Source organism: Nannobrachium achirus (genome assembly GCF_963921795.1).
Source record: "Nannobrachium achirus genome assembly, chromosome: 3".
NCBI classification, from domain to species: Eukaryota; Metazoa; Chordata; class Actinopteri; order Myctophiformes; family Myctophidae; genus Nannobrachium; species Nannobrachium achirus.
This window is the reverse complement of record NC_137812.1, coordinates 65,119,513-65,384,512: the sequence shown is the minus strand read 5'-3', so window position 1 is coordinate 65,384,512 and position 265,000 is coordinate 65,119,513. Positions and strand designations below refer to the sequence as shown.

At 43.7% G+C, this 265,000-nt stretch overlaps 2 protein-coding genes across 4 annotated transcripts; both read right to left on the bottom strand.

Annotated features, from left to right (window-relative positions):
* Positions 1-9,944: 9,944 nt before the first annotated feature.
* mxi1 (max interactor 1, dimerization protein) lies at positions 9,945-49,276 on the bottom strand (the record flags this gene model as incomplete). Of its 2 annotated transcripts, none has more annotated exons than XM_080721939.1 (6): positions 9,945-15,747; positions 16,218-16,407; positions 19,182-19,296; positions 41,621-41,650; positions 46,174-46,282; positions 49,045-49,276. In XM_080721939.1, the coding sequence occupies 6 exons, from the start codon at positions 49,274-49,276 to the stop codon at positions 15,584-15,586; spliced, it is 840 nt and encodes a 279-aa protein (XP_080578065.1). In that variant the 3' UTR covers positions 9,945-15,583. The 2 variants fall into 2 exon arrangements, with proteins under 2 accessions (XP_080578065.1, XP_080578066.1); XM_080721940.1 differs by lacking the exon at positions 49,045-49,276 and adding an exon at positions 46,488-46,925.
* Positions 49,277-107,192: 57,916 nt separating this feature from the next.
* Positions 107,193-241,774, bottom strand: add3a (adducin 3 (gamma) a). 2 transcript variants are annotated; one of them, XM_080722195.1, is made up of 15 exons: positions 241,479-241,774; positions 179,172-179,412; positions 161,641-161,779; positions 159,745-159,896; positions 158,741-158,821; positions 145,823-145,972; positions 143,785-143,928; positions 142,090-142,188; positions 135,999-136,175; positions 130,789-131,046; positions 129,303-129,407; positions 127,664-127,750; positions 123,294-123,399; positions 115,798-115,890; positions 107,193-112,801 (listed from the first exon to the last, which is right to left on the bottom strand). In XM_080722195.1, exons 2-15 carry the CDS (start codon positions 179,364-179,366, stop codon positions 112,542-112,544), a joined length of 2,046 nt encoding a protein of 681 aa, XP_080578321.1. In that variant the 5' UTR covers positions 179,367-179,412; positions 241,479-241,774; the 3' UTR covers positions 107,193-112,541. The 2 variants fall into 2 exon arrangements, with proteins under 2 accessions (XP_080578321.1, XP_080578320.1); XM_080722194.1 differs by lacking the exon at positions 241,479-241,774 and adding an exon at positions 190,348-190,643.
* Between the last annotated feature and the right edge of the window lie 23,226 nt (positions 241,775-265,000).

Here is a 265,000-nt window from a genome sequence, read left to right as displayed (position 1 = left end):
ATGAATCGAATTGTATCGTATCGCCATGAATGAACCAATATCGTCCATGTATCGTGATACATATCGTATCGTTGTTAAAATGTATCGTTACACCCCTCTCTAAACAGGGAGATGTTTTTGTCTGTGTGCGTGCGTGCGTCCAAAAAATAGCCATTGATCTGCTAATATCCGGCTTGCGGTTATAAATGCTGAAACATTTTGTATTAATTTGTTTTACAACAAAAAGTCGTCCTAAAATGATGATGTCCTAGTAAGTATAGTAACACAAACATGTATGTGTGTGCATGAGTGTATACACACACACACACACACACACACACACACACACACACACACACACACACACACACACACACACACACACACACACACACACACACACACACACACACACACACAGGGGGGGGGGGGGGTCTAGGGTATGACTCATGCATCACACAGAGACCAATAGAAAGTGAATCAGAAGCAGAGCTCCTCCTGTGACATTTTGCTACAGCAGAGCCTCAATGAGCTAATAGTTCATCTTTCTTACTTCATGCCAGGAGGGAAGACGTTTTAATTAGGTGACTTCCTGTATGTGTGTGTGTGTGTGTGTGTGTGTGTGTGTGTGTGTGTGTGTGTGTGTGTGTGTGTGTGTGTGTGTGTGTGTGCGCGTGTGTGCGCGCGTGCGTGCCGTGCACACAAGCAGAGCATTTATTCAGTCTGCCTTAGAGGATTGTGTCTGTATCAGATACCCACATCATGCTTGTTGTTGAGTGCTAATCCAAACACTAGGCTTATTCAAAGCGTACACGCCACAACATTTTATAAACGGTGCCAGTATTGGGGATTTTAGAAGGCTTTCTGATCAACGCAATAGTCATAAAATGAATGCAAAATGGTCGCATTTTGTCGAGCAGTGTCTTTCCTAACAGCCAGGGCTCATCATCACCATGCCAACTTTGACAGCAGAATGCAATTATGGCGATAGTATTACTATGTGTCATAGTGTCTATTTCCAATGTGCTACACATTTTAAAACAATAGTGTTTCTGCATTATTATTATTATTATACTTATATAATATTTTTATACCACGATTTTGTGACCCATTTTTCACCCGGTGTCAATTATCTAATGTAATCCTGGCCGCTACACTCCCTCTGCCAACCTGGGGAGACAACAGACTGAGCTCATGCTTCCTTCTATGCATGAGGAGTCCAAGTTGCTTCTTTTCACCTGACAGGAGGGATTTCCCCGGTTTGGACGTAACGCGTGGAAGGAACACGTTATTCCAACCAGTTCCTTTCCCCTCCATCAGGCGCCCCGGCTGGCAGTATGGAGCCCAGGATTACTGCATGTTTTTGTGAGGGTACCTACCCTAGACGACACGGGGAGAACATGCAAACCCTTTTGCCAACCCCACCTAGGGTGTGGGCACTGATGACGTGGAGGAGAGAACACGCCCCCAGCGTGTTTCTGCATGAATAAAAACAATGTCCTACCTACTATGAAGAGAGCCCGGAGACTGGGAAGTCAGACTGACACTGTATAGGCCCCTGCTGGCAGCTGGCAATGCTGAGACAGGCGTCAATGCAGCGTGATGAAGTCTGTTATATGCTTGGGATGTCATCTCATTCATATGACTGAAACCTGGAAGAAAAATAACATATATTGTCGTTGTCGGGTGGAAACCTTGTATGTCTAAAACGTTTGTTTTGTATTTATCATTTTAAAAAATGATCTAAACTAGTGAAAATAGCCGATCTACAAGCACACAACGCCTCGCACCGCGAGGCGTTGTGTGCTTGTAGATCGGCTATTTTCACTTGTTTTGTGCGACAGTCTTGTGTGAGCAGGGCTTTGCTTTACGAAAAAACGTTCAAATTTGAAACTTGGAGATACGAGGTTTTTGCCCTACAGTGACGATATAATAATAAGTCTTTCCACGTATACACATGTTCAACTTCTGTGTACGGACAAACCTGTACATGATGACACTTGACTGCATCACCTTGACACACTTCACCAAATAAACGGTGCATTTATATAACGCCTTTATGCAAGGCGCTTTACAGAGATTGTGCATTACATTCACCCATTCACACACCGATGGCAGAGGAAACTAGAAGCAGTGCTCTTCCGAGCACAGGTCTCCACCAGGCCACACAAATCGGCCTGTTATAGCGCCACCATGAGGCTGATTTGAAAAATGTGGGGCAGAGGTTCTGAATTGGCATCCAGGGAGTGTGTGTGCTAATTTTGGCAGTGACCGGGCCAACGGCGCCGGAGATTAGCTGCTCACAAACTGCGAGGACGCACGGACGGACGGACGCACGCACGGACGGACGGACGGACGGACGGACGGACGGAGGGGAAAACATACTCTCCCTCAGCCTTCGGCTGGTGGAGACAACCATGCAAGGCACCAACTTGCTCATCGGAAGCAATTAGGGGTTCAGAGTCTTGCTCAAGGACACTTCGACACTAACTCTGGGGGAGCCCAGGATCGAACTGGGAACCTTCCTGTTGCCAAGCGGACGCTCTACCTCCTGAGCCACTGCTGCCACAATCAATCAACATATCAATATATTAATATTAGACTTTGGCTTGCTTATTAGTTACGATTTATTACTGTACTTTTACAGGCCTGGACTGCTGCCTTAGCTTGATTTAGTGCAATGAATCAAAGCAAGGTCTCTTTCTATATTTACATGAATTTATAGACTGATAGTTTGTGTTTGGAACCTTGAGCTGTGATAACACCAATGTTCTGGGTAACCTGGTAGTGTATAGAATGTAATCCTGATCCCACATGATGATCTACGTTGAAGCGTTGGTCTTTCAGGCCCTAAAGGAATATTTCATACGGTATCTGAGATTCTGACTCACCTGTAATGGGGAAATATTCCAACAAGGGGTGACCTGTTGTTGTAATCAATTTGCCAAGGAGCCCTGCCCTATTACTAACATTGCCCCATTAAATATGTCAAGGAGCTTAGTGACTTGAAGACTGGACTCTTCCAACAGTGTCTAAAGATTTAACTGTGCTATACATATTCATTACTTTTCCCAAAGTCCAGTCTATGGGATGATACCTTGGGGATCGGGTGAGTATGCACATAATTGTTTAGCTTATTTTTTCAGTGAAAAATAAATGACTCCTCGTCCTCAGACAGAATTGTGGGGTATTAAAGATAAGGGAATCTATAGACTCAGCCATCGCAACTTTGTAGACCTTTGGCGCCCCTTAGTGGTTAATTTACTAAACTGTCATTTCAGATGACTAGTTTAGTTATCTACTACTACTGTGTGACTAATGCTGTACATATTTTATAATTATTATAATTACATGTTTTTTTCAAACACACACACACACACACACACACACACACACACACACACACACACACACACACACACACACACACACACACACACACACTAGACAGACATTAAGGGGTTGTTCTGTTCACCCCAAAGTCTTTTTTCTATCAATTACCAATTGAGACTTGAATTCATGGATAATGTTTAGTTTTTGTCGCATAGGCTACTAAAGCCATTAATTTGAGGAGGCTCTTTGTCCAGCTGCCTGGTCATCAAATTATTGGCTTAGGAATGCGACTAAAACAAAAATATATAATTCAAGTCTCCATGGGGTGAGTAGCCTAATCCAGTGTTTCTCAAACTTCCAACTTTCAAGGTCTCCCCTTAACTCTGACAGTGTACAAATGGAACCAAATGAACCGGTTCCATGTGTACAGTGTACACTGTCAGAGTTACAGACTTGTATGGGTCAATTTAGACCCCCTTAGAGAAACCCACAGAGTCCCTGGAAATCCACTTTGAGAGCCACTGGCCTAATCGATAGGGAAAAAAAGTCATTTTGGGGTTGAACTATCCCTTTAAAATAGGCTACAACGAGTCTATCTACTAGGCCTACATTACGACAGGTTGATGGATCCCACTATTTCCCAACGCTTACGCCCATGTTAAAAGTAGGCTACAGCTACATTAACTACCCCCGGTAGTAGCCCACCCGTACACGCTTACTTGTACTTACAACTTAGGTGGTATTGATACTTTTACTTGAGTGGAAATTGAAAAAACAAACAAACAAAAACACCACCGCACCAACGCTTCTCGCTTCATACACAACACACACTGACGGAAAATCATTGCTTCTTTCTGTCCACTAGGCGGCAGCACCTCCACACAGCATGTAGCAATAAATAATACCAGTCACACTGTTTACTATTAACAAAATGGCTCTTGGGCGCTGGTTGAGAGTCCATACTGTCTCTATAAATAAGATTAGGCTACAACATCTTGGAGATGACAAATAAATATGTTTTTGTCAATTCTGATTGAGTGACACACACTGCTGTGCATGCTAATGTGTGTAATAACCTGTATTATAGGAATGCTGACACTTTTCAAATAGGCATATTAGGCCTACTATAGGTTACTGCTAGTAGGCCTACCAAAAACCACTGGGATAGGCCTACAGTAGGCCTACATTCAAGCAGCAACATAATCTAGAAGCCTTGTTCAAGTCTGGGGTAAAGTGTACAATATAATGTTACTATAATATAGAGGGTTTATCAAGTTAAAGTGTAGCCTATTCTGGGATATTCAAATGTGACAAAAGAGGCCATTTAATATTTTAGGGACCAAGTTCAATTCTGAGAACAAAGTACATATTCTACTACCTTATACATTTGCCTGGATCAAGACTGTCATAGATGTAAGCTATATTTTATCAAGTCTGACTTTTACTTTCGTATCTAGACATACATACAAAAGTAGAAATTGATGAAACATCTAGGCCTATGTCTGATCAAGGCTACTTATATGTAGGCTATATGTAACAACTGTAGTAGTAGTAGTGCCTTACACAGATAAGTTATACTAGTAATAATACGAATATACTACTACAATATTAAAAACACATGTTTTCAGTTGTCATTTAAGGCCTATACATTTCCACAGAGACTGCAATTCTAATAATCCTTAAAGGCAGGGTGTTCCATTATTTAGGGATGCAGTGGATGAAAGCATCAACCTTTGGAACGATTAAAAGACGACTGCTGTGGCCCAGAAGCTCATGAAGGGACATAAAACAATACAGAGTCTGCAAGGTGCGATGTCGTTACGTGCCTGGGATATTAAAATCTCTACTTTAAGAGAAACAGGGAGCCAGTGCAAATCACATAAAACAGGCATAATGTAGTTAAAACCAGGATATTGTATGGTTCTGCATTCTGCTTTTGAAAGGCCAATATAGGCAGGGCATTGCTCTATAGTCAAGACTATGAATGAGCTTTTCAGCATTGTGTTGGGTTAATACAACCATATACTTCAGCATTGTACATTTGGTTGATTGGTTCCCAGACTTAAGTCCTCAAGTTTGTAATTACACAATAGGCCTACAGCCTTACAAAGCCAAAGTCCAGTAACTATGAAAGAAAAAATGGGTTTAACCGATAAATGGGTTTAAAAGTGTTTCACATGGGCATAAAAGTAATATTACACTAATTGTATAACTGTTCTTGAGGTAATTGTTCACCCCCCAAAATAGCAGAGCATAATTTGACCTTTGGGATACACAAATAAGTCGGTGTGTCCAATAACGTAGTTACTACACTTTTCTTTTTTTAAAGATTTGTTTTGGGGCTTTTTATGCCTTTATTGATAGGACAGAAGACTGACAGGAAATGGGGAGAGAGTTGGGGGGTGATGCAGCAAAGGTCGTCCGGACCGGGAATCGAACCGGCGACACGCCGTCAGGCATCAGAGCCTATGTGGTATGCGCCTGGACCAGTAGGCCAGCGTTAGTGCCCCATAGTTACTACACTTTGGCTTTGTTGGGCAGAATAGGCTAATGACATTTAGTAAGGGAAAGTTAGCCTATTGCTACATCAATCTGGGAACTAAATCTAAATCACTAGCTTTCTTCACAAATGTGTTCATAAAGGTGTCTACTATCACCTCTGAACTTTGTCAAACCCAACTCCCTTGACATATACTTTGTGGGAGCCAATCAAAGTTGGGGATATCGGGATACCCAGGGCCTGGGATTAAAGGGGGAAAATTAAAATATGGCCAATATGAACGTATGAAGTGTGTAATTAGGGTATTGTTGGGCTGCTGAATCCATTCCCACCATTAGTTATCAGTACAAATGACTCCTTGGCCATAAAAAAGGCCTAATTGGCTAAGGCTTAGCCAATCATGTCATTCAAGTTCACCTGTGTCCTGTTAAGCCCATATCATAGTCGGGTCTGCGGTGGAAGGCTTTACACCGCGGTGTAGTCTTTTTGAGTCTTTTTGAGCCATGAAACTACAACGTTACATCATTCCTCACGGTGGAGAGCTTTCCACCGTGAGTCCCAACACATCTCTCTGTTTTTACTATCAGACAGACAGGCTCAGTTTACAGTTACAGTTTACAGTTTAGGCATTTAGCAGACGCTTTTAATCCAAAGCGACTTACAATAAGCAGATAACATCACAATAATAAACAAGATAATATGTCAGAACATCAACAATATAACAAATGCAAATGGATATTTATCTAGAAAAAAAACACAGTATAATCAAAGTTCTAAAAACCTAAAGACAAAAAACTAATGCTAACTAGCTTCATGTATGGTCACTGACTTTTCTACACCCCGTTTCTACACCCCGTTCACTGATTGGTCGACCTGAACCGGTCTAGACGGGGTAAAGGACTTCACCGTGGGCCGTGACTATGATGGCCTGCACTTATTTTCTGACTTGAGGTCGAAAGCTTTCCACCTCAAATTTGCGGTGGATAGGTCTCCACCGTAGACTCTGATACGGGCTTGTCTCTATGTTTTAAACCCTTTGTTCCTTGTCAGATTGTATCATGTTATCCTGTGTGATTACCCACCTGATCTTGAATAGTTTTCATGAATTCAAACCCTACTCCTCTTTTTTTTAATTGCCAATATTATACGTCTCATGGACACACAAAAGTAAGTGTGGCCTATTTTATGGCCAAGGAGTCATTTTAACTGAAAACGAATGGTTGGAATGGATTCAGCAGCCAAACAATACCCAAATTACACAACTCATACGTTCATATTGGCCATTTATTATTTTTCCCCCTTTAATCCCAGGCCCTCGGGATACCCAATAACTTTGATTGGCCCCCACAAAGTATGTCAAGGGAGTTGGGTTTGACAAAGTTCAGAGGTGATAGTAGACACATTTATGAACACATTTGTGAAGAAAGCTAGTGATTTAGATTTAGTTCCCAGATTGATGTAGCAATAGGCTAACTTTCTCTTACTAATTTAGTGTAGGCCTACTTGACAAAATACCCTTTAACTTGCTAGCTAAATCCTTTGTAATATAGTGTACTATCATAAGAGAGAGAGAGAGAGAGAGAGAGAGAGAGAGAGAGAGAGAGAGAGAAGAAAAACACATGTCCAGACTTGTCTAAAGAGACTAAAAATGACATCCTGGTTAATGATGTAAGGCTGTTTGTTGCAGGGTGTTCATAATATCGGAGATGTTTCATTTTCTGTGTGCAAACTTCTTCAAAGGCTCGCTGAGGTCTTGTACAACTTGGGAGGTTTAGCCTCTGATCAGGTTTTCACGAGCTGTGACCACTAAAGAAGAATACAGCATGTGTCGAATGTTGGTGTGGTCTGATAAATAACGTCTCAATGTTTGTCACCCTCCTCACAACCCCTTCAGATCACACACGCACAAAAATAACACAGTAAAATCATTTAATTGAACCCTGACGGTGTAGAAATTGATTCATTAACACGTTATTTTACTGCGTATTTATAACATTTGGTTTGGAGGGGACAACATCTCAGAATGCTTTTATATATTGATACAATTTGCTGTTAGCAATAATTGTGACCGCAGTTAACTATGAACACCGGCACAACGTTCTGTATCTGTCAGTCACGCCTGACACTATGGTTCTATGGTTTTGTCTCTCTGACGTCACTGTGATGTCAGGGGAACCACTCTTAACAGAATGTGATGTCACACTAACAGAATCCCTTTCATGCCCATATATGGAGTTCCCTGATGTCATCAATATTAAGCCCATATCTAACAGGACTTCATATGGGAATGTCCATATATGGAGGCCACGTCTGCCACATACCACACTAACGGCTGGTTCTACAGACAGGGATCTCCATGTATGGGAATAAAAGGGTATGATGTCAGAGATGTCATAGACATCATATGACTTTCACATAACAAACTAGAAGCAGTGCTCTTCCGAGCACAGGTCTCCACCAGGCCGTGCGTCCTGGTGGTGCTACTGTATAATAGGCCAATGTAAAAAGGGTGGCATATTATGTTCTTCACCTTAGATCTTTCATGGCAATCGGACGCTGCATGCATGATTTGAAGCATTGTGTTCCAAAAATGTGTTTTGCTAAAGTCTACCTGCTGGTGGCAGGCCAATGTGAAAAATGAAGTATTTGTTCCTTGACCTAGTGGGAAAATGTGTGGCAAATTTCACGGTAATCGCAAGATGCGTTGATGATTTGAGGCATTTTGTTCAAAAAACGGAGCAATCCTGCAAACTTTGGAAGCTAATATTAGCCAATCAGGATGGAATATGAAATATCAGACGGATAGGACTTGATCACATGACTATAGAGATGATGTGTACCGATTTGAGTGATTTTTGGATAAAATCTCAAGGAGTAATATCCAAAAATGTGTTTTACATAAGTCGGCCCAAAGGTGGCGCTATAAAAGGCTGATGTTAAAAATGCAGGGCAAAGGTTTATCCTTTGCCTCTAGGGAGTGCGCTTAAAAAGTTTGAAACTGATCGGTGGAGTTATAGGTAAAACCACAAATCAGCCTGTTATAGCGCCACCATGAGGCTGATAAAAAAAAAAAAAAGTTGCATTTCTTCCTCTGCCTAGTGGGAACGTGTGTGTGCGATTTCATGATAATTGCACTTTGCGTTTGTGCTTTGAGGCATTTTGTTGAAAACGGCTCAATCCTACAAACTTTGGAAGCCAATCTTAGCCAATCAGGATGGAATATGCAAAATCGGACAGATCCGTGTCGATCACATGACTGTCAAGATACTGCCTACCGATTTGTAGGATTTTTGGACAAAATCTGTAAGAGTAGTGCACTGAAATGTGTTTTGCGAACATCGGCCACTAGGTGGCGCTAGAAAAGGCCCATATGAAAAATTTAGGGCAGAGGTTCTAGATTGGCATCCAGGGAATGTGTGTGCTCACTTTGGCAGCGACCGGGCCAACGGCGACTGAGATTAGGTGCTCACAAACTGCGAGGACGCACGGACGGACGCACGCATGGACGGACGCACGCACGCACGGACGGACACACGGACGGAGGGGAAAACATACTCTCCCTCAGCCTTCGGCTGGTGGAGACAATAACTGACAACTCTCACAGCACATCTCCATATACAGTACATGGATCTCCATATGGGTACCAGGGGTCTCCATATATGGGTAACTGTTCCGATATACATCACTGGCCAGATGGCCAAGAATTGGCACAACCTTTCCCTTTAGGGTGAGGTTGCATGTCTGGCGTCTTAGTATATATGTACACTATTTCTTAGATGTTAGCAGGGGCGGTTTGACTCCCAGGCCAGGGCGGAACATTTGATTTGTGTCACTCTCCTGCTCTCTCTCTCTCCGTCTCCTATCTCCACTGCTGCCATCAATAAAATGCTAAGAAAGAGCCTGTGAAAATAAATAGCCTAAAAAATAAAAATATGTTATCAGGGATGTAAACTCTTGATAGCAAACGTGTTCCTGTAAATACACAGAAAGATGGAATTTTAAAGTATGTTTGACATAAAAATGGATAGCATTTTAGAAAAATGTGAAAAATGAGTTTGGAGTCAGGTTTGACAATGGTGTTTTCTTCTTTTTTTTATTGTAAGTATTGCATCTTCAACTTACACGGCTAGAATCCTCAACAGAGTGCATGTTTTACAAAGGATGGCCACAAGTTCAGAAACAACAGGGAGACCTCCCTTAGTGGGATTGCTTGGTTGAACTACATTGACCTCAAGGACCCGCTCATTCAATCTCCCATGGTGCTGCCCAAGACTCCAACATCACCAAGACTCCAACATCAAGTAAGGGTTCAAAAAGAAATTGTGCATGTCCACTTTTTCCAAGTTGATTTCTTTACAAACTGCAAAGCTGGAAATGTTCATTATACTGTATATGAAGCCTTAAAACCGACTAGATTGTATTCATATCCTTAACTTTAAACAGAGTAAAAGAAAATAACAAAGAATTGCGATCATCGATGCATGACCTGATTTTCTTGTTTTACATTGCAGCGTGGTGAGAAAATAAAAGCAGTTTGGCAGAGGAAGTTATAAGAAGCCCTGTGCTTCAGTATCTATGGACTCAATTCATGATGTAAGTTACAACCAATATTATGGCAAAAGATTTCCAGTTTTGAACTTTGAAGAAAACCTTTGAGTGAACCGAATTGACTGAACTTAAGATGAACCCAACCCTGTTCAACACAGACTGATCTGGGGGCGAGGCGTACTCATGCACAGCCAGAGAATACACACATGCGCACACAATAGAAGTCAGACAATAGTCTAATAGTATTTGCAAAAAAATATAAACATGGTTTCCGCTTCACAGAAATTGCTGAAATACAAGTTTTGCGAGCTTGTAGAGCAGCTATTTTCACAGAATCTTCGCCTATTATTAAATGCCCAGAATAGGGACGCTAGGGTTCGTGTGGTTTAAAGAGTATTATTTGCAAGTACCATTTGACCAAAAGTCTGGTGGAGTGGAAAAAAACTCTTTGTTGTCAAACGTGGGCCCTTTTTTTCATTCCTCAGCAGTGCAGATTCATAAAACTGACAGATCAAACAGAAAGACACTGGGGGAAGATGAGAGATTAATAAATCGAGGGGGCAGAGTAAACACAAACTGCCCCTCGGGGGAGACCAGAGGACACCGCGTGGGTGTTTGAGGTGCTTTGGCGTTTTTGTTTGAAGACGGAGCACCGCCGCGGTGACCTTCAGGAGATAAATGCCAAGTCCAAACAACCTCAACATTAAGTTTCCACCCGGAGGTTAAATGTCAAAATATAATACACCTTAATGATCTGCCTCTGGGACACACAGGGATTTCTCTTTTTTTTTTAAATCCTCAGGTCGGCGGAGGCCTTGTAAATGTAAGACACATTTTGTCAACTAAAACATTAAGTCTAATAGAGACTACGATCCTCCTAATGGAGGAAAAGAGGACTTTTTAGACCCCTTTATTGGGTAGTAGCCGGCTCAGAATTTGCCAGTTAGACATGGCTATTCGTAAGCCTTGTCCAGAAATGCCCGCTAAGCCCGAATTATACTTTATCGTATGACACTGTAGCGCAGTGGTTCCCAACCATTTTAGCTCAAGACCCAAAAGACAAATTAGACGAGTGCCCCGGGACGCAAACTAGTGAAAACTGCCAATCTACAAGCACACAAAGCGCTGCTTCGCGCTGCGTTGTGAGCTTGTAGATCGGCTATTTTCACTACTTCTTAGACATTTCTTTTCTAATTTATGGAATTTCTCCTGTTTTTTCTTGAAATAATTCAAAACAAAACGTCAGAAACCCATGAAAATGTGTCCACGACCCACAAATGGTGCTTGGGAACCAGTGCTGTAGCGCGCGTAAGAAAGCCCGATCTACAAGCCCGCAACTCAGTCGCAGGTGCGACACGTTTTGAGCTTATGGCTCGCTATTTTTTTTTGGCACGCGACTCCGTCCCACAACAAAAGCACGAATCCGGCAAAACAGACTAGGTCAAGAAAGACACCTCAGAAGGTTTAAGAAAAGGATGGGACGGGTACACGCTTGTGAGCACAAATCTGCAAGATGGGGGTCCGGCCGTTTTGATTAAACCGATTATCGTCAAGCGGGCATCTGGACAAGGCCGTCAATCCAAGCAGTCCAGGCTCAGCCCTAGGAGCAGCTTAGGGGCCCATTACATTTCAAGTGTCTATCAAATAAAACATCAGAAAAAATAAAAAATAAAAAGCATAACATGGCTACATAACCTTTTTTTTTGCCCCCCCAAAAGAAAAAGAAAAAAAGGTAAAGAAAAAAGGAAATCCATCCATCACATATACAATTCTTAAAATCAGGAATGAGGCGATAGCATCAAGGAGAGAAGACGACAAAAATAAAATAACTTATCTTTTTTTTTTTCATGCTTTACTTTTTCTGAACGGGACTGAGGAATAAATATATTAAAAAAAGAAAAGAAAAATCAGGGAGGTGTTTATTTTTCATTCTTTCTTTCACACAGAGGATTCATCAGACAGTCTAAAATTATTGAAGGGGGGGGGGGGGACTCGGGTCGAAGTGCAATTTGAGGGTGACCTCAGTAACGTTTGTGGGGAAGGTGGGGGTAAGAGTCATACGTCCCCTCCTTTTCCTTTTACTTCAAACTTTAACCACTTTCAATCTGTGATCCTTATTTTGGACGTTTTTAATAATTTTCCAAAAGACTATGTGATGTATTGTGAGCTTGTAGATGGTCTGTTTTCAATATTGTTTTAAAACAGGGCTTAAGTGGTTAACTCCACAGATCACCAGAGGAATGCCGTACAGCTTTATCATTAGTGTAAAATAAAAAGGAAACCCACAAAAAATAAAATAAAGAAACATGTCAAATAAATAATAAAGTGTGCCACGCAAACTCAGCATTCACGAACAGAAGTCTTAGAGAGAGAGGGTGGCCTGGATACAAAGTTGTTCTGTTTTAGTTCTCTTTTTTGTCTTGAAAAGTAACTGTTGTTTTTTTGTTTTGTTTTTTTAGGGCAGCTACAGAGTTAGTTACATTTGAACGTTTCAACCAGCAAAATGAACAAAGTACACTGTCCATGCCACATCCACCACTGCCACTCTGGAGAAGATAAAATCTGTCCAAAAATATAATTTAAAATGCACGATAAAACACAGGTCAAACAGCAACAGAGGCAAATAGTTCTATTCATGAGCGCTACCATTTTTTCCTCCTTTTAGATTTTAAAATGTCCTTGTTTTGTCTTTAATTTATTAAGCTATTTGTATATATGTACAAAAACAAGCAAGTTGAATTTGCTTTTTGGACGGTTACACACACGCACGCACACACACACACACACACACAAACGCGCGCACACACACACACACACGTGTCTTTTGAGAGAGAAAGGAGAAAAAAAAGTAGTTCAAAACTGTGGAGACAAAAACAATGATGAAGAGTTATTGCTCGTTACTGCTGGAAAGAGGATGGACATCTATTCCAAAGTCTATTGAAGACATTTTTTTTTTTACTTTGTGCCGGTTGTCTATGGCAGGGGTCTTCAACGTTTTCAGGCCAAGGACCCCTTAGTTGGGAGAGAGATGAAGCAGGGACCCCCCACAACTTGTACATAGATTCCATATAGTTTCATCGACATTTGACAGCACAATCATCAGTGTATTTTGGATTCATGTCAATTTGTGTTTTCAGATATTTAACCACTTAATAAAAGGAGAAAAAACTGTTTCCATCACACAAAGATTTGGAGGACCCCTGTAGCAACTCTGAGGACCCCCTAGGGGTCCCGGACCCCCTGTTGAAGACCCCTGGTCTATGGACATCTCTAAAGTAGGCGAGTGCACGATAGCTTGTTTTGTAGCTGCTTGTCGAGAAAAAAATAAAAATGAAAACAAAACACATTACAATTTCCACTCTTTTGAAAATGCACCGCGCATCCACATATGATGGGAATGTATGTTGTTTTTTTCTTTTCCGCCCTCCGATTTCTGTTTCTCTTCCGAGCTTGGATGGAAAGGAGAAACGGTCGTGGCAGATTCTGTTGATTGCTCTCAATGTTTTAGTTATTGATCTGCGTTCCCATTGGTTTGTTTCAATGTTTAGTTACTGATCTGGCGTTCCCATTGGTTTGTTTCACAATAGCACCAATCCAAGTGTTCAGGTTTGCAGCGGTGTCGAGCGGAGGTAATGAAAAGACATAAGACGAGGTTTACATCATATTTAAAATAAAGATGGACAAGTAAAAGGGGCCAAACTATTTTGATATGGCAAGTTAACCCACAGTGTTCGCCATTGTCCAAATTACACTTGTTCTTATTTCCTTAACCACTTAAACCCTATACTTAGTCGACCGTATTTCCCAAGCACTCAACACTAGGCTCCGTCCCGTTTTCATTTTCACACCAAATTATCTTCCCCGTAAAACAGCCGATCCGCAAGCTCACGACGTGACTCGCCGTGAGCTTGTAGATCTGCTACATTCGCCCCCAAAAGTCACAACGAGGACGCTAGGGTTCAAGTGGTTAAGTCCGGTTCTAGCGGAACCGGAAGACACGAGCTCACACGGGACCAGTTCAACACCCTCACACACAAACGGGGAGGAACAAAGCGACCACAACTTATTACTGCATTATGGGAAATCTAAGTATATTGGGGATAAAATCCAGGGGTAGCAAGTCAAAGAAACGGCGGATGATTGAGTTGGAAGGTGACGTCTGAAGGTTAACGTCCCCCATACAGAAAAATATACTGTATATATATAATAGATTTTCTTTTTTTATTTATTTTAAAATTAATTCCCTTCAATAAAAAGGTGGGTTTTTAAAATCGAGATGACGATCGCCGATCAGAGTTTCGTTAATCAACCCCAGTCTATGATCTGATCTCTTTGTAAAATAAATATCGACTCTAAAAACCATATTTTTCGCCCGTCTCGCGTCAGGATCATCAACTGCGATGTGTTAGGAGTTGTCTCTGTGTGGGCGGTGGAGTGCTGGGTCCCTGGCGACAGACAGACAGCGCTGGCCCGGGGAACTCAGAGCTTCTGATTGGAGGGGAGTAGGGATGGGACGATAAGCGATATTATCGTTTATATCGTGATAAAAAAACACTCACGATAATCGTATCGTGGAGATTTAATTTATCGTGAAAATCGTCCTCCCGTCATGGACTGGAATCAATTCCCCTTTTATTTGCCGAGCTGCATATCCGGTACCATTTAACCCTCTACTGGTAAATCGCACTTATAGTATGCGTACTTTGATACAGTCTTTTTTTTTCACTCCAACAAATCTCTTTGCCAAAAAAATTGCCAATCTACAAGCTCACAACACGTCGTGAACTTGTAGATGGGCAATTCTTTGGCACGTTCCGCCACAGGACAATGTTGGGGACATTTTAATTATCGCGATAATATCGTAAATCGCGATTTCTTTGGTCTACAACAATCGTGATATGACATCTTCAAATCATCCCATCCCTAGCCCAGGGCGCTCAGAGCTTCTGCTTGGAGGGGAGGAGGTGGTGGGGGAGCGGCGTACGGGGAGAGAAGAGGTGAGCAGGGAGTTTTGAGACGGATCCAGGAAGTTGCCGACAAACAGGCTTTGGGAAACGACACGGGAAAGCGACGACACCCCCAGCTCGGGGAGGGGCGGGGGGCCATCGTGGGCGTCATCAAGAGGTAACTGGATGGATAGGCGGAGGCCGGGCGGGCGGGGCGTGAGTTGGAGTGTGTGCGGTGCGGGTGGAGGAGGGTGGAGGGGCAGGGCGCGGCGGGCCTCTAGGAGGAGAAGGCAAGTTTGACGCTGCAGGAGGAGTAGCCCTCATCGCTGGCCACGCTCTGCAGGCTGCTGTGGTCGTCTAGGTCGCTGGTGCTGGCTGTGCTCACGCTGTCCATCTCTCCATGGGAGAACTCCGTGCTTTCCACGTCCACCTCGATCTCCTCTGTAGACAGGGGGTGGGATGAGAGCGGGGGGGATACAACATTTAACACAACGTACAAATAAACAAACGCCTACTTTGTTATTGACCTTCTTTCTGCGTGGAGTGGTGTGAAAAATGCTGCTCCCTGAGCTGCTACCATTAAGGATAACATTGCTGTTGGGCAGAACACCCTATACACCCCCATATTTCAGACGTATTTCTATTTTTTGTAATGCCCTACTTCATCACACAAAAGTAGAGAAAATAGCCAATCTACAAGCACACAACGCTTTGCATTGTGACTTGTTGTGGACTTTATAGATCTGCTATCTTCGCTATTTTAGAAATTGAAAGTAGTTAAAAAAAAGGAGAAAGTATTAAAAATAGCTTGTGACTAAGTAACATTGGACCCGTGGGAACACATTTCCCATTTCTCAAAAAGTAATGGCCGTCAGTGGCGATACGGACTACTAACTAGCGTTGCTGCTCACCTTGGTCAGAGTCGGATGGCTCGGAGCAGAGGGTGGAGCCCACGCTGTCCATGCGTTTCCTCTCCCCCTCCACCGGGGGCAGCGCCCCACTGCCGCCCTTCAGCAGGTCCAGCTGACGCTGGAGGTGCCGCTGCTCGCGCTCCAGGGAGTCCAGCTGGTACTGGCTCTTCCTGTCCGCCTCTTCAAGTTTCTGTCCACAGGAGAGAGTTTAGGGGGAGAGGGGGAAGAAAGCAAAACTGTTAGGCTGGGGGTTTTGTTGATGACATGACAAAATGAGCCGTGAATCAGGTCACAAACGCAATAGGCTATATAGGCACAGCAGCCATTTTGGAGAGAGGCTGTGTCTCTTCTCACTTCCTTCACAGGTGTTACCAATGATACTAATGGAGGCTCTGTTCCATTCTAGTCTGGGATCACTTCACTTTTTCGGTTTGTAACCGGTCTGGAGCGGAAACCACAACACGTCATGTTGTAGTCCCCAATGGACTACGATTTGCTGGAAAGATCAAACCGGATTCAGTTTTAACGCCAAATATTCCCCTGCGCTCAAGGACATACTTTTAGGGCCTACCTAATAAACTCCTTGATGCGGAGTAGTTTTGCTTTTGAAAAAAGTGTTTGGTCTATGCATCTTTTAGTCCAACTCGTAGCGACTGGCAAGACTACGCTAGGCTACGCCAGCATTTTAATAGGGATTGGGGAAAAAAAACGGGGGGAACCAAAACAAAGCGACGCCGCTTCTTCTAGTGGTTTCCGCGCTTTAGTTGGAAACCAAGGGGCCAGTTGTGAACGAACACCAGGCTTTCCGGCAAGGTTAGTTCCATTCTGGTCAAACAGAGTCAGGGTGCTGATATTGTGAATGTTGGCTCACTGGAAACACTCTGCTACACCAGTGGGTCTCAAAGTGTGGTCCAGTTCCAAATGACTCCTTAAAAAGGGTGTGTAACAGGTCCACATTTGGTTCCATTTGTACACTCTCAGAGTTATGGGGGTCCTTGAAATAAAAGGTCTGAGAACCACTGTGCTACGTGAAATGGAACAGAGCCTTCATTAGTATCATTGATAACACCTTTGGAAAGAAGTGAGAAGAGAGACCCAACTTCTCTCCAATATGGCTGCTGTTGCATATCGCCCATTAGGAAGCCGTAGTACTTGGTTACAAGGTGGAACTGAATTGTCTACCTGCGAGTTCACAACAGCTTGTAGAGCTGCTATATTTGACCATTTTCAACGATAATGACATGCCCAAAGATAGGGCCGGGCCGGTTGATAGTGGTTAAAGAGACAGCAGAGCTCCTATCCATTTCAAAGGCCCTGAAACCCCGGCATCAGCATTCAGTCACCAAGCCCCCATTGTGTCCTTTCAATCTTTCCAGCAAAAACAATGGCAACTTTCTTTACCTGCATTGTTAACAGCGTGGTAACTTCTATACCAGAACCCCTTTGTTTACTACTAGTGTCTCTCTACACAACGGGTAGCAGCTAGAGCGCTGAATGACACAGCCACATGGTAACCTCCTCCTCGCGCCGTGTCACGGCCGCTGACAGCGATGAGCGCGACTCGCGGCGACCAAATGAAGATGCCGTGAGCCCGTCCATCGCTGTTGCCATGACTCAAGTGGCAGCAGCAGCAGCAGAAGGGGTGACACGCGGTAACAAATAACAATTCAGGCTTTGTGCTTCTCCTTATTCTGTGATGTCACCTAAGCTCAACGCTGTCGCACACTTGGCTTTCCATGTGCAAGCTGCTCCTCCATCTCGCACAGTCACATGCTTGTGTTTTTGTTTATTTAAATAGACGGAGAGGGGCATGAGGTAGCTAGCCATCAGGAGGATGTCACACAGTGTCGTGTGTGCTCTTCAGTACCAAGCTATACCAAGGCGATCAGTTTAACAGCAACCAAGTGCTGTTGGCTTTTGTCTGCTGGCTGACGGGTTTGTCAATTTCACAGCTACTCCAGAGGTGGAAGGTGTGTTCCACCGCTCACTTTGGAGGGTGGAAAGGTTTGCCAGTTGTCATTCTGGAGGTGTAGCCACGACCTTTTGCATGACAAATAGAGAAAGATGGGCGATCTAGACTGAGGCTGGGGAAATTGTTGGGATTCACTTGACACTCTGGCAGCTTGGCCAGACAATTTTCATTTTGGGTGTCTGTTCCACTGGCCACAATGAAGTGCCGAGTCAATCAATCAATTGTTTTTCTTTACGTCTTCTACTTTCAGAAGCAAAACAACTGGGCTAGTTAGTTAGCAAGCTGAAACTATCAGGCAAGCCAAGCAAAGATTCAATTAAAGTGTTTAATTTGTTCAGGCAAACTTTGATAAGCCATTTTCTCCCCCCCATGCCGAGTACGGGTGTATTTTAGCTTGTTTAACCCATTCAGAACGGGTACACATTTTGTGTATCATTATTTTATGCCTTAACTATTGAAAAATAGCAGATATACAAGCTCACAGCGCGGCACCGAGTGCCGCGCTGCGAGCTTGTAGATCTGCTATTTTTGAAAAATCATGAACATTGACCCGATTCTATCGGTGTCTTTTGAATCCTTCTAAGGTTTCTTTTGAAAAACCTATGTTTCTATGTCAGCAATCTGGCCAGCCATCGTCAAAGAGAAGGTACTTTTCACTTAACTAGAGCTCAGTTAGTCTGTTCTTGATAGACTACTATGCCAGTGGTTCTCAAACCGTTTCATGTGAAGGACCCCCAAACTGATATTTATTGGGCCACGGACCCGCATCTCAAAATATTTAGTTCCAGGGAACACCCAGAAGCAAAATTTGAGTTACAAACACGCTGTGAGCTTGTATATCTGCTATTTTTCACTGGTTAAAGCATTCAATACTTTTAGGCCTAAATGGGTTAAACAGTTGTGTATTTGTCATCTTGATTTTACAGACGAAAGGCAAACCAAACCAAACCACCAATGCAAATAGATATATCACGTGTGTGTGTGCTTGTTACCTTTATGTGATTTTTGGCTTTGTTGAGTAGGCCCAACGTGGTATGACGGTTGCAGTCTGGTCCCAGTGGTATGAGTGACTTCAACCGCTCCAAGCACAGCCTCAGGTGAGCTCGTCTGAAAAGGACAGGGGAGACGAAAGACAAGACAGCGCAAATGGTCAGATGATGCAGTCACAACATATTGACTATTAATCCACATGCTTGCAATGCGTTGCGTTGTGAACTTGTCAGGTAGATAGGATATTTTATCCATAGAGATTTGGTGTAGAGGGGAAAAAGGGAGTGAGCCTAGTATAGAGCCCTGGACTCCGGTCAATTACGCCAAAACAAAACCTTATGCCAGGGTTCTTCAACAGGGGGTCCGGGACCACTAGGGGGACCCCAGAGTTACTACAGGGGGTCCTTCAAATCTTTGTGTGATAGAAACCTTTTTTCTCCTTTTTCATATTAACCACTTGAACCCTAATGTCCGTATTCTGAGAACCTTAGCCAAATATAGCAGATCTACAAGCTCACAACACCTCGCGCTGCAAGCCGTTGTGAGCTTGTAGATCGGCTATTTTTTAGCAAAGAGGTTTGGTGTTGAGGGGAAAAAAGCAGACAAAACACAGAGTGAAAGGTCAAGTTTATTAAGTATTGACGGTTCAAGTGGTTAAATATCTGAAAACACAAACTGACATGAATCCAAAATAACACTGATGATTGTGCTGTCAAACGATGAAACTATATGGAATCTGGGGGTTCCTGTTTCATTTCTCTCTTAGCTAAGGGGTCCTTGGCCTGAAAACGTTGAAGATCCCTGCCTTATGCCTTGCTCAAGGGAACTTCTTTAGGGAGGGGAGATTTGCTATATTAATGTACTTTTCCTGTACAGATTTGACCCAGGGATTTTACCTTTCTGCTCTAAAACTTCAGGATGAACCTTTTGGCTTCATGGCCCTAATGGGACACACACACACACACAGTTCAAGAGAACTGTCTGCAGAGACATCACACATTAGTCATGTCATGTTAAAACCTTTACCCAGAGATCCATTACCCCTTCAAGTCAGTGTGGTAGCACATTCCACTCCGTCTACTTATAGTAGCCTGTCTCGCCTACATTACAAATGAAGCCGTTCCAGCTGAGAGGGACAGGATAGGTGCAGCGGCATTTCCTGTACCCCTCCACCCCGCCCCACCCGCTCGGGCTCCCAAACTCTCCATCATCTTGACAGTCCCTCTTATGTCCGTGACTGCAGACAGGGCCCGGGTACTATCTGCCCCGCTAATGGCCCAGAGTTGAGAGGTAAAGAGAGATAATTGAGGCCATAACACAATCAGCAGACCATTAGGCAGCATGGGCTGCTCTTTCAGAGCGACCGACCACCACGGGCCCCGTCATGGAAGACAGTAGGAGGACTCAGAGCGGTGGCCTGAGACCCAAGGCCACTCCTCCCATTTAAGGGAGGAGGGGGGTGGAGGGGGGACACACAATGACAGGCCCCTCGGAAGCCACATGCAGGAACCCACTAGACGCTCTGCTATGCTCCGCTGCTTTGACTGCACGCCGTCTACATGTGTATTGGCTGGCCCAGGAGAGTGAGTGTGTGTGTGTGTGTGTGTGTGTGTGTGTGTGTGTGTGTGTGTGTGTGTGTGTGTGTGTGTGTGTGTGCGCGCGTGCGTAGCCTACAAGGAGGAGGGGAGGTTAAGTTATGCATGGATAGTCCTGATAAGAACATGAGAGCAAGCTATTACCATAGTGTGTGTGTGAGAGAGCGTGTCTGCGTGTGTGTGTGTGTGTGCGCTTATGTGTGTGAGTGTGTCTGTGTGTGTGTGTGTGCACGCGCGCGCGCCGTTAAACTATGTGGAAAAACAAGAGGCTGTATGTGCATGTACAGTACAGACAGTGTTTTTGTGACACTAGAAGTATTAAGGGGACAGTGAGGAAGATAGGTCGTTCGGTGAGTGAGGTGAGTGAGTGAGTGAGTGAGTGAGTGAGTGAGTGAGTGAGTGAGTGAGTGAGTGAGTGAGTGAGTGAGTGTGTGTGTGTGTGTGTGTGTGTGTGTGTGTGTGTGTGTGTGTGTGTGTCTGTGTGTGTGGGGGGGGGGGGGTTAATGGTGATAACTATCAGTCTGTCTCTGGTCGTCTGAGTGTGTAATCACTTCTATTCACAGGGCCGAATGGAGCCCACATTCACTCTTTATCAGCCAGCAGTCCATCTATCTCTATGCCTCTCTTATCCTAACCACGCCACCACCAGCTCCTTACTTACTGTGGCCCCCGACACACACACACACACACGTACGTACGCAGATGACATGCCGCGATTAATCACACTCTGCGCCTGTTGCATGGACGCAGGCTGTACAGGGGACGGGGTGAGGTTCAGGACACAGTAGCACAGAGCGGCGAGGTGACAGAAGAGCACACGTCGTACCCGGGGGAGCTCATATGATAGTTACAACACACACACACACACACACACACACACACACCCTACTTAAACTTCTTTCAACCTGGCGTCTTCTTTGGGCGTCTTGAAATTGGATTTAACCACTTAAACCCTCTGTAATTAAGTCAACTGGTCCTCACCTGAGTTGGCCCTGTACTCCGAAGGCTTTCCCCCACCAAACACCAAACACCAAATCTCTTTGCCCCAAAAGATTGCAGATCTACATGCATCACAACCACATCACATCTGCTATTTTAGGGCTAATGTTCCGCCCCAGAATATGTCTGCTGCGGTTAATATTAAGACCTGAAAAATACCTAAAAATGTCTTCTTAATCACAATGGTTTTCTGGGAAAACTATGTTTCTATATCAGTGGTGCAGGTGCTCAAACTTTTCATGCCAAGGACACCCTAGAATTAATGACCACGGATCCCCCATCTCAAAATATTTTGTTCCAGGGACCAAGAGAAAGAAGGATTTACGTTGTGAGCTTGTATATCTGCTATTTTTAATGGTTAAAGTGATTCAACTCTAAAGTGACACAGATTTGCGTTCCAGATCTTAATGCCTTAAAGTGGTTAACCCAAGCTCACATCATGTACAGACAGACAGTACACGCATTCCTGTCCCTACTTTTAAGGACACTGTCTCTCTGACACACGCAGGTACTGTACACAAGTACGTACACTTCCTACTCCGGTCGTGGACTTTTGACTGACGAGGCAGCTGACTGGGAGGAGGAGGAGGAGGGCACGGCAGGACACACAGAGTCTGCAGACACGTCTGAACTTGTCCGTCTGCCTGCCTACATGCCTGGGCGTTGGGTGAACAAACTCCAGACACCCAGGCCTGCTACTACTCTGTTCTCACACAGACACACCACGCCACCACATAACACCACCAGCCAACCAACCAGCCAACCACCGACTCCTACTTCTTCACTCCCTGCTACTGCTGCTGCTTCACTCCCAGTCCCAAGCAGATTAGAACTCTGCAAGCAGACCTCACATAACCCCCACTCACTGGCTCCGCCCCCCACCAGGGCTGCAACCACTGCAATCATTGTCTTGGTATATATATATATATATATATATATATGCATATATATATATATATATATATATAGTCACTGTTGGGCAGAAACCTCCAAGTTTCAAATTTGTAAATTTTTTCGCGAAGTAAAGCCCTGCTTCATCAGACAAAGCTGTCGCACAAAAGTAGTGTAAACAGTCGATCTACAAGCACACAACGGCTCGCACCGCTTGTAGATCGGCTGTTTTCACTAGTTTAGTTCATTTTTTTAAATGATAAAAACAAACAGTTTTGGACCACCCGACAACTACGATATACTGTATATATATATCAACATAACACATCAATGCAATCTCTTTTTAATGTAATGTGTTTTTAATAATTGACTGAATTGATCAGGTCTACAAGCTTGTTTTAATCAGTTTTGTTGCCATTGTTGAGGAGTGTAGCGTCAATGTCTCCAAAAGCAACACTACTGCGTTGAGAGATCAACCCATAACAGTGCTTAGGTAGGTAGAGGCTTCCATTAGTCCATGCAGTGCTGGGCCGTGAATCATGCCTTTTCCGCTGAGTAAGCGCCAAGAAAACCACCAACACCCTTCCACGCCCTTGATGACGACGCCGGGTGAGGGTGACGATGGCAGTGTCGCTACGGTCTCTTCCGTCTGCGGTGTTTTGTCGCTCTTGGAGACACATTGTCTGTCCTCCTCCCATACAAATGCTATAGCTAGCTATACATACATACTGCGGGAAAGTACTAGCCTTCAAAACACCCACACACACACCCACTGTGCTTCTCGAGTGGGCACGGTCGATAGGCAGGCCTAATCTCTCGTCTGCGTTACGAGTCGTTCCGCAGAACATCATGATATAAGCGCCGAGGACAACAGCACAATAGTAATCATGATTTAAACTAGTGAAAACAGCCGATCTACGCGAGGCGTTGTGTGCTTGTAGATCTGCTGTTTTGTGCACCGGCCTTGTATTATGAAGCAGGGCTTTGCTTTGCGATTTTTTTTTACAAAAGATGGAGTGTGAGAGGGAGAACGAATAAGACAAGGCGGTACGACTGTTACCGAGAACGTCAGTCCTTAACTTGGGAGTCTGTTGCGAACGTCATGACCTTGCAGCAGGCCACATTGACCAGTTAAATGTCACAGGGCCCTCCCTTTCCAACTGTTGTTGTTCACCAGATAGGTCAAAGGTCCTAATGCCTGAGCATGCTTATCATTTAGACCATGGGCCAAAGACTTTAAGCCTTCTGCGGCTTTACAGTACAAATGGCTTGTGAGCGTAAATACCTGCATGCTGCAGCCAGAACCTCCTTCAGGCCACAACCTCACAGTGGAGGAGATACCATACACATGAATGGCCATAGATGTTAATGCTCTCCTGGTTCTCACAAAATACTTTGGTTAGCTAATATACACTACATGACACCACTCTACACTACACCACATCAAAATATCTACATTTTCCATTACACAAAAGTACCCCTGAAACATGTTGACCCTTTTAACTGTGTTTATAATACAATATAAATTTGTATTACAACTATCCTAATTATAAGACACTATAATAGATTATAACAGTGATTATAAATAGAATCTATTATAATGTATTACAACTATATCCTGGTGGTCTAAATGAAAAGTCAGTGAGTGATCAGTCATTATGAAGTGTTTGCCCCCGTTTGGCCTAGCTCAGACCTACTCTGCAGTGGATACTTTTTAGGCCCACGTTTAGTACCACTTTCACACCACTCTACCCAGGTCCTTGTAGTGGAAAACCTGGCACAAGTGGGCGGTGTGGAGTGGCAGTGGCCAGTGGGCATATGTCAGTCAGAGAGAGGAAGTTAGCATGGCTAGCCTAGCATTTCACCAAGCAGGGGCAAGCTAGGATAAATCGTCTCCTTAGCAGCAAACAGTTCCAGCCAGTCACAGCTCATTAATAAGGCTTATTGATCGGCCTCAAATAGAACGCATGCTAACGTTAGTCAGTGGCTGGCTAGCGGCATTAGTCATCCCCGTTGCTGCTCACTTACCTTGTCCAGTACCAATGAATGGCGTTTAATTAGCATTACTTTTGCGTGAATGGGGGACTCTCCGTGTGAGGCAGATTACATAACACATGGCCAGTTGCTACCAGGAAGACCTGTGCTCTGAATTGTCACGCTCAGCAGGGGACCTGAAATCCCCTGCTGGCAACAACGCAACAGAGACAGATAGGCCTAATTTCAACTCGCATCTACTAGGGAACGGTGTTGATTTCGTCAACTAAAACTATGACGAAAATGTTTTGTTGACTGCGTTTTTTCAATGACGAAAACTAAATAAAAACTAAGCTGTGATGGCTAAACATTTAGTCGCCTAAAATCTTATGACATTTAGTCGACTAAAATTAGACTAACACTAAAACTTTCAGGTGACTAAATTATGACTAAAACTAAATTACATTTTATTCAAAAGACTATGACTAAAACTAAGTCAAAGTTTGCTGTCAAAAACAACACTGCTAGGGAAGAATCCTGAGAGAAGGGAAAATAATACCACCATATTGTTTTTACAGCACAATGGGGAGAGCATTGTAAACATCTGTTTAAATCCCACCCTGGTTTTGACAATAAGTGTCTGCCGGCCTACAGCATGTTTCAATATGGCCTCATGGATCAATCTGTGGCTGGGAAAGAAAATATAATGCTAGTACAAAATAGCCTAACCACTTTAACCCCCTATATTATTATACATTTTACCCGGGTTGGCACTATACTTGGTCCACTCTTTGAAAAAAAAAAGCGCTCCCAATAGACAGGTATGTCCGTGGGTATGTGGGTGGCTGGGTGGGTGGCTGGGTGGCTGGCTGGCCGTGTCCGTCCGTAGCCTGGCAATACCTTGAGTGGCCACACACAACACACTAGTTAAAGGAGGGGCGCTGTTTTGTGCAGGCCAGGCACACTCACCACTCACTCACAGGCACAGTTTACACTCACTCACTCACTCACATAGGGTACAGCTGCTCAAATTCACCGCTCCACTTCGAACCGAGGTTCGATTTTTTTTACCATCTACACCAAATCTCTTTGCCGAATCTCTTTTATCTTTAAGCCCACAACGTGTCACAACGTGACGGGTTGTGAGCTTGCCGAATATTCAATATTCCCATCAGAATTAGGGATGTTCAGGCTTTCAACCTAACCTAACTGTTCAACATTTCAAAGTGTTCTCGGACTTCACAAACATTATTATTAACATGCACACCAACTGGCACATATTCCAAACGTTAATACTAAGCCGTGTGACCAGCTCAATCTGACTGCGCTTGAAAACGTTGGACGGACAGACGAGGAGACCGACGAGAGTGGCTTATCTCTCAAATACCTGGAACGTGCCCGAGTCGCGTTAGATTTTAAACCACTTTAACCATTATTGTATGCTTTAACCTTAGAAAAATAGCAGATATACAAGCTCACAGCGCGGCACCGAGTGCCGCGCTGCGAGCTTGTAGATCTGCTATTTTTGAAAAATCGTGAAAATGTGTGCAAGTCTATGAATATCTTTGACCCGATCTTTGACCCGACTACTAAATCCTTCCTCTAAATCAGTGGTTCTCAAACTTTTTCATGTCAAGGACCCCCAAAATTACAGGTATTTAGCCACGGACCCCCATCTCAAAATATGTTGTTCCAGGGACCCCCCAGAAGCAAATATTTGAGTTACAAATGTTCACTTTTAAATAGATATATTCAAAGACTTGCAAAGAAAAATCATGATTTTTCAAAAATAGCAGATCTACAAGCTCGCAGCGCGGCACTCGGTGCCGCGCTGTGAGCTTGTATATCTGCTATTTTTCAATGGTTAAAGTAGTCAATAATCCTAGGCCTAAATGGGTTATACAAGCAGCGTGGTCACACAGCTATGGCTGGCAGGCGCTCCTCGACTCACAGCCAGCCTTTCCTTTTCCTCCTGAGACAATGTGACGCTTACACTCCTCAAATGTGTGTGTGCGTGCGCGCGCATGTGTGCGGGTGTGTTCCTGTGGCCTCTTGTGTTTCCCGACAGGCCCAGATGGGTACACAGGCAGGCAGCTCTGCTGTGTGAGCAAGCAGCCAGCTAAACCCTGGGTCACTGCGCCAAAACCTTTCTTCCACCGCTCCTGATATCTATACCCCCCCACCGGCGTCACATCCACCCCAAAAACCACAGGTGTCTCTCTCTCTCTCTCTCTCTCCTTCTCTGTCACACGCCAGCTACGCCGTGCTGCGATCCGTTCACCCTGCCTTGCCGTGAAAGTAAAATGGAGCTCTTTTTCAAACGCCGCATATTGTATCCCACCCCTTCTTCTGTAAGGCAGGCCACGCATGCACTTATTCTCTATTCAGTATATCGTCGTTGTTGGGTGGAAAACTTGTATGTCCAAAAAATCAGTTTGTTTTGTATTTATCATTTTAAAAATAATTTAAACTAGTGAAAACAGCCGATCTACAAGCACACAACGCCTCGCGGTGCGAGGCGTTGTGTGCTTGTAGATCTGCTGTTTTCACTACTTTTGTGCGACGGCCTTGTATGATGAAGCAGGGCTCTGCTTTGCGAAAAAATGTACAAATTTGAAACTTGGAGACGATACGAGGTTTCTGCCCGACAGCGACGATATATGGAGGGAGGACACAATCCCGTTCGCCCACTCCCTCTCTCTCTGCTTTCCATTTAGACACCCTGCACAGTTTGGAGGTTTAGAGCGATAGAGAGATGAATCTGACAATATCCAAAAAGGAAAGCCCAGCTCTATAACACAGACACAGGTAGCTAAAGCATGGGTGTCGAAGGACGTTATTCGTTGATGCAGCCGTGCTCTGGGAGCCTACACGGACGTGCTTGCACTGCGGCACTAGCTGAACGTTTATTTTGATATCATAGCATTCTATTGTGTATGATACTAATGTGATCCTCACACTGTTTTTTACCAGGCAAAAACTACCTTGCGATGCTTTCGTGCCATAATGACATTTCAGAATCTTATGACTATATCTCATGACTCAAACTTAACTATCAGTTTGCGCTTAAAGAGAAATAGGAAGTCAATAGATGAAATACTGTACTTACGTGTGGCTCTCAAACGAGTTATTTAAAGCCTTCCGTGGATAGGCTGCACTGAAAAACCTTCGCTAGTTTCCGCTTAATTTTTTATTCAAATTCCCCTGGAACTGACACGGTTAGTCAGTGTGAGAAAACGGGAAGGAAAAGCTATGGCTTTGCCCTAGATTCCAAACTTGTGAATAAGTAAATAATGAATGACTTCTCAGGCCATCCAAGATGTCTGACATAATTACTGGACGGGCTCTTAAAGGGTAGGGTTCAGATTTAAGCGACCAACACACGTACTCTTCGGCAAAAACCCTGCTTTACCCAAATGCCTTTAACATGTACTAGCGCACAAGCACACGCGTGCAATCCCACCCCCCAGTTTGACCTACTTTTAATCCACATGAGAGAGAGAGGGGAAATATGACCCTTCACCCACTTATCACACTAATTACATATCACTAACCGCTGTTCCACTGGTAAATCTACTAAAGTGACATGTAGAAGGAAATTAAGATAGCATTGCATTAGCAATCCACTGACCAAAAAAAGATTATCGTGCAGGACTTCTCGACTTGCCAAGCATGGAGCTCCGCGGCGGCGAAAGTAGCCGATCTACGAGCCCACGGCGCATCACAGACGCGACGAGCTGTGAGCTTGTAGATCGTCTTATTTCTCGGCACGCGACACCATTGTGTGATGGAATATAAATCGGGCTTATGGGAGGGTATTACTTTTCTCTTCCCTTCTCCCTACTTTGCAGTGTCAAGGCTCATTTGAGGCAACCGCAAATCATAATTCACCCGCAATAACTGGAGCTATTACAGTGCCCCTGTAATACAAAGCTCCGTTTAAACGAGTCTTAGGCCCTTTCCATCGAGCACGGCATGCAATCAGCGGCGAATTATCTTACTAGGAAGAGGAGAGCAATCCAATCACGCAAGAAAAACAAACAGAAGGGACGGTTTCCTTTTTCCGTGATTTGAGTGTGTTTGTTTTCAAAAAGAGGCTAAGTCCATAATTCTGATGCTATAAATAACAGCGCTGCCTTGGCTCAAGGGCCCGGGGACATCACATTTAGCCACACCCCAGATCAGAGAGAATGAAAAGTGCATGTGAGCTTGTGGCACACTGATCTCTGCAGATGGTCCCATGCAATATACATGTAGAGCCCACTACTCGTCACCATATAACTGTATGTCTTTCATATCAACTCCTCAGTCTTACGCGTGCCTTGAATGCATACATACATAAATAAATGCACTGTACTCCATACACATGGCTTGGGAGTATTACACATGCGTACACAAGACACATGCACATACATACGCCCTCGTGGACACGCTACACGCCAAACAACGGCTCTCTGTGTTTGCTCACCATCTTTGTTTACTGGTTGGCCAAGTTAACACAAAGGCCCGGGTTGTTTTTTTTTCCTGGTAAGGATGGACCGGCTATGATTCCCTGCTTTTCTCCTTTCTTTCTTTCATTCCCTCTTTTACACGCAGGGGCCCTTCTGGCTCCGTCTCTCTCTCTCACATGACTGCTATGGGTTTGTAGCCTCGGTCACATGTATTTTCATACAGACAGTGGCACCTGACTGGATACGTTTTTCTTTTTCTTTGGCACTCTCTAGACCACTGGTTCCCAAGCACTGGGTTGGGACCCATTTGTGGGTCACGGACACATTGTTATGGGTCCCTTTATTTTTGGTTTCCTACAGTTTGTTTTTAGTTATTATTATTTCAAAACATTTTCAAAAACATTCCGATTTCATGAATTAAAAAACATGTTTTTTCTTTTCAGTAATTTCATGAAGAAATAAAATAAAAATCTACGAAATTTCATAAAATGTTTAATTAGTAGTAGTGAAAGTAGTGAAAATAGCCGATCTACAAGCTCAGAACGCGGCGCGAGATCGGCTATTTTCACTCGTTTGGGTCCCAAGCAAATGTCTAATTTCTCTTTTGGGTCACACACAGGCTAAAACGTTTGGGAACCACTGCTCTAGGCTGACTGCTGGAATAGTTATCAAACAGCTAAATAATAGCCTGGTTGCAAAGCTAGACTTCACCATATGGGCCTCAAACAACTATAAATAGGTTACGATTGTGTAGGAAAGGACTCCAGTTAGAAACCTGCTTGTAGTATCTGGTATAAGGAACAGCCCGGCTTTGGTTAGCACAAAAAAGGGAGAAGAAAGCAATCGAAGACGTCTCTGAAAAACAACATTCTATGTTGTCCTCTAAAGTGAGTCTACATGCACTGTCATGTCATCATAAACAATGAGTCTATGGTTGGCACATGATGTATGAATGCTAGCATAATGTCATCAACAGCCACTGGACAACATGTCCAAGATGCTCTCATTACTCATGAAAAAAATGCACAGGATGATGAATTCAAATGACAGCCTGTGCTAGCAGGGCAAAGGTAAACAAATGAGGGGTTGAGAGGCTGCCTTTACATTGAGGAAAATTGGTTCGCGTCATATTTCGCCCGCTGGTGACATGCTAGCTAATCCGTCACGTTTCTGGGCTCTCTCACATACATTCCCTCTCTCTCTCTGTGACACACGCGCGCAGCCGCGCACACACAGATTAAAACAGGCTCTGCTCAACTGCTGCTGCAGACTTCTCTCCGATGAAAGACCAATGCATTTCTCTTCTCCTTTATGAAACATGGACAGATGGGATGGATGGATGGAGAGAGCGAGCGAGCGAGAGAGAGAGGACTTCTGTCTGTTTGTAATCTGCCCAGAAACTAGCCTTGGGAGCCGACACAGATGAGTGATCTGGGCTGGGTTACGCTAGGCCAGCCAATGGCCAAGGACTCTGTCCTAGTGATCCTTTTCACCAGCTGATCTCTACACAAGATTTTCAATTCAAATGAAGGAAAGAAAGAAAGAAAAAACTGGACTAACTAAACTAAGCCTGTTGTCCGTTTCTCTTCCGGTTTGATGAGTGCAGTGAAGTCAAGCGACTTCAACTATTAAGCGGTGGAACTTTGTGTTGTGATATCCTTATGGTCTGTCCATACTAATACTTAGACCCGAACCTTAACCCTTTTCGGTGAATTTCGACCGTAAAATGTCCCTCGCGACTTCTGAAAAGCATTAGACCTAATGAGAGTTCGGAAATGTGCACGTCGGAAAGTCCAACTCACCGAACATTTCAGGAGATATTATGGACAGGCCTTCAGAGTTCAGTCACACTCACCCAGGTGGACAAACAACAGAGGGAGACCAGGAAATGGGACAATTGATGGAAAAACAAGTCAAGTCCTAAAGACTTAAAACAGCCTGCCAGCAAAAACAGAAACTAAACTAAACTACCCCACGTTACTGCCTTGTATTGGTTGCATGGTGCCCCCCCCCACCCACCCACTCCACCAGTAGAACCGGCCATTGAGTGTACTGATGGCTAATTGTTACATTTGACAAACACAGTTGTGGAATGTGAGGAATGCTCATTCTCTCCTGCACCCCCCCCCCCCCCCCTCATTTTGATTCTTATCACTTGAGTCATTTATGAGTATTGGAATTCCCATAAATATTCTCATTTTAGAATAGATATGGAAGAATGAAAAAAGTTAAAAAACCAAAAAATACATAAAAGTGTAATACAATGTGTGTGTGTGTGTGTGTGTGTGTGTGTGTGTGTGTGTGTGTGTGTGTGTGTGTGCGCGCGTGCGTGCGCGTGCATGAGTGCGCGCGTGTGTGTGAAAATAGTCCATGTTTCCTCTTTTTCATTCTTTGAAATTTTAAGAGTTTCTTTTACAATTGTCAACTTTAATTCCAGGCCAAAAAAAGAAAAGTGGGTTAATTCATAAAAGCTGTATTTCCTTTTTAGATTCAATCACAATTCATTTGAATCGTGAGACCTTGATCCTTCCCAAAGGGACCCAGCAACTCCTGCTAAACAGAGTCCCGCCTTCCTGTGACAAGGCTGGCTGCGGCCGGACGGGAACGCCGCCGGTGGGATTTGTTTAGTCTGGGATCGCCAACTGGAACCCGCTTGGAAAAACATCAGCGGAGATGCGGGATTTGGAAAACCACACTGAAAGTGTAGGAGCTGCTATAATAACAGACTAATGGGGAGGCTGAAGAAAAAAAAATCGAAGTGGGATCACAGGGGAACCCCTCTTGCAGCCAATCCCCAATGCGGAAGGGCTGGTGGTGGTAAACAAAGTGCACGGGACCGACGGCAGTCATTACTTGGGGCAGACTGACACAGACCGCCGTCACGCCAACTCGTTGAAGCTAAGCCAAAGCCACCGAGAGGCATCTGCATCGATGCATAGCAACAGTGAAGAAGGAGGGAGGGAGAGAGATGCATAGCGTCACTGTCGGACTCGGGCAGAAACCTCGCATCTCCAAGTTTCAAATTTGTACATGTTTTCGCAAAGCAAAGCCCTGCTTCAGCACACAACGCCTCGCGACGCGAGGCGTTGTGTGCTTGTAGATCGGCTGTTTTCACTATAGTTTAAATTTCATTTTTTAAATGATAAAATACAAAACAAACGGTTTTGGACATACAAGGTTTCCACCCGACAACGACCCATAGGAAACCAGAAGATCATCAGACAGAGAAGAAGAAAGATGACTGGTTAGAGCTTGAGATGAAAAAAATAAAAATAAAAAGCTGAAAAGCCAAGCAACATGCGCACATACACATACACACACACACACCAGGCTGACTGTGGGGTGGGGGGGTGGGGGGGGGTCGTCCTGCCAGCTGTGCGGTATATGTGTAGCAGAGCCCAGGGAGAATATGGGGCTGAAACCCATCACTGACACATGGATTAGTTCACACGTGCACACTGCCTTTTAATCTGCTCCGCTTCGCTCTCTTGGAGGGGAGGAGAAGGGGAGCGAGAGAGAGAGGGAGAAGTGAAAGAGGTAGAGGAGTGTGAGATCACATGCCTTTAGTTGGCTCGTCCAAGGCATTGTTTTTGAAAAATAAACGTCTCTCGCGCTCTCTCTCTCTCTCACACACACACACACACACACACACACACACACACAGTGGTGAAGATCACACGAGATCATATGATCCCAATTAGGGATGGGACGATATGAAAATGTCATATCACGGTTATTGTGACAAAAAGAAATTGTGATTTACGATATTATCGCGATAATTAAAATCCATTATCCTGGGGGCGGAACATTTGCAAAGACATTTGATAGAGAGTGAAAAAAGACTGTATCAAGTACGTATATTATACCTTTTTTATCAAATATAGAGGGTTTAAGTGGTACCGGATATGCAGCTCGGAACATAAAAGGTGAATTGATCCCAGTGCATGATGGAGGATGATATCACAATGAATTAAATTTCTACACAATGATTATTGTGAGCGTTTCTTATCACGATAAACGATAATATCGCGTATCGTCCCATCCCTAATCCCAATGCCCTTCTATGCTCAAAATCAAGTGTCTCCACTTCCATTCATCCATCCATCTATTCATCCATCCATCGGACCAGCTGCTGACCCACCCAACCCTCTCCACCCCTTGCTTGGTCCTGGGGTCAGGAGGACCAGAGAAGCTTTGGATTAAAACTCCAATATGGCAGCATTGGCTCCTAACACAGGCCTGGTGCAAACCGAGGGCCATCCAGCCAGATGTTAGGGGTGTGTGTGTGTGTGTGTGTGTGTGTGTGTGTGTGTGTGTGTGTGTGTGTGTGTGTGTGTGTGTGGGACGAGGGTGGGGGGGTCTCAGTGCCCCTTCAGACCACATCCTCTCCACAGCCGTGTAGCCGCGCAGGGAGGCTTTGCTGTAACGTCCAATGGGGGATCGTAATCCAAACATAGCCCACACTGCATCCGCCTTTTCCCACACACACAGAAACGCAGAGACACAAACACACAAACTTACAAAAGTTTGGTTAATTTGATTTAAACATAATTTTAACATGTATTATTCCTCCAAACACAATATACTCATAGTATTATGTGATGCGTCTATATTTTAGACAACATATTTTGTCGTCCATATAGCCTACATTCAGGGAGAGAAAGACGCGAGATAGCCGGGAAGAGCTGCACTCTCATTGGTGAGTTGCTAACATCAAGGGGGCACCGTGATTGGTCAAAAGCGAGTGGTGTTTTTCTCCCTTTTTCCCCGGCTGAGACTCTAAAAATAGACACATAGTTGGATTTAGCCTAAATGAATATGCTGTGGGTTGTTCTTTTCTCCCCCCAAATAAGCATTTTTTTGTCTCCTTCTGCCTTTAGGTGTGGATATAGTTCGACATGGCCAGCTAAATGACTAAGCAGCATGACTAACTGCCAAGCGGAGGAACACAGGAGCATTCCATCCTGGAACGCAATGTAACAGCACGTCAGTCCACTTATGCTAGCGTGGGCTTATCAACAAGTCTGACCCACCGCCGCTGCCGTTAATGGCCAAACGGCGCGTGGGAGGACGAGCCGAAAAGGGTTGTTATTGCAGGGGGGAGAGTCCAGGGAGAACACGGGAGGAGTCTGATACTTTTTCTCCCTCGTGCCTAAACTTTTCACAGCCTCTCTCATTCAAAACAACACACACACCGTTGCTATGTTTGGTCCTTCAAATTAAACAAGCCCGTTGAGTCGTCTAACACCTTGTGCTCCGACCCTGCTGACTAAGCCTGTATGCCCGCCGCCCGGCCCTGTTAAGTTTGCTAACACGCTGTCCTCTCACGGAATGCGGTGAGGATGCAGTTTAGCTGTATAAGGGCACAACAAGGAGGTGGCAAGATAACCGGAGTCAAAAGGTCAGAGGATCCGCACGGGGCAGAGAGACCCAGCAGTAGGGCCGGGACAATACACAATAATCGTTATTGTCATGATATAAAAAAAAACACTCACAATAATCGTATCGTGGAGATTTGAATTTTATCGTGAAATTATCCTCCGCCATGCACTGGGATCAATTCACCTTTTATTGCCAAGCTATTCATGGGTTGCATTTGTAGTCCTAAACCAGCCATATTGAGGACCAACACAGGTGTTCAATTTGTCTGATTGGCATAGAACCAATGTTCTATCTACATTAATCAAAACAGCTGTGTTGGTCCTCAAAATGGCTGGTGTAGGACTACAAATGCAACCAATGAATACCTCTATAATTGGTCAAACGGACCTGGAAATAACATACTTGATACACTTTTTTTCACACTATATGAAATCTCTTGATACTGAAAAATGCTGATCTATAAGCTCACAACAGCTATTTTTTGGCAAATGTTCCGCCCCAGGATAATTGGATGTTGGGGATATATTTTGATTATCGCAATAATATCGTAAGTCATAATAATCCTGACACAAATATCGTCCCGTTCCCATCTGAGAGAGCACAAATGTAAATGGACCCAAAGGCTCCATTTTGGTTACGTTATGTACACTCTCATTTTGGTTCCATTGTGTTTCACCCTGGTGCTGGTTTACCTAATGTAGATCACTGTGTTAATCACAGGTCAGATGTTCCCCTGTGCAGCACAAACTGATACACCGGTTAGAGCGTATTATCAGGCTTGTGTGCCACTCAAGGCTCTCCTGAGTCAGGCTTGGCTTGACCTCATCCCTCCTCTCATCCCATCAGCCTGTCAATGACTTCCTCCTGCTCCGTCGACCGTAGGGCTGTCACCATTATAACATTTTACATGACGATTAATTGTCACTCAAATAATTGCGATTGACGATTTAATTGTGTTTTTGTCGTCGATAACTACATTTCTGTTTAGGCGTTTAGGCTTTGAAGTTGCACATGGTAGATATGACACATAACCTAAATACACAAAGAAACAACTGACATATTTGACAACTTACTTCTTAATGAATAACATTGATAGTGGAAATAGCCGATCTACAAGCTCACAACGCGTCGCGATGCGACGCGTTGTGAGCTTGTAGATCTGCTATTTCCACAGTTTTTTACTTTAAAAAATATATATGAACATTTTTCAACGTGGACACGATTATGACGACTCTGAAAAATTATCGCGACCATGTCAAATAATTGCGATTAGACGATTATGTAATAATTGTGACAGCCCTAGTCGACGCTCAAACCGAGGAAACACTGGCCCGGGCAAAAGCAGGGCCGGGGTGGAGCGGACAGAGTGGCACGGGACAACAGGATGGAAGGGGAAACAACAACGTGCCCTTAGCGGTGCACGTGTGCACATGCTCCAACCGGAGCTCTAGCTGGAGCTCGCCAGACTAAAGATCAAGTCCCCTAAGCTGCTTTCCCGATGCCAAGAAAAGCTTACGAGTCGTCACGTTGGAGAGGAGAACAAATGGTGCCGGTTTTAGGCCCTGCGGCCAAGCCTCAGAATAGGCCGCGCTCACTGGGCAGACAACGGGAGCGGCTGGTGCAGCAGTTCTACGGTTCTCTTCGAGGAGTACATCGGCATCAGCACATCCAAAAAAAACATGGAGCTGGGGCTTTATAAAAGCGCGGCTACACATCCCTGAATGCCTTAACAGAGGTGTTATGTTCGGAGGAAGAATTGAGAAAAGAATGGCAAGGTTCACCCTAAAAACAAGATTACCACTTGAACTATTGGGACACCGTACTCTGAAAACCCCCAAACCAGGGTATTATTAGGGTATTATTACTAATAATATACTTTCAGACATATACCTTACAGCTGGATATATTGAGCAAAATGTTTCATTGGATCATGGATATCAAACACTATATCGTTGTTGTCGGGTGGAAACCTTGTACCTCCAAGTTTCAAATGTGTACGTTCTTTCGCAAAGTAAAGCCCTGCTTCATCATACAAGGCCGTCGCACAAAAGTGGTGAAAACAGCCGATCTACAAGCACACAACGCCTCGCGGTGCGAGGCGTTGTGTGCTTGTAGATCGGCTGTTTTCACTAGTTTAATAATTTTTAAATGATAAATGCAAAAGGAACGGTTTTGGACATACAAGGTTTTCACCCGACGACGACGATATACTGTAACTGAAAGGTCATTGCAATAGTTGTGAATGATCACCTCCAGTTACTCGGCTTAAAAACACTCATGACTGTATTAGTCCAGATGCCCACCCCCCCACCACCACTTTTGCAGCCCACTCACGTAATGACAACCAAAGTGTTCTGTAGGCTGCATCTAAGTGGAACGGTTGCGTGTGTTTTGCAGTTTTTGGAAGGGGCAAAAAAAGAAAAAAGAAAAGAAAAACCTGGCAGGCGAGAACACCCACACCACCGCTCCAATGTCCAACGCAAATGAGGCGTGACCATCTTCATTTATCCCAGGCCACCGACACGGAACAAAAAAATACTAAGTGGGGCGGACCTCAAGGTCGCTCTTCGCGTGCCACCTTAACCACGTTAACCCTGGCGTCGCTATTTTGGGCGTGTCGTTATAGGCGAAAACTTCAGGGAGGAAAACAAAATCAAAACTTTTCAAAGGTTTGCCACATGTTGTGAGCTTGTAGATTTCCTATATATAATACGGCTCGGAGGTATCCGTGTTAATATTCCACAGAAAGCCCACGCTGAAAGGTGTTTAACACAGTGTTTACACAAACTCGACTTAAGCCAATACTGCGTCTGTGACCCCTGCCATGGGCAGCGAAATCTGTCACGGTCTTTATTATGGACGCATGGTCCTGATGAACAATATGAAAATTAATAGGTGGGGAGGAGACTGTTGACTCCTTTGGATTTTATTGTAGTGAGTAAAAAGCCTGTCATATTAACCATCAACACAGACATTATTAAAAAAAACATGCTGGTCGAATCACAACAACATTTTACTGTACATCTAGAGCACAGACCATTATGCTCCTAGTGAGTGTGACAACAACGGATTCGAATCCAACCACTTTTTTGGACTTGCATGTCTCTCTGCCCTTGATTTCCCGTCTCTCTACACTGACCTACTGGTATCTGAATCAAGCCTTAAGAAAAATGGCATCTCTACACTGACCTACAGGTATCTGAATAAAAACTAAATTGCAAAAAATGTACGGCGCACAGTGTAATTCCATATTTGTGTGTTAAACTACTCGGCCTCAACATGACTAAACCACGACTGGCCTTAGCCATAATGTGAGCAAATCTTCCATTTGACACGTTTCAAACAACAAAGACTTCTAGAGAGGACAGGGCGATGAAAGGGTTGTTTAACAGCAATGTTATATATAGTAGCGGCATTACAATTCTGCTAAATCTGCACCCACACAGTCCATTTTTAACGCTCGCAGAGTTAAACTAACAATGAGGCTTTTACCGTGTACCGTTAAACCCAACTAACAGTGTAATTTAGCATGTGACATGTGGCAGTAAAATGGGTTTGTTATGCGGAGCGTTGATCAAAGTGGCAGGGACCACAACCGTTATCTTCGGTGGTGCCGCGCTATGCGAGCATCTGGAATGTGTTTTTTTTGCACACACACAAAAAGAGCCTTTCATCTTGAGTCCTGTGGTCTTCTTGCCCCGTCATGACTTCAGCTCTTTGCAGAGAGAGGGGGTTATCAGGTCCTGCGGTAGCAGCGGAAGGCGAGGCCTTCACAGCCGCAAAAGAGATGTGAGGGCCTGATAAAAGTGTTGCAAAAAGGCCCCAGCCAGCCGGGGCCGTAAACAGCCAAACACGTAAACAGCCGCCTCCAATTTACAGCACTATAGAAGGAGTCTGCTGAGATGGAAAGACAGGGGCTGCCACCACTCCCACAATTACACAGTACAATCCTATGGGTTCATTTGATTCTTAAGAGTGTATATTTGTACACTCTCAGAGGTACAAATGGATAAATTAACACTGAGGATTTTACTGTGTATGGCGTAAGCCTCGCACACTTGACTGCACAACTATGCCTGACACATATAGCTTACAGCGGGACATGTGCTTAAGGGGGAATTGGATTAACCGCTGGCAAGAAAGGAAAAAGTGGGGATTATGAGCGATTTCGACCTAAAGTGTGCCTCTCATAAATACAAATAAAGATGGGTTTTACATTTTTGCTAATGATAATGTGAATGGGCTGGAACTGCAATTCACCTAACAAACAACTAGGGATGAACCGACTAGGAAATTTGGGGGGCCGCGATAACGATGTTTAAAATAACAATTCACCTTTTATTTGCCGAGCTGCATATCCGGTACCACTTAAACCCTCTAGAATTGGTAAAAGGTACTACGTATAATATATGTACTTGATAGTCTTTTTTCACTCTCTATCAAATGTCTTTGCCAAAAAATAGCTGATCTACAAGCTCACAACGCGTCGCGTTGCGACCCTAACCCAGTATAATGGATTTTGATTACCCCGATAATATCGTAAATCGTGATTTCTTTTGTCACAATAATCATGATATGAAATGTTCATATCGTCTCATCCCTATACACAGATGTTAAATATAGAGTCAGCGAGGCAAGTATCGGCCGATACCGATGTTCAGCCCATTAACACTTGGGGAGCCAAACGCGTTCAGGGACGAGTTATGGCCACTAGATGTCACCCTGCCACAGGAAGTTATATCGTCGAGGGACGAGTCAACAAATAGTTAACTTTTCGAGACCGCAGCTTCCCTTTGCATGCCCTGAATCCATTACGTCACCCAGCCAGGGCAGGAAGCCCCCTGTCTCTCCCCACACGGAAGGATTTTACATGGCTTTAGATTCTACTTTGAAACATAAGAACGGCTTTATCTGAGAATGAGGTAAAAACAGCCCCATGGAGGCAGAGAGCTGATTGTTTTCACGGCGACACTTTACCGCGAATTTACCGCGATTTTTTTACCGCGAGTTTCGCGAGCGTTTGTAAACAAATGGAGTACCTCCTCAATCTTCTCTGGACACGCACGTGCACACGCACGAAGCTTGCGGGGCTCATCAAAACATAACGTAAGTCAATGGTGGCACCAGCAACAGCTATAAATGTTATAAACCTTGGCCGCCCATGTGTTAATCAGTGCATCCCTAACAGCAGCAACCCCAGACTCAAGGTGTTCAGCTTTTAAAAGAAATCACACTCGTGTGAACTGAGCGGTGGTTCCCCCCCCCCCCCCCCCCCCCCTTCCCCCCTGTGTGTGTGTGTGTGTGTGTGTGTGTGTGTCTGTGTGTGTGTGTGTGTGTGTGTGCCTGGTCTGGCCTGGCCTGAACAACAGCGCCCCTCCCTTAACATGTGTGGCCAGAAAAGGCTACTGCAGGCTACAGACAGACAGACAGACACGCACGCAGACAGACAGACAGACAGACCCACACACACGGCCACGTATAGGAGCGTTGTGACCACCGCTCAAAAACCTAAGTAAGGACAAGGACTTGTAGGTGCCTCATCATGACTTGTGCAGTGTTGCACAGAACAGCATGTTCCAGGCCAGCGCCTCTCTCTGCCTCTCCTCCTCCCCGTGAGCACAACAAGCACGGAATATCACTTTATCTCTGCCACATCCCACACATGGTGGTGTCACATGGGGTGGCATGGAGGAGCACTGACGAAGCAACCTGTGTGGTGGGTGATGCTGCTGTTGCTATCTCTCTGGGCCAGTTGGGCATCCGGCGGGCCTCATGTGAGGGGGGGAGATTGGCAAGGCAGCGTACACTAGCACCACAACCACAACCATGACGCATGAACTCTGTGATGGACTATATTTAACCACCATGAACCCTGGCATCTACTATTCTGGGCATGTCACAATAAGTGAACTTTTCAGCGAAAGCTTGTAGATCGGCTATTTTTTGGCAAAGAGATCTTGTGTAGAGGAAAAAAGGAAGGGAGACTATCCCCCTGGGGTACACCGGTCAGCGAAGTATTTTGGTTTTAAGTGGTTAACTCAATGGACACACACATCCTTTTGTTGTACGCACATACTTTGAGATAATGAAATGGAACGCGGTTGTTTTTCTTATTTACCATAAGTCCTGAAAGTCTAGCTGTACGTATTTATGGTCTGGAATTGAACCCTATTCACGGGTAGGTTCGCTCTAGTTACTCTTAAGTCTCTCCGTCTGGACAACTTCAGCGTTCCTTGGGTGCGGGATCAGGTAAGTCATGAAGAAAGGTATATAAACCGCACTCACTTTGAATCTTTAAGAGTCTTTTTTAATAGAGATGCAGCCGCAGTAGCTCACATAACAGACGTGTTTCGTCTGTTAGGCCATCATCAGTGTTGAACCCTCTCACAGCACAACCGTCTTGTGAAACTCCAAAGCCAAAACACAGACGACTAGTGCCCAACGTGGGCGGTGGACTCACAATCTGATAAGGGCTTCTAAAAGAAACCACTATCTTTTGTCTCCGCCGAAGAAGCAGTGGCAGGGCAAACCATCACAAGCCACGGCCTATTTCAATACGCCACATTCCTAATGGTACAGAGATGCTATCTTGTGAAGACCGAGATTTAAATGAAAAATCCAAGTGCTTTCTTTTACGTTCAGGTGAAACCCATGAAAAGCAAGCATCTAGTTGGGGCAGAAACTTTGTGACCATTAAACCCTCCTCCACCCCCCACACACACACGATCCACTCAAAAGACATCTTTACATTTCAACAAGCGCTGAACTTTGGTCTCCAGTTTCAGTCCCTGCCTGCATGCACCCTTGCCTTGTCCATGTAACTCAAAGCCCTTAGCAACCACTGTTGCATAAACCCATGCAGAGCTGTGACTCAGGGGTGTTGGAGACAGAAAGAGAGAAACAGAGAGAGAGAGACAAATGCCCGTAGCTCATTGGAACTAGATCGCCCTTTACTTTTGTTTCTAATGACCTGTTGAAGAGGAAATGCTTGCTTGAGGACAGGCTAAAGCCTGGGCAAAGTAAAAGAGAGTGAGGAAGAAGAAAGATTTGAGGAACTGGTTATAGTGTCAGGGCAGAGCGTGTGTGTGTGTGTGCGAGAGCATACAGTGTACTCAAATTAAGTGACTTAAAAGCAGAAGACCAACTCACCTATTCTTCTCCAGCTCGTTGTGTGTGGACCTGCAACAACAGAAAGTAGAGAAAATGTCACAAACGTAACAATTTTCATCTGGGAGGTGTCAACAAAAAAAAGAAACGGACAATCTACAAGCACACTCGCATCGAGATGCGTTGTTGTGAGCTTGTGTAGATTGGCTATTTTCGAATGGACGACTTATAAAATAGGGCACAAGTGGTTAATAACAGCCTAGACTTGCATGTTCAGGTCTATTCACTCTTGGAACCTCATTCTGCACAGGCTGGCTAATATACACATAAGCCGGACAAACAAAGCCCAATAGAGACGCACTGAATTGGCTTTGCCTCGTTTGAATGGATTTATTAATTAATCCCAAATGAGACAAAGTCAGGGCCAAGTGCAGTGCAGCCTTCGCACAAATGCTAACAAACTCCTCGCCCTCCCCACGTGACTGTCGGCCGGGCCTGCAAAGTTGCACTACAAAGCCTTGACTACAGCACAACAGATCTGTGTGTGTGTGTGTGTGTGTGTGTGTGTGTGTGTGTGTGTGTGTGTGTGTGTGCGTGTGTGTGCACCAACATACGCTGGTGGGTGAGTGCGAGTGCACACACGGTAGCCAGGGTTCAGTGCTCTGTTAATAATGTAAAGTGAATCAGCTGGCCCCTAAGAGCTTCTTTGTGTGGAAACACACTGAAGGGACACGGGCCCTCCTCCTCCTGATGCATAAACGGCTGGGTTCCTACTCTCGCCACACACATAAAGTGCACTGCACCTCAGGGACAGGCTTAGGGGGAGGAACCCGTTTCTCCTGGGTCATGTGACCGTCAATTCTCCTTATTGGGTCTCCGCCCCACTCTCTTTTCTCGTCTTGTATTAACATGACAGCCCGTTGTGTTGTTAGCATGGGGGCACAGGAAATACCATGACATTTTGACAATGGTGCTAGTGGTGGTAGGGGGGTAGCCCGAGAAATAGTAAACAAACGAAACCATTGCTTTGGTTCCTTGCAGCTTGCGAGGTTAGTCTACATGGGAGTTGTCGCCACATAAGAAAGAAGGCTTTTTTGTGTGTGTGTGTGTTCAATTATTTATACCAATAAAAACACCACATGTCTCTGTTGTGAATACATTACTGTACTTGTAGTTAGGGTACGCAAGACTGGGTATCAACTCGGCTGTGACAGTATATTTGATTAAACATGACAAGGTCTATGGCCTATAAGTGGACTAGCAGCTATCACAAGGAAATCATGAACCTAACTAATAAGCTGGCCTGCGCCATTACCAGAAAAACCCACAACTGCCGCTAGCGTTCACGTGCATGTGTTTGACAGGTTGCAACTCACATTCTACAACTCTGTGTAGTCTGTGGCAGCTCCCCCTGTAATGCTCTGAATAGACCAACCACAACAACATAATGTATCTTTGGTTCATCGAAGCCTGTATTACCCAAACCTTTTTCCTTACATCTGACATTTGTTTACTTTTTAGAAAATACAAAAATGCAAATTATGATGGATTGCGCCCTGCCCTCCTGCGATCTTCGGTGGCCCTCAAGGGGGTCCTGGACCTCAGGTTGGGAACTACTGATCCAAAGCACTTCATCTGTATGACAGCCAACCCCCTTGTGCTCTCTCTCTCTCTCTCTCTCTCTCTCTCTCGTGTGAAGCTACCATTACTCTGAATCAGTGGCATCTCTTAGCCCAGCCCCCCACTACAGCCAACAGTGAAGCAAACACACACACACAATGTCTTTATACGCTTCAGCAGAAACCCACTCAAAAAATTCAATCTAAGTCGCCTTGATTTTATATGCTCTTTTATCACTGTAAATGTAAACCCGTTCCCCACCTCCCATGCCATCCATCAACACGTCAGAATCTCAATGACAATATAAACAACACCGAATTCCCTTCCGGCAAGCATGCTTGTGTATGGGCATGCACACAACCGACGCTCACACGCGCGCGCGCAACACAAGCAGCAGGTCAATGAGATAAAGGCGACCCCGCTGTAAACAGTAGGTGAAAGGACAGCCTGAGATAAGCCCATCACTTTAAGCCTCGGCGTGTCACAGAGGAGCATGGCCTCACCTGGAGCATGCCTGGACCTATATCTGATGGTGACTGTTGCCATGCAGAACTAGGCAACGTGAGCGATGCGTGCTGCGCTGATGAGTAATGCATGGTTCCTGTTTGTGGCCCGTTCCCTACATTAATATTAAAAAGCTCTGAGAGATAGAGGAGACTAGGCTTCCTGATGCCTCGTTGTCAATGGAAAGATTCACGTAAGAAGCACTATAGGGGCTGAAATCACAATGAGTCGTATCGGCTGATTTATACATCGCCATACGACAAGAGTCGAACAGCGTCGAAAATAGCCTGATCTCCCAGATCAGAATGTGTCGCATCCGAGCTTGTAAGATCGTCTATTTTAGCACACACGACTCTGGCTTTATCTGAGGAGATTCCTGGCTGCTGTCCCTGTTCTCCCAATACACATGTCTCCCATCAGAGTGTACTGTACTTTACAAGAGCCATGACTGATGTGGCAACATCTGATTTGTTACTCACACATTACACCAACTTCAACTACATGATAAATATTATAAAGACATATTTTATAATTGCTCTCTCTATTTGCGCAATCTGCCTCTATGTTGACCATGCACCTTATGTATATGTCCTCTTGTTATCTGACTTGGTTTCACTTGCTTGTTTCTATATTCCCTAATCCCTACCCTTACATGTATATGACCCTTTTCTGTAAACTGAGAAATATTTCAACCAGTCTATTAGTACTACTAAGACACCCTAAGGGTGATAAGCTAGGACGAGGTCACACTGAGACCACATGAGACTGACACAATATGTCTATATATGGGCATTCTCAGAAATAGGCTTAATTGTGACCGTGGGTAGCATTTACTATTAGCAAATATGAAAACCTGCAGCTCAGTGCGTCAGTCAGTCACGCTCCATATATGTCCGTCCATGTCCCTTTTATGCCCATGTATGGAGATCCCTGGTGTCATATATGGGCATAAAAGGGACATGGACAGCCATATACGGAGCGTGACATGAGGCGTGACTGACACACGGGAGCTGCAGGTTTTCATACGGTCACAATTAACATAAATTGTGACAATAAACTTCAAGTTCAGTTGATATTACAAGGTAGGGCCAAAAGACATGCTGGATGCACAATCCAAAAATAATAAGAAGATAGAGTTGCAGAATAATTAAACTGCAAAAAGACCATATATTGCAAATGTATAACTGATTAATTAACTTCTAATTCCTCAAAGATCTCCAGGTATGTGTGTTTGAGGATTTGCAAGCAAAACGTGCCATAAATAGCAGCTTTTCCCTTTTAGGGATAGTGACAAAACTCTCGCACACTCCCACAGTGTAGACACTAGGATATCATGTGAAAATGTGGAAATTCCTCGCGTCAAAAATAGACTATCAAAACGTAGCATGTACAGAAAACAATACTGAACACGTGTCAGTCGCTAGTGGAGCAAATGCGGCACGTTGTCAAGGATTCTTCGTTACGTTCTGTAGGTGTAACTTTTACCCAGGTCCCTCCCTAGCAGCTGCAGGCAGCTTGACAATCAGCTGATGAATGCTAGCAGCGAGCTGTTGATGCTGCTACCAGAGGCGTCAATTGGGTATGGCAAGCTATGGCAGATGCCATACATTGGCTACAGGGAGAAATAATAAACTGTATTTTTCATTGTGCCTGTTGCTAAGGTATGGCAACATGACTGGTGTCTTGCACGCGCGCGACGGCACGCGTGCAAGACACCAGTCATGTTGCCATACCTTAGCTTTTTCTGAACTGACGCCACTGGCTACCTACCTACCCCCACTAAACCAATAGAAACCTGCACTACTAAACCCTAGACTGGAGTTTTAAAAATAGACAATTATTCTCAGTAACGTCGTTTCATGACTGCATGCAAACTTTGGCTTCGGCGAGGCATTGGTGCTTTAAATAACGCTGTAATAATAATTAATATTTTAAAATAAAAAACAGACCTACAAGCAATCAACGTGTCACTAAGCGACGCGTTGTTTGCTTTAAGATCGGTTATTTTTAGGCCGCGACACCCTCGCATGAAATGATTTACATTTCGCAATTATACATTGCGCAAAATCATTCAAATTAACCTATATTTACAGTGGTGGGGGGGGGGAAACTCATCTTCAAAATGCTTGTAGATGGGCTATTTTCAAAAGGCCAAAATGTATATAGGCCTAGGCATAAGGGCTGAAGTGGTTAATGCATGTTTTGTAATAATAATCAAAATATACAAAGTAACTAGTAGCCTGACTAAAGTTTTCAAATAATTATAGTGAAATTAAAGTAGGCCTACAATATTTACCTCTGAGATGTAGTGGGGTATAAGTAAAAGTATTGGAAATACTCAAGTAAAGTACAAATACCACAACATTGTACTTTAGTAAAAGTACTTAGTTACTTTACACCACTGTGTCACACACACGGCTATGCTCAAATAAAGAGGAAAAGGGGACACAAATTGAATGTAAAAGTCTTACCTGTTGTGGGTATTGTTGAACTTCTTGTTTCGGAATTTCCTTTGCCTCTGGTAATTATTATTTGTGTTTTCATTTGAAGGTAACGTCGACGCGTATCCGTGTTCACATTCTGTTGGATGGAAGAAAAAAAAAGTTAAAAAACCGTGGTGAGTTTTCACGTCTCATCGCAACATGCAACCCCAAACAGGGCTGCCACGTAAACACGGACACAGCCGCACACTAATTTACATGTACAGGATAAAAGAAATGCGGTGTGTGTTTTATTTTTTTAACCCTTCTTGTTAAGAGACAGCATGTCGGGATTCCACCATTACCTCTTTCTCTCCTTTCTAGATATTCCGCAGCTTCCAATAATAGCTGGATGTTTATCACCTGAACAGCCGTCATACTTTGCCTATGGATTTAGTGCTGGCTTGTTGTTTTTTAACGTGTTATAGCGTGATCGTTAAAAAAAACTGGTACAACCGATCAATATTGAAAATGTTCGATCGGTTTCACACACGATGTTGCTTTAAAAAAAAGAAAATACTGATCAGTATATTCGCTGGCCCACGATCAGCAGCCTTTGTCGAGGGAGAGAGAGAAAAACAAGCCAGTGTTTTCCACCAGCTTACAGAGCTGCAGGCAAAGCTTCACAGGGTTGATCATTAAAAACGGCGAAACCACCAGTGTATCAAAGTAGTAAAAGTGTCATAGAAACACGATAACAAACTGTACAAAAAATGTATACAAACAATATAAAATGTGCCCCCAACAACAACAGCCCAGAGCCAGCAAAGTCCCTGCTGCTGTTGCTCGTTTCGTTTTCCTTTCCTGCCCAGTTTGTTTACCTAGGTTCTACAGCTGGGGGGCGGGGACCTCCAGGGAGAGAGGGGGCTTGTCCCACCGCGAGGTACCCTGGGAAACCGAGTCATTGAGTGGCCTGATCCATTTAGTCACAGGCCAGCTCGACACACTGCATTTAACCACGGCCAGGCAGTAATAGTAATGATCATGTGTGCGCTTGTGTTGTTGTATGTACATTTTACTTTATTGTGTTTGTTCAATAGTCAGCTACTTGACCTTATACAGGTACAATCCCATGTCTCCTACTACAACAGTGGTTCTGAAAGTGGGTTCTTCTGCGGGATGCCAGGGGCCTTTGAGGGGGTTCCAGGGGTCCCTAGCTAAATGATTGATAGTTAGGAACCAAATGCACCCTTACAGGTCTGTAATGTAGCCATTGTACAGTCTCATAATTATGGGCCTCTGTGGCCTAATGCATGTTGAGAACCCTTGTCATACAATGGCATAGGCGGGCCTACAAGATACTGTATAAAAGGCCTACAGTTTATCAATCAAAGGCCTATGTTTGATTAATTATGTGAGTGGTGATGATGATGATTATGAATATGATGATGATATTGACTTTCAATAATAACAGCCTATACAAACAGCAGGATGATATGATGCTTTGTGTCTAGTACTTCATCAGTTTATAATCTAATGGAGGATAAATACATTCATTGATTAATGGGAGAGTAATGAAACCGGATGCTAAACGCGCCAAAATAATACATTTGGACCTCAGTTGTTCAGCATGGCAAGTGTCTCTGCTCTGTCACAGTTTCTCTCTCCACAATAATCCCACACAAATCCTACAAGTCCCATGATTCATCAGTGCGGAAGGGTGTATGTGTCGGCCGAAGTCAGGCCCAGCAACACATGACGTCACTGTCAAGCGGGCACCCGATTGGCGGCGGGCATTGACAGGCGTGAGAAGCGAACTTGCTCTCGGCCAATCGTGAGGGCGCTTCGCGCCATGTGGAAGCCATGCGAAAACACACTCACAAAATATAAAACCAGGAAGCAAACAATCGGTGATGAAGAGAGAGAGAGAGAGAGAGAGAGAGAGAGAGAGAGAAGGGGGAGCAAAAGCAGAGCCAGTATCTAGTGCAACATAATGCATGTTACAATATTATAACTGGTGCAATATGCATTAGACAGTATTCAATTATTCATTGCAAATATTTGTATAAAGATCAATGATGATCATGACAAGCAAGCGAATGTATTTTATATGACTTGCAACATGATTAGCAGACCCGCAATAAATAATGAAGTACCGTAGACATCATTAATTTCACATTTTGACAGAGAAGTAGTCTGCCACACGACATTAAAGGGCATGGGGGCTATGCAAGAGCGGTTCAGTCTTCAGCTACACAATGCATGCCTGTGTCTTAAGCTGCCAAATGTCAAAATATAAAACCCACGCTATAAACTAATATAAGTGCCGTTTATAACGACTTCTCTTCGTTTCATTTTCATACACGGCCAATTCAACAATCTCTGGGCTAAAATAATGTCTACAGCTCTGCCGATTAAAGTTGTTTTAACCAGAGCCTGATGCGAGGAGGACACAATGACATCATCCTCTCAACTGAGTTGGAGGGCGCTGCAATGTGGTCAGAATTTATCTCATAACGGAGTGGCTGCCAGCATGCACACCCACACACACCCAACCATTATGTCATATATGTATCTCTATTCTCTACTGCAGGGAAATATCATAGATCATTGATTTGATTGTGCAGTTGCAAAGTGCTGCAATGAATGTCCTACATGCATCTGAAGAAAGATCGTTTAAATATGATTATACTAGAACCATAAATAGGTTCTTTGCCCCTCCATAACAATACCATGTAATGTTGCAGAAGCACTGGTCAAGTGCGCCACGCATAGACATTATAACGGGCTATGGTGCTTTTAGTTGAAATGAACTCAGCCCTTTGTTGTCTGAGACACTGTGTAGACAATGAAAGTCTTGTTTTCGTGAGATTCAGAAGCGCACGAATAAAGGCCAAAAAAATGCAACACAAATAAACTCACTTCCATCCTTCCTCTCGGCGCTCTCAATAAAGCTAGCAGCCTCCAGCAAAACTTGCACATTTTTCAGAAAAGTGTTGATCTGGTCCATGGGGGAGTCTTTGGAACTGAAGACGTCATTAAACGGGCAACTAGACATGTCGAAGTCTTGCTGATCCATGGACGTTTCGGAATCAAAAAACACTTCCTCGCTCTTCAGCGTCAGACCTCTTCTTTGCCTCTCACTTTTGGCCATTTTCGTCTCGGTTTGTGTGAGATCAGACTACTTTCTCAGCAGAATAAACTCTTGAGGCTGCAGCGGCTGCCAGACAGTACTGTAGGTAGGTAGGGGTTTGTGTGAATGCGGGCTGTAATGTGGAACAGCGGCCAGTGTCTGTTGCGGTGCGTGGGGAACATGAGCCCCCCCTCCTCTGCCTCGGGAGCTCCGCATGGTCCTTGCGCCTGTCAGTGTAGGCGCACACTCCAGCCTTTTATTTCAGTGGTTCTCAACCTGTGGGTCAGGACCCCCAGGGGGGTCCCCACATTATTATTGCGACCGTAGGTCGCAGTTACTTGCACACTATCCAAACCTCCACCGGCTGTCCCTCCGTCACTCCGTCACTCCCTCTGTCACACGTCACACGTCACACTTTTGCCCTGCTCATATCTCTGCAACCGTTGCCCCGATCCATGCCAGATTTTGCACACACACTCCTTGCCTGCCAAACTACAACCTCCAAGGACCCCCGGAGTTTCGGGGACCCCCAGGTCCCTGGGGGACCCCCAGGTGTAAAAAATTACCAAATGTGCAAAAATGACCAAATGACCACCCCAACGGGGCTGCTCACGGGGCATTCCCGGGGACCACCCACTCCTGGTGCTCCAGAACGGATGCAAAAGTGGTGGCGCCCCCAGTGGAGGACCCCCTGCCACTGCAGCTCACATAAAATGCCGTAACTCGGGCTAGGAGCGACCGGGAGAGCCGGGGCCGGTACCTATTCGTCCGCCTTGGCGGCGAGGAGACCCCACCCCTCATTTCTCACATGGCCCTCTAGCGCCACCATGAGGCCGATTCAGATTTTGCCCTAAAATCACGAAAATCACTACACAGTATGTCTACACTCATGTCAACAACATGGATCAGGAAGATTTTGGAAAAACACATTTTTGCTCTATTTATGGAGATAAGCGACCAACGGTCGCTTATCTCCCGATTAGGGAGTCTTACTGGTTATTACTTGCACACTATCCAAACCTCCACCGGCTGTCCCTCCGTCACTCCCTCCGTCACTCCCTCTGTCACACGTCACACGTCACACTTTTGCCCTGCTCATATCTCTGCAACCGTTGCCCCGATCCATGCCAGATTTTGCACACACACTCCTTGCCTGCCAAACTACAACCTCCAAGGACCCCCGGAGTTTCGGGGACCCCCAGGTCCCTGGGGGACCCCCAGGTGTAAAAAATTACCAAATGTGCAAAAATGACCAAATGACCACCCCAACGGGGCTGCTCACGGGGCATTCCCGGGGACCACCCACTCCTGGTGCTCCAGAACGGATGCAAAAGTGGTGGCGCCCCCAGTGGAGGACCCCCTGCCACTGCAGCTCACATAAAATGCCGTAACTCGGGCTAGGAGCGACCGGGAGAGCCGGGGCCGGTACCTATTCGTCCGCCTTGGCGGCGAGGAGACCCCACCCCTCATTTCTCACATGGCCCTCTAGCGCCACCATGAGGCCGATTCAGATTTTGCCCTAAAATCACGAAAATCACTACACAGTATGTCTACACTCATGTCAACAACATGGATCAGGAAGATTTTGGAAAAACACATTTTTGCTCTATTTATGGAGATAAGCGACCAACGGTCGCTTATCTCCCGATTAGGGAGTCTTACTGGTTATTATTTATTTTTGTATTTTTTATTTTTTTTTTGGGGGGGGGGGGGGGGTCCCCTGATGATTAACTTAATGTGCAACATTGTTTTCTCTCTTTCAACAGTAAACAAACCAACATTTCTATTAAAAGGGAAAATTTAAGGACTTTTTATTAATACCTCTAAAATGACAAATTAAACATTGGCCAAATTGTCAAATATTAGAGGCAGAAACTGTGAAAATAGTGAGGCATTGTGAGCATGTATTGTAGATCTGCTATTTTCACAATAGAACCATCAACTCTTAGTGCTCGTCAGGGTGGGGGGGTCACCAGTTAAAATATGGTTATTTTGGGGGTCACAGCCTGAAAAGGTTGAGAACCACTGTTTTATTTTAGCAAGTGATGAAATAAATTATGTCGCTTTTTTAAATTATTAATCTCAGGCTCACCCACAGTTGGGAGAAGGTTGCCTCTCTTGGTTTAGTTGTCTTCTTAATATTTGTCTTATCATTCATAATAATTGATCATTCTTAAGACAATAATTTGATTATAATAAATGTACCTCCATTGATTCTGGATGGAGACACAAATGCATGTATTATAATCAAATTGTTGTCTTAGGAATGCGACAAAAACAAAAAAATATGATTGGACTCTATTGGGTGAGTAATCGATAGAAAAAAGTCATTTGGGGGGTGAACTATTCCTTTAAGTAGGCTAAGTATGTCTTTGATAACCAAATTAATTGTCCAATTGTAATTTGTTATTTGACTTACCAGTAACAATCCCTTAATAGAGAGAACAATTCATATAATTGGAATTGCCAGTGTTACAATACTAATAGGCCTACTAGTATAGCACCTTCTCATATGAGTGACAGGACTGGTAACTACCCAGACCTTTGCCTTGATCTCTCTGCAGACCTTTGGCTTTTCCACAGCAGCAGTCGGTACATTTTTGAAAAGCAACATGTAGAGACAGAGGCTGTGGTACCCCCTCCATCACTTCAAAGAGCCACCAGCGGGCCATGGTCTGTTTGATGTAAAGTTCACTGACAGAAACTTTCAAGTCCAACGCACAGGGAACCTATGAAGGTCCCTCCCTCCCTCCCTCCCCTGCCCCACCTCTCCTCCACCTCTCCTCCCTCTGCGAGCGGTAGCAGCAAAGGAAGGAAACCCATGTGAGTGCTGCCCTGTTCGGAGGTTGAAAGGTGCCATTGCTGGGTGTATTTATGAGAGGATTTCTAAAGGCACCTGGCTACATCCTCTTCAGAATATCGGAGGCCGCTTCCTGTCTGAGGTTACTGGGTGCTTAAAAATGGCCCTTTGCTACCAGCCCGTACGTGCATGGCTCCGCAGCCGGTGCCAAAAAGATGATTAGTGATAGCTCTTTCCACTTCAATAACAGCCACAGTAGGTCACAATCCCTCGTCTGACCAGTTCGGCCTTGTTTTCAAAGGTTGCGCAGTGGAATGCTGCAAAGTAGGGGGAGTCACACAGTGGTCACAGTTTGAAGAACTATAGGTCCAGGCTACGTGTCCTGTAGCCACACAGGCACTGTTGGAAGCCCTTAATCAGGTCAAACTCGTCCCTCTCGCCTCTCGGGCTTTGATTCCAATTCAAGGCAGTGCTGTGTTCCCTTAATTAAAAGGTAACTCCCGTGTCAAATCAAGGGTCTAGCCTATTCATAATGGCCCATGACAGCCCAACGCAGGGAGAAAGGGACAAAGGTTAAATATTCAATAACAGGAGCTCATTCTTCTAACTCCAAGTGGCAACCATAACAACAGGATCGCAATGAGGATAGTCTAATTGACTCAATTTCCCTTCAGTAAACAGTGCAACTGCACTGATTGCACTGAACTGCACTGAATGCTGGACACTAACTCAAGCCCTACAGAAGTCCCTGGACGGGTGCTACACCAGAATGTTGCGTGTGGTACTGAACATCAACCAGGACGAGCACATTACCAACAAGCATCTGTACGGGGCAAGTGTATCAGAGAAGATAGCAGTCAGTTGAATGAGACTAGCCAGCCTCTGCCACCGACACCAAGAACTCCTGGCCAAAAAGCTTGTACTGTGGAAAATGGGAATCAACGCATCGATCGAGAGAATGTCCCACACCTACCCACGTGGATGTGCTAAAGAAATATGCTAGTGCAGAAAGTACAAATGAGCTGGCCAGATGTATGGAGAACTGGAGACGCCGATGGAGGGCTCGTCTGAGGACGATGTAGAGAGAGATTGTGGCAGTGATAATGATGATGATGATGATGATGATGACAGAAGATGATGATATGGTGGTGGTGGTAGTGATGATGCAATGATAATATGATATGATTATAATCATGCTGATAATGATGCTGATGACAATGATGAGAGACAATAATTACCATATTAAGAACCTCTTTTTGCCAGAATGTGACAAGAGGTAATCAAATCACTTTATTTGCTGGGAGCAACCCGCTGGGTGTTTTTTTCAGGACCATTCTGTATTACATCATCATATCCACAGCACAGCCACAGTGGATTGAGGGCATAGAAAATCCAACAAAATTGAACCCTGAAATCTTCTGTCTGTGGTTACAGCGAGGCAGAAGATACGATGACAGAATATAAACACACAACCATAAAGGGTCGTTATTGCTTCTTGTGAAAACTCAGTGACATTTTCATAAATGTCACACGATTTACATCATTCCCAGGGAAACACTTTGGCTGGTGTGTGTGTTCATGATGGGTAATTAGGAAACGTCCGCCGCGTGCACACAGTGCTCCTACTCTCATGGACGGAGAGGGAATACTATAGTTCAGGGGTGAATACTATAGTTCAGGGGTCTTCAACGTTTACAGGCCAAGGACCCCTTAGTTGATAGATTCCATATAGTTTCATTGTTTCACAGCACAATCATCAGTGTATTTTGGATTCATGTCAATTTGTGTTTTCAGATATTTAACCACTTGACTTGAACCATCAATACTTAATAAACTTGACCTTTCACTCTGTACTTAGTCTGCTCTTTTTCCCCTCTACACCAAAGCTCTTTGCCAAAAATGGCCGATCTACAACTAACTAAAGAATTTGGACACTAGGGTTCAAATGGTTAATATAAAAAAGGAGGAAAAAAAAGTTTATACCACACAAAGATTTGGAGGACCCCCTGTAGTAACTCTGAGGACCCCCTAGGGGTCCTGGACCCCCCAGTCGAAGACTTGTGTGTGTGACAGTGAAATACACACAGGAAGTGAAACCAGTTGAACACAAAAGGCTTGAAATAGAGCAATAGTACAGATTGTATGTTTAGTCAAGTGTCTTGTGTCTTCACAGCTAACATGGCAAGCTCTGCAGAATGACCATTTGTTCTGATAATGAGGCCTAGGAGAATACAATTAGCATAACGGACCTTTGTTGCAGCATCCTTCATCTCCACAATACGTCTGGATCACCAGTGGTCTTCTTAGCATTCGCCTAGATGACCTTTTGACCAGATAATAAGATCCTGACCAGTCGACTGTAATCTTCTGCCAGGTACAGGCTAGCCGTCAGAGGTTGTTTCAGATAAAAGCATCAATGGAGTGTCTAAGACGTCACTGTGAATACGGATATAAAACCAACAGAATCATGTTTTTTAGGGTTTTAATGCCTTAATTTGATAGGACAGTAGACTGACTGGAAATGGGGGGAGAGATGGGGAGTGATAGGCGGCAAAGGTCGTCCGGATCGGGAATCTAACTAGCACCGCCGCCAGGCAATCATGCCTTTGTGGCATTGCCTAAGTGCTATGCGCCTGGACCAGTAGGCCGCCCCCCAAAATAATGGTTTATTACCACTTATCTTATCTTATCTAATATATTTTCAACATTATCTACATATTGTCACTGTCGGGCAGAAACCTCGTATCTCCAAGTTTCAAATTTGCACGTTTTCTTCGTAAAGTAAAGCCCTGCTTCATCATACAAGACTGTCGCACAAAACTCGTGAAAATAGCAGATCTACAAGCTCGCGGTGCGAGGCGTTGTGTGCTTGTAGATCTGCTATTTTTCACTAGTTTAAATCATTTTTTAAATGATAAACACAAAACAAACGGTTTTGGACATACAAGGTTTGCACCTGACAACAACGATGGGCTCTCACATATGAATTCTTACGATGGGAAGGTAAGTCTACACACTCAGTTTCTCAATGCTGGACTGTGGATGACTTGAAGATGAGCCAGCCGGCTTACTGATGATGACATCATCAGTCATTTCAACATTTCAACCTTTTTTGTAATTTTCTTTATTGATGCAAAAACAATGGCTTCAATGTCAGCGAACTGTCCACGATGAGATAGCCTGTAGTTTCCATTAGCTTGGAATTCCCCCAGATGGTTTCATTATTGATAGGCAGGTTACTGAACTCAACAGCAGCCCTCCTCTGAGACGCAGAGTGAGTATATAAAGTACCATCTGAAAATGAGCATTAGTGTGGACTAGTTATAGGAAGATATGGTTGAGAGAAAAAAAACATATTTGACTGTATTGACATGCCCAAAAAAAGAGATGCCAGGTTTGAAAGTGGTTCAAATGGGCTGACCGGTAACCTGGCATTGGTTCAACCTCCCGTTGGTCCGACCTCAGTAAAACTATGCCTAAACCTAATCCTAACCTCAGTAAAACTATGCCTAAACCTAACCCTAACCTCAGTAAAACTAGGCCTAAACCTAACCTAAACCCTAACTTGTGAGAGGTGGGATTTACGGGCAGTCCTCAGGCTGACCGTGGCGTGGGTCAGGGTGTGTGCACGTCAACTGCAGAACATCCCTGCCGTAAATCAACACGTAGTGCCTCTCTTTTGTTTGGGCGGTTGTCCACTGGTGTGGTCGACAAGGCTCCTGAAAGGGACCCTCGTCCTGACCTAATACCCCCACCGGGCCAGCACCCCACCCCCATCATTTGTTCTCCCTGGGGGGTTAAGCCTAAGCACATGACCACTGTAAATGTCTCCTCTGCTGTTGTTTGTCTCTGGGGATCAATTACATGATTACTATAATTCCATGGCTTACATGTGAACCAGCCATGGTGGCACACACACGCACGCACGCACGCACGCACGCACGCACGCACGCACGCACGCACACACACACACACACACACACACACACACACACACACACACACACACACACACACACACACACACAATGACCTGCAAATCCCATCGTTATTTGTCCCAGCCACACAACAAATAGCTGCCGCCGTGTTATGCTTATGTTTCCTTTGTTGCTGCTGTGGAAACTGGGGGCAGGCTTGCACAGGTGTGTGTGTGCGCGACTGCGCGTGTATGTGCGTGTGTGTGTGCGTGTGTGTGTGCGTGTGTGCGTGTACTTACTTACTGTATATATAGTATATGTAATTGCTATCTACAAGGCCTTCGCAGACATTTATTGTAAACCCCATCCATCACCAGGAGTGAACGTTGGCTGCGTGAACAGCGGCTGTGTGACAAAGAGTGACAAAGTGGTTTTCAGTGGCTGGGACTCCTTCGACTGACCTCGCATTGACACCACTAGCTACATACAGTATGCTAGCGTCCGTGTGCTTGTTTTCCCAAGGGCCTATAAGAACAGTGTGGGTCTCTGCATTATCAGTGTTTTCTAGTTGTTACACCTGTTGGTGCCTTCATGTCCTGTCACACTGAACACTCTTTCTTTCTCGCTTACACAGCACACAGGTGTTAAGGGTCTGGTCTGATTGAACCAAGCCTACTTTAGGAGGCCAGGAGTACTCACTTCTCTGAAATACCAATGTACCCCCTTATGGCTTAGGGAGAGTATTTTTTGCAGGTCTTTCAGTCCGAATGTATCAAAAAAGCAACTGGGTTAAGCACCGTTGGTCCGACCAGTTTAACATTCACCAGGTGCATTCACCAGCCTTGGCAGGTTAGCATTTCACCAGGTTAGCATTCACCAGCGTTAGTTTTACTGAGGTTAGGGTTAAGGTTAAGGTTAGGTTTAGGTGTATCTCCGTCCCCCAGACTTTAATCACCTCTGCGCAGCCAATCGCAGCCTTAACCTAGTTGCTTTTTTGATACACTCGGACTGAAAGACCTGCAAAAAACACTCTACCTTATGGCCTAAGCCCTGAACCTTCATGGATGTGTTTGATGTCACCTGGAAGTTGTTCCTTCCATATTACCGTATTGCCATTTTATGAATGCTTCTGGGCGGGTACACACCTCCATTCCGAAACCCCACCATTCCGAAGATTGACTTCCATTATTCGGAATGGTGGGGTTTCCCATTGTTCTATAAGACCCCACCATTCCGAAAATCAGAAACACCACCATTCCGAATATGCAGTTTCATTTTCACCCACCTCCATCCACCCCCACCAACCTCCACCCACTTTCACCCACCTCCACCCACCCCCACCCACTCTCAACCTCCACCCAATTTCACCCAACTCCACCCATCTCCACCCACTTCCACCCACCTCTACCCACTTTCACCTACCCCACCCACCCACCTCCATCCACCCCACCAACCTCCACCCCCACCTGTACCCACATCCACCAAGTTTCACCCAGCCCCACCCACCTCCACTAACTTTCACCTACCTCCATCCAGATCCCTCCACCCACCCCACCCGCTTTCACCCACCTCCACTCACATCCACCCATTTTCCCCGCCTCCAACCATTTTCACCCATCCCCACCCATGCACCTCCACACATTTTCACCCACATCCAACCTCCACCCACTTTCACCCAGGCCCACCCACTTTTACCCAACTCCACCCACTTTCCTGCCCCTTGGAGTCGGGTGAAAGTGGGTGGAGGTGTGGGGGCCAAAGTGGGTGGATGTGGGAGAAAGTGGGTGGAGTTGGGTGAAAGTGGGTAGAGGTGGGGGGGGGGGGGGGGGGGGGGAAAGTGGGTGGAGGTGTGTGAAATTGGGTAGAGGTGGCTGGGTTAAAGTTGGTGGAGGTGGGTGGGTGGAGGTGAGTGAAAGTGGGTGGAGGTGGGAGGAAGTGAGTGGAGGTGGGTGGGGGGGTGAACGTGGGTGAGGTAAAGTGGGTGGAGGTGGGTGAAAGTTAAAATAATTACAATTTCGGAATGGTGGTGTTTCGGAATGGTGGTGTTTCGGAATGGAGGCCCGTCCCCCTAGAGGGTTTCCCCCGGTTGGCCCTGTATTTAACGTCACGATATGAACGAATTTTAGGAAGTGTGTAATTCCCTCAGGAAATGTGAAAACTGTGCAAAAGTGCTGAGAGAGCCCTTGACAATTTCTTTGAGATGACAGTCCTAAGCCCTCACGGCAGCGGGAACCTGTCTCCTAGTGTTTCTGCTGCAGCAACCATGCTGTTGACCATGCCCCCTGTGTTGTGTTACATTTGGATCAGTTACTTTGTCTTAAGTTCTTACTTTCTGTTTCCTGTTGCTTACTTTTGGATCCAGTTGTTTAGATTCCTTTTTTACATAAATTGTCTCCACCAGGACGAAGGCGTGGCCGAGACTATGATTTGCTTTTTTATTTATTTTTATATTACTCCCACAGATTTTGTGCAAACATCACGCAAATCAGTACAAAGTATCTCTATAGTCATATGATCAAGCCGGATCTGTCCGATCACTAACGCAGCGTGCGATTGCCATGAAACCGTAATTACACGCACATTTCCCTCTTGGCCAAGGAAGAAATGTGCCACCCTGCCAGAAAAAAAATCTAATCAACCTGTTGGCAATCTGGCTAGCCATCGTCAAAGAAAAGGTTGGTCCTTTTCACTTTGCAGCAAAGCAGAAGTCTGTAATCGAGAGACTAGCCTGTTGGTGGCTCTATAACGTTCAAGTTTTACCTATAACTGCACTGATTAGATGGTTGTTAAAATTTGTTTCAACAAGCCCTTCCTGCTTTGTCTTTATCTTGAACTTGTCAGTCTTTTATGTTATTGACTTCTCTTATAACCACATGAACCCTACATGTCCCTTTTCTGGGCATGTCAGAGAAGTAAACAACATTCATCAAAAATAGCTATCTGCAAGCTAGCAACGCATTCCACTGCAACGTGTTGCTGTAGGGGGGAAAATGAGCAGGCCAAGTACAGACCCCTGGGGGACACCGGTCAACGACGTATAGGCACGGTTTAAGTGGTTAACAACGAGCCGTTTCAGCAGTTCTAACACTGGTCAAGAGATGCTAATCTGCCTTCCATCAAGATAGACAGCCAGGCATTTGCTTTTGTTTGGCTGGAGCTGCGTGGCCCCTCTGGGAAAGGCTTCCTGGGTATTATCTGTGCTCCAGGATATTCACAGCCCTTCCTTGTGTGATACAGTATCAAAACAACACATTATATGGCAAGACCGCACCCAGTTCCTCAAATCAGCGCCGCCATGTTGTGTACTATAGCCCAGTGTTTCTCAAACGTGTATATTTGAAGGCCTCCCCTTAACGCTGACAGTGTACAAAATGGAACCAAATGGACCCGTTAGGGTTCATTTGGTTCCATTTGTACACTGTCAGCGTTACAGACTTATACGGGTCAATTTGGACCCCTTTAAAAGAACCTACACTGTAGGTCCTACAGGGTCCCTGGAATCCACTTTGAGAACCTCAAAGTGGTCCTACAGGGTCCCTGGAATCCACTTTGAGAATTCTCAAATTCTCACTGTCTTCCTGGTTCTCTTAATATTGAAATATAGCAGATCTACAAGCTCACAGAGTGCCGCCATGTGAGCTTGTAGATCTGCTATTTATTTTAAATTGTGAACTTTTTTGCAAATCTTTGAGTATACAGTATATTTTTCAAAGCAAACTTTTGTAACTCAAATCTCTGCTTCTGGGGGTCCCTGGAACAAAATAATTTGAAATGGGGATATGCGGCCAAATCATAAACTAAAAACAGCCGATCTACAAGCACAAAACACCTCGCACCGCGATGCGTTGTGTGCTTGTAGATCAGCTGTTTTCACTACTTTTGTGCGATGGCCTTGTATGATGAAGCAGGGCTTTACTTTGCGAAAAAATGTACAAATTTGAAACTTGGAGATACGAGGTTTCTGCCCGACAGTGACGACATGTTGCTTCTGGTGCCAGAACAGCGCAACTAGCGGCCAATCAAAGGAACTTTCAGTTCCAGGTTGCTTCATTTTAAATCCTGACGCCTGCCCCCCCTGGTTGAAAGTGGTTACAAGTCTCATTTTACTGTGTTGCACAACGGTGCTGCATCAGGTCGTCACATTGATTTATCCCTGAAGAGTGTACGCAGGGTGACACTGTTATGTGACGAGGGAAGGAGGCCTCTGAGACCTCAGAGGACCTCAGACATGCAGGGGCGTCACAAGGGGGGGGGAGTGGGACTGAGTCACTAGGGCCCAAGGTGGAGGGGCCTGGAATTATTTTATACTTTAGCTATTGAAAAATAGCAGATATACAAGCTCGCAGCGAGAACCTTTTTTAATCAAACATTTGTAACTCAAATATTGCTTCTGGGGGGTCCCTGGAGGCCTGGAACTAAATATTTTGAGATGGGGGTCCATGGCAAAATACATATCATTTTGGGGGTCCTTCACATGAAAAAGTTTGGGCACCACTGACATAGAAACATATTTTTTTTTCTCCAAAAAACCTTAGAAGGATTTGAAATATTCAAAGACTCATTTTCACGACTTTTCAAAAATAGCAGATCTACAAGCTCGCAGCGCGGCACTCGGTGCCGCGCTGCGAGCTGCTATTTTTCAATAGTTAAAGCACCAAATAATTGAAGTGAATCCTTGTAAATACCCAGGGCCCAGGATTTGCTGCGACACCCCTGCCTCAGACATGCACACACACACACACACACACACACACACACACACACACACACACACACATTCTGCCGTAGTGGGACAGAAACCTGTTAGACCAGAGAGAGTGACGTCGCCCCTCCCTTGGCGGTTGCCCTTTGGCTCAGGGGGTGACCATTGTTCCAGTCTGTTCCCAGGCATTGACATCTGGTGACAATGGCCGCGGCGGGAAAGAGGAAGGGGAGCGTACGCACACACACACACACACACGCACGCACGCACACACACACGCACACACATACACACGCACACACACACACACGCACACACACACGCACGCACGCACACACACACACGCACACACACACACACGCACACGCACACACGCACGCACGCATGCCGATACAGCCATCAATCATGAACACACAGAGAAGTAAACAAACCCTTACACTCGACAACAATGTAAGTGAAACCACACAGGCACCATGCGCGAAACTTTAATGAACACACACTAAAACAATATCCCTCGACACTCTTGGAACCAGACGAGAAGGCATGAGAGGTGGACACACTCACGCACACACGCACAAACACACATAGGCTACACACAGTTATCCAAAATACAAACTTTGAATAAAGCCGGTGCTTTTAAAACAAGCTTGTAAATTAACTGTTCTTACTGTTCTTTCCTGGTGTCCAAAAACAAGTGCACTAGCTTGCATATTGTGACATCATCACAGACGTGGTATGGGTAACCACCTTCGTATGAACGGGGACATCACAGGCCTCTCCTTCCTATTGTAGTCTGGAGGGAGGGACAAAAAAAGAATTAAGTTAACAAAAATAAATACAAAATTGTCGTTGACAGACTGGAAAACCTAGCCTACCTGCAGCATACACAAAAACACTTGGCGCTTATTGTTCCAGGTTTGCAAAAATTAGGCCCGAACACACACCCAGACAGACACACACCCAGACAGACAGACAGACAGACAGACAGACACAAACACTCACACAGGGGAGAAAACGTAATCCCTCGCCCCGCCTTTGGCTGGCGGAGATGATAAACAGCGCTGTATGTATAAGGTGTTATTTAGTAGGTGTAATTAGTAGGTGTAATTAAGTAATCCTGTGTTGTGGTCCTAAGAGCTTTCCTCTATTAAAGGGTGGTGACTGCAGTGTTACTGTTGAATTGCTTCGCTGCTAAATAGTAATAAGCAGCTGTTCCAGAGAACGGGGCACAAGGCAGTATCACACGCCACGTTCTTGAGTTTAGTAAACACATAGAGGATATACACACACACACATATATATTTACCAGTAAGACTCCCTAATCGGGAGATAAGCGACCAATATCACAACCTCCACCTCTCACGTCATTCGGGTAGCCATAGTTACACCTGGAATGTTGAATCTCCATATATGGAGATAACCTACGCATCACACAAAGTCTGACCTCACCAGCCCATACTTGGGCATGGACGACTTATATCTCCATATACGGAGATGGCCATATATGGAGATACGATGACATCACAGAGTCCACAGCTGATGATGTGGCGTGATGTCATACAATACACAAACAAGCCCTATATAAAGGGGCAATTCTCACCAGGGAAGAGAGCATTGCCTGGAATGTTGAATCTCCATATATGGAGATAACCTACGCATCACACAAAGTCTGACCTCACCAGCCCATACTTGGGCATGGACGACTTATATCTCCATATACGGAGATGGCCATATATGGAGATACGATGACATCACAGAGTCCACAGCTGATGATGTGGCGTGATGTCATACAATAAACAAACAAGCCCTATATACTGATGCGATACGATGACATCACAGAGTCCACAGCTGATGATGTGGCGTGATGTCATACAATAAACAAACAAGCCCTATATACTGATGCGGAGATATGAGCAGGGCAAAGGTGTGACGTGTGACCGACCGACGGACGGACGGCCGGTGGAGGTTTTCATAGTAAACTGCTCCCTGACGGTCGCAACAAGTCACATTACAGTATGTGACCAGAAGATCCGTGAGTCATAACAGATAAAGAAAGAAGCAGGGTGGAATATGAATAAATACACACAAGACAACATAATGTTCTAAAAGGCAGATTACACCAGTTTGCAGCTCTATCCTTGAGCATGCAGTGTCTCGATAAAGAATACGTGCTCGTGTCGTCACAAACATAACGTTGCTGGCGTGCAGAAACCAAAATTGTTACTTTTCATTTTTTTAAAGAATGAATGTAATTATTTAGGCACAAGCTCTTGTTAATAATCAAAATAATAATTTTGATAAAGCCTGTTTATCAAAACCCACAGACAGATTTAAGCGCTTGCAATCTGGAGTCCCTTTTATGGGCATGTCATTTTTGTGTGGCATGTTTGCTACGATATCGCCGTAAATGCTTAAGAAGATCCATGCAGGTCAAACCTACCATATGGGATTCAACGCACACATTCAACGCACACACACAACACACACACACACACACACGCACACACACACACACACACACACACACACACGCGCGCGCTCAACGCACGCAAACACACGCACACACCGTTTCTCAAAACCTGGCATTAACCAGGAACAGCGCGACAGGGAACACGAGTGGGGGAGACACACGCTCAGCACGCCTCCACTTTGTTGTCCATGAAACCATGGCACTGCACTCACACACACAACCAGTCTGGGTGTTGTTTGCTGCTGGTCCCCGTCTAACCTGTCATTTACCCACGGGGGCCCGCAGACTGCTGTCTCTGGGGCTCCACTGGAGGTGTGGCACCACACTCCCCCCTGAAACAACACACTCACACGCACACACGCACGCACACCTCCTAACCTACTCCTCTGATGTGGGATGGTGCCAGGAGGGCCTCGGGCAACGTGTCTCCCCTGCAAATTAGAGAGGAGGAGGAGAAGATGATGATGATGAGAGAGACAGAGAGAGGAACCGAGACTGAAAGGGCAGAGCGGAAAGAAAGAGGGAGAGAGAGAGAGAGAGAGAAGAACAGTGGCCACAGTTCAGAAAAAGCTAAGGTATGGCAACATGACTGGTGTCTTGCACGCGCGCGAAGGCGCGCGTGCAAGACACCAATCATGTTGCCATACCTTAGCAACAGGCATGATACATTTATTTTAAGAAGTACATTCTATTTTTTCCCCCGTTTCTACGATTTGTTCAAGTGCAGCTAAACTTGCCTTAAAATAGTAAACGTGCCACAATCAACAATAATGAATCACACCTGTGCAGCTGACCTGCAGAACCTGGGAATATACTATTTTATCAAGACGGGGAGAATACAAGTGTGGAGAGTATAATTATAATACCTTGTTAAAGTGACCATTTTGTAAAATGTCCCCCCCCTGGACCCAGGGTATGGCAGCTGCCTACCCCTGCCATACCCAATTGACGCCCCTGGAGAAGAAAGAAAGAGAGAAGATAGAAAGAAAGAAAGAAAGAAAGAAAGAAAGAAAGAAAGAAAGACAGACAGACAGACAGACAGACAGACAGACAGACAGACAGACAGACAGACAGACAGAGAGCAGGTTGAGAGAGCTAATGATGTGACATGGGAGAGATGCCGGGGGAGGAAGGTGATATGACATCACTCAGTTTACTTGGTTACGGCTCTGCCTCCCTGCCTTTGATTCTCACATCGAGTCTGTTGATCTCTCGAGTCATGCACACACACACAGAGTTCACATGCATAAACATGGTCTCGCACACACTCAGCTCTGGTCCCTTCTTTTCCGCTCTGGAATGGTGGCCCGTGAGCCCTGGAGAGACAGCAGGGATATAGCTGTACCCAGGGACGTGCAGAGAGAATGTTATAGAGAGGCAGGGGCTGACATTTCTAAAAGGGCCTTTTGGGGGAAATATCGAAAATAGCAGACCTCCAAGCTCCAACAACCTCCAAGTTGTGAGCTTGGAGGTCGGCTATTTTCGGTGCTTGCATACCACACTGAACTAAGCATCATCAAGTCAATACTGAAGACGTGGCGTAACGTAACGGCATGGATTTCTACACAGTGAGGGCAATTCTTTCAACATAAGATGCTGCATTCAAGTTCAGGAAAGTTTGGTCAAGGCAATTCTCTTGAATGCTGCCTTCAGGTATGGCATGGAAAGAGGACATTTGCATTTCTTTCACCATAGTGAAAACTGCATTCATGGTCTGGAAAGGGCACTTTTTTACAGACAGATAAAAGGGCTTAAGGCCCCTTTCATGTCTATGTGTGCACGTGCCTGGCAGGGATATAGCTGTACCCACTGGAGAAGAGCAGGAGGAGAGGTGAGAAGAGGAGAGGGCGAAAGAGAAAATGAAGGTAGAGAATAGACTGAGCTGTGGGAATGGCGCGTCTGTCATTTTCACACCGACTTCCTGTTGTCACCGCTCCCATTTCCTGTCCCCAAGGAGCCCCCTCGCTCCTCCAGGCTACACAGCAGCACCACAATACCCCCCTTTGTTTTCTGTTTATGTCCCCCGTTGGGTTCGCTAAATAATTCATTTTCATCAGTAGCGCTTCCTTCAACGTTCTGGTGTTTTGTGCAAGAAACGTTTTCTTTTCGGTTGCTGCCATAAACAACTGTAAAAGTAAAGAAACTGTTAGTCTAAATAAAGGAACCATGCTTGCTGATGAATGTACTGTACAATATGTCGTTGGTGTTTGCAAAGCCAATGGTGGTTTAACACATGTACTGCATGCATGTTCCCATTCTCCCATCATCTTTCCCTATTCTGCGCCTGTTTATCTCTCATGTTTTCATGTGCTGTTTTCCTCGTTCTCATGCCCAGGGGTGTCGCACCAAATTCTGTGCCCTGGGTACAAGGATTCACTCACAATTTGTGCTTTAACTATTGAAAAATAGCAGATAAAGCTGTGCTGTGCTGCGAGCTTGTCTAAAAATCGTGAAAATTAGTGCATTTTTCACAAATATTTCTAATCCTTCTAAGGTTTTTTGAAAAACCTATGTTTCTATGTCAGTGGTGCTCAAACCTTTTCATGTGAAGGACCCCCAAAATGATGTGTATTTGGCCACGGACCCCAATCTCAAAATATTTAGTTCCAGGGACCCCCACAGAAGCAGAATTTGAGTTACTAATGTTCGCTTTTCAAAGATTTGCACACATTTTCACCACTTTTCAAAAATAGCAGACCTACAAGCTCGCAGCGCGCGCTGTGAGCTCGTATGTCTGCTATTTTTCAACAGTTAAAGCATAACATAATGAATTCCCCTCCACCTTGGGCCCTAGTAACTCAGTCCCATTCCCCCTGCTCATGCCCCCTCACCTCCTTTATTCCCTCTTTCTTCCCTACGTGGTTTTTCCTCTCCATTATCCTAGGCTGGGGGAGCAGTGTGGACAGTTATGTGCACTATTAGGTCGTACGACGGAGTGTCCATGACTGGAGATGCAGCTTGCTTGCTCGAGGAGGAGCAGTAACCTTTTCGTTGGGGGCTCTCTCTGATTTCATTATTTCCATTATGGGGAGACTTCCACCGTGGCAATCCCATTAGGATAAGACTGGGGCCCAGTGGGAGAGGGCGTGCTGCCTATAAGGGTGCAGTGTGTGTGTGTGTGTGTGTGTGTGTGTGTGTGTGTGTGTGTGTGTGTGTGTGTGTGTGTGTGTGTGTGTGTGTGTGTGTGTGTGTGCGTGCGTGTGTGCGTGCACCAGGGACGTGCAGAGAATGTTAGAGAGGCAGGGGCTTACATTTCTAAAAGGGCCTTTTGGTGAAAATGTCGAAAATAGCAGACCTCCAAGCTCGCAGCTCGCAGCGCGACGCGTTGTGAGCTTGGAGGTCGGCTATTTTCGATGCTTGATTTCTACACAGAGAGGGCAATTCTTTCAACATAAGATGCTGCATTCAAGTTCAGGAGAGTTCGGACAAGTCAATTGTCTTGAATTCTGCCTTAAGGTATATATGGCATGGAAAGAGGGCATTTGCATTTCTCTTACCATAGGAAAAACTGCATTCATGGTCTGGAGAGGAAACCTTTTACCGACGGATAAAAGGGCATAAAAGCCCCCTTTGATGTCTATGTGTGCACGTGCCTGGCGTGCACATGCGTGCATGTGACAGAGGATAACATACTGTATAAACGAAACAAAAGGTGGCTTCACTTTACCGGGATATTGCTGCAAACGGTTGAACGGTAAATGTTTGCGTTGATGCTTTGCTGAAGGCCGTTCAACCTTCACTTCCACCGCTCGGAAAAGGAAAAAACAACATTATATCGAAACATGCAGGCAAACATTTGATGAACATGTGATGCCTTTGAGGCTGCAGGAGGCACACTGGTGTCTTTTGTACTCGGCTGTCTTTTCATTTATGAAGCCATCCTTGGACGGCTGCCCAGTTATCTCTGTACTTACATGTTACATAAACACAGTGTGGCTGTAGCCTACACTCCCAGGCCCCATCCTTCTCTCCATCTTCTCCTCCATACTGAACTTGGTAAAAAAAGACCTTCTCCTTCATTTTTTAACATAAATCTTCATTTACGGGGCTCCCTGGCACTAAACCTTTTCAGAAAGGGGTCTGCGGTCTGTCGCCTCACAGCTAGAAGGTCCTGGGTTCGATTCCCGCCGGGGGACACTGTGGGTGCTGGGGGCGTGTTTCCTCCTCCGCGACATCAGTGCCCACACCCTAGGTGGGGTTGGCAAAAGGGCCTTTCTGTGTGGAGTTTGCATGTTCTCCCCGTGTCTCCTAGGGTAGATACCCTCACAAAAACATGCAGTAATCCTGGTCTCTATAATGCCTCCCCCTGGCCAGCCGGGGCGCCTGATGGAGGGGAATGGAACTGGTTGGAATAACGTGTTCCTTCCACGCGCTACGTCCAACCGGGGAAGCTCCCCCTGTCGGGTGATAAGAATCGGCCTGCTCACTCCTCATGCATTGAAGGAAGCATGAGCTCAGTTCGGGGCCCTCCCCAGGTTGGCAGAGGGAGATTAGAGCCCAGGATTACAGCTTAGGCAATTGGCACCGGGTGACAAAATGGGTTACAAAAATCGTGGGATAAAAATTTAGAAAAAAAAAAAAAGAAAGGGGTCTGCGGTCAAATACAGTACAATTTGGGGACCGTGACGGGAATACGTTTGAGACCCACTGTCCGACTCTTCATTTCCCATGAGCATTTTAAACTTCTTTAGTAAAACCAGGACTCAGGAGGTGTGCACTTGCATTTGTGATAATTTTCCTGGTTCTTTTACAGACATCATTTTGTGATCTGTTTTGATCATCTTGTCTCTGCAATAAATGTCCTGTCCGTCTATAACGTTGCATACAGTTTACAATTTACAGATTGCTGCTGTTTGACCAGGTCTCTCTTGCAGGGACGTGCTGGGCCCCTGATTCAGCCCGGGAAAAAGAGTTGTAGAGGCCCTCATTGCGCGCTATAGAGAGAGATCTCTCTCTATAGCGCTGCTGCTACTCAAAGATTTGCCATTTCAGATCATGACAAGTGACAAGCCAGTGGGCCAATTACATGAGTTATATTTCGTCATTGTCGGGTGGGAACTTTTTATGTCCAAAACTATTTAAAAAATGATTTAAACTAGTGAAAACAGCCGATCTACAAGCACACAACGCCTCGCGGTGCGAGGCGTTGTGTGCTTGTAGATCTGCTGTTTTCACTACTTTTGTGCAACAGCCTTGTATGATGAAGCAAGGCTTTGCTTTGCGAAAAAAATTACAAATTTGAAACTTGGAGATACAAGGTTTCTGCCCGACAGTGACGATTTACTTTGTTGGCCGCCCAGCCCCCAAAATGGAACGAAGGCCGACTTTTCATTTTTATTCTTTTCCTAATGGCAGGCCTGGACCGGCCGGGAATGAACCGGCCATTCGGGACTTGTCCCGCTTTTCCCAATGGCCAGCACGTCCCTGCTCTCTTGATAATGAGACGTCAGGTCAATGAGGTTGCCCTTTTAGATAAAGGTTCAATAAAATAAATTGAGTTGTCAGAGCGTAAGCAAATTAGGCTGATGTAATGGCATGTATTTTTTGGTATCGTTTTCTGTTCTCATTGCTAATAGTTACTGTATAGACCCTGGGGGAAACCGTTGATGAAGTATAGGGTTTAAGTATTGCAGTGGAAGACAAAATATCACCAAATGTCACCTTATAAAGTGATATCAACAACATAAGCTGAGCTAGAAACAGTTTTATGATGTTGCAAAGGTCATGTTTGAGCAAGTCAAACACATGATCGTTATGCACAAATAAAGATGATCTGATAAGGGCGTTTTGATGATGGAAGGTAAGGTGTTTCTCATAAACACCAGAGATACCATTTCATATAATGTACGTACAAGTCATACATATAAGTCCATTTTCTTTTTCTGCATAAACTAAATAGACAGAATGCACAGTAGGCTAATAACCGACCACTAAGACTCACTAATCGGGAGATAAGCGACCGTCAGGTCGCATACACAAACTTTAGAAGGCAATGGTAGCCAATCAGGAGAGAATATGGGAAATGGGACTGATCCATGTTGATGTCATGACTTTAGAGATACTGTGTACCGATTTGTACGTGTGACGGACAGACTGACAGACTGACAGACTGACAGACTGACAGACAGCCGGTGGAGGTTTTGATAGTAACTGCGACCTGACGGTTGAATAATGACGTTGTTGGCACGGTGAGCATTCCACTTCCTACAAAAACCAATGCGTCCATCTCTATCCAATAAACTACATCTTCACTAAGAAAGCCAACAAAGGCTCTCTAAACGTAGACAGTAACATCCTCACTCTCAGAGTAACCGCATTATTGCAGCATTTTTAAGGGTAGCACTGTTCATCTATGATTGTCGTTTCTCTGATAACTTCTGTGTGGGAGGGAGAGAGCTGGGTGTAGTGTGATAGATAGCCCATGAATCATTCTTTACGACATCATCATCTGGAGGCTGGCTCCCACCCAGTACTCATCGCAACTGACAGTTTAAACACCCCATTTAGCGCCCTATCTTTATGTGTATGTTATGTACGCCAATGTAAAGGGGGGAGGGGGTAGGTCAGAGAGGCCCCCGTTTGGTCTGAGGGCACGTCAGACAGAATGTCCTGACCTAGACACCCTGATGACCCCTTCCGTTGCGCTCCCTATGCAGCGACGTGCAGAGAATGTTAGAGAGGCAGGGGCTGAAATTTCTAAAAGGGCCTTTTGGTGAAAATATTGAAAATAGCAGACCTCCAAGTTCACAGAGTGTCGTAGCGCGACACTCTGTGAACTTGGAGGTTGGTTTTCAGTGCTTGATACCACACTAAACTTGGCATAATCAAGTCAATACTGGATATGTGGCGTACGAAATGCATTTCTACACAGAGAGGGCAATTCTTTCAACATAAGATGCTGCATTCAAGTTCAGGAGAGTTTGGACGAGACAATTGCCTTGGCATTTCTTTCACCATAGTGAAAGCTGCATGCATGGTCTGGAGATCGAGGGCACTTTTTACAGACAAGTGAAAAGGACAGGGGCTCAAGCCCCCTTTGATGTCTATGTGTGCACGTGCCTGGTCCTCTGCGTTTGTCTGTGTTCCTGCTGGAGGCGAGGTCAGCCTGCAGGTATGTATGGAGAATGAGGCACACCTGCCTCCAATAATCCCTTTAAGGAGGCCGGCCAGAGATATTCACTCTCTCTCTCTCTGTCCTGCCAGGCAGCAGTGCTTTTGTTTTCCCCTGTTTGGTTGTATTTGTTTATTAGGTATGTACCCAATCTACATGCACAGATCCATCTAAAATCAAATTTGAATATTGAGTAAAAAAGCATTCCAGCTGCCATAGCACCCCGAATCATAACTGACTGCGGAAACTTCCCACTGGACTTCAAGCATCTCTGACTTCAGAAGGTTGACATTTTCCTATTATAAATCCTTGTTTTGAGTGGTCTAATGTAATATTGCACTTATTGAAATATGCACTTTTGATGTATGCCATAAAAAATTCTAATTTTAACAAAAAAAAGTTTGGAATAATTCACTTCATGTGCAATGTATCTAGAATATATGTTTCAAGAGTTTATAGAAATATATGAAAGGTTCAACAAAATTTACTTTTACACAAATTTTTTTTTTTAGATGGATCTGTACATCTTACATTAGCACTTTCCCGTTATGCATGCACTCACTACACCGCCTACTATTGCAAACATGTCACATTGCAGTGAGTGTATCGTTTGCTGAGTCAAATCAATTTATTTGATTTTTTTAAAGCACTGGTGTGGCCTCCCATGCTTGTTAAGCGTAGCAGGGTTAATGACAAAATGGGGTCTCGTCCACTTTGGAAAAAATGGGGTCATGGAAAGGGTCATATCCAGTATGCATGCCCGGCAGCATAGTTATCACGGTGTGGGTGAATCTCACAATCTCCTCACCTAAACATGAATAAATGTCCTGCCTGACACAATTCATGTGACAAAGTTAAATGCACAGCATGGCATATCGTCGTTGTCGGCTGGAAACCTTGTATGTCCAAAACCTTTCGTTTTGCATTTAAACTAGTGAAAACAGCCGATCTACAAGCACACAACGCCTCGCACTGCGAGGCGTTGTGTGCTTGTAGATCGGCTGTTTTCTCTACTTTTGTGCCAAGGCCTTGTACGATGAAGCAGGGCTTTACTTTGCGAAAGAACATACAAATTTGGAGAAACTTGGAGATACGAGGTTTCCACCCGACAACGACGATATATAAACTATAAATGAAACGTGACAAACATGAAAACCTTCCGGTAAGACGGTAAAACGATAGCCTAATAAAATTACATTCAAGCTGTCGTTGCGATACTGCCTCATCCTCTATCTTCTTACATTTTACAGATTAAGATCAATAGTCATATTTAATAGCTAACACGATTGCATGTACGCTTGCATGCGCGCGCAACACACACACACACACACACACACACACACACACACACACACACACACACACACACACACACAGATACGCACGCACACACTCACTCTCACACAAACACTTTTTCTTAGGGCTGGATCAAATGTTCTTTGAGCGCAATGTTTATCGTTTGTGTGACATGTTTGGGGGTTTACGGCGCCAAGGTCAAGCACATCATGTTACGTAATAAAAGCAGTAAATCAGACCGCTCACCGGGGACGTGCAGAGAATGTTAGAGAGGCAGGGGCTGACATTTCTAAAAGGGCCTTTTGGTGGAAATATCGAAAATAGCAGACCTCCAAGCTCACAACGCGTCGCAGTGTGAGCTTGGAGGTCAGCTATTTTCGGTGCGTGATACCACACTGAACAAAGCATAATCAAGTCAATATCTACTCGAGATGTGGCGTACGGCATGGATTTCTACACAGAGAGGGCAATTCTTTCAAAGACTGTAAGATGCTTCGGAAATTCTCTTGAACGCTGCCTTCAGGTATGGCATGGAAAGAAGGGCATTTGCATTTCTTTGCACCACAGTAAAAACTGCATTCATGGCCTGGAGAGGGCACTTTTTACAGACAGATAAAAGGGCAGGGGCTCAAGCCCCCTTTGATGTCTATGTGCGCACGTGCCTGGCGCTCACTGCGTTGCCACTAGTGCTTCGGTCCCAGGGACGTGCTGGGCCCCTGATTCAGCCCGGGAAAAAGAGTTGGAGAGGCCCTCATTGTGTGCTATAGAGAGCGATCTCTCTATAGCGCTGCTGCTACTCAAAGATTTGCCATTTCAGATCATGACAAGTGACAAGCCAGTGGGCCAATTACATGAGTTATATGTCATCGTCGGGTGGAAACCTTGTATGTCCAAAATTGTTTGTTTTGTATTTATCATTTTAAAAATGATTTAAACTAGTGAAAACAGCCGATCTACTGTTGTGTGCTTGTAGATCTGCTGTTTTCACTACTTTTGAGCGACGGCCTTGTATGATGAAGCATGCAGGGCTTTGCTTTGCGAAGAAATCTACAAATTTGAAACTTGGAGATACAAGGTTTCTGCCCGACAGTGACGATTTACTTTGTTGGCCGCCCAGCCCCCAAAATGGAACGAAGACATTTTATTTTAAATTTTTTCCTAATGGCCGGCCTGGACCTGCCAGGAATGAACCGGCCGTTCGGGAGTTGTCCCGCTTTTCCCAATGGCCAGCACGTCCCTGTTCGGTCCGCTTAGGAAGAGGATCCTATCTTCTCCGCAGTAAACCTACAGTAGAGAGAGGGATGACCTTACAGCTCAGATGTGTGAGGATAAGTAGGTCTCAGATGGGCCCTGAGGCTGTGGCCCGGGCGGGCAGACAATAGGGGCCACGGCCAAGTGGAGGAGAGAGAGGGATCTTCAAACCGCGCTAGGACCAAAACTAGGTCTTCCATTCACTGAGACTTGGGGACGCCCTTACGCAGAGACAAAGAGGGAGGGAGGGAGGGTGTGGGGGTGGGTGACTGAGTGATTGAGTGAATGTCTGCGGAGTTTATGGACGCGGAGAGAGAGTGTGTCTGTGTGTATTAATGCTTAATGCATGCGCACACGCACGGGGCGGCTGCTGCTCTCGAGCATCAGTAACCGGCCTACACAAATTAAACACGCGTGTGCACATTCACATGTATGTACACAGGGGGTGTCGCACCGAATTCTGGGCCCTGGGAACAAGGATTCACTTCAGTTATTTTGTGCTTTAGCTGTTGAAAAATAGCAGATATACAAGCTCGCAGCGCGGCACTTGTAGATCTGCTATTTTTGAAAAATCGCGAAGTCTTTGAATATTTCAAATCCTTTTTGAAAAACCTATGTTTCTACGTCAGTGGTGCTCAAACCTTTTCATGTGAAGGACCCCCAAAATGATGGCCACGGACCCCCATCTCAAAATATTAAGTTCCAGGGACCCCCAAGAAGCAAAATTTGAGTTACAAAATGTTCGCTTAAAAAAATACATAATATATTCAAAGATTTGCACACATTTTCACGACTTTTTCTCAAGCGAAAGTATATACAATATTAATTAAGGCCCCTCCAGCTTGGGCCCTAGAACCTCAGTCCCATTTCCCCCCCTTGTGACGCCCCTGCACGTACACATGCACACTATGCACACACATACACACACACACACACACACACACACACACACACACACACACATACACACACACACACACACACACACATATGTACGGCGTGAAAGAGCCGTTATAGTATATGCTTCACAAGTGAACTATGGGTGCCCCTCTCTTTCTAAATATGTCTCCCCATTGAGCATCTGTGCTCCATCAAAAGCAGATTCGTTCTCTTCTATTCATCTGGCTCTCTCTCTTGTCCCTGAATGGAGATTTCATGTTGCATTGTTTAGGCTGATCTTTAGCCCTCTGGTCATGAACCCTGCTCGCTGATATTTTAGTCCCGGGGAGGGTACTAAAATAAAAGCGGAATGGGCTTTATAGTGTCTCATTTCCATGGATGAATGCACTTCAGATGCTGCTGAGGGTTTTCTTCCTTTTAATTTAGTTCCATCCATTCTGCCCTGTGTGGGCGTCTGGCGAGCACGAAGCATTTCTCGCTTTTTTTCAATCCCCAATATCACATTTGATATTCACAAATCGTTATTATTAGTAAGTTACTTTGTTGTATGGTGACTAGCAAAAACATCTACAACAGGGGTCTTCAACAGGGGTTCCGGGACCCCTAGTGGGTCCTCGGAGTTACTACAGGGGGTCCTCCAAATCTTTGTGTGATAGAAACTTTTTTTCTCCTTTTTTATATTAACCACTACTAGAACCCTAGTGTCCATATTCTGAGAACTTTAGCCAAAAATAGCAGATCTACAAGCTCAAAGCCTCGCGCTGCGAGGCGTTGTGAGCTTGTAGATCGGCTATTTTTGGCAAAAGTTTGGTGTAGAGGGGAAAAAGAGCACACCAAGTACAGAGTGAAAGGTCAAGTTTATTAAGTATTGACGGTTCAAGTGGTTAAATATCTGATTCTGAAAACACACATTGACATGAATCCAAAATACACTGATGATTGTGCTGTCAAACGATGAAGCTATATGGAATCTATGATAAGGTTGTGGGGGCGTCCCTGCTTCATCTCTCTCTCAACTAAGGGGTCCTTGGCCTGAAAACGTTGAAGAACCCTGATCTACAACATCACAAGCTTGATGTTGTTCTTTTTTTTTACATTTTCACTCACGACAACCCAAACTAGGATTACTGTAATGTGGTTAATAATGTGTGCTAGTTGAAAACACCGTGGCCAAAGTGTTATTGGTGCCTTGGAACAATTCAAACGTTATCTTTTGAGAGGGCAGGACAATGAGCTATGTGAACAATCTCACTGAGTCAATTGACAAGTCAGACCCACACACAGAGGCCTCATTGTACGACGTGATGAGAGAAACCCAGGACAAGAAAGCAGAAGAGAGAAACGTTGATATTTCATACTGGGAGAGATGAAGAACACCAGCTGCACAAAAAAACACAAAGGACTGCTTCAAACTGAACCCACGTTATCTTTCTTTCTTTCTTTCTTTCCTTCCTTCCTCCCTTCCGTGTTTACTACTTTCTTTCTTTCCTTAATTCTTTCCTTCTTTGTTTCATCTCTGCTACTTTCTATCTTCCATCCTTCAATGGTTTCTCATAACAGAAAGTGAAATGGATGCAATGATTGAGAGAAAAATGAAAGAGAGAGCAAGACAGAGATATGGGGTGAGGGGGGGGGGGGGGGGAGCAGACCTCTCTTCTATTCCCCACCTAATACAAAACCCTTTCCACACACTTTCAGACTCTGTCATGCTGGTTGTGTGTGTGTGTGTGTGTGTGTGTGCGTGCGTGCGTGCGTGCGTGCGTGCGTGCGTGCGTGCGTGTGTGTGTGTGTGTTTGCGTTTGAGAGAGTGAACGTGCGTGCGCAGACGTCTGTGTGCATGCCTGTCTACAGGGGTGTCACACCAAATTCTGAGCCCTGGGTACAAGGATTCACTGCGGGCCCCCCATGAATGTTCTTCATAGGGGGAGGGGGTTTACACCATTTAGACTGGGAATGCATTATTTTGTGCTTTAACTACTGAAAAATAGCAGATTGCAGCGTGGCACTCGGTTGCCGTGCTGTGAGCTTGTAGATCTGCTATTTTTGAAAAATCTTTCTATGTCAGTGGTGCTCCAACTTTTTCATGTGAAGGACCCCTAAAATGATATGTATTTGGCAATGGACCCCCATCTCAAAATATTTCGTTCCAGGGACCCCCCAGAAGCAAAAATGTCAAAAAAAAGCAGATCTACAAGCTCGCAGTGAGTTTGTATAATCTGCTATTTTTCAATAGCTAAAGTATAACATAATTAAGGCCCCTCCACCTTGGGCCCTAGTAACTCATGCAGTCCCACTGTTCCCCCCCCCCTTGTGACACCCCTGCCTGTCTATGGACGGGCGTGCGTAGGAGAAAAGGGGGTAGCTATAGCTCTCCCCGCAGACAAAGGGCGCAGATGGTTGAACTCCTCTCCTCAGCTTTGGGGCGGGGTGCACGGCGACGCCTGCAACAGAGCCTGGCCCTCCCATGGAGTTCATTTCAGCTCCCCACAGAAAGACACCAGAGTGAGAGGAAGGGGGAGCTGGGGGGGGGGGGGGCTGCTTATAACAAGAAGGGCTTAGAGACGCTCTCCACCCCCCCCTCACCGCTGGCCCGCGACCCTGCGCGCCTACTAGCCAGATCACATGGGCGCACATGGAGGTGGGAGGAATGGAGCGCAGGGAGAGGGAGAGAGAGAGAGAGAGAGTGTGGGGAAGGGAACGTGTGTGTGTGTGTGTGTGTGTGTGTGTGTGTGTGTGTGTGTGTGTGTGTGTGTGTGTGTGTGTGTGTGCGTGTGTGTGCGTGTGCGTGTGTGTGTGTGTGTGTGTGTGCGTGCGTGCGTGCGTGTGAGATTGAATGCTTTATTAATCAGAAATGGTAACAGCACGTGGTACAGTAAGACAAGGATAACACAAGTACATTTTGAATTCCGTGACTTTTACTTGTAACAGAGTATTTCTACATTGCAGTATTGACACTTTCACTTAAAAGTAAAACATTTGAGTAGGCCTACTTCTTCCACCACTGCTGTGGATGTGGGTGTCACTCACTTTGGATAAGTAGGCCTAGTGGCACACATGTCCATTTGTCCACTATCTTAAAAAACTATCACATTCAGACCTTCAGACCTCCCCATAAACAATCCACCCGACACTGGTGAATGCTGACCTGGTGAATGCTAACCCTAAGCCTAAACCATATCCGGACTATAGTGGCACCTCGAAACAACGGGACCTCGGAATATCGAGACTTTGCCGTTGGAAATGAGGGCTCTAAATGAGGGCACTTTTGTTTACAAAAGAGGAAATCCTGCCCAAAAATGTTGTTCTTTGATTGACTTTCTTGATCACTTTTGATGCCACCTGTCAGTTTGTAGTCACTGCTCAAATAGAGGGTATGCACGTGACATCATCATCATACACAGACGTTATGTGGGAACGCCTACTGAGTGGCAAAAAAACACTTTCTGGCCTTGACAGCCCATACATCCAAACAGAAAAGTCCTAACTGATTGCATTAAACAACGTTAAACTCACTTTGCCACTCGATTTGCCATTCACTTTATGCATGCGCATACCCTCTATAGGTGACCTCTTCTTTGCTTGAGAATACCGTAATGAGTGTAATGATGGAGTGGTAGGAATGTGGAGAATACATAGCCTAGTTCCAGACCCTGAATCGCTAGCCACACCCCTTTAATTTTTTTGTTTCGGCGATTCAGGTCTAGAATCGCTCTCAATGAGGAGGCCTGCCTCGGTTGAAAATCCAAACGGGCGAATCAGCGTCGTGAATCAGCGTCTTGTGATCAGCGTGGGTGGGGGTTTCCCAGAACTCATGTGTGTTTCCAAGTACACCAGCGCCGCCGCCGTACCGTACCGCACATCGTGTCGCGGTAAAATGCGGTAAATTGCGGTAAAATGCGATCGTATCGATCTCGCTATGAAACACCAGTAGCAGGCATGTTATGTTGTGTTTGATTACTAGTTCGTAGTGCTCCTTTTCTGACTGTTTCTTTGGTTAGCAAGTAGCACTAGCAAGCAACAGGTTAGCCATTAGCCAGCCAGGCACACATAACAACACTATGTCATGTGTTGGTCGGTGAACCAATCGCTGAACACAGTGAACAGTGCCTCATTTTGGCAACGCCCATCCCTGCAAACGCCGTGGGCGGAACTGACTTCAGACAAGAATAATGAAGTGAAACGAAATGTCAATTCAGGCTGAGTGTCAGGCTAGAGAATACAGAGAAAGAGAGAGTAAAATGAGAAACAGGAAGAGAATGGGGGAGAGAAAGGGAAAGGGACAGAGTTGTACAGGAACTGTCTGTCTCTATCCTTCATTCTCTCCAGAGAGAAATCAGGGAGAGAGCGAAAGAGAGAGAGAGAGAGGGGTCAATCAAAGCTATATCTCAAAGATTGTTTTCGTCCTTGACAAAGACCAGTGGCGTCAAAGCTAAGGTATGGCAACATGACTGGTGTCTTGCACGCGCGCGAAGGGGCATGGTGAATTTATTTTAAGAAGTAAATTTTATTTTGTTTCCCCTGTAGCCAAGGTATGGCAGCTGCCTCATTTTGCCATACCCAATTGACGCCTCTGACAAAGACTGTTTTATTGAGATATTGACACAAGCGATGTAAGCATCCCTCCCTTGACCCGCTAGAATGTAGCCGCTTTGTTTGGTTAACTTGACCTCCTGTAAGCCAAGAAGAAACCTCTACTCAATCAGTTGGTTTAGATACCACTGTTTCAATCATGACCGCAGCTATAGAGGACGTACCTTGTCCCTGATAACGTCATTAATCGACGCTCAACCACCACAAACGTTTCCACCCAAAGCATGTAGACCAGTGTTTCTCAAACCTTTTCATGTCAAGGACTCCCTGACACTTATCAGCCCATACGGAACCCCATTTGAAAAGATATGCCAGGGACCCACATTAGAGATTTTCTTCTTTTTTGTACGGCTCTAGCATGAATTCTAAACCATTTTAATTTCAAGGACCCCCATTTGACATGCATTAGGCTATGGACCCCCATTTAATGGCATTTCTCTCCAATTTATGTTGTAAAAATCAACGTTAATTTCACTCTCTGAGTTACGGGCCCATACGGGTCCATTTGGTTCCTATTAACTTCATTTAGCTGGGGACCCCCCCTCAAACTCCCTCAAGGACCCCTGGGGGAGTCCCCGGACCCCTCTTTGAGAACCAATGATGTAGACCAGTGTTTCTCAACCACTGTGCCTGGGGACCTTTGGTGTGCCCCTGAGAAGGGTCAAGTGTGCCCCTTGAAACTGCTTGAAAGCCAGTATTGTATTTATCATTTTAAATATGATTTAAACTATAGTGAAAACAGCCGATCTACAAGCACACAACGCCTCGCTGTGCGAGGCGTTGTGTGCTTGTAGATTTGCTGTTTTCACTACTGTTGTGCGACAGCCTTTTATGATGAAGCAGGGGCCAGGGCATTACTTTGCGAAGAAACGTACAAATTTGTAAACTTGGAGATACAAGGTTTCTTCCCGACAGTGACGATATTTACACCCCTGCATTATGTTGGCGTGCCCAACTGCCCATGGATTCTTGGGACATGAAAAGTGTGCCCATGCTGAAAAAAGGTTGAGAAACACTGATGTAGACAACCAACCAAGGTCTTCTTTGCCTATAAGCAGACATCATGGACTCGATTGAGGGCACCATTCGATAATCTGTGGATGATTATCTGTGGTACATATGGAGAGATACTTGGTGGCGGTGGGGGTTTGGGGAGGGGGGGTGGTGAGCCAGGCATACACACTTTACACAAATACTGTACAGTAATTCCTATGTAATACACAGCAGTTAGTCGCCTATGACCCAATGACCCATATCCGATCTTGTAGGAGAGGGAGCCTATATTGTGACACTGAAAGGCTTACAATGGCTTATCTCAAGGGACCCCGGGCAACAGTGAGCCGCCTGTCAACCCATTCTGTATCCCGGGGATTTGGCCACAATGTGGGTATTATGAACGGGCAGTGGGATGGATGTAGGCTCTTTGGCAGCTGCGCCATACAGTGTGCACAATGTAAAGAGTTATGTGTGTGCGTGTGTGTGTGCGTGTGTGTGAGTGTGTGTGACGTGTGTGTTTGCATTAGGCCCCGATTTACACTTTGTAGTACGACGGTGTCGCGGACCGAAAATCTGTAAGCGCCAGGCGCGTGCGCACATAGACATCAAAGGGGGCTTGAGCCCCTGCCCTTTCATCCGTCTGTAAAAGGTGCCGTCTCCAGACCATGAATGCAGTTTTTACTATGGTGAAAGAAATTAAAATGCCTCCTTTCCGTGCCATACCTGAAGGCAGCATTCAAGATAATTGCCTTGTCCACACTCCCCAGAACTTGAATGCGGCGTCATGTTGAAAAGATTGCCCTCTCTGTGTAGAAATCCATGCCATTACACCACATCTCCAGTATTGACTTGGTTATGCTTATAGTTCGGTGTGGTATCATGCACCGAAAATAGCCAACCTCCAAGCTCACAACGCATTGCAGCGCGTTGTGAGCTTGGAGGTCTGCTATTTTCGATATTTCCACCAAACGGCCCTTTTAGAAATTCCAGCCCCTGCCTCTCTCTGCACGTCCCTGGTAAGCACACAACGCGTCGCACGACGAAGCATGAGGGAGGGGAGGTTGTTTGCAATCTAAGTGTTTTATACTGTATGTGTGCGTCATCATGTGCGTGTGTGGGCGTGTGCATGCGCATGTGTGCATGTGTGTGTTTCTATTGGGAAGAGATCAGGATGTTGCATGGTATGATTGCTTCCGAGAGCACTGAAAGTGTGTGGTGTGTGTTCTTGTATGAATGTAGTGAGGGACGCCTTTCATCATCACTGCTTCGGGTCAAAGACAAAAAGGGGAAAGTGGGACTGAGTTACTAGGGCCCAAGGTGCAGGGGCCTTAATTATTTTATACTTTAGCTATTGAAAAATAGCAGATATACAAGCTCACAGCGCGGCATTCGGTGCCGTGCTGCGAGCTATTATTGAAAAGTCGTGAATATGTGTGCAAATCTTTGAATATATGTATTTTTAAGCGAACATTTGTAACTCAAATTTTGCTTCTGGTGGGTCACTGGGACTAAATATTTTGAGATGGGGGTCCGTGGCCAAATACATATCATTTTGGGGGTCCTTCACATGAAAAGGTTTGAACACCACTGACATAGAAACATAGGTTTTTCTAAAAACTTTAGAAGGATTTAGAAGACACTTATAGATTTGGGTAAAAGATATTCAAAGACTTGCACAAATTTTCACGATTAAAAAAATAAATAGCAGATCTACAAGCTCGCAGGGCGCTGTGAGCTTGTAGCACAAAATAATACCATGCCCCCCCCCCCCCCCCCCCCCCAGTGAATCCTTGTACCCAGGGCCCAGAATTTGGTGCGACACCCCTGGTAAGGTGTGTGATAAATTCATCAGTCTAGACTCGCGACAGAAACCAAGAACTAATCAGGGGGGCTGTGAGTGTGACTGTGAGTCAATAAACACATTACCACTAAGTGCAAATGTCACCTCTCACACCTCCTCTTATCTCCTGTTTTCCAACTTTCACACTCTTCCCTTTCCGCTGTCACGTCCCTGAAACCGTCCAGGAGATGAGTAACAGTAAAGATTAATCAGGGGAAAAGGGAATCAAGAACGAAGATGATATAAACAAAATTATGAGTATAAATGTTCAATATATCCAGTGAAACACTTCTGAATGATTAAAGGAGCTATAGTCTCTATAGTTTCTTGAAAAACGGACGCTAAAATAAAAATAATGTTTCAAAGATATTTTATAAAAAAGATTAAGCTTCATATGTGTTTCTATTCAAAAATGACCACAAAAAGTGTAAAATAATGATAAAATAATCATTTGGCCATTGTCAGCCTGACTTCCAATCCTTTTCAATCCATATAACAGAATAGAAGAGGGATGTAAACAAAGTCAGGCTGACAATGGCCAAATGATTATTTTATCATTATTTTACACTTTTTGTGGTCATTTTTGAATAGAAACACATATATGAAGCTTAAACTTTTTTATAAAATATCTTTGAAACATAATTTTTTTATTTTAGCGTCCGTTTTTCCAGAAAAGCTCCTTTAACTACTAAAAGATACTGTCTAAAGAAAATAAAAACTGACATACCTAGTGGATACAAGGACAACAAATAGCTTGCCCATCATGATTGTCGAATGTTGCCAGTGCACAGAAACCTCCGTACACGGCAACGTTACTGGGAGACAGAAGCTCTGGAAAACCACAGGTCAAAAGAGGCTGTAGTAGGAAGCACTTGGCAGCTGCTTTGTACTTCTGAGACGCAAGCTTTGCCAGGCTTGCAGCATGTTTTAATTTGGTGAGAACCGACTGGTTTTGACTATCTCTTTCTCCTCTTTGCTCTGCTATTTCCGCGTCTTCTAGGGATGGCTTTCAGTGCAAATGTGTGCCAAGAACAATTTGTTTCATATTAAGCCAATTACCAAAGATGGTCCTTTTGTTTAGAACTCAATACTTCCATACATTTCAAGTAAAGACTCACTATAACTTCTAACTATTCACACAAAACAATGCAACAACAACAACAACAACAACAACAACTAGAAAGATGCCATTGGAAATTGCAAGTGTGAATTTGTGCAAATTTCGCAAATTAATTTCGTCTTACCATTTTCATTCACTAATAAATTAATGGCCAATTGGCCATATATAGAGATCTCAGTGTCAGTCCTTGTCCCTTTTATGCCCATATATGGAGATTCCTGAGGTCATCAATATTAAGCCCATATCTTGGAAAGCCCATTTATGGACATACTGTGTGAGCCTCATGATATGTCAAACTCAAGACCCGGGGGCCAAATCAGGCCCGTGAATGAATTATCGTTGGCCCCCGGGATGATATTTAATTACTATTAGAACTGGCCCGCTGTTATATTGCAAGTGCAACGCCTGGGATTCGAAGACCAAAATTCAAAGACCAAAAGAATATCCCTATATGGACTGGGGATATATTAGACTGTTGATGCCATCAGGCTGAGGCAGTGAGTCACAATGCTACACATGCACCACCATAATACTACCCACAATGCACTGCTTCATTGGCGCATATCGAGGGCCTGTGACCACAAGTCCGCGTTTAAATAAACATTGAACCAGTCCGGCCCTCGACTTGTACCATTTTTTTTAATTTTGGCCCACTGTGTATTTGAGTTTGACATCCCTATGATGTCAGCCATCTCCGTAGCACCACACTAACAACACACAACAACAACCACTTCAAAAGGGAGTCACTGCACACCGGTTCAGCACACATGTAGGCAACTCAACACTTGATCACTAGGTCACTTGTGTAAGAGAGACAATACAACACAACATAAACACACTCTCTTGAAAAGAGAGTAGTGTAGCCACCCAACATCGGCGCACACACACACACACACACACAACTGGAGCAGCAGCACATTAGCTCAGTTGTGTAATTAAGACGCAGCCTCCACACTGCTGAGTGGCCCACTGGCCCCGTCTTCTGTACTCTTCCCCAGGTCTTTCACCACTTTAAAGGAGTAGTTCACCCCCAAAATGACTTTTTTCTAGCAATTACTCACACCATGGAGATTCTTTTTTGTTTTTGTCGCATTCCTAAGCTATTAATTTTGACGAGACTCTTTGCAGGAGATGTCTAAAAAATCACACCCGTGTGAACTGAGCGGTGGTTTCCGTACTACACCACAGGCTTGAGGCTACATACAGACAGACCCACCCACCCACATACAAACAAACATACCTACACACACGGCCACGCTATGGAGACGGTGTGACCACCGCTCAAAAAGACAGAAGTGGCCGCACACACTATAGCCAAGTGCCAAAGGTTTTATTAGGACATAGAGTAACAAACCGACGTTTCGGCAGCACAGCTGCCTTCTTCAGGGTATATGGTATACCCTGTTGTGAGCCTGCACCACCACAAGGTGTGCATAGTATTCATGTGCTTAGAGACTCTTTGTAGGCCCATTGATTCCGGATTCCGAATCCCAAATGCATTTGGGTCTCCATCCGGAATCAATGGGTACATTTATTACAATCAAATCGAATGTGACAAAAACAAAAAAATATTAATGAACTCAAGTTTCCATGGGATGAGAAAAAGGTCATTTTGGGGGTGAACTACTCCTTTAAACCCTACTACTGTACTATATCGTCGTTGTCGGGTGAAAACCTTGTATGTCCAAAACCGTTCGTTTTGCATTTATCATTTTAAAAATGATTTAAACTAGTGAAAACAGCCGATCTACAAGCACACAACGCCTCGCACCGCGAGACGTTGTGTGCTTGTAGATCTGCTGTTTTCACAACTTTTGTGCGACGGTCTTGTATGATGAAGCAGGGCTTTACTTTGCGAAAGAACGTACACATTTTAAACTTGGAGATATGAGGTTTCCACCCGACAACGACGATATACTTCGTTAACCGGGGTTCCCCCAGGAGTCTGTACTTGAAACCTCCTTTTCCCCCTCTACACTATTGGGCCCTATGTTCGCCCATGCCTTACCTCTTATCCTTAAACTTCTTTGCTTTTTTTACTATTTTGAAAAACATTTTAAAATAACAACTAGCCGACCTACATCGACACGTATTCATGGGTTGCATTTGTAGTCCTAAACGGCCATGTTGAGGACCAACACAGGTGTTTCAATTTGTCTGATTGACTACAATAGCAACCCATGAATATGAAGTATTCTAAAGTGTTTTTCAAAATAGCAAAAAAGGCAAAGAAGTTTAGGGATAAGGGGTACAGGACGGACGAAAATAGGGCCCTAAATCTCTCTGCCGAAAATAGCCAACGTAGAAGCTATCTATGAGCTTGCCCAGAATAAGGACAGTATCAGCAGGCAGGCCATGATGAGATGAGCTGTGTTCAGTTAGTCACTAACGGTAGCTCCAGGAGAGAACAAGCAACATGAAATCACACACACCTCAGGCTCTACAGCCGTAACATCCACTGGTCCACTGGTTTCCAGTTAACCAACTGTACAAATGTGAAGCAGTAGGTGCCTGGCTCCCACACACTGTTGTTTTTGACAGCACATTTTGATTTAGTTTTAGTCATAGTCTTTTGAATATAATGTCTTTTAGTTTTAGTCATAATTTAGTCACCTGAAATGTTTTAGTTTTAGTCTAGTTTTCGTCGACTAAATATCATATCATTTAGGCGACAAAAATTTCAACTGAAATGTAATTTGACAGGCCTTGATGATATCGTAATGGCTGATTTTACACTTGGTTGTTGTAGATCAGCTATTTTCAGCACGCAACACCTGAGGGCAACCAAACATAAAATGACTCTCTTCCCTCCCTGACGTTTTAGTCTAGTTTTTATTTTGTTGACGAAATCGTCAATATATTTAGTCTTAGTTTTAGTCATCACAGCTTAGTTTTTATTCAGTTTTTATTTTGTTTTTTCGTCAGTGAAAAAAACGCAGTCGACATTTTTCGTCATAGTTTTAGTCGACGAAATCAACACTGCTCCCACAGCACACAAAATGTGGTAGAAACAGTTTCTAACCTCCTGCCCACTTCACTATACCAAGACATAAGAGATACTTCCCACAGATTACACACACCCGAAGTGAGTTTGAAAACATGACCAATGATGAAAAACTCCCATACCTACTGGGAGAAATACAAATGTGCGAACACAACAGCAAGATTTGTGAACTGCTGCAACAAAAGAAGGCTAGAGACTGGAACACAACCACCCTAAGGACTACAAACCGTGGAATGACATCTAGACCAACTGCACATACAGTATGAAACAGAGCTGATACCTTTAAATTCATTTTGAAAAATGAATAAATAAATAAAATAATGCTGCTATTTGTTCCAAAAGCTTTATACCCTGTATATATATATAAAATGTCACAATGCGACATAGCTCTGTTTACACAATGCTGTACCTCCTCCAACTGTATATATGCTCCTCATTTTCAACAGTTTTTATTTTATTTGTGACACTTGCTTTGGCAATGTAAATGTATGTTTTCTCATGCCAATAAAGCTCATTTGAATTGAATTGAATTGCCTGGCTGCAAGGTGGCTCAGCAAGTTAGTGCACAGACCACATGCTCCTGAGCATGAGGACCTGCATGGTTCCAATCCAAACCCTGTCTCTCGGACTCTCTCCTCATTCTCCGTCCTTGGTTTCCTGTCTCTCTGCAGTGCACTTACCAATGTGTAAAATTAAGTAGCCCAAGATGCCACAGAAACCTTTAGAAAATCACACCCAATGTGAAGTGAGCGGTGGTCGTGCTTGCATAACGTCTTCAGACTAGGATTTGAGTCTAGGATGTACAGGCTATGCTACACACACACACATTTTGCTATGGCAAAACACTGAGGAAAAAGGCTACAGACACACACACAGCCACTCTATGGAGTGGCTATGCTACACACACACGTTTTACTATGGCAAAACGCTGAGGAAAAAGGCTACAGACACACGCACAGCCACTCTATGGAGCGGTTTACCACCGCTCAAACACACACACATTTTGCTATGGCAAAACGCTGAGGAAAAAGGCTACAGACACACGCACAGCCACTCTATGGAGCGGTTTACCACCGCTCAAAAAACTAAACAAGAAATGTGCAAAAAGTGGGTCCTGTAATGAGCATATGGAAACCCCCTCCCTCCCTGTATAAAGCTGGAACATGTTCTACCTTCAATGTGAGGTGAATGTAAAAAGATCTCATCACAAGCATGGTCTTTTTTTGTTGTTGTAGGCTGGCCTTCGATCAGCCACCTCGTCATCTAGCACAGGGCTTGTCTTTACAGTATACACCATGTCTGTCACTTTGAAAGCAGTAGACATCACACAACAGAACCCCATCTGGCCATAAACAAACAAAGCAGACAACCGACAGACTGCTGCAGATTTAAAGGTGAAACTCAAGAAGAGCACTAAGAAGAAAGTTTGATTACATGTGATCATTATGCATGTCAAAACTCTTAGATAGATGAACATTATTCTTCCGAAGCAATTTTGACATTGCATTTGTAGGCTACACAAGATGAAGAATATAGGTCAGTATTTAATTTCCACATGGCCAAATGTGATATAGACCGTCACCAGACTAGTCAACATGCCCATAAGCAGCTGTCTATATTCTTTCGACATGGAGAACTGCATTGTGATTAGTGGCTTTGTTCACAAACTCATAATTTACTAATAATTGGACAATGACGCGATACCATAATGAATCTCTATATCGTCGTTGTCGGTTGGAAACCTTGTATGTCCAAGACCGTTCGTTTTGTCTTTATCATTTAAAAAATGAACTAAACGAGTGAAAATAGCAGATCTACAAGCACACAACGCCTCGCGGTGCGAGGCGTTGTGTGCTTGTAGATCGGCTGTTTTCACAACTTTTGTGCGACATCCTTGTATGATGAAGCAGGGCTTTACTTGGTGAAAAATCGTACAAATTTGAAACTTAGAGATACAAGGTTCCTGCCTGACAGTGACGATATGATAGATAGATAGATAGATATAGCTTCTCTCTCTTCTTTTGTTGTTGAGAATGGCATCACTTAAATTTTAACTATTGTCTGAATAGCAAAGAACAATGGGGATCCTAACTGTCCCAAAACTATGCATTCATGCATGCATTGCAGGCTGAGGAAGAACTCTATTGTGTTGCGCAGTATGGTTAGCCTTCCTGTGTTCCTGGCTACTGAGTGCACTACTTGATAGCGCCATTAAACGTTAAAGTTCTTCTAAATGCGGCGGATGTGTAATATGAAACACTTAATCTCCAGTTGTGGCCACTCTCCTTCCCTTTTCACAGCAGCTTTCTTTACCTTTGCCCTTTGTTTACTCGCCCTCCGCCCTAAACAAACCCCATTTCCCATGTCCCACCCTAGTAACGGAATGGTCACTGAGGAGGAACACGTCTGTCTCTCCCCCACCTCACCTCACCTCACCACATTCCCCACTGCTGCCGTTCCTAGCCTAGGGTCCCTTCACTTTTCGGGGTTTGTTCCGGTCGGGAGCGGAAACCACTTTACGTCATGTTGTCGTTCTAAACGGACTACACTTTGGCCGGAACTATCAAACCGGATTCAGTTTTAACCCAAACTATTCTCCTGCACTCAAGGACTTGTCTTGCATGGCCAGACTGTTGACTCCGCGATTTGGAAATGCTCCCGTCATACAGTCTGGAATAACGTAAGAAGAACGATGAGTACCCGGTTAAAGCGGAAGTGAAGCCTCCTCCCCACTTCCATTTCCGTCTCACATCGCGCACATTTATCATTGCGACCGTCAGGGAGCAGTTTACTATGAAAACCTCCACCGGCCGTCCGTCCGTCCGTCCGTCCGTCCGTCCGTCCGTCGGTCACACGTCACACCTTTGCCCTGCTCATATCTCCGCATCAGTATGACATCACACCACATGTGTACACAAACCTTTGTGTACGTTGCTGTGGCAACAGTCTGTTGTTGCTGGTCTGTTAGTGTACGTTAGCAACCACCTTAGCAACCATGGTTTTACCCTAGCAACCAACTGTTTACCCTAGCAACCAACTGTTTACCATAGCAACCATGTTTTTTTTACCCTAGCAACCAACTGTTTACCATAGCAACCAGATACGCAGAGCAGGGATCTCCATATATGGGCATAAACAGGTGACATCACACTGATGTCAGATACTCAGAGCAGGGATTTCTCCATAATATATGGGCATAAAAGGGATTCTGTTAGGGATCTCCATATATGGGCATAAAAGGGATTCTGTTAGGGATCTCCATATATGGGCATACAAGGGATTCTGTTAGGTATCTCCATATATGGGCATAAAAGGGATTCTGTTAGGGATCTCCATATATGGGCATAACAGGGATTCTGTTAGGGATCTCCATATATGGGCATAAAAGGGATTCTGTTAGGGATCTCCATATATGGGCATAAAAGGGATTCTGTTAGGGATATCCATATATGGGCATAAAAGGGATTCTGTTAGCTGTTAGTGATCTCCATATATGGGCATAAAAGGGATGCTGTTAGGGATCTCCATATATGGGCATAAAAGGGATTCTGTTAGGGATCTCCATATATGGGCATGAAAGGGATTCTGTTAGGGATCTCCATATATGGGCATAAAAGGGATTGTATCCCAGATGATGCCCTGTTAGGAGATCCACACTAACAGAATCCATATATGGTCCTACCGACAGCTGCTATAAGCCAACCCTGGCGATAAGGTCTGAGTCGAAGAAATGCTTCTTTCCTGGCAAGAATTGCCCCTTTATACTGTAGGGCTCGTTTGTGTATTGTATGACATCACGCCACATCATCGGCTGAGGACTGTGTGATGTCATCATATCTCCATATATGGAGACATAAGTTGCTCATGCCCAAATATGGGCTGGTGAGGTCAGACTTAGTGTGATGCGTAGGTTATCTCCATATATGGAGATTCAACTTCAATGAGTAACCATGGCAAACTGTCAACTGCCCGTATGTCTTGATAATTGGTAAAACAAACTTTTGGCCTATTTGTGGAGATAAGCGACCAACGGTCGCTTATCTCCCGATTAGGGAGTCTTACTGGTTATTGCGACCGTCAGGGAGCAGTTTACTATGAAAACCTCCACCGGCCGTCCGTCCGTCCGTCCGTCCGTCCGTCCGTCACACGTCACACCTTTGCCCTGCTCATATCTCCGCATCAGTATGACATCACACCACATGTGTACACAAACCTTTGTGTACGTTGCTGTGGCAACAGTCTGTTGTTGCTGGTCTGTTAGTGTACGTTAGCAACCACCTTAGCAACCATGGTTTTACCCTAGCAACCAACTGTTTACCCTAGCAACCAACTGTTTACCATAGCAACCATGTTTTTTTACCCTAGCAACCAACTGTTTACCATAGCAACCAGATACGCAGAGCAGGGATCTCCATATATGGGCATAAACAGGTGACATCACACTGATGTCAGATACTCAGAGCAGGGATTTCTCCATAATATATGGGCATAAAAGGGATTCTGTTAGGGCTCTCCATATATGGGCATAAAAGGGATTCTGTTAGGGATCGCCATATATGGGCATACAAGGGATTCTGTTAGGGATCTCCATATATGGGCATAAAAGGGATTCTGTTAGGGATCTCCATATATGGGCATAAAAGGGATTCTGTTAGGGATCTCCATATATGGGCATAAAAGGGATTCTGTTAGGGATCTCCATATATGGGCATAACAGGGATTCTGTTAGGGATCTCCATATATGGGCATAAAAGGGATTCTGTTAGCTGTTAGTGATCTCCATATATGGGCATAAAAGGGATGCTGTTAGGGATCTCCATATATGGGCATACAAGGGATTCTGTTAGGGATCTCCATATATGGGCATGAAAGGGATTCTGTTAGGGATCTCCATATATGGGCATAAAAGGGATTGTATCCCAGATGATGCCCTGTTAGGAGATCCACACTAACAGAATCCATATATGGTCCTTCGACAGCTGCTATAAGCCAACCCTGGCGATAAGGTCTGAGTCGAAGAAATGCTTCTTTCCTGGCAAGAATTGCCCCTTTATACTGTAGGGCTCGTTTGTGTATTGTATGACATCACGCCACATCATCGGCTGAGGACTGTGTGATGTCATCATATCTCCATATATGGAGACATAAGTTGCTCATGCCCAAATATAGGCTGGTGAGGTCAGACTTAGTGTGATGCGTAGGTTATCTCCATATATGGAGATTCAACTTCAATGAGTAACCATGGCAAACTGTCAACTTGATAATTGGTAAAACAAACTTTTGGCCTATTTGTGGAGATAATCTCCCGATTAGGGAGTCTTACTGGTTTAAATAAAAATCATCTAAGCATACAGCAGGAGCTGTAGTTCCAGACTCTATATAGCATTCGGAGATTGTGGAATAGTTGTCTGGCTACACGAGACTACTCAAGGACATACTTTTAGGGCCTACCTAATAAACACCTTGATGTGGCGTAGTTTTGCTTTTGGAAAATTTGTTTGGTATGCATCTTTTAGTCCAACTCGTAGCCACTGGCAAGACTACACTATGCTACTTGAGCATTTTAATAGGGGTTGGGGAAACAAACGGGGGGAAACAAAAAAAGCGACGCTGCTTATTCTGCTTTTGTTTTTCCGCCTAGAACGGATCATCGGCCCGTTGTAAACGAACACCAGGCTTTCCCCCAAGAAAGCCTGGCGACGCGAGGTTATGCCGTTCCCGTCGCCCTCCAAAAGTCCACTGCCACTGGCAGCCTGGAGGAGGACAGAGAGACGGACGGACAGAGAAAGTAGGCTGAGAAGAACCGGGCTGTGACCTCTTGGAGGAGACATGACACAGAGGAACAGACACGGACGGCAGAGGGTGCGACAAAAATAGCGAGGGAAAGGAGAGAGAGAGACGAGAGAGAGAGAGAGAGAGAGAGAGACAGAGGGAGGGATGAAAGTCTTCCCAACAGGGGGAGAGTTCTCAGGACGGCAGGAAATAACCCATGGTGTTTTGATTTTCAGTAATCCTTTTTTAATATCGGGTTTTAGGATAGGGGAGGAGGGGAGGGGGGGGGGGCATGGGAAGGCAGAAGGGCAAAATAAATAGACGGAGAGAGAGAGACAAAAGAGGGATCCAGGCCAGACAAAACGATGGTGGCTCCCGGTGGGATGGGTTGGTTGTCTGTGTACATAACACGCGTCTCAAGCGGTGAAAATGAATCGTATTAAGAGAACAAGGGTTCCATATGCTCCTCTGTGTCCCTAAATAAACACTGTTGGCCTTCACGGAAATTAATGACGTGTTGCCTACTTCTAGGTGCATTCTGTGTTCGTTATATAGAGGGTATGCGCACGCATAAAGTGAATAGCAAATCGAGTGGCAAAGTGAGTTTAACGTCGTTTAACATCGCTTAATGCAATCAGATAGGACTTTTCTGTTTGGATGTATGGGCTGCCAAGGCCAGAAAGTGTTTTTTTTTGCCACTCAGTAGGCATTCCCGCATAACTTCCGGGTATGATGATGATGTCACGCGCATACCCTCTATTAACTCATACAGTGCCTATCACGGACTAGTTCGGGATATTCGGGATCAAAAACAATTTTTTATTTGCTATTTTACTTACCCCGAGCTGCTTGGAGCAACGTGGGTGGTCCCGGCTACTCTGTCCGACGATATATTCCATTGAAAATGGTTTAAAATAAAGTTTAGACCCCCCCAATGTTCACCCAATGTTCATTGTAGGCGGCGCGACGTATTCCAGGGTGCCTATCCCGAACTAGTCCGGGATATTTAATGAAATGAATAAAAATGATAAGAGGCCTTCTGAAGCCTGGCCTGATTTTTGTAGCTACTAGCCGAAAGCTAGCAACGTCCCGGCCGGACGTTATTTGCGAACGCAATCGCCAATCTCCGCCTAATCCAATGAAAGACCACATCTTTAAAGGCTTATATCTCTGGATTGTGTCATAGGGAAGCGGTGCGAGGTTTATTTACGGCGAAATCGCCCAAAAATGATCTTTTAGATGACAAAATGGGAATAGCCATTCTGTTAGCATCTTCATCCGGGACATTTCCATGCCGTGCATGAACGTGAGCACGTCAGGTCCTGGAAGGTGAAGTCCTGGAAGCTAAAGCGCTCGCCTATGAGAGATGCGCTGGCATTCTTTGGCCCCTAGAGGGCGCTGGCACTCAATGAGTTAATACAGGTACCATGCCAATTCCAAAAAATACTGGTTTCAAGAAAGCAAACAGCTTTCATTGAATGAAACCTATAACCAAACCTATAACCAATACATAAAAGTCTCCACGCTTTCTGTTAACAACAAGCTAACCAACAAGGAACACTAACACTAAGAAGCCATTTTTAGTTAAAATGAAGTACGAGTCAGATTCGGAACATTGTCACCTGCTATGAGATAAACGCCTAGTGAGGAAAAAACTATAAATTATAAATATCAAAGCATCCCTGTAAAGTTTTAACCCAGGCCAACTTCAGGCTGCATGGCCGTGGGTTGGTGATACCAGAGGAGGGATCAGCATTACATTCCCAGACATTTATCAGTGTCACTTAGGGAAATCCAAACCTCCCATTAGCGTTCCATTGTAAATATAGTGACTGAACACAGGGGCGTCACACCAAATTCTGGGCCCTGGGTACAAGGATTCACTGCGGGCCCCCCATGAATGTTAACTATTGAAAAATAGCAGATCTACAAGCTCGCAGCGCGGCACTCGGTGCCGCGCTGTGAGCTTGTAGATCTGCTATTTTTGAAAAATCGTGAAAATGTGTGCCAAGAAACCTATGTTTCCATGTCAGTGATGCTCAAATGTTTTCATGTGAAGGACCCCCCCCCCCCCCCATCTCAAAATATTTAGTTCCAGGGACCCCCAGAAGCAAAATTTGAGTTACAAATGTTCACTTAAAAAATACATATATTCAAAGATTTGCGCACATTTTCACGACTTTTCAAAAATAGCAGATCTACAAGCTCGCAGCGCGGCACTCGGTGCCGCGCTGTGAGCTTGTATATCTGCTATTTTTCAATAGCTAAAGTTACTAGGGCCCCTCCACCTTGGGCCCTGGTAACTCAGTCCCACTTTCCTACCCCTTGTGACGCCCCTGACTGAACACAAAGGAGGATTACCCCACGAGACACAACCCACAGTAGCCCAGTTGTACCTTATTGACCCCCTTTACGGTCGACGCACCCCTTTTGTTGGCAGAAGTTGCAGCGTTGAGGGGCCTGGAGGGGTGTGGTGGAAACAAGAATGGAGAAGACAGAGGCAGGGACGTGCAGAGAATGTTAGAGAGGCAGGGGCTGACATTTCTAAAAGGGCCTTTTGGTGGAAATATCGAAAACAGCTGACCTCCATGCTCACAACGTGTCGCAGTGCGACGCGTTGTGAGCTTGGAGGTCGGTTATTTTCAGTGCTTGATACTGAACTAAGCATAATCAAGTCACTACTGGAGATGTGGAGTAAATGTATGGATTTCTACACAGAGAGGGCAATTCTTTCAACAGAAGATGCTGCATTCAAGTTCAGGAGAGTTTGGACAAGGCAATTATCTTTAACGCTGCCTTCAGGTATGGCATGGAAAGAGGGCATTTGCATTTCTTTCACCATAGTGAAAACTGCATTCATGGTCTGGAGAGGGCACGTTTACAGATGGGCAGGGGCTCAAGCCCCCTTTGATGTCTATGTGTGCACGTGCCTGTACAGAGAGAGAGAGGGGTAGAGAGAGAGAGAGAGAGAGAGAGAGAGAGAGAGAGAGGGAGATGGTGCTGTCTCCATTAAATGCATTGTGAGGAAACGCGAACATCCTCCTCCTTTCATGGTGAGGCGGGTGACCCCCTTTCTCAGTGCTGGGGTGAAATACGTGCAGATGAACATGCACGTCCCCCCCCCCCCCACACACACACACACACACTTCATGCAACAATGCGATGAGTCATAAGCCTATTGTAGGCCTATATTTTGTTGTATGACTTGCGCAAAAAGATTCATGTTATTTTCGGTTGCGCGCGACACCGTCGTTTGATGAAGTTTAGGCCTCAAGGGATAATTGCATTTCCTGGAGGTCAGAAAAGACGGGATGAAGGGGCCGGGGGAGGCTGTATAGTATGGGCGAGAACAGGGGGAAGTCAGTCAGCCAAGCAGAACATGCCATGGGTGCCATCTGCTCCCCTGGCTCAGCTTAACTTCGGCACAGTGTGGTCACTATAGGCCAAGGAAATCAACCCCCATGTAACCAGTTTTAGTCCAGCTAGTGTAGACCAAACTGAACCCAGTCCCACTGCACAGACTAGAGCAAGGGGTCTTCAATGTTTTCAGGCCAAGGACCCCTTAGTTGAGAGAGAGATGAAGCAGGGACCCACCACAACCTCTTCATAGATTCCATATAGTTTCCTTGTTTGACGGCACGATCATCAGTGTATTTTGGATTCATGTTAATGTGGGTTTTCAGATATTTAACCACTTGAACCGTCTATACTTAATATACTTGACCTTTCACTCTGTACTTAGTCTGCTCTTTTCCCCCTCTACACCAAACCTCTTTGCCGAAAATAGCTGATCTACAAGTAGGCCTACGCAGCGTGAGGCGTTGTGAGCTTGTAGATTTGCTATTTTTGGCTAAAGCTTCTATCACACAAAGATTTGGAGGACCCCCTGTAGTAATTCTGAGGACCCCCTAGGGGTCCCGGACCCCCTGTTGAAGACCCCTGAGTAGTCCAAACAGAACCCTGCAGTCCCACTGCACAGACTCATCCGAGAGAGACCTCTAGTACAGGTCTAGTCCAACCCAGTTTAAAGGCATAGTTAAGTTCACCCCCAAAATGACTTTTTTTCTATTGATTACTCACCCCATGGAGAGTTGAGTTAAATAATATTTTTTTGTTTTTGTCGCATTCCTAAGACAATAATTGATTATAATAAATGTACCCACATTGATTCCGGATGGGGACACAATATGCATTTGGGTCTCCATCCGGAATCAATGGGCCTACAAAGAGTCTCCTCAAATTATCGTCTTCGGAATGCGACAGGGGTGAGTAATCGGTAGAAAAATCTTTTGGGGGTGAACTACTCCTTTAAACCCGTCTGGCCTGGTCCAGTTCCGTTCAACAAAGTCATTGACTCAGCATAATTCTCCTGAATGGAGAGAGACACACCCAGTTGCGTCAGTTCAGCAAATGCTAAGGTATGGCAACATGACTGGTGTTGCGCGCGTGCAAGACACCAGTCATGTTGCCATACCTCAGCATTCTAATTTCTAATTTGCATTGTAGTTAGTTTTAAGTGATTTAATAACAGAATAATAAACGCAGATGGTCATTCATTTTAATATTATTATTTTTTAGGATAGGGGAGCCATACCTTGTATGGCAGCTGCCATACCTTGCCCATACCCAATTGACGCCAGTCACACGTACCAGAGAATGACCTTGTGGGTCCAATCCAATCCCACCACTCAGGCTGGTCTGAGTGGGTCCTCTCCTGCATGCTTGCTGAGCCTAGCGCAGCCAAGGCAAGCTTCCAGCTCAGCACATTTCATGCAGGACTCCTCCATCTCTTCCTTCCTGGTTCCCTGGTGTCTAGAGATAAGTAGGGCAAAGGGCAGGGCTTATTTTCTGCGAGCGACTCTGTTGTACAACAAAGTATAAATTAGGCTTATCAACAAAGCAAGCGTAAACCGTGTTCCTCTCAAGTGCAGTGTCCAGCTACATGATAGTTCTCATGTGTCAATGCCACATGCATTGGCTGAGATCCTGACTGTGTGTTCATCCATAGGATCATTTATCCGTTTTTGAAATGGACTGTTGGTAGGTTTGAGAGAGTGGTGTATAGTAAGTATATGTATCTAAGTATTGTACTTAAGTAACATTTCATGCATTTCTACTTTGCTTGAGTATTTCCAATTTCCAATACTTTTACTTCTACTCCACTACATCTCAGAGGCAAACATTTTACTTTTACTCCACTACATTTATTTGAAAACTTTAGTTACTAGTTACTTTTAATGTAAATTATGATATTATAAAACATACATAAACAACTTTAGCCCTATTTTATACCACGGCTATTTGAAGATAGCAGTTCTACAAGCTCACAACGCGATCACGATGCGTTGTGAGCTTGTATCTGCTCTTTTCAAAAACATTGTGTACTTTTACTTTTTGTACTTTAAGTACATTTTGATGCCAACACTTTCATACTTTTACTCAAGTACATTTTCCTGTGTGTGTGTGTGTGTGTGTGTGTGTGTGTGTGTGTGTGTGCGCGCGCGCGCGCGTGTGTGCACGCGCGTGTGTGTGTGTGCACGCACAACCTATTGCCCTCAGTAGCATTCCTTTTGTACTAATGTCAGCTGTCCAATTTTGCAGTAATATGTTTTTTTTAATAACACAAATGCCATACATACTGTACCTCATTCAACACTGAGCCTGGTACTAAGCAATCATAGAAAAAATGTGTAACACAAACACATCCCAACTAGGAACCTCTGCCAAAAAGAAAAGAGAACGCAATGATGCTTGAGTAGCCTGATGAGCAATGATCATATTACATGAGTTCCTATTCGGTAATTTGCCAGATCAGATTCTAGTTAAGATAACCCTCGTTACCCTACATGTGTTCTGGCATTGAACAAAGGAAGTATTCAATGTTTTATTTTTTATATTTATTTCAAAATGTTAATCTCTTGAGACGCACCATCTTGTTTTCAAGGGGGTGATGATCAGACACAGCACATTGACAACATCAAATAATCATGAATCTGTGTATATATTAATTAAGCAATATTACACGAGAGGGTGTGCCATATCGTGAGATATCACCACGCCTGCGTTGCCTCAGGAACGAGCCTGAAGGGCGAGTTCAGTTGGCAGCGCAGAAGTGATGATATCTGACGATATGGCACACCCTCGAGTGTAATATTGTGATTATACAACTGTTAAAAAAACACGTCAACTTCATTTCATTGTAATTAAGATATTCGATAGGAATTTGTAATATTTTAATGCCACATTTAGCTACTATGTCCCTTAACTTCACATGAAAACTGCTAGCCTAGCCGCTAGTATAACGTGCGGAGAGGGGAGCACTTCAGGTCTTTTGCGTCCAGCACACAGCTGATTTCTTTGCTTGATGAGAACGGTACATAATGCTAGTTATCATACCTGTCACATGATTGTTTCAACCAATAAGATTGCTTTCTCGAAACTACCAGTTGTATAATAAAGATTAATGAAGATCTAGTATGAAGCAGAGTAACTCCAAATAGATTGACGTTTAAAAGTAATATACAGTCAGATTAGGTTGGCAGGTGGGAAAATAAAAATACTAATTTGATAAAGTTAGGCCTTCAGCACCAGGAGCACAGCCAACATTTGGAGCATACATTTGCATAAGGTATTTTGGTCAAATTAATCTAAAAGACAACAAGCCACTAGTAGTTGAATTGATAATATGATGATTTAAGTAAGTTGAAATAACAAACAGAGGAAAAATGATATTCAAGAAGATGTCAGGGCCATGGACAATTTCATCATTAACATGGATCTGCATGACAGAGCATTTCAGGACTTATGCCTCATTCACACTACAGATATATAGTTGAACGTTTTGCTTGGTAATTCAATGTAATCTCAATGGAAACCAGCTTTAAAGGCTGGGCGTGTCGGCTGTCCTTGGAATCCAGCCTTTAAAGCTGGTTTCCATTGAGATTACATTGAATTACCAAGCAAAACGTTCAACTATATATCTGTAGTGTGAATGAGGCATAAGGATACTTTTCACCAAAATGCCTATGTTCTTAGCTGCTTCCCCTGCCGTTACTGTACTTGCACAATGTACAGTTGTATGAAACAATCTTTTTTGGTAGAACTGCCGATCCAACCAATAGAGGGTATGCGTGTGACATCATCATCATACCCAGAAGTTATGCGGGAACGCCTACTGAGTGGCATAAAACTATTTTCTGGCCTTGACAGCCCATACATCCAAACAGAAAAGTCCTATCTGATTGTATGAAACATTAAACTCACTTTTGCCACTCAGTTTGCCACTCGATGTGCAATTCACTTTATGCATGCACATACCCTCTATATGCCCATATCTCCATATACACAGATCTCCATATATGGGTATCAGCGAACTCCATACATGGGTAACTGGTCCGATATTAATAATGAATTCCGTCCTGGGCGACCTCGCCCTCTGAATGTCGCTCTTCACCCTTAGGCGTCTTACTGGTTATAATGAAGACTCATCTAAACAAAAAGGGAGATCTTGACAAACCAGGACGAAACTGGATGCTATTGATTGGCTACGCGCGGGATTAGATTTCTAAACAGCAATGGGATACGGGCTGATTGTTCTCATTCTACAATGGGAGGAGTTAGTGACAGAGTGCCCTATAAATAACCCATGGCAAGCTTTGGATGAAGAAGTCAATAGCTGGGGGAACAAATGATACTGGCTATAAGGCAATCTAATCGACTGATTCAATCAGGCAGACACTGTATTTGTACTGTATATCTCTTATTACACCCGCACACAGGGCACACGGGGCACGGGGTAATTGCTGGCATCCGTCTGTCTGTCTGTTTGTTTCTTTGCTTTTGTTTGTCCCCGTTGACAAATCAGTTCTAATCTGATTTTGATCAGACTGGGCGGATGATGAGCTGGGGGCAGGGTCACGACTTGTGCTATATTGATTTTCAGTGTGGTTAATAGGTCAAAGTTGAGCCTCTATGCTTGTACATCGTCGGGTGAAAACCTTGTATGTCCAAAACTGTTTGTTTTGTGTTTAGCATTTTGAAAACTCCTCGCACCGCGAGGCGTTGTGTGCTTGTAGATCTGCTGTTTTCACTATTTTTGTACAATGGCCTTGTATGGTGAAGCAGGGCTTTACTTTGCGAAAATATTTACACATTTGAAACTTGGAGATACGAGGTTTCTGCCCGACAGTGACGACATGCAGCTTCCTGGGAGCACATGTCTTAAATGCTTACTATTTACAGTGCTTTAGATCCTTGAACCAATAATGCTTCCAAGTAAACAGGGTTTTCCTGGTGTTATTCAGAGAATTTCACTCAACATAAGGGCCAGAGGGGTATATGATATGATGCAGACAGCGGCTGCCCAGAGGGGCAACTCTCCAACAGTCTCTCCTCCCAGCATGCAACTATACGTCTGTTACTAAAAAATCACACCCGTGTGAACTGAGCGGTGGTTTACCCACCTAACTGTACTGTACATATTCTGTGTTCTATATCTATGAATTCTATGTGTTCTAGATCTATGAATTCTGTCACCTCCCCCCCCAGGCTAGTCTCAACAGCACCCTCAACAGCACCCTCTTACCCACCAACCGCCCCCCCCCAACCCCCCCCCCCCCCCCCCCCTATGTGTGTGTGTGTGTGTGTGTGTGTGTGTGTGTGTGTGTGTGTGTGTGTGTGTGTGTGTGCCTGGCCTGGCCTGGCCTGAAAACAGCGCCCCTCCCTTAACATGTGTGGTCATAAAAGGTACTGTAGGGCAGGCTACATACAGACCCACCCACATACACGGACACATACACGGATACACGGACACACGGATACACGGATACACACACGGCCACTCTATGGAGACGGTGTGACCACCGCTCAAAAACTGAATTGTAGACTGTGAGGTAGCCTGCAATGTGTGTGTGTGTGTGTGTGTGTGTGTGTGTGTGTGTGTGTGTGTGTGTGTGTGTGTGTGTGTGTGTGTGTGTGTGTGTGTGTGTGTGTGTGCGCCTGTCCCCTCCATATGGCATAGGTTGTGTCACTTGTGTGGCTGGGTTTGCATCCAAACAGGATGTGAACTAAGGAGATCTTCGATATATTATTAGCTGCTTCTGTTCATTACTATAGCTGGGTAATCTTGTATCCATATAGTATTAACACTCGTTTAGTTTATAGGTATAGTAAATAGTAAAGACATCCAGGAAAGTTGTATTATACAGGCAAAAGGAGTATTGTACATAAACACTCTACTTAATATAAGCACAGCTATGCGCTTGGTTGCCCACCAAGCAATTTCTTCAAACCTCTCAGGTTTAAGTGTTCAGGCACTTCAGGGACACATCAGTGTTGTTAGAGGTGTGTTTTACTCGTACTGATTTTCCCCAACAGTCTAGACAGATTCAAGCAAACAACGTGTCAGCTCTAAGCTCAATTGTCTCTTAGCCATTAAAATCTATCATTGAAAGGTTTCACATTTATACCAGAGACAGTATAACAGACTGAGACTTTGTATTTGTCTTTCATAGCAACCACCCAAAAAAGAAAAAAAAGTAATTTCCGTTGTTGTGAATAGGTCAACGTGGATTGTTTGACCCGGGCTGTTGATGTATGAAAGGGGGAACATGGGTTTCTCTATAGGTTTCTATCAGGAGGCATAAGTTACTAAGACCAAGCAGACGACAGCAGGTGTTTGAGGCGGGCAAAAAGGATTATGAAAGACAAACAACACCCCAGACTGTTTGTGACTGACAATGTGGACTTGCAATTTTTTTCTTTTTTTTACCTGAGGCTATCAGAGCCCTAAACAACATACTGACCATGTACTGTCCATGATACTGACCATGATACTGACATGATACTAACATTATACGGTACCGACTATGATACTGACATGATACTGACCATGATACTGACCAAGATACTGACATGATACTGACATGATACTGAAGTGATACTGTCTATGATACTGACCATGATGCTGACCATGATACTGTCATGATACAGACCATGATACTGTCATGATACAGACCATGCTACTGTCAAGATATCGACCATGATACTGACCATGATACTGACATGAAACCGACCATGATACTGACATGATATTGTCATGATACCGACCATGATACTGACATGATACTGACATGATACTGACATGAAACCGACCATGATACCAACCTGATACCGACATGAAACTGACCATGATACCAACCTGATACTGACATGAAACCGACCATGATACTGACCATGATACTGACATGATATCGACCATGATACCAACCTGATACTGACATGAAACCGACCATGATACCAACCTGATACTGACATGAAACCGACCATGATACCAACCTGATACCGACATGAAACCGACCATGATACTGACATGAAACCGACCATGATACCGACCATGATACTGACATGAAACTGACCATGATACTGACCATGATACTGACATGAAACCGACCATGATACCGACCATGATACTGACATGAAACCGACCATGATATTGATACTGACCATGATACTGACCATGATATCGACCATGATACTGACATGAAACCGACCATGATACTGACATGAAACCGACCATGATATTGATACTGACCATGATACTGACCATGATACCGACCATGATACTGACATGAAACTGACCATGATATTGATACTGACCATGATACTGACCATGATACCGACCATGATACTGACATGAAACTGACCATGATATTGATACTGACCATGATACTGACCATGATATCGACCATGATACTGACATGAAACCGACCATGATATTGATACTGACCATGATACTGACCATGATACTGACATGAAACCGACCATGATACTGACATGAAACCGACCATGATATTGATACTGACCATGATACTGACATGAAACCGACCATGATATTGATACTGACCATGATACTGACCATGATACCGACCATGATACTAACATGATACTGACCATGATATCGACCATGATACTGACATGATACCGACCATGATACTGACCATGATACTGACCATGATACTGACATGAAACCGACCATGAAAAAACATTGTTTCCAGCACCTCTGTACTACACCCCCTGGGGGGCCGTACCGCCCCCATTGAGAAACACTACTTTAAATAGTCAAATAGATCCAAGATTAATTTAGAAGTACAGCTCAGTAGCATTAACACTGGGATTAGGGGTTTTGGACTATGTTCACCCATGGTAAAATACATAGACTCGTGGTAGTTTAAAGCGCTTTGCATAAAAGCATCCACTTAAATGGCTTATGCTTTTGGGCAACCGAGCTTGACACAGAATCAGGGGGATCACAAGCTGTCACTGGAGAACTGAACATTTAACTGATGCGTTAACAGCAAGTGGAGGTGTCGTCAACATGTTGTTTACCCATCATCTCACACATCGCATAATAAGCTCACACATACTGGCAGGCATCTGGGGAAATAACCAACTGTACTCCCACGCTAGCTGAATACATCACATTGTGTGTCCATTTGTATTTAAAACACATTCAAGTTGGAGTGCGTTGGTGGTATATAGAGCCTGTGGCCAAAACGTTGTTTACTGTAACAGTCCCTAGTTTAACATGCTGTCTCCAATTCACTGATGATTCTCACACTAGGGCAGTGGTTCTCAAAGTGGATTCCAGGGACTCTGTGGGTTCCTTAAACTGTCAAAGGTAAGGGGAGACCTTGAAATTTGAAAGTTTGAGAAACACTGCACTAGGGCAGGGGTCTTCAACAGGGCGTCCGGGACCCCCAGGGGGTCCTTAGAGTTACTACAGGGGGTCCTCCAAACTAAGTACAGAGTGAAAGGTCAAGTTTATTAAGTATTGACGGTTCAAGTGGTTAAATATCTGAAAACACAAATTGACATGAATCCAAAATACACTGATGATTGTGCTGTCAAACAATTAAACTATATGGTATCTATATATGAAAAGGTTGTGGGGGTCCCTGCTTCATCTCTCTCTCAACTGGGGTCCTTAGTCTGAAAACCCCTGCACTAGGGCAATCGGGCACCATTACACAGTGCAGGGTGGGCATTAAGGCTGAGCCATGCGTTGTGGAGCAGGGGTGGAGCAGGGGTGGGGGGAAAGCAGACAGATCATGATTTCTCCCCCTCCCAGCAGGGCATCCATCTGGATTTGAGCAGGCTGATTGTTTTGACACTCACAGCAGGACTCCGTCTGGAGAGGAGAGGAGAGAGCTGACCAGCTTGTAATGCAATGCAAACACACTTTAATGCGTGACTTGATCTTGCATTATAGATTTCATTACATTTGCATTAGATTTCAACGTCCAACAATGGCGTATAGGACAACTTCGTGTGTTCTGGTGAAACTGTGCTCGTTTCAAGACTTTTGATTTGAAGTGTCATTTTAGTAACATTGAACTGACACTCAAATTAAATGCATTAAAACAGTGGTTCTCAAAGTGGATTCCGAGGAGTCGGGGAGTGTGGGTTCCTTTAGGGGGGTCTAAATTGAGCCATACAAGTCTGTAACCCTGACAGGGTACAAATGGAACCAAATGAACCCTAACGGGTTCATTTGGTTCCATTTGTACACTGTCAGAGTTAAGAGGAGACCATGACATTTGAAAGTTTGAGAAACACTGCATTAAAATAACAATATACCTTCAAGCATAATTTGCATTCAAGTATTTCTCTTGGTTGGGGTTCATGTTCTTCTCCATGCATGGGGGTAAGTTGGCCTGGACGGATGCTGGTTCAGTCTGTGCCTCAAGTGAGACACCGCTGCACTGGACCATTATTTCAGCCAGCTGTAAACTGGTGACAGGATAGCAGGTAGTGGTACTATAATATTATATATCGTCGTTGTCGGGTGGAAACCTTGGACAACGCCGCGTTGTGTGCTTGTAGATCTTCTATTTTCACTAGTCTTGTGCAACAGCCTTGTATGATGAAGCAGGACTTTATTTTACGAAAAAAACGACAAATTTGAAACTTGGAGGTACGAGGTTTGTTCTGCCCGACAATGACCATATATATATTATATCTACAGTGACTACTCAGCCAACATGTCCTTGAGCAAGGCACTGAACTCCCAGCACCCTTTGTCAAGTCCCGCCCATTGTCCTGCCCCTCTCCACACCCATTGGTTGCTGTGTCTTGGTGGGACATTCAGTGGGACATTCCATCCACTGCCATGTTAATTCAGTTGCTTCATATTGTTATTCTGTGGGCTCAATTCTAATTTCAAACTTTGTTTCAGTCAATTGGAGCTGCCCAGTGGCAGCATAGTGAATCAGCATGTTTTTATTTCTCCAAAAATTATGTTTTAGCCAATTCAACATAAAAAAGGCGGAACCAGGGCGGGACAAGGCAGATAGAGCCTGCTGGTTGGTCAGTCAGGGACCATCCAGGAGGCTAACAAAGGGTGAATTCCCCAGGGGTTCACCAGTGCTCTTACTGCTCTGATGTAATCAGTTGTGGAAAAGGTACTGTTTTACTCAAGTAAAAGTATACCGCAACTCTGTTACAAGTCCAAAATTCTAAATTTACTTGACTAAAAGTACAAAAGCATTTGCATCAAAATGTACTTAAGTCTTACCAAAAGTAAAAGTTCTCATTGTGCAGAATGTCCCATTTTAAGTTTTCAAATATTTTAAAAATAGCAGATCTACAATTGTGAGCTTGTAGATCGGCTTGGCCAGTGGCCAAAATGTATATAATGTATGTTTTGTAATAATAATCAATCTAGTTTTCAAACATGTAATGGAGTAAAAAGAACAATATTTGGAAATTGGATAGTAGGCCTACAAATACCTCAGTTGTACCTAAGTCAATCTACTTAGTTACTTTCCACCACTGGATGTAATAGATACAGTAGGTGTAGGGAACTGTGTTTGTGGAGGGTTGGGCAAAAGGCAATAAAGAAATATTCATATTTTATTTTAGTGAACATATTTTAGTTAACACGTGCTTAGTTTGGACATTGATCTATCTTTGGCAAATAAAAACCCTCGAGTTTGTCACAAGACACACAAATACAAAGAGACAATAGAATCATGTACCATTTATTGTTCATAGCAGAAAACCAACCAAATAAAGTGCCATAATTGATATCACATTCTTTGATACCAGGACGAGAGTTAAACACAGTATTACTATTAATATAGACCTGTTTGGAAGCTACACTAGCAATATGTAAAACATGTCATTAAGAAAGACACAGACTACAAGTGAAGACAACTAAAAATGTGAATCTATGTTATCTCTCTCCGTTCCATAGCATTTTCACTGTATAGTCTCTCCTGTTGGTCAAACCAGTGCCTGCTGTTTTAGTCCAGTGTTTCTCAACCTTTTTTCTGCATGGGCTCACTTTTCACGTCCCAAGAATCCATGGGTACACCAACATAATACGGGGGCGTAAATAACGTCACTGTCGGGAAGAAACCTTGGTGGTCTAAATGAAAACCCAGTGAGTGATCAGTCATTATGAAGTGTTTGGCCCTGCTTGGCCTAGCTCAGACCTACTCTAGAGTGGATACTTTTTAGTACCCCGTTTAGTACCACTTTCACACCACTCTACCCAGGACCTTGTAGTGGAAAACCTCACACAAGTGGGCGGTGTGGTGTGGTGTGGAGTGGTGTGGAGTTGGGCCTGTGGAAAAGGGGCTTAACAAACTAACAAACATAGCATACTTAAGTTCCTATTTATCAGTATCACAATGAAAACAATAAAAATACATTATTTCCTTTAATATAAATGATATAGTTTCAATAAAATCTTAGTGTTTTGTCAATTATTTGGGGCCCACATGCAATATCCTCACGGCCCGCCAGTGGGCCCCGGCCCACAGGTTGGGAATTACCGACCTAAAACATACTAGTGCTCTGTATCTTGATAACATGCTTGCATATTTTCTCTTTCACGTCCGAGGATAAATGTAGTCAAGGCACATTGGCTGTGCAAACACACACATATTCCCCCAGTTGCCTGGATATAGTTTATGAACAGTCTATGTTCCATGTGCAGTATAAATGCCATTTTGTGTCAAAGGCCTGTGACTGGTTTGCAACCAGCATGAAATATAAAACTCTATGGAGCCCCCTGTTGTTCTGGGAGAGAGAGTCTCACATTGATTCTTGGCTCGAGTGAAGCAGACCCACTTTGAGCAGACGCTTTGGTGGCCAAATGAACAAACGTTGGCATTTCTAAACTGGAGTCATAGCAGTCATGATCAAATTCTTGACACCACGTTTTTTTTAAAGAAATTTCCACACTTCCTCACTTCCCTTACTAGAAACGTGCGTCAGTTCCCGTCAATATATCCATTTAACACATTCACACACACTCTCATTCATGTGTCGCATCCTCTCTGTCACTTTCATTGTGCCATAATTTTAGATCAAGGGTCTCCAACGTTTTCAGGTCAAGGACCCCTTAGTTGAGAGAGAGACGAAGCAAGGACCCCCACAACCTGTTAATATATTCCATATAGTTTGGCAGCACAATCATCGGTATATTTTGGATTCATGTCAATTTGTGTTTTTAGATATTTAACCACTTGACCGTCAATACTAAATAAACTTGACCTTTCACTCTGTATTTCCCCCTCTACACAAAACCTCTTGCCGAAAATAGCCAGTCTACAAGCTCACAACGCCTCGCAGCGCGCTGTGAGCTTGTAGATCTGCTATTTTTGGCTAATGTTCTCAGAATATGGATGCTAGGGTTCAAGTGGTTAATATAAAAAAGGAGAAAAAGGGTTTCTATCACACAAAGATTTGGAGGCCCCGCTGAAGTAACTCTGAGGACCCCCTGTTGAAGACCCCAGCTTTAGATTGAACTGGTCTAGATCCATATTCCATTATCTTTGAACATCAATGAGAAAAGGCACCACTGCTATTTTTGCTTGGTCACGACGCCACTATACAGCATATAGGGCTTTATAAATATTTCATTGTCCCGTAGCATCATTACAATATCATGGCTTGAGAAGCAGCATTACATTTGTCACAACTGAATCATGTTACCTGATGTGTACGCCAATATACCGATCGGTTTGTGATGTGAGTATAAATTAAAATGAGTGTGCATGGGTTATGCTCAACTTAAAAGAACAGGGTGGGTTGTTGGTGTTCATGAATGTTGAATGTGAATGCCCCTCCGCTCTTCACAAACATGGAGAATGAGCTTCCGTTTCTTAAAATACAGTTTTATTTTGTGAATTTACACTGATTAGCAGTACATCTAAAAAGCAACTCCATTAGATAACCATTTATATAGGATTTTCACAGGTCACAAAAGTAGCTTGGCTCATTCTGGCATGCCAAAGAAAAATGTATTATTATTCTTACAAACAGAACACAATGGTGGACAGAGAGGCATTAGTAAAACAAGGTGCAAACTGTTGGTAAATTAGAAAAAACAAAAATAAAAGAATGCCAAATGCACATTCAGTTCATCCGGAAGCAATTTATGCTCATAAAATGGTTAAAAAAAAGACTAGTGCTGGTTGTAAACTAAAAGCATACTGTGATACAAATGGAGGATGAGAAAGGGGAGACAAAAAGGTTTTCCAGAAAGAGAAATGGGTTTTAAGAAAAGGACAGTTTGAGCAATAAAAAATATGGTGCATTAATGTCAGGTTCTCTTTACCCTTTTCCACACGATACACACTTCCACTTCCCAACTGGCTCACACCTTCCTTCTCCCGCTCAGACTGTTGCATGCGCGTAATACCAAGCTAGAAGCTCTGCCCAGAGCCTAAAAAAACAAAGTTCTTGTTTAACACAGTTAAAGATGCACACTTTAGCTCTGTAACCTCCCTTTCCATATGATCTGAAATTCCAACATTTCACATTGCTTAGCTGGGATATTGGTACATCGGGTCCAAAACCGCTTAATTGTATTTCAGAGGGAAGGATATATAAAACCTGTTTTCTTTTTCTTCTTCTTTTTTTTTTGGACAGGTTCAGCAGTGGGTCATCCCATGGTTACGTCATGCATTTTTTTGTTTGTTTTTGAGAAATTATATTAGGGAGGTTTCAATTGAAATGACGACAGGGCCAACTGAGAAAGAAAAAAAAAGAAAAAAAAAAAGAAAAAAATGTTTCCTCTTCATAGCGTTGTCTCAAAACAGTTTCGTATTTCGGGTAAATAAGCTGTTCCAGTTCATGACGCAAGTAAATGGAAAATTGAGCGAGTGTGGCTCCTGTGAGCGTGGCTATACAGTAGAAGTACTGTATATCCTCGGTTATTTTATCCATTTGTGTAACTCAGAGTATACAAATTGTCGGGTGCAAACCGTGTATGTCCAAAACAGTTCGTTTTGCATTTATCATTTTTAAAATGACAAACTAGTGAAAACAGCCGATCTACAAGCACACAACGGCGTTGTGTGCTTGTAGATCTGCTGTTTTCACTACTTTTGTGCGACGGCCTTGTGTGATGAAGCAGGGCTTTGCTTTGCGAGATAACGTACACATTTGAAACTTGGAGATACGAGGTTTCCACCCGACAACGACGAAATGCAACATGTTACATTTGTACAGTATACGCTCAAGAGTTGAAGGAACACTGAGGATTTTACTGTGTACTGTACAAAAAAATAAATGCAGACCCTTGCCTGCTTGGGAGCGTTGAATGCAGTCATTGGGGTAATTGAAGAGAGCTCTTCACATGGTCCCTTGATGCCAAAGTGGACTCATGAGATTTGCAAACCTCGTGATTAGAATATTGGAGAGAAAAAAAAACAACAATATAATATGGCTTAAAAAAACACACACACACAAAAACACACCAAACAACATTGCCGTTTCATGCTCATGACCAATAACTCCGGTTCCAGCTAATGGCGGATAGTCTTACGTTGCATTTCAGCACCAGATTGCCTGTTATGCTTGTTGAGTACATTACAAGTGTACAAATCTTCCAAGTGTAAAGACCAATGAATTTCCTAAACCGTTCCCTGTATTTCACAACTAGCTTGTTGCTTTGTTCCAGCAAAAACCCCCTCAAACACTCTGATTCACCGGTGAGACCACCTGTAACTATGTTGTGTTATATACCACAAGAAAAGTGCAGCACAATAAAATAAAAAATATATATTTAAAAAAGAAATCTATAGCCAACACATCCAGTTTTCATATATCTGCTATATAGTAATATTTTTGTTATCTGTTGTCTACAAGATAATTTGAGAAACCAGGCATCATCACTACAGAAGAACATAGGTCAGCCATATAAATTCAGAATTCTTGCAAAATAAACATGCTTAACATTTTTCGTATTCTCTGTAAAAGTATAGAAATGAGTACAAAATAGAGTTGACTAATACCAAATTTCTGTGTTCAATTAAAAAACAAAAATAAAATAAAAACATTTCATGAGATGACAAGGGGTGTTCTGTTCCAAGTGTAGTTAGTTACAAGAAAGAAAACCAAAACAACGATGCTTCACTAAAACGTGATTCTTTTTTCCTCCTTTTGTTTGTTTATCTCCGCTAGGCGGAGAGCTTGTTTTAGCCACTGTCTGTGTGTCTGTCCGCAGATAATCTCACAAACCTTTAGGCCAATCAGCAAGCATATCTCTTGTAGGGGTGGGCGATATGGTGATAAATATCGTTGAGACGATACAATGTCTCCACGATATGCCTTTTCAGAGATATCGTATATATATCGTGATACAATGAGGGAGCCTTAACTCTGACAGTATACAAATGAAACCAAATGGACCCTTTCATTTGTATACTGTCAGTTACATACTTGTAAGGTTCAATTTAGACCTCCCAAAAGGATCTTCTTCTTTTAGTTGTTGTTACATTGTAGGTGGTTGTAGTGTTAAGTGAAATATTGTGATATTGTAGTTTTCCATATCGCCCACCCCTAATCTCTTGTGCACACTGGCAGTTGACCAAGGACCTCAATTCACTAATATGTTTCAAATCCGTCAAATAGGTTTTTTGTTTTGTGGGGGAATTTATAACTGCAGTGCAATTTGTCCCTCCGGGCTGTGGGATAATAAGTGTCCCGACAAGGCTATGGACAGGAACTGGCCAATCGCAGCAGGCGATAGGACGAAGTGTCCCGCCCGGCTATAGACCCATGGCACTATAGACAATTGCAGACATACAAGATGAGAGCAAAAACATACCCCCCGTTAAATGATTACAGCAACCAAAGTTTCAGCAATTCATGGTTGTCGACTATGCATGTTGTACAATTCTTCCTATTTTGACACGCATATAACAGATAATGCTTGTTTGCGGTACATGCCTGCCTCTTCCACAGAGTTCCTAATGACACACACGCACACATACACAGAGAGAGAGAGAGAGAGAAAGAGAGAGAGAGACATAGCTTCCCATCACTCTGTCTAACAATATGAGGCTGCTTTCATGTGCACGTAGGGTTAATTGGTTTTCTCCGACTGAGGAATTGGCCATGCCCCACAGGGCTGTTTTTTTCTTCTTCTTCAGATTCCTATGTGAGGAAGAAGCTGAGAGGAGACATAAGAAACTCATTACGCCCCAGAAAACAACAACTTCTGTTATTTTCACTGCACCACCACCGGCAGCACGTGTTCTGTTTTGAACTATAAGGGGCCAAGTTGTGCTCATGTCACAACTCGGGTGGCATGTCCTCCCAATGGGAAACCACACAACATCACAGCACTACGTTCAACTATGAGAGAGAGAGGGAGATGCAGTTTGACGTTATTTCGTCAGACAGTAAAAGTGTTATAATTAGGGCATGCCTCCCAGTGAAGATTTGTGCTCTATCTATCGAGTGCACCTTTCTATTTTTATTATGTGTTTATTTGAACGTGTCTTTCTTTTAGTGAGGCGAAGTTGAGATGAAGAGGATAGCGTGGCACGTCAACTTGGTACATACATGTGTCGAGATGGAGCGAGTCGGTGCATTTCCTGTCCTGCGACACTTGTCGACGTGCGAGGCGCACTTAGTTGTCTACGTCAGTGGTTCTCAAACTTTCAAATTTCAGGGTCTCCCCTTAATTCGGTTCCATTTGTACACTGTCAAGAGTTACAGACTTGTATGGGTCCCCCATAAAGCAGTGGTTCTCAACCTTTTCAGGCCGCGACCCCCAAAATAATCATATTTTAACTGGGGAGCCCCCATCCTGACGAGCACTAAGAGTTGAGGCATTATATTTTGTATAACACGGTTCTATTGTGAAAATAGCCGAGCATGTAGATCGTCTATTTTCACTATTTCTGCCTCTAATATTTGACAAATTGACCAATATTTAATTTGTCATTTTAGAGGTATTAAAAAGTCCTCAAATTGTCACTTTAGAAATGTTCATACACCCTCTCTATACACTTATACTGTATGTTGGTTTGTTTACTGTTGAGTAAGAAAACGATGTTGCACATTAAGTTAATCATCTGGGGACGCACCAAAATAATTTGGTGACCCCCCCCTGGGGTTGCCGACCCACAGGTTGAGAACCAATGTCCTAAAGGAACCCACAGAGTCCCTGGAACCCACTTTGAGAACCACTGGTCTACATGCAGCAGCACTCCCTTTCAACCATGGCATTATGTCGGTACAGTGTAGGTAGAAGGGATAGAATGGATGCCGACAGTTGCTCACAGAGAAGCTCGCTTGGGGGCGAATAGAGAAAAAACTGTGTTGAAGAGAAGACTGAGGAGAGAGAGAGAGCCAGGAAGAAAAAGGTTAAAGAGAAAAGATTGACGCAGCCCCCGTGGGCTGCATCTCCATGACCAGTGTTCCAGTGTGACCATCATTTCATTGTAGTCTTTATGGCCATTGAGAGGTTCACTATCCAAGAGTCAAGTGACCGAAGAGCATGTCAAATAGAAAGGAAAAAAAGGTCATTTCATGTACGCCGAGCTACCACGTGTGCCGTTTCCTAGATCACCGATAGTGCTTTTATGGAAAATGTATACACGGCGGTTTCAAATTCCATTATCAGCCCAGGAACACACACAACACAGGATGAGCCAGTTACTCAGGAAGTATAGGGGGGTTGGGGGGGGCCTGTCAGCCAGAAGAGTCCACGTTACTTCTGACTGGAGGAGCCCTAGTAGGAGATAAGGTATGATTTAGACAGGCTATGTACCTGGGGATTTGCTGGAGCTGTTGTAAACCCCCCTTACTATTCCCTATCAAACAGTCCTGCACTTTGGCAGGAGCTGAGACTCTTTTTTTCTTCAATACAACCAATTCATTCAATTTTTTTTTTTAAATCAATCTTTTCTCCACGTCCAACAAAAAAAAATACATTTTGTACATAAAAAGAACCATTTGTTAAAAACAAACGTAATAAAAAGAAACACAAAATTAAAAACAAAAGACGAGAACAAAAAACGGACAAAAACAAAAAGAACAAAGCCGAATAAAACCCGGTTCATACTTCATTATATGACAACGTCACGTTTTTATGCTTAAAAATCTGTTATTTCTTTTTGGCTGAGCGACAGTGTCGGTGCAATGAAGTATGACTCAGGCTCAAGCCGTAAGGGTTCGAAACCCCCTACCCTGCCCTCCACCCGTCTCCACCTCAGGCCTCCGTCTTCTCCTTCTTCTTGTTCTTCTTCAGGAAGGACGGCGTGCGGAACTTCTTCTTCTTCTTGGTGTTGGGCGACTTGGAGGGCGAGCTCTCCGGGGAGAGGGCCTCCTCGATCTTCTGGCCGGGGGTGGCGGGGCTCTTGGGCGTGATCTCCACGCTCTCCAGGCTGGTGGTGAGCTGGCTGACGCGCTTGGAGAGCTCCTCGTCCGCGTGGTGGCCGTCCTTGCCGTTCATCAGGCCTGTGTGGTTCTCTGAGGGAGGGAGGGAGGGAGGGAGGGAGGGAGGGAGGGAGAGAGGACATGTAGGTTAGAACAGGAGGTCTTCAACGTTTTCAGGCCAAGGAGGATCCCTTAGTTGAGAGAGAGAGATGAAGCAGGGACCCCCCCATAACCTTTTCATAGATTCCCTATAGTTTCGTCGTTTGACAGCGCAAGCGTCAGTGTATTTTGGATTTGTGTCAATTTGTGTTTTCAGATATTTAACCACTCACCATTCAGATTTAGTCTTAGTCTTTTGTATAACAGCATTTAGTTTTAGTACTATTTTAGTCATCTGAAACTTTTAGCCTTGGTCCAGTCTTAATCAACAAAAAATAAAAAAATTATCTCTGCTGTCGGGCCGAAACCTCCTAACTCCAAAATGTTCATTTTCGGTAAAATGAGCTCAAGTGGAGTTAGGAGGTTTTGACCGAAGGGCTTTTTACTACTTTTCATTGGTTCAATATTATTTTAACCAACACACAGACATAGAGGGTGTTCAATAGCACATATTTATGAAAAAAAAGAGAGTTAGCTGGTTAGCTGGTTTGGCAGAACGTGTGGAGTTAGGAGGTTTTGTCCCAAGCACTTTTTACTACTTTCCATTGGTTCAATATTATTTTAACGAAAACTCAGATGTAAAGGGTGTTCAATAGCCTTGATTTATGCCAAAAAAAAATCAAAAACCTCAAAAATGGAGTTAAGAGGTTTTGGCCAGACAGTGACGAATTATGGTCTTAGTCTTTTAGTTTTAGTCTTAGTCAACAAAATGAATCTGATACAATAGATACAAAAACCAGGGCATTCTAGTGTTCTTTTTATCTTGATATAGGCTGCCACCCCTTGGCTTGGCCAGCTGTTTTAGCTTTAGCCTTTTGGCTTAGAATATACTGTGGTGAGTAGCACGTCCTGAAGTGGGACCAGGCTGTGCTCTGGGAACCAATCTACTGCGTACGTTTTGGATTTTGTCTTTTAAGCAAGACACACACTCAACTAGGGCATTCACGAATAGTGATTTTTTGTATTCGAATTATTCAACCTCAAAGTATTCGAATAGTCGAATATTCAACAGGACTGGCCAAACTGTCAAATATTAAGTAAGCAAGAGGCGAACATTGTGAAAATAGCCGATCTACATGCTCACAACGCCTCGCGTTGCGAGGCGTTGTGAGCATGTAGATCTGCTATTTTCACAATATTTATCTGCGGAACAGAGTCACATTAAATGTAATGCCTGCAATTCCAAGTGCTTGTCAGGGTGGGGGTCCCCAGTTCAAATATGTTTATTTTGGGGGTCACGGCCTAAAAAGGTTTGAAAACCCCTGGTATAGAGCATTAACAAATGCATCCACCAGGGGTATTGGCAACTCATATGACTCTTCCTATCTAGCCAAGCTTTATAAACTATATCTTTTTTTAAATGTTTAACAATTTAAAAAAAAGCGAATATTCGACTTCGGTGAACAACGTGGAATAGTGACTTTGTTTTTGAGTGACTTTTTCTAACCCTAACCCTTTGATTCAAATATTTGGTGAATGCCCTACACTCATCATCTCATACCCAGACGCAGCAATCCCTCCTCTCTGACCCTAATAACCCCCGTGGCTGCTCTACATATTTCGTAAAAACCCACGGTGACCTGATAGCCTAGTGAATGTGGCCGCTGCAGTGGTGGCTCCACCCCATTCCATTAATGACTGTTCATGTTAACAGTCCATTCCTCTGTGATGTAATAGTAGAGAGAATGGAGGACACGGGGCGTCCTGTTACTACACTAAATAACACTCCTTTCAGGACCTGCTCGGGCCTGTTTTCATCTGGGACAATGGACGCACTGTGACATCAAAAGAGCCTTGCACAACAATTGACCCCGTTTCTCTGGCCACGGAATGACATCAACCGGTTGACCTTGGATCGGTGGCGTCTTCTGATGTGTTTTTCTTTCTTTTGTCCCGTCCCGTGCAGCCTGTGTGTGTGTGTGTGTGTGCGTGTGTGCGTGTGTGTGTGTGTGTGTGTGTGTGTGTGTGTGTGTGTGTGTGTGTGTGTGTGTGTGTGTGTGTGTGAACTGACAGGAAGTCGATCTGAGGCTGTTTGTTTTATTTTTAAGATATTTTTGGGGGGGTATAAAAAAAAAAAAAAAACACACAGTGCAGCAAATGGCCCGGCCAGGAATCGAACTTCGTTGGTTTGGGCAGTGGTTCTCCAAAGTGGATCCCAGGGACTCTGTGGGTTCCTTAATGGGGTCTAAATTGACCCATAAAAGTTTGTAACTCTAACAGTATACAAATGGAACCAAATGAACCCTGACGGGTCCATTTGGTTCCATTTGTATACTGTCAGAGTTAAGGGGAGACCTTGAAATTTAAGTTTTAATATTGAACCAATGAAAAGTAGTTTAATATTGAACCAATGAAAAGTAGTAAAAAACTCCACTTGAGCTCATTTTCCCGAAAATGAACATTTTGGAGTTGGGCGGTTTCGGCCCGACAGCAGATATATACAGATCCTTCTCGAACAATTAGAATATTGTGTAAAAGTACATTTTCTTGAAACTGTCATATATTTCTTGAAACTTTCATATATTCTAGATACATTGGACATTCAGTGAATTATTCCAACCCTTTTTTTGTGGCATAGGCCTACATCTCATGAATTTCAAAAGTCCATATTTCAAAATATTACACTATTACATGAAACCACTCAAAACAAGGATTTATAATAGCGAAATGTCAACCTTCTGAAGTCAGAGTTGTTTGAAAACAATGGGAAGTTTCCGAAGTCAGTTATGATTTGGGGTGCTATGGCATCTGCAATGCTTTTTCACACAATATTCTAATTTTTGGAGAAGGATCTCTATACTGTAGCTATAATGTGCTCTGCATGGTTTAGTACAGTTACTGCGTTGTTGAGCACACCGCTCACACACTCTAGCGGAGGGAGAGAAAAAAATAACACATTGTGAAGCAAGTGTCTTGGAAGTGGGATATACCTTCTTTAGCTGGAGTGCTTTGTGGGGACTGGGTGAGAGACAGAGACTGAGACAGAGTGGAACCGTCGTCGGAGGTTAGTTCGTGCTCGCCATCTGCAGGGGGGGTTGGTGAGGGGTGGGGGGGATGCGGAGGGTAAGGTGGGGAGGAGGGTGAGGCAATGGTGTGGGTGAGGGGGGTTGATGGGTAGTGTGGTATAGTAGGGGATAGACAACGTGGGGGTATAGGTTGAGAGATTAGTGACAACACACATGTTAGAAACAGGCCATGCACAGATTATTTGTTATTATTCAAATCTTTTTTTGACCACTTTCAAACTGGCATCCTAAATGGGAGCAAACACGCCGGCTGCGGACGGCACGTGGACATTTTTCACCACGCGGCGACGCCCTGGAAAATGGAACAGTGGCGTATCGGAGCGGCGGGGCGAGGTATGAACTCGCGTCTGCGAGCGTCTGACGCCACGCCGCCGCCGGTGTGGGTAGGTTCATTGAAAATAATGGGGTCGGCTGTTTTGATGCGCGCCGTCCACTGCCGGTCTGTACCCCCCTTTATTTTGGGCATGTCATTATATAGGTGAAATATTGTTTTTAAATTAAATAAATGACAATTATCCTAAAATAGCACAAGCAGCAGATCTATCTGTAAGCTAGCAAATTGTCTATTTTCAAAAAGTATAACAAAAGACATAACAGTCTCAAACCATTCAAACCGGGAAAGCATCTGTGTCATTTTAGATTTTAGCGTTGGCTATTAAAAATAGCAGATATACAAGCTCATGGCCAGACTAATATCACTGCATAGATATTAGTCTGGAATCTCTGCGTAGAACCTGCATTTCCAAGGAGCGGAATTAAAAAATGCCTCTGGTGATAAACCCGCCCCAAATTTGTACATTGGGCCCTGGTTGGTGCCCCTTCGCCTCACTTCGTGCCACGCTGCGAGCTTGTACATCTACTATTTTAGAAAATGTGTACAAAATCTGGAAAGTACTACTGATTTTAAAGGTATTTGTAGAATTGGCCTCAGGTCTTAAATGGGTTAACACTTTGCTAGCCGGCCGTACTTGCCAAACTTTTTCACATCAAGGTCCATTATTTATTCTGCATTTGAGCCGTGGACCACCATTTGAGAGATTTGAAGATTTTGTCCACAATTCCATGCTGTATTGATGATGGTAACATAGGAGAGATAACAGGCAAACGTTGATCAAAATAACAATTCTTCTACATTCTCTAATTGTGTAGACCATTTCTAAATTGACTAACGCAGGTGTTTAACAACAATTTAACTCTTGAGAATTTTCTTCCATTTTACACTATCAAGATTTAATAATAGCCCATTATGGTTACCAACTCTCCATCATCTGGCTGGGGACCACCTGGAAACCCCCTCAAGGACCACTGGTGGACCCCGTACCAGAGGTTATTTAAAGTGGTTAAATAATATGGGAAAGCTTGTTTGTTCTGTTGGTCAGTTGGGGTTTTTCCTCAGGCATTCATAGTGCTGTGGCTGTTTGTTCACAGAGGGCTGGCCTCTCCTGACAGCTCAGCGCTCAGCTCTGTTAGCGTACTGCGTGGCAGGCTGGCTCGGGTCCTACACGTTTAGGTTCAGCATCAGCCAGTGTTCAAGGGCTCTCGTTAATCATCGCTGAACGCATGACGAAGCGTAATGTGTGGGCTGCGTCCCACAACTAAATGCGTGTTCACATGTTTTACAGCCCGGCTCTGCGTTGGAGGCTTCATTAACCACTAAAAAGCCCTGTATGGTCAGTGTCGGGTGGAGACCTTGTACTGTATGTACAAAACCCTTCCTCCGTTATTATTCATGGGTTGCATTTGTACTACACCAGCCATGTTGAGGACCAACACAGGTGTTCTGATTGGCATAGAACAGGGTTCCCCAATAGGCGGCCCGCAGGCCATTTGCGGCCCGCGGGGGGCTACTGTTTGGCCCACACCAACCCCAGTAATAATGGTGGTATAAGAGCAGCAACAACACTAGTATTATCGTCGTTGTCGGGTGGAAATCTCATATCTCCAAATTTGTACGTTCTTTCGCAAATCATACTGGCCGTCGCACAAAAGTAGTGAAAACAGCAGATCTACAAGCACACAACGCCTCGCACCGCGAGGCGTTGTGTGCTTGTAGATCGGCTCTTTTTACTAGTTTAAATCATTTTTAAAATGATAAATTCAAAACGAACGGTTTTGGACATACAAGATTTTCACCCGACAACGACGAAAACTGTCGCTGGAGTAGTGGGAACGCCGCCGTCGCCCCCTGCAATGTTGTGGCCCTCGGCTTGGTACCCTAGACATAATTCGGCCCTTGGGGAAAACTAATTGGGGAGCCCTGGCATAGAACATTAGTTCAATGCCAATGAGACAAATTGAAAATCCTGTGTTGGTCCTCAACATGGCCGTTTAGGACTACAAATGCAACCCATGAATTGTGACTGTAGGTCTCAGTTAACTATGAAAACCGTCACAACTTGTCAGTAACGTCGGTGCCTAACGCCTCAATGTCTATAGCTGACCTATGACATCAGATTCTTGCGACATCACATTGTGACATCATGTTCCGTCCTTGTCCCTTCCCTTGTATGCCCATATATGGAGATCCCTGATGTCATCAATATTAATATTTCGCGAGACATCGCGGGATGGGCACTAAATGAGTTAACTTGGAATGCCCATATATGGACATATTGTGTGAGTCTCATGTGGTCTATAACATAAGACATCTATGATGCCAGACGTCAGTTATATCTATATTTGGGGGAAATATTTTGTCCACATTTTGTCCAACTTAAACAACCAATCGCAACTCGAATCACACTTGAAATTAATTCAGTCCTTAATTCAGCCGAAGGGCGAGGTCGCTTTTCACCCTTAGGCGTCTTACTGGTTATTATATATTTTTTTAAATTGTTAAAATAGCCGATCTACAAGCTCACAACGCGTTCAGATGCGACACGCTGTGAGCTTGTAGATCTGTTATTTTTCACTACTTTTGTCCGACACTTTTGCATGATGAAGTAGGGCATTAAAGTGATCCCTGGCTAATACGACAAATATGCCTTCATACATTATAATTGTCTTCTATAACTACAATGTATAATTAAAAACACCTTAAATATTTTATTTCTTCTAGAAATAGCTAATCTTTCACTCAATAGGGGAAATGCCTGTCGCAAGTTGATGATGTCATACATGTCATGTGTGATCTATCCTTATGGAATTTATGGCATGACTGTGCAAAAAACACATTTGAAATATTGATTTGATGCTCATATTAACCATAGGAAGTATACGTTTGTTTTTATTTGCACATGCATGCCATAAATTCCATAGGGATAGATCACACATGACATTTATGACATCATCAACTTGCGACGGGCATTTCCCCTGTTGAGTGAAAGATTCGCTATTTCTAGAAGAAATAAAATATTTAAGGTGTTTTATAATTTTACATTGTAGTTATAGAGGACAATTATAATGTATTAAGGCATATTTGTCGTATTAGCCAGGGATCACTTTAAGAGTTTTCCCAAAGAATTACTTATTTTCCATGGATTGCACACCCCATGAAGCCTTGAATTGGGGGAGATCTCTTTGTTTTTGTTACATTCCTAAGCCCATAATCCCATGAGCGGATGGCTGCTCATCAGAGCAGAGACTCCGCTGGTCATCAAATTATTGGATCAGGAAGGAGACAAAAACTAAGAAATCTCCATGAATTCAGGCTTCATGGGGTGTGTAATTGATAGAACATGTCATTTCTTGTGTGAACTACTCCTTTAATTGATGAAAAAACATACAAAGTTGACATATATGGAGATGCATCTTTTTTATTATATCATTATACGATGGATACCTAAAATAGACGATCTGCAAGCTCACAACATGTAGTGGTGGATCTTTTGGATCAGTGGTTCCCAAACCTTTTAGCTTGTGAAAAAGAGAGATTTTATGTATCCCCGCTACCCAAACTAGTGAAAACAGCAGATCTGCAAGCACACAACACTTGCACAATCGGCTATTTTCACTACTCATGGCATTTCTTCGTTTTTCTTAGATTTCTTCATGAAAAACATAGCTTTTTTTTGGGGAATGTTTTTTGAAAATCTTTTGAAACAAAAAAACAAAATATCGGAAACAAAGAAAAAGGGACCCATAAAAATCTGTCTGCGATCCATAAATGGGTCCCGACCCAGTGTTTGGGAAACAGTGATGTAGATCATCTACTATTTTTTTACACATTGAATTTTCTTCCTCCTATAATGACATGCCCTGACTGGGGGACACACAACACTGTACTCTCATTTGCATATCTTACGCACGTTTATTCCCATGCCATTTCAACACATATATTATTATCATGTTAATAGTTAGCAAGCACAGAGTCACAGCTCATTCATATATACAACACAGCACACACACACATGCAGTAGCACAGGGAGCTCTGTAAAACAAGCACTAATATAGTAGAGCTGTCACGATTACAAATTTCAAATTGTAGATTAACACAAATAATAAACAATTTAACATACTTAATTGGGTTTGTCATTTAGGCTTCATAATCATTAACTGCACAGGGAAGATTACTGACCTATTTAATAATGTTTTACTTTAAATGTAAATGTGAAAACAGCAGAAATAGCAGATCTACAAGCTTACAACGCGTCACTTCGTGACACGTTGTAAGCTTGTAGATCTGCTATTTCTGCAATTTTTCAACATTTTCAGCATGGAAACGATTATGACGATTGTGCAAAATAATGGCGATTATCTCAAATAATTGCAATTAGACGATTATGTAATAATTGTGACAGGACTACTAATATGTGTCATGTTATACATTCTGTGCATCTCATCACATTCACAGCCACAGATAGAGCTCTACCACAGTGGCTGATAATCTGCCATGATGAGATCCTAACAAGTGGGACAATATAAAAGATCATGTTTATCTGTGACACGCTTCCCAAACAAAGAGCTGCTTAGTGAAAGCTAGCCTTTGATTGATTGTTGAATAGAATCACTCCGGTTCATTTTAGGTGAAAAGAAAAATTGCCTTTTCTTCTTCTTCTGTCGTGTATCATCGTTCTTGATGATTGGGTTCTTGATGATCGCGGTGTGAGGAGTTTTATTAAAATGTTATTGCCAGTATTATAAAAAGAAAAAAGTGGGTTCTATATTAAATGATTTTGAAACGGTTGTGTGAACTGGGTCTCTAGCATGATATGTACAATCTTCTAATATGTACTTATGCATATTATTATGCAGTATAATAAAAGTGAAGTTAATGAAATTACAACATTCAATTCCATTCCAAAGCCAGTTTGCTTCCGATTAAAAACGCCAATGGGGAGACATATATTTTTAAGTTGATCACTTTGACAAACTGACTTCCCTATCACCAAATAACGTCAAAAGATTTCAAGATATTTCCGCATCGCAAGGCATCGTGAGCTCGTAGATTTTGGCCATTTTCACAACCGGTATTTCAAATAATAATAAAAAAAGGAACAGTGTCAAACTCACAAGCTTTCCACCCGACAGCAAAACGTATACTGTACTTTACATCTATATATATGTGTGTGTGCATTAGGCCGCTCCAGACGGTCTCCAGCCTGTGTTATGATTGGCCACTGGGGAGGCCTGGAGCTGCGGGGGTGAACAGTGTCATAGCAACCAGCTCCACTCATGTGGCGGTGTGAGGACCTGCTGTCAGGCCAGCGTCTGCCTGCTTTAGTCACGTTGAGAGCCTCGCGCACACGCACGCACGCACGCACACACACACACATGCACGCACGCAAGCACACACGCACGCACGCACGCACGCGCACACACACACACGTCACACACACGCACGCACGCACGCAAGCACACACGCGCGCGCACACACACACCCTCTCAAACACGCATGCATATGGAAAACGCACATTCATACCGTCGCTGTCGGGTGGAAACCTTGTATGTCCAAAACCCTTTCGTATCTATCACTTTAAGAAAACCATTTAAACTAGTGGAAATAGCCGATCTGCAAGCACACAACGCCTCGCAACATAGATCTGCTATTTTCACTAGTTTTGTGCGGGCAGTCGTGTGTGATGAAGCAGGGCTTTGCTTTACGGAAAGACGTACACATTTGAAACTTGGGAGATACGAGGTTTCTGCCCGACGGTGACGAGATATACATGCTGCACACGATCGCATGCATGAGCGGACGAGCACGCACGCGCCCGGTCATGTACATGCGCGTGCGCACTCTCGCTCAAACACACACACACACAAACACGTTTGTTTTACTATGCTTGTGAGGCCATTATGATTTGAGGACGGCGATTTTTATGAATGCCAAATTAACAGTAAGTAGAACATCGCCCATCTACAAGCTCACACCACATGGATCAGCTATTTTTGGCATTGAATAAATCAGGTATTACTACACACCTAACCTCTAAATTCTACTATATTTGCGGGGACATTTTGGACCTCACAAATATGGTTAAACGGAGCACACACACACACTCGACACACGATTGACTAACTGCAGCAATACATGGCCTGCAGTGTAGTGGACGACCCCCCCTCAGTATCCATTCATTATTGATTTTTCCTCTGCTTCAATGAAAGGCATTGGAACGGAGGGCTAATATAATTAGCATCGACCGCGCTCCACAACCCTGTGCGCGTGCGTGTATGTGTGTGTGTGCGTGCGTGCAGGTTAAGTATACATGTGCGTGCTCAGAAATGCAAGGCAGCGTGTTAGAATATAGAGGTTGTCCACTGGGAATGTTTGCTAAGGAGATGTTTTCCGGTAAGACGGTGCTGCTTGGCTGGGCCCTTGTTTGTTGTTGAGACTATAGTGTGTGTGTGTACGAGTACAGTAGGTGTGTCCATGCATGCATTAACATATAATTGCTGTCGGGCAGAAACCTTGCGTCTCGATATTTCAACTTTTTTCATGTCCTCTTTCGTTCTATGAGAGTGCTGTGGGAAAAGGATCAACAAGACTGCACTCTGACGAGGAGCGAACTTGCGCCTTTTCTTAAGTGAGTCTTTCTGTAAACCTTCTACCATAGGTGATTTCACAAAATGTTTAAAAAAAATGTCATAGTTAAAAAATAAAAAATAAATGTTAGAAACATAATCAGTTTATGTATGTATGTATATATGTATACATGTGTATACATGTGTATACATATATATATGGGTGTGTGTGTGTGTGTGTGGTGGGTTTATGTGCATGATGTGTGTATATCGTCACTGTCGGGCAGAAACCTTGCATCTCAGTAAAGCCCTGCCTCACCATACAGGAGTGTCGCACAAAACTAGTGAAAATAGCAGATCTACAAGCACACAACGCCTCGCGAATAGATACCGTTGTGTGCTTTTTAAAAACAATGAATTCAAAACGAACGTTTTTCAGACATACAAGGTTTCCAAGCCGACAACGAGGAGGATATGTGTGTGTGCGTGTGTCGTACCGTGGAGGCCCAGACTGGTCCTCTCGTGGTGCTCCTGAGCCGCCAGCTCACTGAAGGGGTTGGGAGGCAGGGGGGCCATCTGCTCCTCCTCTGTGGGCACGTATGGCTGGGAGGAGGAGGTGACAGGAGTTAGCAAGGGAGCGGGATCATGCACACACTCACACGCACACACACACATGCACACACACACACACGCACGGACACACAGAGTTTGTTGCGACCATAGGTCGCAGTTAACTAGACCCGTCGCAATTATTACATAATCGTCTAATCGTAATTATTTGACGTTATCGCAATTATTTTTTTGTCATAATCGTTTTCATGTTGAGAAATGTTCATGTATTTTCAAACATTTAAAAAAAGAGTGGAAATAGCAGATCTACAAGCTCGCGATGCGTTGTGAGCTTGTAGATCGGCTATTTCCACTATCAATGTTCTTTTTTTAAGTATGAAGTTGTCAAGTATGTCAGTAATTTCTTTGTATATTTAGGTTATCTGTCATATCTGCCATGTGCAACTTCAAAGCCTAAAAGCCAAACAGAATTGTAATTGTCAACGACAACACAATTAAATCGTTGAACTACATTTAATCGTCATGTAAAATGTCATAATCGTGACAGCCCCACAGTTAACTATGAAAACCGGCACATCTTGTCTGCATCTTGTCCATGAGTAAAGCCCTTTGCACACAGGCGCGTTTATCCGTACGGATAAAACGGACAATTTCACTTTTTAAAAAGAAAACAATGATTCTCTACGACCTCATGAACACCGGATCCGAATTGGCCGTGCGACGAGTGGCTGCGGCCGTGCGTCTTTTTCTCGATCGAACCCAGTTCGATTCGTGCGTCTTGTCGCATGCGGTAAAAAACTCATCACTCCTTTTATGACTCCTTTTGGGATCTGCAGCGCCGATTCCGCACAGCATTGCACACCAAATCCAATGCGTTTTATTCATGCAGCAAACGAAAAAAACACAACTGTCCTGTGTGCAAAGGGCTTAACGCCTCAATGTATATAGCCGCTGACCTGTTGTGACATCACATTGTTGACTATTGTTGTGCCATCACCCCATCAAAGATCAAACCCTGGACATCCATATATGGAGCTGACCTCTACATCTGATTCACTGATGATGCCCTGTTAGGGCAACCACACTAATAGAATCCCTTTTATGCCCATCAATATTAAGCCCATATCTGGGAATGCCCATACAATAGAATCCCTTTTATGTCTGCGCGACCTCGCTTTTCACCCTTAGGCGTCTTACTGGTATTACTGTAATTGTGAGGATGTGAACGTCTTAGCATGGAAATTTAACCAATGCAATTTCTTGGGTGTCATTATTTTTACCGTAACCCTAAAGACCAAAATAAGCTGATCTACAACGCGAGCTTGTAGATCTGCTATTTTCGGTGTGCAACGCTCATGCACAAATAAGTATAAATCAGGGATAACCCAAACCCTTACCTTAAAACCCAATCTCCACATGTCTAATCCTAGTCCTGAACAGAATCATTTTCGAATTCTAACACTAAAAATCTTAACCCTAACCCTAAAAACCATGAAAACATCCATTTCTTTTGCGAGTACCAGGAAAATGGTCTTCACAATGTCTATTTCTCAAAGCGTGTGCACACAAACACACACACACACACACACACACACACACACACACACACACACACACACACACACACACACACACCCTCTGAGACAACCCCTGCAGTCTGTCTCTCTCACACAAACACACTTATAATTGAGCACACATTACATGCACACATACACGGCCCCACACACATACACTTTGAGAGACAGATATATAATCGAACGTATATCGCGCACACGCGCGCGCACACACACACACACACACGCACGCACGCACACACACACACACAATTAGGCTGTCACACATGCCCACTTAATTACAGAGCATGCGAGCAGTCATAGAATGAAACAATAAGAGCGTCGACCACATTACACACGGTACTTATTTAAGACACCCTCTACTATATGCATTCACATGAAGTGAAGTGAAATGTACAGACGCTCATGTCCAATACGATACAGCTTTAAAGGAGGACTATAAAACGGGGGGGTTCCCCTGACAACATAACCAGACATTCACTGGGTTTTATATGAGGAGTGGTGTCACATGCAACGAACATGAAAACACACAAACACACACATGCCCACAGAAAAGGCTTGTGAAGTGGCAGGCCTGTTTAGCTCATGTCTATTTCATACACTGGTCTAGGGATGGGACGATAAGCCATATTATCGTTTACCGTGATAAAAAAACACTCACGATAATTGTATCGTGGAGATTTAATTTATCGTGATGCACTGGGATCAATTCACCTTTTATTTGCCGAGCTGCATATCCGGTACCACTTAAACCCTCTAGAATTGGTAAAAGGTACTTATAATATACGTACTTGATACAGTCTTTTTTTTCACTCTCTATCAAATGTCTTTGCCAAAAAATAGCCGATCTACAAGCTCACAGCGCGTCGCAAGCGACGCGCTGTGAGCTTGTAGATCTGCAATTTTTTGGCAAATGTTCCGCCACAGGATAATGGATTTGATTATCGCGATAATATCTTAAATCGTGATTTCTTTTGTCACAATAGTCGTGATATGAAAGGTTCATATCGTCCCATCCCTAATTCATACACTGGTGTTCTGCACAGAAATTAGCAGATCTAGCGGTGAGCTTGTAGATCGGCTATTTCCGGCGCACGGCCCTGCGCGGAAAGGGGTATGAGTCAAACCTTACTGTGCACAACCACTAAAAACCAGTCATGCTCTAAGAAATTATCTCACAACAGGAACAAAAACCGTATGATATAATGTGAAAAATGTGTCATTCCAAAATATAGCGCTTTAAAATGTTATGTACTGAATGCCAACTGAATCCATCAAACCAAACATCACTGCAAACTGAAAAACACTGAAACACCAGTAGATATTTACCATTATTTTTACTCTCACAGGGTCCTTCCAAGGCAAAAACACACACACAACCAGGTATGAAAACGTTAGAATCAAAATGAGTTAAATGTCTTCGCTTTTTAATGCGCTAGGACCTAAATAAAACCTAGAGTCTAGGTTTTATTTACTTGTCAACTGGTCTATTTGTAACCCTAGTTGCTTGCAGAATGCATGCAATGTCTCCATCTAGTGGTGATATGTGGTAATACAACATTAGGTAGAATTATAGTTATTCTCTGTCGCTTTCAAGTACATTTCTCAGTTCAGAATTGATATCCTCAAGCTACTTGTTCAAAATCATGTAATCTACTCACTTGTGCACATAATTTCCTACTCTTTTTAACAAATGCCAAATGCTTTGGCACCTTCATGCAAACTATGATGTAAATGTGTCCCCAGGACATTGTTGTGTTATCATTACAAAAATGTTTTACTGTACCTAAATGCTGTTTACATTTTGTGACTATCAAAGTATTCAATCAATTAATTAAACTCATGTTCATTGACAAATATTTACATTTGAGAAATGAACTGTAGGGATGTTCATATTGTTTAGAGAAATGCACTTAGTGCTTTGCAAATCATATGACTCAAGAAATGTACTTAAGTGACTGAGAAAAACTGTAACAAACTAGGTTAGCGTTAGTCTATTACTTATTTACTTGTTACAAACATACATACAGACAGACATACAGACAGACAGACAGACAGACAGACAGACAGACAGACAGACAGACAGACAGACAGACAGACAGACAGACAGACAGACAGACAGACAGACAGACAGTATCTTTCTAAATGGCATTAAATGCCATTCATCCTTACTGTCAGTCTGTTCTAGGCCGCGAGAATGGACTATTCCATTGGTGTGTTTTTGTATTATTGCGGACTGATGGTATTGCTGCAGTGTTACTGTCTTATAAAGCAGTGTTTCTCAACCACTGTGCCTGGGGACCTTTGGTGTGCCCCTGAGAAGGGTCAAGTGTGCCCCTTGAAACTGCTTGAAAGCCAGTATTGTATTCATCATTTTAAAAATGATTTAAACTAGTGAAAACAGCCGATCTACAAGCACACAACGCCTCGCAGTGCGAGGTGTTGTGTGCTTGTAGATCTGCTGTTTTCACTACTGTTGTGCGACAGCCTTGTATGATGAAGCAGGGCTTTACTTTGCCAAGAAACTTACAAATTTGAAACTTGGAGATACCAGAAGGTTTCTTCCCGACAGTGACAATATTTACACCTCCCGTATTATGTTGGTGTGCCCATGGATTCTTGGGACATGAAAAGTGTGCCCATGCAGAAAAAAGGTTGAGAAACACTGTTATAAAGAGATGTACAGTAAGTAGCACAGCATGCTACGTTGTCCTGACTCTCACCTGCCGTGGTGGATCTATGGGGATGCCATCCAGGTGATGAGAACGTGGTCCTGACGTCATCATGTCATACCTGTTCTGGTCTCTGATCTGTGACACAGCAACAAAAACACAGTGGATGAAATGAGGACTTGTGTTCATAGAGCTAGAAACAACTTTACAATGAACTAAATGCCAAACTCAGTATTGAAACCCCGGAAGGAGGAAGTTGTCATCTTCTCAGTTATCAGTTAAGTTATTGGTTCTCAAAGTAGGGTCCGGGGACAGCCGGGGGTCCTTGGTGGGTAACCTCGCGTCACCAGGCTTTCTCGGGGGAAAGCCTGGTATTTGTTTACTAAACAGGTCGTTTGATCCGGTCTAGACAGGATGGCAGAAGAAGCGGCGTTGCTTTGTTTTGGTTCCCAGTTTGTTTCCCCAATCCCTATTTAAATGCTAGAGGAGTGCAGTCTTGCCAGTCGCTGCAAGTTGGACTAAAAGATGGATATACCAAACAAACTGTTCAAAAAATAAGTAAAACTACGCCGCATCAAGGGTTTTATTGGGTAGGTACTAACATTATGTCATTGAGCACGGGGAATTGTTTTGGGTTAAAACTGATTCCGGTTTGGTACTTCCTGCCAAAGTGTAGTCCGTTTTGACTACAAAATGGCGCAGGACGCCATCCGCTCCCGAGTCCCGACCGGATCAAAAGCCAGAAATTGGAAGCGATCCCAGGTTACTTGGGGGGGGTATAAATAATACAACATACGCATGAGGATCAAGAGTCTCTCACGGTCCATCAAAGACGTACAAAAGAATGTTCATGGTTCTTTAAAATATGGTGATTTCCCCAGTACTCTAGACCAGTGTTTCTCAACCACTGTGCCTGGGGACCTTTGGTGTGCCCCTGAGAAGGGTCAAGTGTGGCCCTTGAAAACTGCTTGAAAGCCAGTATTGTATTTATCATTTTAATGATTTAAACTAGTGAAAATAGCCGATCTACAAGCACACAATGCCTCGCGGTGTGAGGCGTTGTGTGCTTATAGATCGGCTGTTTTCACTACTGTTGTGCGACAGCCTTGTATGATGAACTTTGCGAAGAAACGTACAAATTTTAAACTTGGGGATACAAGGTTTCTTCCCGACAGTGACGATATTTACACCTCCATATTATGTTGGTGTGCCCATGGATTCTTGGGACATGTGTCCCATGCAAAAAAAAGGTTAAGAAAAACTGCTCTAGACTAGGCAGCTATAGACAAATTTTCTTTCTCATTTTAACGACTTAATTTTTATACTTTGGGCGATCACGGCACGCTCACGGCACGTCGGACGCTTGATAACCACGCGACTTCCATAGGAAACTAATTGAAATGGCCACGTCCCACCGCCTTGCCCCGCGATTTCGACACGCTGAACAGGACCTTATGTTTCCACCAGATACCTTTCACAAATGTCCCAGAAGCAGTGAGCCCAGTTCTCTGCTAAAATACTATTTAGTATTTAGTATTTAGTATCATGTGCAGCTCGTGGAAAGCAGCCAAACAGAAGAAGCCATACTGTCATCATCCACTGGTCAATTACAATACAATATGTAATTCTAAGCTTAAAAAAAAGGACCCATCCACATACGACCTCAGTGGAGTGTTCTGTTCAGACTCACTTTGTTTCTCTTCTGCTGCACTTCACTGGGGTCTGTGTTGAGAGGGACAAACTGATTGGGGTCTTCAATCCTGATCGGGGTGCCCGTCTCCTCTGCTTTCATCCACTGCAGAAGAACAAAGGTACCATCAAGATAAAAATCAGGTCAAAAGAAACAAAACATAAATAAATCATGCGTATCAAGAGTGTCTCTCACAGTCCATCAAAGCTTGTTCATGGTTCTGTAAAATATGGTGTTTTCCCAACTACTCTAGACTAGGCAACTATAGATTAATGTCCAACTTTGCTTTGCTCTTAATATTTGAAAATGTTAAACTGCAGATCTGTAACAACAGCAACAACTGTATGATCTTCTAAAAGCACGATTAAGGCCTTCTTACAGAATTTTCCCAGACATTTTGTTATTTGTATCGTCATGGCATGACATTTTCACTTTTAATGTGATAGTAGTATAGAGTACATGCGTGCTTATGAATGATAATGGGGGCCAATTGAATAGAATGACATGCAATTCTCTGTTTTACCAATAGAGGGCATACTAACACAAGCTCTAAAACAAGGAGAGTCCTTAGGGCCAAACCAACACCAAAGTCACATGACTTTCTGAGTAGAATCATCATTATAATCCACACAAGCTGTCCATTCATGTAATACAACAATCTGTGTCATATTATCATATAAATGTTGAAAAGACATCCCCATTTCACACATATACGCATTAGAATCCTCATTGTCAATTTATTTTAACAGAGGGGTTACAAATGTAACCGTGGGCGGCCATAGCTGAATGATTAGAGAGCCTGCCTGGGAAGCCAAGAGACCCCAGGTTCAATTCCCAGCTTCAGCAATGTGTCGAAGTGTCCTTGAGCAAGACAATCAACCCATAACTGCCCCTGTATCGCCGCTGCTCCGGATACTTAGGATGTGTTAAATACAGATACCTTGTTTCACTGTGTATGCAGGACTTTTTAATACTTCTAAAATGACAAATTAAACATTGGCCAAACTGTCAAATATTAAAGGCAGAACATGTGAAAATAGCCGCTCTACATGCTCACAACGCCTCGCGTTGCGAGGCGTTGTGAGCATGTAGATCTGCTATTTTCACAATAGAACCGTGTTATACAAAATGTAATGCCTCAACTCTTAGTGCTCATCAGGGTGGGGGGGTCACCAGTTAAAATATGATTATTTGGGGGCTCGCGGCCTGAAAAGGTTGAGAACCACTGGTCCTGAGAGGGCACTTTTTACTGACGGATGAAACAGCAGGGGGGGCTCAAGCCACCTTTGATGTCTATGTGTGCACGTGCCACACACACACACACACACACACACACACACACACACACACACACACACACACACACACACACACACACACACACACACACACACACACACACACACACACACACACACACACACACACACACACACACACACACACACACACACACACACACACACACACTCTCTCTCTGACTCACCATGGTGGTGCGGGAGTGGTGGTAGCGGTCGTCGTTGGCCTCCACGCTGACCTTGGTGTAGCTGTTGGGGGAGTTGAGCCAGCGCGTCTTCTCCCTCTGCTGCCTCTGCTGGAGGAACTTGAAGGGCAGCCGCGTGGCGCCCTCGCCGTCCTCCTCGAACATGAAGGCTGTGACGGTGGCCGGGATCTCCACCTCGCTCTTGTGTCGCGGCTTGTCCCGCACGATGGGGTGCCGGTAGGCGTAGCCCGTCCTGTAGCCCTGGGTGGAGAGAGAGACAGAGAGAGAGGGGACCGAAATGTTCAATAGGTGCTCTGGTGCAGGGCTGCAAGAGCTGTTGTGGACACCTCTGTTCATGATCGGGAGAGTATTTTTTGCAGGTCTTTCAGTCCGAGTGGATCAAAAAAGCAACTGGGTTAAGCACCGTTGGTCCGACCAGTTTAACATTCACCAGGTTAGCATTCACCAGCGTTCGTTTTAATGAGGTGTATCTCCGTCCCCCCGACTTCCGTCACCTCCGTGCAGCCAATCACAAGCTTCCGCTGCCTTAACCCAGTTGCTTTTTTGATACTATCGGACTGAAAGACCTGCAAAAAACACTCTCCCGTTCATGATCATCTTTAAATGATCATTACGGCGATACATCTAGAACAGGGATTTTCAAACTTTTTTGACTCCGGTCACCCTGGCTGTAAATAACATTTTCATCCATGGCAGTGTAAATCACGGTGCCATGATGGCACCGTGATTTACACTGTTAGTTTTTAGAATCTCACATCCTATTGCCATGACGTAAACATGTACATCTTTCTACCTGAGAAACGGGTAGGCTATGTCACGGAGAAATATCCATCAGAACAGACTGAAAATAACGTTATACTTTTTTACTTGACTACTTGTTTAACCAATTGAACCCCAGCATCCCTATTCTGGGGGAAGATTCACCAAAAATAGCCGATCTATAAGCTCACAACGTGTGTAGATCTGCTATTTTGGGTGAAGAGAGTTGGCTGTAGATGGAAAAAGAACTCATCAAGTACAGTGCAAATCAGGTCTGTTTTATATGCATAGTGAAGTGATATTGATGAATTCCAAATGTTATCAAAGTATTCTGGGTCACCCTGGATTGGCATCACGGCAGCCTATAGGGTGCCACGGCACCCACTTTGGGAAACCCTGGTCTAGAAGATGACTGTCTGTTTGTCCAAGTTTAATCACAAAAAGCACTGGATTGGTCACAGCGAAATTCCTTTTTTTCCACAGATAATGTTTTAGATCAGAGGTTCTCTAGCGTTTTCATTTTAGGGACCCCCAGAACAATGGACCGTAACAATGGAACCAAATGCAATCCGTCACGCTCTCAGAGTTACAGAACTGTCAGGGTCCATTTGGAACCCCCTCAAGGAACCCTAAGGGTCCCCGGACCCCAATTTGAGGACCATTGTTTTAGATAATTTCTTTCTTTGTAATTCATTTTGTTAATAGAGCTGCGAAATTTGACGTCATTTACACATACCTGGTTTTCACTTTTTCCCCCTCCATTCTGAATTCCCATAGACTTTTTTCATATTACGTCATATAAGAACTGTGTTCCAAACATAAACAAATGATCTCAGCGGTTTGACTCATATGGATATGAAGAATCCGAATGAGTTACATTTTCACCAGAAACGGACTGTATCAAATATGAGTGACTGACTATCATAAACCATACAGAGCCACCTCACTGACTATCGCTGAGGCCGTTTGTTTATTTTTGGACCACAATGCTTATATGAGACGATTTTAAGATGACTCAATGTTATTCTCCATAGAGAAAGTACTTCAGTGGAACCGGGGGATGAGCGAGTCACGTCATGACTTCGCTACTCTATAGCAATCAATGGAGGCATATGTCTCCATTGATAGATACATATGATAAATGCATCATTGATGACTCACTTCAGACAGGCCACATGAAGCCTAGACGTTGTTATTTCTAATCATTATCATTACTTCTTTTCAACGGAAAACCTTTTCTGTGGTCCGTAACAATTAATCCTTACAGAGTCGTCCAAAGCATGAGTTGGCCTCAATCGTGCCACTGTCCACTAAAAATCCAAACGGGATTTACAGTCTTGTGGTGCCGGAATTACCACTGTCAGTTTGTTTTCCAGTTTAGTCAATAGAGAGAGAGAGGGGGGTCAGGGGGACTGGGGGGGGGGGGGGGGGCACTCCCCCCCATGCCCTCAGAGGGAGAGAGGAAAAACAGTGCTGAGACCAGAGCAGGGACGTGCAGAGAATGTTAGAGGCAGGGGATGACATTTCTAAAAGGGCCTTTTGGTGAAAATATTGAAAATAGCAGACCTCCAAGCTCACAACGTGTCGCGTGAGCTTGGAGTCTGGCTATTTTCGGTACTTCATAACACACTAAACTAAGCATAAAAAAGGCAATACTGGAGATGTGGTGTGGATTTCTGGACAGTGAGGGCAATTCTTTCAACATAAGATGCTGCATTCAAGTTCAGGAGAGATTGGACAAGGCAATTCTCTTGAATACCGCCTTCAGGTATGGCATGGAAAGAGGGCATTTGCATTTCTTTCACCATAGTAAAAACTGCATTTATGGTCTGGAGAGGGCACTTTTTTACAGGCGGATAAAAGGGCAGGGGCTCAAGTCCCCTTTGATGTCTATGTGTGCACGTGCCTGGACCAGAGAGGGGTTCCTGGCAAACACAGAGGACGCAGTCAGCTGAGGCCATTTCCTGTCTCTCACCCACTGCATCCCCCCCCTCCCTCTGTCCTCGTGTGTCTCTCACCCACTGCATCCCCCCCCTCCCTCTGTCCTCGAGTGTCCAGTCCCTCTCACACTCCTCATCTCTCCCCTCCGTGTCAATGTCCTCCCTTTCTTTGGCCCGCATTCTCTCCAGACCGTTTTCCACCATAAAAAAGAGAGATCCTATTAATTTCCCCCCTGACTTGGCAGACTTGTCATTATCGTCGTTGTCGGGTGAAAACCTTATATGTCCCAAAACCGTTTGTTTTGTGTTTATCATTTTAAAAATGATTTAAACTAGTGAAAACAGCTGATCTACGAGCACACTTGTGTGCTTGTAGATCGCCTGTTTTCACTACTTTTGTGCAACGGCCTTGTATGATGTAGCAGGGCTTTACTTTGCGAAAAACTGTACAAATTTGAAACTTGGAGATACAAGGTTTCTGCCCGACCATGACGATATACTGTTAGATCCCCCGTTTCATGGCGATGTGCAATATTGCACAACCTCTGCGCTTATTGGTGCGCCCCGACTACTCTTCCAGAGAAACGTTTATGAGGTATGAGAGAGTGCGGCGAGATGGACAAAAACAGGGGGAGAGAGGAGCTGGTCAGGCACTCGGTGGGACAGATGAGAAATGAATCATCGAGGGCAAAACGAGGAGGGATCGAGGAGAGGGGAGCAAGAGAGGGAGATGGAGGGAGACAAAACAAGAGAGGGAGGGAGGAAGAGCAAAGAGAATGTTAAGAGAAGGAGCGAGAAAGAGCCATACAGGCAGAAAGACAGATTATTAGACCCAAAGACAGTAAGAAACACACAGAGACTGACAGAAAGTCAGTCAGCCGGAGAAGACAGACAGACAGGGTTTGTGCTAGGGATGGGACGATAAGCGATATTATCGTTTATCGTGATAAAAAAAAACACTCACAATAATCATATCGTGGAGATTTAATTTATCGTGATATTGTCCTCCGTCATGCACTAGGATCAATTCAGCTTTTATTTGCTGAGCTGCATATCTGGTACCACTTAAACCCTCTGTTATTGGTAAAAGGTACTTGAGCTTGTAGATCTGCTATTTTTTGGCAAATGTTCCGCCCCAGGATAATGGATTTTGATCATCGCGATAATATCGTAAATCACGAGTTCTTTTGTCTCAATAATCGTGATGAAATTTTCATATCATATCATCCCATCCCTACTGTAGTTCGTGCCGTTGAACCCTGCAGACAGACAGCTATGGGCTCGGCTGTGTTTCTGTGTTTACTGAAACTCCCACAGTTTCTACGTCCCAAACCACAGCCTACAGGGACACACACAGCTGCACTGCTGGACCAGTGACGCACCATCATTCCTCTTTAATCATCCACCCGCCTCCCCCCCCTCCCCTCCCCTCCCCTCCCCTCTCCTCTCCTCATTCCTGAAACAATACTTCTCCCCCTGTCTTTTCTAGCCCTCTCACTCCCATTACTCAATCTGTCTCCGAACATCCTCCTTGGAAATCTTTTTTAGTTTTTTTGTTTACAGTATGCCATTATGTGCTTCCACGTCATGTCATATTCCGTTGTCTTGTTTGCCCGTCGATCCACGCGGTTTCCTATTACGTACTTTTGGGTCTATGTCTGGGTTTCCTCATTCTGGCTAGCCATCGTCACGAAAAGGGACTGCCCACTTGTCCCCTTTGAACGACTCTGAGGCTGTCTCGAGAGATTAGAGTTTCCTAAAGGCCGGGTCGGGACCAATGTTTGTGTCACAGACCCATTGTTATGGTTCGCGATTAAATGTCCCCTTTTTTATTTAAAGAAATGTTTCAGAAGATAAAGAAGTAAATACAAACGTCCCACCCAAATATACTCCATATACAAAACCGTTTTCAAAAGAATTTCAGAAATATAGAAATGTCAGAAATCTCTAAAAGGGCCTTTTGGTGGAAATATCCAAAATAGCAGTCCTCCAAGCTCACAACGCGTCGCGCTGCAAATCGCTGTGAGCTTTGGCGGTCGGCTATTTTCAGTGCGTGATACCTCACTGAACTATGCATAATCAAGTCAATATTGAAGATGTGCGTACGGCAACTACAGTACACAGAGAGAGCAATTAGCCAGTAGCTATGCCCCTCCCCTAAAAGCTTTTGTCCAATGCTAGCTTAGCAACCGGCAGCTTGCCAAGGCTGTTGCCAAGGCAAACCTTGGCAAGCAGGAAGTTATTCTAAGCTAGCATTGGACAAAAGCTTTTTGGGAGGGGCATACTGGCTAATTGCATTTCTTTCACCATAGTGAAAACTGAATTCATGGTGTGGAGAGGGCACTTTTTACAGACGATTAAAAGGGCAGGGGCTCAAGCCCCCTTTGATGTCTATGTGTGCGCGTGCCTGGCACACACAGTTTGTAAGTAATGCAGGTCCGGTGTACTGAGAATAGAGGGTTTATACGTTCTCAAGCGAGACCACAGACTCACCAGGTTGTCCAGCATCCTCATCATGGACTCAAACTCCAGCTCGCCGAGCTTCCACTTGTGCTGGCCGCCCATGTTCACCGCCTCGCTGTTGGCCACGTCGAACACCCTGGACTTGTACTGTTCTCTGTCCAACACGATCAGGTTGTCCACGCTGCCCGCACACGAGATGGCGTTCACCTGAAAACCCACAGGGTAGGATGAGAGAGAAATGGAGAGTTACAACTAGGGCAGGGGTTCCCAAACCTTTTTGTCTCAGGGCACCCCATGAATATTTTTTTAATCCGAGGCACCCCTACATTATAATTGTCACACCCAGCACCTTATATTTATGGCATATCTTCGTTGTTTATCATCTATAAAATGTACTAAACTAGTGAAAACAGCAGATCTACAAGCACACAACGCCTCGCGAGGCGTTGTGTGCTTGTAGATCGGCTGTTTTCACTAGTTTTATGCGACTGTCTTGTATGATCAAACAGGGCTTTGCCTTACCAAAAGACGTACACATTTGAAACTTGGAGATACGAGGTGTCTGCCCGAGAGTGACGATATTTGAGTGATTATGTTGCGAGGAAAACGTTGAGATAATAGCCATTTTGGTTAGAACTGACTGAAAAAAAAGTGTCAAATAAATTCCAAATATTATCAAATTATCCCACGGCACCCCAGGGTGCCACTTTGAAAAACCCCTGAACTAGGGCTCTCACGATTATGACATTTTACGTGATGATTAACGCTTCCAGTGCCAGCCCCTAGAGGGCACCAAAGAATGCCAGACTTTCTCCCATAGGGGACTGCATTAGCATCCGGGGGCTCACGTTGCAGTGACGCGCGTGCTCACGTTCGTGCACGTCATGGAAAGGTCCCGGATGATAATGCTAACAGAATAGCTATTCCCATTTTGTCATTTTAAAGATCATTTTTCGGCGATTTCGCCGTAAATAAACCTCGCGCCACATCCCTAAAAACACAATCCAGAGATATGGGCCTCCAAAGATGTGGTTTTTCATTGGATTCGGCGGCGATTCGCGGCGCCGTTCGCGGCTAACGGCCGGCATGGCGGCCCCCGGATTTGGAACACTGGATTTTAAATTTAGGCTCAGGCTTCAGAAGGCCTCGGATCATTTTATTCATTTCATTAAAAAAGCCGAACATGTTCGGGATAGGCACACTGGACGTCGTTCCGGAAGCGGTGCTGAACATTTGGTGAACATTGGGGGGCTCAAAAATGTATTTTAAACCATTTTTAATAGGAATATATCGTCGGACCATGTAAAATGGCTAGCTGGCTAGCGTAGGACGAGCCAGGACCACCCACGACTCTACAAGCAGCTCAGGGTAAGTCAATTAATAAAAAAAAAATTGTATTGGATTGAAATAAAGCCGAACATGTTCGGGATAGGCACAGAATGAGTTAATTGTCACTCAAATAATTGCGATCGACGTTTGAATTGTGTTTCTGTCGTTGACAATTACATTCCTGTTTGGCTTTTTAGGCTTTGAGGTTGCTCATGGCAGATATGACTCATAACCTAAATATACCAAGAAATTACTGACAGATGTATTTGACAACTTTATACTTAAAAAAGAACATTGATAGTGGAAATAGCCGATCTACAAGCTCACAACGCGTCGCGATGCAGATCTGCTATTTCCACTATTTTTGATAATATATGAACATTTTTCAACATGGAAACGATTATAACGATTATGACCAAATAACTGCGATTATGTCAAATAATTGCGATTATGTCAAATAATTGCAATTAGACGATTATTATGCAATAATTGTGACAGGCCTAGTCACAATGTGTTCCAAGATACTTGGAAACCCTGGGCTGACTTTGACCTTGTTTGTTTACTGTCAGTGTTTGCACACTGGCACACCTAAATACACTCTTTCTTGAGACTCAAATTGTGGGAAATGCTGACTTAGTTTTTTTTACTTATGTTGGAGTGGTGTGCTCACTGAAAGACAACTACAAGTGAAATGCTTGCCAAGTGGGGACAACTACCCTGTTTGAGGCCCAGTCAAAGTGTTGAACTTCATGCTTCAGACGCGTTGAAACAAAAGCGACACGCTTCAATGCCATCAACACGTCACAACGGGAAGCTCAACCCCCTTGCTAACAGACTAGTGAATGGGAGTGAATGGGATGCTAATGTGGACGTGTGACTGTGATATACCCAGCCATTACATTAGGTGTGTAATAATAATAGTTACCGACTTCCTCCCGAGGGGGAAATTCAGTATTTTCAGCCCAACCCAGCTGATTCGCTGCCCACAAGGAGCGCGTGAGCAATTAGGGGTTAAGAGTCTTGCTCAGGGACACACAACGACATTGCTACCCTGGCCTGGAATCGAACCAGGGACAACCAGGGGCTCTGGTTCCCCAGGCAGGCTCCCTAAACATTCAGCTAGGCTTACATCACGGCGTAGTAGGATAAAGGGTCACTCCCACCGGGCAAGATAAAGATAAAAAATATATTTCTCAATTGAAGTGTCCACACTGGACGCTACCATCCACTCCAATCCACTTCAATTGAGCAACATATTTTGTATCTTTATCTTGCCCAGTTTTTTTTACCGTTCTGTAGTTTTGAACCTGAAAGGGAAAACAGAGCTGGTCTAGGAGGGTTTCATACCCCTTTAAAGGAGATTAGCATTAGAGAGAGAGAGACAGTAAAAATGTATTGATTGACAGCCGTTGGAAATTTGGCCCGCGGACGAACAGAGAAGCATTCCTTGTGGCTCCAGAGCTGGAGTTCATAACCACCAAGTATAAGCAGTCAAATCCTCCAGCGTTAACGTAACTCTGAGAGTGTCGTCAGACAGAACAGCAGACCACCTCAAAGGCCCTCGCCTGGTGTCCTCTGGTCCCTCCGAGGGGAGGTTTGTGTTTACTCTGCCTCCTCCGTTTGAGGAAGACAAAGGGCCCACGCTTGACAACAAAGACGTTCCACTCCACGGGACTTTGGTCAAATAGAACTTGCAAATAATTCTTATTGTCTTAAGACCAAACAACATGAATACTTTTGTGCAAAATTGGATTGATGTCTGTCTTCTATTCTCTGTGTGTGTGTGTGTGTGTGTGTGTGTGTGTGTGTGTGTGTGTGTGTGTGTGTGTGTGTGTGTGTGTGCGCGTGTGTGTGCGTGTGTGTGCGTGTGTGTTGTTTGAGTGCACACGCACGCGCGTGTGTGTAGGGCTGTCACGATTATGACATTTTACATGCCGATTATTGTCACTCAAATAATTGCGATTAACGATTTCATTGTGTATTTGTCGTTGACAATTAAATTCCTGTTTGACTTTTAGGCTTTGAAGTTGCACATGGCAATCATGACACATAACTTAAATATACAAAGAAATTACTGACATCTGTGTGGAATTGTTAGTACACTTGTGAAGGACGAAATGTCGGCCCAAGAACAGTAGAATTTGAGAAACAGAAATGTGCTGGTTCTCACCAAGAGAAAGTATTAGGCTTACATTTAGGAAACGGTTCAGATTATGGTTAGGATTAAGCATCTAGGGCTTGGGGTTTAGGGATGGAGTTATGCCCATTTATACTCAAGTTGCACGCATAGCTTACTATAAGGTCAGCCTGTCATGGGTTTTTTGACGCTTCTGTAGTTTTTAACCGGTACAGGAAAACTGCAAGAATCAGCCTAGGGTTTCACGTCAAATAAGATTAGCATTATAGAGAGTAAATATAATTGATTGACAAGCCTTCGACATTAAGGGCAAGCAGACAAACAGAGAGAGGCATTTCGTTTTCTTTGTACAGTAACACGGTCCATTTATTCATTATTTAGAGGTTGGTGGTTCTTAACCACTATAGTACTATGTCTGGGCACATGCAGAGTGAAATCTTCAGCGCTAACGTAACTCTTAAGAGTGCTAGAATGGAACCAAATGCAACCGAAGCGATGCCTTTTCCTTTACCCAAGACCACAAAGCGGGGCGTTTAATAACTAACTACTCTGCCAACATGAATGGTACGTAGATGATTAACAAGACAGACAATTCCAACTAAAACATCTGCGTCTAGAGACGTCTGGGCAACACTGTAAGATGACGGTATTATTAGTATAAAATACAGTATGACCTTGTGTTGGAACTATGCTGTAAGGCAGTAGTTCTCAACCTGTGGGTCGGGGACCTCCAAGGGAGTAGCCAGATTATTTTGGAGGGTCCCCAGATGATTAGCTATGTTGTTTTCTCACTCCACAGTAAACAAACCAACATAAAGTTTAGGTGTATAGAGGGTACAAGCACATTTCTATGTGGCAATTTAAGGAATTTTTAATACCTTTTCATGACAAATTAAACATTGGCCAAATTGTCAAATATTAGGGGCAGAAATTGTGAAAATAGCAGATCTACATGCTCACAACACGCATGTAGATCTGCTGTTTTCACAATAGAACTGTGTTATACAAGTTGTAATGCCTCAACTCTTACTGCTCGTCAGGGTGAAGGGGTCACAAGTTCAAATATGATTATTTTGGGGGGCACAGCCTGAAAAGGTTGAGAACCACTGGTGTAAGGATGTATATGGTGTACATAAGGAAAGTAGTCGTGCTAACAGAATTATTGAGCACTTAGAAAACACATTCCGTGGCTTCAAGTACACAGGAATACACGGTTACGAGACCAACACATTTACAAAAATTGCATACATAATTCCTACGCCTATAAAATCACGTCAATCATAGCTGGAGGGTTTATTTTTAGAAGCTAAGCCGGTGCTTTACAGCGTGGATTAAGCTTTTGTTTCCGATTCAAACAGGGGATTTGGTGTGCCTATTACAGCAGGGCCAACACACCCACAGCTCTAATATCTACCATATTTACAACGGCACACAAATAAATCCACACAAGAATGCACGCACATGTGTGCACACACACGCACATACACACACACCCCGTCCCTTGTTAAATTCCAGATCGCCACATTTATAGGTCTGGTTTACACTTTGTTGTACGATCAGTGTTGCCTATGGAAAGTAGCAGATCTACAAGGTCACGACACCTCACATCGCTAAGTGTTGTGAGCTTGTAGATCTGCTATTTTCTGCCAGGATGGAAGCCCAGAGCGGTTCTCAAACCTTTTCATGTGAAGGACCCCCAAAATGATATGTATTTGGCCACGGACCCCCATCTCAAAATATTTAGTTCCAGGGACCCCCCAGAAGCAAAATCTGAGTTAAAAACGTTCGCTTTGAAAATACATATATTCAAAGATTTGCACACATTTTCACGACTTTTTCAAAAATAGCAGATCTACAAGCTCGCAGCGCGGCACTCGGTGCCGCGCTGTGAGCTTGTATATCTGCTATTTTTCACAGGTTAAAGCATTCAACAATTATAGGCCTAAATGGGTTAATACCGCCGCCATTCTTGATATGTGCCTCGGATGGAGGACCTCTGTGCAGCGGATTGCAGGGAAACGCTCCCTCTGTCATATGATTAACAGTCTCGCTTTTGATGTTTTTTCCACAAAGGGAGAAGAGATTACGATTTCTGTTAAAAAACGTAGTAAGTATGAATGTGGAAAAAAGCGAACGAGGGGGAAAGCCTTTCATAATAAACAAAAGACAGGGTGGTACTGGCAACCAGTACCACACGCCAGGCCCTGACTTGGAACCCGCAGGGGAAGAGGAAGAGAGGGCGGCCTAAAAACACCTGGAGACGAGACACTGAGGCAGAGCTGAAGAGACAGGGAACCAGCTGGGGAGAGGCAGAAAAGACAGCCCAAAGCCATGCTGGATGGAGAAGAGTCGTCGATGGCCTATGCTCCACTTGGAGCGATGGGCCTAAGTAAAGTAAGTAATGCACTCTTGATGAAGATCCAGAGGGACCGAAACATCAGTCATTTTGAATAAAAAATGGTGCTACTGAGCACGCGCAGTGTGCAGGATTTTTTGTTCATGAAATACGTTTTTTAACGATTGCTTCAGTTGTCACTCCAATGCACCTGCATCTGAAAAATGATTAAATAGATCTGCCAGGTTGAAAGTGGTTAACAGTGAAATTGTGTATGAGTCTGTGCATGTGCATGTGCGTGTGTGTGTGTGCACACGCACCTGGATCTCGCAGGCATAATGGATGTTGTAGATGTAGTGAAAGGCCTCTTCAATGGTCTCCCCGAGAGCAACCACACCATGGTTCCTCAGCACCAGTACCTATGAAACACACACACACACACACACACACACACACACACACACACACACACACACACACACACACACACACACACACACACACACACACACACACACACACACACACACACACACACACACACACACACACACACACACACACACACACACAGTTATGAGATGTCAGCAAACATACTGTATAGGCAAACAGCTGAAAACTATCACTCCTCTAAAACTAAAGCTCGTTTTCCTCGAGTGCTAGAACTAGGGCTGTCACAATTATTACATAAAAGTCTAATCGCAATAATTTGACATGATCGCGATTGTTTTTCATAATCGTCGTAATCGCTTCAATGTTGAACATTTTTCATATATTTTTTTTAAAAGTAAAAAATAGTGGAAATAGCCGATCTACAAGCTCACATCAATGTTCTTTTTTAAGTATAAGGTTGTCAAATATGTCAGTCATTTCTTTGTATATTTAGGTTATGTGTCATATCTGCCGTGTGCAACTTCAAAGCCTAAAAGCCAAACTAAATGTACTTTCAACGACAAAAACACTATTAGCCAGTAGCTATGCCCCTCCCAAAAAGCTGTTGTCCAATGCTAGCTTAGAATAACTTCCTGCTTGCCAAGGTTTGCCTTGGCAACAGCCTTGGCAAGCTGCCGGTTGCTAAGCTAGCATTGGAAAAAAGCTTTTTCGGGAGGGGCATAGCTACTGGCTAATTAAAACCTTAATCGCAATTATTTGAGTGACAATTAATCGTCATGTAACATGTCATAATCGTGACAGCCCTAGCTAGAAGCACAAAGACGGTCCTGGCTCAGACAGGGTGCATGGAAAGGTTCTGTGTGGGTGTCAGTAGTCTGGCGAGCCAGACAGTCCAGAGCACGGAAGCCCTGAAAATGATCTCATCTCCCCCTGCTTCCGTCTCGTTTTTTTTTATTTTTTAGTTTATGCAACTGCATAAACTACATGGATGGAACCCCTTTTTGTTCTTTTACCCCTCAGGCCGGGAACACATACAGTACATGTACAGTATGTAGCAACATGTTTGTTTTATTACATTTGGAATAACATTTGAAGTTTTTCAGAAAACTTAGGCCAGGCTTTAGAAGGCAATTTTAGAATCAACCTTATAGTCGGGGGCGTTAGGGAGATAACATTTTCGCGCCATTTTCGCGCTATTTTAGTCTAAAAGGATGTGAGGGCTGAGGGGTCTAACTAGGGATTTGTCATGATGCTGAATCCATTGCAAGTATTTGTTTTGCACAAAAAACATTCCTTGGGCTACAAATGGCCCCGAAGGTCACGGACTCGGGCGCCCTAGCTAAATCATTAGAGCATGCCCTGGGCTACATCTGTGCAGAATTTGGCGCTTTTAGACTAATACAGCACGAAATATCCCTAATGCCCCCGACTATTAGGCCTAAATGGGTTAGAATTAAAACATATATTCAAAAGATATTTTAAAATGTATTTTTGTGAACGGAAATGACAAACAGATGACAGCTTCCTTCTTCTGCTTTTGTCGTTCCAGACTCTACACAGTGTATAGCATTCAGTGATTGCGTAATGGTAGTCTGGCCACACGAGACGTCCGGGTCTCATACCTTGGTGGAAGGTCCGAGGGCCTTCTGCAGCTCCAGGCGCTCCTCCTGCTCATCTAAGCTGCCCTGGTAGTTGTAGTAGGCGATGTCTCCCAGGATCAGTGCCTCCTGGGAGATGGGCAAGATGCCGCACTTCATCGACGACACCTGGGAGAACGTTAAAGAAAGAAGTCTCCTTATTCTGTTCAAAGTCTACAGCAGTGGTTCTCAACCTTTTCAGGCCGCGACCCCCAAATTAATCATTTTACCTGGGGACCCCTCAGCGTGACAAGCACTAAGAGTTGAGGAATTACATTTTGTATAACACGGTTCTATTGTGAAAATAGCAGATCTACATGCTCACATCGGCTATTTTCACAATTTCTGCCTCTAACATTTGACAAGTTGGCCTATGTTTAATTTGTCATTTTAGAGGTATTAAAAAGTCCTTAAATTGTCACCTTAAAAATGTGCAGATACCCTCTATACACTTACACTTTATGTTGGTTTGTTTACTGTTGAGTGAGGAAACAATGTTGCACATTAAGTTAATCATCTGGGGACCCTCCAAAATTATTTGGGGATCCCCCTGGGGGTCCCGACCCACAGGTTGAGAACCACTGGTCTACTGTATCATCGAGAATCCTTTTAAGGGGCGCATGAATGTATTCATTTAATTTGCTGACTGTAGCACTTAACGTAAGTCAAGACGATGGCGAAACTAAGTAGGACACTACACCGGAGACAGGCATTAAAGGAATTTAAGCTGGCCTATTGTCTCAGAACCTCAAAATGTCTTACGTGTAAACATAAAAGCCTATTTTATGTCTGATTCACTGAATATATAATGCATTCATACTCTGGGCTTCAGGAGAGGCTTGTTTACTCTCCAATTAAAGTTAATTGCATCATATCACTCCAGTGCACTGTAGAGTGTTTCACCCACAAACATTTATTGCGACAGTGTCTATTTAAAGATAATCGTCGGTTTTCGTTTTGCTCCACTAAAATCTCCCTGAAATCCAAAGATGAATCTCAAACCTCCCATCTGAAAAATCGCATCATAAAAAAATTAAAATAAAACACTTTAAGAACGTCCTCAGCCGCCCTCATGACGGTATCCAAATGTTTTAAGCTTCATTTAATTTGTGCAATCACAGGCCTGCATGTTACGACAGGGTAAACACAGCTGCAACTAATGAGATTAATAGTGGGTACATTTAGCATGCATTGACAGTACTACTGACTACTGTCAATGCTGGCTCCTTGGCATACCAAGAAAATCAGACACGCTCATTATCAATTTAATTAGTTTGAGCTGGGTTTATCCCGCTATGACACATCTGTGAAAAGCTGATCCCGTTCCCAGTTCAAATGAGGCTGAGGCATCTCTGATGAATCATGGCAAGGATGTACAACAACAACAACAACAGCTGTCCTGTCTAATGGTGAGTAATCAGCTTGTTCTTCGCTCAAAACCAATGATTTCTAATTAAGATTATTTGGTATATATTTATTCTGTTCTTTTTACCCACAATGGCACTTTCTTGTAAGCAAGGCAGGCATCTCAAAGCATGCACGTGCACACATAGACATCAAAGGGGGCTTGAGCCCCTGCACTTTTATCTGTCTGTAAAAACTACCCTTTCCAGACCATAAATGTCATTTTTACTATGGTGAAAGAAATGTCAAATGCCCTCTTTCCATGCCATACCTGAAGGCAGCATTCAATATAATTGCCTTGTCAAAACTCTCCTGAACTTGAATGCAGCAACTTATGTTGAAAGAATTGCCCTCTCTGTGTAGAAATCCATGCCGTTACGCCACATCTCCAGTATTGACTTGGTTATGCTTAGTTCAGTTTGGTTTCACACACCGAAAATAGCTGACCTCCAAGCTCACAGTGAGCTTGGAGGTCTGCTATTTTTGGTGCTTCCAAAATTCCAGCCACTGCCTCTCTAACATTCTCTGCAAGTCCCTGTCTCAAAGTAAAGATAGCTAGGGCCTGGCTTGAAAACGGTCTTTGAAAACAAAAAGGGTCCGTCACTCGTCTCAGACTTACGGCGGCCGTGGCAGGAGTGTGCACGTGGATGACGCAGCGGACGTCGGGACGCATGGAGTAGATGGCGGCGTGGGGGCTGAATCCCGTGTGGTCGATCCTCAGGTTGGTGGATCCCTGCTCGATCACGTCCCCTATGATGTTCACCTTCACCTGGAGAACAGCACAAAGGAGACAACAGGGGTGAGCATGACGGACAGGGGAGGAGAGGTTACATAGACCTGTGGGTCAGGACCCCCAGGGGGATCCTCAAATTATTTTGTGGGGTCCCCAGATGATTAAATTAATGTTAAAGGAGTAGTTCACCCCCAAAATTACTTTTTTTCTATTGCTTACTGATGTCATGGAGACATAAGTTCAATAATATGTTTTGTTTTTTGTCGTGTCGCATTCCTAAGATAGTTATTTGATCACAATAAATGTACCCACATTGATTCAATGGGGAATCAATGGGGGTACATTTTACAATAATCATTTTTTTGTCTTAGGAATGCGACAAATACAAAAAAATATATATTATTGAACTCAAGTCTCCATGGCATGAGTAATCAATAGACAAAAAGTCATTTTGGGGGTGAACTACTCCTTTAAATGACAATTTAAGGACTCACAACATGTAGATCTGCTATTTTCACAATAGAACCGAACCGTGTTATACGAAATGTGATGCCTCAACTCTTAGTGCTCGTCAGGGTAAACAATAGGATCATTTTGGGGGTTGTGGCCTGAAAAGGTTGAGAACCACTGGCATAGACCACAAGCACATGTGCAAGAGCTATCACTAACTCAAACAGATGACATGAATGCATAACATCCCAGTATGAATGATTCCTCCTCCTCCCAGTTCACTCCAGTCATCACCAGGGAAATAAATGGGAAATGAGGGAATCCTGGCCACGGCAAAGTGGACATGATGTTCTTGCTCTGACAGATTAATTACCAGCCAATTAGCAGCTGATACAGTTTATCGATTACCGGGCAGAAAGGGAGCTATAGAGAGAAAGATGTAGACCGAACAAAGATGAGAGATGGGGAGGTAGATTAGCTAGGAACTCTAGTGGCGGACAAGAGAAAACACAAAGAAATAAAGGAAAGGCAGTGTTTTCAGGTCCGTGGGTGAGTGGAATTTCATTGTTTCACTCAGCAGATGGCTACTCAGATGGCTCAAAAAAAGGAGGGTATCTGTTAATTAAGGCAGGGGTCTTCAACAGGGGGTCCGGGACCTCTAGAGGGTCCTCAGAGTTACTACAGGGGGTCCTCCAAATCTTCCAATGCTTTTTATATTAACAACTTGAACCCTAGTGTCCATATTCTGAGAACTTTAGCCAAAAATAGCAGATCTACAAGCTCACAACGCCTCGCAGCGCGAGGCGTTGTGAGCTTGCAGATCGGCTATTTTCGGCAAAGAGGTGAAAAAAAAGAGCACACTAAGTACAGAGTGAAAGGTCAAGTTTATTAGGTAATGACGGCTCAAGTGGTTAAATATCTGAAAACACAAATTGACATGAATCCAAAATACACTGATGATTGTGCTGTCAAACGATGAAACGATATGGAATCTATGAAAATGTTGTGGGGGTCCCTGCTTCATCTCTCTCTCAACTAAGGGGTCCTTGGCCTGAAAACGTTGAAGACCCCTGTGTTAAGGTGTTTAGACCGGGAAGGCCAAACTGGCCAAACCTTCCGAATCCAAGACGGCCTCTAGTCTAGACCCAGCCGGCTAAGGCCCGGCCCTAGACGAGAGATAGACATCTCTCTCATCTTGACATCTTAAGCACGTTACGATGAGGGATGACAGTAGAAAGTACATGTGACGTGATGATTCGGTCTGGTTAGTCCGCCTGTCAGCAGCAGTGAGTACAGTCACTTCTCACAGTGTAATTACTAAATGACTGGACGACGGCGCAGCGTAGCGTCGAGTAGACCGCTGGAACAAAACAAACATCTCTTCCTCGTGACACTAGGGATGGGACGATACGCGATATTATCATTTATCGTGATAAGAAACACTCACAATAATCATATCGTGGAGATTTATTTTATCGTGATATCGTCCTCCGTCATCCACTGGGATCAAATTCACCTTTTATTTGCCGAGCTGCATAACCGGTACCACTTAAACCCCTTACGACTGGTAAAGGTACTTATAATATACGTACTTGTTACAATATACGTACTTGATACTGTCTTTTTTCCCCCACTCTATCAAATGCTGTTCCGCCCCAGGGTAATGGATTTTGATTATCGCGATGATATCGTAAATCGTGATTTCTTTTGTCACAATAATTGTGATATGAAATTGTCATATCGTCTCACCCCTACTCGTGACACACTCCAGAACCTGCTACAAGCGGACACGTTTTGAGGAACGTGAAGAGCAGCAACCGAACAACAAATAGATTAATGGAGTCCTCTCTCCCCGGCCTGCTTAATGACCTTATGATCAGCACCGTGGGGACCTTTCTGCCTGGAGGCCATATATGAGAGTGATGATGGATGGATGCCTATCGATGGTTTACACCCCCTCAGGGGGAAATGAATGCCAGTTGAGGAGAATAAATAACTACCCCTCTGTCTGGCTGTACACAGACACACACTCACAAATACATGCACACACATATAGGGCTGTCATGATTACAAATTGAAGTTGACGATTCATTATCACACAAATAATTGCGATAACGATTGAATAGTGTTTTTGGCATTGAATGAACGTTGGAACATATGAATAAAACGTATAATTTCTGTTTGCTTTTTTAGACATAGGCACAGGTCAAATATGACAAATATAATGTAAAAAGGAATTGCAGAAAATGCTGATCTATAAGCTTACATAACGGGTCATGAAATGTAAGCTTGTTGATCAGTTTGAACATTTATGAAATTTTTTCAACATGGAAACGATTATGCAAAAGTAATTGTGATTATCTCAATTAATTGTGAATAGGCGATTATGTAATAATTGAGACAGGCCTACACACACACAGCTGTCAGATGGTTCAACATTGACTGATTAAATGCGTTACTGCAGCACTCCACAGTATGACTGGTATATATACCATCATAGGATGGTATCCTGTGCCCAAAATAACAGACCTGCAAGCTCACAACACGTCACGGTGTGACACAACGCTGAACTTTGTAGATTGGTTATTTTTGGCATGGGACACTGTCTTACGACTATGTGACCAAACAATCAAACGTTCCATAACATCTGAGACATCGTTCCTACTGCGCACACACACTCTAAAACAGTGTTTCTCAACCTTTTTTCTGCATGGGCACACTTTTCATGTCCCAAGAATCCATGGGCACACCAACATAATATGGGGGTGTAAATATCGTCACTGTCGGGAAGAAACCTTGTATCTCCAAGTTTCAAATGAGTACGTTTCTTCACAAAGTAAAGCCCTGCTTCATCATACAAGGCTGTCGCACAACAGTCGTGAAAACAGCAGATCTACAAGCACACAACGCCTCGCATGTAGATCGGCTGTTTTCACTAGTTTAAATCATTTTTAAAATGATAAATACAATACTGAATTTCAGGCAGTTTCAAGGGGCACACTAGACCCTTCTCAGGGGCACACCAAAGGTCCCCAGGCACAGTGGTTGAGAAACACTCCTTTAAAGATAAAATAATTGTTGTGAATAAGAGTTGGACATGTGATGCGAACGGACGGTTCGCACGCGATAGCAAGGGGTGCAACTGATATCGGAGCGCAGCGAGGCCCTAAGATAGACTAAGGAGGGCTCGTTGAGCAGTTGGAAACGGAACACGATATCCTGGAATTCCTCTGAGCACCCTCCTAGTTGAACAAGTACGACAGCTTGACTTTGACTGGGTGACCCCCTATGTAAAGTTGATCACTGTCGTGACAAGCTGGCAGAAGGTGCCCTTACGCTTTGATCTAGGACCAGCCGAATCCACTCAAATTTCACCATCTAACACAAGGGCAACTGCCGGTAGCATTTCTCTCTCTCTCTCTCTCTCTCCGCGGTTTGATGACATCGTGGGCCAATAAGCATGCAAATTAGGGTCCTATATTCGTCTTTGCTCCTCCATGTTTTGTCCCAAACGTGCAGTACCAGAGACGACCACTTGTCAACCACTAAACTTTAGGGGTTCAACTTCAAACCAAGCCCTGAGGTTCAATGCAAAGCTTTAGGGCCTAAAGCTTTGCATTGGTCAGCTTCATTTCTGTTGATTCTCCACTGTAAGCAGAATGTTGTTCTGCCAGCAAACAAATTACATTCACTAAGACTCCTGGGTCTAATTTCATTTAGGGCACTGGGTGAACGTATACAATGTCCTTGACATCTAATTCAATGGCTTCATATTGTGCCAGGACTACTGCAGCATACAGAGATATGCTTAGATACATTGTAATCACTTTAACCCTGACCTCCCTATTTTGGGCAAGTCATTATATAGGCAAGCATTTGAAAATACTACAAAGCCCAAGAGCTTGTGGATTGGCTATTTTCTTTATTTTATTCAAATTAACTAAATTACATGAAATAGAGCTTAAGTCGTTCAATGTATTAAGTTACTTTTAACTATAAATCCATGAATGTCTCTTTGTCTATCTGTGCTGGTTATTATGTTGTTAAATTACATAAAAATTACTACAAATGCAAAATGAACAAAATGGTCACTTTAACAAGGTATTATAATTAGCCTATATCCTCCACACTTGTATTCTCCCCATCTTGACAACATGTTATATTCCCAGGTTCCGTAGGTCAGCTGCACAGGTTTATTGTTAATTGTGGCACGTTTACTAACATGCCAAGTTTAGCTGCACTTGAACAACCGTTCCAGGCTGCCATATACAGCCCAAGAAACAGTAGAAACGGGGGAAGAAAATTAAATGTACTTCTTAAAAGGCGCGCGTGCAAGACACCAGTCATGTTGCCATACCTTAGCTTTTTCTGAATTGACGCCACTGATAGCCTCCCTCCCTGACCCTGACACAACCTCTGACACACTCCACTCCACTCCACTCCACTCCACTCCACTCCACTCCAGACCATTTCCTAAATCCGTCTCTCTGGAGCCTAAATGAACCCTGCACCTCCCCGAATGCTCCCTCAGTGAGTTCAGACTCATAATCATGATGAATGTCCACCAAGAGCAGACCAATTACACAAAAGAACAGAGGAGACGTGAGATTAAGCTGAGAGAGAAAAACAGAAAACAGATAACAAGAGTCATGGAAAACAAGAGAGCAATATAGAGATTGATAAAGACAGAGAGAGAGAAACAGCTGGGCAGACACACGCCAGACCACAGGACCTCTAATCTACTGAAGTATGTTCCTCCACCAAGCGACATGAAGGGTGTTTTTCCAAATAAGAAGTGCATGTTTAAGTTGTTCACTTTGTAAAGATCATTCTAAAGTTACAACTCTCTCCATTCCTTTCTCTCATTTGTTCAAACTTTCTATCTGTCTCTCTCTCATTCTCACACACACACACACACACACACACACACACACACACACACACACACACACACACACACACACACACACACACACACACACACACACACACACACACACACACACACACACACACACACACACACACACACACACACACACACACACACACACAGTGAGGGACAACATGATGTTGATGTGCAACATTAAAATGGTACATGCCTACGAGCAACAGGTTTGAACAATTACAAATACACTGGAGGAGAAACTAAAATCAAGGAAGCAGTTTGAGGCAGAAAGGTACATGGACCGTAAGTACAAATCACAGAATGCAATCGGAAATGACGTCATCCCAAAAATTCTCCGCTCCGTCCGCCTCCATGTAAATGGATTTAGAAAAGTCTATTTATCTCAGATTCTTTTCCCAACAAAAGAACGGATGATTTCGGATATAATGTTATTTTTTCCGGTGGAAAGAAGAGAGAAAAGTCTTTCCAACATCACCTCCTTTGTTAACATGCGCGTTGGATACACGGAGCAAAAGAAGAAAACATTAATATGTGGTCGGACATTGCAGATAAGCTTAAGGCTATGATTCAAGAAATCACTATATAGTGGTAACAGCCTAGCACAGGCATGCACTATTGTACATTCCGTGTTGGTCCGGGGAAAGGGGGTGGGTGGGTTTTCTTTTCCTTTTCTTGTTTTGCTATTGTTTGTGTTGTTTGTCTGTTAACTCACTTACTGCCAATTAAAAATGCCCTCGAGTGGCATTAGTGCCAGCCCTCTCCATAGACTTCCTTGTAATTTGTAGTGCACAGATCATGCACACCCATGCACAGATCATGCACCATGTTTGTGCAGGCTGTTCACAGCTTTCAAACAAAAAAAAAAGATTGGAAATCCGTTCAGGCATTCTTGAGATAATAGCCATTATGTTTTACATGTTATGTAAACAAAAATGGCTGCCCTGTATGTTAGATGGGGTTGTATGGGGGTGGAACATGCAAAATCGCGATTGAAATCATGTTCACTAGATTTGATGGGGTCCAAAAAAAAAAAAAAAAAAAAGAAAAAAAAAATTTTTTTCTAAGTAAAAGTCGCCCAAAGTCGCTTGGCAGGGAAGCCCATAGTGAGAAAGTTGCTCTAAAAGTCGCCTGGCACTGTATGAGTTAATTGCATTTTTCTTTTGATTAATGTTTTACTTTTTCTTGTTCTCATGTTATGGAAAATAAAAATAATTGATAACAAAAAAAAAAACATGCGCGTTGGATAAAAACACTGTCCGATTGTCCCACTCAGACACATTGATTTGGCTGTGTGACTGCCGCCGCCGCTGGCTCAACGGTATAGATTATAGAACAACAATGCATGCCAATGCCAGCCTCGTACCTTTTATGCAAAACAGTGGGGGCATATATGGGTGCAACATTCCCTCATAGAACAGGCTATGTAAAAGGGTGTCTACAAAGATGTACAAAGACAGAGCGGCAAGACAGGGCAAACAGGACGTTTTTCGCTTTCCGCTCTGTCCTTCAACAGCTGCAATGTTGTGGTCTTAAAACTGCACCACAGACACAACTTTCCCTGCTTACGCCAGTGGTGTAAAGTAACTACATCTACAGTACTATACTGTACTGTACGTACGTACGTAACTGTGACAGTGTACAAATGGAACCAAATGGACCCATTAGACTTGTAAGGGTCAATTTAGGCCCCCATAAAGGAACCTAGAGAGTCCCTGAAATCCACTGTGAGAAACTTAGTGAGAAACACTGTTCTAGTTGATCATGTGACACTATACAGTATTTGCCTGGGCCAGCCTACATTTGTCTCCACTGTTTCACTACGTACGAACAAAAAAATAAATAAAAAAGATAACAAAAGCTTATTTTGTACTGAAACTCAAAGCAGAGTTTTACAAATGAATAAATGCCTGTAAGGTACAAGTTCAGGCATCTGTAAAAGAAAGAAATATCATTCCAGAATGACATAAGCAAAATTGACAACAAGCCATTTGAACCGTAGCGTCCCTAGTCCGGGGCAAACATTCAGCAATTAGCTGAACTAGAAGCTCACATTGCGGCCATGTATATCTGCTATTTTCGGGCAAAGACATTTTGTCGACACTGAAAACAGGATGGGGGACTAGTATGACTCCGGTCTACTAGGGTTTAAGTGGATAAAATAGCTTTGAGGATACAAACATCGATAGCGACTTCCTTCAAGGTTCATTCCCCCCCTCTCTGTTCAGTCATAACTAAGACACAAGTACAAAATGTCAGCTATGCGTGAACTTCGGCCTAGTTTGTTCCTGCTGACAGGCCTAACAGGTCAAACAGTCAAGGAAGTATGTCAGTCAGCCAGCGTTACGGCACACATACATCCAGGTGTCACACACTCATAATGCTTGACACCTGTGCACGGCCTGCCATTACATTCAACAGGTGCACGACAGACAGAGAGGGGAGAGAGAGAGAGAGTCTGTGTGTGTGTGTGTGTGTGTGTGTGTGTGTGTGTGTGTGTGTGTGTGTGTGTGTGTGTGTGTGTGTGTGTGAGTGAGAGAGGGAGTTTCCACAAAGAAAAAGAGCAAGTGAGAGAGAGAGAGAGAGAGAGAGTGAGAGAGAGAGAGAGAGAGACAGAGAGAGAGAGAGAGATATACCTTTATTATCCCAAGGGGGGAAATCAGTCGCCCAGAGGCAGCACAGCAGTATAAGGATATTTGCAAAGTTACAGAGAAGTATGAAAAGAATAAAAAAGAACAGTAAAGAGTACAGTAAAGAGCAAGGTACATCAAAGAGCCAACTTGAACCAAAAAAGCAATCCTTAAGCACAACTATCAATACTATCTAACTATCAATAGAGATAGAGGGCAAGAGAGAGAGAGAGAGAGAGAAAGAGAGAGAGAGAGGGAGCGTGCGTGCGTGGCTGCGTGCGTGGCTGCGTGTGTGTGTGTTTCCACAGGTGTTTCAGATAAGAGCAGAAGAAAGCGACCACAAAGCAGAGGAAGGCCAGGATGATAAACAGAGTACAGATAGACAGATGGGACCGACGCCAATGTCCACCCTATGGCCCAGAGCACTGAACCGTCGCACACTTTAATTAACATCACCTGGGCGTTCAGCGGAGTGGAGGGTGCAAGGGCTCCACATGTAATAAATATGAGGAGCTGGCACATTACCGAGACAACTGCCGTTTGTCATTGCATGGTAACGTGCCAACTCCTTCCATGTTTTGTTTATTTATTTACACTGAGCCCTACACTGGGACCATGTAATTGGCTAACGATGCAACGACCAACCACCTGGTTATGCAATACCCGTTGTGCCTGCAGTCAGAACACTCGCTGTAGCCTTTGTTAGAGCAGTGGTTCTCAACCTGTGGGTTGGGACCCCAAATTATTTTGGTGATGATTAGCTTAATGTGCAACATTGTTTTCTCACTCAACAGTAAACAAACCAACATCAAGTTTAAGTGTATAGACTAGAGGGTACCTGCACATTTCTAAAGTGAAAATTTAAGGACTTTTTAATTAAACATTATTGCCATATTGTCAAATATTAGAGGCAGAAATTGTGAATATAGTAAATGCTATACAACTCACAACGCCTCGCAGCGTTGTGAGCATGTAGATCTGCTATTTTCACAATAGAATCATCTTATACAAAATGTAATTCCTCAACTTTTACTGCTCATCAGGGTGGGGGCCTGGGGGGGGGGGGGTCCCCAGTTAAAATACGATTATTTTGAGGGTCGCGGCCTGAAAATGTTGAGAACCACTGTGTTAAGGTACCCAGTGTGGTACCCGTTACCATGGCACTAATGCCATTAAGATATTACAATCAAGGGGCATAAATGAGAGACAGTCAGACCAGCAGACTTCCATTGTACACGCTAACACATATTATTGGTGTGCTGGCACAAACGTGCCACAAAGCTCGGCCATTGCGTTAAGCGGATGGTTCAGTTTGGTCAAGCAGGGATGCCGACACACCACTTACTTAAACACACATATATCTCCGGTTATATCAACACAACGTTATGAATCAAAAAGTGTCTCAGACATAATTAAGGGCTCACAAAGTCTGCAAGAGAGCGGGACAGCCCTGAAGCCTTGCCGACCGGAACGCATATCAAAGTCAGGGCTAGAGAGAATTACCTGCACAATGTGGACATACAAAACAAAACAACATTGTTATTCCATGTGGCTCCAGTCCTGAGTTTTGACTAATTAACCACTTTAAGCCCTACATACTGTATGTTGTTGTACGACAAACAGTGAAAGTAGTTCATCGATAATAATTCATAATGCGTTGCATCGCTTGTAAATCTGCTGTTTTGCTATTTTTTATAATTTCGGAAAATGTTATCTTATAATGACACGCCCAAAACTATCACCATAAATTCTGACCTTTATGTTGCTTCCTATCTTGACCTTTTCTACCCAAAAATCGATCATCTCTTTGGGGGGCAGCCTACTGATCATTCCAAACAACTTTGATGAATAATATAGCAGGATCTAACCTTGCAATTATGTTGTTCACAGACACACCGTTAATGCGCATGCATGCATGCATGCATGCATGCTTTACCCTGCATGCATGCATGCATGCATGCATGCAGGGTAAAGATAAAACATGAAGAAGGAGCAGAGGCAGAAAGCAGTAACATGTTAAAACTCATTCTGTGCCACATGACGTCTTTGACGTTTTTTTTGCAAAGGCGTTCAGTGCCAATAACGTCTTTGGCGTCTTTTGAGTTTTTTGTATAAAAAAAAATGTTTTTTTTTTTTTTTTGTTTTTTTTTTTGTTTTTTTTTTAAAGATGTCAAAATGACCTGGGATCAGAGAGATGCTTTTCTCTGTTTGTGTGTTGGCTCCCTCGTTTAGCTGATTGAGAAAATGTGTGTTCATTCTAGTGGATGGACACTTTTTTTCATTCAAACAGCTCTATCTCTGGAACCATTTGTCTGATTGACAAAATTCTTTTTGCCACTGAATCACAACAACCGTGTCTGTTTAACATTTTTTTTGATTGCGCAATAAAGAAAAACATACAAAACCGTGGCACAGCTACCTTGGAGCCATTTTGGCATTTGGCACAGAATGAGTTAAGAACAAGAAAACAGGGCACAGCAAACAGACTCTGAGTCAATATTCTTCGCTGTCACACAACTACTGTCTTGGCATGCTCCCCACCTCCTCCCAGCCTATAGGAGCATCCCTCTACTCTGAAACTAGACTAGAGACAAACAGCCTGAAATGAAATATAAATATTTGCTGGCATGCAAGAGGAGACGGAGAGGCAGAGACAATGCATGGTGTAGCAAGGGCTCTGTCAATAGTACAGGAGATAATAACACGCCAGGCGAGTCTTTGATAAACAAGGACCATGGCCACTGAGGCACACTCTCATGCACACGCACGAGCACACACGGTTAGTAGGGCATTCACGAATAGTGATTTTTAGTATTCTAATTATTTGACCTCAAAGTATTCGAATAGTCAAATATTCGACAGGACTGGCCAAACTGTCAAATATTAAGTAAGCAAGAGGCGAAAATTGCCGATCTACATGCTCACAACGCCTCGCGTTGTCTGGCGTTGTGAGCATGTAGATCTGCTATTTTCACAAAATCTATCTGCGGAACCGAGTCACATTAAATGTAATACCTACAATTCCAAGTGCTTGTCAGGGTGGGGGTCCCCAGTTCAAAAATGTTTTTTGGGGGGTCACGGCCTAAAAAGGTTTGAGAACCCCTGGTATGGAGCATTAACAAATTCATCCACCAGAGGCATTGACAACTCATTCTTATGACTTCCAATCTAGCCAAGCTTTATAAACTATACATTTTTGAAAGAGAAAAAATTAAAATAAATAAGCGAATATTCGACTTCGGTGAACAACGTCGAATAGTGACTTTGATATTTGAATATTTGGTGAATGCCCTAACGGTTAGTTGATGGGAAGGTGCATCCCAATTCACAACCAACCTCAGGCACTATAATTCCAACTCATGCATGCAACGCTCCTTCAATATGAGCTCATTTTCAACAACGTGGATTACTTTGGATGTGTTGTGACATGTTCGTTTGATAAGTTCCTCACAAATACACTGTATGGTATGCCAGCTGATCAGGCATTGAAGATAAGACTGACAAGCAGAGAGTAAAACCTTTTATCATTTGCTATGAACTCGGTTTGGCCTCCATGGAGAACAATCTTACTTTAGCCCAGGGGTCTTCAACAGGGGGTCCGGGACCCCTATGGGGTCCTCAGAGTTACTACAAGGGGTACTCCAAATCTTTGAGTGATAGAAATTTTTATGTCTTCATTTTTTATATTAACTACTTGAACCCTAGTTTCCATATTCTTAGAACCTTTGCCAAAAATAGCCGATCTACAAGCTCACAACGCCTCGCAGCGTGAGGCGTTCTGAGCTTGTAGATCGGCTATTTTCGGCAAAGAAGTTGATTGTAGAGGGGAAAAAGAGCTGATTAAGGACAGACTGAAAGGTCAACTTCATAGAGTATTGACGGTTCAAAAAATCTGAAAATACAAATTGACATGAATCCAAAATACACTGATGATCGTGCTGTCAAACAATGAAACTATATGGAATCTCTGAAAAGGTTGTGGGGGTCCCGGCTTAATCTCTCTCTCAACTAAGGGGTCTTGGCCTGAAAACGTTGACGACCCCTGCTTTAGCCACATGTTCTCAATCTAAAACACACACAAGCAGAACCAACCCACACACGCCCACCCGCTCTCACACCCACACACACGGTTGTGCCAGCGCAACATGGTTGCCAAGTGTGCCAAATCACTGAAATGTGCTTATACAAACATATTACTATTACTACTTAGAGGAACTAGCAAACATCTGATTGAGCAGAGGGGAAACACAGTTCTGACCGGTTTTCTCATCTCTTTCGTCAGCAATGGCCAGAACCTCTTTAATACTGTGGTGAAATGTTGGCAAACACACACACGCCCAAGGGATTACACAAGACAACAGTACTGGTTGAAATGAAATTGCATAATATTTCTCTTTGTTGTAACAGAGTCAAAGGGGCCGGCTTTATTATGTACACATTACCGATGAGTTTCTGTTTGGCTACATGGATGTTGGATATAGCAGAAATGTCCATATAATGGGTATTTTTATGCTGTTTTGAAATAAGCTGCTAATGGAGTAAGTATAAGTAAGAAAGTAAGAAAAGTCATACTGAGTAATATCCATTTTAGTAGTATTTTTGGCGACACTTCTAGCAAAACTTCTAACTTTGTAGCTCTGTTGCCCGTTTGATAGTTTGATTGAGACATCAATCACCAATTTGACAATGTTCATGAAGAATGCATGTGATGATGACTCTTATGAAACTTGTATTGTGAATACAGCGCTCTGTGTCCAACCACATATTAATTAACAATTAAGCGACTGTTCCAGCCTGCTCGCTCCAGTTGGTTCTTACCAGATTTGCTGCAGATGCCTCGGCGAATGACAGTCCTCTGGGGAGGATGAGAATGTGGTCTTGCTCTTTGCTGACACGACCCTGGAAGAAAGCTAAAATTAGCTAAAATAATCCTCACAGATTCTAAACAGATGCTTTAACTTGGAAAAGAAGCCCCATCAGAATACTGTCGCCAATACAGCTGGAACGTACATTAGGAGCCGATACAGAAAAAATGACCACTCTCGTTACATTATGGCCAAGTCTGTCACATAAAGTCAGATTACTGATGCATCAGATTCAGTGGGGATATTCTGGGCTTAATACTGGTACCAATGTTTACTTTTTTTTAAATTTTGTATGATTTTTTGGGGGCTTTTATGCCTTTATTGATGGGACATCGGGATCGGGATTCAAACCCGCAACACGTTGTCTGGCATCAGAGCCTATGTGGTATGCGCCTGGACCGCTAGGCCAGTGGGCGCCCACACGTGTTTAACAAATGTTTAACAATTTGGCTGATAGCTGTTTTTCATTCATTTTGTGGCAGGCAACACATATACATTGTACACACATTACATTGTCATTGTAAGAATTATCATTTAGAATATGAACAGATAAACATCAGCCACCGTCACAGTACTGATAAATCAATGCATCTAATAAAATCACACCCGTGTGAACTGAGCGGTGGTTCCCCCCCCCCCCCTTCCCCCCTGTGTGTGTGTGTGTGTGTGTGTGTGTGTGTGTGTGTGTGTGTGTGTGTGTGTGTGTGTGTGCGTGTGTGTGTGTGTGTGCCTGGTCTGGCCTGGCCTGAACAACAGCGCCCCTCCCTTAACATGTGTGGTCAGAAAAGGTTACTGCAGGCTACAGACAGACAGACAGACAGACAGACACGCACGCAGACAGACAGACAGACAGACCCACACACACGGCCACGTATAGGAGCGTTGTGACCACCGCTCAAAAACATGATTTATTTAACTATGTATAATTCTCCCAATGGAGTGGCAGTGGGTCCTTACTGTGATGTAGGAGTTGGCGAAATGGGCCCAGCTGAACAGGTCCACCAGTCTATAGAGGCTGGCCAGTTTACAGCGGGTCTGCTTCTCCCCCTTCACCATAGTGGTAGATTCCACCCCGTATATGTCGTTGATGGGAGTGACCATTCCAAGACCTGGGGGGGGGGGGGGGGGAAGAGAAGGAAACTTAAGTTGGATCAAGTTGGTTTTAGTCCAGTTTTAGTCAAAAAGAAAAATATGTCTTTAAAAAAATAAATTAAGTATTAGACATTGGAATCAAAGTTGACAGGTGCAATTGAATTCATAAAGCAATAGATGTATAACAAGTGTATATTACACCTGCCTCATCCTATTAATATGCACAGTTCACACAGGACTGCACATTTCAAGCACTGACATCTTGGCATGAAAGCTTTTTCCTCCCAAAGCTATACCTGCACGAACGGCTTATTTCTCTTCATAACCAACTGCTGTTTTGTCCAGTAAATTAGTAGGCAGTTGAGACAATAATAGCATCACAATTACATTTAGCCCTTTCATATATGATCCATGAGTGTAGCAAATGGCATTCTAGACATGCGATTCTAACCAGTACCATTGATGTACTGTAACATTAAATTAAAAATGTATCCATTCACAATCACATACTGTATGGTACCAGCCAGTGCCTTTGACTGCCAACATGGCATTCCATTCTATCCTATCCTATGCTATCTAATGCAATTAACACAGTAGATGACTCTCGTGCTATTCAATATTTGTGGCTCCGATATCATCAGGCCCACTTTACACAACTCAATACACTTTCCTAAATCCAATAATCAAATAAACATACCACACTGTAATACATTGTTTATATACAACGCTGTCTTGACGTGTTCATTAAAAAGTACAGTGGGTCTTCATTGAACATACAGCAGAGAATCTAAATGAAATGCTCATATAGCTTCTCAACGTGGTAATTCAATATTAGTCCTGCATTCCGAGGGCCCGATTGGAAGCAGACTTCACATGTGGAAACCTGGACTGGACCTGAGGATCAAAAACCCTCGCAAATATGCATGACTCTTCCGGAGTCTGGGTGCTGGGACATCTGCGTGGGTGTGTAGGTGTCTGCCTGTCTCTCTCTCTCTGTGTGTGTGTGTGTGTGTGTGTGTGTGTGTGTGTGTGTGTGTGTGTGTGTGTGTGTGTGTGTGTGTGTGTGTGTGTGTGTGTGTGTGTGTGTGTGTGTGTGTGTGTGTGTGTGTGTGTGTGTGTGCTTGCATGTGTGCGTGCGTGCATTGCATAAGCCAAGTTCACGTATATTCACGTGCATGCAGCTCACGTGAACCTGTGGGCTAAATCATTGTTTCTCAAAGTGGGGTCTCTAAATGTGTTAATACAGCGTCACAATAATTGAGTACCTGAGATGAAAACATTCTAAGTCCATATTTAAAATACTTTGAATATAGATTTTTTTTTTGGATTACCAGACTGTAAACCACAAACTAGAAGTTTTTAATCTGTTAAATTCTTAATGCACTCCCCTCACATTGTGTTGAATTAGATTATTTTACTTGACTCATATTTTCATATAAGACATAATACTTGTGGAAAGTGGAAAAACAGTATATAAGTACATCCGCTATTTTTGAAAAAAAGTCACTTTGTGACACACTGTGAACTTCCCTGGCACCAGATATTTTCCAAAGGGGGTCCGTGGAGATAGGGTCCCTGACCTGAAAGTCTTTGAGAACCACTGGGCTAAATGCCTCTTGAAATATGCAACCTTTTGTTTTTGGGCACAGTGTAAAGCAACTCGCCCTCCCCTGGGGGCGAGGTCGGCTGGTACGTGCCACCAGAGGTTAGGGTTCCTGTCGCCAGGGGCGATGGGCCGTACCACGTTGGACTAGTACTCACTGAGGGGGGAGGTGTTGAAGCCAGCCACCGAACTGGCCATGAAGAAGTCGGCGATCTGTCTGAGAGCCAGGAGGCCAGTGGGGTTGTTCCCCTTATTCATCTGCTCCTGGATCAGCCCCTCCAGTTCATCTTTAAAGGCCTGCAAGAAAGACAGAGAGAGAGAGAGAGATTGATTGATTATTGACAGAAATGCATATACATGAACATATCTGAGGATAAGACACAAAAATCTGAGCGCCCCGTGTTGTGGGGGTGGGGTGGCGGTTGTGGCAGAGCCATACAGAAAGATACATTCATACAATTTCCAACACCAAAAAAAGAAGAAAAAAAAAGAAAAAACAGTACTGTATGGATGGAAGAGAGATAGAGAGAGAGAGAGAGAGAGAGAGAGAGAGAGAGAGAGAGAGAGAGAGAGAGAGAGAGAGAGCAGGGGCGTCAATTGGGTATGGCAGGGGTATGCAGCTGCCATACCCTGGGTCCAGGGGGAAAATAAAAGTTACTTTTAAATATAAATCCATGAATGTCTCTTTGTCCATCTGTACTGGTTATTATGTCGTTAAATTACAGTGAAATAACTACAAATGCAAAATGCTACAAAATAGTCACTTTAACAATTTTATAATGATATTCTCTACACTTGTATTCTCCCCATCTTGACAAAATGGTACAGGTGCAATTCCTTATTGTTAATTGTGGCACGTTTACTATAGCCTATGCCAAGTTTAGCTGCACTTGAACAACCGTTCCAGGCTGCCATATCCAGCCCAAGAAACTGTAGAAAAAATGTAATATACTTCTTAAAATAAATGTATCATGCCTGTTGCTAAGATATGGCAACATGACTGGTGTCTTGCACGCGTGCCTTCAAGACACCAGTCATGTTGACGCCACTGAGAGAGAGAGAGAGAGAGAGAGAGAGAGAGAGAGAGAGAGAGAGGTGTTAATCAGAGATTAGAAGGGTGTTTGTTGCCAGTTCTCCTGGCTTCAATCAGTGTCTCTGACAGCACCCTGACAAGCTGGCTCAGGATTGGCTGGGGGGGCCAACAGTCTGGGCCGGGATTGGCTACCTAAACGGCAACTTGACTGAGACGGACGAGGAGAGTTTCTTGGCTTAATCCTGTTGTCCTAAAGTCCCCTCGCTAAGGACAGTTGTCGCCACAACAACTGAGCATGTGCAGACATAATATGTCTGCACACATATGTCTCTCTCACACACACACACACACACACACAGGCACGTGCACACATAGACATCAAAGGGGGCTTGAGCCACTGCCCTTTTACCCGTAAAAAGTGCCCTCTCCAGACCATGAATGCAGTTTTTACTTTGGTGAAAGAAATACAAATGCCCTCTTTCCATGCCATACTCGAAGGCAGCATTCAAGAGAATTGCCTTGTCCAAACTCTCCTGAACTTGAATGCAGCATCTTATGTTGAAAGAATTTCCCTTTAGCTGTAGAAATCCATGCACATCTCTTGTATTGACTTGATTATGCTTAGTTCAGTGTGGTATAACGCACCGAAAATAGCAGACCTCCAAGCTCACAGTGAGCTTGGAGGTCTGCTATTTTTCTATATTTCCACCAAATGCCCTTTTAGAAATGTCAGCCCCTGCCTCTCTAACATTCTCTGCACACACACTACAAAAACCAAGGGAGGGACACGCAGTGCAGTTCACTTCACATCTACGGCGATGGGTAACAGCCAAGTAGCCAAGTCATATAACGCCGATGAAGGCTTTTAACGGCCCGAAACGCGTCCGTTGTTGCTGGCTGCTCTGCAACATATCACACCGACTTAAATATAAAGAGCCTTTAAGGACTGTTCTGTTGAGTGCTGGTATTCTCGTTGAAAATGTTTTTGTAAAGTGACAGCCAAGTAGGCCTGTCCCTTGGGATGTAGAAACATGTTTACCCGCTAATAATCACGATACAAAAACTGTTAATCTTTCAGCCATGCTCTCACCTTTGCACACACACACACACACACACACACACACACACACACACACACACACACACACACACACACACACACACACACACACACACACACACACACACACACACACACACACACACACACACACACACACACACACACACACACACACACACACACACACACAGGTTTGCAATTGCTACTTTGTGGGGACATTACACATAGTCTACTATCTTTGTGGGGACATTCCATTCATTTTGAACCCTAACCCTAACCCTTAACCTAACCCCTAAACACCTTGTGGGGACCTATTAATAAGTACCCACAAGGTATTGTGCAAGGATTGTACTATCTTTGTGGGGACATGAGGTCCCCACAAAGTAGTAATTCCCTGTCCACACACATACACAGACACACACACACACACACACACACACACACACACACACACACACACACACACACACACACACACACACACACACACACACACACACACACACACACACACACACACACACACACACACACACACACACACACACAGTGCTAGGCTGCCTGTGTTTAATATTAAGCCACAGGGCTCACAGTGGGATGATGTGTCTATCCAACAGAGCCATTCCTGTCACATGACTTATGGAGGAACACATGATACCACGAAACAAATTGGTATTCAAGAGATGAACTGTAATCATATACCAACCATCATATCGTCGCTGTCGGGTGAAAACCTTGTATGTCCAAAACCGTTCGTTTGGCATTTAGCGTTTTAAAAATGATTTAAACTAGTGAAAACAGCCGATCTACAAGCACACAATGGTTTCCAGTGGAAATAAGCTTAGTCTTTTCATGGATCTCCTTTTAGTAGACCTTGTACCAGTGAACTGTACCGTCATGAAACTGTACCTTTTCCTATGCAAACTTCTAATAAAGTCTTCAATCAAAAAAAACACAACGCCTCGCGGTGCAAGGCGTTGTGTGCTTGTAGATCAGCTGTTTTCACTACTCTTGTGCGGCGGCCTTGTATGATGAAGCAGGGCTTTACTTTGCGAAAGAACATACACATTTGAAACTCGGAGATACCAGGTTTCCACCCAACATCGACGATATGGTGCACCCTAACCCTAACCCATCACAGGTCATTTCACAAATTAACCGCAGAGATTTAATGCAAACGTAAACTTGGGGAAGGGCCACTGGATTCAGAAGTAGAGAGCTGTGAGCTGAAGAACTCATGCGGACGAAGAGAACAGTGTGTGATTCAGAATGAAACTAAAGCCCTTTGGCTACTTTTGCTTCCCAGAAGAAAAAGAATAATGGATCGCAGTTTTCTTTTGAGACAGGAATGAGCAAGCGAGGTTAATTCAGACAGGCGAGAACCCTGCGTGAACTGTCTGTGTGCCGTGTTATTCCCAACCGTCACTGATTAGACGGAAATTATTATAACGGATTTGTCATATCGGTCAAACTCAAGGAAAGTTTTTTTTTTTTTTTTTTTTTTTAAACCTGGTCCAAGAGACCAGGTAAAAGGGAATTACTTTTCTGCATCGACTCAGCAGATGGCTTCTCAGATGGCTCAGAGGAGTGTGTGAGGGGAGTTGTAAGGAGGTTAGGGGTTCTAAAAATCTTGAACATTTGTGCAAATCTTTGAATATATTTTTTTAAGTGAACATAATCTTTTGTCTTTTCTCTTTTGCATCTGGAGGTCCCTGAAATGTTTGAGATGGGGGTCTGAAGCCAAATATATATCATTTTGGGAGTCCTAAGGCATTGGTTTTCAAAGGGAGGGAGTTCCAGGGGTCCCCAGCTAAATGATAGTTAGGAACCAAATGGGTCTGTAACTCAGAGAGAGTACAGATGGAACCAAATGGACCCTAACAGGTCCATTTGGTTCCATTTGTACACTCTCAGAGTGAAATGAACATTGAATTCACAATATAAATTGGGGTCTCAGAGATAGAAATGCCATTAAATAGGGGTCCATAGCCTAATGCACGTCAAACTGGGGGTCCCCGAAATTAAATGATTTGGAATCACTGCTAGAGCCACAAAAATCTTTTCTTATGGGTGTCCCTGGCATATCTTTTCAAATGGAGGTCTGAGTGCTAATAACTGTTGGGAGTCCTTGACATGAAAACGTTATAGAACCACTTTGACACATATTTTAGACTGGGCGAAACTGAGGCTCGAACCGGCACCCTTCCCACTCCAAGATAAGAGATGGCATCTGTAAGCACTCAGCTACAGCCGCCACCAACTGGAGTTTACAAGTGATTTGGGGTCCATAAAATAACAAAATGATAAGAGCTGAAATGGAAAACGTGGTGAGTAGAGTGAAACTAGGACTTGGCAGCATTTTCTCGAATATCACTTTCCAAAGAAGCACATCCAATAATCCTCCGTTAGATTCATCTGAGGGACTAAGTCGTAAACATTATTTATTCCTCCTGAAATGCGATACGTTGCGTGACAAAAAGGCAATGCGTCGGCGTCGCTTTACGTTATTTTCCTAGTTGAAAATGTCTAAATCTCAGATGATTTACCAATCATTGCTATTAAGAGCAGGGGGTCAACTATTTTTAAAAGCACCTGGGGAGCCGTTAGGGGTCAAGGGTCATGTTCAGGGACACTTCGACAGGGCGAGCCACGGGTCGAACCGTCGACCTTCTGAATCCCAGAAGGCCTCTCTAGGCACTCAGCCATGGCCGCTAAATTAGCCATTACGCCGACCTCTCTTGCACTGCTGATAGAGCCGTCTCACTTTGTACGTAAAAGAAACCCATCCCTGACACTCACTTCCTCCTCTGATTGCACTCCCCCCCACACACATACACACAGGGGTGCGTTCAGAAATGCTCACTCAACGCACTCTGTGCCATGTTGTCGTTCGTTTATTCGGCGCACTTGGTGCGATGTCGTTCGGAAATCCAGTGCGCGGCGCACCGGGTGTGCTGAGTGCGCGCACTGAACGACTCTACTCAGAAGATGGGGTTTGGCGGTGCGATCGTCAGTGCGGTGTTTTGATCGGTTGGTTTTCATGGCGGTGTCTCGCGCTTCTCAGCTGTGAACAATGGCGTAGGAGATGATAACAAAATGCACTATTTGCTGCTTTATTGGTCCTAAATTACCTATCAATAGCAAGGTTACGTTAGCAACTGCTGCTTTTAAGAAAGTTTTTCGACTGAAAAAGCACTCAGCTGCCTCTTAACTAGGCGTTCGTAAATAAGCCACACTGAATGCACTCTACAACCTCACCGCCCACTTAGTCTCACTTAGTCTTGCCTAACGCGAGGCACGGGAATAGAAACGATGAGTGCGAGATAGAGCGGATGTGACGCAACTGCTCCCTTGGTGCAGTAGCAATAACAAGTCCTACTAGCTTGGAATAAACGGACCGACAGCTTGGAATAAACTCCCACTACACCTAAGACAGGCAGCCTCTGTGGATAGCTTTAAAGCACAGCTCAAGACCTATTTCTTTACTCTTGCTTTTAGCTAAATTTTTAAATCCCTGTGCTGCTAATTGACGTCCGCACTGTTCTGAAATTGTTATTTCTCTGCTTAATTGTAATAATTTTAATTATTTCTTTTTATTCTGTATTTTTTATTTTATTTTACTGTTTCTCTGTTAAGCACTTGTGCTTCATTTTCTGCTCTGTAAAGCGCTTTGAGCTGCATTTCATGTCATGAAAGGTGCTATACAAATAAAGTTTTATTATTATTATTATTATTAGTGTACATGTCTCCTTTCAATATTTTTGGGGGCATCATTTCGTCTTTCTCGGGTGTTATTGGTGTTACTTCCATGATGTTTTCAAATATTGTCTTAAACTATACACCCATAACAAGAATATGCCGCCCGAATGACTCTGTCTGTGCGAGTGTGCTTCTGTTATGTTTCCAGTGGGACTAAAGTTCCGCCACCTCCCGTGCAGCAGTGGCTACTTCCGATACTCGCCGTTCGGGAGCTGCCGTTCCAGACTCTATATAGCATTCGGAGATAGTGGAATAGTTGTCTGGCTACGCGAGACTACCGCCCACTGCACTCACTACACTGAGCACACACCCGGTGCGCATTTCCGAACGCACCCACAGAGTTGGGAACAGTCCATTAGTGTTGTTATGCAGGGGGGAGCCTAGGACACTGATTGTATGCCCGTACAGGGGTGTTTTGTTAAAAAACGGAGAGACCCCCCCCTCCTCTTCCTCCTGTCAGAACACATACAGTCCCCAGAGCGCTGCGGGTTCTGAAACCCAGCCAGACATTCCTCTGTCGCTAACAGAGAGGTTGCCGTAGCGACCGAGGCCTCGTCCCCGGACCCTAGGCTCTGCAGTGGCGCGGATGATGCGTGACAGGTTTTTGGCTTTGTTGGTTTTTTTGTTTTGTATTTTATTTTTTTTCTCGTTCCGGTCGTTTCTGCATGGGGAGACTGTTGTCTGTTGTCAGGGGTGTCGTACCAAATTCTGGGCCCTGGGTAAATTCACTGCGTTATTTTGTGCTTTAACTATTGACAAATAGCAGATATACAAGCTCACAGCGCGGCACTCTTGTAGATCTGCTATTTTTGAAAAATCTTGAAAATGTGTGCAACTTGCAAGTCTTTGAATATTTCAAATCCTTCCAAGGTTTTTTTTTAAAAACCTATGTTTCTATGTCAGTGCTGCTCAAACCTCTTCATGTGATGGACCCCCAAAATGATATGTATTTGGTCACGGAGCCCAATCTCAAAATATTTTGTTCCAGGCAAAATTTGAGTTACAAATTAAAAAAATACATATATTCAAAGATTTGCACACATTTTCACGAAAATAGCAGATCTACAAGCTCGCAGCGCGGCACTCGGTGCCGCGCTGTGAGCTTGTATATCAGCTATTCTTCAATAGATACAGTATAACATACTTAGGGCCCCTCCACCTTGGGCCCTAGTAACTCAGTCCCACCCCCCCTTGTGACGCCCCAGTCTGTTGTCGCAGCTAGCGGGCCGCTGGAGCCAATGGTGCCAGAAGAAGCAGCGTTCCCCGGAATGCACACAACGCCGTCTGCAAGTCTATTCACCGGACCTGCCCGAGATCCTGTGTGTCTGACTAGACTAAAAGAAAGGTCTTTGTGTTCCGTTTGAGGACACTCTCCAAATATGCACTAATGCTCTGAATGACGGAGGTGCTGGAAAAAAGGCAGGCACGCGTGCACAGCTGCACGCTTAATCATGCACATACTGCTGCAGGCAATTAATTATATTAGATAGATTAGTGTGCGTGTGTGTGTGTGGTTTTGTTTGTGTGTGCTTCCAAGCAGATTATGACTCCACAGATTTGAATCACATCTAAACAGATTAATCCTAGCTCATTAAGTGAATCTGATGGTTAATATTACAGTGATCTGCAGAGTGACAAAAACATTTACAACGTCACACCTCAAATTCCCCTTTCCCCCTGGCATCTGCATTCTAACCTAGAGTCCAAACCTCTCACACCGAGCAGACATTGAAGCAAACAACTCCTCAAAAGCCATTCAAATTGCATTACATTCTCCTCTCCAACTAAATCTGACACAAATAGCTGTCGTCTATCTAATTGCCTACCAGATAATTCCCACTTCCAAAGATTAAACAGATCTAGTCTCCTGTGGCGGGAAACCGCGATCCACTTAGACGAGGAGATAAGGAAACGGTTTTCAAGACTTCTTTGAAATGACACACGATGTTACATCAGAGGTCCTTAAGTTTGAGGGGAAACCCAGCCAGAGCCGTTCTCGTAAAACGATTGCAGCTCTTGAGATTCCCTACTGGCTTAGAATGAAACAAAAGTTGGAAGATATCGGTTTTTAACCCCGGTGTGCTTTCAAGAAAGAAGGCCAGGTCACTCTGACGAAGTTCAACAAAAGAGGTGAACTATGGATAATTGTGGTGGGGCCAGCAACACCCACTATAATTAGGGTGTCCATTGCATCTTCGGAAAGTGTCAGTATAGAGACCGGAATGAGGTTAAAAATTGTATGCCGTAATCATAACTTTGGCGAGACGCATTTCTTTCTCTGTATATCGAGACCTGATCCTAACATCGCCTGTCAGTTTCATCACAAGACTACAGTAGTTTGTCATCCGTAGGTGCATTAATATCGGTCAGATAGGTACGCTTCAGAAGTACAGTGCATCATCCCAATATACAGTACCAGTAAGACTCCCTAATTGGGAGATAAGCGACCGCCATGTCGCATGTAAAAATCGGCCTGATGGTGGCGCTAAATGGGACATATCCATGTTGATGACATGACTCTAGACATACTGTGTGCCACTTTGCGTGATTTTAGGGCAAAATCTGTAGGAGCAGTGTCCATAAATTCGTTTTGCAAGAATCGGCCTCATGGTGGCGCTAGAAGAGGGCCATGTGCAACATGAGGGGTGGAGGTTGTGGTTTGGCAGGCAAGGAGTGTGTGTGCTAAGTTTGGCATGGATTGGGGCAACGGTGGCGGAGATATGAGTTGGGGAAAAGTTTGACGTGACGGACGGACAGACAGACAGACAGACAGACAGACAGACAGACAGACAGACAGACAGCCGGTGGAGGTTTTGATAGTAAATGCAACCTGACGGTCACAATAAATGAACATCACACTAGTAACCTGACAGCTCCTTTTCCTGTTTGCCATTTGCTATTGTTGGAGACAGACGACACCGCTGCGGTGCACAGTGAAGCGTGGGAACGGAAAAGCCGGCTTTGTGTGACTTCATCGGAACAAGGTCGATCTGACAAGTCACCACTTGTACGCATGATGAGTCAAACTGGTCCCCGACTCCAGCTGAGCTGTGACATCCTCATAGACTCTGAGGAAGACTAAACGTCGAAACGTCAGTCACCCTGTCGCTCTAATAAATGAACGTGCAGACCAGTTGAGTGCTCCATCTTTTTTATCTGGGTAGTCATTTATGAAGTGCCCAGGTAATACTGTATGTCTTTTTGATATAGTTTGTCCTTGTTGAGCACCAACGAGTCCTTCTACCGATCTGCTGGCTGAAGCGCGCAGACATCTCCTACTTGTATAAACTCTCTGCTATTTTTCTTTTAAGCCTGCTCACGTTCACCTCAACTGAAAAGCATTGTCTTGTGTTTACATTAATCATTATGGTTTTAAATATGGCATGCAGGGCTTCTAGTAGCTTAATAGTAGAAGGTGGAAAGCAGGGGTGTCACACAAATTCTGGGCCCTCTGTGCTTTAACTATTGAAAAATAGCAGATATACAAGCTCACAGCGTGGCACCGAGTGCCGTGCTGCGAGCTTATAGATGTGCTATTTTTGAAAAATCATGAAAATTTGTGCAAGTCTTTGAATATTTCAAATAGTTCTAAGGTTTTTTGAAAAAACTATGTTTCTATGTCAGTGGTCCTCAAACTTTTTCATGTGAAGGACCCCCAAAATGATATGTATTTGGCCACAGACCCCCATCTCAAAAATATGTAGTTCCAGCCAGGGACCCCCCAGGCCAGAAGCAATATTTGAGTTACAAATGTTTGCTTAAAAAATCTAAGATTTGCACACATTTTCATGACTTTTCAAAAATAGCAGATCTACAAGCTATTTTTCAATAGCTAAAGTATAAAATAATGAAGGCCCCTCCACCTTGGGCCCTAGTAACTCAGTCCCACTTTGCCCCCCCTTGTGACGCTCCTGGTGGAGAGGAGAGCAAGAAAGGCAGAGACGACAAGTGTGGCCCCATAGGTCAGCTGCCTATCTCTTGTTTCAGTAGCGCAATGCAGCTTGATGTACAAGTACACATCCTCTGAAACTAGTTTCAGGGGATCACAGGGGTCTTTTTACCTCTTTTATATTAACCACTTGAACCCTAGTGTCCATTTTCTGAGAACTTTAGCCAAAAATAGCAGATCTACAAGCTCACATCGCCATCGCTTCGGCAAAAAGCGTTGGTGTAGAGTGGAAAAAGAGCAGACTAAGTACAGAGTTAAACGTCATGTTTTTTAAGTATTGACGGTTCAAGTGGTTAAATATCTGAGAACACAAATTGACATGAATCCAAAAGTCAAACGATGAAACGGTATGGAATCTATGAAAAGGTTGTGGGGGTCCCTGCATGCTTCATCTCTCTCTCAACTAAGGGGTCCTTGGCCTGATAATGTTGAAGACCCCTGCCCTATCTCTTGATGCTGAGTGTCAAGCAAGGAGGCATTGGGTCCCATGTTATAGTCTTTGGTATGACTCAGCAACCCGGCATCCCAGTCTCATTGCGGACACACTAACTACAAGGCCAACTGAGCTGGTAAGGCAGAGATAAGCCTGTCATAATAGTTCCATGATTATTCCCATCATGTCCATGCTCTTTTAAACACTTTCAACCTGGCATCCCTGTTTTGGGCATTTGTCTAAAATGTTGAAAAAATATTCATAAATGTTGATAAAATCTTCACGTAAATTATTTATTTCGATTATTGGTAGCAGTCTCCGTCAGTAATTTTTTCTTCGTACATACCGATAATTGGTAACGGTTATGGGGAAATCGCGCTCTTTCGAACGACCATCATTTCGACCGGAGGGTTAGCTACTCACTCCATGGAGGTTAGGGTTAGGGTGAGGGTTAGAGTCGGGTGTCAAAAAGATGAGATGTAGTAACAGCAACACGCTCCCACGGTTATTTATCATAACTGCTCTGTGCAATTGTACAAATGTAAATGTATTGATATGTTCCAAATGTTCAATTCCAAAAACAATTAAATCATAAATCAATTTTACAGATGTATTCTTTTTCTCTAATTTATGTCCAAAGTTCAAATGCCAAAGATCATTAATCACAATTTGTATGACAATTAATCTTCAACAAAAATGTCTTGATGGTGAAAGGCCTCGGCAGAGAGACGCAAATCTTCACATTAGACCTGTGTAATTCCTCTGGGTTTGGGCTGCAGGCCCCTTCCTAACTCAATGCATTATATCGCTGTCGTCGGGCAGAAACCTCCTATGTCCATATTTTAGGGATGGGACGATAATCGTTATTAAAACACTCACGATAATCGTATCGAGGAGATTTAAATTTATCGTGACATTATCCTCTGTCATGCACTGGGATCAATTCACCTTTTTTTGCCAAGCTGCATATCCGGTACCATTTAAACCCATAAACGGTACCATTTAAAAGTAACAGACCTGGAAATAAGGTATTTGATACAGTCTTTTTTCACTCTCTAGAGTCTCTACCAAATCTCTTTGCCAAAAAATAGCCGATCTACAAGCTCACAACGCCTTGTGAGCTTGTAGATCTGCTATTTTTTGGCAAATGTTCCGCCCCAGGTTAATAGATATTGGGGATATTTTAATTATCGCGATAATATCGTAAATCGCAATTTCTTTGGTCACAATAATCGTGATTTGAGATTGTCATATCGTCCCATCCCTAACTTGATCATACTACAGCGTCACACAAAAGTCTAAAAAACTGCAGATCTACAAGCTCGAAACGCATTCTGAGCTAGTAGATCTGCTCCTTTTGAGTTTGAATCTTGTTCTTGGACATGTGAGGTTTCTGCCCCGACAGAGGGACGATATCCTAGTAATCCTGGAAGTGCTGCAGCAGCTACACTGCTGGAGGCTCTTCTGCAGCGCTCAGTGCCCAGGAGATGTTAGTGAAATGCCAAACCAAAACACAGAGAGGCCTGCCAAGTCATGGCGGCGCTGACATGAAAGATGAGGGTTTTAAAGAGCCGTCCCTGGAGGATGCTCAACCGCTAATGTTCTACAGAACGAGACCTTCCGGACCTGAGAAAGGAGAAAAAAATGGGGGAAGAAAGCATAACAGCGCAGCCGTGACATTTGACTCACGCGAGGGGGTACTCAGCAACACCCACCGTCACGTCGTAAATCATCCGCTTCTCGCGCTCTCAGGCTATATAACGATACTTGAGAAAAAGAACAGGAAAAAAAAAGAATGTACCTTCAGGAATCCAAAGGTGTGGATTCCTGAAGGTACATTCTCTTTTTTTTTCGTTAGGGCATTAACGAAAAAGTCGACAAGTCGACTCAGTGGACTTCATTACACAAGTCGACTCCCACCAGAGAAAGTCGAAAGTCGAAGTTGAAAAAATATATATATACTTTCTATTGTGAAAATAGCAGATCTCTAGATCTGTAGATCGGCTATTTTCACAATATCTATATATTTGACAATTTGGACGATGTTTCATTTGCCATTTTAGAGGTATTAAAAAGTCCTTAAATTGGCACTTTAGAAATGTGAAGATACCCTCTACTTAAACTTTACGTTGGTTTGTTTACAGTTGAGTGAGAAAACAATGTTTCACATATTAAGTTAATTATCTGGGGACCCCCCAAAATAATTGGAGGGTAGTGTCACTCACTAGTGTGTGATGTGATGACGTGATCAAACGATAAAGTCGACTTCAACTCAACTTTTTACCGAGTCGGGTCGACTTGCAAAAATCACAAGTCGTTAATGCCCTAGACTAGAGTGAGTCAATATACCATTCGGTATCACCAAAATCCCTCCCAGCTTAACCACTTAAACTCTACTTCATCGACCAGTGTCTCCCAGTGGTCTATACTTGGTCCACGCCTTTTTTCCATCCTGTACACTGACCAAATCTCTTATAAAAATAGCTGATCATTTTCAGACGTTTGGGGTTCATGTGGTTAAATTAACAAAAGCTCTGGCCACGGAGAGGACAGGAGAGAGCTGAAGTAAACAAAGACATAAAATGATGAGTAGAGGCTTAGAATAGAATCAGGCAGCATGTGGAACTACAAGTCAAATTCCATCTGATTTAATCTCATGTTTCCAAACCCAATAATGTTAATGGTTGAGGCAGAGGTCACCAATAGTTCCAAGGGCCATGTGGAGGCCAAGATACCAGTAAGACTCCCTAATCGGGAGATAAGCGACCGCCAGGTCACAGCGTGATTTTAGGGCAAAATGTGTAGGAGCAGTGTCCAAAAATGTGTTTGAAAAAGTCGGCCTGATGGTGGTGCTATATGGGACAGATCCATGTTGAAGACATGAGTGTAGACCAAGTGTGTACCAATTTGCGTGATTTTAGGGCAACATGTGTAGGAGCAGTGTCCAAAAATGTGTTTTGCAAGAAATCTCCTCATGGTGGCACTAGAAGAGGGCCATGTGTGCAAAGTTTGGCATGGATAGGGCCAACGGTGGCAGAGATATGAGCAGGGCAAAGGTGTGACGTGACATGATGGACAGACAGACAGAGGGACTGAGAGGCGGTGGAGGTTTTGATAGTAACTGCGACCAGACGGTCGCAATAATCTTCAAGAGGTTTGAATTTGCAATCAGTATCTATACTCCATGTCTTACAAGGTTTAACTCTTCTCAAAGCAGGCAGTATACTGAAAAAGACCTTCGTCCATCGAACATAATGGACGATGGTCATCCAACTAATATGACTTCAATCTTTATTCCACAGTGAATGCAACTTTAGTGCCACCAATCATTTCATAAGAGCGGATTGTTATCGCTATATGGTGGATTTCTCCATTAGCATCGACAGCCTGTCACCTTTCCAAAAGGAGAGCACGCAGGTTAAAAACACTCCTCCTGCCAATGTCTGACGGACGCAGGGCCACAACACATGAATCACACATGTGTTGTTGGTCCAGTCCTGCCCTCTATATTCTATTCTAGTCTTTAAATATAGGCTTAGAAACCTGTAATCTGGGACTGCTGCTGCTGCTAGCCCCAGAACACTGGATTCATAACAAACCAAAGACAGGAGGGGGAGGGAGAGAGAGAGAGAGAGAGAGAGAGAGAGAGAGAGAGAGAGAGAGAGAGAGAGAGAGAGAGAGAGAGAGAGAGAGAGAGAGAGAGATCCTTAATGTATTCTCGGTCATACACAGGTGTTTTGATTAATGTAGCCAATCTACAAGCTCACAGCACGTCATATCCGCGGCGAGTTGTGAGCTTGTAGATCGGCTATTTCCGAGTTCCGACGCGCGACAAGCTGTCGTACGACGAAGCATAAATCAGGCTAAAGAGGGATGGCTGGAAGAAGAGAGAAGCGTTTGTGCGACTGCACGCGTGCACTACTTCCCAGTGATGACACATCACTTGCTTTATTGTTGTTGTTGTGGTTCCATATGAGAGGGCACAGTGGTGCAGGCCTGTCCTCACAGGATGGGAAGAGGGGATGGGATCCACCTGTTACCGCTTTGGTTCATCTGAACCAGGCCTGGCTCCCACTCAAAACCACATCAACTCAGAAAGAGATCACGTTACACTACCACTCGTGTACTCACGCACACACAAACCTAATATCTAATTGGCAACATTGACCGATACCTTTAAGACACACATGTGACACTTGTATGCAGACACCAGTGCACACACATTGCACTCACAGTCACACACGCAGTCGCACGCACACGCGCACACATGCGCGCACACACACACACACACACACACCATGTGCCCAGCCTCTAGCCTCGTCCAGACAGCTGGCAGAGAGAAGAAAAGCCCGCCAAGCAAACCGCAGTGGGCATGTGCAGAATGTGGATCGTATTTAGGGCTTTAAAAAGAACAAGCCAAACCACCACGGCCGTGCAATATCAATCATGTACACATGCAATCCTGACTGTATTACTGTACTTTGTGAGGATAGCCTCTCCGACTACGTTCATTCTCTAAAAGCCTTCTCCTCAATAACACAGGCCTGACCTTCAAACTTACCCCCAATTATGATGCTGGAAAACCGAACGTCTAACATTACTTTTCAATTTGAGTTCTGCCCTTTACTGTCCGTAGTTCCTCGGGAAATCTTCAAACTCACAAAAAAACGAGCAAAGACTTTCAAACTCCAGGTCCCATCGTAAATCTGTAATGTGCACTTCAGCTACACAGACCCACCTTGAGTAAATACCGCTGAGCAAACACTCCAAGGAGTTTAAGTGGGCTGGCAGACATAAAACGGAGACAAAGGGTGATGTAACTGTCCAAAGGGCAGTAGATTTGCCCCGACATCACTGTACATCTCTGTACAGCTGGAGTGATGAAGCAAGGCAGGCACTAACATAGACACAGTTCTATGCGTTGTGTAGCTCGCTCAACAGAGTGCCGAGGTTAGTAATCCTAAAAGCCGAACACACAAGCATGCGTGCTGGTGATGTTGAAGTGGTGACCATGCTGCAGTTTGTTTATAACCTAACATTATGTTTTTCTTATGACTTTTCTTATTGTATTTTCGTTTCAGAAATTATCAAAGTTTGTTCATTACTTAATTTGTTAAGATTTTCAAACAGAGAGCAATAATCCAAAATATTGTTCTGCTTAGAACAATATGTCATCTTTATAGAGCATGGATTTAACATTGCCAGGGCTAAGAGTTAGGTCCCAGGGCCATGCATGCTAAAACATTGCCTTCAATCTAACAATATACAGTATGTAAGACACGATATGGGGCCAATGTCAAACTCTGCTTGTTGAGAATTACATTTCAATGACCCCCTGGAACTATTGGTGACCTCTGCCTCAACCATTCACATAATTGGGTTAGGAAACATGAGATTAAATCAGATGGAATTTGACTTGTAGTTCCACACGCTGCCTAATTCTATTCCAAGCCTCTACTCATCATTGTACGTCTTTGACTACAGAGCATCACTCCATTAAACGCTGTATATTCACATTTTAACCATGTAACATTGCTGCTATTTGCAGAATAGCCATCATACAATCAGTCAACAAACTGCGACCAAACATATCATCTCTGTCGGATGGAAACCTCACACTAAACTACAAAACTTTACTTTTCAGGATTGTAATAGGGCGGTCACAATCATTACATAATGGTCTAATCGCAATTATTTGGCGTAATCGCAAATATTTCGTCATAATCGTGAATGTTTGAAAAATGTTCACATACATTTACAAACATTTTCAGAAATAGTGGAAATAGCAGATCTACAAGCTCACAACGCGTCGCATCGCGACGCGTTGTGAGCTTGTAGATCGGCTATTTCCACTATCAATGTTATTTTTTAAGTAGAAAGTTGTCAAATATGTCAGTAATTTCTTTGTATATTTAGGTTATGTGTCATATCTACCATTATGCAACTTCAAAGCCTAAAGGCCAAACAGAAATGTAATTATCGACAAAAACACAATTAAATCGTTAATCACGATTATTTGAGTGACAATTAATCGTCATGTAAAATGTCATAATCGTGACAGCCCTAGATTGTAATTCAAAAGTAGTAAAAGTAGCAGATCTACAAGATAAAATCATGCTTACAAATATGCTACTTTTGACGCTTTTGTGTGACGCTGTAGGATGATCAAGTTAGGCTGTTCACTTACGTAAAAAAGAAAAAGAAAAGAAAAGAAAAAGGAATATGGAGATAGGAGGTTACTGCCTGAAGGCTAAACGATATATAAGAAACCCTATCTGGGGCTCAGCGCAGGAACTCCTTCAGGAACTATTACCAAGAAAAGATCTCCTGTCAGCCCATAGAGCTGTCTAGAGGACACTCAATCTGACCCAGGGTGTGGCTGGTAGGTAGGCTGCGGTTATATTAGGGCTCTAGCAGGCCGCTGACAGCCAGCCATGTCTCTCAAACATTCTCTGCAGACCCGCAGACATGCAAAATGGGTTGTTGTTAGAGCCAGACCTTGTCATGTTTAAAAGAATTGCAGATCTACACTCTCCAGGGCTTGACATTAGCTTTTTGAGGCACTGGCCCTCTGGACAAGTACATTTCCCATTCACTTGTCCAGGCACAAAAGTCACTTGTCCAGATATAAGTTTATCGCCATTTATTTTTCCGTTTTTTTTTTTTTTTTTTGACAAATAAATAAGACCTCTCTTGGCCCCCTCCACTCCACAGTCCATAGTCTGCATACAGCACAAAGCTGCTAGGAGCGTCACAGAAAAAGTGAAACCAAGAGCCACTTGTCCAACGGACAAGTACATTTATAATGAACTTGTCCATAAAGATGTATTAGTTGTCCCGGACAAGCCTTAATGTCATGCCCTTCTCTCACAACTCTTTGCAACAAGTGTAGTTTGGCTATTTTGATTTAGGCTTAAATGGCTAAATAAAAAAGTATTTGTGTTAAATTGTATCTTACTATATAATAGGGAAACCTCTGTCATCAAAACAGTGCCATCAAAAAGGGTCTGTTCTGCACGGTTCTCCTCAGTGGCTTGAACAATTGATCTGAACTTAGTAAACTTGCACACGGTCAAAACATCAGTAATTGGTGTTCTAGGATTCTCCAAAATCGGGATTGGCATCAGACCTGAAAAGGGTCGGGTTCTAATATATCGTCGTTGTCGGGGTGAAAACCTAGTATGTCCAAAACCGTTAGTTTTGCATTTATCATTTTAAAAATGATTTAAACTTGTGAAAACAGCCGATCTACAAGCACACAACGCCTCGCGGTGCGAGGCGTTGTGTGCTTGTAGATCTGCTGTTTTCAGTACTTTTGTGCAACAGCCTTGTATGATGAAGCAGGGCTTTACTTTGCGAAAGAACTTACACATTTGAAAAGATACAAGGTTTCCACCCGACAACGACGATATAAACAGTAGACACATGCTAGACATCAGTGAGTTTACTTACAGGGCTCTGAAGGATCTGTGTGACCCGTTTCTTCTGCTCCAGGACGTTGAAGTCCTGCCGGAGGTCAGGCGACATGTTCCTGCTCCGGATGTACGCCGGGTCGCTGACGTCCACGCGGTCGAAGTAGCGCTCCTTGGTACCTCCGCCGGGCGGGGGAGGGGTGGTCACCACCTCCTGACGGCCGTCCGCGCTCATGCTGGGTCTACCGCACCGTGCTTCCTCGCTGGCACACTCTTCTCACCTGCACACGGGAGGACAGACGGAGGGAGGGGAAAGGTTTAGGACAGGTTCTATGGTTTTCTATTGAAGACAGGGGGAACGGTGTTGCCTGGAACCAGAACAATCCACCTGGGCAAGAAAAAAATTTGCCCTTGGCGAATATGCTCAATTGTGAATCCATTTCCTCTGGGGGACCAATCAGGGCCGAGCATTGGTCTGGTCTAACCAATCGTGTCCAGAGACATTTTTTTAACCCACCCTTTCGAAATGAAAATCCTGCTCGCGAGTCCAGACTAATATCCGATACGCAGTGAGGAATTAGTATGAGCAACGCCAGGCTAGAACGGTGTTCCTTTGGTGATTGTGCGTCTAAGAAAACTCCGCCCCAGGCACTTATTTCAACGACTTTTGACAAACTATCGCCCGTTCGAGCCTTCGAGGCCATAGTTTGTCTGTCTATAGGTATGTCTGTCTGTACCGCGGTACAGACAAACATACAGTACAGTACATACGGTACATTCCTTGAATGTATCGATAACAATAAGTGTAGAAAAGTGCGCCGGCGCCTGTCAAACTATTCACGCAAAATAACACAATTTGTTTATCTTTTTGGAGTGTGTTTGCAGGCTGTGGCAGCTGGGCTGCCTTCAATCAGGACAGTCACCCAATTCAGATGAGTGCTGAGAGGGAGGGGGTAGGAAGTCACAGTCAGACAGACAGACAGACAGACAGACAGACAGACAGACAGACAGAAAACAGCAGCATTGTGTGTGTGTGTGTGTGTGTGTGTGTGTGTGTGTCTGTTTGTCTGCCTTACAAGAACAGTAAGCTCAAACACTGTCCAAACTGTCCTGATATAGCCCTGTTTTTGTTCCATGCAGTCTGGTGCCAACAGAAGCACATACACCATGCTCAATTTTGAGTTGCAAAATGGATAAACTGTATATACACATGCACACACACATGCGCACGCACACACAATCTCCAAAGTAGCCAAGTTCAAACACAATCCACTATTGGAGTAAGAGTTTATTTGACAGTCAGGGTCATGGCCGGGTGCTGGTTTGTTTACTCCCCCCTATAACGCTGCATCAGCTGGCACGTCAAAGAGTATTCCACAGGATACTGTCAGTTGTGTTACAATCCCACTGTTGTAACAAAGGCGGAGGAAACACACACACACACACACAACATACAAGGTATAGTTTTCATTGAACTAAGGTGTCGTACAAAACGGTGGAGTGTGATGTGGGAAATGTTGAGACATATAAATCATTAAAGAGTAACCCAAATCCAGTGGTGTAAAGTAACCACGTACATTTACTTAAGTACTGCACTTAAGTACATTTTTGAGGTATCTGTACTTTACTTGAGAATTACCAATTTCCAATACTTTTACTTCTACTCCACTACATCTCGGATCCAAATATTGTACTTTTACTCCACAAAATTACTTGAGAACTTTAGTTACTAGTTACTTTGTAGATATATACATTATAATATCATAAAACATACATGAACCACTTTAGCCCTATTTTATACCTTGGTGATTTGAAAATAGCCGATCTACAAGCTGCTATTTTCAAACATTTGGTAAACAATTTGATGCCAATACTTTGTACTTTTACTCAAGTAAATTTTGAATTCATGACTTCTACGTGTAACAGAGTACTTCTACAATGCATATTGACACTTTTACTCAAGTAGAACATGTGAGTACTTTTTCCACCACTGCCCAAATCTATAGTCTTCCACACCCACAGGTTCATGATCTCCTGATGAAGCATTCAGCTTAGCTTAGTGTCCCCACAAATCACTTGCAAGGAGAAACGCGGAGCAGAGCAAGCAAAGAGCTTGTCACAGTAGTAGCAAACCATTTGTTGTTAGGCCAAGGGTAGAGACTAGAGACCAATACAGTTTTGAGTTTAAGTGCTAATAAATAAATAAAGAGAGAATGGAAGCGAACTTTAAAGAGGGAAAAACAAACAAAAAACAGGGAAGAAAGCTGCAGTCCTGCCATTCCCAGGGTTCTTTGCAGCTGGTAGAGTATAAGCTGTTGGGAAGTGGTGGGCTAATGGTATGGCCTGGCCTAACAGATGGTGGACATGGAAGAGAGATAGAAAGAGAGAGAGAGAAGACAAGAGAGGATGATAAAGTCTGTTTGGGCTTTCCAGCGGTGACTGCTTTCATAACCCCGCTGGTCATGTGATAACAGGCCTACTGAAGTTTAAGGTTACTGTGGCAGGAGGAAGCCTATCTGATTTCTGTCTTTGATTCTCGTTTCCTTTCTTACTTTCTTCTCCCATCCACTTCTGTTGCTGATTCAATACTCTGGGAAAGGAGGAGGCCGAGGGGTTGGGCTTTGCCGCGTTGCAATGCGTAAGCTGCTCATTCAGGTCAAATGCCACTTAAAAAGATGGTTCAGATTAGGAGACTGAAACACACACAACTAGCCATGGATACTGTATATTATGCATGAGTCATTAGGTCCCATGCAAGGAACAGCTAATGCTCTTAGCAGTCTCGTTGAAACTGCTTGTAAAACAGCACTTCTGAAATGATTCATTGATAATAAAAGCAAAGTTTGGTTGGGAATTAAGAGGTGACAACTAGTGTGTGCTAAACACTATCAGTGTTTTCACCACTTACCCCCCATGCATGCTTGCCTATAAAGACCCATACAGAGGCAACTGTGTCTCAACACTGCTGTTCAAATGCACCGACTGCTAGGATTATCCAGATTTACATGAAAAGACGTCCTTCCTTCCGTGATTGACCAGAGGTGTATATCTATCAGATTAAATGGCTATGTGCACACAATATACAAACTAGAAGCAGTGCTCTTCCGAGCACAGGTCTCCACCAGGCCACACAAATCGGCCTGTTATAGCGCCACCATGAGGCTGATTTGAAAAATGTGGGGCAGAGGTTCTAGATTGGCATCCAGGGAGTGTGTGTGCTCAGTTTGGCAGCGATCGGGCCAACGGCGACTGAGATTAGCTGCACACAAACTGCGAGGACACACGCACGCACGCACGGACGCACGGACGGACGGACACACGGACGGACGGAGGGGAAAACATACTCTCCCTCAGCCTTCGGCTGGTGGAGACAATGAAGCTATAGTGAAGGCTATTACCTTGAAAAGTGAAAGCTCCCGGCGGCAGCCACATCAAATTGACTCCACAGTGTTTTCTACAATCTATAAGTAAAGTTAATTAATATTCTTTAGAGATAGGAATCTATGCTTTATTTATTGTCTAGTAGCTACTAGCTATTGTTTTAACTGCCGCACTTCTTACTCTTACGTACGAATCCAAGTCTTTCTTGACACCAGTACCAGAGGATCCCCAGAAAAGGTTGTTATATAGCTATAATCATTTTAACCACATATAGTGGACAACTAATACTTGCCCAGTGCCCAGCTACTCTTGAGCAAGGCACCTAAAAGCCAACTGATCTAAAAGAGCTACTTGGAGGCCAGTCATGTCTGTGGCTGCACGAGACTGCTTGTTCACTTGCAAATACAAATTTAATGGGAATCACAATGTTTCTTTCCGGAGACCTTCATCAGGTTATCTTGATCAGATAACCTGATGAAGGTTTCCGGACTGCAACGTTTCCCATTACATTTTCTCTTTGCAAGTGAGCAAGACAGCGGGCGGTAGGCGCTTGGTCTCCTCCGTTGCACCTGTCAATCTGTAGCTGAGCGAGTTTGACTCGTTACGATGCTTATCTGAATGCAAGCCAAGTGTAGGAAAACAACGTTCATTTCATGCTTAGCAAATACTCTTCAGAGGACAAATAATTAAAGTAGGGCTAGGGCTGCAACTATCGATATCTTCTTAGTGAATATTCTATCAATACATTTTTCGAATGATCGAGTAATCAACTCAAGAAAATATTTCATCGTACGACGGTGTCATGCATTCAGATGTGCAGGGAGTGACAATGGACACAATAGTTATGCCACCATCAAGCCAACGCCTGATGACCAACAAGATGGTCCCTATGAACCTGAGACGGAAGGGAGGAGCTTTAGAGATCAACAAGTTTATCCACCTGTTTTGATGAGAATTTACTGTAGCATTATCTGCGGGACACTTCCGGTTAACAGCAGACATACAAGCTCATGTCTCGTCTCAGATCTAACCATTGCGAGCTTGTAGATCACACTCGGCAGTGGCACCAGAAGCAGCCGCACACCTTCTGCGCAATGCACGATGGGATGTTGGAAAGTTGTGGATAGAAGCCAATCCTAAAATCTATATTTGCTCCATCTTAAACCACTGAATCCATATAGGAATACCCTATTTTATGTGGTTGGTGTCCCTGCTATAGCTGAGATTTACATGGAAACGCAATAAGCCCAGAGACTCTTTAAACTGCAGGCAGCTGGGTGGTGCTGCACGTTACATAACCTGATATTGAATTCATCCTCCTGCCAGCTCTGTTCTGCATAGTGCATAGTGCAGGAGACGACAGCGGCAAAGGAAACGCTGATATAGAAATAGATACAACATTCGCGTTAATGGGACAGCTGATGCCAATTTCCATCACTATTTGTAGGCACTCATTTTAGGTATGTATTATGCAAGTCCTCGAACGACTAGAGTCAGCTCTGAGGTAATATAATGCATGAAAGCCTATCCTTTCGCAGCTGGTCTGTTTTTGGGCTGAGTGCCCTCTACTCTACTGCACCAAGCATAATGCACATGACTTTTATGGCGTGGCCGTAGGCCAAGCCATCCTTAAAGTGGGGTCCGGGGACCCCCAGAGGCCCTTGAGGTGGTTCCAGGGGGTCCCTTGTAAAATGAGGGACAGTTTATAATTATGTCATTCAACTATTAAATAAACTATTGTTTAACCAGCAAAATGTTAGCCTAATGAGAGAATTATTCATGTATTATTCAGGTTTCACTCTCACCACTGTTATCTCCCCAGTCCCACCTAGTATGGTAAGAGAATTCTTTATATGGTGGTCCCTGGCACAAACTATTTTCAAATGAAGTTCCTAATACATATCAATTTGGGGGTCCTAAGATGAAAAGTGTTGTCTTGTACTGTATGTAGAACAGAACAGTATGTCCCCTCAAAAGTAGACCAATTACAACTCATGCCACTAATGTGCATGACATTGACAGCACAAAACAGCAGCACCTCTGGCCATGATAGCCTGTGTGCCTGGTGAAGTGAAAGTGAAAACACAGGCTATCACTCCCCTGTTGTTGTGTGGAGAAAATCCCTGCTGGAATTACCCTGGTATTAATAATAAAGATAATCAGGTGGAAGGGTGTGGTGAATAAAGCTAACAAAATGACCACGAGATATCCATTTTCTGGTTTGAACATTCGGCTGACTGCTATAACAACTGATCTACAAGCTCATGAAGGGTCATGTCTATGTTCGCCGAAGATATTTAGTGTAGAGAGAAACTAGGAGCTGGCATACAATAATGCATACACCCCCCGCCATAGTATAGACCCGTGGTGGACTCTGGTCGACTAAGTCAGTGGTTCTCAACCTTTTCAGGCCGCAACCCCCAAAATAATCATATTTTAACTGGGGACCCCTCACCCTGACGAGCACTAAGAGCTGAGGCATAACATTTTGTATAACACTGTTCTATTGTGAAAATAGCAGCTCTACATGCTCACAACGCCTCGCGTTGTGAGCATGTAGATCTGCTATTTTCACAATTTCTGCCTCTAATATTTGTACATTTGGACAGTGTTTAATTGTCATTTTAGAGAGATTAAAAAGTCCTTAAATTGTCACTTTAGAAATGTGCATAAATACCCCCTCTACACTTAAACTTTATCTTGGTTTGTTTACTGTTGAGTGGGAAATCAATGTTGCACATTAAGCTAATCATCTGGGAACCCCCCAAAATAATTTGGAGACCCCCCTGGGGGTCCCGACCCACAGGTTGAGAACCACTGGACTAAGTATAGGGTTATAAGTGGAAACAAGATGGATGAACGGATGAAAAGGTAAAAAAGGCACGGCTATGCTACACTTCATTACACAACAATGCCATTATTAATCAACCAAACTCTATGCAGATAGATAAAACAAGAGAGACTGTATAAAATGTGCTGATAGGTAGAACAGTCGAGGTCGAGTGCAACAGCTGCAGCATCTCCAACATAAAAGTTACAACACACACACACGCAGCTCACACACCCACACATTTACAAAACACACATGACGCACACATCTCTCCCCCAGTGTTTACACCGCAAGCCAGGCCTGCATTACGGCTCTTTCTCATGTCTCTGCCAAATGTGGGGGGGACAAGATGACCTAACCACGACCAGACACACTGTTGCACGCCCCAAACCGCTGCTCCATCCCATCCCTGCTCACTCACATCAGCAAGCACGGCCTTGGCACGTGCCATATCTCTCCATTAAGGGTGTAATAGGAAAAATGCAAAGACTATTATTCCCTTTATTCAAAGAAATAAGATATGAGAGAAACCAGAGTGTTTAATTGGAATTTACTATATTTTGAGAGAGACAGGCAAGGTTGAACAGTATAGAAAACACATCCAATCCGCTTCACGGTCGGAGCTCTCTCTGACAAAATGGTCAGACATTGTATATAAGAGAATACAGTACATGACAGTTAGGCCTGGGACAAGTTCATAGGTTCTTAGATCATAACAAGACTGGTAACTTTCCACTAGCAGTGACATACTGTAAGCATGGAAACATGGCACTTCCGGGTGGAGGTGGCATGGCAATATATACTGTATATTTATTGAATTCAAACGATAGATATTAACTACCAAAATTATCCATCAGGGTGCAACAGATAATCGAAAACATTGTTGTAGAATGAAAGATCCAAATGTCAAATCACAATTTCAGGTTCTATATTGAATATTCTATCAATACATTTAACCCTAACCCAATGATGTAAAAGTTCAAGTTCACTCAAGGTTAAGAATGCATCCTAATATGCAGCCACGACACAGTGGAATGCTCTACCAACAGCCTTTGAAAGTTCTAAAGTCCCTGTTAAAGTTTAAAAATGTGCTAAAGTCATGACTCCACCAAACTACTAATTGGTCTCATCGAAAATCCGTTCCTCTGCTGGCGTACCCCGCGTTTGAGCTCCGCTTGCTCCTTCTGTGAGTTTTGTGAGTGGCATCCTCCATGTGTCTTATCCCTGGCCACCCACATGCTTTCTATGTTATATCATGAACTGCTTAAAACACTATACTTTGTATTGTCTGTTGTGCTGTTGTTTTTCTCCAGTTGTCCAGAGTGTTGAATGTTTAATGGACCACAATGGAGACACGCCTTTGTTTTTTATCATCAATTTGATGTCTTTTTATCTCTTTGTACTGCTCTACAGTAAAATATTCAATGAATCAATCAATGTCATGAGCCACACAGGCGCAATACCACCACATTCACCACCATGTACCATTTGACCGAAGATACTGACAGTCATAAGCACAACGCGCTAACACGTGCAATCATTGCAATCAATGATGGTTTATCAATAATCATGATCAAAATATTCAGCAAACTAATCATGAATATCATTTTAGTCGAAATCAACCTAGTTCAGACTCAGTCAGGCATTGGCATTGTCTTTTTCCCCAAACACTTTCAAAACAAAATGTCATGGGCAGTGATAAATATTCTTTAGGCAGTTTAATAAACAAGAACAGGCACATTTTAAGAGGTCTGCCGAGGACGGGGAAAACAAATGACGCAGGAGGACTAGCCATTTCACAAATGTTAATTAAATAGAGTGGTAAATAGTAAACACTAGCGTAATGGATATAGACTCCAGTGATTTGTGTCGGCTAGACGGCTCAGCCTGTGTTTGCTGAAGAGCTCTAGTCGAGTCTGTGACCGCAGCCTGAGGCAAGGTGACCACAACAACCTCTCACCCTGTGACCTATGGTGACCCTGGCCATCCCCACCACCCCCCACCCCACACACACACACACACTCTTCATCTGTCTGATCTGTTCACAGGCCCTCCAGGCAAGGTGGCTGTCTCTCTGAATATTCATCACAACAACTGTTTACGGGGGTGCTGCTGTGAACCATTCCTCAACACCACACAACACCACTCTTTGTTTACAAGGTGTCGCGTCAGGCTAGCATGCTAGTGGTTACGGAAACAAAACAAATCTGTTTGTCACAAACACTGTGACTGATGCGGACTCCGTGTCCTCTGGAATCAAACAGGTAGTAGCATTAACTAAATCAACGAAATATGTTGCTTTTGAGTCATCGCTGTAAAGGGCCATTCACACTGGTCACTATAACTATAAAAATATAGTTTTAAAATACAAGTGCATGGAGAGTTCACACCGACTATAAAAAGAATACAATGGTGAACGATATGGTTATAGTTATCTTCATAGTTAGAGTGTTCAGTGTGAATGGTACTTTAGATGTGAGTTCATGGACACTTCGACACATAGCTGGGGCCGTGAAACGAACCCGGTGCCTTCGGTTTCCCAGGCCGCCTCTCCCTTCAGCTATGGCCGCCCCATACTGTATAGCAGTGGTTCTCAACCTTTTCAGGCTGTGACCCCCAAAACACAGGGCACGTACCTTTTTGGCTAAGCCCGAACTGGCGAACAGGGGAAATGTCCCCTACCGTAGCGATCTGGCGAAAAAAAAGGGAAAAAAAAAAACCTTCTGCATATTTTTCGTCTTTTTCGTTTAATCCTTCTGGACAGGGCGTTTATCGTGCGCTTGCCCAGGCCTTACGGCCTGGGCATAAATATAACGATTGCATTCACCACGGCTTCGTAACTCGCGCGGCGCTCCGCCGGCCGCACGGCCGGTCCGCTGGCCTTCGCGCCGCTTGCAGTGTCGTGGACAACCGAGCGGCTCCGCCTGGAGCTGCGGCGTCATTTACAATAACGCCACGGGCAACAGGCGAGACCAATGCGCAAGCACTCAATAACTACGAAAAATGCCTTAAAACAGAGCCATGTTTAAGACAATAAAACGATGACTGTTTTTTCGCCAGATCGCTACGGTAGGGGACATTTCCCCTGTTTGCCAGTTCGGGCTTCGCCAGATCGGGACTTTCCCAAAATAAACACATTTTAACTGGGGACCCCCCACCCTGACGAGTACTTCGTATAACACGGTTATATTGTGAAAATAGACGATCTACATGTTCACAACGCCTCGCACAATTTCTGCCTCTAATATTTGACAATTTGTCCAATGTTAATTTGTCATTTTAGAGATATTAAAAGTCCTTAAATTGTCACTTTAGAAATGTGCATAAACCCTCTTTACCCTTAAACTTTATGTTGGTTTGTTTACTGCTGAGTGAGAAAACAATGTTGCACATTAAGTTAATTATCTGGGGACCCCTGGGGGTCCCGACCCACAGGTTGAGAACCACTGCTGTATAGGTTAACCACTTAAACCCATTCTCTATACTTTGCTGTGCGACAGCGTTGCGTGGCCTAAATAGCTGATGCTAACGTCTGTGTGATACTTTTAGAACGTGATGAAGCAGGCAGTACCAGTAACAGAATCTATGGGGCACACATGGTACATCTTTTTTGGTGCAATGTAAACGCCTGGATTCCCAAGGCTAATAAGAAGGAGACTCTTTCTCTTCATGTACTTTCTCTTTCTGTCTGAACATCTGTCTGGCTCTCTCCGTCTCGCGTCTTTCACACTGCGTGACACCTGACACACTAACACAAACACTCACTCACCCACACGTCCATTTCTCCTGCTCATAGTATCTCTAACAGTATCATGCCTGGGGGAAGCTTCAAAGCGTGGGTTGCCTGTGTCCCCTCTGCTAGTTGCCACTTCTAAAAATAGACACAGGGCGCCTTTTGGGTCATCTTTCAGACCCAACGGTAACAATACCAGGAAAGATTCTGTACATTGGCTAATTATATCCACACACACGCGCACCAGCGCGCAAGGAGGCGTGTTCCCTGTCTAAACAAGTGCCAGAGACAGGAGTGAAGCAGTGAAACTTACAGTGAAACCAGAGAGCGCAGGCTGAAAGTGTAGCTTCGAGATATACTGTACCAGAGGATTTACTATGACATGTATAGTCGTAACATTCACTATTTATACATTGTCAGCGTGTAATAGCTGGTAGGTAGACGTGGCCGTCTGTCAGTTCTCCCATTTAGATCTTCTGGGCAGGTTGCAAGTCACACAATTTGTTCTTATTATGATCATTTAAAACGTCAAAGCAATTGTCTAATTCAGTGTTTCTCAAACTTTCAAATTTCAAGGTCTCCCCTTAACGCTGATAGTGTACAAATGGAACCAAGTGGACCCGTTAGGGTTCATTTTGTTCCATTTGTACACTGTCAGAGTTACAGACTTGTAAGGGTCAATTTAGACCCCCATAAAGGAGAACCACTGGTCTAATTGGTACGAATTGCACATAATGTGTGTTTTGGGAGGGGATATGAAGTTAACCTCTAATATTGTTGCTTATTTTCAAGGTTGTCTTTTCTTGTATTGGTCACATGCACTTTATAACCACTGTTGTTTGTTGTACAACAGGGCTAATAACTAAATCCCACCTCACCTGTGGTCAACACTGAGTACATAGAGCCAAGCCTTTCTGGCCAGTGCTCGACAGTGTGGACCCAGCATGTGTTTATGTGTGAAAGTGTGTGTATGAGAGGTGTACGTGTGCCCACTGCCCAGGCAGTCACCCATTCAAAGATGGAATTCCCCAACAATACAAGACGTTATTTGAGATCATATCTTAACTATAAATAAAGTAGGAAAACAGTGATCTCCCATTCAAAGAGAAGTCGGTTTGTGTGTCAAGTGTAAACATGAAATCCTAAGGGAGAAAAAAAGGAGCCGCTTGCAGCTGCCAAACCAACCACCCAAATAATCAGATAACAACCAGCCCGCAAATAACACAACAACCATTCCCATACACGCAATCAAATAACTGGAGACCAACCAACCTTGTATTTCCTCGTTAGTCAGTGACAGAGCAGGCAGTAGTAGGCAGCAGAGTCAAAACACATGTCTATATATCTCTCTCCACTCTACTGAGTCCCGCACTTAAATTCCGCCACAGTCAGTCTCCCATACGGAACGCCGGGGAAGTGAGAGGAGAAGGTGGCAGAGGAATATGAAAGAGCCACACGCAACGGCAATAAAGAAAACCAGTTGGTCCACTTCTCCCTTCAGTTCTGTACGGATATATTTCTAGTATATCCTCTTTGGTTCTGTGGCTGCCGGTAGAAAAAACAGACGTCCTTTCTCCCCTGGTTGTGTGTGTGTACTGCCTTGTTGGCTGCCCCGGCCGATAACCACTGAGAGATATCAACAGCTGTGAGTGTCTGCGAGAGTGTGTGTGTGTGTGTGTGTGTGTGTGTTCTTAGCAAATGTGTGTGTGTGTGTGTGTGTGTGTGTGTGTGGAAAAGGAGCTAAAGCGACCACGTGACATTGGTTTAATCCCCGCCCCACCCACCCGCCCACTGGCAGTAAGCACACACACACACACACACACACACACACACACACACACACACACACACACACACACACACACACACACACACACACACACACACACACACACACACACACACACACACACACACAGCTAGACCAATCAGAGCTCAGGCTCACACACACACGCTCACCACCCCTCCTCCTCCCTAGCCTTCTCTCTCTCTCACTCTCTCTTTCATGTGCTTTCCGGCTAGTTCCCTTATTGCACCCTCTCTTCTCGCTCCTTTTTCAACTTCTCTTCTTTTATCCAAGCTCACTTTCTTTTTGTCTCTCTCCCACATTCCACACCTCAGCCTCTGCTCCCCCTCTTTCATTACATCTCCCATTCAACCCCCTCCCCCCAGCCCCTACCCACCCCCAACCCCCAGGCATCTGTATTAAAGGTCAATGTTGTATGGGAGGGGTGTGTGCAGCAGTAGTGTACTCATGTACACCAGTGGTTCTCAACCTTGTCAGGCTGCGGCCCCCAAAATAACCATATTTTAACTTTGTAATGCATTATAATACACTTATAGGGCATTATAACACGTGTTACAAATGCTTATAACCATGTATGACAACTTATAACAACGTTTATAACGTGTGATGAGTGTTGGTCATAATGCATTATACACTCAGTGGAACAGCACATATACTGTATATAACTACCAGGTAAATTATAAAGCACTTATAGTGCTGCATAGCACTCGTTATAAATGTTTATAGTTATACATAACAACCTATAATAAAGACACTTTATAACTAGCCCAGTTAAGGTAGAGGCGAACTTCAAGTAAAGTGTTACCCATAAGAGTAAACATTATTTGGTGTCGTCTCCTCAAAATTGTAGCAAAAATAAAAGACTATTGATGAGCAACAAAATGAAGTAGCCAGATAGAAGTAACTAAACACTAGCCCCATGCTCGTATTTCCACCCACTGGGCTATCGGACTTCGACTACAGATCCCATAGATAGAACCATGCTACTGCCGTCCACCCAGGCCGTCCCAGAGTGAAACTAAAATAAAAGCTTGATAAGCAGTGCTTGGTGCAAAGATGGGCACCAAACAACCAAAGCCACAGAAGCAAGAGTCTAATAAAACGTGTATTGCCACATCTCCTCAAGCCTGGCACAGCTCCAGTCGGCCGGTTCTTCTTTGAGTATCAAGAAGAACAGCGTCCAGGAAGCCAGCTTGCTGTCAACAACCTGCTATCCAGGTCATGATGGATGGTCTGTTTGTCTTTCAACATGTGCTGCGTCTTCCTGTAAGCATATTTACATGTGGATCTCTTTTTACAACATATCCGATTGCAGTTTTGTTGTTCAAATTGTATAGGTGTGAGCAACATGAGAGAGTGAGACAAGAGAGAGATTTCTTAAAGGTGTACGGCCCAGGGAGAAATCACATCCATTTCATGTAGTGTACAGGAAGAGCAACTAGAAGGTTAATTCACGTCGGATTTTGGCTAATGGCCAGTGAATAAAAAAAAGAGCATTGTAAATGCTATTGGATACTGATGATTACCTAAATGACTTGACTTGATCATTAATGCTCCAAACATTTGAAAAAATAAGCATAGTAGTACAACAGTATGCACAATGTAGAACAGGTACGCAATGCTACAACTAGTTAAAAACTGTTTCTGTAACTGTCCTGTGTTTCATAATTCATAGCACTGCGGCTCAACCATGACAACTGAAGTTCCCTTGTGGGATCAATAAAGTTTGGTGTGTCTATATGTATCGCATGCACCTACAGTATGTGACGGTGTGCAGTTATAAATGAGTATTATGTCCACTCTTATGTTGGCTTTACCACTGCCATGACTGTGTTCGACTAGACCAGTGGTTTTCAACCAGTGGTCCGGGGACCACCAGTGGTCCTTGAGGGGGTTCCAGGTGGTTCCCATATAAATGGAGATTTATAGATCTTTAACTCTTGAGAGCGAAAAATGACTGGTCCTTACGGGTCCATTTGGTTTCATTTCACGCTCTCAATAGTTGAATTATTGTTAAACGTCTGCATTACTTAATTTAGTCTACACAATCAGAGAATGTAGAAGAATTGTTATACTGATCTCTCCTATTGGTACCACATCAATACAGCATGGAATTGGGGACAAAATCTTATCCAACGACAACAAAATATTCTAAAGTTTTGGGTCTGAGAGGCAAAATCGCATAAAATGGTGGTCGGTGGCTCAAATGCCGAATAAATAATGTATGTTCATATGAAAAGGGTTGAAAACCACTGTAGACGTAAACTAAACAGCTGGTTTTGATAAATAAATAGATGCATGAAAGGAGGGACACAAACAAAACAACGACGGTCCCCTGCAGCAGCCTGGACTCTTGCGCTGTCTCGTCTCAACTCTCACGGACACACGACCACTTCAATAGCCAATAACACTCAAATCTGGTTTACCACTCGAGCGGTAAAAACAAAACCACCAACAACGAGGAAGTTGTGGCCGCTTGCCGACAGCGTTTGACCAGCGTTGTCGACAACACAGAAGAAAAGTAAGAAAGCAAGGGAAAAAATGCCACATCTGGGCAAATTGCGGAACCAGGCACGTGCACACATAGGCATCAAAGGGGGCTTGAGCCCCTGCCCTTTTACCTGTCTGTAAAAAGTACCCTCTCCAGACCATGAATGCAGTTTTTACAATGGCGAAAGAAATGCAAATGCCCTCTTTCCATGCCATATCTCAAGCAGTATTCAAGAGAATTGTCTTGTCCAAACTCTCCTGAACTTGAACACAGCATCTTGTGTTGAAAAAATTGCCCTCTCTGTGTAGAAATCCATTCCGTACGCCTTATCTCCAGTATTGACTTGATAATGCTTAGTTCAGTGGTGTATCATGCACCAAAAATAGCTGACCTCCAAGCTCACAAAGCGTTGCAGCACGACACGTTGTGAGCTTGGAGGTCTGCTGTTCTCGATATTTCCACCAAAAGGCCCTTTTAGAAATTTCAGCCCCTGCCTCTCTAAGATTCTCTGCATGTCCCTGTGCGGAACAATGTGGGTTAGAATTGGGCTTCTCTGGTCGCATAACAAAGCTTTTACATGTATGTGACGTGTGTTGCCTTAGGACCAGTGTGTAGGTATGTGACACATGCCTTTCAGTGGCACGTAACACATGTAACACCTTGTTCAAAGGAAGTGGCCTCCGTGAATGAGACGTTGACACGTCGTTAACGCCTCGGAGGTGAACCTACAGCAGCCAGAGGCTAATAAGGTCAACACTGGGACAGGGTTCAATGCCATGCAAGGAGCTTCACCTTCAGGTCTATCATCACATCAGAAGCTTACAGGTGTAACAGAGTGGGTGACATCCTTTTACGTACAAGCTGTCAATGTTTCACAGTTGCAAACACATTGTCATAAGAATAGAGAAAGAAAAATAGGAACAGGACAACAATGTGTCGTGCTCCCCCCCCCCCCCCCCCCCAGACAGGGAGAAAAGGAATAATAATTATCAGTCTCTTGTGGAACACTTGTGAAATCTTGAGGCTAATATAGCATTACATTCTGAATAATGTTAGATTAAGTGAATGTAAATGTTTTACCATTCACAAACTTTTTTTTTATGTGACGGGAAGAGACTTGACAATAGGAAACATATGCCTACATGATGCTTCATGATAACCCATCTACATGTAGTCACAAGTGTGTCAGATTTAGGAGTGTGTGGGTGATTTACAGGTTGTGTGTGTGTATACAGTACACGCGCGTGCATGTGTGTTGCTGATAGTGGCGTTCCATTATGAGGAGCGTAATCAATTTTAAATAATGACTGCTGTAATATCGGCTGTACAGTCACTTGGCATTTAATCACATACACTAATGTGATTCCATTTTACAGAGAGGGAGCGTGCACATCCCCCCACACACACACACACACACATGTATGCACATACACAGTAGGTAGGTACCTCATCTTAATGGCACAGGATGGACTATAGTGATCCTGTTAACAGCCAAATGCATTGCGCGTGCACACACACACACACACACACACACACACACACACACACACGCGCACGCACACGCCTGGCCTGCCTCTAGCTACATCAAGGAGGCCATGTGTCTGTCTAAATTGCCATCACATGTAAATGTGTACATTGCCAGATGTCATGGCTTACCCCATCACATGTACTGTACTCTTATGCAACATAATGTTAGACTGTGCTGCTCCTCTCTGGAATGGCCTGTTTTTCTTCATGGCTTCAAAGCTGCATTACTATAAAAAAAAATAGAACTGTGGTTATATTTTATTAACAACAACTGCACTGAACCACGCTGGGTGTAAATCCTCAGAATCAGAACACATTTCTCGACCTCACGTCACGAGTCACTCGGCTTGCCCATGTCCCTGAGCTACTAAACACCTAATAACCCATAACAGCTCATTAAAGCCATCTGAGCAGCCATCAGCTGGATGAAGCTGTAACACACATCTTCATTTTAATGCTCAGTCTCGAATGTGTATTCAGGCTGCAAGGCAATACAGTATAATCTCTGCATGCTGTAATCTTTTCGGTATGTTTTGCAATACGGTACCCTTTCTCATTTCTGCAGACAGCATTCATAACGTTGTTGTCGGGTGGAAACCGTGTATGTCCAAAACCATTCATTTGTATTTATATTTTTTAAAATGATTTAAACTAGTGAAAACAGCCGATCTACAAGCACACAACGCCTCGCACCGCGAGGCGTTGTGTGCTTGTAGATCTGCTATTGTCACTAGTTTTGTGCGACAGTCTTGTATGATGAAGCAGGGCTTTACATTACGAAAAAAGCGTACCAATTTGAAACTTGGAGATACAAGGTTTCTGCCCGACGATAATCTGCATCTGCAGTGCAGAGAATATACCCAGTAAGGAGTGGCACAGAGAGAGGGAGAGAGAGAGAGAGGGAATGGTTCCCCATGGTAATTCAGACTGAGAGGTCAGTATATCACTCAGCACTTTAGTCCCCCTCTATCACAAACACAAGCTGGCACTGCCAGGCCTGAGTCAGGGGGAAAAGAAATGCACCCAATGCCCCCCCGACACAACACAATACCCACGGCTGAAACTGCTGAACACGCCACAAATCTACTACAGAATCTTACCAGCGGTGCTGCTTGTTTGGGTTTCTGATGACTTCTAAATACAGTAGTTACTCTAACTGTATGGTATAATACATAATAATAGGGTTAATTCAAGTCGTGCCTATTTGTCTCAGTTTCATTTAACGATTGCATAGGTCTAAATCCATGATGAAAGCGATCTATGTTGCAGATGCAGTCAATCAGTGTAAATCTTAAGAAATTCACTTTACTCACAAAACTAAACAAGACGTAACCACTCAAACCCTATACTTATTTGACCAGAGTCCCCCAGGTCTCCATACTCGACCCTCTCCTGTTTTCGCTTTAAACTAAACTAGCCCTTACCCGTTCAAAGATATGAGCTCCGAAATGATGTGCAGTGTGTGGGTTATGGGATGTGCACTGTGCACACAGTATATGAGGGATGGAAAGTAACTTTAACTGGTGCTTGCATGATAATATGTAGGAGCATCTATGTAAGAAATACCCGTTTCGTTTAATGGCTACAGAGATACTGTGTACCGATCTGCATGATTTTTGGACAAAATCTGTAACAGGGCCAGACAACAAGCTCACAATGCGATGCTTGCAGATCTGCTATTTTGGCTGAATGTTCCGCCCCTTCCTGTGGGGTTCAATTCACATGATCCGTCGTTGCGACGACCCCGCCGGCGCTCTTTCAAACCCTTTTCCTGCTACAGTCGCCCTCACAGTATCGTTTCTAAGCAACTATATCAGGCATTTCTTGATAAACACTATGCAAGTCTTATCTCCTATAATGATAACTAATCACGCTCTCTTTAAAACAATGACTTCTGTGATTACTCATCCTCCACTGTGCCCCTGTGACACAACTCAAGACAGTCTGAAAAAACTAAACGGAAACATCTGAATGCGTGTTTTGTAATCCGTGGTCTCCAAGCTCAGTGGCCTTGTGGTTAGAGTGTCCGCCCTGAGACTGGGAGGTCGGGGGTTCAATTCCCCGGCCGGGTCATACCAAAGACTATAAAAATGGGACCCAATGCCTCCCTGCTTGGCACTCAGCATCAAGGGTTGGATTGGGGGGGTTGATCACCACCAAGGGGGGTCCAGGGACTACAGATGAAAATTAGCCTACGGCTAACTCTGGCTCATTTACATTGAAGTGAAAACTGACATGTCGATTAATGAGTACGGTCCCTGTCAAATAAACAAACTTTCAACTTTCAAGCAACTATTTCAAGCCGGGCGAACTGAATAATGACTCTCTTGCACACCAAGCTGCAAGCCCATCCCTCTGTTTTAAAATCAGCCTCTTACTGACCCGCGCGATGATATGGTCAGTAACAAAAACATTGTACGCGGGGAAAAGCTGGGCGGCCTGCTCCACCATCTACACTCATGGTATCCATTTACTCAGTGGCGTCAGTTCAGAAAAAGCTAAGGTTTGGCAACATGACTGGTGTCTTGCACGCGCGCGCAAAGACACCAGTCATGTTGCCATACCTTAGCAACAGGCATGATACATTTATTTTAAGAAGTACATTTTTTCCCCCTGGATATGGCAGCCTCGAATGGGTTGTTCAAGTGCAGCTAAACTTGGCATGTTAGTAAACGTGCCACAATTAACAATAATGCATTGCACCTGTGCAGCTGACCTGCGGAACCTGGGAATATACGATTTTGGGGAGATGGGGAGAATACAAGTGTGGAGAATATATTACTTTGTTAAAGTGACCATTTTGTAAAGTTTTGCATTTGTAGTTATTTTACTGTAATTTAACAACAAAATAACCAGCACAGATAGACAAAGAGACATTCATGGATTTATATTTAGAAGTAACATTTATCTTCCCCCCTGGACCCAGGGTATGGCAGCTGCATACCCCTGCCATACCCAATTGACGCCCCTGCATTTACTGCAAAACCCTGCTATCAGCGTTCACTCAGCATTTCCCATCAAATGCCAAGCTGTAACAGCAGTGGATGGAGTATGTTAGCCGATAGCAAACCGTTCAGGAATGCAAACACTTGACCTCATCACTGGGACCGGTGTCCCTTTAGCTAGAACAACAAAATGGCCTCCTCGGCTGCTAGAGAGACGTCACAGGGGAATGAGTCGAATGACAGACGTGGTAATGCCTAAGATAATACAAAACATTCTGGATTAAATGTGTTTTAAGGCCACGCCACTGGAATAATAATTTAAAAAAAAGTTCCACAAATTTTTGTTTTCGACCTCTCCCACCTCAGATACTGTATGAGATAACAGCTTCAGTCTGAATGGTTTAGGGCAAAAACACATTTTTTGATCTTGTGATTCATCATCATGAGCCATCCTGATCTCTCTTTGTGTCCCCAGAAATAAAACTGAACATAGAGAATCAGTGTTGAGTTTTTATGCAGCACATATCTGAAACAAACTCTGAAGAATCTGAAGAAAACAGCAGCTGTTTTAAATCAAAACTTAAATTATTCAGTGTTCTTTCGCTTTTAGTTTTCATTTAAGTTTTTGATTCTTGAGTTGCACTGTAATTTTAATCTCTTAGTATGCTGTTTTATCTTAACTTAAAGCATTTCAAACTGTCTTGGTGTTGACATTTACAAAGCCTTCCCTTCAAGTTTATGAGGGCTGCATAAGGGTCAAGGTCTCTTATTGTTACATCTTGTGTACATAAGAGCAACATCACTTTCATTCTGGTTCCTCATACACTGTATAGAAAATAAGTAATAATATTAAGACACAGCTCATACAACATGCAGGAATATGAGAACGCTTGCTTATGAACTGTACTGACACAAAAGTTGGCAATGGGATAGTCCAGTGGTCAGACAGACAGTTCTGTAGCAGGAAGCCTGTTCCAAGTTCAAGTTCAGTCCACCATGCACACAATATTCCACCCACTGAATCCCGGAAATAATTAATGACAAAAATAGTCTTTAGGATAATGAAACGGGTGACTAATTTTTACAGCCTGGTTTGCGGTGCCCTTGGTGTCTTCTTGTCAACAGTCAGTTCCCATGACAATGAATGTCATGGTAGCGGCCTAGCGGGCGCTATTACATACAGAACATTGGTAACACATTTAACCTGCATTGGCCTTAAAGGTTAACGTACAGAGCAGTATGTCGCCTACTGTTCAAACACATACTGTATGTGGGCATTCACTTACGCACGCACACACCTAATTCGGTCACTCCCATGTCTATTTGGTCGTTTTGCGATTGTAGGGTTGTGATCATAAGTAGCCATTAATCCATGTTTGAGGGGTAAAGAGGTATTTAGAGAGGAGCTAATGAATAACATAATGAGTATGCGCTTAGGTTCACTTCTATAGGGATCTGAACAAAGCTGTCAATGTTTGAGAAATGGACTCATTATCGGAAAGAACACAAACACACACACACACACACACATACACACTAGGGATGGGACGATACACGATATTATCGTTTATCGTGATATCGTGATTTAATTTATCGTGATATCGTGATATCGTCCTCCATCATGCACTGGGATAAATTGGGGGATTTATTTGCCGAGTGCATATACCACTTAAACCCTCTATAATTGGTAAAAGGTACTTATAATATACAGTAAGTCTTTTTTTCACTCTATCAAATGTCTTTACCAAATAATAGCCGATCTACAAGCAAATATCGATTTCTTTTGTCACAATAATCGTGATATGAAATGTTCATATCGTCCCATCCCTAACACACACACACACACACACACACACACACACACACACACACACACACACACACACACACACACACACACACACACACACACACACACACACACACACACACACACACACACACACACACACACACACACACACACACACACACACAACCCATAAATCTGCACACAAACGTATAGGCTATACATCCACAGACAGACACAACAGTCATTACATAGCGCTGAAGCATGACCGGGCCTATGCCTCGAGGCTCAGGTAGAGAGACAACAGAGTTCACTTGAGGCTGTGGAGAGCGAGGCACGAAAAAAGTCTTGTTTGTTCAGGAGCCATCATTACTCTCTTCCCTTCCTCTGCCCAGAAGGATGAAATGAGCCCTGGGGCAAGTTCAGATGACCAACAACAAAGAGAAGTAATTGCCCTAAAGATACTCGAGCGAAATGTACAACTGCAGGTCAAGTTCAATGGTGTTTACACAGTGCTTCTTCACCCGAATATGGATGCCGGAAAATGAAACAAAAGGTTTTATGGCTACTAGTTAGTTAAAGTATAAAAGACAATAAAGCCATTGCCATTGTTTAACACATGCAACAGTTAACTCCGATTGACCCAGTTTCCAGGGTATACAGTACCTGCCCATGGTTCAAGTTCAAGATTATAGTGTGTTGAGAACATAAATTAAAAAAACAAAAACATGTTCGCTAGTTCTATTTGGAATTTTCAGACTGTCACCATGTCTCTCAAAGGCACGCATTACTGTAGGGGCTGCAGCCTGTAGGATTACAAGCTTTTAAGTTATTCACATAAAACTCCATAATTGTGCAAATAACCCATATGAAACTTCTCAGTTTGCACGGCTGAAGTATGAAGTCTTGATGTCAGTCAGTCTTGAAATTGGTAAGTGGACAACACGAAGTACACATTGAGGATCCACCAACATAATTGGATACAGGAGGAGGTGGATTTAGCGTTAAATGACGGTGGCGAAAACCAATAGTGGTGGATAAAATGGTGACTTGTGTACAAGCACCGCAACACATTTAACTTACAGTACCTTGACGATGACCCATTTTTTTAAAGACATTATCCCTATGTACGTGCAAGGAGGAGAGTCTGGTAGGAAATGCGTAGCATTTAAACAGCATCTGCATGCAGAATCAGACAGAGGGTGAACTCCATTCTGCAACTAAAGCAATTTGGGGTTTATGGCAAAAGCAGGACTATGCAGCTGTGGAGGAAGGATGCAGGATTTCAGCATATGATTAAGTACTTGAGCCACGCAATGATATCCCCTCTTGCAGACACTTCAGCAACACAGTAATTATAACTTTATGAACAGACACGACTAGGCATTGCCAAAGAACTGTCCGACACAATGTTGTGCTTACGCTTACCATACACCCAGTGTACCAAAACAATGAATTGGTAAAATGCCTCTGCAGGGGTTGACCCTAATGTATCAGGGGCACTTGCCCGTCGGACAAGTACAGGTCATGTTCTACTTGCCCAAACGTCATGCCCACTGGCCCAAAAATTAAATCGTCCTTTATAAAATGATAGGTAAAATTTGAATTACAGTTCAATTTACACTTATTTTCTGGCTGTGCGATTAAAAAAATGTAATCCCTAATTGTTTATCCAAATACCTCTATGATTAAATATGACTTTGGTTTCACACCTATTTTATATTTGTAAGTGTAGCAACAGTAAAAACAGCACATTAAAGGTAAACCGTGCTTGTATTTTACTGTACATTCCACAGACCAGAAGACAGAGTACTCTGGCACTCTGGTGTTTAGATAGATATCTTGTGTTGCGTCCCCTCTCAAACTGAAAGCAAACTTCACCTGCCTGAAAGTTTTATTTTACCTGCCGGGGGCAGGTGGGCAAGCCTTAGTGTCAATGCCTGCCTCTGACTCTTAACTGTCATTAACATCGTTAACCTATAGCTTTGAGCAACTATTGTCATCACAATACAGAAGGATACCTCCGTTATCCATTTTCATACGTGCCTCAACCTTTCCTGAAGATAGACAAATCGATGGATTATATGATCAAAACACATTGTCAAAGAACTCCCCGTGGCTGTTGTGGGAAGCTAAGGTGTGAACTGTGGCATTATAATCAACAATGCCCCTGATGTAGTCCCGGGGTTCACTTTTTTTTCTCATAGCTGATGTACATTGTTTGCATGGCGTCTCTTTGTGTAACGACAGTGCCCTGGGTCGGTTCCCAACAAAGCATTATATCTGCAGTCTACTCTGCACACCGCCACAAGTTCTGATAGCAATCACAGCATTCTGCCTAGGTAGCAAGCATATCGAATCTCTTCACATGCAGAAAAGCACAGATGCACAAGAACAACTATCCTACACACACGCATGCAGGCACGCACGCAGCCACGCACGCACACACCTTTTACTCACTGTTGGCGACAGGATGCCAAACACACCTCAGGTCAACACAAAAAAAGAAAAAAGAAACAATAATATCACTTGATCTAGTTGTGTTGGTTTCCATGGTTACGTTGTCCCTTCAGTCACAAACGGACAAAGAAGCTCATGCATTTACTGTACAAACTATCTAGTACAAACTAGATAGTTGTTGCTGACCTGGATGTATGCAATGCTTTGTACACTATTGATAACAATTTAGTGCCAGACAATGCAAAGCCGAGTCTGTAAATCAATGAACGATTCATACCGTAACCATTAAACCATACAATATTTAATTAATGAACGATTCATACCGTAACCATTAAACCATACAATATTTAATTAATGAGCGATTCATACCGTAACCATTAAACCATACAATATTTAATAAATGAACGATTCATACCGTAACCATTAAACCATACAATATTTTCCTTAACCGGGTTCTACCAGGAGTCTATACTTTGCCCACTCCCACATTTTCCCCTTCTAAAACACATCTCTTTCTCGAACATAGCCAATCAATAGCTCATTAGACGTTGCATTGCGACATGTTGTGAGCTTATAGTTCGGCTACGGCTAGTTACACTTACGGTTTGCCAATTTTCGCCCTAATGTTCCCCTACTCTGACATAACCAGAATCAGGACGCTATGGTTCATTTAATAACCTGGACCGGGCACCGGCCTACTCGGGAACGAAGCAAGCTGGAAATACATTCCCCACCCAGTACCCCTTGTACCGGTTGTAACCGGCTGTCTCCCTTAAAGATGGGGTGCCATGATTCCCCCCCCCAAAAAAAACATGATTATCAGGTATTATGATTATCCCATTTAGGCCTAACCTATAGTTAGGCCTAAATCAGAATTTAGCCTACAAAAACAAATATGTTGCAACATACTGTACATGTACTGTAAGCCCCTTAATGGGTTATACTAGGAGGAAGATTTCTTTTCCAAAAAAAGTCTACAGAAAGAGTTAAAATTAGGTTTTATGTGGCCACACCCACCAGTTTTAAATATGGCTGGTTGTCATGGTGGGTGGTAACCCAGCTGAAGTTAGCCACACCCACAGTGTTGGTTGAATGGTAAAAGGGGAGGGGCTGATTATATGATGTCACTCTGTGTTTTTGGATCGGCACTTTTGACCCACAAGGTGGCAGCCTCAAGGGAAGAACCCCAAAATACAAAAGGAATACCTAATTGCTCATAACAACCACACCAGGGGGTCTAATGACATTCTGTCAACCTCCTAGACACATGAAAACCAAAAAAAGTACACAACTATGGCACCACCTCTTTAAATGTCAAATGATCAAGCATGTTCAAATCATATATACTATGTATTACATTAATTAAAACACTCAAAAACACAACATTTCATTTCGTGTCAGATTTTGTCCAAAAGCACCAACCAGTGGTGTTACCCGGCCGAGGCACAACAAGCAAGACCACTAACAACTGTTTCGCTACATTCGCCCTTACAAACTTCAGTGTGGAATGTTAACAACCGGAACAACCGTGGCTTATCAAGATCCTGGCTTATTTAAATGTCAGGTCTGGCCATCTACCATCTCCACCACATGCAGCTTCCTGGTTATGTCACCCACATGGCTGATATAATCACACACTGACACAGACAGACGTTATCTGTTGATGTCCATTAAAGGCCACCAAGACGGTGCACTCTCTCTTATATGGTATGACACATTGCTCGATTGCACAGATATTGAATGCATTGGCCTATAATGTATGTGTTGTGTGTAATATACAGTCATTGATACATCATGGAGATATGTCACTGGCCAAGCGCTTTAAATGCAAGGTCATACTGTCCTTGATCAAAGTGTGCCAGTACTCTGTCATTCATACATCTACAGCAGTGGTTCTCAACCTGTGGTGTAGGGTCCCCAAATTATTTTCGGGGGTCCCCAGATGATTAATGTGCAATGTTGTTTTCTCACTCAACAGTAAGCAAACCAACATAAAGTTTGAGTTCTAAAGTGACAATTCAAGGTCTTTTTAAGACCTCCAAAATTACAAATTAAACATTGTCAAATATAAGGGGCAGAAATTGTGAAAATAGCCGATCTACATGCTCACAACGCCTCGCAACGTGAGGCGTTGTGAGCATGTAGATCTGCCATTTTCACAATGGAAACTCGTGTTGTACAAAATTTAATGAATCAACTCTTCAGGGTGGGGGGGTCCCCAGTTAAATAAAATATGATTATTTTGGGGGTCACGGCCTGAAAAGGTTGAGAACCACTGATCTACAGAACACCAATGTAATTGAGATGCAGTCCTCAGTCCACATCTTAGCTAATAAAGTAATTCTAATGTTAGCAAGTGCCATTTAGAATGGTGAAAGTCCTACAAGAAATGTAACACAAAGAAACCAAACAAACCCTTTAGACACACACGCACACACCCAGCCACGCACACACCCACACACACTCCCCGACTCTAATCACACTATAATTGCGGCCGTTAATGACAGACCCATCGAGTCAGGGTTTAACAAAACCCTGTTGCTTCAACCACGCAAAACAAAAACAATCCCTTGCCGGTCCCATTGCCTTTAACTGCAACCTTATGGACTCACCACCAAACACTGAGGACGGCTAGACGTTACCCGTGGTTATAGCTGATCCATGCCGCTACCCATCACCACACAATTTCACGGGAGAGAGTTATCTAAGGCAACCTCTAAATGTCCTCAAATCTCCTACCGACATCAATTCATCATTGAAAAGTGGTGGGGGGGGGGGGAGTTCTGTTCAATTGTCTGAGCTATCCAAGATGCTGATTTCTTAAAAACAAACAAAAACACATTTTGAGACAGTGAGTGCTAGCTCAGTCAATGTTAGGGATGTGAGGATATGAAAATTTCATTTTACGATTATTGTGACAAAAGAAATGGCCATTTACGATATTATCGCGATAATCGGGGTGGAACATTTGCCAAAAAAATTGCAGATCTACAAGCTCACAACGCGCCGCGGTGCGACGCGTTGTGAGCTTGTAGATCGGCTATTTTTTGGCAAAAGACATTTGATAGAGAGTGAAAAAAAGACTGTATCTAGTATGCATATTATAAGTACCTTTTACCAATTATAGAGGGTTTAAATGGTACGGGATATGCAGCTCGGCAAATAAAAGGTGAATTGATCCCAGTGTATGACGGAGAACGATATCACGATAAATTAAATCTCCACGATACGATTATCGTGAGTATCGTCCCATCCCTATAGTCAATATACACACAGTCACAGCAAGGTCAAGGATCATTCGTGATCATCTTCAGCATCGGACCTGCCTGTGTCGGCACAATTAAAAGTGCCCCTGAAATTAACGGATTATAAAGTCCACGATGCCACCTTCAGGCTGGCATCACCGCCGTTATCTTATTTTGAAGGCCAGAAGTCCACCACGCAATCACTTCCGGTCTGACGTCATCGGATCGTGCGTCGGAACCGATCCGTGTCCACGTGGAGTTGTGTAATGGCCGACCGGGAGCTTTTATAACTGTGTAACATAAGCGAGCATCTGCCTCCATCCTAGCTTCTAAAGTGTAGTTTTGAGATAATGGACATTAAAGATGAGATCCCCTGTCCACCTCAATGTTATGGATGGGACTATTTTGTGCTCGTGGAGCCGTGATGATGCGAAATCAGCGACGGATTTCGTCTCCGGACCTGCGGTCATTCTTCTCGGTAATGTACTCGCCGTTACAGTAATATATTACTTTTCACGAGTATACTCGGGATTGGCACTCCGGGTACTCGAGTACTTTTCACGAGTATTCTCGGGATCAGCACTAAATGAGTTAATCGCAGAGGAGTGAAGTTAAGTTCTATGCCCAAATGCCTTGCTCAACTGTACACCAGTACTAGTTGCGAGACCACTAAATACTGTAGGCATGTGACTTTACAAGCCATCTAGGGAATTCAAAATAACAATCATGCTGCCAGTTCCCACTGTATACGCCTTCTTAGCCAGTCATGTACACAATTCATATGTGCATTGTGCATCACTCACAAACCTTTCAAGGGAATAAAAGAAAAAAGAAAACATGAATTCTGTATCCCTGTGCAACAATCTGCTGCATCTTTGATAAAACTACTCTTTGATTTTGTCAGCCCTGATAACTGTTTAAATAATAATGATATATAATATAATATATATGATAATAATGCTGTATGTATGCATGCATACATTGCATTCTTGACTGAAAACCGTAGAAAATCGTAATGGCTTGCTTCGACATGCCACAAAGAAAGCCAGTGTAACCGACAATGAACATAACCCGTGGCTTGAATTTGCTTGTAAACGCAACAGCTGTGTGTAACAACCTTTTATAAATGAGACCCCTGGAGATGTGCCTGCATCTGAAACCTCAGCTGATCCAGGCTCTGCGGTAGAAGATAACACTGCTTTATTGTCCTGTACTTTTCCACTCAGTTTCTTTGTGGTAGTGGTCGAAAATCACAGTTTCTGCGCGTGCATGTGCGCGCGCGTGCGTGCGTGCGTGTGTGCAAGGGCAGGTTGGGCAGGTATTCAATACAGCAAGCACTGTTATTATATAACTGTGTGAATTTAAGAAATCACGATTATCTGAAACATTAAAAGGGCAAGATAGCCTCTGCTGATTTTGTTATTTGTTATCGTGTACTGGGTAAAAAAAATACAGCCTTATATAGTACTTACGGTACTGTGATGTAAGCAGTGTAGCTGCAGCTACCGACTTCTGTCAGTGCTTGCATGTTGGCACACCTCACACACCCATTATTTATTTTACTAGCTACAGCTGCGTTGCTTACATCACGGTGTAAAATAAGGACATCCTGCCATGTTCTTCTGTAGTCTTTTAACCTGTAAAAGGAAAACAAACCACAAAATTGGCCCAGGCCCTCGGGACAATTTTGCAGTTTGTTGCTGACAACCCCTAGGCCCGGCCTAGGGTTTCATGCCCCTTCAAAAAAATAAGGAAACCTGCATCAAAGATCTTAACATAAGACGCACGTCTCATCTGAAGCTTTTGGGTGGCAAAACACATTACACACACATTCATGGAAGAGGAAACTATGCAAAGCACCAAACCGCTCATCGGGAACAGTTAGTGGTTCAGTGCAGGCATTGACACTAAGGCTTGCCCACCTGCCCCTGGCAGGTAAATAAAACCTTCCGGCAGGTGAAGTTGGCTTTCAGGTTTGTCCGACCGGGCAAGTGCTCATTTCAGAGGGGTCGCAACCGTCTAACACAACACAAGATATCTGTCTAAACACCTGAACGTGGTCTGTGGAATGTAAAATTGAAAATATAAAATAGGTGTGAACCCGTAGCTATATTCAATCACAGCTATGTAGGTATTTGGATAAAAACTTTGGTATGACATTTATCGCACAGCCCCAGGGGGTAAAAGAAAGTGTTAAATTGAGCGGTAATTAAAATCTTACCTATCATTTTATAATAGAAGATTTACTTTTCGGGCAAGTGGGCATGCCCTTTGGGCAAGTAGAACATGACCTATACTTGCCCCTGAGACCTTAGTGTCAACCCCTGCAGTGTTTAGCTCAAGGACACTTTGACACAAAACCCAGGGGTAACCAGCGGGGATCGAACACGGGAACTTTCCGATTCGTAAGCGGTCGCTCTACCACTTGAGCCACAGCCACGCCTATTTTTAGACACGGTCAAGTAGGATCCGACTGCTATTGACTTCCTTTATGAAATTAAGATCAATGTTTGAAAAAAAGTAAATAAAAGAAACGTGTGAAAAATGTGGTCAGGACTACCGGCAACATGCACAGAAGGTTTGGCCCTGATTGGTCCAGCAATTTGCAAGATTAGCCTCGGACAGGACACACACAGACAGACAGACAGACAGGCTCGCCACCTACAGAGCCACTAAATATATACAGTATGCTTTAAATATATATACAGTAGTAAGTCCTATATCCTAAAGGATGTACTTCCAGGCAAGGCTACAGTATATGATATTATCTTTATGTCAAGAATGAACAACATGAATTAAAAACCCACTCAAATGCACCCATCTACTTTTCTACCATAGACACCGTTCCCCAAGTGTCTGTAGCATGCATTGCATCAGTGTGTTTGAACGTGCCCATTGCACAAAGACCGTTTTTAGTGGAAAACCAAAATCACATGGCACATCCATAATTAGGTCTTTAATAAATATGCCCTTTTACGCTTTGACGAGTCAAAATCCATCTTCCAGAAATCCTCGTGAAATGCACCATTACATTTCCCTCAAGGAAAAGGAGGCATCAAGTACCACAAATGTTTTCCGAGGCGAAAGCATTTCCTTACTCTTGGAAGTATGTTTTACTATTAAGACAAGAAAAAACAGAACATTCAAACTACCAGTCCAAAACACACACAATCCCAGATTATAATCTGTTCAATGTCAAGTGGTCCTTGGGTGATAACAAGGGAGTGGGAACCGCAGTATGAAATGCAGAAACAAACACCTGATGTGCAGAGAATAACAGGACATCGGGTCAATGCCCGGCCACCAACTCATCTTCCCCTTTACTAACCAAGCAAACAAAAATGACCGATTGACACCAGCGGCCCACTCAAATAAATCTAATTTCATGCTCATGCTGTACATAAAATCGAGTTATTTAGCATTAGCACATTTTTCTCATTCTCAGATTGGAATGTACTCTGTTGTTGGACCTTGTGACCGGCCTGTGGGCCAGAGGAGGGGTTCCAGGAAGAGACGAGGGTCTGGTGAGTATTTGGGGACTCTCCATTACACAATCCAAGGGAAAACAGGCAAACTCAATATGTCGGGGTGTGTGTCTGGACTCTGAGATGAGCTCATTCTGCACGGAGCACAACTCATTCTCACACACTTACACAACCCACCCCTCCAGCAGCACACACAGGGGCGTCGCACCAAATTCTGGGCCCTGGGTACAAGGATTCACTCACATTTTGTGCGTTAACTATTGAAAAATAGCAGATATACAAGCTCACAGCGCGGCACCGAATGCCGCGCTGCGAGCTTGTAGATCTGCCATTTTTGAAAAATTGTGAAAATGTGTGCGAATATCTGAATGTCTGAATATTTCAAATCCTTCAAAGGTTTGTATTATTATGTCTTATTATGTCTTAAAGTGTACTGTAAAAGAGGATGGGACCAACATTTTAATGTGAAGGACCCCCAAAATGATATGTATTTGGCCACGGACGTCCATTTCAAAATATTTAGTTCCAGGGAACCCCCAGAAGCATGGTTAGAAATGTTCGCTTAAAAAGTACATGTATTTAAAGATTTGCACATTTTCACAAAAATAGCAGATCTACAAGCTCGCAGCGCAGCACTCGGTGCTACGCTGGGAGCTTGTATATCTGCTATTTTTCAATAGCTAAAGACAGGCCCCTCCACCTTGGGCCCTAGTAACTCAGTCCCACTCCCCCCCCCCCCCCCCCCCCTCCCCTCGTGACGCCCCTGTCTCCAGCACACACACATACACACATGCTTATCGGTACACACACTGCAGACACACGTCCGAGTCGCCCCCGTATGACAGTTTCCATGGCAACCTCAAACAAACAGAGTCCCATGCACTGTGCTGTGACCCCTCCCCAGGCAGGCTGGGAGGGAGGGAGGGAGGGAAGGAAGGAAGGGAGGGAGACAGCAGAACAACAGAGAGAGAGATTGAGACAGAAAAGAGGGATAGCGGCAGTGAGGGAGGGAAGGGAGAGAGATCACAAGGGGATTCCACAGCGGCATATGGTTCACTTTATGCACGCTCTCTAGATTTCATTCATAGCGGAGACATTTAAAAAGATAACACACACAAACACTGGAACCCTGCTCCATGTGCAAACGTTTAACTGCCGCCCATATAGGTCCTGAACTGATTTGAGGCTCAGCCCTGCGCCATGACTATAGCATGCCATCATACTGTTCATACTAAACCCTTCTATAAACTTTTAAGCACAAGCTTAACCGCTTGAACCCTTTGCGTCCCTTTTCTGAGCATGTCATAATAGAAGAGCGTTTGTGAAAATTGCCGATCGGTAAGATCACAAATTATTAGCTTGTAGATTGGCTAGCCCTAAGCCCAGGGATGTCCCCAGGTTAGAGGGAGGAGGGGGGGGGGGGGGAGAAGGCCAAGTACCGGTATATATCCCAGTGGGACCTGGCCTGGTCCCCAAAGTAAGTAAGGTTTAAAGATGCAGTGACATGATTTCTTGTCCCCCTAAAAACATAATGATCAGGTATTATGATTATACTAGGAGGAAGATTTATTCAAAAAAAGTGTACAGAAAGTGTTAAAAATAGTTTTTTATGTGGCCACACCCACCAGTTAATTAAGTATGCCTGGTTGTCAGGGGCCCAGCTGAGGTTAGCCACACCCACAGTGTTGGGTGAATGATAAAAGGGGAGGGGATACTCATCCCCTCATGATGTCATTTAATCAGTGTTTTTCGACTGGGCCTTTTGAGGCCCAGTCTTTCAGCTTTCAGGAAGTAATCAAAAATACACAGGGAAGACAAATATGTACATTATAACCACACCTGGGGGTCTATTAGAGTAATATGTCAACTCCATAGACACATATACAAAACAGAAAAAGTACAAAACTATGGCACCACCTCTTTAACACAGCGAGTGCCCACGCGTCAATCTCTTTGATGTCGCGGGAGGCCCACGACGCGTTGACGTGTTTACTGTATTTACAGTATTAACTTTAAATCTCACCGTTAGGTTGGGGCTGCGCCTGGATGTAGCCCATTAGCCGCTAGTCGCTTCGAGTCGACGCTGAGAGCATCGCGCGGCCGTTTTTCTCCGTATACTCCAATGCATTTCCCCATCTTTAACGCCCTTTATTAGACGGTGAGCCACTGAGGTTGGTCGGTATCAACTGAGGGGATTAATGCTCATAGTGATTTTTGTCATGGTATACATGTCTAGAGTTAGAAAATATGTGATAGCCTTGCACCAGTGGTAGCTTTATGGGTGCTATCATGCATTTTATTTTATAACACTAGGCGAAAATTACATGGGTCATTATATGAAAACATACTACTTAACCCCCCTATACAAAAGCTTTTCAACTAGTTCTGGAACCTCTAGGCATGCTTAAGAACATACTAAAAATGTAGGAATTTATATGTCTTATAAAGCCATCATTTTCTAGAGGCGTCCAAGATAGCTGACTGGAGCTTAAATAGCGTTATGATACTGTTCAAATATAGAAAGGTGGTATTGGTTATCTAACCCGAGGTTTTAGGGTTCAAGGAATGTGGCTGAATCAGTGAAATTACCATCAGTTATTGCGACCGTAGGTCGCAGTTAACTATGAAAACCGGCACATCTTGTCCGTATCTCTGTCACGCCTGACACTGTGGTTCCCCTGACACACCACTGTGTGTCACAGGTCTATGGGTTTGTCGCTCTGACATCATGCTCTGACATCACTGTGATGTCAAGGGAACCACTAACGGAATCCTTTTTATGCCCATACATGGAGATCCCTATTGTCATCAATAATAAGCCCATATCTAACAGGACTTCATGTGGGAATGCCCATGTATGGAGGCCACATCGGCCATATACAACACCATCTCCATATATGGGTACCGGGGGTCTCCATATATGGGTAACTGGTCCGATATACATCACTGGCCAGATGGCCAAGACATGGCGCAACCTTGCCGGTTGCATGTCGCCCTGTGGTGTCTTACTAGTTATTTATAGTAAAATCCATTGTATTGCGATGATCCATTGTACTAAATTATGTAAAAACAACCAATTGTATTACAGTTGTGTGAGGGAATCTGTGAACTTATGGTGATTCATATGGGGACCTGGGGAGTAGGGTTGGGATCGGTAACCGCCGTACCGCCGTACCGCGATATACCGAGGTCTACCGCGGAGTCAGTGTGCTTACCGCGGTAAAAAAAGACAAAAAAAAGTCTATTTTTTATTGGAAAACAAGCGAGTTTTAAAACAGGGGAGAAGCGAGGACCGCATGCGCTCCATGCCGCTCTGCTCTGGGCCGTGTACCACATGTTTGGAAGCCACATACGTGATACGTCACTTGACACAGACAGACCTGCACAGACAGGTCAGCAGCAGCCATAGGTGTAGAATCTATTTCTATGTTCAATTGCCAGTCAGTCTTAGGCCTATGTGCTAAAGGTCAGGTCAAGGTCTCTCACACCTTATCACTTCTTATCCAGGTGTCCAAGCAGGCAGCAGCTATGGTCACTGGTTGACATCTAGAGTATTCACCTCACGACTGACATGACACGATTGTTGACACGTTGCAGGTATGCTGGAATCAGCTAGAACAGCTCTATAATGTAATTTTGCAACGCGGTGGGATGCATGTTATACAGTCATTCCTCAGATGCATTGCAATACTGTTGCAAAGTTCAGCACTGGAAATGCATGTGTTTGAATATGGAGGGCTGACAGGCAAGTTCAGTGGTACTAGTCTTGAGTGTATCAGCTGCACTCTGAAGTGGTTTATTCTATCACCTGGACCAAAGACAATTGAACAGATACAGCAGCAGTCTACCTGTGCATCCGACTGGCTGATTTTGGGTAGACAACTTAATTCTTCCTATACTTCACATCCACCAGTTTGAATGTGCAGGGAGAGACCTTGACAATAAGTTGTCACCTTTTCTCTCATGACAACACATGATGAAGCACTTCTTCAGTGCTGGTCATGTGCAGTATGCTTGATATCTCACCCTGCTGAGATGCATGTATTCCAAGGTAGACTTTGTGTCAGCACCATGATATATTCTGGATCACTGTCTCTGCTCACCAGTCTGGGGAGCAGACTGCCATAAAGAGCAGGAATGATGCTGTGATGACGCATGTGGGTGGAGTTGACTGATGCCTTCCCCAAAATGTGCAGAAACAGTAGTAGGGAGTCTAAGCACTGGTGTGTCTTGGTCGTAAAAGATTGTGGTGTATTCACACACACAGAAAGATCACTGCCCTCATCTCTTCAATCCCATTATTTGCTAAATGTCCCCAACAATGTTGTGAATGTTGTGAATAGTAATGTCCTTTACACACATAATATGTCATCCTGAAGAGCAAGAACATTTAGCAGAGGCTGTTGAGCATGGTGGACACCTTCAGTGCTGACGATAGATACTGCATTTAGTCATGATGAGGCAGACATCACCATGATTTCCTAAAGTCCTACTGTAGGTCCCTGCTGCAGCCATCTCTGGAACCTCGTCCTTACATCCTTAAGCCCGTATCATAGTCGGGTCCGTGGTGGAAGGGTTTACACTGTGGTGTAGTCTTTTCGAGTCTTTTTGAGTCATGAAACTACAACGTTACACCATTCCTCACGGTGGAGAGCTTTCCACCGTGAGTCCCAACACATCTCTCTGTTTTTACTATCAGACAGACAGGCTCTACACCCCGTTCACTGATTGGTTGACCTGACCCGGTCTAGACGGGGTAAAGGACTTCACCGTGGGCCGTGACTATGATGGCCTGCACTTATTTTCTGACTTGAGGTGGAAAACTTTCCACCTCAAATTTGCGGTGGATAGCTCTCCACCGTAGACTCTGATACGGGCTTTACTCTGTGCCAGTCAGGAGGGTGAGGTGGGTGGACTTTCTGATCCTGATTATGCGGTGGGGAACGCGCGTGCCGAATTTGAAATAGGGAATGAATGCCCCACCCTTTAATCTATGCAGACACAGTGCCAGTTCCGGAAATTCCTGATGTCAGACATCAGAATCCGAACCTTTCGTGCTGTCATAAGAGCCGTTTTGACCATATGTTTGCCTGTGTCCTTTTATGCCCATATAGGAACATCAGAATACGTAACCATGGCATTTTTTGTTGACTCATGTGGTGTACGTGATCTCAGAGCCTTTTATGAAGTGATGTCACAATGAGTCAGCGCTTGCGCCGATTTCCTCCGGAACAGCCTGATGTCAACAATCAGCCCGCATAAGGAGATAGGGGATGAATGCCCCGCCCTTTAATGCAAACCCCATTATACCTGTTGTCATAGGATCTGTTTTGACCATATGTTTGCGTGTGTCCATTTATGCCCATATATGGGGATATCTATCTGTCTACGTCCATTTTATGTCCATATATGGAGATCTCTGTAGGACCCGTTTTGACCATCTGTTTGCCTGTGTCCATTTATGCCCATATATGGAGTTATCTGTCTGTCTGCGTCCATTTTATGCCCATATATGGAGATCTCTGTAGGACCTGTATTGACCATCTGTTTGCCTGTGTCCATTTATGCTCATCCCATTATACTGTACCTGTTGTCTTAGGACCCGTTTTGACCATCTGTTTGCCTGTGTCCATTTATGCCCATATATGGAGATATCTGTATCTGTCTTTTTGCGTCCATTTTATGCCCATATATGGAGATCTTTGACCATCTGTTTGCCTGTGTCCATTTATGCCCATATATGGAGTTATCTGTCTGTCTGCATCCATTTTATGCCCATAAATGGATATCTATGCAGAAAATCGCGTATCGGATCGGGTCGAGGCCGGGCACTGCACTTCCTGTGTTTTGACCATATGTTTGCCTGTGTCCTTTTATGCCCATATAGGAACATCAGAATACGTAACCATGGCATTTTTTGTTGACTCATGTGGCGTACGTGATGTCAGAGCCTTTTATGAAGTGATGTCACAATGAGTCAGCGCTTGCGCCGATTTCCTCCGGAACAGCCTGATGTCAACAATCAGCCTGCATAAGGAGATTCCGAACGTTTTGCGCCGGTTTCGGAAAACCGCGAGTCGGGTCGGGTCGAGGCCCGGCACTGCACTCTGCGCGGCGACGGGGAACGCGACAGACAGACACACACGCAGACAGAGACTTCTCGCATTTATACCAGTTCTGTGACATGATAATGACAGTTTATTAAGTGAAAGATGAATATTCATCAAGTTGTTTCCATTTGTTGTTCTCCCAGAGGTCAAAAGTAACCTTGACCTGACCTTAACATGTGAGACTGACCATTTAAAAATAATGGATTCTACACGTATGAAAACGAAAATATTAGATTACACAGAGGTTGTCTATACTAGGACAAGCGGATCAAATAGTGGGCATTTTGGATATGTTCTAACACACTTGCAATATATTTAGTTTAATGAATTTCACAGTACATTTCTTTAGAATCTATTTATGTAAACATGGTTTAAAATTGTTTGGTTAATTATAAAGGAACCCTTTGTGTTACACCTTTCATGAAAACAAAAGTACATCTTATGTAATGTAGTCACTACAGTATGTTGTCACTGCCTGTAATATGTACCATTTCTAGAGATGATACTTTTAACAACTTTTATGAAAAACATGTAGTCTGAGCTTTATCCTTGCCATTTTTCAAAGACAGAGGGTCAATACTAAGGGAGAATCATCAGTTTGAAGTTGAACGCTTCATTCGGATTTTGAAAACTGTGTTTTGGCATGTGGTTATAAATGAAGTGATAACACAGAAAGCTACCCCAGATGCAAGGCTATCACATATTTCTTAGTATTAGGTATGTATATACCTTCCCAAAAGTCAATATGAGAATCATTCCCCCCCAGATGGTACCGATGACCCCAAATGTGGGGCCCTGGCTCAGAGTATTATGACATAATGATATAGTCACTATATGTCACTGCCTGTAATAAAGAACAATTCTATATATGCAAATCTTAACCACCTTACTGGACTATATATAGTCTGAACTTTATCCCAACCATATTTCAAAGAGATAGGATCAATAATAAGAGAGAACCATCAGTTTGAAGTAGAATGTTCCATTCGGATTTTGAAAACAGTCTTTTGGCATGTTGTTATAAAAGGAGTGATAGCACACAGAAAGCTACCACAGATGCAAGGCTATCACATTTTTCCTATCACTAGAGGTGTATACCTAGCCAAAAATCACTATGAGAATTAATCCCCCCAAATGATACCGATGACCCCATATGTGTGGTCCTAGCTCAGCGTCTATATCTCTGATGTTTGTTTTATGGCTAAAACTGTGGCGGGGTGCGTCAAAATGCCCAAATTCTGATCGGCAATGAACAGCTATGATCAACACTGGTCCATACAGAAAGTTACACAATAACATCCTGTCTGCGCTCATGTGACCAAGTCACGTCATGACGCATGCATTGACGCAGCAGGGCCGGATTCAATACAATGGTGGTGGGCCTGGGCAGCGAGAGGGGATAAATGGGGCTCAATCCAGGGGCACCCAATGTGTTAAGTAGTTAAAAGACGATTTCACATCTAAAGTATAGATGAGAGAAAAGTCCAAAGGGACCACCTCCACCGTGAACTTGACCATGACCTCTCGTTTGGTGTCCCACTTGAAAGGAACACGGTTTCTAAAAAGAGTGAGAGGAGTTGTGAAAGAAACTCCTCCAACATGCAATCCCACAGGCCCTTTGTGTGTCTTCGCAACCAGGGACGTGCTGGCCATTGGGAAAATCGGGACAACTCCCGAATGGCCGGTTCATTCCCGGCCGGTCCAGGCCGGCCATTAGGAAAAAATAAATAAAATAAAATGTCGGCCTTTGTTCCCTTTTGGGGGCTGGGCGGCCAACAAAGTAAATCGTCACTGTCGGGCAGAAACCTTGTATCTCCAAGTTTCAAATTTGTAAATTCTTTCGCAAAGCAAAGCCCTGCTTCATCATACAAGGCCGTTGCACAAAAGTAGTGAAAACAGCCAATCTACAAGCACACAACGCCTCGCGGTGCGAGGCGTTGTGTGCTTGTAGATTGGCAGTTTTCACTAGTTTAAATCATTTTTAAAATGATAAATACAAAACAAACGGTTTTGGACATACAAGGTTTCCACCCGACAACGACGAAATATAACTCATGTAATTGGCCCACTGGCTTGTCACTTTGTCACAAATCTTTGAGTAGCAGCTATAGAGAGAGATCTCTCTCTCTCTAGCGTGCAATGAGGGCCTCTCCAACTCTTTTTCCCGGGCTGAATCAGAGGCCCAGCACGTCCCTGTTCGCAACGAACGGGGCCGGTGCCTCGTCGTCGACGCATCGACCACACAGAGCCCAGAGGCCCCCGAGGGGCCGATTCATCCATCGGCGAGCCTCAGAAAACGGCGAAGGAACGAGCCCAACAATAAACCTGCGGCTTCCCATCAAAGAGAAGGCTCCTTATTGAGGTCCGGGAACGCTCGAGGTCAATCAAGGTTGAAGACGCCCACATTCGAGGAACAAAAGGACATTGGCATTTGGCTGTTTAGTCCACTGTGGGCTCTGGGCATAAACCCCTGACCACCTGACACTGTGGCATTTTCCAGTGTATGTTTCCAAAGACATTCATCCTGCCGAGATGGAAATGTGTTGCACTACTGACACTGGAGAGGGAGGGGTTAGAGGCCAAATTCCAGTCAACCAGAAGAAGGGGTATACACTACACAGCATTGTTGTTTTTGACAGCAAATTTTGATTTAGTTTTAGTCATAGTCTTTTGAATGAAATGTCATTTAGTTTTAGTCATAATTTAGTCACCTGAAAAGTCTTAGTTTTAGTCTAATTTTAGTCGACTAAATATCATTACGTTCTTAGGCGACTAAATCTACTGTTGATTTAGTCAACTAAAATGTATTTTGGCAGGCCTTGATGGCATCGTAATGACTGATTTTACACTTGGTTTGCGTGCTGAAAATAGCAGATCTACTACAAGCTCACAACGCGTCGCAGTAGATCGGCTATTTTCATCACGCAACACCTGAGAGCAACCAAACATAAAATGACTCTTCTCCACTAGTCCCTCCCTAACGTTTCAGTCTAGTTTTGTCAACAAATTTAGTCTAAATTGTCAATACATTTAGTCTTAGTTTTAGTCATCACAGCTTAATTTTTATTTCGTTTTTTAGTTTTCGTCAGTGAAAAATCGACAATCATTTTTCGATATAGTTTTAGTCGACTAAATCAACACTGGTATACAGATAGGAAGAAAAAAACCTTTGCAACCCCACTTTTTTTTCTCATTGTCCATTGTGGTGATAAACCAGGCAATGTTGTTGTCAAAATAAGCTGAAAAGACTGATAGCAAATGGGAAACTAAACAGAGGGAATGGAAATGTCTGTTTACTGAAATGGAATCCGTGTAATCAGTGCAAAAAATGTTTGAGGAAACTTATTTGGCTTGCCCCGTCCAAGAGTCGCAGCATTCGTCACTGACAGTGCTAATGTGGAAGTAGCAGCAGTTAAGCAGTTAAGTGATTTCTCTGAGGAGCTTGTACGCCGTCCAAAACAATGGCATTCGTGTTCCAAGTGCCAAGAGCTTCTCGCCGGGTGAGTTCTGAACAAAAATATGCCCATGATGGCAGTGAATGGATCGCAGGCTGAGTTCCAAGCTGATTGGAGTGTAACCAAGGTTGAAAGGGCATTTCGTCCTTTTTAAAGAGGCCGTCGCACAGCGGGACTCTACCAAGCAGGACAGGAAGCAAGCACAGTGTCCCTCTCAATGAGTCACTATGCTGCGACCCCCTCTCTCTCTCTCTCACCCCAATACTCAATGACATGCTGTCAGAAAATAGGGAGAAGGGGCCTCAGAAACCAGTGTGTGCACTGTGCAGGGGTGTCCCACCAAATTCTGGGCCCTGGGTACAAGGGTTCACTGTGTTATTTTGTGCTTTAACTATTGAAAAATAGCAGAATGATATACTGCCATTTTTGAAAAAAAGAAAAGAAAAGAAAAAACATTTGTGAAAGTCTTTTTGAAAAACCTGTTTCTATATCAGTGGTGCTCAAACTTTTTCATGTCAGGGACCCCCAAAATGAAATGTATTTGGCCACAGACCATCTCAAAATATTTAGTTCCAGGGACCCCTCAAAAGCAACATTTGAGTTACAAATGTTCGCTTAAAAAATGCATATATTCAAAGATTTGCACACATTTTCACAACTTTTCAAAAACAGCAGATCTACAAGCTTGCAGCGCGGCACTCGGTGCCGCTCAGTGAGCTTGTATATCTGCTATTTTTCAATAGCTAAAGCATAAAATAATTAAGACCCCTCCACCTTGGGCCCTAGTAACTCAGTACCCCCTTGTGACGCCCCTGTGTGTGTGTGTATGTGTGTGGGGCCTTGGGGGCTGACACGTTTTTCAATACAAATCATCCATCACGGATGGATACGTGTTGGATGCAGACGCTGATGACATCCACAGGGTCAGACATCTTGCTGGACGGCCCCTCGGGGTCCTCCTATGTCCGTCCAACAGATCATTTACTAGCAACACTGCTGTCACAGAGATTTCAACTGAGATAGCTGTGTGAGAAAAGTCTGGCTGACTGGCATTCTGGCAATTTATACACAGTATAACGGAAGACAAGGCTGAACTGAACTGTGATGTCGGCACAGGAGGTAATTTGAGAGCATGAAGGAACAAACTATTCAATTTGTGGCCATAAATGATCTAACTGATCTAAGCAGGGAAAAGTACAATTTACTATATCTGAAATTCAAGAATTTATATGTTAGAAGTAAACTTAACCACTTAACTGCCTATATAGTAGATTGTTGACTGGATTCCCCCAGGGGTCTATACTAGGTCTGCTCTTTTTTCCCCCCTCTACATCAAATCAGATCTAAAAAAAATAGACAATCTACAAGCTCACTTGTAGACTGCCACTTTTGCGGCTTTTATTATTATGTGGCTATTTTCTGTGAATGTTTGGCCCAGACTAGGGACACTAGGGTTCATGTGTCACGTACTCAAGTATCACACAAAAACGTGTGTGTGTCCGGCACTTTACCACTGTGCCACCCGAGTGCTTGTGTGCATCAAAGCATTATTTATACTTATTCAATATAGTTGGACTAATTTGACTGGGGGTTGATTCCATCTTAATCATCTTAGTGCTTAATAATAGCTTCCTTTATGAACAAATGACCAATGGTTTTGAGAAGCCTGGCTGCATTCAAGATTAGATCTTTATATTAGAGGCCCTTGTGTAGTTTCAACTTTGTTAACTCGATTTGTGACCTAGGAATCCGCTTGCACTTGTCTTTGATCCTCTTTAATGTTTCTTTATATTACTGCCCTATCTTTAACAGCCTACAATATTTCAGTGCAATTGGCTTCCTGACAGTGACGCGTGTGTGTGTGTGTGTGTGTGTGTGTGTGTGTGTGTGTGTGTGTGTGTGTGTGTGTGTGTGTGAGAGAGAGAGAGAGAGAGAGAGGGGAGAGAGCGAGAGAGTACAAGTTTCCTGTAAGGATGTGAGAGGTCACAACTTTCTGCTGAGACTGCGTGTGTTGTCCTTGTGTATCTCTGGACAGTACAACCATGGAGCCAACATGCATCTTTCACAGGAGGGGATTCATTAATCGTGAGAAAGTCCCATCCGACATCAGAGGGGTCATTGACTGACTGCCTAGACTGCTTTCATAAGGTCAAACTATCAGCGCATCTCTCAGAACCAAGACTATGGCAGAAGGTTTCATTGATCTACAGTATAAAAGCCCTGGATAATTAGACCACCAAAGAGGAGCCCGCTGAATAACAGTATCCCCCCCCCCCCCCCCCGAGGATGTAATACAAATGTGGGAGTGACCACACATCTATTACTGCCCAAAGGATATGAATGGATGCTGTGTGTGTGTGTGTGTGTGTGTGTGTGTGTGTGTGTGTGTGTGTGTGTGTGTGTGTGCGTGCGTGCGTGCGTGCGTGCGTGCGTGCGTGCGTGCGTGCGTGCGTGCGTGCGTGCGTGCGTCAGGGACGTCCAGAGAATGTTAGAGAGGCAGGGGCTGAAATTTCTAAAAGGGCGAACATTTTGAAAATAGCAGACCTCCAAGCTCACAACGCGTAGCGCTGCGATGCGTTGTGAGCTTGGAGGTCGGCTATTTTCGGTGTGTGATACCACACTGAACTAAGCATAATCAAGTGAATACTGGAGATGTGGCGTAAGGGCACGGGTTTCTACACAGAGAGGGCTATTCTTTCTACATAAGATGCTGCATTCAAGTTCAAGAGAGTTTACTTTGGACAAGGCAATTCTCTTGAATGCTGCCTTCAGGTAAAGCAGGGAAAGAGGACATTTGCATTTCTTTAACCATAGTAAAAACTGCATTCATGGTCCGGAGAGGGAATTCTTAACGGACTGATAAAAGGGCAGGGGCTCAAGACCCCTTTGATGTCTATGTGTGTGCACGTGCCTGGTGTGTGCGTGTGTTTGTGTGTGTGTGTAGGGCTGTCACAATTATTACATAATCGTCTAATCGTGATTATTTGACATTATCGCAATTATTTTGTCATAATCGTCATAATCGTGAATGTTGAAAAATTTCAGAAATAGTGGAAATAGCAGATCTACAAGCTCACAACGCGTCGCGATGCGACGCGTTGTGAGCTTGTAGATCGGCTATTTCCACTATCAATGTTATTTTTTAAGTACTAAGTTGTCAAATATGTCATTAATTTCTTTGTGTATGTAGGTTTTGTGTCATATCTGCCACGTGCAACTTCAAAGCCTAAAAGCCAAACAGAAATGTAATTGTCAATGACAAAAACACAATTAAATCGTTAATCGCCAATTATTTGAGTGACAATTAATCGTCATGTAAAATGTCATATCGTGACAGCCCTATGTGTGTGTGTGTGTGTGTGTGCGTGTGTGTGTGTGTGTGTGTGTGTGCGTGCATGTGTACGAAGAAAAGTGGCATGGCCCAGCTGTTTCCTTACACACCCTCTCGTTCTCTTTGCAACACACATACGTCTCCATCCTCTCCGATCAGGAAGGACTTAAAGGATATCCAAAGGGCACCGGCGTATCGCTGGGGGCAACTTATTGTTCTTACTCACCAACGTTATGGGTCTCAGCGGAAACGCAGGACCCGGTGATGCAATGGGGCAGGAAAGGCTTGTGACCCAGAAGGACCTTCTAATAAACTGAACCAGGGCTGAGGTAACATCCCATCCCACGGCAGAATAGCTTTCTTCAAAGCATGTTCTCTTTATGGTGGCTGTTAGCCGAGTGAGTGGGTGGAGAGGCTGTCTGGGAATCGGAAGGTCGCAGTTTCCACCGTCTAAGCGTCCGTGAACAAGATACTTAATCCTTTTAGGCGTAGAATTATTGAATGCTTTAACCAGTGAAAAATAGCAGATATACAAGCTCACAGCGCTGCGAGCTTGTACATCTGCTATTTTTTTGAAAAAGTCGTGAAAATGTGTGCAAATCTTGGACTATATGTATTTTCAAAGCGAACGTTTGTAACTCAAATTTTGCTTCTGGGGGGTCCTTGGAACTAAATATTTTGAGATGGGGGTCCGTGGCCAAATACATATCATTTTGGGGGTCCTTCACATGAAAAAGTTTGAGAACCACTGACATAGTAGTCTCTCAAGAACAGACTAACTGAGCTCCAGTTAAGTGAAAAGGACCGTTTCTTTGACGATGGCTCGCCAGATTGCCGACACAGAAACATAGGGTTTTCAAAAGATCTTAGAAGGATTCAAAAGACACTTATAGAATCTGGTCAAAATTCTAAATTTCACGATTTTTCAAAAATAGCAGATCTACAAGCTCACAGCGTGGCACTCGGTGCCGCGCTGTGAGCTTGTATATCTGCTATTTTTCAATAGTTAAAGCATGAAATAATGATACACAATACTGTGTACCCGTTAGCTCCCCTGCGTGCTCATCAGAGCCATCTGAGCAGCCATCTACTTTCCCTTCTTTGCCACAAACAAATGAAATGATGAAAATATTTTTCATCAAGTGTCTGCTATGTTCGGAGATGTCGGTTTCTAAGGCGCCGTTTACACGTCGTTGCAACGAGAATTACGCAAAATGAAAAGTCAGATATGGCGCCTTTCCGTTCAGACAACAGCATTTTCGGGGGTTGAAAACGGAACGAAGTGAGACTGGAATTTTGGGTGGAAAAGCTGACAGCGGTCTCCCCTCGCGTCACCGTGTAAACAACAGAAACGCAAGACACGACAACACATGTGATGTCGTGGCTCGCATACAGCCTACTGCAGCCACGTTACCATGGTGAGTGGTAAACAAGGAAGTAGAATCGTCTATCCGTGCATCACCGCCACCTATCAAAATTACATGGACACTACGTCATTTCATGATCTGATCCGGCTTCAAATGAAACCTGGATAAAAAGCAAAACGCAACGGCGATGTCCAGGACCTCGCCGTTTTCTCTACAGAGCGTTGTTGTCTGAACATGGCCTAAGATTGGTTAAAAGTGCTTGAGGGAAAGTCGGAGTGCTAATTATTAGTCATGACTCATAATGTTCTACTTGTTTGATTTGTCTGGAATGCTGGATTCAGACATTCCAGACTTGCAGCATACCTGTGTGTCACCGTTGCACGCGCTATTGTCAAGTGAGGAGCATACCAAAGGATCTGATGACAAAGACCTTAAAAGGTACTTCAAGGCAAGGCTCTGCAACCTTTTAGTTTTAAAGCAGCCAAAGCAAAAGAGGCCAAAGCAAAAGGGTAGAAAAGGCTTACAGGGCTTGATGAAGGCCCATAAAAGCAGGGGGAGGATTATCTTTTCAACTTTCAGGATTAGATGTCTGATCAGTCTCTCGCCGTGCTAAAGATCACTCAGACGTTTATTCAAAGGAAACTCCTGCAGGCTAATGGTAACTCAGAACTGCGCTGTGTCGATGTGCATTAGCGTCATGATGGCTGGGCTCGCCGGTCTACATCTGGGCTTCAGAGTCAGCGGTTTACATTTTAAGTATAAACGCCATGTGTGACACCGTTGCCTTGTCAGAGTGACTTACAATGACGGAACAGGTATGTGACTTGCTAAATGACAGTTGATGGAAGGTGAAATTGTTGTCCTTACTGTCTCCATATTCATAGAGCCAGCCATTTCGCCCCAGCGTCATTTAAAAAGAACTATAGGACTATGTTTAACCGGCCCGTGCTGCACTGCATGTATATGTGTTGTCTGTACTTGTCATGTTTCTCATGTTTGTTTAAATAAATGATTCAATCAAATCAATCAATCACTGGCGAAATCCATTCTCATGCATTTGGTACACTGAAATCACGCCGACTGAAAGCACTGGCTGAAAGCATTGACTGAAAGCACTAACCCCAAATCACTTTTGCACCCTCCTACATAATGATTTAAACTGGCATCATGAGATACGTAAGCAGACCCGTGGATTCGTGACAAAAGGCCACCCCGCCTTTCTGAGAATGAGCGTTAATGTTGGAATGGAGATGTAGTTTCTCATGTTACGCGTCAATTAGCCAGCAATCTGTAGACTAGACAGGGCAGGTGAATGCAGCCATCAGCCCCGGGGTTTTCATTGTCGGTTACAATTTAGACTGATCAAACGCAAAGAGGGAGAAAAGGGGAGAGAGATACACATGGAATTAGACACACAAGAGAGAATGACCTCATTGGAGGCCTTTCGGTGCAATCTGTCTTCTTGCTCGAGCAAAGGAGAGTTTAGTTGGTGAGAATCCATATTGATTGGAGCCCAACTGATATATCTATTTGGCAGATGAATCGGCTATTATTTGACTTTTTGGATGACACCGGTATCTGCAGTTATGTAGACCAGTGTTTCTCAACCTTTTTTCTGCATGGGCACACTTTTCATGTCCCAAGAATCCATGGGCACACAAACATAATACGGGGGTGGGAATATCGTCACTGTCGGGAAGAAACCTTGTATCTCCAAGTTTCAAATGTGTACGTTTCTTCGCAAAGTAAAAGCCCTGCTGCCCTGGCTGTTTTCACTAGTTTAAATCATTTTTAAAATGATAAATACAATACTGGCTTTCAAGTAGTTTCAAGGGGCACACTTGACCCTTCTCAGGGGCACACCAAAGGTCCCCAGGAACAGTGGTTGAGAAACACTGATGTAGACGGTGACATGTTCCGATTTGAAGAAAAAGTATGATTACAAAAATATTACTATTTTTGCCGATGGTGATGAAGTCCAACATTGGGATGCCAGGTTCAAAGCGGTTAATAAAATACACGTTTTTCGAGGAGTTACGAGTTTAGGAGTCTTTGGATCGGCATCAGACCCCAAAAAAACGGTCGGGATCTAGTCTTGATCCGTTTTTCGTCTGTGCAAGGCAATACCGCAGTTATGTGCCGAGAAACTCAACAACACCCATCGCTTTTCCTCTTTCGTCTCTTCAGACTGAAAGCGCACACCCACCCACCCACGCCTTTGCTCTGTCCATCCACACTGTCATGTCCGTTCCTCCATTGCTCATCCATTATCAGCGGCTGTCAGATATACTGGAGGAAGAGTAGGAGGAGGATTGGATTGATGGGAAGCAGAGAACGGAGCTACAAGTCACTGTGGTCCTGTGAAGCTCAACACAGCGGTTGGCCACACATTTTCTCTATAATCAGCATAACCTAAGATGGGAGCCGCGTGTGTGTGTGTGCGTGTGCGTGTGTGTGTGTGTGTGTGTGTGTGTGTGTGTGTGTGTGTGTGTGTGTGTGTGTGTGTGTGTGTGTGTGTGTGTGTGCGCGCGCGTGTGTGCAGTTGTGGAAAGGCTCAATTTACAAGGTGTCTGGTGGAACGATAGAAGCCAACCTCCAACTCTCTCTCTCACACACGCACACACACACAGGTTTAGGGATGGGACGATACGCGATATTATCGTTTATCGTGATAAAAAAACACACGATAATCGTATTGTGGAGATTCAATTCATCGTGATATCATCCTGCGTCATGCACTGGGATCAATTCACCTTTTATTTGCCGAGCTGCATATCCGGTACCACTTAAACCCTCTATAATTGGTAAAAGGTACTTATAATATACAGTACATACTTGATACATTCTTTTTTTCACTCTCCATCAAATGTCTTTGCCATGAATAGCCGATCTACAAGCTCACAAGCTTGTGAGCTTGTAGATCTGCAATTTTTGGGCAAATGTTCCGCCCCAACGATAATGGATTTTGATTATCGCAATAATACCGTAAATCGCAATTTCTTTGGTCACAATTATCGTGATACGACATGTTCTTATCGTCCCCTCCCTGCTCAGGTCTGTGTGGTGATTCTCTCCAACAAGGCCTCTTTCAAGTCCTCCTCTCTGTTTAACCAATCTGAAACAACACCCACTGTCCCACGCAGCATGGAACTCTGGGACGTATTCTGGAGACCGGCACGATGGGAAATTTCCACATTTCAGACGGAGGGACTGGGAAGATTTATGGATGGTTGGTGGGTGGGTGATGTAAGGTATGACCACGACGTATCGCATATAGCAGAAGTGACCCTTTAAAAAGAAAATAAGATACCGTCTGACTGAGAGGACTCTTAATAATCGTCAGGACCACGGTATGTCTTTAGCAGAGGACAGTGTGGAACAGAATGACCAACAAAAAAAACCCAGAAATCTGATGATTGAATTCTTTCATTGAGTGACATCAACTGCTTGCACCTTTGAAGGAAAAAAGAAAATGAAAACCAGCTAGTTAAATGCAAAAGCAAAATGTGCTTGGTAGATTATAATGCGTGTTTCCTAAACCCACCAGGCTTGAGTTAAGACCCGCCTCGCGGAAACGCCCCTCTCAATAGACGGGTTTCTTGTTTACAAACATTGAGACTAAATGCACAGCTGACTGTATCATGTAGTCAATTCTGTCCAATCCCCAAACCTGTTGTTTTGGGGAGCGCTGGTTTCATTGGCTAATTTTGGTACGGACCCTGCGCACGCATCTAGTTTTATCAGTGTAACGTGGACCAGAAACCCGTCTATAATCTTCAGTATGAAAGTGCATATAGTGCATATAGTGCTGTTAGTGCGAAGCAATACTATACCTACTACCTATACTGATCCATTACAATAATACACGCAGCATAATACGCCCAAAGCCATATCCAAACTATAACAATTCAACTGATAATCAGTAAGAGTTTTTATTTTGAGCACAGTAGTGACAAATTAATAGCTTTCTCAGTACGTTTTTCTCTTTAGCAACAACGTTTTCTCTTTTTTAAGCACAGTGCAAAGTAAGTTTTTTTAGCACAGTTTATTTTGAGCACTGTAGTGACAAATTAATAGCTGTGCATTGTGCAAATGCAGGCATTTCTCAGTACAAGTTTTAAGATTGTCTTCATGCCTTTGTTAGGTCTGACTTTATCCACCCTCCATGTGTCCGGCAAGGATTTCAGCCACTCCTGGAAGTTCTCGCGTTTCCGCGAGGCGGGTCTTAACTCAAACCTGGTGGGTTTAGGAAACACGCGATTATAACATAGACCTCCACCCAGGTTACAGTTTGTCTACTTCTGGTGCCACGTCCCCTAGTCCCCAATAGAACATCAGAAATTATGTGCATTTTTGTGACAGGCCCACACACAGACACACCCTCTACCACGCAACCTTTTAGCCAATCAATGATTAGTCAGTTGAGGAGGACCAACGTTTCCACGAGGGTTTGTGCAAATCGTGACAGACAGTTGGAGACAGACGGAACGCACGAAAACGTCGTCTCCGTGGCTGGCGGAGGTAATGAGTGAAACACGGTTGAGGGAGTCAAGTGTGCACGTATTCACATATTGGAGAGTGAAACATGAGCCTGTGAATGAGACGATTTCCCTGCGTAATAAAAACAATAAAGTAAATTATTCTATTTCTCACATTTCTTTTACCCTTCTCTCCCTTGTTTTCACTCTCATTCACTCTCTCTCTCTCTCTCTCTCTCTCCCTCAATCCATCCGTCGCTAATCCTCTTCCTACATGGCTCACTGAATCCTCAGTGTTCATTTGTCTGCCCCCCCTTTGTTTGTCTCTACAGTACTGTCTGCCTCGCTCTTCTCCCTTTTCCAGATTTCCTCCAATCCACTCCCCCCCCCCCCCCCGGTCTATCACATCCGTCCAATCCAGGCACGTGCACACATAGGAGACATCAAAAGGAGCCCCTGCCCTTTAATCTGTCTGTAAAAAGTGCCCTTTCCAGACCATGAACGCAGTTTATGCTATGGTGAAAGAAATGCAAATGCCCCATTTCCATGCCATACCTGAAGGCAGCATTCAAGAGAATTGCCTTGTCAAAATTCTCCTGAAATTGAATGCTTATGTTGAACAATCTGGCAAGCCATCGTCAAAGAAAGGGGAACACCCACTCGGTCTTTACCTCTTCCTTTGAAGAAGCGTAAGCGATCATGACTCCAAGCTCACAGCGCGACGTGTTGTGAGCTTGGAGGTCTGCTATTTTCGGTGCTTCCACCAAAAGACTCTTTTGGAAATTCCAGCCCCTGCCTCTCTAACATTCTCTGGACGTCTCTGGTTCAATCCACCTCCATCCATCCACCTCAACCCTTACTCATCTCCACCTCCACCTCCACCTCCACCTCCCTCCATTCATTCATCCCTCATTCCCTCCTCACGTCCTCATCTACTCTTTTCTTTCTTTTTCCACACATGAAGGACAGCGAAGCATTCCACCGGCTCCGCCCCTTCCAACCCATGCAGAAAAATAAATAATTGTCCACATGTTGCGCTGGAATTTTAATGACTTCCATAGCTCTGCTTTTGTCTCTCTTCCAGAAATCCAGGCAGATTCCAAAGAGGAAGAAGAAAAAAAACCCTCCTAAAACTAAATGAATCATTTTAGTAGTATGATAATGACGCTGCAGCCTGTGCCAAGTGGTGACCTTTGATCCGACGCTGGGTGGCTTCAAAGGAAAGACGGCATATGAGGAACTTCACCAAGCCAAAGGCAGGCCTACATGCAATGCAAAACAAGAACATTTTTGGACAATGTTTGTCATGTCCTCATAATAAGCTTAGCCTTTTTTCCGCCCTAAGATTTATTTTTATATATTTTTTGGTTCCATTTAGATATGCAAATGTAGAAAGACTGGGGACAGAGAGAGGGGATAGATGCGAGACAAAATGAGAGTCGGATTCGAACTAGGGTTCTCGCATCTCACAAGGAGCACGAGGTCCGTGCACTGACTGCCCAAACCTTTACCATTCAGATAGATACAAATGAATATCTACCTTAAAGCAGGGGTCTTCAAAGTTTTCAGGCCAAGGACCCCTTAGTTGAGAGAGAGATGAAGCAGGGACCCCCACAAGCTTTTCATAGATTCCTTATTGTTTCATTGTTTGACAGCATGATTATCAGTGTATTTTGGATTCATGTCAATTTGTGTTTTCAGATATTTAACCACTCAATACTTAAAAAAGTTGACATTTCACTATGCTCTTTTTCCCCTCTACACCAAACCTCTTTGCTATTTTTGGCTAAACTTCTCTGAATATGGACGCTAGGTTCAAGTGGTTAATATAAAATATAAATATATATAAAAGTTTCTCACAAAAGATTTGGAGGACCCCCTAGTGGTCCGGGACCCCCTGTTGAAGACCCCTGCCTTAAAGGAATTAAAATTACGTCATTATCTACACAACTTTGTCCCAACAACGCACAAAGAGTTTGCCGGCTGAATATTGTCCAAAACAATCAAATTCAACGGTAACGCCTTAAAAAGTTCTAAAAGGGCAAACGCTGACCCGAACCTCAGTCCATACAGCACATTGCAAGTCTTCTGAAGGCAAACAAGCAGATGTTTTCAAAAGCATTCAAGCTCTTTCCATGTGTATGTGATGTAGCAGATCTCTACGTAGGAGTGTAAACATGTGGGGGAGATTTTGCATTCTCATTCTTTGCTTGGCTTCAGAATTGTTGGAATGGACTGCAGTCATTTCTGGGTGAACTACTCCTTTCACTAATGAAGAAAAGTATTTTTGTCAGGGGGCGTAGCATGACAAAAAGTCAACAATTTTCTAAATTGGTGACTCATCCGTCATGCCAGCAAGTACACACACACACACTCTCATACGCACTCTCATACACAATGTGCAAATGTTACTTTAAATCCACACTTGTGTCTGGGCTAAAATAACTAGTAGGCTACAATCTCCAGCTAACAAGAAATTAGGGCCCTGGAGATTGCAAATTCCTCAGGAGTGTCTTTTAATTGTTCCATTAAGTACAGTCAAGTACACATTAGAAATCTGTGTTTGTGCCACGCGTCCATTGGCTCTTGAGAATGTACAAACCAACCTACATCTTCACAGTGCATACATACATCCTTATACAAACAATAAATCACTTGAATCTTGAAATGGAAGATTTGGTTCCATCTATACACTCTCAAAGTTAAATGTACACTCGGGACTTTACTGTGTATGCCACCCATGAGTCAGACCTAAGTCTAAGAGAAGAAGGGGCAAATACAGCCGGTGTCCCTGTCAAGGGCCAACATAGAGACAAGGGGCTCTATTATGATCCAGGTCTTATGCCTTATGCCTTAACTTCTTTGCCTTTTTTTTTTACTATTTTGAAAAACATTTTTAAATACTTCAAATGCTGATCTACATCTGCACGTTGTGATCTTGCAGATCAGCTATTTGAAATATTAAAAAACATATGTCTGGGCGTCCGGTGGCCTACTGGTCAAGGCGCATACCACATAGGCACCGCCACATAGGCATGGTTGCCGCGGCGTTGCCGGTTCGATTCCCGATCCGGACGACCTTTGCTGCATGTCACTCCCCATCTCTCTCTCTCCCCATTTCCTGTCAGTCTACTGTATACTATCAATAAAGGCATAAAAAAAGCCAAAAAATAAATTATAAAAAAAAAAAAAAAAAAAAAAACATGTCTATATAGTAAAAAAAAAAAAGGCAAAGAAGTTAAAGGGGGAGTTCAGTCAAATAAAGATGATAACAAGGGTATTCCCAGTTTGTCACACAACAGAGTAATGTATTATTAACCAACAGACACAATTTGAATGATGAAAAAAATCTAAAAGTTTTAAAAATTACGTTTCAAAATTTGTCAAATCCAATACATATTTTTATGTCCTTTCTGCCTAGGGCTGTAGGGGCGTGGCCTATGTACAGTATGAAGCCACGCCCATTCACAGAGGTTTCTGCTTTGGTTTTCAGTGATGTTAAAAAAAAAGGGAAAAAAAGGCACTAAAGTACATTTACTCAAAAAGAAAGTAACTAAGTACATTTGCTCAAGTACTTTGTACTCAGGTACTTTGTCTTTATTTTCAAATTAATAAAGAAAAGTAAAAAGCTCACAATGTGTCAAGCTTGTAGATCTGCTATTTTCAAAATACTTGATACATTTGAAAACGTTTGCAGTAGTAGTGATACTTTTACTCAAGTAAAATATTTGAGTACTTTTTCCATCACTCGTGTTTTGTCGTCACAGGACGTGCAGCGTGCGCGCGCGCACACGCACACACACACACACACACACACACACACACACACACACACACACACACAGAGGGAGACACGATGGGGAGAGGGAGAGAGAGACTTTCTGAACGTGGCTAATGCTAGCTAGCAGCAGCTAAACTCTGTGGACTTGTGTGGAGGCATGGAGGCACGCGCCGCGTGTGGGTGCTGTGTGTGTGTGTGTGTGTGTGTGTGTGTGGGGTGTGGTGTGGGGGGGGGGGGGGGGGGGAAGCACTGCAGCAAAACAACAACAGTTTGGACGTTAGCGTTTAGCGTCCAGGCTAGCAGGAAGAAGGGAAGTTGCCTAGTAACTGATCTCATAGGCTATTCAGTAGCCTATCAAAAGTAATTAATTAATAACTATCACCGTGATGCGCAGTTTTGCGCACCACGGTGACAAGCATTAAAATATGACACCCCAGTTATGATTAAAAAACGTAAAGCAGTCTTATTCCACAATGCTTTAATATAAAGTTCCAATTTTTTTATAGGGGTTCAGAAATGACTAATTCTACATGTAAAATGTGTCTATAAAGAAATAGCTTAATTCCCTGAACTGGGTCTTTAAGGCATAAGGCATAAGACCTGGATCATGATAGAGCCCATAGTCTTTAGAATCTAATCAGACCCCAAACTAAGGAGAGATCCATGAGCATTTACAAACATCAGATGAATAATGTTTGTATGCTATCCCACTTTCAGTATGGCCCGGAGGAACACCACTGCGAGGGCTTACATTCCAGCCACCGCGACCTTTCTCAGTGAAGTGTCCAGAGCGACGCGCTAGAGCAGGAAACGGATGCAATTTCCAGGAAAATTATAATCCCCACTAGAAATGACAGTGCTGTGTCCGAATGACCCCCAACCCCCCTCCAAAACATGGGGGGGGGATGACTTCATATCTGCACCTGCATGCAGGGGCGTCACACCAAATTCTGGGCCCTGGGTACAAGGATTCACTGCGGGCCCCCCATGAATGTTAACTATTGAAAAACAGCAGATATACAAGCTCACAGCGCGGCACCGAGTGCCGCGCTGCGAGCTTGTAGATCTGCTATTTTTGAAAAATCGTGAAAATGTGTGCCAATTAAGAAACCTATGTTTCCATGTCAGTGATGCTCAAACTTTTTCATGTGAAGGACCCCCCCCCATCTCAAAATATTTAGTTCCAGGGACCCCCCCAGAAGCAAAATTTGTGTTACAAATGTTCACTTAAAAAATACATATATTCAAAGATTTGGGCACATTTTCACGACTTATAAAAAATAGCAGATCTACAAGCTCGCAGCGCGGCACTCGGTGCCGCGCTGTGAGCTTGTATATCTGCTATTTTTCAATAGCTAAAGTTACTAGGGCCCCTCCACCTTGGGCCCCCTTGGGCCCCTCCACCTTGGGTAACTCAGTCCCACTTTCCTACCCCTTGTGACGCCCCTGCCTGCATGCTTTAGTTTACCATTGAGTCAATAATAATCCATATGAATACAGATTCTCCATCGCTATAGGGAACACCCAGGACCAACGTTTACATTTCAGAACCCTTCGGGGCCGTGCTGGTTTTTCCTTCTCAACCCAGGACCAGCTGTGGAAGAAATGACAATACAAGGGGAAAACAACAAAGATGAATAACCCTCCCACCCAGCTCACTCCCTCCGCCATCTCGCCATCACCCATTTTTATGGGTCCCTTAATCTTTTGTTGCCTACATTTAGTTTTAAATTATTTGAAACATAAAAATTAAAAAAAAAAAGAAAAACATTCCCAAGATTTTCATGAACAAATGTTTAAGAAGTAGTGAAAATAGCTCGGGAGAAGAGTGTTTTTTTGCAGGTCTTTCAGTCCGAGTGTATCAAAAAAGCAACTGGGTTAAGGCAGCAGAAGCTTGTGATTGGCTGCGCGGAGGTGACGAAAGTCTGGGGGACGGAGATACACCTAAACCTAACCTTAACCCCTAACCTCAGTAAAACTAACACTGGTGAATGCTAACCTGCCGACACTGGTGAATGCTAACCTGGTGAATGTTAAACTGGTCGGACCAACGGTGCTTAACCCAGTTGCTTTTTTGCTCCACTCGGACTGAAAGACCTGCAAAAAAACAACTCTCCCAAAATAGCTGATCTACAAGCTCACAACTCGGCGCAAAGCGACGCGTTGAGAGCTTGTCGATCGGCTGTTTTCACTAGTTTGGGTCTCGGACAAACGTCTAATCTCTCTTTTGGGTCTTCTCGACCCTCAAAGGTTTGGGAGGCACTGCGCTACAACTTGTCTCACGCACCAGGAATCCAGGCAACATCCTCTGAGCTGCAGCCCACAACGAGAAGCAGGCCTTGGGACGCAGCCTCGACGGAACTCCCCTATACTCCCATGCTGCGGCCCTAGGGAGCATGGCTCAGGGCCAGGCCTTTGTCTATATATCACACTCCTCTTTTGTCTATTTGTTCAGCATCTAAGCCAGGAGCAGAGGGCTTTGGTCCTTTACGTTGTGTCTATCACTTGTGTGTTCCACAATGGCTTTTGGCTTTCATAACCCCCGACCGTCTTATTCCAACTGTGTAAATGAAAAAGAACCCGCTGTCGTCTTTCCACTGTGCCGGGGAACGAGGACAGGAAGCGGCCAGCGGGACGCGGCCGTTGAGTTTCTCTCTTTCTGAAATCTTTTTCAGAAACGCTTTCTATCGACTGTATTTTTTCGAAAAATATGTCATTGGCAACATCGGCTTTTCAATTACTGTCTTTGTCACGTGACTTTACATTCTGTTCTAGCTTTATCTCTGCTATCTCTCTCAATCTCTTTCTCTCTGAGCAGTGTATCTATTCCTTTTTTTGTTTGCAACTAGAGGTAGTTGAGGCACGAAACTGGCATTAACAGCATATTGAAACTCTTTACTGGATTGTGCACCATAAGACAATTCTTACTTGATACTAATGTACATACGTTTTATTTAACCGATTTAGCACTAACAGCTTCCACTCTTCCCTTCATGAGACTAAAAATCAAACATGCGTTTTAGCCTCAGTGAAATCATAGCTAGTTCTGATGTAATCCCCCTGATTGGAGGGGTGGGACATCAAACTCAGTCCCTTCTCCGAGTCCAACGAACTAAATGACTTCCAGGCTTAGGGAGGGGAGGAAGGAAGGAAGGAAGGAAGGAAGGAAGGAAGGAAGGAAAACATAAAACAACTTAAACAAAGAAAGAAAACATAAAACATAAACCAGGGGTCTTCAATGTTTTCAGGCCAAGGACCCTTTAGTTGAGTGATATAGTTTCATTGTTTGACATCACAATCATCAGTGTATTTTGGATTCATGTCAATTTGTGTTTCCAGATATTTAACCACTTGAACAGTCGATACTTAATAAACTTTACCTTTCACTCAGTACTTATAGTCTGCTCAGCTCTTTTTCTGGTCTACACCAAACCTCTTTGCCGAAAATAGCCGATCTACAAGCTCACAACGCCTCTGCGCGAGGCGTTGTGAGCTTGTAGATCTGCTATTTTTGACTAAAGTTCTCAGGATATGGACGCTATAGGGTTCAAGTGCAAGTAAAAAAAAATATGCTATCACACAAAGATTTGGAGGACCCCCTGTAGTAACTCTCTGAGGACCCCCTGTTGAAGACCCTTGACATAAACAAAGAAAGTAAATGAGTTCTTGGGGATGGAACCAACAAGGCAGCAGGGAGATGGGGAGAGGAAACCGGAGGGCTGCAGACCAATAAGTGCAGTGGACCCACACGGCACCAAAGTCAATATTTGCAAGGACAGAGAAGCTCCCTGTGAGTTGATGAAGTCATTGTTTTTGGAGTTTGGAAAGCAAGGGTCTAGGTCAGAGCTACAGCAGGTTCCCAGAGTGATGGGTGTGTGCGTGTGTGTGTGTGTGTGTGTGTGTGTGTGTGTGTGTGTGTGTGTGTGTGTGTGCGTGCGCGTGTACGTGAAAATGGACTATCTATTGTTATGTTGAAAGTAAAGCAATGTCCTTACTTCTGGATGTTCCATACTCTGTCTACCATTTCCCTGTACACCGCCCATCCATAGAAACCACTGCCATCCCTAGATACGACCACTGAAATAGTGGATACTTTTTAGTACACCGTTTAGTACCAATTTCACACCACGCTGCCCAGTTTCTTGTAGTGGAATACCTGGCAAAAGTGTGTGGGGTGGGGGTGGAGTGGAGTGGGGCCATGACTATGGAAAAACAGCTTTACATAAACACCACTGTCACCCATAGGTGCCACCGCAAATCATGGATAGCACTACCATCCATAGATATCACCATGTTTACATGGGTTGTTTTTTTACTTGGTGGCGTACAAAACCTCCCCCCATCTTCCTGGGTCACATTTTGTTCCCAGAACCTCGCCTTTTAACGTCATTTAATTTTTTTGTGAGGCAGATAATATTCACTGTCACTTGACTCAACCCCACGCTTTGGTACAATGATGTTATCTGTGCCAGGACAGGGAGGGACATTGTCCCCGACAAAAGGCTGATTGAACTGAGACTGCATGTGAGACACAGCCGTGACAATGGGCTCTATATCTATATTGAGAAGAGAAAAGCTACTTCAGGTCATAGCAAAGAAAGCAAAATTACAGGCAACAGGACAATGCAAATTTCTCTTTTGGGTCACGGGCTAAAACGTTTGGGAACCACTAGTCTACAATACCTTAACCAGAAATGAGGTGAACATTGACATACATGAGACAAGACTGGAAGGTTGGATGTGGTGATCTACATTCCATCAAATGTGCAATGGCCTATAATGGTATACAAATTCTATGCATTATCAAGGGGATAAGTTACCACAAGCTTACCACAAACATAAAATCAAAAAGTAATCTTTGCAACAGATGTCACATTTTGGTGAGAACAGGCTTGGCAAAAGCACTCCCAGTCCAATGAACCTTGACCTGACAAGAGTGATCCATAAAAAGTGTTGGAACGAACAAGTTTAAAACTTTACAACAGACGCCCTGCCAAGCTCATCACGGTTGAAGTGAAGTCATCTGCACGTCGAGGCTGATTTGCAGAGGCCAAAAACTAAAAAGAACACCAGACATGCCCTTGTGCCAATTGCCCATCCTTTCTTTATCTCTATTATATCGTCACTGTCGGGCAGAAACCTTGTATCTCCAAGTTTCAATTTTTTATGTTTTTTCGTAAAGTAAAGCCCTGCCTCATCATACAAGACTGTCGCACAAGACAAGTGAAAACAGCAGATCTACAAGCACACAACGCCTTGCGATGCGAGGCCTTGTGTGCTTGTAGATTGGCTATTTTCACTAATTTAAATCACTTTTAAAATGATAAACACAAAACAAACTGTTTTGGACATACAAGGTTTCCACCCGACAACGGCGATATGGTCTATCTTAATTTTTCTTTATTTCTCTTTCTTCCTCTTTCCTTCACAGAGAACATTTCCCCTAAAACACATTCAGTTCAACACCAACTGCACGACAAACCACTGAGCCTCGGCCAGTCATAAAAACGGAGTCAAAGGGTAACGGGGATCGATGTTCACTGTTCCCTCAGGAATCTAAGAACCTAAGTATTAATATAAAATGACTAAACCATTTTGTGGAAAAAACAACACGGCACCAGATCTTAATCCAAGGCAGGGGGAAATTGAAGATTAGCTCACTAGTGTGCTCTCCGATTAGCTCACTCTGCTCTCCCTGTGAATATAGAGCTTTGGTCAAACTACTCAAAGCTCAGTAACTAAAACTACCATGGCCAGTTCAACACTGTGTATGATGGAGGATGCAGGGTTATGTTATTCCCTTTTCTGGGAGGAAACTTGAGATACAATGTTCAAGTTTTGATCAGGTATGTGCGCGCACACACACACCCACCCACACACACACACGTGCACTATGGCTGAGCTATGTACAAGCATATTGTCATACTGTAGCTCATATTTAAAGGCCTTCTGGGGGCCCTGCCCGAATACATTTGGTTCAGCTTAGCGCTGCTGTCCTGCACTATTCAATCATGCTGAAATCACCACAGGAAAAGAAGAAAAACAAGTCTTGGAGAGCTTTAACACGGCCAAACTCTCTGCAAAAGTAATTCCCCACCCACCCAATTTAAAAACAAACAGTTTATGGGAGAGTGTAGATGTATACAGATACATTTATCCAAATTATTAGTGTTTATCCAACATAAACACTAATAAACAACTCTCACGTACACCTTAAAGCTCGGGGAAGCCTTTTTCCTTCCTTTCTCGAGAGCAGAACTGAAGTGCAGCTGACTCGGGGACAGCTGGAAACCACGCTGTATGACATAATCTGAGGAGCACCAGCCAGGGTATTTAATGTGCAGTAGGGATGGAACGATATGAACATTTCATATCATGATTATTGTGACAAAAGATATACGATATTATCGCGATAATCAAAATCCATTATCCTGGGGTGGAACATTTGCCCCAAGAAATAGCAGATCTACAAGCTCACAACGGGTTGTGAGCTTGTAGATCTGCTATTTTTTGGCAAAGACATTTGATAGAGACTTTAGAGAGTGAAAAAAGACTATCAAGTATGTATATTATAAGTACCTTTTGCCAATTATAGAGGGTTTAAGTGGTACCGGATTTGCAGCTCGGCAAATAAAAGGTGAATTGATCCCAGTGCATGATGGAGGACGATATCACGATTAATTAAATCTCTACGACACGATTATCGAGTGTTTTTATCACGATAAACGATAATATCGCTTATCGTCCAGTCCCTAATGTGCACACACACACACACACACACACACACACACACGCATGCACGCATACACGCTCGCACCCCTCTAGGTCCTTTGGGACCATTTGGGTCTCAGCATATTCATCTTACCACACCTGCAGTTCGCTGCGTGTACCTGTATGAGTGCTATAGTGATGTCGTTTGTGAGTGATTCGTTTGAAAGAACCAGTTCGTTCCTGTGAACGAACTCGTTCACTTCCTTAAACTGTTACGTTCACATTTTGGTTCACTCCCCCAATCCCCTCCCCCGGTACACAGGACAGGACGGCGAGCTGTACGTGCGACGCAATAAAAAAACTCCAGCGATAGTATTTTTCGCGCAGGTGAACGTGAACGGATGATATGAACAGCTCATTGCAGTGAACTGTTTTGCCCATCGCTAATGAGTACTGGTGACAAATGACCACTCTAGATTTTTATTCTGGAGGGTCATTTGTGCTGTCACACTGGGACTATACTTCACTATCAGAGAACACCATTATTATCCACAGACTCAGCCTCAGTATGGGGATTGCTAACAATTTTATCAAACTACACGTCCCAGTGTGCAATGCAATAATTCACACATCCCACCGAAAAAGAAATCTGTCTGTAATATGTCATTAAGATGTATCTCGTGACCTTGACCCAAGGTTCAAGCGCACGGCGCTGAATTCACTTGGATGTACTACAAATGGTGCTGGAGAGGAAGTCGAGACAGACAGGATTGCAAATCATTCTACCTCGAGCAGCAATATTTTCTTCAAAGCGTGATGGGGGGAACCATTTCTTTAACTATGAGAAAACTGCAAGGAATGTCAAAAGCGGAAGACCGAACAATATTGCAATATTGCATTTTGTTGCTTCTTTCAAGGGGGTTGAAACAAATATTTGACTGCTCATATAAGAATGTGTCGGTGCAGTGAACCCTTCACCGCAGCAACATGTGCTATGGGAGCAGGACCGATAGTTATGCAGCTTATTGCTCGACTCAATACATAGGCCTACAGACAAATGTTGCACTGACAGTTCAAGTCTAGCTCAAAAGAAAGCTTTTGTCTTTTAGATCAGGGGTCTTCAATGTTTTCAGGCCAAGGACCCCTTAGTTGAGAGAGAGATGAAGCAGAGGCCCCCACAAGCTTTTCATAGATTCCATGCCATTTCATTGTTTGACAGCACAATCATCAGTGTATTTTGGATTCATGTCAATTTGTGTTTTCAGATATTTAACCACTTGAGCCGTCATTGCCAGATAAACTTGACCTTTTACTCTGTACTTAGTCTGCTTTTTTTCCTTCTACACCAAACCTCTTGACGAAAATATCCAATCTACAAGCTCACAACGCCTTGTGCTTGTAGATCCGCTATCTTTGGCTACAGTTCTCAGAATATGGACACTAGGGTTCATGTTAATATAAAAAGGATTGGAAGATCTGGAGGACCCTCTGTAGTAACTCTGAGGACCCCCTAGGTGCCCCAGACCCCCTGTTGAAGACCCCTGTTTTAGATATTGAATGCGTCTGTCTGTATGTCATGATGATTAGACATGATCTAACCCCATGTTTTTGCATTGCCCAGACAGATAGGCTAATACACAATACCTAATCATATACAAACCCACAACCCAGTCCATTCAACGTTTTCTCCAAGTTGCAGTGCTTTAAGACTCGGTTGGTACCGCGTAGAAAATTGGCAAAGAGATCAAATACAAGACAAAAACAAGATCCTTGGCACCCTCGTCTAATCCAATTTGCGAGTCAGATGGTCACAGTTTGCCGTCAGCTAAAGCGCAACAACGGATTTACATCAGAATGAATTCCTCGTCGAGTCACATTGAGGCGCGATGATGCAAAATGCCAAACACCTCGGAGCTATATGAATGACTCCGACTGTACGCACAGAATAACAACGTAGCATCTGAGCCGAGGCCATTAGACCACACTATTTCCCATCATTATTCAGTTACCCGACCATGAAAGGCGGCCATTCATAAGAGCACCCAGAAAACAACACCCAGAAATAGAACCCGGTTTCTTTAATGGCGTCCTCCCATCACCACTTAGGCAGCGGTGGGTAAAGGGACACCTATGAAAAGATTAACTACACCACTTGACTGCACAACTCCTCCTTTTCCTTGGGTGGGGGAGGTGGGGGTGAATGGTTGAGAAACAGAATTATGACAAGCAGGGGCCACTTGAGTTCCTGGACGCACTTTGCAGGAGGCTAAATGTGCACTTAAATGTGTCGTGGACTGCCCATAACAAGTCCTAAATCTCATTAGTCCTACATGTCATCAGTCCTACTTTGGTTAGGGTTAGGTTTAGGCATAGTTTTACTGAGGTTAGGGTTAGGTTTAGGCATAGTTTTACTGAGGTTAGGGTTAGGTTTAGGCATAGTATTATTCCCCAGGTTAACATTCACCAGATTCGGACTAATGGGATGTCGGACCAATGCCATGGCACCACCGTTGTCTCAAGCCATACATCGGATCAGACTTACTGAGTCAAAGACAAAAATACAGGTTAACGTGTTGTGTGTGCCTGGCTCATGTGGCCCACGTCAACATGACATGCAACAAAACCGCCCCCTCAGCAAACTGCATTATCGTGCCCCCCCCCCCCCCCCCCCAAGGCATGCTGACACTTGAGAGCACGGCTCCTTTTATGCGTGCAGGGAGCCGTCCAAGGCCCATTCACAGCTCCATGCTTCTTTTCCACTTGCACACAAAAAAAGAACTTTCAAACTGAAAAGAAGGGAGAAGGGGGTTCCTCTGGCGTCTCTGCAATTAGCATGCTAGGCCCACAGAAGCAACTTTCAAGGGGAAGTGCTTTGAATCTTCTTTGCCGTCCTGGAAAACTTTCTCATGAAAACATTTGAGATTTTGTGACACCACATCATAGATCAGTGTTTCTCAAACTTTCACATTTCATGGTCTCCCCTTAACTCTGACAGTGTACAAATGGAACCAAATGGACCCTAGCGGGTCCATTTGGTTCCATTTGTACACTGTCAGAGTTACAGCCTTTATGGCTCAATTTAGACCCCACCTAAAGGAACCCACAGAGTCCCTGGAATCAACTATGAGAACCACTGTCATAGATTGTATTTGGTTGAAAATGTTGAAAAAAATGCAGGGCCAGATTTAAGAGTCTTGCAAGCAGGCAGGTTAGTACTCAAAATCTCTGCGGAATTTGAACCACAGCAGTGGGATAGTGGGCCTGCATGCTGGCAGAGAGAATGCACAGTAAAAAACCCCGGTGTTCATTTAATTCCAAGAGTGTACAAACAAGTGGAACCATTTGTACACTCTTTGGAGTTAACAGAACCCTTGTGTTTATTTATTCAACAGATACTGAACGGCATAAATGCATGACTCACCTGTTGGGACAACAGCCAAGCAGCCAAACAGTTAATGTAGACTTCAATCCCTTCACTTCAGCAGCACAACAGCACAGATCCACCTGCAGTGCAGTGACTACTAGTACCACCGTTCTTCACTCTCTCTCTCTCTCTCTTGCTCTCACTCCCTCTAACACGCCTCTCCCATTGTAACAGAGAGCACAGCGCAGTGGGGAAAACTCTCCCGCTTTCCTCCACGCTCCTCCTATCTCCCCCGTTAGTTTCTCCCTTTCTTTTTGTTCTTCCACACTCTCTTCCAAAAGCCAGGGGATGGTCTGTCTTCTTTATCTGGTCTTCCGTGCTAAGCGCAGCACTGATAGAGCAGCATTTATCTGCTGCAGCGGAGGAGGACTGGCTGGCACTGGCAGAGAGTGTGTGCGTGTGTGTGTTGAGACTGCGTGTGTGTGGAGGGTGCAAGCTCCAAAATTGATGGGGGCTGCTGTGTTGGGGAGGGGTGAGTGAAGAGGGGGGTGTGTGGGGGAGGGGCAGCCATGATTAGAATTCTCCTGGACGCAAGACACGCACGGCACGCACGCACACACACATGCAGCGCACGTGCTTTACAGATGAAATGACACAGGCTCCATATGCCCCCCCTGGAGTCCTTTAGGCTGTCTGTCGTTAAAAGTTCTCCAGGACCTTGAAAGGGATTTCACAGCCCTTCCTTACAAAATGTTTGTGTTACTTGGCTCGGACTTGATAGAGAGACGCAGAAAGAGCACAGAGAGTGGCTAATGAAACTAAACCACCTGCTCTGGAAAAGCGTTTCTGATACTCTCTCTCTCTGCAGCTTGCAAACACCACGTTACGTGCTTGGTTTATGGAACCACTTTGCAACACAACTAGAACGTTAGTGTTCAAGCATGCGTGTGGCCCGCATGGAAATCAAATCTTAACCCCTGGCAGGACCATTTCTCTCGGTCTCTAACCTCTCTCTCTACTTTCTCCTTCTCTCCCCCCCCCGGTTTCCTTCCTTTCTTCACTCTTTCATACAATCATCATCATTGGCAAGTTGCAACAATGGGCCACAGCCAGCCCATGCCCCACGTCTGTTTTCAGCGAGGTCTGACTATAAAGGCAAGGGAATGTCCCATTCTTCACCAGGACCCCCACTGACCCTCCTCAGGACTTCCAGTACCTTCCCTGGTGGCAGCTTAACAACGAGGAATATCTTAACTTCAAGGACTCCAGCAAAACAAAGTGGGCAGGGGTGTTGATGATAGAAACCATTTGAAACTTCCACAGAACCGTAGACAGATGTCTTAACTATAATTGTCTCCACCAGCCGAAGGCTGAGGGAGAGTATGTTTTCCCCTCCGTCCGTCCGTCCGTGCGTCCGTGCGTCCGTGCGTGCGTCCTCGCAGTTTGTGAACAGCTAATCTCAGTCACCGTTGGCCCGATCGCTGCCAAACTGAGCACACACACTCCCTGGATGCCAATCTAGAACCTCTGCCCCACATTTTTCAAATCAGCCTCATGGTGGCGCTATAACAGGCCGATTTATGTGGCCTGGTTGTTACCAGCTAATCTCCGGCGCCGTTGGCCCAATCACTGCCAAACTGAGCACACACACTCCCTGGATGCTAATTCAGAACCTCTGCCCCACATTTTTTAAATCAGCCTCATGGTGGCGCTATAACAGGCCGATTTGTGTGGCCTGGTGGAGACCTGTGCTCGGAAGAGCACTGCTTCTAGTTTATATTGGTACGCCTGCAAGATATTTTAGAGTGCAAACACTATCACTGCAACGGTGACACCCAAAAAATGACAGTAAAAATGTAGGCCATTTACAACTCAAAGGCCCCAATTATGACTTTATTTCTCCTAAAATCTTTTGAGTTTGAGGCCGAGAGCTGAACATGACATGGCTGGTTAATGGATTTTTAGTGTTGTCACATCGTTGTGGTTAGGTCAATTTGTTAACTCAGGAGGTACAAAAAGGGGCCCAGGGAATGACATTAAATTAGCATTTGAATGACTTCTCAACTCCACACAGGGTTGGCTGTCCACGTAAAGTTTAGAACAAGCCTTTATCACATGATGGAGCTTCTCGTCTTTTGTCACCTCTTTTCCTTCTCTCTGATCGGACTCTTTATTTGCAGCATGTACTCTCTGACCACCAAATGAAATAATAGTGAATGCCAGTTGCCTTCATGCCATCATTTCATTGCTGGATTTTCAACTTTCAAGTGTTAAGCTCTGAAAAAGACCTTCGAGAGCCCTCTCCTGTAGATCCAGCAGTAGGCCATTCATACAAATTCAAAAGGGCATTGCATGGCATTTAACTCTCAATGCAACCACCCATGTTCATTAAGCCTCCATTTCCAAACCGTTCCTCTGGTGTAATGAGGAAACTGATGTTCGTGTACTGTAAAGACGGGCCATGTGTTAGAATGATTTGCAGTTGATCACTGCAGAAAACAACCTCCCCACCGTCTGTGGTATCCAATGCATTTTTAATTGCCGCTTCCTCCTTCAGACGTGCATCCATTTGGAGCTTGGTTTTACTGCTGACGTACGCAGAAAAGACACATAATCATAGGCAGCGAAAATAAATGCTTTTCCGCTATCGTCCACAGCAAACTGTCGTCAGAAAAGACTAGCAAGCAAGCAGGCAGTTCTTAGATGACCCTAAAGCAATTTGTAATCAATTATTCAAGTTGAGAGAAGGGGATTGGGGTGGAGGCTGTCCGGCCAAGCTATATATCCAGCTGTCAGACTCTAAGTGGCAGGGATTCCCTGCTTGCTGTGTCAGTGTGGTGGGAGAGTGTGGTTTTATGTTAGTCAAATGTGTCAAGGAGGAGAGGATCAATCCCTCGTCGAGGATGAAAACTACCAATCTGCCACATTGGAAAGTATTTACTGGTAATGCTGCCGTCATGTTGCGCTGCATGGGGAGGACAACGTCTTCTGTCTTGTCTGAAGTAATTTTCAGCCAACAGCTAAAGGACCCAGATTTGCCGTGCATATGTATAAATCTTCCTTCTACCCTATTCAAATCAAGGCCGTTAAATGTCTAACTGTGTAGTATGTTTGCAGGTGAATCAAAAAATGCTAATCAGAAATTGCTATTTAGTTCTACTTTTAGAAAGATGGAAACCTTTATTATCCCACAGGGGAAATTCAGTTGCCCAGAGGCAGCAGTTAAAGGTTACAAGTTTCAAATAGATAAGAAAAAGAGTACTGTTGTGTACAGTCAAAAAAAGCAAGCCACAAAAAAGAAGAATATAAACACAAGTGTCAAAAAAGCCGTCATAAAAAGAAAGAAGAATATATATAAAGTGACCAAGAAAGAAGAAACATTCAATGCTCATAAGTGACATGTCACACACTAAAAAGCAATGCTCAAAGCACAACTTAAACAGTGCAAAACAAAAGTGTACATAACAGTCAATGCTAGTCAGTGCAACACAAGTATCTCACCGCCATATCAACACAGCAATAGTACTCAATTTAACCAACACAACAAATCACTAACTTTTAGACCAAACTAAAAGTTTATAATTTCGACATCTACTCCCATGGTGCGCCATTAGCTAGACTCTGCATACCTGCCCCAAAATAAACCTGTCCCCGCACTCCCAGACCCTGCTTGCATAGCACGAGCTGGATGCTTGGTCTAACATTAGCGCATAGCTGAGTGGAGATTGCTCGGGCCCACAGCATTCTCCACGAGTTAAAAAGGGATACAACTTTGGATTATTTATGAGCGGGGATTACTGGTTGCGACTCTCCATGCCGACTCCTTCAGCGAGAAGACAGGAGTAAAATGAAGTACCGTCGACGGGCAGACGGTGGCTGGTGTGTATAATGCACGTTAATAAGCACCTATCAGAGGAAATTATAGTGCAAGTTGAACAGTGTAAGCTTTAGAGTCAGTGGAGATGTAACCCTGTCCCGGTTGACAATTATATCACACCACATACTGCATGTACTAGAATACCCCAGGCGGGTTTCACGCAGTGCGTAAATCAACGAATTGCAAAGCACTTGCCTGTCAATGGGCTTCCATTAATACACACCGACATATAATTTTGTGCAGATTGTGCACTGTAGCCGCAGTAACCTGAATGGACAGGCCTCTTCGCATGCACCACTTGTTCCCAATGTTGGATCCGGGGACCCCCAGCGATGCTTGGGGAGGATCCAGGGGGTCCCCAGCTGAGCTCAATGAACAGCTGAGCTCAGTGACTGATACTTAGGAACAAAAATTACACTCTTATGGTTCTGTAACATAGAGAGTGTACGAATGGAACCACAAACTTCAGGGTCCGATTGGTTTGATCTATAAAACATTTGATGGAATTCATGGGGTCCGTGACCTAATTCATATAAAACTGGGGGTCCTTGAAGTGGAAAGGGCTTGAGGAGTCACATAGATCATAGTGTTACTGTACCCCACTGCTCAGCCATGTGTGCAGAAACTAGAAACTCCTGGCTCTCACAAATCACTAACTAAATCATTAACAATGTGGACTAGTAGAAACTAAATCAGTGATATCATAGACCTTTATGAAGATGACATTTAATGATTAATGTGTAAATCAATTTATATCTGAAAATGGCAAATGGCCACACACACTATTGGTTGTTCAAATAATATATTTCTTAAACTAATTAATATGGCTGATTTCCTCCCTGGGGCAGGGGTCTTCAACAGGGGGTCCGGGACCCCTAGGGGGTCCTCAGAGTTACTACAGGGGGGTCCTCCAAATCTTTGTGTGATAGAAACTTTTTTTCTCCTTTTTTATATAACTATATATAACTTTAGCCAAACATAGCAGATCTACAAGCTCGTTGTGAGCTTGTAGATCGGCTATTTTAGCCAAAGGGGTTTGGTGTAGAGGGTAAAAAGAGCAGACTAAGTACAGAGTGAAAGGTCAAGTTTATCAAGTATTGACGGTTCAAGTGGTTAAATATCTGAAAACAAAATAGACATGAATCAAACACTGATGATTATGCTGTTTAACAATGACATTATGTGGAATCTATGAAAAGGTTGTGGGGGTCCCTGCTTCATCTCTCTCTCAGTCTCAATTAAGGGGTCCTTGGCCTGAAAACATTGAAGACCCCTGTCTTAAACTAATTAATATGGCTGATGTGTGCCCTGGGGGAATCTCTTGCCCCAGTTTGTGTGATGTGGGGTGCAGTGTGTCTGGAGTCATGGGTGACTGTTTGACCTCCCTGTTATGACTATAACACCATGTGACAGAGGTAAACATGGTCATGTATTTAATGAGAGTCTGTCTGGTGTAAGATGTAGAGCTGCTCATTGTGAAATACACAATATAGCAGGGACTTCATAGAAGTAGGAGAATAGGAGAACACTGGCAGGTAGGAGGATAATTATTTAAATGAGTTAAAACAAATAACCCAAAAGTATTCATCATGGCCATCAAAGGAGATTATTTCAAATTCAATTCACCTCATTTAAAGTCCTGACAGGCAGTCTATCATTTGTACTGTATGCAAAGTTATAGTTAGACCCTTACCTTGCAGAGAAAATAGAATGCTTTCTGGTCACAAATTATAGTTACACTAAGACACATTACCTTGTAAAGAAATGCTTTCTGGTGAAAAGTCACAACATAGGCGAATATACACCTGTTTACCATTTTCGGTAAAGCAATAAAGAGTAAAAATACCTCTAACAGCAAGCCCTGTAAACTTAGTCCTAGGATCGGTCTACAGTCTAGACATTTGGGGTTCCCAAACATTTTCAGCTCTAGACCCAAAATGTGGTGTTTCACAGGGAACAAAATGTACATTAAAACTACATTAAAACCACACCGCAGTATAGCCCTATACAAAATATCTTGTTAACTCATTGTAGGAAAAGTAAAGTAAAACTAAAAACGGATTATTCTTGCAGAGACCCTGAACGTCCCAATAGGGATCACAGCCATATGTTAGGGAACCAGTGGTCTAGAGCAGGGGTCTTCTACATTTTCAGGCCAAGGACCCCTTAGCTGAGAGAGAGATGAAGCAGGGACCCCCACAACCTTTTCATAGATTCCATATAGTTTAATCGTTTGACAGCACAATCACCAGTGTATTTTGTATTCATGTCGATTTGTATTTGTGTTTTCAGATATTTAACCACTTGAACGGCAATACTTAATAAACTTGACCTTTCACTCTGTTCGTTTTTCCCCTCTATTGTTGGCTAAAGTTTTCCGAATGTGGACACTGACTAGGGTTCAAGTGGTTAATATGAAAAAGGAGAAACGTTTCAAGTTTCACAAAGATTTGGAGGACCCCCTGTAGTAACTCTGAGGACCCCCTAGGGGTCCAGGACCCCCTGTTGAAGACCCCTGGTCTAGAGAGGGCAGCAAAGACATGAAATAAATCAGACGTTTGGAAGAGTGGCTGTTGTAAAGAGGAGACCCACTGGGTTTAACGTGGAGACAGAAAGGGAGGGACCCAGACAAACACATCTTGTTGCCAACTAGTTAGTAACAACACCCATTCCACTCAACAGCACAGATCATTTCCATGCCACGTGCCAGAGGTTCGGGAATGATGACATGAGATAAAAAAATAAGCATCGTTTCCACTCCTGCTGGTCAAAATAAAATAAATGTGAGATGAGGTATTGGGGGGAGAAAACCATTTGCAAAACAGTTTCAAAGAAAATGTGTGCAATAGGAACAAATGATTTTTTGCGCTCTGCAAAATGTTGTGGATTCCATCGTAAAAAAAAATGATGTAGGAAAGGTTACAGAGATACGATCAGTGCCTGGTACAGTATATAGCAGGTTGTTATAACAGCCCGTGGGTGAAATATCTGGAATGCTGCTATCTCTTGAACAGTGAAAAACAAAAAAAGGGAAAAGAAAAACTGAAGTTAGCCATTTTTCACAACTAGAGGTACAGGCCTCACATTTAAAGTTTGTGCCACTACGCGGCTCTCACACCTATGTACGTCGCACTGCCGATCCGACCGATATGTCTGGAGTCATAGGCCTTTTTAGAATACCCATCTGTCTGTGTCACTTTTGTGCCCATATATGGAGATCTCTCCACTGGACTTTGAGATCCTGTTCTCTCTCTCAAGGCAGTTGAAGTGATGTCAAGTGTTATTCTTTAACTCCAACTACCTATGTGAAGAAAAGCAGGCTATTATTCAAGCGATTTGCGACAATTCCCGCGTCCAGCTGCAGCATTATCAACCGTACGTGGAGCACCGGTACTAGCATGCAGTGTATGTTTTATTATTCCAGTGACAAGGGAAGACAGAAAACCACTACTGCATTTAGACAATTCTGAAAAGTTGTTTAAATCATCATCTGACAAGTCTGTAAAGCCATCAACATCTTCATGGGACCAAACAACATCAAATACATAAAAACGTACAGGGCCCTAAGTGAAGGATCTTGTTGAAACTTCTACCAAACACAGTATGCTACCATGCTTGAGAGCAACAAAAGTTTAGTAAAACAACCCCAAGATAAGGCCACATACTACATTAAATAAAGAGGGGAAATATCCATATACAAGTGTTGTGTGACTAGTCTACTGTTGCATGGAAGGTTTTAACTTTGACATTTCTGTAAAATTTCAAATGTGATATAATGTGATGTGATAATTTCAGACGGATGGTATGACAGGACAGAGATTATCTCTGCTAAAACACTTGCGAGGACGGAGTACGTTTTCATTTTAAAGTTAATTTTAAAATGAAAACAAGTGTGTATGTGTAGACTAAGACCTTTGCTTCCCAACAGCATCCACTTACAGTCCAAGGAGGCTCCTTATGGCTGTTTCTCTCATTAGTATACAAGAGCCATAAAGCAAAGAATGCATATCATATCTCATATCAAGAGATGAGGGATTCATTATTTATTACAGCAGTGGAAACTGTATGGTATAATTTTCAAATCACTAAATCCTGATGGTGGGACTGCAAAAGACAGTAGAGAACTGAAGTACAAACTCCAAAACTGTCTCTGTTAAAATTGTCAGATCAAACCCAGCTGAGGGGCAAAAATACTGTATATACAGTATAAAATTCTGTGACATTATCCATTCTATAATTAGGGAGGTCAGTCAGTAGGTCAGTCAGTAGGTCAGTCAGTAGGTCAGTCAGTCAGAATATGCATTTCCACCTTTCTCTCTTCAGCAACTGATCCCAATTTCACACATTTTCACATGGCATTGGCCATTATCATTATACAGACGATGACGGAGCCCGATTTCCATTTTTCCCAAATTCAAGCTATTTATTCGCGTTTTTATACCACTTCTGTTCAACTCAACTTCAGCCTGTTGTCAGGGCTACGGTCCGTTCCTCCAGGCCATGGGATCAAATTAACAACCACTGAAAAAATACCAAGCCACATATATTGGAGCACATATCTTCAAACGGGTAAGGTCTAGTTTAATAGGATTTTCGACATTGTTTAATCTGAAGTCGTGTCACCAAGGGAAGCAGTTCCAGTAGGGGACCCCAAACTACCCTTTCCCTGGCCACTTCAGCCAGCTCTGACTGGGGGATCCTGAGTCATTCCCAGGCCAGTAGGCAGGGGCGTCATAGGGGGGTGGGGGGGGGGGGTAGTAGTGGGACTGAGATACTAGGGCCCAAGGTGGAGGGGCTTTAATTATTTTATACTCTAGCTATTGAAAAATAGCAGATATACATTGTAGATCTGCAATTTTTGAAAAGTCGTGAAAATGTGTGCAAATCTTTGAATATATGCATTTTTTAAGCGAACATTTGTAACTCAAATATTTACTTCTGGGGCGTCCCTGGAACTAAATATTTTCAGATGGGGGTCCGTGGACAAATACATATAATTTTGGGGGTCCTTCACATGAAAAGGTTTGAGCACCACTGACATAGAAATATAGTTTTTTTTGGAAGACATTTATAGAATCGGGTCAAAAATATTCAAAGACTTGCACAAATTTTCACGATTAAAAAAAAAAAGCAGATCTACAAGCTCACAGCGCGGCACCGAGTGCCGCGCTGTATATCTGCTATTTTTCAATAGTTAAAGCACAAAATAATGTGTAATAATGCGTTCACAGTCTAAATGGGGGGCACACAGTGGATACTTGTACCCAGGGCCCAGAATTTGGTGCGACACCCCTGCCAGCAGGGAGATCTAATGCCCCCACACTTGGCCCTCGGTCTGCCCCGTGGCCTCCTCCCAGCTGGGCATGCCAGGAAAACCTCCCTCGGGGAGGGCGACCAGGAGGGCATCCTTAATAGATGCCAGAACCATCTCAACTGTCTCCTTTCTAAGCAGAGGCTCTACTCCGAGTCTCTCATGGGATGTCTGAGGTTCTCACCTCATCCCTGAGGGGAGATGTCAGCCAGACCTCTTGAGAAAACCCATTTCAGCCATGTGTAACCACTGTATATTTACAGGGTTCCCACACATCTTTACCAATTAATTTCTAAAACCTTTCCAAAACATTTCCAGAATATTTGACCCGATTTCCAGGACTATATAACAATAATTCAGCTCAATAACGAGTCGCTTACTCCTATGTGCAATGCCCAAAGACAGGTAGTGTATGCCAGTGGTTCTCAACCTTTTCAGGCTGTGTCCCCCCAAAATAATCATATTTGAAGAGAGTTGAGGAATTTTGTATAACACGGTTTTATTGTGAAAATAGCCGATCTACATGCTCACAACGCCTCGCGTTGCGAGGCGTTGTGAGCATGTAGATCTGCTATTTTCACAATTTCTGCCTCTATAAAAAGCATCCTGTCCACACCTTTACCATTCCCCTCTCTCATCGTCTGCACCTCCCCCTTTCACCACTCATGTCATGAGGAAGTTCTAATGAATCAGCCTATTGAGACAAATGGAGCCACGAACTGGCCTGACACAAGCAAATTGTGTGTGTGTGTGTGTGTGTGTGTGTGTGTGTGTGTGTGTGTGTGTGTGTGTGTGTGTGTGTGTGTGTGTGTGTGTGTCTGTGTGTCTGTGTGTCTGTTTGTGTGTGTTGACTGTGCTCGCGTGCGTGAGTGTGCGCTCGCGTGCGTGAGTTGCAGTTCAACTTTCCCAGCCTCCTCGAGAGGACAAAGCTGTCGTTTATGGGGGTTCGCCGCTACAAAGTCCTCACAGGCCACCAGAGCTGAAATGACTAACCCATATATAGGCATATATGCATGTGTGCATATTTTATGACATATATGCTTGCCTATGGGTCAATATGTGTATATAAACATGTGTTCTAAAACACATTTATGCACATCACATCATGCAGGAAGACTAGAGTCTATGGCAGGGTTCCCCAAATAATTTAGTTTTCCCCAAGGTCCGAATTATGTCTAGGGTACCAAGCAGAGGGCCACAACATTGCAGGGGGCGACGGTGGCGTTTCCGCTACTCCAGCAACAGTTCAGATATTGTCACTGTTGGGCAGAAACCTCTTATCTCCAAGTTTCAAATGTAGTGTACGTTTTTTGGTAAAGCAAAGCCCTGCTTCATCATACAAGATCGTCGCACAAAACTAGTGAAAACAGCAGATCTACAAGCAAACTGTGCTTGTAGAGTGGCTGTTTTCACTAGTTTAGTACATTTTGTAGATGATATACAAAACGAACGGTTTTGGACATACAAGGTTTCAACCCAACAATGACGATATACTAGTGTTGTTCCTGCTCCTATACTACCATTATTACTGGGGTTGGTGGGGGCCAGACAGTAGCCCCCCGCGTGCCGCAAATGGCCCGCGGGCCGCCTATTGGGGAACCCTGGTCTATGGTCTTTCCCATATTTTATATTTTTTTGGGGGGCTGGTTGGACCACAAGCAGTGGCTGTCTTTTATTGGCCGCCTAAGGACTGCTAGGCACATGATGAGACTGGAGAATGGGGTCCACCACAAAACCAGGGCCAGACACACTTATGCAAAGAACAACTGGTGATAAACCATGAGCGATATGACCGCTGGCGGGTTACGACCACTTCAACAAGACCAGAGACCGTTTGGTCAATATCTTTTGACATAACAACAAACAGACGACACCAGTTCATATTAAAAACCGCTGTGTGAGGAAACACACACACACACACACACACACACACACACACACACACACACACACACACACACACACACACACACACACACACACACACACACACACACACACACACACACACACACACACACACACACACACACACACACACACACACACACACAGATGAGTCACTACAGGCATCTGTTGCGCATCAGAGAAACACCCCTTCGTATTAACACTCAATCGCGTTTAACCACAAACCAGGGAGTGTTTGTGCTTATTCTGTATGCATGTTCAAAACGGTATATGTCTCTATTTTCTCTGTGTGTCTCCATCTTTCTGGGGTGATCTCAGACGGAGTATGAACTTGACATTTTCCTCTGAGCTCAACCCCAAGCTACAATTTAGATAACGTGACCTTGATATTAATGATCTAGCGTCATGGTGAAAAAGTATTGTGCAATCTTCCAGGTCAAAATTGCCCTGCTTTCTATGATATGAGATCCAAAAATAAACATGCACATACTCCGAGTGCTTCATTCCGTCACGCTGAATGCTTCGTTCTGTCACTCTTGTCTATCATAACCATCACTTTGGGTGAGCTCATGCACTGCCTTCCCCACATCATCAGTCACTCGTGAAAGTTGTGGAAAAACAAAACCTAGCCTTACTGCTCTCAGCAGTGCTTCATGCCATGTAACCACATTAAACTTTACATTCCTCCAAAAAAAAAAAAAAAAAAAAAAAAAAAAAAAAAAAAAGGAAAAACAAAACCTCTCACATCAGCATTCACCTCACAGAAATCTTTTTCACTGCAGGTTAAAGGTGATCATGCATTTAAAAAGTATTTATGTCATATTGTTTATGTCCCAAAAACGTTTTTCAAAAGGTTTGAGGCTAAATTACCACTCCTGAATAGAGAGCCTCTCTCATTTTTGAATGGCTCTCAGAGCATTTTAGCTGCAGTACCACCTTTGGCCTGAAATGCGCCACCCCCCCCCAAAATCTTTTTGAAAAACATTTTTTTTTGAAAAAAGTTTTTTTTTTTTAGAAAAAAAAATGTTTTTTTTTCTTTTTTTTGTGATGACGTCACAATCGGCAGATGACGTCACAATCGGCAGCAAATCTGGACAGCCTGTTTTGAGAACCCGTGGGATACTTTTAACCTTCGCCTGCTCAAAACCAGAGAAAGACACAATGGTCAGAAATGGGACTTTGTGAGGATAGAAGGTGCTAGTGGGACCCCAAAAAAAGGTTTTAAAATAGGAAAAGTGAAATTTCATGGTGTATCACCTTTAACTCATTGAGTGCCAATCCCGAACTAGTTCGGCTTTATTATCGTATCGCAGAGTGCCGATCCCGAACAAGTTCGGCTTTAAAAAAAAAAAAAAAAAAAATGTTTTTTTTTTTTTTTTTTTGGACCCCATCAAATCTGGTGAACATGATTTCAATCGCGATTTTGCATGTTCCACCCCCATACAACCCCATCTAACATACAGGGCAGCCATGTTTGTTTACATAACATGTAAAACATAATGGCGATTATCTCAAGAATGCCTGAACGGATTTCCAATCGGATTTTTTTGTTTGAAAGCTGTGAACAAACTGCACAAATCCACTCCAATGCAATCCAGGATTGCATTGGATTTTTTAGAGCTCATTCTTCTCTGTTTTTTTCCCATGCATGAGGTGTGCAAGGTTTAATCATGGCTAAGTTGACGAAAATAAGGCTTCTAAAATGCTTGGTAGCCAATAGCTAACTTCAAGCTAACTTCATCCTCTTCCTGTACATGCACAAAGGAAAGTGTTCAGGCAAGTCATGGCTGCAGGGCTTCTGCATATACCAGCATATCTCTATGGGATTTTCTATGGCCACTGGGCGCCCTCTAGTGGTGACTAGGGTGGCACTAAATGAGTTAAAGGGGAAGACCACCCATTTTCAATATTGAACTATGTCATTAATATACCTTAGAGGAGTTGTGTGGAAATAGAAAAAAAGTTCCCCCTCTTCTGTGTTGCCTAGAACTGGAGGATTGATTTTGGGGTTTGCATTGCAAATCACAACTTGATGACATCACACCGTTGTACTAGTCCTAGGCACTGGAGGCATTCCACACAACTCCTCTAAGGTATATTAATGACATAGTTCAAATATTGAAAATGGGTGGTCTTCTCCTTTAAGTAGGTTTGGCGGTGAATGCCTGTGTGGCTGTGTCTATTTCATGAGACACAGAAAGATCTGGCATTTGCACACATAAAGCGGCTGATCAAACAGATCTGTGTGTGTGTGTGTGTGTGTGTGTGTGTGTGTGTGTGTGTGTGTGTGTGTGTGTGTGTGTGTGTGTGTGTGTGTGTGTGTGTGCGTGCGCTCAGAGAAGCAGACAGAGAGATATGCCGGCATGCAGTGCGCCATGCAGCGGGCAGTGTTCGGGCCGACAGGAGATAAGGGCAGTCGTGATGCCATGTAAATGATTAGAGCAATGGGAGCAGACAGCAGGAACACTATGCCATTGTCATGCCAGCTCCCTCTCTGCCACTGCCACGTCAATGAGGCATCGGAGGACTGAATTTATGCACACGTCAAAGAATCACAGTCAAAGTCATTCCGGGAGGGAGGAGCAAGGGACAGGTAGACGTGACTGGAATACTCTGCTGCTATACTTTTTCATTTTAGACGAAAACCAGGAGAAGAGATTGCAGCTTTACTGCCATCGGGTTGACGTTACAAAGAACCACTGGCTCAGAAAAACATTACAAATATAATCGTTTTCATTCCCTACGATCAGCAACTCTGAACAACTTAAAACAGGCAAGGTATTCTGACCTGTTCACAACTCGGTTCCTGTCAGTTGCAGTTTAAGTCGTCGGTGTGTGTGACAGTGTGTGTATGTGTGTGTGTTTGTAGATGTGTTTTTAATATGCACAGCACTGCTAAGAATAGTCAAAGACACATTTCTCTTACTTGTGACAGACAATGAAGTTATGTTGAATCCAAGTCTTTGCAGCAGAGGGCATGTTTCAGTGTGGACAGACACCCTCACAACCCCGGAGAATGTCTGGCCTGTTTGTTCCCCCTCTCCTCTCCTGGATATTAGTCACATTAGACTGCCTTACAGGAATGGAATACATTAACAAGAGAGAGAGAGAGTTGGGGGGGGGTAAAAGAGAGAGTAGTAAAGGCCATGGATATCTTGTTGGACGGACCATGTTTTGTTCCTCGCTAGATGTATTGACAGACATTACCACTCATAGGCCTACTTAGTTGCGTGGCGTGCGCACCTAACATAGCAGATTGTGAGCTTGTAGATCTGCTATTTTAGGGTGTATGACACAGCGTGCAACCAACCTATACCCTCGATGATCATACACGAAAGCTAGATAGCATTTTTAGGTTTTAGAAACGTTTTCACTGATTAGGTGCGTGGTCTACCTACGTTGTTTTTCTAGATTGGCATTCCTATGCATTTGTTGTATTGTTGTTGATGTATTGACATTATCTTGCTTATTATTTTTGCTTATTGTATTGATGTATTGCCTGCTTATTGTAAATCGCTCTGGATTAAAAGTGTCTGCTAAATGCCTAAATTGTACATTTTAAATTGTAAGCATACCGTAAATCAGGTATTAGATCCCGGCTGCTAACAGGGCTATAAACCCTAATTCACAAACCACTGAGAAATGGGGTTGTGGATGTTATACTTATCTGACCATAGTTATCTCGCATTAATCGTGCAGCAATACTTTACTATGGCACAAAGGAAGGAGCAGTCACAAATGCCCATTTCCATTTCTACTACAAACCAACAATCAGGGCAGGATACAGTAAATCACACAGGGAACTATGCAACTCATTAACTGGATTATGACATCGGTCGTTAATCCACTTTCTGTTGCTGTACAGTAATTTATAAATGGAGCTTAGCCAGATGGCTTTAGTTGTCACTTTCCCTCCAAATTGCATGTACGGTTATAAATCACAAAGCACATAACATCATTAGTGTCCAATGAGAGGGACGTTATTATGAAACAAAAGAGTCGGACACTAATCAACAGAATGCGGTTGGCAGCTCTTCAAACAAAGATTATTTAGATTAGAGCTCTTTAATATCTTCAGCGAGGACATTACCGAGTACAAACATAGGGTATAAATACATATGTGGCGGAGAGAGTCGCAGCCCCAGCCTGAAGCCTCAAAAGTCTAGTATCTGCCCTCGTTCCATAGGGATATCCTTTTGGAGTAATGGCTAAGATATTGGACTTTCATGCAGGAGACCTGGGTTCGAAGCTGTTTTCAGAGAGACCACGTGACCTACTGTATCATACAATTACAATTTTGGGGCGTGTCAGTGGGCCTTTAAGTAAAAGTATCAATAGTACAGCAATGTAGAAATACTCTGTACTTACAAGTAGATTGTTTATTCAAAATTTACTAGAGTAAAATGAAAACATTATTAGTATCAAAAAACGTACTTAAAGTACCAAAAGTTGGAAGTACTCATTGTGCAGAATGTCCCATTTCCAGCCCTGTAACAGTCCTGATAAGTCATAGAGAACAAAGTGTCCAGTCGAGCATATTGCACACAGACCGCGGTATATCCGACATGTACGTGTAGTCGTGTACCTGTACCAGCAGCAGATACAGTACCCAATGTGTACAATATGTCAAGGTCTGAGTGATAATCTTTTAGAGTACATATTCATTCAGCCACTAACCTTGGTAAGTTCTCGCATGGGGACACGGCGCAGCGATAGGGGGAACGCCAGCTGTGGCCTGGCTTGCTTTGCAACACACCATCCCCAGAGGTATTTGACATAATAAGACACGTCAGCAAAGTGTCTCTGTATTGTTCCCTGGCCCAGCGGGCCTCCTGTCCTGGGCACAAGGCCAACCTGGGCTGGGACTATAGTGGGCAGACAAGAAAGATGCTCTAAAAACTATCCCACCGAGAGACATACAGTATATGGAGAGAGAGAGAGAGAGACAATGACAAAGGCAGAAAGAGGGGCCAGTCCTACACAGTGCAACCCTCTGTGTTCATTTAAAGCTGCAATCCCGAGTACAACCTTATTTTGACAAATCCAGTATGGGAGTATATAGAACTGGACTTGAGTTACAAATTTAGTTACAACTTCCTTCTCTACACCATAGACTGTAAAAAAAAGATATGGACGAAGCGAAGCCATTGGTTTCTATGCTGCGAAAATGACGTTTTTTTGTCCCTTGTATGGGTGTCGCCATCAGTGTTTGAATGGTACCCCAGGCAGGAATCATAAGGAATGCTATTGGCTGCCAACGGTCACGTGGAACCGCAGGGATACATGGGAGAATGTGGTCGGAGCCTCCCGAAATAAAGCACATGAAGAAGAACACAGCAGGCTAGTATCAGTTTAGTTGGCCACGCCCCCCGCAAATCTATCATCAATTTTAACATAAATGGGACCATATTTGCACAAAACGCATATTATGGTGATTGAAAGGGAGTTTTTCACTAGCGACAGGAACCATAAAGTATTTATGACAACGTTTATTAAGCTTAGAAAATCAAAGGGGAAAACGAATGGGGTCCAATGTAGACAAATTCTTTTTGGTACCTCGCGGGGGGAAAACAGCGCAACTAGCGGCCAAACATAGGAAGTTTTAGTTCCTTATTGGATTCGTTTTAAATCGGCGGAACTATGCCCCAGCTCTACACCAAATCTCTTTGCCAAAAATAGCCGATCTACAAGCAAAAAAAAATGCGTCGCATCATTGTGCTTGTAGATCTGCTACATTCCTCCCTCGAATATAGATGCTAGGGTTTAAGAGGTTGTATGGATGTATGGTCTCCCACACAGGAGAGGACATAGAACGTAAGGACTGCAGCTTTAACTCTGTATAGGGCTCTATTTTGATTGTCTTAAGTACCAGCTCTTACGCCTTTACTTAAAGGGCTGTCCATACTGTCTCCGACCACTACACTTTTCGTCGGAGAGTTCCGACTTTCCGGCGTGCAGCTTTCCGAACTCTAATTCAGGGTAATGCTTTTCACAAGATGCAAGTGACATCATTTTTGTAGTTGAACCGGACCTTTCTGATGAGAAGTTTGGTGGTTGGAGACAGCATGGACATACCTTTAAGTTAGTTAAGGCATGACAGTTGGTACAATCAAAATAGAGAGCCTGAGTCTCTGACAGTGCACCAATGCAACCAAATAGACCCCCAAATGTCCTTTGTTCACACTCAGGTGTATGGGGCTTTTAAGCCGTGACATCATTTTGTAGGCAGAGGAGAATCTGCCCCCAGATCATTTTCTGTCCCTCGCTATTTTCAACAGATCCGAGACAAAAATAACGACTAAAGTATAATTCTAACACTTTCCTTTCAACAACAAAGAGAAGAAAAATGTGTAAATAGTAAAAATAGTAAAAAGATTCCCGGAAACTGGGGGCAGAAATTCTCCTCTGCCTACAAAATGATGTCATACTTAACAGCCCCATACAGTTATTATCACTGATGATTTGACTGTGTATTAAGACAAAATAGAGGGGTGAGGAAATGGATAGAAAAGAAATGGAGTGTGTTTGAAAGAAGGGAATGAAGCCGAAGGGGGTAGTGGCTAAATGAAACACCACCAACTGCTCTGGCGTCGCTATGAACAATCTTAACAGGTACCAAAGGGGCGTCGAATGGGATTACCACGGCATTGTAAACTTTAACACTGTAGCAAGTGAGACATTGCAGGCGAACTAAGCGAAGGGGAGCGTTTCAGCCGGAAAAAATGGAAATGAGGTGTGGCAGCTGTGGTCGGTGGCGTGTTCGCGTGCAGGAAATGCAATTAAATGTCTCATGTCCCGGAGGGCTGGCGGTGAAATAAGCAGGTGTTTTCTCACTATCCTACACTGTTATGTGGACGGGATAACAACAGTCTACTGTTTCCCTGCGCTGAATTGGAGTTAAACACAAGCGTAGGAAGGGTGTAGCGGTTAGAAAAAAGACAGCGGTTGGAAATGTGAGCCTTAGAAAAAGGAACACTGTTAGAGGTAGGCCAGCTAAAAGGTTCTGCTGTTGGGAGCCACAGCAGGCAGTGCCACCATCATTCCTTGACACGTAGTGACACTTGACCCCACATACCTTCCTTTGAATCAGGAGTGGCGGCCACAGCAACAGAGAACCACGCTGAATGACATTAAGGGAGAGTGAGGGTGTAGTTTTCTGGAGCTTGGGGGAGGGGACTTTGACTGCTTCATCCAGCGGATGGCTGCTCAAACCGACGACATTCCCATTCCCAGATGGCCCCTCTAACCCAGTGGTTCTCAACCTGTGGGTTGGGACCCCCAGGGGGGGTCCCCAAATTATTCTGAGGGGTCCCCAGATGTTTAGCTAAATGTTAACATTGTTTTCTCACTCAACAGTAAACAGACCAACATACAGTATAAGTGTATACAGGGTATCTGCAGATTTCTAAAGTCACAATTCAACACGAGACGTTGTGAGCATGTAGATCTGCTATTTTCACAATGGAATAGATTGAGTCAAACTAAATGTAATGCCAACTTCTACAATTCCAAGTGCTTGTGCAGGGTGGGGTGGTCCCCAGTTAAATTATAATTATTTTGGGGGTCGCGACCTGAAAAGGTTGAGAACCACTGCTCTAACCCACACAGCTATGGCTGCCTCTCTAGTTCTAAGTTGAGACCCTTTTGGGTTCATTTTTACACTCCCAGAGGTAAATGAATTGCACTGTACTTTCATCCATCATGCTGTGTGTTCTTAATAAACACAGGACAGTAAGTCATCATCGTATGATGAATGTGAACGCTCCTTGGTCACTTCTCCCGACCACAGCGAGGGGGAAAATAAAGAGACGAGCAACACAAGCCTGTCACCGTTTCCCCTACGGAATCACTTCCAGACCAGTAAAACGTCTGGCCAGGAGTCCAGGACAGACACATTAGGTTACCGCTGTCTAAATCCATGTCATTTTGTTCAAGGTTTTCCAAAAAGCGGTCACTCATCATGCTCCTCATTTATTTTACTTGTCCTTGAAAAGGCGTGTGGAGGAGCAGAGAGACTGACGGGAACTCTCCACTCCATAGCTCACAGGCTACATTCAGGGTTCCCACACATTTTTACCAATTCATTTCCCAAACTTTTCCATAATATTTAACCCAATTTCCAGGACTATACAGCAATAATTCAGCTCAATAACAAGTCGCTTACTCCTATGCGCAATGCCCAAAGACAGGTAGTGTATGCCAGTGGTTCTCAACCTTTTCAGGCTGTGACCCCCGAAATAATCATAATTTAACTGGGGACCCGGCACACTGACGAGCACTAAGAGTTGAGGAATTTTGTATAACACGTTTCTATTGGGAAAATAGCAGAGCTACATGCTCACAATGCCTCGCGTTGCGAAGCGTTGTGAGCATGTAGATCGTCTATTTTCACAATTTCTGCCTCTAATATTTGACAATTTGGCCAATGTTTAATTTGTCATTTCAGAGGTATTAACAAAATCAATCACCAAAGACAATGCATAGCTATTTATTCCAGGACCTTCCAGGACCCTTGATCAATTCCAAAACTTTTCCAGTACTGGAATTTTTTTTTTTTCTAATTTCAAAATATTTCCAGGAATTTCATGACCGTGGGAACCCTGTACATTGGATACCACTCTAGTGCTTCCCTCACTGAAAATGAGTATGAATGTTAATGGTTTAAAATATAGGGTGACCAGTTTTCAAGCTGCGTGTCCCGGTGTTCCGACAAATACTTCTAAAAACACTAATATGTCCCGGTTTTCAACATTCACTACAACATTGTCCCGGTTTTCGGCAGAATAGTAGCTGTTTTCAGTGGTTGCATAAACATTTATCATGTTCTTTTCATGAAAACATGCTCACCTAACCAATCAGAAAACATGAACAAATTCATTGCATGTCTGAATTCAACGCTGAGGCTGTTTGTCAATCACTCACTGCCTGTATGCAACCCTGCGGTGCGTATGTGCGCGTGCACAAACGTTAGAGAATGGGCACGCGTGTGCGCGGTGACGTGCGCATTGCTTTGAGGAGTGGCCATAGCTGTGTGGTTAGGGAGCCTGCCTGGGGAGCCAGAGCTCCTGGTTGTCGCAGGTACGATTCCCGGTCAGCCAGCTATGTGTCAACTTGTCCCTGAGCAAGACTCTTAACCCCTAATTGCTCCCCGGTTTGATCGGCTGAGAATATGGTCACCCAGACTCACCCTAGTAAAATAACACTCAGGTCAGTTGCCGTGTTGACCCAATCCACAGGTGTTTTACTAGTTCAAGTCGCTAAAATGTAGTTTGTTGATGTTGTAATCCTTACCTCTCGGGGGATGGATGCCTGGTCCGGTTCTACAGTTACTGCCGTCTCAGCAGCTAGGATGAAAACAGACAAAACACGTGATTACTCTCTGCATCCTGGTCTTCTGTGGCATGCTCTGTGGGGCGGATACTGCAATCCAATAAAGAAAACGCATGGCCACATTATATTTTCTGTCTGAGGCTCAGCACTTTGAAAACAGACAGTGTAACAATTAGATGCAGACATACGTTTGGTTTTAAATGTCCGCATTTGAAGTCTTTCGTTCAGACGAAAACACAAGGCACTAAATGAAAGGGTAGTCTTCTCCCTGTAGTCTCGCCAGGGGCAGCGTGAAGCCTTTTCATTTGCTTTTGAAAATACAGTTTGTGTGCAACACAGACTAATCAACATGTAAAGAATGATACTAAAGTAACCATTCCTGTTTTTGTGTGTGTGTGTGAAGGCCTGACTTGAATTTATCCATGTGTCAAAGTTTGATGCTTGGATTTGTCATTTGTTCTAGGCTTTCAGTTATGTGAAAAGTGGAGGTAAAATCACTTTCCTTTTTTCCCCTCCAAGTACCTAATCAACTAGCTTATGAAGATGTATAAACATTGGTCTTCCCACACATTATTTACAGGAGAAGAGGAGATTCTGTTGGAAATGGTCTTAATCAGGGCCGTTTTAATGTCAAACTGGGCCCTAGGCACAGGCCGATTTTCAGGGCCCCCATCCATGTGCACACACGCTGTTGGTTTTTCTGTGAAATAATTTGTTTTTCTCGGTAAAAAAACGGGTCACTAAACAATAATTAATAGCCTAATATAATGTAAATCGCTCCCATCCAGCTCAAATGTAAACACTTCAGCTCTCTACCCACCCAATACAATTTTAAGGTATTTGTACTTTACTTGTTGAGTATTTCCGATTTAAGATAATTTTACTTCTACGCCGCTACATCTCAGAGGCAACATTTTTACTTTTACTCCACTACAATTATTTGAAAACTTTAGTTACTAGTTAGTCTACTTTGTAGATTCTAATAGGTATTACAAAACATGCAACAACCACTTCAGCCTTATCAAGCTGGCTAGCCATCATCAAAGAAAAGGGAAAAACAGCGCCCTCTCCGTTTTGTTCCTAGTGTAGCACTACAACTGTTCTTGAGAGCCTTATAAACATTTCGGCGATTTGAAAATAGCCGATCTACAAGCTCACAATGCATCTCGAGCAGAAAAACAGCCCTGGTCTTAATGCATTCTCTCTCTCCAAGGGTTACTTTATTAACCATTTGCAACTCTGAGAGGGTACAAATGTAACCAAATGATCCTCTGCTCCATTGGGTTATATACTAGTACCCTCTCAAGAGTGACATTAAGCTGACACTGAGGATTTCACAGTGCTATATGAACCCCTGAGGTGTCCTGCGAGTGCTCACGTGTATGCGTGGAGGTTTCTCTACTACGTGTGTGTTCTCCTTCGACCTCTACGGTTTCCACTATGGGAGTGGGGCTGGGTCTCAGATTGTACAGCAGGGCCTGAGGGACTTGACCTGCCCTTGATAGCCATCTCTGTCATCTGCACAAACACCAACTGTGTCAACAGTAGGGCAGACGGATCCCAATAGGAGCCCATGACTGACTGTACATGAGGGCTACGGGCAGGGCTACGTCACGTGTGTTATTGCTAGCCGCGCGCTAACGCCCACATTCCAACGTAATGATAATTGGCTATTAGGAAATATGGAATTTCAAAGAGAGACGTGCCATTCCATTGCGCCGGCTGCCTCAGATGTATTTTAAAATAGAGCGTGCCATTTGGTGGAGGAGCCTTTTGTCATGAATACCTAGGTGATGTCCAATGTGCAGACAGTGGCCTGTTAGCAACATTCTGCAGGGGTTTTCCTGCATAGAGGAACCCCCCCCACCCCCGGTGCTCCCCATTCCAAGATTGTAATAAAGAAAATGTAAACCATTTTGTTCATTGGGGTTTCATCAAGCTTTTTCTTTTGTTTATCTAACAATCAATAAATAACAGGAAAATAGATTGATTTCTGTGAAATAAGGTAAGGTAAATAAGGTTTATTGTTGCTCACAGTCATTTCCCAGTGTACGGATGATAATGACACTGTTGTGCGTCAAGTCTCCCCCCAAAGGCCAATTATGAGCAAACCCTGCATGCTATTTGTTAAGTCAGTGGTTCTCAACCTGTGGGTCGGGACCCCCCCAAATTATTTTGGGGGGTCCCCAGATGATTAAGTTAATGTGCAACATTGTTTCCTCACTCAAACAGTAAACAAACCAACATAAAGTTTAAGTGTAGAGAGGGTATCTGCACATTTCTAAAGTGACAATTTAAAGACTTTCTGATACCTCTAAAATGACAAATATTAGAGGCAGAAATTGTGAAAATAGCCGATCTTGAGCATTTCACAATAGAACCATGTTATACAAAATGTAATGCCTCAGCTCTTAGTGCTTGTCAGGGTGGGGGGGTCCCCAGTTAAAATATGATTATTGTGGCGGTTGTGGCCTGAAAAGGTTGAGAAACTTTGTTGTGACCAAGTGACCACGTTACAAATGTATCCGACAGCTGAACATGCAGTCTGTAGTGGAGTCAATTGGTGGTTCGAGACCTTAGCATCTATCTTACTGTGACATGCTGATAATGACTCGTAGAGAGAGAGAGACCTTAGAACAACAAAGATGTGTTTGTGCTCGCTCACATCACATCGCATTTGCATGATGTGGCTTCGGCTTCATTTGTCCTGAGTGAACTACACTGCAGGCAGACAACAAGGGAGAGCAAGCACACTTACATAACATGTCCTGCTGACAGTGTGTGTTGTCTGTCGTGTTCTGGGACTGATGCCTTGGATCGGCGACATGGCCGTGCCCCCATTTACCCTAATGATACAATAAACGCTCAGCCCAATTCATCTTAAAAGTCCTCCTACCAAACCAATTTGACTACCGCTGTAAGATCCCACTTCATAAGGGGTGTCTGCGGTGTGTGTGTGTGTGTGTGTGTGTGTGTGTGTGTGTGTGTGTGTGTGTGTGTGTGCGCGTGCGTGTATATGGGGGGAGGGGGTATAGTTGGGGATAGGGCATTCACCAATATTAGAATATTCGAATATCAAAGTCACTATTCGACATTTTTTTTTTTTTTTTTTTTCTCTTAATGCCCCTGGTAGATGAATTTGTTAATGCTCTA

Bases quoted from the DNA above. Each gene is read 5' to 3' on its own strand.
- add3a (XM_080722195.1), bottom strand. From the start codon at position 179,366: ATGAGCGCGGACGGCCGTCAGGAGGTGGTGACCACCCCTCCCCCGCCC. The intron at 145,973-158,740 runs GTAAGAACCAAC...GCTGTTCTCCAG, and splicing joins AGGCATCTGCAGCAAATCTG to GTGAAGGTGAACATCATAGG. The intron at 112,802-115,797 runs GTATATCCCACT...TCCCTCCCTCAG, and splicing joins AAGCACTCCAGCTAAAGAAG to AGAACCACACAGGCCTGATG.